Raw genomic sequence first — 227,028 nt, forward strand, 5'->3', positions numbered from 1 at the left:
CTCAATGCACTGTAGGGTACCCCAGAGTAATAATCGCTGAATAATTCCCTTCTCAACGAGCAGCGAAAGCCTGTCATTCCTCACCGAACACACGTTTGATTAATTTCGCGCGTGATTAGATTTTTTGACAAGTGAAAGCTTGCCGCTTGTATTTATTTTTCATTCGCCGTCAAAAAAAAATCTGCAGACGTTTTGGTGACATTTACGGCAGCTGGGAAGCCTAGCTGACAATAGTTCTATAAACAGCAATTTGAGGGTTTGTCCTAAATCACAGATGATAGGCCCGATAAGAGAGAGTGAAGGGAGTATAGGCCATCTTATGTGCCGATCTCACGATAAGACACAACCCGGTAACTCGCTGGGCTTAGGCATGGAGACCGTACGATATATTCGATATAGTTGTACATAGTGCCTCTCGCGAGGTCGGTCTCTTTGAGGAGTTCGCGCTATTTGCGAGAGACACATAAGACAGTGATGAAAAACCTCACTGCGCCAACCATGGCTCGTAATTTGTTTTTCACAAAACTCTCTCAGTGCTTGTTTGACAGTTAATCCATTGCTATCACACAAGACAATAGTCGGCGGCTCAGTGCTGTCAAGTGCCTGTCAAAGCTGATCTTGTCGAGTTATTACTACGGCTTTCATTACCACTACTCTTCACACTCCTTCCCACATCAAAGACGTGCCGCCGTCAATCAAGCCTCTTCAACCTCTTAACTCAAATAACTTCCTAGCAGACTGAATAGAAGGCCTGTCTAGTGCCAAGCGCGCCGATAACAAAGCACTACAATTCAATTCAGTTGTCCTGCTTTGTGGGGCCTCCACAGGGCATAAAAGCGTTGAAATATTCAACTAAGCGCGGTAGGCTGCTTGTCTAAAATAACCATTAGGCATTTCCTAGAATAAATAGCTCATTAGCCGGTTGAGCTGTCAATCATGTGTCAAGGTGCTGCCTTCTGTCCTGAAGAGCATTGTGATTAGTTATCGGCGGATTAGGACTTCAAAGCGCGCCGCGCGTGTCAAGACTGTCAACACGGGGAAATGTCCCTCTAGATCAAGCGCTCCTGTCTGCCTCTCGCGATAGCAGCCTTAGAAGAGCGATATCTGAGGACAAACAGGCGCCAAGCGCCGATTTAGAATGCCCTGAGAGAAATAACCAAGACTATCTTTACATCGCCTGAAATTTATTAAAAACCTTTAAATCAAAAACGGGAAATATAAACACTGATACGAAGTGAGTAGACGAGCTATCTCGCGGTCAAATCTGTTCAGAAATAAATTTCGCGTCAATTCTAGAATGGGTAACTTCACGCTGGTTGGTAGCCTCGGTGTTTTGGGTTCGAATCGAGGTGTATTGCAAAATAATTCAAGGCTCGCTTACAAATTAGTTTAATGCTAAATGATTCTCAATTTACATCGCTTTGTTTAATTGTTAATTGTACTTTTACAATTTTCGACACAACAAATCGATCACCCAATAATCTCCATTGAATAGATGGGCGCATTCAAGCACCTCGGTTATGAAAATCGTGAATAAATGCGTATGGTGTGCTCGTGTTGATGTGAGAAATCTTGCGTATCCGAAGACTAGCGGACTGAGTGATTGAATGATATTAGTTTCTCGCCGAGATGAATCCACAGGAAGTCGTTTGAGGAGAGTCGTAGAGATATTCCGTACTTCCCGACTAACTTGACAACAACATTCGCTCCACACGAAAATTATTCCAAAAAACGTCAGTGCTTTTACAACTTGAAATTACCAGTTTCCGGCCCCTTTAACGCAAATCAAGGCTCAGAAATTGTTAACCGCACTTGCTTTTCACTTTATAATTGTAATCTTTCCTCTGCATTTATTTTAAACTTTGCTTATTATTAAGGCAGATTCGTACTGAATAAGTGCAGTTATACGTTGTTAATTCGTCGTCAAAGGCGTAGCTTCGCTGACCATATCCACAAATAATCCATCTCTCCTGTCAAATTTAATATAACAACGCAAGCCTCTTTATTCTCAGGTAGAAAGACGCTCCAGGGTACATTTATCATACCACCGATAACATACTGTTCAGGGTTCCTTTTGAACAAGACACCGCTTCGCCTTCTCTTGAGAGCTGTCAATCAAAATCTATTAATAGCCTAGGGGCCTCGCATGCAATCTGATGAAAAAAGTCTCACATGAATTTTATTCCATTTTTCTATCTTAGCTAAGATCAAAAGTTTTGAAAAGGCAAAACTATATGAACAAATTCAGATTCAAATCATGTCTAACTGCCAGACGCACACTAATGTCAGTCCATCTTATAAAATGCCGTCGTAATAGGTAGATTGCTGAAATAGAAAATTGGTTTGTTTCGGAGAGAAAAAGTCATCTTTGCATACGGCCAAGAAAAGACACACCTATTCTACCAAGTATTGCATCGTCAATGAGACTCATACCTCTTTCTCTTTTATTCAGAAAAGATCGATTCTTTCCTGATTTCATTTTCATGCGAACGTGACTTATTAGTGGGCTACCTGTGGAAGTACACTATTCCCCACTAGCCTTGAATGCGCATATAAAATGTTGAAAAGCCCCGCCCTCTGAAATAAATACACTAAGCGTAAGACAATGGGCGGAAAAGTTGGGCCTCGGCGATCAACCGCTGCAAGTTCCGACACTTTGTTTTTTTACTGACCGCCCTTATCTCTTTTACATTAGAACCCCGCTAACTCGAGCTTTGCCCAATTTCCCTTGGATTTATACATATTATGGTCATTGTGTAATGCCAGCAAATATTAATACCCCCCCCCCCCCCCCCCCCATTGAGGGAATTCGGAAATTCCAGCGGGGGTTTAAACGCCCAGGGGAGGGGTATGGATATTTTCTGGAACTACACATTTTTACTCGTATGACTCGTACTCCCAGCTAACTTGAACTACTTTTTATCCCGCTAACTCTGACTTAATTATGATTTATATATTTCAGTTGTTTTTATTCTTGGGAAGTTTCATCATACACTGGATCCCACACCTCGAGTGTCGCTTTTTGTCCGCGGTAAGCTAGGCCTAAAGCTTATCGACCTTAAATAAAGCGCCCTTGAGGCTCTGAATCCATCAGGGTAGCTCATCGCGCATGGATTCCATTCAACACCGCCCTTTCTATTCTTAAAGGCGTCTCTGTGAAAACCAATGCTCGCTTGCTCCGGTAATGTTTTAGACGTGTGCAAAGCATATTTAGTAGCGGATCTAGGGGGGAGGGGGTAAGGGGGGCAAACCTCCCTCACGGGCTGCCAAGGGAAAGCTAAAGATTCGCCCCTAATTTTTTGCTGTACCAATACTCGTATCCAAGAGAGCTGGACCCTCGCACTAAAATGGGATGCTGGTATCTTCCCCAAATGAGCGACAAAACTCTTTGGTTACCTTCTGCGATGGACCTTATTGACACCTGCTGGCCCGGCGACCTTTTTTTTTAAATGGGGGCCCTGTGTTGTTTTAGCATGAAAGCGAGGCTCTGGCAGGTCTGAGTTTCTACGGCCGTCTTGCCATTCTCGGGAGCCTCGGGAGGACGCGTACGAGGTTAGCGTAACGTAGCACGAGGCATGCATATCAAACAAGTTTTTTTTTCATTTGTTGATTTCTCATAATTTCAATACATACACATATTATTTGTAAGTCTATAACTTTTACTTGCAGAAATTCGTGTTTTTTACGATTCTGCTGGCCGCCATCTTGAAAAAGAGGACTGGACGCTAAGTTAAGAGTTACCACAGGTCCCACGCTAGGCTCTTAGAGCAAGTAAACGACAGTCATTGCCATGAAGTCTGATGTGATACTGCCCTTCTACCACATACCGCCTTGTTGCCGCCTTGTCCCAAAGACTTGCAATATGTCATTGGGATGAACATACCGCCTTGTTGAGCTCCCACCCCCTCCTCCAGATTTCCAAAAAGTGACAGGTGTAGTGACTGTTTCATTTTATTTTTCTCTTTTCGTAATTTGGAAGGTACGACCCTGAATGACGCAAAAAATGAGGATGTTATTTTCTGGATGCTTCTGTTTTATCTGTAGAGGTACTAAGAAGAAAGAAGAACAAGATGTCCCGCTTTGAGCCTTTCTTGCTGTCATTTTCCTATCGCTTGCTTCTTGGCTGTTTCTCTTGTGTTGAAGCCGCATATCTTCATCCTGGAATCCATCTTGGAAACACAGGGGATATAAATGGAACAGTAAGACAAAAGAGTCTGTCCCTGGGTTTGCGAGGATGTCCAAAGCCTTACCCTCCATTCTCATATTTGCCTTTTAGCCGACTATGTTGAGAAAACATTGAGAAAACTGCGGCGGATAACACGCATCGGAGAAAATTAATCAAATATTGCTACCCACAAATATAATGTCAACCTTCTTGAGAAGATGTACTATGAATTAGCCCTCGGGGGTAAAACTTTACCAGCTCGATGATAAATAGCTTGAAAGCCGCTTCCTTGTCAATATTGAACTAATTTCTAAAGCTTTTAAGGTGGCGGCGTTCAAGTATAAAAGAGTTAAACCAAAGGCAATGGCACGAGAGTTGAGTCTGTTTGACGGCGCGAGCGCCGGGGGAAATGGGAAATGATCTTCTCGAAACGCATCCAATTTGTACAAAAACAGAATTTACCCTTCCCACAGGAAACGGTTTCTTGTCTTACGGGCAAATTTTCTTTCATGTACCGCTTTCTTATTTCACACAATATTAAATTGACGAAATTGTAGCTGACGAGGCAGCGGACCATTTCAACGCGTTCCCATATATCAATGTTCCCATAAATCAATGCGGTTTTTCTTTGCCACATTTCATTACGAAAGGCCCATTAGGTTTTAATGGCAAGCACTGTCTATTACTCCAGATGTAAATAAAATGAGCGTCAAGGACAAATTCCCTTAGCTAGAACTCTCGCCAATGACTCCTAAGATGCCAAAAGCACTTCCATCAATCAGTTTTTACAAATGTTCAACACGTGTTGTACTCTCTGCCTGGCCATCATAGGGAGCACTGGCGCGTACACAGAGGTTGCGCACAGAACCCCCGCCCCACCCCCCAGGCCGCCAAGTGGGTAATTTCTTATTGAAGGGTCGTCAAATACTATTCCTTTTGCATATAATGCCCGTGATTGCGCAACCCTTCCCCCCCCCCCCTCCACCTTAGCAAATCCTGGTACGAAGCCATCATATTTTTTTAAACTGCAGTAAGGCATTCTTTAATCTTGAGCAAGGAGAACATGCAAATCTACTGAAGTTTGATTTATTCGCTGTTTTTTTTTAAATCAGTTTTTGCTACTTTTGAACTTGACGTGAAAAGAAAAAATAAACCAAGAGATTTGTTAAACTGGATTGCGATAGATAGCCGCGTAAAATAATAGCCCCTGAAAGTAAAAAAAAGGCATGTGCGATAATAACAAGAAAAATTGCATTCACTCAAGGATATATATAGTTAATAAATGGTATGTGCGATAACGTAACAAGAAAAATTGCATTCACTCAAGGATGTATATAGTTAAAATCTCTTTTCCGCGTAGTTCAAACCTCCTTGATAATCCGTAACCAATGCTTGACAAAATCGGTGTTTACAACAATAAATTTAAACAAAGATTGCTCATGAATATTTCATCCCTTTTCTACCTGGTACTAAACTGTCCACTCAAAGATATTTATAGTTCGCAATTATATTGAAATATGACATGCTTATAGAAATCCAAACAATGTTCTTATTAAAAACAAAACCGCCTTTAGGTGACAATTGTGACATCTAATATATCATCCCGACGGTAAGAAGATTGATTGTCGTCAACTTTTAAATTTTAAACAAGATTTTTTGTCCTATTTCTACGTATTAAGAGTTGTTATTAACTCGTGTTTTTATTGCTACGGTTGTCGGTTTTACAGACAATGGGATATACAAATTTAAAAGAGATTCGAAACATTTTTTGCCATTTTTTGTCATCCATCAGCCTATATGAGGTCACTATTGAGACTGAGTTGGTAAATGAAGCGAAATTAAGCATAACATTCTAAGATGGGTATTCCGATATTTATGTTACATAATTTGTTTTAGAAATGTTCCGTTTTCATCCAATTTCCACGGTGACGTGGAAGTTTACTTGTTCACGACTTTAAAGCAATCAATTATGCCAAAACAATGTTTCATTATTTAATACTTTTGGCATCCTAACCCTGAAAACTAAGAAATTATCTCTCAAATTTGAAGAGCCATTGTTTGTATTTGATATTGGAGGGCAAAAATTATGTATACCTTTATATTTATCAAATTATTCGGAAACGTAAAACACCTCCCCCCCTCCCCCTCAAATCAGCCGATAGAAATGAATGATGTTCCACACTTGTCTTGCTAGGAGGACAAAATCAACCAGTATAACGTAGCGCATTGAAAATGCATGACGGTCAAAAATACATCACGAACTGACAAATCATGAGCTCTTTTAGGGTTTTCACGTAATTAAGGGATTTTCAGGTAATTACTTCAACAAACAAGGTGAGGTGTAAACTTGATAAACTGTCACACATTTCCAATTAGCTTCTCGATGTTTCAAAATAAACACATGACAAAATTATATTACTATTTGCTAGATTTGTTACGAAGATTACTAAGTGGACGTGGTTTCGCGGCTCGTTTGTTCCTAACATGATAAATCGTATCACTCAGAATACGTCAAGTGGCCGACCAGCTTCTCTTTTAGAAACACCCACACAACAGAAGTGCTCCAATAGAATTCAACCAAGCTTTTTGTCACCAGCAAAACAACAAGGCTAGCACAGCGGTGAGCAGCTTCTAACAAATTCGGTAGTTTTTCATCTCTGCATTGTCTAATTTGCAGAAGTGCGTGGGTTAGTACTTCATGAGAGAGCCCAAGAACCGGCTTTTTCTCCCCCCTAAACCCTAAATGTTACATATGCTAAGTACCGACCCTGCGCTCTTACATAAAATGTTACATATGCTAAGTACCCCCCCTGCGCTCTTACATTAAAAACTGACCAGTGCGTGGGTTTCGAATAACCAGTCCTTCTATTCGCCATTTTAACGCTACGCGGGTGACCGGAACGAGGTGATGCAATTCAACATGGCGACCCATTCCCAAGTCCCCAAATATTGGCCAGGTATGACCCCGCATGCTGGTACCCCTACCAGTGCTAGTAGCACGGTGAAGCCAGGTGGGTACCACTAGCAGTGCTAGTAGCACGGTAAAGCCAGGTGGGTACCACTAACAGTGCTAGTAGCACGGTAAAGCCAGGTGGGTACCGCTACCAGTGCTAGTAGCATGGTAAAGCCAGGTGGGTACCACTAGCAGTGCTAGTAGCACGATAAAGCCAGGCGGGTACCACTAGCAGTGCTAGTAGCATGGTAAGGCCAGGTGGGTACCACTACCAGTGCTAGTAGCACGGTAAAGCCAGGTGGGTACCACTACCAGTGCTAGTAGCACGGTAAAGCCAGGTGGGTACCACTAGCAGTGCTAGTAGCACGGTAAAGCCAGGTGGGTACAACTAGCAGTGCTAGTAGCACGGTAAAGCCAGGTGGGTACCACTACCAGTGCTAGTAGCACGGTAAAGCCAGGTGGGTACCACTAGCAGTGCTAGTAGCACGGTAGAGCCAGGTGGGTACCACTAGCAGTGCTAGTAGCACGGTAAAGCCAGGTGGGTACCACTAGCAGTGCTAGTAGCACGGTAAAGCCAGGTGGGTACCACTAACAGTGCTAGTAGCACGGTAAAGCCAGGTGGGTACCACTACCAGTGCTAGTAGCACGGTAAAGCCAGGTGGGTACCACTACCAGTGCTAGTAGCACGGTAAAGCCAGGTGGGTACCACTAGCAGTGCTAGTAGCACGGTAGAGCCAGGTGGGTACCACTAGCAGTGCTAGTAGCACGGTAAAGCCAGGTGGGTACCACTAGCAGTGCTAGTAGCACGGTAAAGCCAGGTGGGTACCACTAACAGTGCTAGTAGCACGGTAAAGCCAGGTGGGTACCACTACCAGTGCTAGTAGCACGGTGAAGCCAGGTGGGTACCACTAGCAGTGCTAGTAGCACGGTAAAGCCAGGTGGGTACCACTAGCAGTGCTAGTAGCAGGGTAAAGCCAGGTGGGTACCACTACCAGTGCTAGTAGCACGGTAAAGCCAGGTGGGTACCACTACCAGTGCTAGTAGCATGTTAAAGCCAGGTGGGTACCACTACCAGTGCTAGTAGCACGGTAGAGCCAGGTGGGTACCACTAGCAGTGCTAGTAGCACGGTAAAGCCAGGTGGGTACCACTAGCAGTGCTAATAGCACGGTAAAGCCAGGTGGGTACCACTACCAGTGCTAGTTGCACGGTAGAGCCAGGTGGGTACCACTAGCAGTGCTACTAGCACGGTAAAGCCAGGTGGGTACCCCTACCAGTGCTAGTAGCACGGTAAAGCCAGGTGGGTACCACTACCAGTGCTAGTAGCACAGTAAAGCCAGGTGGGTACCACTAGCAGTGCTACTAGCACGATAAAGCCAGGTGGGTACCCCTACCAGTGCTAGTAGCACGGTAAAGCCAGGTGGGTACCACTAGCAGTGCTAGTAGCACGGTAAAGCCAGGTGGGTACCCCTAGCAGTGCTAGTAGCAGGGTAAAGCCAGGTGGGTACCACTAGCAGTGCTAGTAGCACGGTAAAGCCAGGTGGGTACCACTAGCAGTGCTAGTAGCACGGTAAAGCCAGGTGGGTACCACTAGCAGTGCTACTAGCACGATAAAGCCAGGTGGGTACCACTAGCAGTGCTAGTAGCACGGTAAAGCCAGGTGGGTACCACTAGCAGTGCTAGTAGCACGGTGAAGCCAGGTGGGTACCACTAGCAGTGCTAGTAGCACGGTAAAGCCAGGTGGGTACCACTAGCACGGTAAACTCAGGTGGGTACCACTAGCAGTGCTAGTAGCAGGGTAAAGCCAGGTGGGTACCACTACCAGTGCTAGTAGCATGGTAAAGCCAGGTGGGTACCACTAGCAGTGCTAGTAGCACAGTAAAGCCAGGTGGGTACCACTACCAGTGCTAGTAGCACAGTAAAGCCAGGTGGGTACCACTACCAGTGCTATTAGCACGGTAAAGCCAGGTGGGTACCACTAGCAGTGCTAGTAGCAGGGTAAAGCCAGGTGGGTACCACTACCAGTGCTAGTAGCATGGTAAAGCCAGGTGGGTACCACTAGCAGTGCTAGTAGCACGGTAAAGCCAGGTGGGTACCACTACCAGTGCTAGTAGCACGGTGAAGCCAGGTAGGTACCACTAGCAGTGCTAGTAGCACGGTAAAGCCAGGTGGGTACCACTAGCAGTGCTACTAGCACGATAAAGCCAGGTGGGTACCACTACCAGTGCTAGTAGCACGGTAAAGCCAGGTGGGTACCACTAGCAGTGCTAGTAGCACGGTAAAGCCAGGTGGGTACCACTAGCAGTGCTAGTAGCACGGTAAAGCCAGGTGGGTACCACTAGCAGTGCTAGTAGCACGGTAAAGCCAGGTGGGTACCCCTACCAGTGCTAGTAGCACGGTAAAGCCAGGTCGGTACCACTACCAGTGCTAGTAGCACAGTAAAGCCAGGTGGGTACCACTAGCAGTGCTACTAGCACGATAAAGCCAGGTGGGTACCCCTACCAGTGCTAGTAGCACGGTAAAGCCAGGTGGGTACCATTAGCAGTGCTAGTAGCACGGAAAAGCCAGGTGGGTACCCCTAGCAGTGCTAGTAGCAGAGTAAAGCCAGGTGGGTACCACTAGCAGTGCTAGTAGCAGGGTAAAGCCAGGTGGGTACCACTAGCAGTGCTAGTAGCACGGTAAAGCCAGGTGGGTACCACTAGCAGTGCTAGTAGCAGGGTAAAGCCAGGTGGGTGCCACTAACAGTGCTAGTAGCACGGTAAAGCCAGGCGGGTACCACTAGCAGTGCTAATAGCACGGTAAAGCCAGGTGGGTACCACTAACAGTGCTAGTAGCACGGTAAAGCCAGGCGGGTACCACTAGCAGTGCTAGTAGCACGGTAAAGCCAGGTGGGTACCACTAGCAGTGCTAGTAGCACGGTAAAGCCAGGTGGGTACCACTACCAATGCTAGTAGCACGGTAAAGCCAGGTGGGTACCACTACCAGTGCTTGTAGCACGGTAAAGCCAGGTGGGTACCACTAGCAGTGCTAGTAGCACGGTAAAGCCTAGTGGGTACCACTAGCAGTGCTAGTAGCACGGTAAAGCCAGGTGGGTACCACTAGCAGTGCTAGTAGCACGGTAAAGCCAGGTGGGTACCACTAGCAGTGCTAGTAGCAGGGTAAAGCCAGGTGGGTGCCACAAACAGTGCTAGTAGCACGGTAAAGCCAGGCGGGTACCACTAGCAGTGCTAATAGCACGGTAAAGCCAGGTGGGTACCACTAACAGTGCTAGTAGCACGGTAAAGCCAGGCGGGTACCACTAGCAGTGCTAGTAGCACGGTAAAGCCAGGTGGGTACCACTAGCAGTGCTAGTAGCACGGTAAAGCCAGGCGGGTACCACTAGCAGTGCTAGTAGCACGGTAAAGCCAGGTGGGTACCACTAGCAGTGCTAGTAGCACGGTAAAGCCATGTGGGTACCACTAACAGTGCTAGTAGCACGGTAAAGCCAGGTGGGTACCACTAGCAGTGCTAGTAGCACGGTAAAGCCAGGTGGGTACCACTAGCAGTGCTAGTAGCACGGTAAAGCCAGGTGGGTACCACTACCAGTGCTAGTAGCACGGTGAAGCCAGGTGGGTACCACTAGCAGTGCTAGTAGCACGGTAAAGCCAGGTGGGTACCACTACCAGTGCTAGTAGCACGGTAAAGCCAAGTGGGTACCACTACCAGTGCTAGTAGCACGGTAGAGCCAGGTGGGTACCACTACCAGTGCTAGTAGCACGGTGAAGCCAGGTGGGTACCACTAGCAGTGCTAGTAGCAGGGTAAAGCCAGGTGGGTACCACTAGCAGTGCTAGTAGCACGGTAAAGCCAGGTGGGTACCACTAACAGTGCTAGTAGCACGGTAAAGCCAGGTGGGTACCACTACTAGTGCTAGTAGCACGGTAAAGCCAGGTGGGTACCACTACCAGTGCTAGTAGCACGGTAAAGCCAGGTGGGTACCACTAGCAGTGCTAGTAGCACGGTAAAGCCAGGTGGGTACCACTACCAGTGCTAGTAGCACGGTAAAGCCAGGTGGGTACCACTAGCAGTGCTAGTAGCACGGTAAAGCCTGGTGGGTACCACTACCAGTGCTAGTAGCAGGGTAAAGCCAGGTGGGTACCACTGGCAGTGCTAGTAGCACGGTAAAGCCAGGTGGGTACCACTAGCAGTGCTAGTAGCACGGTAAAGCCAGGTGGGTACCACTAGCAGTGCTAGTAGCACGGTAAAGCCAGGTGGGTACCACTAGCAGTGCTAGTAGCACGGTAAAGCCAGGTGGGTACCACTAGCAGTGCTATTTTTTATTGTTGTTTAACCCGGAAAAAACTTGTTTGGGTGTATTATGGAGGTATCATAGGTTACGGAACATTAAAGAATTGAAAATGAATTATAGTTTTTTACAGCAAAATAGGTGCTTTTGTATTCTCATTTAAAACCATATCAGCACACAACACATTTCTATACATAAGCATATTGCTTTTGCCAGTGAATGTGCTCCATACTTGCCTCCACTGTCCAAATTCCCTTTCTTCCTTTCACATTGCACTACTAGATTTTCTTGATTTTTATAATTTTCTTTCAGTAAAAGGGTAATAAAAGTTATTTGGTAAAAATTACAAATATTGGCTCAACAGTTTTATCACCCTTCTTTACTGTGTTTTTGTGGCTACTACTCTTTGAATTGACACTATGTCTTGGGTGGTTTGTAAAAAACACTGACCCTCCTTGAGGTGGTCCATGGACCCATATTGAAGCATCAGGGTGTACACCTGTTATTTTTGTGCTAAAACATAAAATAGGGCTTTGTGGCATTACAAAAAGATGCAGTTTGTTTTAAAAAGGTAGCTATATTTTCTAAGTATATAATGCTAAATTATCTGTGAAATAATTGCATGAAAGGTCAAATGGTACATTCTATACACCCATTTATTATGTTGACTAAAAATGAGAGTACAGTGCCGTTGATTTTTGCAAATTACAACTCAGATTCAAATAATAGCTATTTCAAAAGAAGATTTCTCACAAAACCCTGTAGAGTTAATTAGTGCAAATTGAAACTAAGATTTTTTTATTAGAAAAACCATTTATATCTAGAAATCTTATTTTTAGCAGGGGTCCATTTGCCAGGGGGGCAATTTTGGTCAGTGTTTTGTACCAGCCACTTTGTCAAAGGGTGAATGAAATAAACACTAATTTGTTTTCAAAGTTTCTGACTACTTTAGTATATTTTACTAGCTGGTTCAGTTTTTCTTTATAACAAGTTTTCATTTGTAACTATTATCTATCTTTTTGTTACTTAGCTGTATTAATGAATACATCCTGTGCTAGCATCATGCCTCTAAAGCTGGCAGCTTGCTTGAGTTGGGATTCACTTGAAAAAAATTGGAGAACAGTGACAATAAGCTACGGAGGAATACTAAAGATATAAATGTTATGCTGCACAAAACCTAATTAATAAACCTAAAATTTAAAATAATTCCAAGTAACATTAAGAATAGAAAATTAGTAATTAATTTAATTATGAAGTCTGTTTTTTAGGGGTTGATGAGCCAGAGGTTCAATGGCCTTTTTTATAGGAAAAGCTGTAGAAAAAGAATCATATACATAAAGGGAAATGTGTAGGTAAAGCAGATCTTTTAAAAACCTGTAACCCCTCATGAAATTTTTTTTTCTAGAATTAAACCAAAATTCATTTTAAATTTCAAATGTTCTTCGCACTGACAAAATAACTAAAACCGGTCCTCGCTCTTCACTTCACTTTAAAAAATTGCGCAACCTATTGTACAATATGTCAGCGCGCAGCGTGGAAGGCCTCAGGGCAGCCTCTCATGCCGATATCTTTTACAAAAGAGCTGACAGAACTCAAATGTGATGTGGAATTTCCAGATGAGGAATCTTTCTTTATTTACAGGGAAAATTTTTTTTCTTGTAAAGCTTAAGTATTAGTTCACTTCGTGAATGAATTAAAGGCAAAGAAATAACAAAATTTTCTAAAAAAAAGAATGCGACGTTTGTTTACGGACAATCAATTGCACTATTACCACATGATTTTCCTATCCTTTTTATTGGATAATGGATGAACAAACTAGCTAAATTACTAGTTACGAAAGGTGTAATAAAACATCCCCTCCCATGGCTTCAACTGTTAATCTTATTAAGTGCTAGAAAAATATATGATGTCAACACGAGTTTTTCAAAGCTCTTACGAAGTTTTTAAATTGAAGTCTTACTTACCTTCTTTTTCCAAACCCATCGTTTGTCCTTCCATCGATCATTTGTACGTCTGTTTATTATAAAAGTGTAAAGATGGGACGAATTTCTTTCTTGGCTTTAGCCACGACGAAAATAATGCAAAAACTTTATCAATTCACGGTGTCGGCCGCGAGTTAGAAGAGCAAAACGCGGGAAAAATTAGACGCAGGGTTCCCGTGAGTGTAAATACAAAAACACTAAAAACTAAATTATTGTAAGTTTTGCTGCACCTTTCGGGTTTTTATTAAGTTTGTGGCATTCTCGGATAGTGCTAAAATATATTCTTGTATAATGATTTCACTGGGGTGACGTTTTACGAAGTTATCGCTTATTGTGCTGGCTCCACGGGTAGGCGGGCGGGCGACACCACAGGGTACCCGCGCGATGACCAAAAAAAAACTGTGTCGCATAGTTATGTACAATTTCGCTATACCTATGGGGCTCCGCGAGCTCCGCTATAAAAAAAAACCTACGTAAATGTCCGGCCTTAACCCGACTAGCTTTTAACCTTCCCGGCAACCGGTGGAATTACTAGATCAACCCCGAGCAGTTCCGTTCTTACCCGACGGGTAAGTTGAGTGACGGCGGTAAGTAAAAACTAGAGGGGTATCCAGAATAGTGTGAGGCTCGGTCTAACAAGTAGCAATTGATTACTGAACCACCATAAAGCGGCCAGTTTTCCTGGACCTTAGGGTGCCACCGTATCTGGCAAGAATAAGTAAGGGTGACGACAAAAATCAGAGCAGAATAATAAGCTCATCAACAATATATTCCCTGTGTAAAAATGCCTCCTAAAACTTCATTGGACGTACTTATATAGAAAAGGCTCTTACAAAACAAAAAGAGTATGTCCGACAAAGCTATTTTTTTGTTTGTGTTCATGTACGCCCTCCCCTCGACACCATTGAGAACTTGTCAAAAAATAACTAGAGAAGTGAACAGATACATTAGCGCAGTGCTTTCCCACCTGCGCTAGACAAGCCCTTAATAGGTTTGTGTGATTGTACCCGCAAATGGATATACTTAGGAAGCGAAAAGGAGCAAATACAACAAACAGATAGTGCGTAAAATGACTGCTGTTTCAATAAAAGTCAGTATAACCTTAAATTGAACTAAAAGTTGTCCTTTCGGCGATTGCATTTTTACTTCAATTGTAATTTGTTGCGAAGTAAATTTAGGTTTAAACACTAATTTAAACACTAAGTTTTAATAAAACCACACTAGCAGCTTTCATCAGCTTTCAACGGACACGAAATATACGATCGTATGGGTGTTGAACAGGGAAGTTTTCTAAACCAATTAGTTTTGACCAAAGTGAAGGATGAATTGAGCGAAAGCAGAATGAAGTGAGAGCAGAGTGAAAACAGATCTCCCTATCAAATGACTCCAATGTGTTATGTTGAAGATCACGTAAATGTTGCTCCCTTGGGGTCTGTTACATCTCGGTCTCCTTGGGCGTGACATTGAGCACATTAGGTTGAGGTAAAGGATGTGGTTTATATGATAATGAAGAATAACAGGCAATTACTGTGGTTGGAGTATAGGTGTAAGAAGATAGGTGGAGGTAACAAGAATACAAAAGGGCGACGAGGGCTGGTGGTCTGGTAGGAGTTTAGGAAAGGAGGCGGGTTGAGGTGGTAGGAGGATGATGGGGGTTGGTTAAGAAAAAAAAGGGTACTGCAGGGCTGTGGTGGTTGGGGTAGTGTAGTAGGGAGTGTAGGTGTTGGGGTGAGTGAGAGGTGGGTGGAGCGAGGGTAAGGGTGTTGGTAGGGTAGGGGTTGGTGGCAGGGTTAAGAATGGGGGGGGATGGGAAGTGCTGAATGGGATAGGGGTGTGGGAAGTGTATGAGAATAGAGGGTGCATGTTGAAGGCGGGACATGAAACCAACAAAATTATGTCCGTCTAAGGAATCATCTCGAGAACACTACTCTATCCAATGGATAGAGCTTTCATCATAGTGTTTGGGGGACATTTTTGGGGCGTATGGGGGCTTCCTAGGAGCGAGTTAGTTAAACGTTTTTTTATACTGCGCCCTATTTTATGGTTAACTGTATTCGTCTTTGTTACTGGTAAGAACATGCGATTCGCTAATTGTCATTTGTGCTGACAATGATTATGGGTATATGGTCTAGGATTTGGTAGATTGGACAGAAATGCACCAATTGAACGATTCTACAGAAACTTCATCAACACTTGACAGTTCGTGTATTAGGAGAATAATAATTACAATTATTAATTTTCATTGATTCATGATTCTTCACAACTTTTCCTGACAAATATGAAGTAATTTCCCCGTGCATGTGTAATTTACAAAAAGCTGTAAAGGCTGGTTTCCATATTGTCCTACTTGATCGCAGAGTGAGTTTCCATATTATCCTACTTGATCGTCTGCAATCCAGTGCAATCACATGGAAACAAAATAAAATAAAATATTGGCCCGTATCGATCCAAGGATGATTGAGTCCCCTTGGAAATAAAAATTCGTGTAGCAACATATATTTTCAAAACAAAATATGAATAAAATCCGCACTCTTTGTGTCTTATACTGAAACATTTCAATACCTTCCTTGCATCATGGGGGTTAATATTATGACCCAGGTGTATCATGGGTATTAATGTTATGTCCCAGATATATAAATGGAGCTAATGGACATCATTAAGTCTTTAGTCCTTAGCGCTTTGTTGGCAGAAGTGGAGGAATTGATAGTTGAAATGATGTATACACATGCGTTTATTCTACGAATGTAGCGATGATATTGAAGCACTCCATACAGAGAATGTGTGTGCAGTCTTCGCCGTGCTCGGGCCTAAAGTCTCCGCGACTTCACCAATCTTCAAGATATCTCGCACCGAATACAAGGACACCTTATTTCCATCTCCTCAAATAGCACATTTAAGCGCGATGCTATCCCTTAGATGTCGTAGACTGGCCGTTTGGCAGGTTTTTCCTTGTCTTTCCCGGGTGTTTGGTCTCCTTGTGGCTCAGGTTGCGGATCCACAGAATTTTCTTCCCTTGTCGAAGTCTCCTCTTGCTCCGCTGCTTTCGAGGGCTCGGCCGAACTAAGTGTGGACTGGGACGGGCTAGGAGGGGCCTCGATCGAGTCAGCCTTTTTGACGGCGCGATCCAGCGAGGGACTGGGAGCTAGGATGATGGGCACAGATGGCCTAATGTTATTGGCTAGTGAGCCTAGTTGCGGAGGCGTGGGGTTTTTGTTGCTTAGCGACGGTAGCGGCGGCTGGAGCATGACGCAAACTTGCGGTGCGGAGTCGGGCAGGGAGGAGATGCTTGTACTCTTGGGGGGAGGACTGGTGGGACGGGTAGGGGTAGTAGATCGAGAAACCGCTGAAAAAAAGGCAAAAATTACTACAAGATCCACTTTCTAGCGATCTATGTTTTAGGAGACAGCTTTTTCACACTTGGAATTTAGTTAGGACGACAAAATTGCGGCTAGCTGCGGCACTTAAATATCGATCCATGCGGTTGGTGATACCCAGGGGGAGTGTTATAAAAGAATTTCTGTTCATGCATAGCACCCCACTAATTTTTGCGCTAACGAAATCCAGATTACCCAGTCTTCTATCCACGACTAAAGATACAGCTATAGTACTCACGGTCAGCGGCGGTAGGTGGCTGCGCAGGAGCCTCCGGAGAAGTATCTTTAGCCGCTGACTCAGACTGCCTGATGGTGGGCTCAGACTGACTAATCGTTGGCTCGGGTTGCGGTGCCGCCGGCGAGCTCGCCCTTGATGGGGGCCTGGAGCGGGAGAACAGCTCATTCTTCAGGTTCGGGAGGAAACAGTCTATGCGCTCCCACGTGACCTGCCACAACGCCGAGTACCGATGCACGTCCGAGTCTGACCGGACAAGCCGAGCAGACCCTGAAGGCTCTACGGGACGGTTGCCTAGCGACAGCATGTAGTCCTCCTGATGGAAGATTCCCGCGGTGGACATGACCAGCAGCATGTTCTTAAGAGACTCCGGGATCGCCTCGAACTGTCGACACGACATGTCAACAAGTAAACAACTGTCAACACATCATCTACAAATACACAACTGTCGACACAACACATCATCTACAAATACACAACTGTCGACACAACACATCATCTACAAATAAACAACTGTCGACACAAAACATCATCTACAAATAAACAACTGTCGACACAACACATCATCTACAAATAAACAACTGTCGACACAACATCTGAATTATTATACATCGGAACCTTCACGCACTGTAGATAGTCATTTCGTGCGCCCGTAGCCACCCCTCCAATATCTAGGGGGGGAGACCCTATTAAGAGTTGTCACGTGACAGCTTACCAAAAAAACAATACGGAAGGTTGGAAAAACCCGGAAATAGAAGAGGGGTGGACCCTGGTTTGTGAAGATGACAAATGAATACTTACGAGAAGGTCGCTTTTGTCAGCGTGCATGTACTTGTCCATGAAATCAAGAATAGTAAGCCACAGCGCTGTGAAGGTAGACAGCGATAACAGCGGGCTCAGGTGCTGAAGAAAAACCTGCAGACAACAAACGAACGCTTAAAAACATGGGACAACAAACGAACGCTTAAAAACATTGGACAACAAACGAACGCTTAAAAACATGGGACAACAAACGAACGCTTAAAAACATGGGACAACAATTTCAGCGCTAAGCACAATGAGTCAAAACCCGCCTAGCATCATGGGTAAACGCAGTCAGTGCTAAGCACCATGGGCGAAAAACCGTCTGCGGTCATCTGTTTGATACATTGAGAGAATTATTTATTTTCGTTCACGGGAATCTTACTCACGCGCAAACCACATGCGAAAATGATAATATTTACAAAAAAAAGTATGAAATACAGAAAGCAAAATTCGTTAGAAACAATAATATTTTAATATTCGCTAGAAACAATATTATCTGATTTTGTATAAGACAAGGATGGGCAAAACAAATGGGTGTTGACCATACACATTCGACCCTATGTATGGCCCACGCTACAGAAAAACGGACTCAGGTTTGAAAAACTTTAGTATCACTGAAAATACTAAACACTGAAATGGCTTCCCATAGGCTCAGCTGTAGGGGATTATGTACCATAGGCTCAGCTGTACGGGATTATGTACCATAGGCTCAGCTGTACGGGATTATGTACCATAGGCTCAGCTGTAAGGGATTATGTACCATAGGCTCAGCTGTAAGGGATTATGTACCATAGGCTCAGATGTACAGGATGTAGCATGGGTGTAATAAGATAAAGGGGTTTAGAAGCCCGCAGTGTTTAGGTACCTTGGACAGCAGTGTGGCAGCTCGCATGCGCGTCTCTTCCAAGCCAATGGGGTCGTCGGGGTTCGGGACCTCCAGTAGGCGAGACAACATCGGGAATAACACCTAGTACGAGAGCGCACAATGGTATCAGGAGAAATGTCCGCTTACGGGTGTCTGAATAAAGGTGTGAGTACTTACCTTATTAAAGCAGGATTCCCACTCGACGGCGCTCAACACCTGCATGTCCTGTACCAGCAGTGCACGCTGTAGGAAGGTCAACGCCGACATGCGCACCTCCTTGCGATTATCACAACACAGCCGCGCGATGCCTTGCAGTAGAGGGCACCAGCACTTGGTCCAGAGGAAGCTCATCTCCGCACCTGTCTCGGACAGCTGCTCCATCTGGACGGATCCCTCTGAATCAGGGAGGGAGCTCAGGCTGGGGGGGTCTGAAGCCTCTGTGGGGTCTATGGTTTCGTCCTGACTTGCGGCGAGTGGTTGTGCCTGGTCGACATCACTCTTGAAATCATTGCGGCCGTAGAAGCTAGCCGCGCAGGTGTGCAGCGCGTACATGAGCTCGATCAGTTGGAGTGCCATTGCATCGTACGCGTTATTGATAGTCTCGTAAATCTCAAGTTCGTCTTCACTCGTCGCAGGACTGCTCCCGGCTGAGCGGGCCGCTTTTCGCTTGGTGATAGCTGTAGGGCTCTTTTTGGATGACTTGGCAGGTACCCCCTTTTTACTGGATCGTCCCCAGCTCCCGCTCTTATTGTCAGCGCTCAGGTCTTTAAGGTTCTTCTCGTTCTGTCTGAAGCCAGTGCCGCCATTCAAGCTCGCTTCTGTGTAGACTCTGACCGCGTGTACGCAGTGAAGGAAGTTTTCCTTGCTGACATGCGCGCAGTCTTGTATCAGGAAGGTCAAGCTTTGACAAGACTTAACGAAACACTTGCTGTCGTGCTTGTTTAGCTGTACGCTGACAGTCAGGTCGTATTGATTGATCGGTGACCCTTCCGAGTCCTCCTTAGAGATCAGCAACCATGCATCGCCTACTGCCGAAGCACTGATATCCGGCTCAGCCTCGATTGCAGTGAACAAGCCGATCTGACTATCACAGCTTGATACACCATCTGAGATCCCAGAATCAGAGTCTGCTTTGTCCGGTTTTGGGCCGGGCGTGACGGTAGGAGGGGTGGCTGCGGCCCCTACGCATTCGAGGAGGGTGAAGACGGTAACCCAGTCACGAGTGGACGTGATGCTTGCCGCGTTGGTGCGAAGAAGCTCATGGAGGCCGAAAGAGATCTGCCGCCCACACGCCATTAGTACGCTGTGTTTCATCATGAGTAGGACACGTAGCGTGGTCAGGACCTCGTTAGAGATCTCTTCCTTGCGAAGGAGACGGATGGCCAGGCGGAGCAGACCAACAACTGAACGCTCCACTAGACAGCTGTAGGAAATACAAGGGGTTCAGGGGCGTAGCCAGGGTTGGGGTGGGAAGAGGGGGCGTAGCCAGGGTTGGGGTGGGGTTCAGGGGCGTAGCCAGGGTTGGGGTGGGGTTCAGGGGCGTAGCCAGGGTTGGGGTAGGGTTCAGGGGCGTAGCCAGGGTTGGGGTGGGATTCAGGGGCGTAGCCAGGGTTGGGGTGGTGTTCAGGGGCGTAGCAAGGATTGGGGTGGGGTTCAGGGGTGTAGCCAGGGTTGGGGTGGGGTTCAGGGGCGTAGCCAGGGTTGGGGTAGGGTTCAGGGGCGTAGCAAGGGTTGAGGTGGTGTTCAGGGGCGTAGCCAGGGTTGGGGTGGGGAGAGGGGGCGTAGCCAGGGTTGGGGTGGGGAGGGGACGGGAAGCAACTAGCCTATCACACGCAAAACGTGTATTTTGCGGGGTTCACGTTTTTCCTGTGGTTTTGTTATACGGCAAACAGGTTTTCTTTCTTTTCTAATCTTTTCTAAGCAGTAGAGAAACACCCATTTATTTAAAAAAATAACAGCTTCCAGTTAGCTATTGCAGAAACCAATTATTTAACTAATAAACTGTGTATACTACGAGTTTTTTTCGCACTCTGTTGCTGTGTGTTTTACGCTGTGGAATTCAAGAGTTTAGGAATTAGAAGTAAACAAAGGGGATTTTGCTTACTCACCCTACTCAGCTGTAGACATGATAATCTCAAAGTCGGGCACATATTCCGTTACTATAGACATGATAATCTTAAAGTCGGGTACATATTCCGTTACTATAGACATGATAATCTAAAAGTCGGGTACATATTCCGTTACTATAGACATGAGAATCTAAAAGTCGGGCACATATTCCGTTACTATAGACATGATAATCTTAAAGTCGGGTACATATTCCGTTACTATAGACATGATAATCTCAAAGTCGGGTACATATTCCGTTACTATAGACATGATAATCTTAAAGTCGGGTACATATTCCGTTACTATAGACATGATAATCTCAAAGTCGGGTACATATTCCGTTACTATAGACACGATAATCTCAAAGTCGGGTACATATTCCGTTACTATAGACATGATAATCTCAAAGTCGGGTACATATTCCGTTACTATAGACATGATAATCTAAAAGTCGGGTACATATTCCGTTACTATAGACATGATAATCTCAAAGTCGGGCACATATTCCGTTACTATAGACATGAGAATCTCAAAGTCGGGTACATATTCCGTTACTATAGACATGAGAATCTAAAAGTCGGGTACATATTCCGTTACTATAGACATGATAATCTAAAAGTCGGGTACATATTCCGTTACTATAGACATGATAATCTAAAAGTCGGGTACATATTCCGTTACTACAGACATGATAATCTTAAAGTCGGGTACATATTCCGTTACTATAGACATGATAATCTTTAAGTCGGGTACATATTCCGTTACCATAGACATGATAATCTTAAAGTCGGGTACATATTCCGTTACTATAGACATGATAATCTAAAAGTCGGGTACATATTCCGTTACTATAGACATGATAATCTCAAAGTCGGGTACATATTCCGTTACTATAGACATGAGAATCTAAAAGTCGGGTACATATTCCGTTACTATAGACATGATAATCTAAAAGTCGGGTACATATTCCGTTACTATAGACATGATAATCTAAAAGTCGGGTACATATTCCGTTACTACAGACATGATAATCTTAAAGTCGGGTACATATTCCGTTACTATAGACATGATAATCTTTAAGTCGGGTACATATTCCGTTACCATAGACATGATAATCTTAAAGTCGGGTACATATTCCGTTACTATAGACATGATAATCTAAAAGTCGGGTACATATTCCGTTACTATAGACATGATAATCTTAAAGTCGGGTACATATTCCGTTACTATAGACATGATAATCTTAAAGTCGGGTACATATTCCGTTACCTGTGATGGGTGGCGTTGATGATGATGTTGGACAGATGATCTCGAACGGTGTGCCACAGAAGCGACACTCGGTCCCTGAAAGAATCAAGTGTGTGTGGTCATGTGTGGCGGCGCCCCTTTTATACAATGCCAGGGGAAACTTCGACCGATGGAATCTCGCTTATTTTCTTTACATGAAGTTCCGTACAATTGCCGCATTGGTGCCCTACGTGTAATCACCGCCATTGTGTCCTACGTGTATGTGTTACTTAACCTAAGGTACTATGTAAAATGACGTGTCTGAGTATAACCTAACCTATTATGTAAATGACGTGTATGAGTATAAAACAATGTTATACTGTGTATAATGTGTAATTGTGTGCTAGGTGTGTCAAATAACGTGTATGAGTGTAAAACAATTTTTACAATGTGTAATTGTGTCCTACAAGTGTATAATGCGTACATTTACAAGTGTTTACTGTGTCCTACGTGTGTATACTTTGTCCGACATGTGTATAATGCGTACATTTACAAGTGTTTACTGTGTCCTACGTGTGTATACTTTGTCCTACATGTGTATAATGCGTACATGTACAAGTGTTTACTGTGTCCTACGTGTGTATACTTTGTCCTACATGTGTATAATGCGTACATGTAGGAGACAGTGTACAAGTGTATACTGTGTCCTACATGTGCATAACGCGTACTTGTGTCTGATGAGGTATTATGGTGCACCGTACCTATTCTGCAGCACCACGCGTATAAGTAACTCGAGGCAGAATCCCGCCGCCTCCTCGTCACAGTGCGCACCCACAGACTCGTACGTGTCGGGGTTGGACGTGAACGTAAGAACTTTGATCAGCTCATTCAGTGACTCAAACCGCAGGAACTTGCTCTCTGTGATCAGCAGCTCAGGGTGGAGGTCCTTTAACAACAACACTGGGTTTAAAGTCCGACTTGAGTGACAATGAATTGAAGATAGTATTTGTTAACTATATGCCAAATATTTGTTATCTATATGCCAAGTATTTGGTAACTATATACTAAGAACGTGTTAACTATATGCCAAATATTAGTTAACTATATGACAAGTATTTGTTAACTATATGCCAAGTATTTGGTAACTATATACCAAGTATTTGTTAACTATATGCCAAGTATTAGTTAACTATATGACAAGTATTTGTTAACTATATGCCAAATATTAGTTAACTATATGACAAGTATTTGTTAACTATATGCCAAGTATTTGGTAACTATATACCAAGTATTTGTTAACTATATGCCAAGTATTTGGTAACTATATGCCAAGTACGTGTTAACTATATGCCAAGTACTTGTTAACTATATGCCAAGTATTTGTTAAGTATATGTCAAGTATTTGTTAACTATATGCCAAGTATTTGTTAACTATATGCCAAGTATTTGTTAACTATATGCCAAGTATTTGTTAACTATATGCCAAGTATTGTTAACTATATGCCAAGTATTTTTTAACTATATGCCAAGTATTTGTTAACTATATGCCAAGTACGTGTTAACTATATGCCAAGTATTGTTTACTATATGCCAAGTACGTGTTAACTATATGCCAAGTATTGTTAACTATATGATAAGTACTTGTTAACTATATGCCAAGTAGTTTTAACTATATGCTAAGTACTTGTTACTATATGCCAAGTACTTGTTAATTATATGCCAAGTATTTGTTAACTATATGCCAAGAATTAGTTAACTATATGCCAAGTATTGTTTACTATATGCCAAATATTAGTAAATTATATGACAAGTACGCGTTAACTATATGCCAAGTACTTGTTAACTATATGCCAAGTATTTGTTAACTATATGCCAAATATTTGTTAACTATATGCCAAATATTAACTATATGCCAAGAATTAGTTAACTATATATTGTAAGTATTGTTAACTATATGCCAAGTACTTGTTAATTATATGCCAAGTATTTGTTAACTATATGCCAAATATTAACTATATGCCAAGAATTAGTTAACTATATACCAAGTATTGTTAACTATATGCCAAATATTAGTAAATTATATGCCAAGTATTTGTTAACTACATGCCAAATACTTGTTAACTATATGTCAAGTACTTGTTAACTATATGTCAAGTACTTGTTAACTATATGCCAAGTACTTATTAACTATATGTCAAGTACTTGTTAACTATATGTCAAGTACTTGTTAACTATATGTCAAGTACTTGTTAACTATATGTCAAGTACTTGTTAACTATATGTCAAGTACTTGTTAACTATATGTCAAGTACTTGTTAACTATATGTCAAGTACTTGTTAACTATATGTCAAGTACTTGTTAACTATATGTCAAGTATTGTTAACTATATGTCAAGTACTTGTTAACTATATGCCAAGTACTTGTTAACTATATGTTCTCACTCTGATCATGAGTTGTGCTTGTTTCTGAGCCTCCTTGTCTTCAGGTGTCTGACCACGAGTGTTCGCAGGCTCAGGATTCACAAGGTATTGGTACCACGAGAAGATAGATGTGTCTTGTCTACAGAGATAGAACATCATCTTATACAAGGCAGAGGGCTTATAATGGCACACACCAAGAGCACAAGTACCACGAGAGGATGGACATGTCTTGTCTACAGAGGGTTGTCTGTCAGGGTTCTTAGAAAAACTATGAGTCAGGGTTCTTAAAAAAAACCATGAGTCAGGGTTCTTAGAAACACTAGGGTAAAGGTTCTTAGAATCACTATGGGTCAGGGTTCTTAGAATCACTATGGGTCAGGGTTCTTAAAAACACTATGGGTAAGGGTTCTTAGAAACACTATGGGTAAGGGTTCTTAGAAACACTATGGATAAGGGTTCTCAAGAACACAATTGGTCAGAGTTCTCAGAAACACTAAGGGTCAGGGTTCTTAGAAACACTATGGGTCAGGGTTCTTAAAAACACTATGGGTCAGGGTTTTCAGAAACACTATGGGTCAGGGTTCTCAGAGACACTATGGGTAAGGGTTCTTAGAAACACTATGGGTAAGGGTTCTCAAAAACACAATCGGTCAGAGTTCTCAGAAACAGGTCAGGGTTTTTAGAAACACTATGGGTCAGGGTTCTTAGAAACACTATGGGTCAGGGTTCTTAGAAACACTATGGGTCAGGGTTCTTAGAAACAATATGGGTCAGAGAATGCGAACGCATGCGGAGCACATAGAAAAAAAAACGTTTTTTATCTGTTTCTATCTATAATAATTTGCTTTTTCCATTGCTACTAGTTTGGAATTGAACACCAAACGAGAATGCATTTTTCTTTTTGAACTCGTTGCCCTAGATGTGGTTGCCTTACATGCTTAAGGTCGCTATTGTCGCATAAAGCAAGAGGTAGAAGGACTGGGTTCTACTGACCTTGCTGTTGGGAGCTCCTCCTTCAGCAAACTGACTCGGCCGCTGACGAAATCCTCCGCCTGCAATACCATATAAGCAAGAGTTTAACAAGCTGATTCCCCTGATGTGAAACATTAACGCGAGAAAGTAGCAACAAAAAGAACAGTTTTCAGACCATACATTTGCATTACCATTTACATTACCACAACTATCACCAATACCATCATCATTACCATCGCCATCACCATTACTATCACCACCACCACCCTTATCATCATCACCACCACCGTCACCATTACCATCACCACCACTATCACCATTACCATTAACATCATTACCACTATCATTATTACCATCACCACCACCATCACTATCATCACCACCACTATCACCATTATCATCATCACCACCCTTATCACCACCACTATCACCATTACCATCACCATCACCCTTATCACCACCACTATCACCATTACTATCACCACCACTATTACCATTACCATCACCACCACTATCGCCATTACCATTATCACCACTATCACCATTACCATCACCAACACTATCACCATTACCATCACCACCACTATCACCATTACCATCACCACCACTATCACCATTACCACCACCACCACTATCACCATTACCATCACCACCACTATCACCATTTACATTATAACCATCATCACTATCATCACCATCACTATCATCACCATCACTATCACCACCACTATCACCATCATCATCACCATTACTACCATCATATACACGCGTACGGTAACGCACCTCGACCATGGACTTTGGTAGGAGCTTGGCCTTGAAGAGTTGCAGCATGCAGTCCATAATATTCTTCCATCCTTCTCTCAGGATATCACCATGGCGATGGGCGAGGGCGAATAGCGTGCGTGCTGACTGCTGGGCCTTCAGATTGCTCCCAAACGCCACAGCTAGAGACTCACCCGCCTGCAGCAGACAAATAAGAAATCACGTGACCTTTTGGGTATCAAACTCACCCGCACAAAACCAGCAACAAAGTCTCCGTGTCAAAAAGGATTATTTTCATCAAAAGATATCATTTTTTGGGCCGCTCTCTGGCGTGACAGCCTCACCCATTTCTGTGTTAATTTTGGCATGAGTTTGCACATCTTGGTGCAAGTCGGCTATTGAACGCTTATTAAACGCCGTGAGTACCTTTAAGCTGATATCAGAAAACTTACGCAACGGCACGGCGACGCCTTGGAGAACGCGACTAAAACAATGCTTTGATACTCAGCCTGCGCTCAATTCTATAAGGGACCTCAAGTGCCGTCTAAACGAGCACATTTGTATTGTATATAACATATAACATTTGTATTGTATATAAAAACTATACTGTTGTTTTGTCTGCGTTATTTGTTTGGTCTATCAAATGTTATGGTTTGAGGAACGTACAGACATTACCTAGAAGCAGTATTAACGAACCACTTCCACATCACATCAGCTCGATGCGAGACGTTCAAATCACAATGTTGTATGTATCAGAAAGTCACTTATCAAACCCGACTAGGAATTTTTCCTTATTAAGCATGACAATGACTCTTTTCGAGCTGGCCAAAATCGTACTAAATTTACTTGTGCACTGCTTGTGGGACATTGTGCTTGTGAAACATTGTGTTTGTTGCGTTACCTCGGGAGGTGCGAGAAGGGTGGTGAACTTGCACAAGGAGATGACCAGGTTGTCAAACACATCAGACAGGCTGTAGTGCGCCGAGATTAGCGAGCACTTCCTGGAAAACGTGTATGCATCAGTCATAAAACTCAGACAATCTAAAGTATACGAAGGACAAAAATTCAAGGATTGACTGAGGCATACCCCCCACTGGACAGATTGACTGAGGCATACCCCCACTGGACAGATTGACTGAGGCATACCCCCACTGGACAGATTGACTGAGGCATACCCCCACTGGACAGATTGACTGAGGCATACCCCCACGGGACAGATTGACTGAGGCATACCCCCACGGGACAGATTGACTGAGGCATACCCCCACGGGACAGATTGACTGAGGCATACCCCCACGGGACAGATTGACTGAGGCATACCCCCACGGGACAGATTGACTGAGGCATACCCCCACGGGACAGATTGACTGAGGCATACCCCCACGGGACAGATTGACTGAGGCATACCCCCACGGGACAGATTGACTGAGGCATACCCCCACTGGACAGATTGACTGAGGCATACCCCCACGGGACAGATTGACTAAGGACGCATTAATACAGTGCGAGACTCGGTCGGTCACTGAAATCTTATTATCCCGAACATTTCTGTAACCGAAATCTTATTATCCCGAACATTTCTGTCACTGAAATCTTATTATCCCGAACATTTCTGTCACTGAAATCTTATTATCCCGAACATTTCTGTAACCGAAATCTTTTTATCCCGAACATTTCTGCAACCGAAATCTTATTATCCCGAACATTTCTGTCACTGAAATATTATTATCCCGAACATTTCTGTCACCGAAATATTATTATCCCGAACATTTCTGTCACCGAAATATTATTATCCCGAACATTTCTGTCACCGAAATTTTATTATCTGAACATTTCTGTCACCGAAATATTATTATCCCGAGCATTTCTGTCACCGAAATATTATTATCCCGAACATTTGTGTCACCGAAATCTTATTATCCCGAACATTTCTGTCACCGAAATTTTATTATCCCGAACATTTCTGTCACCGAAATCTTATTATCCCGAACATTTCTGTCACCGAAATCATATTATCCTGAATATTTCTGTCACCGAAATTTTATCATTCCGAACATTTCTGTCACCGAAATATTATTATCCCGAACATTTCTGTCATCGAAATATTATTATCCCGAACATTTCTGTCCTCGAAATATTATTATCCCGAACATTTCTGTCACTGAAATTTTATTATCCCGAACATTTTGTCACCGAAATATTATTATCCCGAACATTTCTGTCATCGAAATATTATTATCCCGAACATTTCTGTCACCGAAATCTTATTATCCCGAACATTTCTGTCACCGAATTCTTATATCTCGAACATTTCTGTTACCGAAAACTTATTATAGCAAACATTTCTGTCACCGAAATCCCATTCCCGATCATCGATGATCTCGTGCGACACCTCTGCCAGGAAGCTCCGAACTATTGTGGACATACTGCTATCTCATCAACCAATAACATTAATCATGTGACGTGTAGAATCACCTGAATCCAGTGATGGCCTTTTGCACGACACTCTTCTCCACGCCGTTGTCATACACATAGGAGAGTGCCGCGACGGTGGGCCCCCAAATGATGCAGAACAGATCTTGATCGAAGCTTGAGCCGACAGCGCTCACGTACTTCCCTTCAGGAGTGAGGCTTCGCTTTAAGAGAACCTAAAATGAAATGAGATGTTCAAAGTTGGCTGTAATTGATGATCATGACGATGATCACAACGACGATGATGATGATGGTGATGATGACGGTGGTGATGATGGTGGTGATGACGGTGGTGGTGGCGATGGTGGTGAATGAGTGATGGTGATGGCGATGATGATGATGATGGTGATGCCAATGATGATGGTGATGATGAAGAAGATGATGATGATAGTAATGATGATGATGGATGGCGATGACGATAGTAATGATGATGATGATGATGATGATGATGATGATGATGATAGTAATGATGATGATGATGATGATGATAGTGTAATCACAGGGCATCACCTTCCATTCATAGGTATCTCGTATTCTCCCCGTCCGCTCGGCCGGCATAACTATTTCCTCATTCCTAGAACAAAGCGGGCACAGTTTGACATCCATATCAAATAGAATCGCATCTCTGAATGGCATCTGGGCATGTCTATCGCAGAATACCAAAAAAATAGCCCATGAGCCTTTTTTGCTTTAAAAGGATTGGAATATATTTTTTATAGTCTGTCTCAGATTAGATTCGGGGCTACTTTTGCAAAGCATTCAGAATGAAATATTTCCTAGCCTCGAAGTCTTAGCTAGAGAGACTACTATGATGCAAATTAAGGATTTCGAGCATCAATATTCGGTACTGTCGGGTAACAATGATCTATTTTCCCTGGTACCTCCCTAATCTAGCATCAATCGCAAGAGATGAGATGATTGAGATGTGCGCAGCGAAAAGGGATGTAGAAGCAGCTTACTTGATGCAGGTGAAGATTTCTTCCAGCATGGTAGCGGGGAAGTCATTTCCGCCGTTTATCTTGCGTAGATTGCGTTTGAAATCCTAGAGCAGGGACCAGCAAATACGTGAGACTCATATTAGGGGTGTTTCTTGTCCTAATCAGCGGTTTTTGACGTGTGATGAAAAGGGATGGGGTTGCCCATCTGTATTTCTGGCAGATAAAATTCACGAGTGCCACTTTGATAACGATTTTCCAGTGTGTACAAGCCTGTTGAGGAACGTTCCCGACTGTCACGCATTTGGCCACTGCGCTTTTCCATTAATTCTCGTTTTGTTAATAAGCCTTTTTGTGTGTATGTGTTTGTCTGTTCGTACCGTATTTTTGAATAATTTCTACTTTCTAAACTGATCCGCCAAGATTAGTTTCAGACTACTTGCGGACCGATTAAACTAATGTGTCAAATGGATGCTTTGAGTGGCTCGGTATTGTGCGGGGTTGTAAAATTGCGCCGTGATTAGCATTCTGTGGTCTCACGCTAAGATGTACCTCTAACACCATGGGCTTCTGCTGCTTTATGTTGGCGTTGTGCTGGTCGACGTTCAACATGATGACGGCATAGGCCAGGGTGAATACCGCGTCCTTGTTGGCGTACACCTCGGGGTTACACTCCTACAAGAACAACACCGTGGTAAGGGGTGAGGAAAACATGATAACACTAGGGGAACAATGCGATGGGTTGAGAGAAACACGTGGGGATTACACTCCTACAAGAACAACACCATGGCAAGGGGTGAGGAAAACATGGTAACACTAGGGGAACAATGCGATGGGTTGAGAGAAACACGTGGGGATTACACTCCTACAAGAACAACACCGTGGCAAGGGGTGAGGAAAACATGGTAACACTAGGGGAACAATGCGATGGGTTGAGAGAAACACGTGGGGATTACACTCCTACAAGAACAACACCGTGGCAAGGGGTGAGGAAAACATGGTAACACTAGGGGAACAATGCGATGGGTTGAGAGAAACACGTGGGGATTACACTCCTACAAGAACAACACCGTGGCAAGGGGTGAGGAAAACATGGTAACACTAGGGGAACAATACGATGGGTTGAGAGAAACACGTGGGGATTACACTCCTACAAGAACAACACCGTGGCAAGGGGTAAGGAAAACATGATAACACTAGGGGAACGATACGATGGGTTGAGAGAAACACGTGGGGATTACACTCCTACAAGAACAACACCGTGGCAAGGGGTGAGGAAAACATGGTAACACTAGGGGAACAATGCGATGGGTTGAGAGAAACACGTGGGGATTACACTCCTACAAGAACAACACCGTGGCAAGGGGTAAGGAAAACATGATAACACTAGGGGAACGATACGATGGTATGAGAGAAACACGTGGGGATTACACTCCTACAAGAACAACACCGTGGCAAGGGGTGAGGAAAACATGGTAACACTAGGGGAACGATACGATGGGTTGAGAGAAACACGTGGGGATTACACTCCTCCAAGAATAACACCGTGGCAAGGGGTGAGGAAAACATGGTAACACTAGGGGAACGATACGATGGGTTGAGAGAAACACGTGGGGATTACACTCCTACAAGAACAACACCGTGGCAAGGGGTGAGGAAAACATGGTAACACTAGGGGAACGATACGATGGGTTGAGAGAAACACGTGGGGATTACACTCCTACAAGAACAACACCGTGGCAAGGGGTGAGGAAAACATGGTAACACTAGGGGAACGATACGATGGGTTGAGAGAAACACGTGGGGATTACACTCCTACAAGAATAAGCCGGTAGTAGGTGATGTTTGAATTGCAATCTGCCTTTATGGGGTGAGGAAAACATGGTAACACTAGGGGAACGATATGATGGGTTGAGAGAAACACGTGGGGATTACACTCCTACAAGAATAAGCCGGTAGTAGGTGATGTTTGAATTGCAATCTGCCTTTATGGATTTAGATTTACCCAACAAATAAACTTGCCGTTACATAAGGTGTACTTACTTAAAACGGCATGTTCTTCCACAGAAGACCTCAGAGGAGAAACTACGTGTTTTAATATGTAAGAAGGCCACGGCATGTACTTACAAAGAAGACCTCAGAGAAAAATTCCATAATGTGCTCGATCACAGGACTCTCTCCGGGAAGACGAAACGACTCAAGAAACTGCCGTAAGCCCTCGTCCACCCGTAGATCATGAAACTCAAACGACCTAGAACCGGAATGTGAAATCATAAGGCCTCGGCTACACAGAGACGGGAATGTGAAATCATAAGGCCTCGGCTACACAGAGACGGGAATGTGAAATCATAAGGCCTCGGCTACACTGAGACGGGAATGAGAAAACATAATGCCTCGGCTACACAGAGACAGGAATGTGAAATCATAAGGCCTCGGCTACACAGAGACGGGAATGTGAAATCATAAGGCCTCGGCTACACAGAGACGGGAATGTGAAATCATAAGGCCTCGGCTACACAGAGACGGGAATGTGAAATCATAAGGCCTCGGCTACACAGAGACGGGAATGTGAAATCATAAGGCCTCGGCTACACAGAGACGGGAATGTGAAATCATAAGGCCTCGGCTACACAGAGACGGGAATGTGAATAGTCAGGGTTCGTAGAAATGCGTAGTGCGTTGTTCAGGAAGCTCAAATCAAGTTCGAATTACCAGGGTGATGTGTAAATACACGATTGTTCAGAATTTGTATCGCCTTGCTAGTCACCTGACGAACGCATCCAGGACCTTAGAGTTGTCCTTCTTGCCAATATACTCGCCAATCGTCTTTTTGTCGAGTCGTGGGTTCTCGCGCAGCAGGCGTGCCATCTCTTCCGGGTCAAGCGGGGTATGAAGCAGGCCGTGCTCTTGGAGGAATTCGATGCCTTTTTTCGGCTTGTTGTTGAAGTGCTCCGAGCCGGCTTGTAACAGCTGTGAATCATAATAGATATTTAAAAAACAGGCACGCAAGAGGCATACACGTAGCTACAAAAAATATCACTGTAAATGCTCGTTTTAGCGCAGAGTTTCAGGTAATTGCTCCTTGGCAATGATCTGGAATATTTAAAGGGAGATAAATATCATGGAGAATAAAAAGATGTACACAAAACAGGGCGGAGATACTTGAAATCACTGTCAAGTCTGCACTGTCAAGATGACGTCTTGGATGATGCGACAAAGCGAACAATCATGTTTAATAAATTGAAGGGTGAAACTATGAAATTAAAACGAAAAGCTTGCGAGGGAGCTTGTGCATCCGCCACTGTACAAGAATCAAGAATATTTGTAGGGAAAACAAAGATGGCGGTGTCAACAAGGCATCGTGACCTTGGCTTGTAGGAGAAACACAGATGGCAAGATGGGTTTGGGTAAAGTTATATTAAAAGGAATGTAACTGCTAACACAATCTATGATCCTATTTCGACCACGTGACTGCATGGGGAGGAGTCACCGCCCTCTCCCTTTTAGCTAAGGCCCTGAATGGCGCGGTGCACCGTACCTTTTTCCGCTGCTTGAGCATAGCTAGCGTCTCGGGCGTGGGAAGACAGGAAGAGAAGAGCCGTCCAACTGAGAGACTGTGAAAGCGCTCGCCTGCCAGGTCTACACACTTCTCATCACGATGATCCAGGCTCTTTTCCTCTGCTGGATTAAACACAAATAGGCGAATAAGAAATCACGCCAAAATAAACACCGAAATATCTGCGGCAGTCACCCCAGAGAAAGACAAACAATACAATCTTTCAATGAAAATACGCCTTTCTGGCTGATCCGTTAGCACTGAATAACTTGCTTTTCGTTTGCTTCAATTCTGCCGTTCGCGATGTGCTTTGTAAGTACCTGTCTCTTGTGGGGTCTCATCACTTTCCTCACCCTTCACTCCCACAGTCATCCTTTGCGCCATGGCATAACCTGACGTAGGGGGGGAGGGTGGGTGTGTTGGCGTCTCACAGTGCTCGTCAGTACCAGAGTCATCGTCACCTAGCCCGGGGGAATAATAAACAATGAATTCAACATCAACGAGCTATCAAAACAGCAGACATGGACCATGGGCTCAAGTGAGCAAATTTACAATTTTCTCATCTTTAAAATTATCCCAATTTCATCTTTGACCTTTAGAGAACCCCCGAAGTCCTTTAACCCACCACATGCCCTGCTATTCATTTCCAATTCAATGTCCTGAATGCATAGTCACCCGTGCATGCTAGCAAATTCCCGCTTATCTTGGTCGCCAGATGATGCTTGACACTAATAATCAATTATTAGCACTTTGGCTGGACTAACTAGTTAGTGATTGGTGATGGATAAGGGTTAACTGGCGCTCCCTTTCCTAGAGACAAGCGAGCATGTACGGGTCGCTACTCAGACATGGCATGTCAATATCGGGTTTTATGGGGGCTCAAAGCATTTGGGGGATCCTCAAATGGTGGAGAGTAAATTGGGATAATGAGAAAAAAATATGTATATTCGCCCATTGAGTAGATACTAATAGTTGAAATATATATACATATATATCTCAAAATGAGATTTTTACGTACCTGTCTTTTCCTTCGTCTTTTTTTTCTTCTCCTTCTCCACGGGCATGCTGTCTTCTAGTGCTTTCTCTACGGAGCTGACAAGAGCTGCATGGCAGTGTCCCTCTACACTCTGAACCACCCCCAACAATGCGTCCAGCGCAAGGAGATGTACGCTGAACAAGCTACCAGCAGGGAAGGCATTCTGCAAAACACAACAAGCTACAGCACCCACAAATTGTTAACCTACAATGGCTGGGATAGCCAGGGATTGTGGTGTGAGGGTATCCACAGGACACTGTGAGGCTAGCACTACCAGAGGAAGGGGACGAGAGGCTGGCTTAGCAATGGGGAAGGGGGTGAGGGGCTGGCTTAGTCAGGGGGAAGGGGGTGAGGGGCTGGCTTAGCCAGGGGGAAGGGGGTGAGGGGCTGGCTTAGCCAGGGGGAAGGGGGTGAGGGGCTGGCTTAGCCAGGGGGAAGGGGGTGAGGGGCTGGCTTAGCCAGGGGGAAGGGGACGAGAGGCTGGCTTAGCCAGGGGGAAGGGGACGAGAGGCTGGCTTAGCCAGGGGGAAGGGGACGAGAGGCTGGCTTAGCCAGGGGGAAGGTGGTGAGGGGCTGGCTTAGCCAGGGGGAAGGGGATGAGGGGCTGGCTTAGCCAGGGGGAAGGGGATGAGGGGCTGGCTTAGCCAGGGGGAAGGGGGTCAGGGGCTGGCTTAGCCAGGGGGAAGGGGGTCAGGGGCTGGCTTAGCCAGGGGGAAGGGGGTCAGGGGCTGGCTTAGCCAGGGGGAAGGGGGTCAGGGGCTGGCTTAGCCAGGGGGAAGGGGGTCAGGGGCTGGCTTAGCCAGGGGGAAGGGGGTCAGGGGCTGGCTTAGCCAGGGGGAAGGGGGTGAGGGGCTGGCTTAGCCAGGGGGAAGGGGGTGAGGGGCTGGCTTAGCCAGGGGGAAGGGGACCAGGGGCTGGCTTAGCCAGGGGGAAGGGGACGAGAGGCTGGCTTAGCCAGGGGGAAGGGGGTGAGGGGCTGGCTTAGCCAGGGGGAAGGGGGTGAGGGGCTGGCTTAGCCAGGGGGAAGGGGGTGAGGGGCTGGCTTAGCCAGGGGGAAGGGGATGAGGGGCTGGCTTAGCCAAGGGGAAGGGGGTGAGGGGCTGGCTTAGCCAGGGGAAAGGGGGTGAGGGGCTGGCTTAGCCAGGGAGAAGGGGGTGAGGGGCTGGCTTAGCCAGGGGGAAGGGGGTGAGGGGCTGGCTTAGCCAGGGGGAAGGGGGTGAGGGGCTGGCTTAGCCAGGGGGAAGGGGGTGAGGGGCTGGCTTAGCCAGGGGGAAGGGGGTAAGGGGCTGGCTTAGCCAGGGGGAAGGGGGTGAGGGGCTGGCTTAGCCAGGGGAAAGGGGGTGAGGGGCTGGCTTAGCCAGGGGGAAGGGGGTGAGGGGCTGGCTTAGCCAGGGGGAAGGGGACGAGAGGCTGGCTTAGCCAGGGGGAAGAGGGTGAGGGGCTGGCTTAGCCAGGGGGAAGGGGGTGAGGGACTGGCTTAGCCAGGGGGAAGGGGATGAGGGGCTGGCTTAGCCAGGGGGAAGGGGGTGAGGGGCTGGCTTAGCCAGGGGGAAGGGGGTGAGGGACTGGCTTAGCCAGGGGGAAGGGGATGAGGGGCTGGCTTAGCCAGGGGGAAGGGGGTGAGGGGCTGGCTTAGCCAGGGGGAAGGGGATGAGGGGCTGGCTTAGCCAGGGGGAAAGGGGTGAGGGGCTGGCTTAGCCAGGGGGAAGGGGGTGTGTCCAATGGTAGCATTAGGGGTGTGGGAGAAGCAAAGCCAGGAGAAGGGGTGGGGCATAGCAATATAGATATCAATTACAAAGTTGTGTCCGCCCATAAATAAGCATTGAAACATTGCTTCTGAAAGGTGAGATCATTGTGAGTACCTTGGATAGGAGCTTGCAGAGTTCCTCAAACACATTTGCAGAGTAGAGATCACAGTCATAATTCAGATACAGCTCTGTGACAAGATTAGGCACCCGGAACAACTGAAGTAAAAACATCATGTTACTCGGGGTCATTGCCATATAGTAGAGTACACAAGGAGTGGTGTTGAGTATCTGTTATTGTGTTTAAGCTAGGCTAGGGTACACAAGGAGTGGTGTTGAGTATCTGTTATTGTGTTTAAGCTAGGCGAGGGTACACAAGGAGTGATGTTGAGTATCTGTTATTGTGTTTAAGCTAGGCTAGGGTACACAAGGAGTGGTGTTGAGTATCTGTTATTGTGTTTAAGCTAGGCTAGGGTACACAAGGCTTACCTGGTTGATGGCATCCAAGACAAGTTCACGCTTCTCATAATGAACACCCTGCATATCCATTGTTAGGATTTCCATCAACTTCTTAAAAAACATCTGAAAAATGTTAACAGGTAATTTCACGTCTACTGTACCTCTATCTCTAGTGAGCCCCTGGTGTCTAATTTGTTATCTTTTTTACCTAAAGAGGAGGGCACAATTCCACAGGATCTCCCTATTGACCATGGACACTTTATTGCAAAGTTTCCCAAACTATATAGGTAAAGTTCGCTGCCTATGGAGCTCTGCTGTTAATAATATGTTGTGTTGTTATATGCCCAAATTTCAATGTTATTTTGCAGACAACTTCGTCATTACACTCTCATGAATGCAGTATCATTATTGTGTACCTCAAACTGGAGCTTGAGATGAACTCGTAACGCCTCAAACAGCAAGAAGCAGACTCTCAGTGCCATGGCGAACAGACCAAGGAAGTCACACTGGATAAGCTGAGGGAAGATCATGCAAAACGTCTTTAGTATGACAACAAGAAAATACAAGTAACTTGGAATATATGGCATTATATAACTAACCCAATGGGGTAACTAGAAAAACTACAGACAAGCTGTACAGCATCTAGGTGGTCAGAATAGTTTTCTCTGTTGGTTGCAGAACCATAAACTGCACTTTGCATATATAATTACAATTCCATACTACACTATAAATACATACATACTCCCTTCCCATTCAACAACAGTCTGTTGTGCGAAAGAAGGTCAACTTTTAAGAACTGTCTCCAATAACTGGGTCTTACTACGTAAAAGATCAACTTTTAAGAACTGTCTCCAATAACTTGCTATGAAAAAGATCAAGTCCATATAACCTTTCAGAGTTGATAGACATTGTCAATTCTTTATATTTTCATCTTCCAAATGGTATGTGGTTCGTATGGACCCTATAAAACACGCGTTCGAGCAAATAACTCAAATCTGTAATTTTGAGGTATTTTGGTCAACCTTCAGAAAAAAGGCCGTGAACTGAAAGGCCGGGCTCTAGTCATTTGTGACGTAGATCGAGATGTCAACCAAATTACAGGAGATAACATATGCACGCGCTAAACCGGTTCCTGTCTTCATGTGTTCTTAGTTATTGCTGTAGAACGTTGTGTGGTTACAACTTTTACCGTCATCTTTATATCTCAACCTGGTAGTCAAATGATTATTTAACTCCAGGGAACAAATCTGCAAAATTCAGCAGATATTATCTAGTCTTTGAAGTGTTTTTTGCATTTTTGCGCGTGCTGCATTTGCAATCAAGAATGGGGACATTCTCATGAGCGCGCTCTGTTTTTGAAACCTACAACAAAACGATATTTTTTTTTATTTGCATACAATTCTCAACTTTAAATTATTCTTTGCTTTATTGTGGGTAGCATTGCAATAGAAAGCACTTTGCCAATATTTTGTGGTATTGCTGTCTCTGAATTTTAACGGATTTAAGGAAAATACGTTGTTTCAGATTTTCCAGCCAAAACTTGGAATTATTCACTCGATTCAATCTCCTTTCGCGCGGCCAGGAAAATTTTCAAAGATCTGTAGAAAATTCAAATTTCAATTAAATTAAATTCCCTTTTCAGAATTTGAAAGTTTTTCTATGCTTTGTTTTGGCTAGATTGATATAAGGGAAAGGTTTTAAGAACTTTAAGAACTGTCTCCAATAACTGGGTCTTGCTATGAAAAGGTTAAACTTTTGAGGACTGTCTCTAATAACTGGGTCTTGCTATGAAAAATATCAACTTTTAAGAACTGTCTCCAATAACTGGGTCTTGCTATGAAAAAAATAAACTTTTAAGAACTTTCTCAAATAACTGGGTCTTGTATGAGAAGGATCAACTTTTAAGAACTGTCTCCATTAACTGGGTGTTCTTATTAATCAAGTTTCCCTGGGGGAAGTAGCCTGCGTATCCCCTTCCCTTGAGCCGCTACGCAGGCTATGGGGCAAGGTTCTATCATATTTACCAAGAACAGGTTCTTGCACAGCTCGTCCTTGACCAGGTTAATGAGGGAGGTGAACGTGCCAAGGTGGTGTGCTCCTGACTCCAGTGCAACTGTAAGCAGGGATAGGCCCATATGGATCATCGCCTCTGAGTTGTGCCTGGTAGGCAAAACAAAGTTTGTTTCTTAAAATATTAAAATGCGTAACTGGGAGTCATATGTGCCATAAAGTACAGGAACGAACCTTTCTGATACTCGTGAAAATACTGAAAGCTAATTGGTTAAAACTTGTTATCAACACATGATATCAGCACCAGTGGCAATGGCAATATCATTTGATCATTTTGATATCACCTACACAGTTTCACACTCTACCTATATTATATAAAGGATAAAATACTTGTTGCATGAGGGTATCACCCAGTTTAAACTCTTGCCCATAGTACATGTTCTTCCATTACCTGTCCTGAGGATTAATCAAAGAAATGAGGAACCTGAAGAGTTCCCGGATACATGGCAAGCCATATGGTACAAGGGGGCCAGTGCCTGTAGAAACACACAAGAGACAAGAGAGGTGATGACATGAAAAATATGTTTCAAATTACATAGCTCATTTCACACAAAATAAGGCAAATTTCTTTGAGTAATAATAAACAACATATCAAATGCAATTTTGTGAGATTGATGCGACTTTTTGTAGTATCATTTAAATTAGTAAGCCAAAATCTTGGAGGTGTGCATTCCGGTATAAGCATTTTAAATATGGCAAAATCAGTCTGGTACTGTAGCAAGAAACCAACGGCCATTGTAAGAATGTAGCTTATTTATTATATTTCTGAAGTGCACATGTACATACAAGGTTTTTCCGTCATGTACAGAACCCTTGGATAAACACAGAGTGTTGGCAATTTAATGTACACAATGTGTTGGCAATTTAATGCAAACAGGAGGCTGGAAATTAAATGAAAACAGGGTGTTTGCAAAATTGAGATTGCATTAAAAATCAACTGGTGTAAATTGGATGGACCTGTGCTACTTCATGGGCTTCATGTTTTAAGAAAAATGACAGCTTAGAGGAGTGTACATTTTAAACTTTGCTGAAGAACAGATAAGAATGTTGGGGCTTATTGGAGAGGGGGCTTAAAGGCCGCCCAATAGACCTTTAACAGTACATACATTTAAGGTTTTTTTGGAAATTTTAAACTACCTTCCTTGGCAGGCTGTTGGGGTGTGAACCGCACCCCTCTTGGATTGACATAATCGTCAGGGGCTGCAGTCCCCTCAGCTTGCACCTCTTCCACATTGTCATCTCCCTCATCCAAAGATGCGAGGTCTGTAGACACATCCTCCTCCATGTGGTCGGTAATGACGGTGCTAGCATTGCTCTCTTCCTCATCCTACAAAATACAAACGACAGTTTCACTGGTGCATATTAAAGGTAAATAAGAAGATAAATTAAATTATGAGATTAATCATTTCATGCATTCACTAAAAATGTGCCGATACCCTGTTATACCTACCTACATACCTACAGTTAACCTGTTCCACCTACCTATACGCATACCTACACTACACCTACGACAAACCAATTCACCTACGGTACTAATACACCTAGCTATGAACTACACCTACAACCTACCTTGTCATCAACAACATCAGCTCTGCCATCACGATCCTCCTCAGAAATAGCCATTCCTTCAACAGTGATTGAACCCCCATCCTGCATAATCTGTGATGCTACAGATGGACCTCCCTGATCATTAGCAGCATCAGCATCTGAGAGAGTCCCTCTCTCAGGTTTAGTGTCATCTGTAGCAGTACTGCTACGTCTGCTGCTTGTTTCCTCAGGCTCGGTTGTTGACTCCCCCTGAGTTTGTTCACTTTGTGACTCTGTTGGCTGACCAATAGGGGTGTGTTCAGGGGGGTCTTGGCTCTCTTGTGCTGTCTGGCTGGGTGACTCAAGATGGGAACGTTTGGGCTTTGGGGAGAAATGCTTTTTTCTCTTCCCTGAAGCGATTGCACCTGCCCTTTTGAAGACCTAAGAATCCAAATACAAAAAGATTGGAGTGAGATTATAAATGTGAGCAGTACATAAGCTTTCCTTTTGAAGACCTAAGAATCCAAATACAAAAAGATAGGGATGAGATTAAAAATGTGAGCAGTACATAAGCTTTCCTTTTGAAGACCTAAGAATCCAAATACAAAAAGATTGAAATGAGATTATAAATGTGAGCAGTACATAAGCTTTCCTTTTGAAGACCTAAGAATCCAAATACAAAAACGAGATTGGATTGGAGATGTGTGTAGAACAAGCCATTATTTGGTGATTGTGATATAGCAAGAACAGCTTTATCTACAGCAAAATCTTTTTTAGATGAGGTCATTTGGGTTTATTAGTTTTTCAAGGGTTTTGTATGACAGAAGCCAGAATGTTTTAGCCACTGGAAATCATCAGCAAGAGTTCTCTATTGGAAACTGCAGTCAGAGTGGGACACAAAGTTTGGTGTTCACAGTGATGTTTGTTTAACATGGACACACTGTACAGTATAAATAACCCACAGTACCTGTACAGGTATGTAAGCAATATCTTACCTTTCTGATGTTTGTCATTTGACCAGGCTTGAAATCATCCTTAAACTGTGGCAGCCTGCATGAAAATACATGAAAATTTAATGACATAATCAAGGCAACTACTTATCAAAAAACTGTGAAGATCCGAGGGAGGAGCAATGGGGGTGCCTAAAGAATCGCTAAGTGGTGAAAGGTGGAGGGAGGACATGTTTGTTATTTGACAAGGCTTGGGTGATAACAGTCAGAGCCAGGAATAAAAGATGAGCAGTTGAAACTGAGCAAGAACCTTTTACAAATTGTAACTTTGAGGATAAATAGATAGCTGGAGGGTGTAAGTTTGCTTATTTACAATGCACACCTTGAGAACAATAGCTGAACCATGTCCATTAGTGTTTGCTCAGCAGATCGTCGCAATAATTCTAAAAAACAAAACAAAGGCATTAACTAAGTGTGGTTGATTAGATTAAAATGCTACAATAAATTACAGAGAGGCTTTGTGAGGTTTAGTTAGATATGGAAAAAAAACGTCTAATTACACTCAAACTACGCGCAAAATTTGTGCACAAAATAGGCTATTCTCTAGAGAGTAGGCTCGATTTCCAGCTCGTTTTATGTGGGCCCACAATACGTGCCCCCATAACTGGTCTGGTCATTTCCTGCGATTGAAATTTCAGCCAATCAGAAAAGTGCCTTGATAGCCCCCATGCAGAAGACTGCTAACCATCAGAAAGGCTCAAGTAAAAAACTAGAAGTCTTGAATCCAAAATCCGATGGTTAGCTTGAATTAGCAGTGTTAAAATGTTTCTGATAGAGAGTTTTTGTATTCCCTGTCAATTGGGTTGAATTATCTTTTACACGGGCAGGTGTGTTTATCTTACAGGCTTTGGAGAATCGCTCGGATTAAAAATACATGCTTTTATCGGGATGTTTACAACCCTTGACCGATGTAGCGGCAGCAGAACAATGAAAAAGTTAGAAAGTTTGTGAGGAAAAGTTTTTTTAGCTTGTTGTAACTTTTTGAAAGATGCCAAATAATTACTTTTTGTGAAAGGTATTTGCAAAAGCAAAAGCCAGAGCTACTGTTTATATTTTGCAAGCCAAGAGAACTGCCGCTCCTGACGATTACATTAATCCAAAAGAACTGCAGCTCCTGATGATTACATTAATCCAAGAGAACTACAGCTCCTGATGATTACATTAATCCAAGAGAACTACAGCTCCTGACGATCATATTAATCCAAGAGAACTGCAGCTCCTGATGATTATATTAATCCAAGAGAACTGCAGCTCCTGACGATTACATTAATCCAAGAGAACTGCAGCTCCTGATGATTACATTAATCCAAGAGAACTGCAGCTCCTGATGATTACATTAATCCAAGAGAACTGCAGCTCCTGATGATTACATTAATCCAAGAGAACTGCAGCTCCTGATGATTATATTAATCCAAGAGAACTGCAGCTCCTGATGATTACATTAATCCAAGAGAACTGCAGCTCCTGATGATTACATTAATCCAAGAGAACTGCAGCTCCTGATGATTACATTAATCCAAGAGAACTGCAGCTCCTGATGATTACATTAATCCAAGAGAACTGCAGCTCCTGATGATTACATTAATCCAAGAGAACTGCAGCTCCTGACGATTACATTAATCCAAGAGAACTGCAGCTCCTGACGATTACATTAATCCAAGAGAACTGCAGCTCCTGACGATTATATTAATCCAAGAGAACTGCAGCTCCTGATGATTACATTAATCCAAGAGAACTGCAGCCCCTGACGATTATATTAATCCAAGAGAACTGCAGCTCCTGATGATTACATTAATCCAAGAGAACTGCAGCTCCTGATGATTACATTAATCCAAGAGAACTGCAGCTCCTGATGATTACATTAATCCAAGAGAACTGCAGCTCCTGATGATTACATTAATCCAAGAGAACTGCAGCTCCTGACGATTACATTAATCCAAGAGAACTCCAGCTCCTGACGATTATATTAATCCAAGAGAACTGCAGCTCCTGATGATTATATTAATCCAAGAGAACTGCAGCTCCTGATGATCATATTAATCCAAGATAACTGCAGCTCCTGATGATTACATTAATCCAAGAGAACTGCAGCTCCTAATGATTACATTAATCCAAGAGAACTGCAGCTCCTGATGATTACATTAATCCAAGAGAACTGCAGCTCCTGATGATTACATTAATCCAAGATAACTGCAGCTCCTGATGATCATATTAATCCAAGAGAACTGCAGCTCCTGATGATTACATTAATCCAAGAGAACTGCAGCTCCTAATGATTACATTAATCCAAGAGAACTGCAGCTCCTGATGATTACATTAATCCAAGAGAACTGCAGCCCCTGACGATTATATTAATCCAAGAGAACTGCAGCTCCTGATGATTACATTAATCCAAGAGAACTGCAGCTCCTGACGATTACATTAATCCAAGAGAACTGCAGCTCCTGATGATTACATTAATCCAAGAGAACTGCAGCCCCTGACGATTACATTAATCCAAGAGAACTGCAGCCCCTGACGATTATATTAATCCAAGAGAACTGCAGCTCCTGACGATTACATTAATCCAAGAGAACTGCAGCCCCTGACGATTACATTAATCCAAGAGAACTACAGCTCCTGACGATTACATTAATCCAAGAGAACTGCAGCTCCTGACGATTACATTAATCCAAGAGAACTGCAGCTCCTGATGATTACATTAATCCAAGAGAACTGCAGCCCCTGACGATTACATTAATCCAAGAGAACTGCAGCCCCTGACGATTATATTAATCCAAGAGAACTGCAGCTCCTGACGATTACATTAATCCAAGAGAACTGCAGCCCCTGACGATTACATTAATCCAAGAGAACTACAGCTCCTGACGATTACATTAATCCAAGAGAACTGCAGCTCCTGACGATTATATTAATCCAAGAGAACTGCAGCTCCTGATGATTACATTAATCCAAGAGAACTGCAGCCCCTGACGATTACATTAATCCAAGAGAACTGCAGCTCCTGACGATTACATTAATCCAAGAGAACTGCAGCTCACATGTCAACAGCCTGTCAAGGAAGCTAGTTTAAATGTGCCCAAAATGTTAAGTGTATACGGTAAAAGCTCTTTTAACAGGGCCTCTGACAGGATGTGGAGAGGCAGATCTGCAACCTAGACCAGTTTCTGTGATAAATCCTTGACATTTGCCATTTTTTCACATGAACTTTTGATTTTCAGCTGCACCTTTGGTCCCAAAATTTGAAGATTTTTTCTGCATCCTGAGGCCCTGTTTTAAGCTGCCTTTCTCCTTTAAATCCCCTCTTCCTCTGCCTATCTCCGTTAAGCCCCCTTTTCATTTGATTAAAGTGTCTTTTTACCAAGTGCTCATGCGACGTGCACAATTATTTGATGTAAACTGAACTCTGTATTTGATGTACAACTACTTTGTACTCACCACTTAACCGTGTCTCAAAGCAGATCCGAAAGCATGACTGCATAATCTCACAGACTGATTCATTGGTCATGTGGGCACCAACTGGAGTCAGTAACAGGGTGCGAAGGACCTGGAGGATTTTCATCAACACCACCTCATCACTGCTTGGATCAGTCCCAACAAACCGGGCATGGGTGACTGCATCTGCCAGGTTCTCTATTCCTGACGCAGCACTTTCACTGGTGGGATCTGAGGGATATACAAGTTTTATTCAAACACTATGCAACAGTAAAACCCTGCAAACTGTAAGAGTAGTCCAGTAGGTTACATGTGTTTTTCAGTTTTTAGACCGTACACGTGAGGGAAAACAGGCAAAACATAAAATCAGTTACAATGGATAATTTGTGTGCATATTGCTTGTGTAATGTTTTGATTGTTTTGATTTTCAACTCACTATACGAAGGAGATCTTATTCTAAAGGTTTAAAGGAAATCTCAACATAACTTCAATTTCAGAGAAATAGCTAATGAGAAAAAAAGGGCAATTCTTTCAGAGTCATCAGTAACATGGGTACTTACATAGCTATATCATGTCACACCCAGGTGACTCCCATAGTGACCTCCCACCGCTACTAGGCCTGGCCATGTCCATGAGTACTTACCTATGAGTCCATAAGAGAGGAACTTGTTGACAGACGTCAAGGCCACGCCTGTGATTGGCCCTGTTGTGTCTTCTGACCGGATGACATCCAGAAATGGGCCAAGAAATGTGTTCACGTCTACCTCACTCAGATCTGTAAAGTCAAATGTTATAATTCTTACCAAGAAAATAAGCTTTCTTCACAGTTTATCATTTGGTGCCTCAATCATATAAAAAAGAAATATTCAGAGGTGTTTAGTCAAGGGGGTTATTTAAAGATGGTCATAAAGTGTGAGGTATAGTACAGTAGTTTAAATTATTTACAATGGAGTAGTTTTTTTTTTAAATTCGGAAATTGACATTATTATCATTTCTCATTTAAACCTCTTCTGTTTTGTTTTCCTTTCTTTTAATGTAAGAAAATCAACTAAGCCAATATATCCTCACTTGCACTATTATAATCAGCTATTTAGGAATCAGTACTCAGATACTTTAGAACAGTACATGGTTTACTTGAACTCAGCATAAAACAGTGAACAGCATAGGCAAATTAACCATGTTAAAAGGAAAAAAGGAAAAATTGACTTGAGACAATAAATCTAAGGAATTTGATGTCTGAAAATGTCATGTAGTGTATAATTCTCTCAATATATTCTTGGATGAGCATATATAATTTGTTCGAGCATGTTTAAAGCCTACTTCTAAACACCTGGCATAGCCATATTCATGCATTATGCTAATACTGAAAAAAAACATGATATCAGTTTGTTTCAAATTATAGGTAGAATATGTCATACTACCAAATACAGACAAGATGCGACACCAGTAAACCTCCTGACAATTTTAAACTATTTTCTTTTTTTATACAAAAGCACATTTTATGTATTTTCGTGTCACTGACTAGAAAATTATATTTTGCATTGAAAGAATGAGAATCTTTATTAAGGAAACACTTGGCTCATCAGGAGGCTTTTCTCAATAAACAAACAAAAAATGTACAATAAAACATAACCATCAAGTAAAAGCACAAAAAATTTACTGAAACAAGTGAGGTTATTAGCCATTACGGGGAAAAAAACATAAATTAAACCTACAATGTGGCTAGATACGCGTATCTCTATTTCTATGAACAGTGTATTTTAAAAAGGAGTCTTACATATGTTAGATATGGAGACAGGCATTTGTTTATGGTTATGATATAATACAGTATTTCATCCCATAAAATATGACTAGTGAGGTTCTAACAGTCCTATGAATAAAAGAAAATGGAACTGAATTTGGGCGATAATTGATTCCAATTTGCACCAGCCCTTAAAACATATCAACACAGCATTCAATCATGTGTAGAATTTATTATAAAACAGTAGCTTTGATTTTAAAAGAAAAAAATCGAATAAAAACTGCAGTCCTGTTCATTATATGGATTAAAATGTAAAAAAAGAATAAAAGATAAAATGCAATTCTATAGCACCTTCATATCTAATCATCAGATTAGAACATCAACATGCTTTACATACTTGGCCTGACTTGGAGAATAGAGTCATGGTGTAAAGAAATCTGGAGGTCTAGCTGAGACATGCTGTTGCAGTCCTTGTGAACACATTATTGAATTTACAGCACAACATACTAAAACCCTCTGATGTCAACAAGAAAAGCATTTAGAGCATTATCAGAGCCCTACCATAGTTATTCTTAGCTACTTCCTGTTCACAGCTGAATGTGTTCAGTGATTGGATAAAAATTTTATCATTACATAAAGTATGTCGTTTGACATGCATTTAATTACTAACTGCCCTTTTTAAAACATATTTTTTTTAAATATCCATACAGTATGCTTAATTTGAATTGAAATACTTGAGTGGAATGTACTGTATATTACTCACAAAAATAAAAGAAATGAAAATAAGTGTCATCATAAAATTAGTGAAATTAAATTAAACATCAAAATGTTTTTGGGTACATCTTTTTGATAGGTTTATCTGTTGATCAAAAGAGCAGTGTTTTGGCAATAACAAAACTATGGTAGTTCTAATAGATGTGATGGAAAAATGTTTCAAATAAGCCCCTTTTTACACCAAATAAGGCAGAGAATTTCTTAAACCAAGTAATACATAGATAAAATAACTATAAAATGTGACTTTTGAAACTTTTATTCAACTTTTGTGTCTTTAAAGTTTGTAGCTTTCATCCCAGTTTTCTAAAAAAGCATGATAATGGTCAAGAAAAACATTCACTAACAAAGCCAAACTTTCAGAGAATGTGTCATGTCAAGCTACTATAGGTGACTGAAGTAGTATTCATTTACCGTCAACAGTAGACAGCTGTTCTTTCAGCTGAGAAAACCCATGCAGTAGTGGATCTTGCTCTTCGTCCTAAAAAATGACGATGTAAATAGTGTAAAGAGTGTGTCAACTCTGTAAACCTGGTTTACACAGGGCACCCCTGGCACGTCTTAAATGGGAACTCATTGGAGAGGGAGAACTTATTGGAGAGGGAGAGCTTATTGGAGAGGGAGAACTTATTGGAGAGGGAAAACTTATTGGAGAGGGAAAACTTATTGGAGAGGGAGAGCTTATTGGAGAGGGAGAACTTATTGGAGAGGGAGAACTTATTGGAGAGGGAGAACTTATTGGAGAGGGAGAGCTTATTGGAGAGGGAGAACTTATTGGAGAGGGAAAACTTATTGGAGAGGGAGAACTTATTGGAGAGGGAGAGCTTATTGGAGAGGGAGAACTTATTGGAGAGGGAGAACTTATTGAAGAGGGAGAGCTTATTGGAGAGGGAGAACTTATTGGAGAGGGAGAACTTATTGGAGAGGGAGAGCTTATTGGAGAGGGAGAGCTTATTGGAGAGGGAGAGCTTATTGGAGAGGGAGAACTTATTGGAGAGGGAGAGCTTATTGGAGAGGGAGAACTTATTGGAGAGGGAGAGCTTATTGGAGAGGGAGAGCTTATTGGAGAGGGAGAGCTTATTGGAGAGGGAGAGCTTATTGGAGAGGGAGAGCTTATTGGAGAGGGAGAGCTTATTGGAGAGGGAGAGCTTATTGGAGAGGGAGAGCTTATTGGAGAGGGAGAGCTTATTGGAGAGGGAGAGCTTATTGGAGAGGGAGAGCTTATTGGAGAGGGAGAACTTATTGGAGAGGGAGAGCTTATTGGAGAGGGAGAGCTTATTGGAGAGGGAGAGCTTATTGGAGAGGGAGAGCTTATTGGAGAGGGAGAGCTTATTGGAGAGGGAGAGCTTATTGGAGAGGGAGAGCTTATTGGAGAGGGAGAACTTATTGGAGAGGGAGAGCTTATTGGAGAGGGAGAGCTTATTGGAGAGGGAGAACTTATTGGAGAGGGAGAGCTTATTGGAGAGGGAGAGCTTATTGGAGAGGGAGAGCTTATTGGAGAGGGAGAGCTTATTGGAGAGGGAAAACTTATTGGAGAGGGAGAACTTATTGGAGAGGGAGAGCTTATTGGAGAGGGAGAACTTATTGGAGAGGGAGAACTTATTGGAGAGGGAGAACTTATTGGAGAGGGAGAGCTTATTGGAGAGGGAGAACTTATTGGAGAGGGAAAACTTATTGGAGAGGGAGAACTTATTGGAGAGGGAGAGCTTATTGGAGAGGGAGAACTTATTGGAGAGGGAGAACTTATTGAAGAGGGAGAGCTTATTGGAGAGGGAGAACTTATTGGAGAGGGAGAACTTATTGGAGAGGGAGAGCTTATTGGAGAGGGAGAGCTTATTGGAGAGGGAGAGCTTATTGGAGAGGGAGAACTTATTGGAGAGGGAGAGCTTATTGGAGAGGGAGAACTTATTGGAGAGGGAGAGCTTATTGGAGAGGGAGAGCTTATTGGAGAGGGAGAGCTTATTGGAGAGGGAGAGCTTATTGGAGAGGGAGAGCTTATTGGAGAGGGAGAGCTTATTGGAGAGGGAGAGCTTATTGGAGAGGGAGAGCTTATTGGAGAGGGAGAGCTTATTGGAGAGGGAGAGCTTATTGGAGAGGGAGAGCTTATTGGAGAGGGAGAGCTTATTGGAGAGGGAGAACTTATTGGAGAGGGAGAGCTTATTGGAGAGGGAGAGCTTATTGGAGAGGGAGAGCTTATTGGAGAGGGAGAGCTTATTGGAGAGGGAGAGCTTATTGGAGAGGGAGAGCTTATTGGAGAGGGAGAGCTTATTGGAGAGGGAGAGCTTATTGGAGAGGGAGAGCTTATTGGAGAGGGAGAGCTTATTGGAGAGGGAGAGCTTATTGGAGAGGGAGAGCTTATTGGAGAGGGAGAACTTATTGGAGAGGGAGAACTTATTGGAGAGGGAGAGCTTATTGGAGAGGGAGAGCTTATTGGAGAGGGAGAGCTTATTGGAGAGGGAGAACTTATTGGAGAGGGAGAGCTTATTGGAGAGGGAGAGCTTATTGGAGAGGGAGAACTTATTGGAGAGGGAGAGCTTATTGGAGAGGGAGAGCTTATTGGAGAGGGAGAACTTATTGGAGAGGGAGAACTTATTGGAGAGGGAGAGCTTATTGGAGAGGGAGAGCTTATTGGAGAGGGAGAGCTTATTGGAGAGGGAGAACTTATTGGAGAGGGAGAGCTTATTGGAGAGGGAGAGCTTATTGGAGAGGGAGAACTTATTGGAGAGGGAGAGCTTATTGGAGAGGGAGAGCTTATTGGAGAGGGAGAACTTATTGGAGAGGGAGAGCTTATTGGAGAGGGAGAGCTTATTGGAGAGGGAGAACTTATTGGAGAGGGAGAGCTTATTGGAGAGGGAGAGCTTATTGGAGAGGGAGAGCTTATTGGAGAGGGAGAACTTATTGGAGAGGGAGAGCTTATTGGAGAGGGAGAACTTATTGGAGAGGGAGAGCTTATTGGAGAGGGAGAACTTATTGGAGAGGGAGAACTTATTGGAGAGGGAGAACTTATTGGAGAGGGAGAGCTTATTGGAGAGGGAGAGCTTATTGGAGAGGGAGAGCTTATTGGAGAGGGAGAGCTTATTGGAGAGGGAGAACTTATTGGAGAGGGAGAGCTTATTGGAGAGGGAGAGCTTATTGGAGAGGGAGAGCTTATTGGAGAGGGAGAGCTTATTGGAGAGGGAGAGCTTATTGGAGAGGGAGAGCTTATTGGAGAGGGAGAGCTTATTGGAGAGGGAGAGCTTATTGGAGAGGGAGAGCTTATTGGAGAGGGAGAACTTATTGGAGAGGGAGAGCTTATTGGAGAGGGAGAGCTTATTGGAGAGGGAGAGCTTATTGGAGAGGGAGAGCTTATTGGAGAGGGAGAGCTTATTGGAGAGGGAGAGCTTATTGGAGAGGGAGAACTTATTGGAGAGGGAGAGCTTATTGGAGAGGGAGAACTTATTGGAGAGGGAGAACTTATTGGAGAGGGAGAGCTTATTGGAGAGGGAGAGCTTATTGGAGAGGGAGAACTTATTGGAGAGGGAGAGCTTATTGGAGAGGGAGAACTTATTGGAGAGGGAGAACTTATTGGAGAGGGAGAACTTATTGGAGAGGGAGAGCTTATTGGAGAGGGAGAGCTTATTGGAGAGGGAGAGCTTATTGGAGAGGGAGAGCTTATTGGAGAGGGAGAACTTATTGGAGAGGGAGAGCTTATTGGAGAGGGAGAGCTTATTGGAGAGGGAGAGCTTATTGGAGAGGGAGAGCTTATTGGAGAGGGAGAGCTTATTGGAGAGGGAGAGCTTATTGGAGAGGGAGAGCTTATTGGAGAGGGAGAGCTTATTGGAGAGGGAGAGCTTATTGGAGAGGGAGAGCTTATTGGAGAGGGAGAGCTTATTGGAGAGGGAGAACTTATTGGAGAGGGAGAGCTTATTGGAGAGGGAGAGCTTATTGGAGAGGGAGAGCTTATTGGAGAGGGAGAGCTTATTGGAGAGGGAGAGCTTATTGGAGAGGGAGAGCTTATTGGAGAGGGAGAACTTATTGGAGAGGGAGAGCTTATTGGAGAGGGAGAACTTATTGGAGAGGGAGAACTTATTGGAGAGGGGCGTGTACAGTATTTCTGAAAATACAAGCTTCTAAAATGATTAAGAATAACATTCTATTTGCACTAACTGAAACAGGCTAAATAGAATAAAGATTTACACCATTCAAGTGGTGCTTTCATTTAGATCTTTTTTAGGGGGAGGGGAGGAAGGTGCTTATTAAGATATTCAAAGATGAAGGGGGGTACTTATTAAAATATTCAAGGTTGAAGGGGGTATCCAAGCTTTCCAACAGTGCTTTGAGCTCCCACCAGTAAAGGCCTTTTATGGAATACTTGTGTTATTCTGTTAGGAGACTGAGACTAGTCCATAAATCTTTTTTGCTGTACTCCATAATTCACACCAATAAAGCTTTGAGAGCTTCAAGCAACAAATGGTAAAAAATATTGAGATGATTTTTATGATTTTACACAGCTTTGGGTATGAAACAAAATCAATACTGTTTGTTTTATTCTTCTTACATTATTCTTTTAATAAACCCATCAAAAGTTTTGATTAACCATTGATTGAGCAGCAAATCTCGCTTTAATTAAACTCTGCCATATTCCAACAGATTTAAGGAATGTTGTCACATACATACATAACTACACTTCCATGCTGAATGACATTATTTACGAATCTGTTCAAATTAAGGGAACCACAGGTACCCCAAGCTCACTGTGTGTATGAATAAATTATAGTGGTTCACGTTACGTGGTGTGTGTCATGGTTTACAGTAAACATATGAGATTGAAATAAGCCATTCACTTTACTACAAAATAAAATCGCAAAACTCTCAATAATATTCTGACCTGACAGTGGAGTCTTTAATATGACCTGGGTGAAGTTTCAAGCCATTTTGGCCAGCATTTCAAGAGTTACATACATTGTTCTGTTTGCCCTTGTACACATAATGCATGTATCAATGTAAAGCCCTGGGGGGGGGGACGGGCAGATGTGGGGTGTTTGAAGACCTCTTTCATCACCACCTGGGGAATTTGAATATGCCTTTGTGGGAATGTGGGGCTGTTTAAATTTTTGGCGCGGAGGAATGAGGCCGTTTGAATTTTTCGCATGGGGTCTGGGTTCAAAACTTTACAGGTCGAGAAACGAGGCTCTATGCAGCCTCGGCTCTAGACTGTAGTGGGCTATGTGCACAATGTTGGTACCCAACCGTGTAACATGCGTACTGCAGCGCACTATGGGCCGGGTTTAAAACGGGTACCTGATCTGAGCACGGTTCTCGTATTTTGTGCGTCTTCACAAGCTCACTGTACCGGGAGATGTCAGCAGCCAATTAACCTACTGTTGTTTAGACAGTGCGCTAAATAAAGAGTAGTTATTAACAACACGCCCAAGGCTCTTTTCCCTGCTAGCAGAGGCCTTTTTTTCTCTGTATTTCGCTGGGCTGGCATAGCGAAATACAAAAAAATATATATAAAGTCTAGACCTTTCAGAGTTGATAGACTTTGTCAATTCTTTATATTTTCATTTTCCAAATGGTATGTGGTTTGTATGGACCCTATAAAACACGCGTTCGCACGAATAACTCAAATCTGTAATATTGAGGTATTTTAGTCAACCTTCAGAAAAAAGGCCAGGAACTGAAAGGCCCGGGTCTAGTCATTTGTGACGTAGGTCAAGATGTCACTTATGAGAACACTTATGTGTGCTCTAAACCGGTTCCCGTCTTTATGTCTTCTTAGTTATTACTGGAGAACGTTGTGTGGTTACAACTTTTATTTAAGGAAAATATGTTGTTTCAGATTTCCCCGCCAAAACTTGGAAATATTCACTCGATTCAATTTCCTTTCGCGCGGCACGGAAAATTTTCAAAGATCTGTAGAAAATTGATTTCAATCAAATTCAATCCCCTTTTCCGAATTTGAAAGTTTATCTATGCTTTGTTTTGGCTAGATTGATATAAGTTAAAGGTTTTAAGAACTTTAAAACTCCACTGTCAGGTCAGAATATTATTGAAAGTTTTACGATTTTATTTCGTAGTAAGGTGAACAGCTTATTTCAATTCCATATGTTTACTGTAAACCATGACACACACAACGTGGCCCCAACGTGAACCACTATAATTAATTCATACACACAGTGAGCTAGATAATATGCCTTACTACCTCTAACCTAGATAAAGAAACACAAGCAACAATATATAAACAACAACAGACTTGATCACAAATTCATAAGCTTAATATTACCATAATTTATCTTATGAACTAACAAACCATTTGACTTAGAGATATTCCACCTGCTACATGGATATTCGATACCAGTTTGCGAGAAAAATATTTTAAAAATTACGCTCATTCATTCAAAATCTAAATCATTGATTTAGCAAGACCCGGCATATGTAGACACTATGATTCACATGACAATTTTACTGACTTTCTTGACTAAATGATCGCGGGAGGAAAAGTATAATATTACCTGATGGCTACGGGATCCCCATCTTGCATTTCTTCGCAGGGCAGAGACGACAAGAGACATTTCCCCCTGAACGATGTACACTCCATTTCTCAGGGTCGCCATTTTGAACGAAGACACTCTGAATTTGAATTACTACAAAGCACTAGCAATATCCCGTATTAGCGGGGTTTTTTTCATCTCGATGGGTCACATAGTCTATGTTGTTCTTTCTAAAGACTTCTGAAGAACCAACATGACCGGAAAGTTTCCATTTTGGACCCATTTTTAGGGTTTTTAATTTTCTGAGAACATTTTCGAGTTGGATCCGCTGACGTCACACCAGACACGACGACGAACGGGGAATCTGGGGCGAGAGCAAATGCCAAAGGAAACCCATAAACGCAAATACAACAACTGGTGGTTTCTTCTGCCTCGCGAACAAAATTCTCTTATGTGGAGAATGGGGACGTACTCACAACGTTGTGCGGTTACGCCGTTTTCAAATTGCAATTGACTTGTTGCATTGTAAAGGTATATTTTAGCATGGTGGAGGTATTTATTCATTTTTTGGGCGGAAGGTGGTTCTTAGTTTTATTGGGTATTTTGCCTTGCCATATAAAGAAATTTCGTTTCTTTATAAAAGAAAACATATTGTAAAGAGAAGAAAAAGGCTAAAAACCTTTTGTTTTTCCATACGTTTTAATTATAACCTTTGCCGAGCCGTAATTGCATTGTGAGAGTGGGGGAGGGTTGATTGGGTTGGCACAATAAGCCTTTTTACGAGCCTTTCTTTTCAGCTTTAATATTTCACGGATCGTGACAATTTCACTCTTGAAGTTTGAGATCATATTACAAACAATTGCAGTCAAATTAGTAGATTTATTAGATTAGTAGAGTTTTTAGGAGCGTCATTATGTCTAGCTATAATGGTACGTATAGGGTCTGACCATAAACAACCGCGAGTTCTATATTTTTACCAGACCTCAGTGGAAGCACGGGTGGCCTAGTGTGTTAGCGCGTCGGCCTCTCACCGCTGTGGCCCAGGTTCGAATCCTGGCTCAAACTGGGGATTTTTCCGGGTTCCTGGCTTGAATCGAATTTGTCACAAGTGAGTTGATGTTATTCTCCCGTGTTTCCAGTCTTCTCGGATAAGGACACTAAACCGGAGGTCCCGTCTCTTCAAGCTGTACTACACTAAACCTGAACCGAAGGGACGTAAAAGAACCACTGGGGACGCAATAAACCCTCTGGCAGTGACCACCCCCAGTGACAGTGCTTACTAACCGAGGTTACACTTGAGTTGGAGCCGTGCTCTGTTGTGTCAACCTTACCGCTATTTCATATGTGTAATAGTGGTAGAAGCCTTATAAATCATAAATCAAAATCAAATCAGTTTAATTTTATCTTAGGGGCTTAGAAGTGCAAGATTTGGATAAATTCACCTACAAAACTAAATTACTAAATCACCTACATACAGCCAAGAGCTAGTTTTCAAGAAAAGGGATTTTGGGATTCCTGTGGCAAACAGAAAATGATATCCGGAGGCTTGGTTACGTTTAGCGTCTGTTGGAAGACCAAGCTGCATTCTGTAGCCACGTGACAACAGCATCAAGCCACGTGACAACAGCATCAAATGCCTGCAATACACTGGCTACGAAAGGATGTTTAACAGTAACATATCAGACAGCATTATTGGTGCTGCTTTCCAGTGTTCAGGTCAAAATCTTTTGTACCCCACCCCCTTGCCTTGGAGCCACTCTCCCTTTCAATGTTGTAGTCTGGGAAATTTTTGTTATTTTAAAAAATGGCAAAATATTGGGTAGAGTGATTTTCATTAACCCGTGAACTACTGTTAGCACAAGTCCCTTACTGTCGTAAAACTGCCTTGCTAGCAATGTTGGTAATGTTTGCAAGTTTTTTTTTTACCTTACAATAGAGTTTAATCATGAGAAAATGGAAATTGCTAATGTTTGAGGCCAGCTGTCAGGACCCAACTACAGCATTGTGCCTTCATAATAGTTGCCAACAGCAAGATTCCAGTAGATGCATAGTGGTTTTCAAAAAACCGGTGAAATACTATTTAGTACTAATACACTGTAATGTCTTTGTTCTCTTTTGTTCTGGCTTGACTATTACATTTTAACAACATCATTTTGTTGCACAGGGTTTTGAAAACCACTCCATTTCAAATGAAGGTATTTAAGATAACATCAGTTATCCTACTTCGTCATTTACCTTTTCCTTAATTCAAGCTCAATTGAGATGGAATAACTAATGTGAGGCTGGGGGCATGTGCCACTGCCAATATTTTCAAAAAATTAGAAGGAATTGACCAGTAGAAGTGTGGCTTTGTCCCTTGTTTTATTAATGCTTTTGTATCATGCCCCCCAATAATTATAGGCCTGCTAGGTAGTAGGTGGAAAGAAAAGCTCTAAATCAAGTAGAACATAACCAATTCATTCTTTTTTTCTTTATTATGTTTGAGAGGACAGTTTAACAGTACCAGGCGAATAAAATAGCTTTTACAACATATCGGTAATGGTGTTTAAGTAAGCTCTAAAACTCTATTGATGTAGGTCTTGAAAAAAGTTGAAGGTTATCAAAAATGGAAGTAACACTGCAACTACAATTCACCAGAGTCAGCAATAACAACCTTTTTACTGGTCTTGCCACTGTCACTCCCAACCTTCTCAATCTTTTTCACAACATCCATTCCATCTTTAACAGATCCAAATACAACATGCTTGCCATCTAGCCATGATGTCTTTGCTGTGCAAAGAAAGAACTGGGAGCCATTGGTGCCGGGGCCAGCATTAGCCATGGAAAGGATACCTGAAGAAGAAAATTAAAATTTAGTGTGAGTATATCCAGAAAGTATGTCGCATCTGTATCACCCATAAATGTAATAACACCCATAAATGTTATAACAACCATAAATGTAATAACACGTCACCCATAAATGTTATAACAACCATAAATGTAATATCAGGTCGCCCATAAATGTTATAACAACCATAAATGTAATATCAGGTCGCCCATAAATGTTATAACAACCATAAATGTAATATCAGGTCGCCCATAAATGTTATAACAACCATTAATGTAAGAACACATTGCCCATAAATGTAATAAACAGTCAACCATAAATGTAAGAACACGTCGCCCATAAATGTTATAACTTATAATTTTGACTCAGAAACAAAATTAGACAACCAAACTTGGCAGATGTCATGAAGGTGTCTAGGGGGTGCAACAATATGTCAACTGAACATGACGACATCGATGACCTCGCTAAAAACGGCAATACTTTTATCTCATCATAGAAACATAAGGCGGCATAACTTGGCAGATGTCATGTAGGTGTCAAAGGTGAAAAGGACCGGAAACCGAATACCGAACACCTAGAGGAAAACGCAAGAGCCCAGAACAAAGAAAACCTTATAAACGGAAATAATAACAAAATATATGTTAATTATATATAAGAAATCAATGTCTTAGAACTCCGAACCGACATTTAAGAACAATGAGTGAAAAGTTTATCTTTCAAATTATCGCATGCGGGTGGCCCTATTCGCCCGTAATGTATTTTGTAATAAAGCACATTTCAGCTAATCGGCTTTATTGTCGGTAGACATACAGGATCTATCAGCTAATTAAAACAGCATTGTTCCCGCGATACTAAATAGAAAACAAAATTGACAGTTTGACAGTGTACCAGAGAAACCACATTTTCTAAGCCCGTATTTTATTGTGCGCGAATCTCAATTACTGCGACTTTCCAGTCATGAGTCGAAATTATAAGCTATAACATTTATGGGCGACATGTTCTTACATTAATGGTTAACGTGGTTTATAACATTTATGTGCGACGTGTTCTTACATTTATGGTTGACTGTTTATTACATTTATGGGCGATACAGCATCTAATTTCTTCTTTAAACAACCATCAGAAAATATTTGTTAAATATTTTTTGGTAATTTACTGACAGGCTTTGAACAATTCTTCATTTTCCAAGCTTTATAATTAGCTTATTCGATTGAGAGCAGTACTCATTGTTATGTTGTTCCTTTGGTAAGCTTCTAAGATCAGATCAATTGTCCTGCTTCTTGGTTCGTTCACGTTTTTAAGAACAATTTGCGAATCTAGGAAGGAACTTGTAGCATTCAACACGGCAAATATATATTCACAAAATTTCTTACATAAACTTTGAGCGCAGAACAACCTCCCTTGCTGTTATCTGGTTACTCGTGTTTAGCATAACAGTTCTCGTGTTTTTGTTTTCCTCAGGGTTTTCACCTCATGATTATTCCATGATTTACAAAGAGATTCAACAAATACAGAGTTTATTTCGAAGTGTGCTCCAAAGATACTAGGGCTGGTTTCCCACAAACGCCGACATATTGACCTTACGCTCATCTAATTCCGACTTCTTTTTTTGTCTAGGTTAAACAATCTCTACACTCTGATTGGCTCATTGCATTTTCAAATGGAAACAATGGGAAAGGAATTTGGTTGTTTTACAGCAGCCGCTTGTGGGGAAGGTGTGCGTGACACTGAAATTGGCTGCTAAGCAGACTACCTATGCACCTATCATTTTGCTATAAGAGAAATTCTGCTGTAAATTGCTCATGCTGAATTGCCTCATTTTAACATTCTGATGCATGCTAGCAGGCCAACCTTATGCGATGTAAACCAATTAAACCAATGAGGATTTTTTTTAACTTTGTATTGTTGGACATTGTAGCATGCATTGCACTATAACAAGAATCATGCCAGTTTGATTTACATGTATTTCCATGTACAGTTTCCTCAATGTGCCTAGGTTGTTTGTCATTGCTGGCCACTGAAGCAATATATAATCCTGAATCGGCTCATCAGTAAAAAGACTGATTGCATGAGTGACTATTGAGTAGTGACAGTACAGCATTGTTCTCCAGCTGTCCTTACTGGCATTATTTATTTTTACAGGCAGGAAAACGATGCATGCTGTATTCCATAACATTACTAAATACTTACCTGGGCCGGTATGCTTCAAATTGAAGTTCTCATCAGCAAACTTTGCACCATAGATGGACTTTCCTCCTGTTCCGTCACCACGGGTGAAATCCCCTCCCTGAAAACATACACAGCGACAACCCCACATGAACATCCAGGCCCGTAGCAAGGTTTGAAAGAACCCCCCACTTGACTGTAAGGTCCGCTCCACCACCACGAGCTAGGACAAGCCGCCTAAGAGAAAATGGTCAGCTCCCCCCCCCCCTCAAAATCCTGGCTACGGGCCTGACATTACACAACATTGAGTCTTGAATGTGCAAATTCTTTAGAGCTGGGTTTCCATGGACACTGCTGATCCGTACCAATTTATGTAATGTACATATAATGTTCATATAGTACATTACACTAAGCCGTTTTCATTATTCTGTGGACTCTCCTCAACCACTTGAAGCAGATGAACCACTTGCTGGCTTACATCATTCAAACTAAGGAGAGGTGGCGTGATTTGAAACCACTTTAGTGCTGGCCAATGAAAATGACAGTTTAAGATGACGGAAACCTAAAGGCGGTTTAGCAGTAGGGAAATGTTGGTAAGAGTGCAAAAGAGTGAAAACTGCAGTTAAGGTATTTGTTCGACTAATTTTTTTATAATTTGGATAGATCGAACGTGAAGCTGATGGTGATTTTTAAACGTAAGACATGAGACATAAGACGTAATACGATGCCAAAGATAAAAGACAGTCCCAGCATTTTCTTCTTCATGGAAACACTTTGGTTTTAGTTCTATTGAACCATTTATTAACCCTTGGCAAATTTGCTTTTTACTGCATTTCTTTCTGGAATTGCTGTAGCGCACATATTGACCTTTTTACCATTGCTCAAAACTCTTGGTGTGTCTTTTAAGCAGGTAAGTCTTATACAATGGTAAATATGGTAGCCATGAATGAATGGGTCATTGCAAAGAGAAAGACAGGGATGAAGAGATGGACAGATAATACCCACCAACCCTTGCAAGGTACCAGCGAATATAATTTCTATCATCAAATAGCTAATAAAACCCTCACCCCAATGGTCCCGAATCTGTCCTGAGGGGGTGTGGGAATTGACAGTTTTTTTTACTCTTAGACTTGTCCCCACCATGGGGGCTTGGGGACAAATATACTTTACAAAAGTATGGTTTAAGACTCTTTCACTTCTGTAGCAAGCAATTCCATATGTCAGCATGTTGCAAGATGCAGAGATGAAGCTGCATGGCGGAACGTGCAAAAATGAATATCAATTATTTTTTTTTCATTTTTTGGTAACTGTTATCTCCATAGTTATTAGTAGAAATATACTTGCTGAAGTGTACTGGCTTTAAAGGATAAAGGCTTATTTCAGATGACTTGCTGTCGGGTAGTTGCCTATAGTTTGCATCCTGAGGGGTAGGGGGGACATTTGACTGCAGTTTTGTCCACAGGTGGTTTTTTTCTCTGTTTTGTACAGCGTCAAAATCTTATCCCCCAACCTTCCCTGGGGCCATGGGGGTGGGGGTTTCAAATGACTAATTCATTATACACACACACAGACGGTACCTGGCACATAAAACCTGGAATGACGCGGTGGAAAGAGCTCCCCTTGTAACCAAAGCCTTTCTCCCCGGTGCAAAGAGCACGGAAGTTCTCTAAAAATAAAAGGCATTGAATCACGAACACAGGTCATCCCTGGCCGCTACAAGAGAAGAACATTTTACATGAAGTACTCAGGCACATCTATATCCAAAAAAGGCAAATATATAAAACGTCGTTAAAGCGTATATAGAATTAGGTAAACAGCAAGCAAAGGCAAATATAATACTAAGAAAACTTAGAATATAAAATACAAAAGTGCCGAGTTTTAAAATTCGTAAAATCTCGCAACATGTACAGAAGCGAAAGAATACGCCGCCCGTATCAAAGAGCACGCTTAGATCAAATGAATGATCAATTCTGTGCGAAATTCAACTGTTTGTCCTTCAATTGTTTTCTGATTGGGTATTCGGTGTAGTAAACTCCACTTACCGGCTGTTTTTGGGACGACATCATCTCTAAGCTGAAAAAAAATCGAGGAAAATTTGCAAAGGGTTAGCAAGCATGCTGTATGTACGCATAAGGGAATAGTTCGATAAGTGCGAAAAAAATTAAGCTTGTATAATACACGCTTTGCGACTCTACCTCCATAACAATTCTACCGGCAGGTGCGCCTCCGATCTCAATGTCGAAATATGTCGTTTTAGGCATCTTTGTGGAAAATCGGCGCGCAAAAGAGTAGATTATTCGTGCCACGATGAAGGAATAGAAAAATCGAGATTGTCAAATTGCAGAGAACGACCGAGAACCATGTGGGGTTTATATGTGATAGCCCCTGACACTCCTCAGGGACACCCCGCATATTTCTTTATAACAGACTTTCTGATTGGTTTTTTAGATAAATCTCAGCTAATAGTATAACCGGATAGATAGGCTGACTTTATATGGTGGTGTGCTGGTCGACATAACATCGGGTGAGGTAATCCGAACAATTTCCGAAACCCGAACATTTGAATGACGTCATGTCGTCATCGAAAAATCAATATGGCTGCCGAGTTTGTTTCTATCAGAGGCCAAGGAAGTTTCTACGACCAAAATATAATACAATTCACCATCACGATGGTCCAAAAATGAACTATTTGATTTATTCGACATAGTTATTTCAGGTTGTTAGATATGACTTGAGTCTTGGGCTATTTACAACGAAAGTAGGGTCTTCGCGTGATCTCTGTGTCACCTCAGCCGATGTTATGCCATCATCGGGTGAGGTTTATCTGCAGAATGCTGAACTATTTCTAAAGGATTGGAGCATTTATATTAAACTACATTCAAAGGTAAGATACTTTGGCTTCATACAGTCATTAATAAGTAAATCAGAGCTAACGTTTGTATAAAAAGAAAAAGACAGCTGCTGGATATTAATTCTCCAGTGGCATGTCCCTGAGTACCACCCCTCTTCCCTGGTGCACAGTCCCCACCACTCTTGCATCCTTGCACCTTTGTACTCTTGCTAGGTCAGGGGCTTCTGGGAAAGGAGACAGACGACCATTCTTGATACAACTTAGAAGATGAGGGCGTAGTCGCTTGCTATTGTAACTAGCTGTTGAAGGGTCTTGCCCATTGAGTATAGATGTTACAAAAGCTATGGCAAACACCCCACAGTCAGTGCCATCATTTTGTTGTTGGACAGGCTTAATATTAATAATAATCTCTGGTTCCTGCTTGTGTACAATGGCAAATATCTGTTTGAGTGTAAAGCTGGTTACAGTTCCTGAGTTGAGACTGTCATAGACATTTATTTCACCTTCTGTACACCCAATATTAGAAACTGCCACCCAGTGGCACTGTCCTGTGTGGAGAATCTGTGCAAATTCTTCACGGCACACAGAGAATTGAAGAGTTGTACCAAGCGTTGTATCTTCTAGGCCTTTACATAGTGGGAACAGCTCATGCAGCATGTTTTGAGAAACATTGATAGATACATCTGTCAGCATTTTTCTATTTGTAATTGCACTTTCCTCTTGTTTATCCATTTTCCTGTTTTTATGTTTTTTTTATTTGTCCAGTTCCTTTTGTAACCTTCAGTATTTGTATATCATCCTTTTTGTTGCTTGTTTCGTCATTCAGCCCCCCATCTTCATTTTGATCATCCCCCTGATTACCCTTCTCCCCTTGGTCGTCATCACAACTAACTCGACATGTAGAAGAACCTCCTTGATGCCAGCCTTCACACCAGTTGGATTCTTCTTATTTCCAGCTTTCCCATGTCTTTCAGGGAACTTTTCTCTTTTTGCTTGCTGAGGTAGATGGTGAATCTGCTGGCTTTCACTGCAGCTTTTTCTGTTTAAATATGTTCCTGGATTGTTGGGCTTGGGATTAGATGATGGACTGTTGGACTTGGGATTAGATGATGGATTGTTGGGCTTGGGATTAGATGATGGATTGTTGGGCTTGGGATTAGATGATGGACTGTTGGACTTGGGATTAGATGATGGATTGTTGGGCTTGGGATTAGATGATGGATTGTTGGGCTTGGGATTAGATGATGGATTGTTGGGCTTGGGATTAGATGCTGGACTGTTGGACTTGGGATTAGATGCTGGACTGTTGGACTTGGGATTAGATGATGGATTGTTGGGCTTGGGATTAGATGATGGATTGTTGGGCTTGGGATTAGATGATGGATTGTTGGGCTTGGGATTAGATGATGGATTGTTGGGCTTGGGATTAGATGCTGGATTGTTGGGCTTGGGATTAGATGATGGATTGTTGGGCTTGGGATTAGATGATGGATTGTTGGGCCTGGGATTAGATGATGGATTGTTGGGCTTGGGATTAGATGATGGATTGTTGGGCTTGGGATTAGATGCTGGATTGTTGGGCTTGGGATTAGATGATGGATTGTTGGGCTTGGGATTAGATGCTGGATTGTTGGGCTTGGGATTAGATGATGGATTGTTGGGCTTGGGATTAGATGCTGGATTGTTGGGCTTGGGATTAGATGATGGATTGTTGGGCTTGGGATTAGATGATGGATTGTTGGGCTTGGGATTAGATGCTGGATTGTTGGGCTTGGGATTAGATGCTGGATTGTTGGGCTTGGGATTAAATGCTGGATTGTTGGGCTTGGGATTAAATGCTGGATTGTTGGACTTGGGATTAAATGCTGGATTGTTGGACTTGGGATTAGATGATGGATTGTTGGGCTTGGGATTAGATGCTGGATTGTTGGGCTTGGGATTAGATGATGGATTGTTGGGCTTGGGATTAGATGATGGATTGTTGGGCTTGGGATTAGATGCTGGATTGTTGGGCTTGGGATTAGATGATGGATTGTTGGGCTTGGGATTAGATGATGGATTGTTGGGCTTGGGATTAGATGCTGGATTGTTGGGCTTGGGATTAGATGATGGATTGTTGGGCTTGGGATTAGATGATGGATTGTTGGGCTTGGGATTAGATGATGGATTGTTGGGCTTGGGATTAGATGATGGATTGTTGGACTTGGGATTAGATGATGGATTGTTGGGCTTGGGATTAGATGATGGATTGTTGGGCTTGGGATTAGATGCTGGATTGTTGGGCTTGGGATTAGATGCTGGATTGTTGGGCTTGGGATTAGATGCTGGATTGTTGGGCTTGGGATTAGATGATGGATTGTTGGGCTTGGGATTAGATGATGGATTGTTGGGCTTGGGATTAGATGCTGGATTGTTGGGCTTGGGATTAGATGCTGGATTGTTGGGCTTGGGATTAAATGCTGGATTGTTGGGCTTGGGATTAGATGATGGATTGTTGGGCTTGGGATTAGATGCTGGATTGTTGGGCTTGGGATTAGATGATGGATTGTTGGGCTTGGGATTAGATGATGGATTGTTGGGCTTGGGATTAGATGATGGATTGTTGGGCTTGGGATTAGATGCTGGATTGTTGGGCTTGGGATTAGATGCTGGATTGTTGGGCTTGGGATTAAATGCTGGATTGTTGGGCTTGGGATTAAATGCTGGATTGTTGGGCTTGGGATTAAATGCTGGATTGTTGGACTTGGGATTAAATGCTGGATTGTTGGACTTGGGATTAGATGATGGATTGTTGGGCTTGGGATTAGATGCTGGATTGTTGGGCTTGGGATTAGATGCTGGATTGTTGGGCTTGGGATTAGATGATGGATTGTTGGGTTGGGATTAGATGCTGGATTGTTGGGCTTGGGATTAGATGATGGATTGTTGGGCTTGGGATTAGATGATGGATTGTTGGGCTTGGGATTAGATGCTGGATTGTTGGGCTTGGGATCAGATGATGGATTGTTGGACTTGGGATTAGATGCTGGACTGTTGGACTTGGGATTAGATGATGGATTGTTGGGCTTGGGATTAGATGATGGATTGTTGGGCTTGGGATTAAATGCTGGATTGTTGGGCTTGGGATTAGATGCTGGATTGTTGGGCTTGGGATTAGATGCTGGATTGTTGGACTTGGGATTAGATGCTGGATTGTTGGACTTGGGATTAAATGCTGGATTGTTGGGCTTGGGATTAGATGCTGGATTGTTGGGCTTAGGATTAGATGATGGATTGTTGGGCTTGGGATTAGATGCTGGATTGTTGGACTTGGGATTAGATGATGGATTGTTGGGCTTGGGATTAGATGATGGATTGTTGGGCTTGGGATTAGATGATGGATTGTTGGGCTTGGGATTAGATGCTGGATTGTTGGGCTTGGGATTAGATGATGGATTGTTGGACTTGGGATTAGATGCTGGACTGTTGGACTTGGGATTAGATGATGGATTGTTGGGCTTGGGATTAGATGATGGATTGTTGGGCTTGGGATTAGATGATGGATTGTTGGGCTTGGGATTAGATGATGGATTGTTGGGCTTGGGATTAGATGATGGATTGTTGGACTTGGGATTAGATGATGGATTGTTGGGCTTGGGATTAGATGATGGATTGTTGGGCTTGGGATTAGATGCTGGATTGTTGGGCTTGGGATTAGATGCTGGATTGTTGGGCTTGGGATTAGATGCTGGATTGTTGGGCTTGGGATTAGATGATGGATTGTTGGGCTTGGGATTAGATGATGGATTGTTGGGCTTGGGATTAGATGATGGATTGTTGGGCTTGGGATTAGATGCTGGATTGTTGGGCTTGGGATTAGATGCTGGATTGTTGGGCTTGGGATTAAATGCTGGATTGTTGGGCTTGGGATTAGATGATGGATTGTTGGGCTTGGGATTAGATGCTGGATTGTTGGGCTTGGGATTAGATGATGGATTGTTGGGCTTGGGATTAGATGATGGATTGTTGGGCTTGGGATTAGATGATGGATTGTTGGGCTTGGGATTAGATGCTGGATTGTTGGGCTTGGGATTAGATGCTGGATTGTTGGGCTTGGGATTAAATGCTGGATTGTTGGGCTTGGGATTAAATGCTGGATTGTTGGGCTTGGGATTAAATGCTGGATTGTTGGACTTGGGATTAAATGCTGGATTGTTGGACTTGGGATTAGATGATGGATTGTTGGGCTTGGGATTAGATGCTGGATTGTTGGGCTTGGGATTAGATGCTGGATTGTTGGGCTTGGGATTAGATGATGGATTGTTGGGTTGGGATTAGATGCTGGATTGTTGGGCTTGGGATTAGATGATGGATTGTTGGGCTTGGGATTAGATGATGGATTGTTGGGCTTGGGATTAGATGCTGGATTGTTGGACTTGGGATTAAATGCTGGATTGTTGGGCTTGGGATTAGATGCTGGATTGTTGGGCTTGGGATTAGATGATGGATTGTTGGGCTTGGGATTAGATGCTGGATTGTTGGACTTGGGATTAGATGATGGATTGTTGGGCTTGGGATTAGATGATGGATTGTTGGGCTTGGGATTAGATGATGGATTGTTGGGCTTGGGATTAGATGCTGGATTGTTGGGCTTGGGATTAGATGCTGGATTGTTGGGCTTGGGATTAGATGATGGATTGTTGGGCTTGGGATTAGATGCTGGATTGTTGGGCTTGGGATTAGATGCTGGATTGTTGGGCTTGGGATTAGATGATGGATTGTTGGGCTTGGGATTAGATGCTGGATTGTTGGGCTTGGGATTAGATGCTGGATTGTTGGGCTTGGGATTAGATGATGGATTGTTGGGCTTGGGATTAGATGATGGATTGTTGGGCTTTGGATTAGATGATGGATTGTTGGGCTTGGGATTAGATGATGGATTGTTGGGCTTGGGATTAGATGATGGATTGTTGGGCTTGGGATTAGATGATGGATTGTTGGGCTTGGGATTAGATGATGGATTGTTGGGCTTGGGATTAGATGATGGATTGTTGGACTTGGGATTAGATGCTGGATTGTTGGGCTTGGGATTAGATGATGGATTGTTGGGCTTGGGATCAGATGATGGATTGTTGGGCTTGGGATTAGATGCTGGATTGTTGGGCTTGGGATTAGATGATGGATTGTTGGGCTTGGGATTAGATGATGGATTGTTGGACTTGGGATTAGATGCTGGATTGTTGGGCTTGGGATTAGATGATGGATTGTTGGGCTTGGGATTAAATGCTGGATTGTTGGGCTTGGGATTAGATGCTGGATTGTTGGGCTTGGGATTAGATGCTGGATTGTTGGACTTGGGATTAGATGCTGGATTGTTGGACTTGGGATTAAATGCTGGATTGTTGGGCTTGGGATTAGATGCTGGATTGTTGGGCTTGGGATTAGATGATGGATTGTTGGGCTTGGGATTAGATGCTGGATTGTTGGACTTGGGATTAGATGATGGATTGTTGGGCTTGGGATTAGATGATGGATTGTTGGGCTTGGGATTAGATGCTGGATTGTTGGGCTTGGGATTTGATGATGGATTGTTGGACTTGGGATTAGATGCTGGATTGTTGGGCTTGGGATTAGATGCTGGATTGTTGGGCTTGGGATTAAATGCTGGATTGTTGGGCTTGGGATTAGATGATGGATTGTTGGGCTTGGGATTAGATGCTGGATTGTTGGGCTTGGGATTAGATGATGGATTGTTGGGCTTGGGATTAGATGATGGATTGTTGGGCTTGGGATTAGATGATGGATTGTTGGGCTTGGGATTAGATGATGGATTGTTGGGCTTGGGATTAGATGATGGATTGTTGGGCTTGGGATTAGATGATGGATTGTTGGGCTTGGGATTAGATGCTGGATTGTTGGACTTGGGATTAGATGCTGGATTGTTGGGCTTGGGATTAGATGCTGGATTGTTGGGCTTGGAATTAGATGATGGATTGTTGGGCTTGGGATTAGATGATGGATTGTTGGGCTTGGGATTAGATGATGGATTGTTGGGCTTTGGATTAGATGATGGATTGTTGGGCTTGGGATTAGATGATGGATTGTTGGGCTTGGGATTAGATGCTGGATTGTTGGGCTTGGGATTAGATGCTGGATTGTTGGGCTTGGGATTAGATGCTGGATTGTTGGGCTTGGGATTAGATGATGGATTGTTGGGCTTGGGATTAGATGATGGATTGTTGGGCTTTGGATTAGATGATGGATTGTTGGGCTTGGGATTAGATGATGGATTGTTGGGCTTGGGATTAGATGATGGATTGTTGGGCTTGGGATTAGATGATGGATTGTTGGGCTTGGGATTAGATGATGGATTGTTGGGCTTGGGATTAGATGATGGATTGTTGGACTTGGGATTAGATGCTGGATTGTTGGGCTTGGGATTAGATGATGGATTGTTGGGCTTGGGATCAGATGATGGATTGTTGGGCTTGGGATTAGATGCTGGATTGTTGGGCTTGGGATTAGATGATGGATTGTTGGGCTTGGGATTAGATGATGGATTGTTGGACTTGGGATTAGATGATGGATTGTTGGGCTTGGGATTAGATGATGGATTGTTGGGCCTGGGATTAGATGATGGATTGTTGGGCTTGGGATTAGATGATGGATTGTTGGACTTGGGATTAGATGATGGATTGTTGGGCTTGGGATTAGATGCTGGATTGTTGGGCTTGGGATTAGATGATGGATTGTTGGGCTTGGGATTAGATGCTGGATTGTTGGGCTTGGGATTAGATGATGGATTGTTGGGCTTGGGATTAGATGATGGATTGTTGGGCTTGGGATTAGATGATGGATTGTTGGGCTTGGGATTAGATGCTGGATTGTTGGGCTTGGGATTAGATGCTGGATTGTTGGGCTTGGGATTAAATGCTGGATTGTTGGGCTTGGGATTAGATGATGGATTGTTGGGCTTGGGATTAGATGCTGGATTGTTGGGCTTGGGATTAGATGCTGGATTGTTGGGCTTGGGATTAGATGATGGATTGTTGGGCTTGGGATTAGATGCTGGATTGTTGGGCTTGGGATTAGATGATGGATTGTTGGGCTTGGGATTAGATGATGGATTGTTGGGCTTGGGATTAGATGCTGGATTGTTGGGCTTGGGATTAGATGCTGGATTGTTGGGCTTGGGATTAAATGCTGGATTGTTGGACTTGGGATTAAATGCTGGATTGTTGGACTTGGGATTAGATGATGGATTGTTGGGCTTGGGATTAGATGCTGGATTGTTGGGCTTGGGATTAGATGATGGATTGTTGGGCTTGGGATTAGATGATGGATTGTTGGGCTTGGGATTAGATGCTGGATTGTTGGGCTTGGGATTAGATGATGGATTGTTGGGCTTGGGATTAGATGATGGATTGTTGGGCTTGGGATTAGATGCTGGATTGTTGGGCTTGGGATTAGATGCTGGATTGTTGGGCTTGGGATTAGATGCTGGATTGTTGGGCTTGGGATTAGATGCTGGATTGTTGGGCTTGGGATTAGATGCTGGATTGTTGGGCTTGGGATTAGATGCTGGATTGTTGGGCTTGGGATTAGATGCTGGATTGTTGGGCTTGGGATTAGATGCTGGATTGTTGGGCTTGGGACTAGATGATGGATTGTTGGGCTTGGGATTAGATGCTGGATTGTTGGACTTGGGATTAGATGATGGATTGTTGGGCTTGGGATTAGATGATGGATTGTTGGGCTTGGGATTAGATGATGGATTGTTGGGCTTGGGATTAGATGCTGGATTGTTGGGCTTGGGATTAGATGATGGATTGTTGGACTTGGGATTAGATGCTGGACTGTTGGACTTGGGATTAGATGATGGATTGTTGGGCTTGGGATTAGATGATGGATTGTTGGGCTTGGGATTAGATGATGGATTGTTGGGCTTGGGATTAGATGCTGGACTGTTGGGCTTGGGATTAGATGATGGATTGTTGGGCTTGGGATTAGATGATGGATTGTTGGGCTTGGGATTAGATGATGGATTGTTGGGCTTGGGATTAGATGATGGATTGTTGGGCTTGGGATTAGATGCTGGATTGTTGGGCTTGGGATTAGATGCTGGATTGTTGGGCTTGGGATTAGATGCTGGATTGTTGGGCTTGGGATTAAATGCTGGATTGTTGGGCTTGGGATTAGATGATGGATTGTTGGGCTTGGGATTAGATGATGGATTGTTGGGCTTGGGATTAGATAATGGATTGATAGGCTTTAATGATTTCGTGGACATTCTAACTGGTACATGCACATTGAAAGTTTTCCTCATGGTTGCTGCATGACTGCCAACTCTACCAGAGAATTTGTTTTTCCTTTTTACTGGAAGTGGGATCTTTGACATGTTTGTCTTCCGCTTTTTACTTTCTGGTTCGTTAAGAACCAATCCACCATCTCTTGGTACACAATGCATTAGTTCCCTGTGTACATTTGCAAGTTGTGAATGTAACTTAGACAGATGGCCATGGTCCACCTGAAATGTGAGGTCTTTTTTTTCATGCAGTAGCTCTCTGCAGCTTTTCCCAAGGCCTTGTGGCACAGGTTTTCGCTTTCTGGTTGGCAGTGATTCTGGGGATTCTTGGTATTGTGAGGTTAGCTGTGTCATCTGGAATAGAAGGGGATGCATGTGCTGTAGAAAGATCATTAGTCAGCCCAATTACAGCATCATCTAGTGTGAATATAGGAGAATTTCAAAAGGTGGAGGGCAGTCTGTCCCATCCCCACTGAGGGAATTTTTTGAAAACAGCAAAAAAGTGCTTTCAAGGAAAATGTGACCTCTTCCAAGATGGGCAGCTGCACTTGGGATTTTCAAACAGAACATCATAAGTATCTCCGCCACTCCCACTCTTCACTTGGAATTCCCCCACCTCTAGATCTCTTGCATTAACTCCTGTGTCTGCAACCTCCTCTGCACTGATTATTCTCTGCCTTGCCATGTCTATTACATATTTCGGCCTGTCATGAAGACAAGTCTGAGCTGTAAGCCCTGTAAAGGCTATGGTACCTTGTATTTTTCTCAATATACCTGAAAAAACAACAATATTTTAATTTTAAAAAGATAGACAGATAACTCTCACAAACAAGAAGTGACATTTGATAGCAACATGCAGCTACCTCTGCTGCCTTGTCATCACTACTGGTTTGTTTGTTTCTTGTTTTGTCATTGTTTCTGAGAGTCTCTGAATATTTATTGAGTTTGCAAAAATATAGGTAGCTACCATGTATCTGCAATGGGGTTTTGAGAACTACAGAAGTCTAATAATAGTTTCAAGGTTTACTGTATTTTTGTTTAGTAAGGAAAGAATAGCCTGAGTTTGCTAATTCATTAGTAATAAAATTGATTTTTTGCCACCTTTTGTTATGAGGTGCATGGTTATGGGAAGGAAGAACCTTTGAGTGAGGAACCTCAAAGAGAGAAAGATAATTGAATAGTACCTTGCATATTTTTCTGGAAAATATTCATTGATTAGCACTGACAACAGGCCACTTAGTGACTTGTCTCGATGACTTGAGAGAAAGTTGTACTTCAGCTCCTCATTCTGCCGCGCCACCCCATTGTTTGTGTGCACAGAAATGTTCTCTCTAAATGCCTGGACCCATCTGGTGAATCAGAATTACAGTAATTAGGCATGTTGATTTAATTGATAATAGTTTGCATCATTTGGTCATTTTTTGTAATAACTAAATATAAAGGACCACAGACACAAATAGCTAACATACACATTAATTAATTGCAAAAAAGATTACACTGCAGCTGAAAACCTTGTGAACCTTATCCTATTTCTGTATAGTTTTATCCTACACCAAACTAACTCTTATACTATTACATCTAGTGCCTTAGATGAGCAATTAATTCTCAATTTACCTACATTCTGTAAATGAATAATTAAAACTCTAATTTGATAGTTGAATGCAGAACTGTGTTATAGCACAAATGCTTTTGAAAACTGTCACTCAAGATTGACTTTCATCATTTAGAAAAGAGAAGGTTTGGATCCATATTTCACTTCACCACACTTTGTATCATGAAACCTATTTGTTAAATATATTAATGCACAGTGCATGTTTACATCAGAGTACAGCATGGAAGGCATCTTGGCAGGATCTTGTGTCAATAAAAGAATGTGGTAGATTATTCCACAGTCTCAGGGCAAAGGACATGTGAGATGTTGAAGTATTCAGGTGTATGTTGCCCTGTATGTATGTTGGTTTTATGATGCCTATTTACCCTGTGTGCTTTGAGCCAGATGTTCTCAAACCAGCGTCTCATTGCTTCATTTTTCTTCCAGATTGCAGACTCTTTAAGAATGTTGACACATTCTAGATAAATATCCTCTGTGAAAGACTGTGCAATAATCGTAACATCATCAGAGTCTCCTGTTTCTCGCCTCCAGGTATACCTTTTGATATTTTACTCGCCCATCTCTCCTACGCCTGCTCTCTATGAAAGTCACACAGATAAACCATGCACCCTGTAAGCAAAAAGCATCAATGGTATACTTAGCAATATGTACCAATGAAATTAAAATCAATTCCAAACCCATACACATATTTGCTATGAAAAGTTTCCTCCGTGGAAGAAAATCAAAATTTTTCATAGCACCTTTTTTTTTATTTTCATAGCCTTATTAAATAAACTATGGTTATTGAGGTTGCAAGGTAATTATAGCTTCATGGAGGTGTGGGGTGTTAGCTGATGTTAACATGAAGCAAAGCAATCAGGTAATAAAGATCAGATTTGCTTCAATTATTCTATCTACCATGGCCATCCCAAAGTTAGTATTTGATTTAGTGTTGGATGTGTTACCAATATGAAGCTAGTATCACTACATGTTGACAAATTACCTGGAAAAACAGTCTCAATTGCTGCAATTTCCTGTTTGCTGTTATCTGTAATGAAATACTCAGGACTCCATGTTGGTGTTGCTTGCTTAAGGAGGGTGAGGGCTTCAATGAGCGATGGTGTTGTCTCATCTTGGGTGACAAATGACCCTACTACTTGGTAGTCAACATTTGTACGGACTGCCAGGAAGAATAGTGGGAGGGCGTATTTGGTAGTCTTATAGGTGGCATCAAGTAGGCAAATGCCGTTTCCGTATCTTTTCAGTAGCCTCCTCTGCCACACATTTTGGTGAACAAAAAGAAGAGAGTTTCGTTTTGGCATGTTGATTATTATCTCTTGTTCTTTTCCAGCCTCCAGCTCCTCTTCTTCATCATCATTATTGTGATCTTCAACTGGGTCCTCCTCACTGGCAGAGGCTCCTCCGTGTGGTCTAAAGAAAAAGAAGTCCTCTGGGTTCTGCTCCTTCCATTGGCTCACATTTTCGGCCACATTCCCCTGGTCGATTTTAGAGAACCTGTTTTTAACAGTGGCACGGTACATATGGCTTCTAATGTCACCCATTTTGGGGAAAAACCTGGGGTTGAAGGATGATGGAGCATTGTTTTCAGTGAACAGTTTTTTTTTGACAAAGATCTTTAAGTGTCTTCTCATTTCGTATGTGTCCTTCACACCATCATTTACTAACTCTTCAATCTTCTTAATGATGCGTGTATCAACAGGCTGTGATAGACCACTTCCCTGTAGATGAAAATGAACAGGTTTAAGGTTTTTGGTAGACTGATGTAAGGTAGAAGATATTTGCTCATAAACTGCATGCTCATGCAATATCTGATAAGAAGTTGATTGTTCCCATGACAACAGGTTCATCTAGCTGATATCCATGGACTGTAATGGTCATAGTATCAATATTGATGTCATAGTAGCCACTATTGAGCCAATATATGCTTGAGTACACATTATTATAAATTAGAAGTTTGTGTATACATAGAAAGCAGTGTAGTGTACAGTACCTTGTAGTCATGAAAGGCAATGATTCCACGCAGTATGAGTCTAGCAGGGCAGTTTTTCTTTTTGGTGGGCTGTGCATTGAATTGCCTCTTCTTGAAATTGAAGTCCCCATCCTAATATAAAAATTGAACAAATAATTCACACAAATGATGATGACAGACACAAAAATAAGGAAGACTAATTGCAAGATACAAAAAGGTGGTTGCTTGTGAGAGCTTTGACTTTTTAAAACAAGTGGATCCAAACCTAAAAAACAATTATAAAGCCCTTTATTTATTTATTTATTCATTTATTTATTCAACATACCTCCTGCTTATTCCGAGAAATTTTTGCTGCAGCATTTTTGTCTTTGCCATGCTGGCAGTTGTGCTTCTTGTTGCCAATTATGAAAAAAGGACAACCTGTGAACAGGAGTCGTCGGCCACACACTTCCTTTGTGTCCTCCCAAGAAACTCTATGATTACTTCCTTTGAAGTCTACAAAAAGTCAACATAAACTTTTTTGTCATTGCACCACCTCCTAAAGATAAGTTTGGTTCACAGATGTTGGATAATATCCATCCATTATTTTCCTGTTGCATTGCCACCAACATACATCGGAAAGAACCTCAAGATTTTTATGTAGTAGATTACAACCTCCCCACCCCCACCCCAAACCTGCAATGAAGACAATGTTACATTTTACATTAACAATGCTACATTGACTGTTGGAGAATCCCTGGATGAATGTTACCCTGCTTTCTTGGAAAGCATTTTCCATGGAAGTAGGCCAAGTATTTTTCAACGGGTGAAGTGCCTTCCCTCCCTAATCCTCCTGACAGCCACACCCAGGCTTCACCCTTTCAAGCCCAGAGAGCATAGACTTTGTTTTATATTTAATAAAAAATATCTTACCTCCATTTCCAACATTTTTGTCAACTTTAAAACTAGAGAACTTCACAGTATGTCGCGTTTCAAATTCTTCAATAAGTTTTTCTGCAGTTTTTAGATTGGAAACGTAACCATAGTAATCATCTATTTTGAAATAATCATGTGGATATTTGTGTTCTTCGTGATCCTTTATATTTTCGCTCCCCATCTCCATCTCAAATTTTCGCGCCACTGTTTAAACTTTGCAGGACAGCGGGATGGCCAGGGGCGTACGCAGCCTATAGGCCTATAATTTACTTAATCATGTTAGTCTACAGATGATTTGAAAACATTGTTATGTCGTTCAGTGCTACGCGACGAATGAATCGCCTCATGACAGGTAATCCGGAATCCATGAAAAAATGAGATATGGAAACCGGAATCCATGCTACCGGAATCCAACACATTAGGATCCGGAATCGAAGACTTAAGCTGGAATCCGGAATACAAGAATAAGTATAAACATTATTATAATATTTTGCTTTTTTCCAAAAGAACGGTGGTTATGGTTCATTTTGATTTATATGCACGTGATATTTATTTCAACCTTTTGGCGGTTGACGAAAAAGCCATTCCATGGTTATTATTTTATTAGCCAATGAGACGCGGGCAGGTTTGAACATGCGACCAATCACCACCAAGTTCTCGCTTTCTAGCTTCACTCAGCAAGAATCAACGACAAAGGAGGGCTTTGGTAAGGACAGATTCATTCTTTCGAATTCTTATTGATAATGACATTCAGTTATTTAAATATTTATTGTATGTATGTATTGTAAAAAAACACTCATAAGAAATCGCCTCGCCATATCTGTGAGAACAGGAAGTTCTGATCTCGACGAAGTAATCGGTCAAAAGAGTTTTCACAAACACGTGTAAGTTTAAATTTTAGAAAGAATAATGAAATCGTGGCTTCCTCCGGATGGATGGTGAACACATGAAAGGAGTTTTACAGCAGTGGTAATGTTAACTGGGTGGTGAAGTGAGCTTCAGCAACAGACCGCTTACTGCACTAGCGTAGGCCTAGATACATAATTCCCGAATTTTTTTAGAATTTTTAGAGTCAAACGGGATTTTTAGAAAATTTCAGGATTTTAAGAGAGTTATTTAGGGTTTTAGGGCCGATTTTCGGTAGAAATGTGATTCTTTCAACTAAACCGATCGTCAATAGCTTGGCTATTTAGTCACTGTCATACAAATAGTACCGGTCAGCGGCTTTGGCCTGATCCCCAGAATGGCTTGTTTGCTTCACTGGTAGGAGAGTCAGTATTTAGAAGTTAGTTTAGTTTGTAAAACATGTGCAAATCGTGAAAAGTTATTTCTTCCGATGCTAATAATGTTGAATTGCGCAGTTATACATACACAATGTATAAAAAACACAACATAAAGATATATTTCTTATAATTAATGGAGGAATGGCATATTTATGGAAGAAAAAAAATGAAAATTCGAGATTTTTAGAGGAGAAATCAGGATTTTTAGAGACAAATTAGAAATTTTCAGACATTTTTGGGAGAAACTCCGGAAAGATTTTTAGACCGTTTTTCGGGAGTTATGTATCTAGGCCTACACTAGCGTCAACAAGCGAGAAACCGGTTTTTACGCTAAGCGACTTCTCCAATCATCTCTCTACCGTTGAACCGTTGTCGAAGATCGAGGCCGTCATGCTCTCTTTGACTTCTTCAATTTCCTCTCAGTATACGAAGCAATCGAGTTTTTATTCGTATTTTTGTCGCTAAGGCTTAGGAAATCTATCAACTTTTGGCAAATGGTGAAAAAAAATCAAATTTTGGACATTAGACGCTGCAAAAAGATAGACGGGCCATCTACGAAATCCATACCAAGCCTATTTATGGCAATGACTGCAATCGCCCAGCGCGTCTCTCGAAAAGCGAAGGAAATAGTGGAATATGTCCTTGAACTTCGGAACAAAGGAGAATCATCGAATGATTCAATCGATGTCCTTTTAACCGTGTTAGATGGTGTCGCGGACAGGCCCTGTACTCTTGAGGCTGCTACAGACGACATCAAACGCCTTTGTCTGAAAGTTGTGGGTTCTTCCGCACATCCCTCCTCGTCCACTTTTCAGAGCTGAGTGAGGAAGGCAACATCAGTGAGCCAAATTATAGTGACGAGGAACGGAGCTCAACTAGCGAAGGCGACGATGAGGAAGAAGATCAAGACAATTCTCCGTTATGGCTTGTCGTCCTTGTCTCTTACTTGACCTAGAGAAGATGGATGAGGCTGCAGCAATGCTGGCTTTCTTAATTTCATCTGGGATACTCCCCAAGAACCACGTGTTTCACGAACAGGTTTATTCCTTTTGTTCGCGTGCACTAGGCGTTGTAGAGGCCGAGGCGTTCACGGAGCTCTATCCCGCATTAACGCGATTCCAGCGTGCAATACAGTTCAATTGCAAGCCTGTCGCTTCTTACCTTCTTTACGGTCGAGGAAACCACGGCCAAGGGCGACATGCGGCTCATACACCTCAAGGCTTCGTGCAGACACATAATCTGAGCTTCGTACACCCAAGGACGGTGATAAGACATGCTTCCACATTTTGAAGGGCGTGTTTATGGTGAAGACGTTCTATTTTTCATTGAAACATGTGCAGAGAAAGACGTTGTCGCCATCAGGAGCAACGAAGTGAATGGCTGCCTGTGTTGTATCTCCACAGATGAGATGGCAATCAAGCCAGCCTTAGAATATTCTCCATATCTGAAGTCGGTAGTCGGTCTGGTAGACCCCGACCGTCTTTCGTATGATGAAATTCTAGGTATTATGACGTCAAGTGAAAGTTTCACCAGCTTCCTAAAGACGCGACAGTTTGTCACTGAAGTAAGAGTGAGCTCTCTTGATGACAAAGTTAACTTCCCAGTTGGATTTTTTTACTGCGGGAGCAAGGGAGGTGCAGACGTATTTAGCGCTGTGAATAGATATGAACGTTGTGTTCAAGACGATCTGGATTGTATTTGCCATTAAGACATTTGCTTTGAAAATAAATCGGTGTGCGCACAGTGCCTCCTTCTTGGACATAGCGAATGGCATCCTCTCCGTCGTCCTTGTCTCGAGTGCCTAAAGGAAAAGGAAATCCCTCGTAAAAAGCTTCTCCCCTAAGTTTGGTCAACAGATTGTGACCCCAAACAGAAGTTCTTTATAAACAGAATGCTACAGGATAAAGCTTCATACCCTTACCAAGTTCCTTTCCCAGACCCACCTCACAATATGAAAAGCGTACGGTCAGCGGAATTTTGGTACTGGGTCGACATCAATGGCTATCTTGTGAAGAGAGATTAAAGAAATGAAAAGGAATGTCTCAATGAAGGCTGTTCGCAACAAAGACCGGATGGACGTTGAGACAGCCACTGAGATCCATAGATATGGAGTCCAGGCGTCCATCCCGGACAAACGGGTAACAACCACTTTAGTACCAGAGCTAGAATTCAAACAGTGGTGAAGAAATGGCAAAATTCTCAAGCATCCAGTTGGAGTGTGTTCTTCACCTTGCCATAGTAAGCTTTTCGTTAGCGATCGACATCAGCATGCCGTGTATATGCTCGATATGCACTGTCCGGTGAACGTAACATTAATTGCAGGGGACAATGGACCAGGTCACGCATACGGACAAGGAAAGGAGTGAAAATAAGAGATCCTGCTGATCTAGATATCGATGGTAAAGTTATCAACGTTTGTGATCAGGGAAATGGCCGAGTAAGAGTTATAGACTGCACCTCCCTTTTTTGTCATTCGTCTAAGCTTAATCTAGGTTCTGACACGTCTGAGGATGGAGATGAGGATAGAGATTGGGACGAGGAATGCGCAACTCGGCGTATTCTTAAGGCGACAGAAGGGCACCTTACTTTGACATCTGACTCAGAAGGATGTAATTTGAAGTCTTTATTTGGCATTCGCAGATCACACAAGGATCCTGTTACACTCTATGTATCGGACATTCGCGAGCAAATGTTATTCTCTATCACAAATATTATTCCTGATGCGAATGGTAACTATTCTGGACATCTGAATTCCATATTATCTTTTGGCCGGACAGTATCCTAACGTCGATAGTGGTTACCAGGGATGACGATCACATTCTTGTTGGAAACTGCAAAGAGAACGCTACTTGTGTCTACGTGTGCTATCTTGTACACAAAACAATCACTCGGACAGTATCAGGTGTTGTGGCTCCTACAGCAATAGCAGTGACCGAGGAAGGAACTGTGTTCGTCTCATCAAGTAAGCTCAAAACGCTGTTAACCATGACAGAGGAGGATCTAATAACCAGTGATAACACCCCAACAGCAATCTCTAGTTCAGCGGATGCAGGCCATTGTGATGGTTTAGATGCTCAGTGGAACGCTCCATCAGGGCTATGTAGCTACCGTAATACGATCTTTGCTTGCGACACTGGTAACAAGGCCGTTAGAATGGTTACATCAGCTGTTGGACTGGTGCCTCTCCAGCAGAATATGTCGATGTATGTAAATGTGTTCCGCCTGGATAAGAAGTGTGAGAAAGAGAATTGCCCCGAGAGTTTTGACGAACACAAAAGACAGATAGAACATCTGGTCGCGTTTTTTTTTTTAGATCATGAAGACAAGGCAAAGGAGAGGACAGGAAAGCTGAGCACGAATGGCCCTGACATGTCAATTCCACGTTGCACCCGAAAGTCATTCAAAATCGCGCTTGACTGACTGACCAGCCTCGCAAACACCTTAACAGAGATCGGCGAAGAGCGAATCCTGGAGGAGATCAGTTTTGCGAGTCTGACAACTCTTTCTGTCGAGTGCTTCTTCAAAGCCATGCGTGCCGACAATGCCATGGTGGAGTATGCTTATAGACGAGCGCGCTGTGTGGAAAATTACATGCTCCGAATTTACCAGAAGCATTTGACATACTTCACAGGGCCGAACTCGTTTTATCCGCAGAAGATTATCTCGGGCGGTCCACCAAGTCTGATGCAGAGGCCATCCAAGAAAACGCAGACGAAAGAAGGGACTGGTGATGAGACAGAAGACTGCAGACGTGCAGACACCATGCGGGACAAGGGAGTATGGGAGAGGAGTGCGACAAGCAAATGTCCGAGCTAAGACAAAAGAGCTGACAGGAACCCTTGACCGAATCGAAACGGGCTCAGACGACGTGCTAGACTTCGTAAGTGAAGCTCGATCAACGGTCACAGTAAATGACACCGGTGGAAGTACCAGGGTGCAGGTCTTGTACTACAAAGACGACATCGTCGCCGTCAGACACGATCGCCGACGGGAGGCATCTCCGTATTGGCTCGCCGTTATGATGGAAGACGTTTTGGTCATCGCTGCAACAGGACGATTCCAGAAGAACAGCGTAACTTTCAGATGGCTCGATCAGCCTGATGACCATCTGAAATATACCTTCGACGAGGTATGCAACAGCAATTACCCCAGTTCTCTGCTGGCAAAAGTAGAAAGCCTCACCATTGACGACCAGATCGTAACCATAACTCCCGAAGAAGACATCAGACTTTCGAGAATTGCGAACGGTGATGATCAGACGGTGGAGACACGGGAAAATGGAAACGAAGAAAGAAAGTGGCTGACAAATGGAGAGTCTTCTTCTACACCAACAGAAGCAGCAGAAGAGTCGTTTCCGGTGAGAGTGGAAGGGGTTAGTTTATCAGGACGCAAAATAACGCGTTTCATTTTACGATAGTCGACATCGTCGCCGTCAGACACAATCGCCGACGGAAAGCATCTCCGTATTGGCTCGCCGTTATGACGGAAGACGTTTTGGTCATCGCTGCAACTGGACGATTCCAAAGGAACAGTGTAACATTCAGATGGCTCGATCAGACTCATGACCATCTGAAATATACCTTCGACGAGGTATGCAACGGCAATTACCCCAGTTCTCTGCTGGCAAAAGTAGAAAGCCTCACCATTGATGACCAGATCGTAACCACAACTCCCGAATAAGACATAATAATAATTCAAGTTTATTCACATATGACCTCTAGCAGTCTTTCGACTGAATTACAGGTAGAGACACAAAGCTATACTAGCAGCATTACATTACATTAAAGTACTTGTGCGTGACAAAGTCTCTTAGTCTGTTGGTGCGCGAAGACTGCAAGCTGGCCGAGCCCCTGCCTGATCTTAAAGCGTAGGTTGTTGCCCTAGTAATCGTCCACATCAGACTTTCGAGAATTGTGACGATGATCAACGGCGATGATCAGACGGTGGAGACACGGAAAGATGAGAACGAAGAAGGAAAGTGGATGGCTTCTACCCCCACAGACCCACAGAAGCAACAGAAGAGTAGTTCCCGGGGAGAGTGGAAGGCGTTAGTTTATCAGGACGCAAAACAACGCGTTTCATTTTACGATAGTGATGTCTACTTTAGTTATTGTTATAGGCTAATGCCAAAATACTTACCATGGCTCTCCCAAACTCGCCCTGATATTCACCAAAGCGGGCCACAATGGCACGGTCAAACAAAATACCAGAGCCTGATATTGTGTTTTTGATATACAAAGAAGTAGGCATATTCTCAGCAACATTTATTGACAGATGAATTTATAAGGTTCCCTTGATCTATTGAATTTGCAGACTATCGAAGCATAGTTATCCACGTAACACACAGACAAAAGATACAGTATGCTTTGATCTGCAGTTTTGTTTTTGACAGTAATAAAAAAACTGTTTCTTTTAAAATTTCTTGATGCGGTCTACACAACAAGCGACACAACGCAAAACGTTTATAAATGGAATCGAAAGGTAAAAACAAAACTTTACAGGTATTAGAAAGATTTAGAACATATAGGCACTGGAGGTATATAAAGTTTTGTAAAAAACCTGGAACACAAAAAAGGAATCCGGAATCCACGGGAAAAAACCCACATGGAATCTGGAATCCACACACTAGGATCCGGAATCCACACATTAGGATCCGGAATCCAGAACCCTATTGGAGAATCTGTCATGGGGCGAAATGAAGTCCTACTTCAGATCGAGGATGACAGAGGATCATGTAATATTCTGAAAAGTCTGACGCATTGACGCCAATTTCAAACCCAAAAGCGGGAGTTATGAATTCTTCACGGGGATGCGGGATAAGTGGCCACGCCTTTATTCAGCTTCTGAATGCTTTGACTGCAACTTGTTAAAATCCTGCGTTCGCCCCTGATGGCATAACTTATAACCTATTAGATGCGACTTTACTTCCTGGTTTTAGATTAACTATATCACTTCCGGTCACTTGCTAGTGCAGATGATTTATTTTATAAAATTCCAACAATTCTAGACATCAAACAAAAGATAGGCACAAATATACAAACCATATAATATCGGTATAATTTTATTCACCATTCTGTAGCATATGAAACGCCCTCAAAATTAAACAATACCTCACCCGATGATAGCATCGGCTGAGGTCGAAAATGAAGCAAAAACGCGTGTTTATGATCAGATTTATTCATTTAAATTCCAACGATTCTAGACATCAAACATATAGGTACAAATATACATACATAATATCGGTATAATTGTTATTTACCATTCTGTGGCACATGAAATGCCATACAAATTATAAACAATAGAATCGATTTACCTCACCCGATGATAGCATAGCATCGGCTGAGGTCGGAAAGCAAATACACGTGTGTTTATGATTTATTTAATAAAATTCCAACGATACTAGACATCAAACAAATAGGTACCAAATATACACACCACATTTGTCAGTATCCCATTCCACTGCCCAGAAAAAGTGGGCCAATCAAGGCTTACATTATTTTATCGGATTTCCTTCCAACCAATCAGGTTTCATCTCTGTCAAATGATTTGACATTTAGCTGTCACAGTGCGCCTAAAAATATAAACAGCTTTGCAAAATTATTCTACTAGACTCAAAACGTTTTTTACCACTGGTGACAACCACATGTAACAACAACTCGTGACAACCACTCGTGACAACCACTCGTGACAAAACCACTGGTGACAACCACTGGTGACAACCAATCGTGACAACCACTGGTGACAACCACTCGTGACAAAACCACTGGTGACAACCACTCGTGACAACCACTCGTGACAAAACCTCTCGTGTGACGGCTACTATTTGAAGACCGTTCGTGACAATCGCTTATTAGATACAAAAGTAAAATTTAACTCAATACTTTAGCACTATAAAAAATAGCGTCATTATTAATTTGCTTCATTGTTTAACAATTATAAGTTTGTTTTCGGCATTTATCAGCAGCTTAGATTTTTCGAAGCAGGAAAGAAATGTCATACCATAAACATGAAAAGTATCTGTGTAATTAAATCCTTAGATCAAATCCTTATACGCAACTTCGTGTTCAATTATATATTATGAGAAACATGAAAGTAATAATAAGTTTAATTCAACCTCTCAAAGTATAGACTGGATTACAGGTGAGTCAGAGATACAAGTACGCACTACAACAAAGTACAATTAATTTAAATGTAATAAGCATATTTAACAGTAACGAACTCGTTGAAACGACTCGTATTGATAGGCCTCTGATACGATGTAGATTTAGACCTGAGGTTATACCCTGAATCATCAGCAAGTTTTGGGGTGCAAGTTGTCTACAGATATCGACAAAACAAGGATTTCAATAACTATTTAGCCAATCTATTCATAAACTTTGGAAATTATGTCGGGAACCCGTATCGGCACGCTACGCAAAAGCTTTGTTTTGATAAACGCTCTTCCTCGCCAGGGAGTTCGAAAACTTCTCTGGGGGCATTTTTCTAAATAACCGGTAATTGCTGGGTCTGTTAGGTTACCGGGAAAGGTTTTGGGATAATTTTTCGGGCAAAGGAGCGTGTCTGAAAAGTGAGTGCAACTACAATTTGAATGGGGCAACTGATAAACGACGATTAAAATTGTTCATTGACATTGGCGCGCACATAAGAATATTTCCTCCATGAAAAGCACAACAAAATTTGCTGAATTACCTCATTAGGATCACTGATTCCATATGAACCTTTCGCGCTGTGTAGCCATTTGGGAAACAAAAGGTAGACTAAATAATAACTGAATTTTTTGGGGGGGGGGTCGTAGCTTTAGGGATCGTAGCTTTTGGGGTCACAGGTTTTAGGTCTTCGTTTTGTAGACACCCGAATTCGAAGGCACAGCTAACGTTGGACAATCAGGCATGAATTCTTGACCCTGGAGTTGACTACTCAGTACTGCAAATGGTTTTCGTTGCGTCCTCCAAAGCTCAAAATGCATGCATAAATACATGCCTTACGGTGTGTCTCATTAAGTTATATATGCAGCCCGTCCGAGTTTGTCGGTCGATCATGAACATTCAGTATTCAAATTGCCCTGTGCAGGCGTTGTCAAAAGCTCAATGTGGGTCTAGAATTTTTCAGAGGCGATTCAATTTATGAAAACTATTACAATAGCTTTGTGCTTAAAAAGGATTGGACCATTGGACCACAGAACCACACTTGGATCAGCCACTGCAGAAAATGACTTGACACATAAAGTATTTCATATTTATTTCAATGACTTAATAGTGGTATAAGCTTAAATCAACTCATCTCCTACACACAAAAAGCATGTGGTACACAGAATATCAAATAAAACAAATAGAAGTCACAGTTTTTTTTTTTTTTTTTTTTTTTGCTTGGCTTGTACCAACCAGCCCATCTTGTGTATAACTCTTTAATTTAAATATTTGACAATGTCCCTGGAGCATCAATGGGCTATGACTTGATAGCGGAAAGGCTGAATGGGCTTAGGATTTATATGCCTTGAAGGTTAGAGGGATAATTTCCCAGGGATGGGTTGGAAGGGGGGGGGGGGGGTAGTATTCAGTCTGTATTTTTAGTCAGAGTAAATGGGAGAAAAGTGGACATAATTTGTCCAATCATACAATTTTTACAATCAAGCACCATACATAAAAGTGATGTGAAATAATCATAGATCCCCTCTCATTTCAAAAGCCTATTGCACCTTTTGAATGCACAAAATGCTGTGTCTTATATTATGTTTTAGTGTGAATTAAAAAACCCAGAAGTATAATACTGTGTTAGCTCTGGGGATTTAATACGTAGAAACTTTTTAACCAACCTTCATCCATGTTCTTGGTTTATACTCTGATCATACTAAAAGTAGAAAACCTTCCCTTGCTAGAAAACATGTTATTACTAGAAAACCTATTTTCAACAAGGGGTCCAGGGGCAGGGCCGTAGCAGAGGCTGGGGTGCAAATCTCCATTAATGTTGAAAGCCACATAATCAGGAGGCAAGTAAGACTATTTTTAACGTTTCGCAGGATAAAAACTCCTTGTGTTGACATTTTTCTAGCACCCAAATTTAAGTTTACCCACTCAAGCATTTAAGTACTTACTTTACTTAACTTATTTATTTAAGCTTATTAAAAGTATAAACCTTACCCAAGGAGGATTGAGAGCTCCCATGATGCTTTGCGCGCGCAAAACGTATTATCAACCGCCGAGCTTGCGTGACCAGGTTGTTTCGTGACCAAGGCAGAAAAATGGCTGCCGATGCTGTCCGCGTCTTATCAACTTTAGACCCTCAACCTGCATAGTGTCATTTATCTTCACTGCATCAAAGAGAATCGTTTTATGACAGTGCAGGGATTTCCTTGTCTGCAAATAAATACGTCGCTGGCGCATTTTAGCTTTCCTGTCGAGGCCAATACTCGTCGGGCTTGTGTAATCCTTTGGACGACAGAGAATGAAAACAAACTAAAAAATGTTGCAAGCCCTGCTTTTCTCTCGATCATTAGCTCTAGTCGATTATCGGTGAGTGTGTGAGATATCGATATAAGCGTCTTTTGACTGATTGAAGGGAAACACTTTTGACGGGAAACCATTTTGAGGTAAATGTCACGACAGCTATCCACTGTTAGCGCAAAAAAAAAGGTTTATTTTGAAACTTCCCCGATGCTGTTTAACCTGGGTACTTTTGGGTACTTTTGAATAATTCATGTTGTGTGACTTAAAAACTAACGCATGGAATAATGCATTCCTTAAAGTACCCAATGAGGAGGGCGCAAAAGCAATTTTAATCCGAGGTCAAAGGAAAGATCAACAAACAATAGCGACTATGCGGTAACACAATGCAACACTTCAGCCGTCTCGCATGTTCTACCTTGCATTGTGTTTCTTGTTGCTAATCCTTTGAAAGGCATGAAACAAGTATATAAAAACATGAGTGAAAGTCAAACTCACCTCCTATAACCATGCGATGAATAAAAACGCTTTGAAGGCACGTCCTTTTTCCGCCGGAAATCGCCTCTCGATAAATAATTAACCTGAATTTATAATGAGGTACACGCGCGCAAGGCATTTTGGGAGCTTTAAATCCTCCTTGAACCTTACCTAACTAGTAATTCAGCTAGGTTGTTCATCCATAGTTCCATAAAAAGAATAGGGAAATCTTGTGGTACTTAGAAATAAGCTACTTAGTGAAACGATCGATGATTTGTTTTTAAACTTTCTTTGATTTGAACCTTCCAACTAATACCAAGTGAACAATTCCTAAATTAATTATTTACTCCAGCTTTCTTATGTGGAAGATATCAAGGACCGGTATTAGTAATTTTGTGAATACAAAGAACATTTGACATGACCATAAGATACTTTACTGTCATAAAATTCTGGTTTGACTCTAGAAAAAAAGTTTCATATTTAAGGTTATTTTACCTACAAATTTCCCTTTATGCCTATGATCCTTTTTTACAATATTCCACATGAAGTTATCTTGAATATCCCTGGGCACCTCAATGTTTCATACAGTTTTGACTCAAATGCTGTTTTCCAAACTTTTTTAGGTGAGTCCACCCACAAGAGAAGCTCCAAACAAGCTGCCAGCTTGGGGACATGATGCTAGGGCAGGATGTACATATAAGGTATTGCATATTGCTGCATTAATTTAATGCAGCTAAGGGAAAAGTAGGACAACTTGAGTAACAAAAAGATAGATAATAGTTTTGCAAATGAAAACTTGTTATAAAATACTGGACCAGACTAATATAATGAATTTTGAAACCAAGTTAGAATGGTCTATTTCATTCACTCCTTAGGGGCTAGATGGGGGGTAGGGAGATGTGCTTGGGCTAAATGGGAGTAGGGAGATGTACTTGATGGGTGCAAATATTGTTTTAAATGTTGGAAAGAATAAAGAAAGCACCCATTTTTGCTGTTAGAAACTATAATTCAGCTTCAATTCTTCAATTTTCCTTAATCCATTATACCTCCATACAGCTGCCTCCATAAACAACAGAAGTTTTTCCAAATTAAAGAAAATTAAAAACATACATATATACATATATATTTATATAACTATCTCAAGTATCTGCTAGTAAATATATATATATATACAAACTCATTGAAGAGACTACCAGGTTTTCTTAGCACCTATATCTTATCTTCATTCAGAAGTCTTCATGGTGATTCACATTCATTATGATATGGCTCAAATTGAATGTATGCTGGCTCCACTTTTAGGCAGTGCCTAAATCTATATATTATATTTACTTACTTATATCTTCATCTTCTTTGCCATAGTCAATATCTGAAATAAATTGTAACAATTATATTTAGAAAAGAGGAAGGGGTTTCTTTTCAATTTGATTTATAGAGTACAGTAGCTTATTATTTATGATGGCCTTATTGCAGAGGAGCCAACTGAAACTACAGCCTCACACACTAATTTTATTTTATTTTTACTCAATTCAGCTATTTAATAATAAACTTTGGCAGCGCTGTATAAGCAAAAAAATGATAGCAATAAATACGGCTAGGCTAGCTATCAAAAGAAGCAGTCCACTTGGCAGTGCAGGGAAGGGCACTTTGTTTCCCTATACTTATGTCGGTGATGTGCAGAGCTCAACACGAAATTGTTTAAAGAAACCAAACGTCCCAGCAACTGGCGTCGCGTCCCATATAAAGACATACCGATTTCGAAAGCTACATAACTCCTTATTCTCAGAATAATTTTTTCTAAGCCCAGAAAATTATTGTAGAGAGATCTTGGCAAATTTCCACATGTATTTGGGTTCGAAATCGGCAAACATGGCGCTGCAGAGCTCCAATTCCCTTCGAATAAATACTCACCATCTTCCATATTTTTACTCCATCGCTTCGACGCCTTGCACGAGATATCTTAGGAAGATGATCTAACACACTGGCTGCTCTAAAATTGCAAAACTCGACGGGAAAAAGCTTTTAAAGCGAAAAATATATCTTCCCGGCGGTAAAAGGCGAGGGGCTTGAATGATGACGTCATAATCCATTTAGGCCGCCATATTTCTGTTTCTAGAAAAGGAAATATTCTGAGCTGATAACGCGAAGTATCTCACAGTAGCGCCCAGGATCGAGGAAATGTGATAGAAAAATAAAAACAAATAAAGAAACAAACAAAATAAAAACAAGATGACGACCTCGACTTGATGTATACGCGATTCTTGATAAAAGAAGATATATTACATTTTTTTTTTTACTGTTGTTATTATTTTTATGTGTACTCTATGCCAATCCCAATCCCCAGGGTCTGGATGGGGTTAACCGACTAGCGACAAATGGCTTAAAAAGTAACTGACTACCGACAAAACATGAAAATAACTAGTGATTAGTGACAAAAAAATATTTGCCGACTACCGACATTTTATTATAACCGGTATTTTTAGTCTATACTTCCATCGTCGATCTACTTAAATTCGGCCATTTCAGAATCTGCACTGAATGTATTTCCTGTTGCATCAACTTTTCAGTCAATTATTAACCCATAATTAATATAATATCAATAAGCTATTAATTACTTATCAATCCTAAATAATGTTTAATCTTGTTTATACATAAAATCAGTTACAAGAGCGAATACTAGTTTAGGTTCACCGACTACCGACAAAGACCGATAATTCTTACCTACTCCTGACAGTTTATGGAAATTTTTAACTGACTAATGACATGCAGACCCTCCCCCCCCACTCCATCCAGACCATGCAATCCAAGGTACCCCCTCTTCGACATCACAATCCCTCCATCCCACCCCCCGTCACTTCAAACCCCACCCCCCCCCCCCCCCCTCCTTCCCAGTCTCCACTTTTTGGACCGTTCCGCCTCCCGAACATTCAAAACAAACCGACACTGTAAGACAGCTTTATATTTACTGATTTATTATCATGCATTATTTTCTTGGTCTTTGAAAACATCGGTGTCAACACTTAAAATCGGGCTTATGTGTGACAGTATATTTTTCTTGTTTTCCAAGCCCATTAAGAACTGTAATCCTAATATACTATTATATGCAGGTATAAGCGCTCCAAAATCATTATATCCTGCAATTTAAAATAGTTTCACTTTTCATGCACAATTATCTCGGCGATATTTCTCGTTGTACCCGCAGTGGCACACGAGTAACGTATAAATGACTGAATCCTGATCTCCTAAAGGACTTAATTAAGACCTGTTGAGTGTTGTTCTTAGTACCAATCTTAGTGATTTTACTAAACGTCCGAGTTATTGCAGAATTCGTTGTTGCGCGACCGAGAATCCAAATCTATTTTTTCTGGGAATAACGCGTAGTCAATTACACCAGCTCGACCAATCAATTCCCTTGCTCTGTGCAGTCCTTGCTGTGTGCAGTCAAATGATTTATGACGCGACAGTGAAAACATGAAAGCCATTGATTGGTTTTGGCGGTTGATTGACTACTCGCTATTTCTAAACGAGGCAAAGATTTTGGATTCACCGACATCGCGCAACAACGAATTCGACTAAAAAACTTTTTGTTTCCTCAGGCCCGTACCCAAGACTTTTCTTGGGGGGGGGGGGGGGGTGCGAAATCCGAAAAGTGGACATAATTTTTCCGAAAAGGGGGGGGAGGTCTCTGATAAAAATCTGACCACCCCCCCCCCCTAAAAAAAGCGATTTTGTATGCCTTTGCAGTATCTCCATGGGATGTTTATTGTCGGATTAGGCTACATATCAGACTGATCTAGCTTATGCTTTATAGTTTCGTCTAAGCACGTCTATTAAGAACCGAAAGTGGACCTTCGGCCGTTGCAGGTGGGGGACGGGGTTGATTTGCATTTCCTTGCAACACCCCTGGGTACGGGCCTGTTTCTTGTGGGATGGTTGGTTAGAGCAGAGTCCCCCTCTTTCTATTCACAGACAATCACAGGAATCCCAAATGAAAGGTTGGAGATTATGTGAGTAGTGTTTGCTTTTTTCACACTGTCCTTCAGCTAACGAGCAAAGCCTGTGATTGGCTCTGATTAGAATTTGAGTGGAGCTCTTTGAAACTTGAACTTAACTATGAAGTTCGCGTTGTTTTATTCACATATACTTGGTTAACTATTCTCTATACCCCCTCATCATGCGTTTTGTCTATTTTACTGGATGTGAAATACTTTTAACATATTTATATATTACAAGGGCGGATCCAGGGAGAAGGGGGGGACATCTTGAAGAAGGGCCGGGAGGTACACTTGTGGTTTTTAGCTCCCATACACTCCTTTTAGAATTAAGTTTCCATATCATGTTTGCTTTAAAAGGCGCTCTAGTGGACTCCCAAGACAACGGTCTCATGTGACCAGGCCCTAATACGTAATTCGCTGAGAACATATAACAGCGGGCGCAGGAGCAACACACTCAAAGGGTAACGCGCAAATCAAACGTATAGGTAACGTTAAAACCGAACGCTAAAAAGGTAATGGTTAAACCTAACGCTAAAAGTTAACGCTAAAACCGAACGCTAACATGGTAACGGTAAAACCGAACGCTAAAATAAGGTTATGGTAAAACCGAACGTAAAAAAGATTCGTCTTTCGTGGAAGCCGTTTTGAATCGACCCCATGAACCTTCGTCTTTCACTGCAGAAGAATTTACGCGTGCTCGCACCAGTCTCCCATCGACCTTTTAGGACCAGGGACAACACATGTTTGAAAGGGCGGCGAGAAGCCCCCCCCTCCCCCCACAGCCCTGGATCCGCCACTGGATTCAAAACCATACATGCATTGGAATTATATTATACAGGTAAGTGTCCGTCCCTCTAATAGGGGGATGTCGACAACTGGAATTATATTATACAGGTAAGTGCCTGTCCCTCTAATTGTGGAATGTCGACCGTTGCCCACGAAAAACTCATAAAGTAGCCCATGTAACAAACTCACCAATATTAACACGTCCCCTTTAAGCGAAGATGATTATATCGCAACCGAATGATGGGCTTACATAAAGCGGCAATAGCACCAGTTTTACTTCCGGTGGAAATTTCAACCGACTAGAGACAAAAGAATCTATCAGAATCGCGATATTTAACAGGCTTTCCGCTCTAAATTATCAGTAACATCCTCAAAGAAACTTCCAATAGACACACTGCTTTTACAATTTTGCAGTATTTTTTCGCGTTTTCCGTTAAAAATTAACAGAGATTGTTACGCAATCGACCGGAAGTAAATATTGGTGACATCGCAGCTTTGATGGACGAGTGGCTTGACTATCGATCCAATGATGATTACGAGTCACAATCACGTGACTATTGATTCACACATTGTCGAAGTGTCACAATCACATGACTGTCGACCCGCATGTTGGTGAAGTGTCACAACCACGTGACTATTGATTCACACATTGTCGAAGTGTCACAATCACGTGACTGTTGACCCGCACGTTGATGGTGTCACAATCACGTGACTATTGACCCGCACGTTGGCTAAATGTCACAATCACGTGACTGTTGACCCGCACGTTAGTGAAGTGTCACAATCACGTGACTACTAATCCACAAGTTGGCGAAGAGTCACAATCACGTGACTACTGATCCACAATTTGGCGGAGAGGCACAATCACGTGACTATTGATTCACAAGTTGGCGAAGAGTCAATCACGTGACTACTGATCCAAAGGTGTTCACGGAAAGAAGATGGTGAGAAAGGGGAGCCACCATTGTATTTGTTTTTTTAAATCAGGTTTTGGTTGGTAATATTAACTGCATTTATGAGAACTCTAAAATGGCGTTGAGGACTGACAAACTACGGCCGTAAATCGCTTTATTCCATTAGATGGGCGTAATTGCATCAAGGGTTTGGAATTTGACTGAATTGAGGAAGCAGTTTTTGATTAGGGAATCATTAGCAAGAATTGTCAAAAACTTGCAGTAAAAGGCACAAGAACTTTTGAAAACTTAGACACAAATTGTATAAAACTCTGCATCCCCTGAATCGATCAGACAATAAAGTCCCGCTGAGGACGTGGTGCTTTGCGGGAGAAACTTCGAGCAATATTTGCAATCATGGAATGCAAATGAGTTGGTGGTGGTGGCTGCGGCAAATCCCGCTAACTGTGCAGCATTCATGACGCCTCCCCGCGCCTCTGTACTCCCCAACTCACGGTTAGCAGGGAAGAACGCATTGTATCGCGACCTGCACTCATCTCGGTCTGGATTGGTCAATTCCTCGGCTGAGTGACCGACAGGGCGGCGACCATATGCCTGGCACAACAGCTGGTAATCGTGACACCATGTATCCTGCCTGGACATCATGTTGAATCGCGGTAGCCTCACGCGGAAGGCCAGTAACTCAATCTCGTTGTATAGGACAGGCCGGGTCTCCATGACCTTGAAGTTGTAGCGTGTATCACGAGTGCACACGGTGTATACTTCATGCATGACGTCTGCTTGCATAGTCAGTGGGTACAGTCCCTGGTTTATAGTAATATCGATCGTCTTGGAGCACTTCGAACATCGGTAGAGGAAAAAGCTGTTCTCAGCTGTAGCCTCCGTGTACCCGGCAGCCTTAGCGGCCTCAACCACGCGATCAGTTGCGGGACAGGTTAGAGTGGAGTCATGTGACAGAAGGGCATTATAGCGGCCGACGCATTTGCTGATGTCAGTATTATTAGGGTTGTCATGGTTACAAGTCAACGGATGGAGACCGTAGTGTGAGCACAACATTGCATAATCGTGACACCAGTCGCTGTTGCGTGACTGTGCGTGGTGTGGCAGCGCAGCATGGATGACCAAATATGGGATGTCCTGTAAGGTGACGTGACGCGTTGATATGACGTCAAAGTTGCTGATTGGCAGGTCTCTTGTGCAAGCGAAGTAAACGAACTCGGGAGTCGACAGCGATGGTACACAGTTGAATGGTCCGCCACAAGAGAACGTCTTGCTGCAACCAGAACAACTCGAGTAAACGAAAGAGTTCAGTTTGGTGGCGTTGACAAACCCCGCTGCAGTAGCTAGATCATCCACAGGAAGCATTTCATGTTCGCGTAAAACAACGGCCTCTTGGCTGAATAAGCATTCCTGTCCCTTGTCGCTCTTGTCGGCGATATACGCAACGGGCCTAAGCAACAGCTTTTTACAAGTTTTCGTGTACTCTACACACCAACTATATGTGGAGTTTTGGCCGGGAGGAACTCTTGCTTTGAGGATCTTGAACACACGGCCTTTGTAGGCAACTTGCTTGGAGCCTCGCAACTCGAATTTTTCCTGCTTGGTACAGATCACGTGGACGGACTGGTCAGACCGGTTACGCAGGTTACATAGTCCACCCGAGGATGTATCGCAGTCTGTGTACAAATCCCGCGGGCAGTCCTTAGGGGAACACGAACTAAACGTTACGGTACTGTCATCTGTAGCTTCGCTAAAGCCTGCCTGACGAGCTATCTCCCCGGTACTCTCCAGAGGACACGCAGGGAAATTACCTCCGTAAGAATAAGCGTTGTACCGCAGGGTGCATGCCGGGTATTGTCTGCACCCGAATGGTACACTCCCAAAAGACTCGCAAACTCTTTGGTAATCGCGACACCAGTTTTCCTGACTCGATTTTCCTTTCTTCGCTATTTTCGCTTCAATCACTAAGAATTCCTTAAATTTGTATACAGTCTCGCTTTTGTTAACGACCTGAAAGTTGTAGGGTTGTTTATTGTTTAGGCATAAAGTGTAGACTTCTCTTGACCAAGTGTCATACTTGAGGCAAGGGAGGGATTGGTTGCACTCTTTGTTTTGAAGTTCCTTAGAACAGTTGCCGTCCTCGCCAAAAATAAAAGAATTCTCTTGGTTTACCGTCCCTAATCCTGCTGCGGAAATTACTTGAGTGGCTCCCTGAGGAGAGTCACAACCAATTGCGTTAGTCATGGCTGCATTGTGCGACGCTTTGAAGGTAGAGTTTGCGGCACAAGTCACGGGACGTCCATCGAAGTGGTCACACAATCTCTCATAATCGTGACACCAGGATTCGTGGCGTGATATTTTATCAGAAGGCAGCCTTGCTTTGATAACTGTCACGCGCACGCCGTTATGCAGGTAGGTGTTACTGTCCATCACGCTGAAGCTGCTATGATCAACAGAGGTGCAGACTGTGTAGACTTCTTGGTGCCTCGGGTGAGTACTGGCGCATGACAGAGATGCGTGGCAGCCGCTGGTCGGAAGCAGGTTACTGCATGAATCACAACGAAGGAAAGCGAAGGAGTTGCTACTCGTTGCATTATGAAATCCCGCTAGCCTAGCAATGTGAGCCACCCTTTCTTTCGGATCAAGTCCCAACTGGTTGCCAGGCAACATAATGGATCCATAATATGTAGCGCAACTTGAGTAAATGGTATTGCTTGAGTGCGCATGCCCAGTCCCGGTAGGCTGCATCCCATATGAGTTGCAAAGCGCCTTGTATTCATAGCACCAGTTACTTTTCTTGGAATACCTCCCAGATGGGAGCCGAGTGTAGACCACTAAGAATGGCACGCCGCGGTGCGCGATTTTCTTTGTAGCAAGAACTTGGAAATTGGTTTCATAGTCCTTTCGACAGACAGTATAAACCTCCCGTCGTAAACTGTTAGTGTTCAGACACGGCATCGAGCCATGGCAGCCGGAAGATGGGAGTTCTTGATTACATGAGGTCTGGTTACATGAGTCAAACAGAAAGGTATTGGTGTCTGTGACTCCTGTAATATAAGGCGATAAGCTCTGCAAAATGTATATGGCGTTGGCCGTGGCCGTACAACCGAAGTTGTTACCAGGTGGCATGTTTGAGTGGTACTCACGGGCACACCTGGCGTATGCATACTTAGACATTGAACTAGCGCCACATCCGGTGGGTCTCGTTCCGTAGGACTCACAGAGAACCTGGTAGTCTTTGCACCAGTTTTCGTGGAGGGACCTCCCGTGTGCTGGGACGCGTGCCTTGATACCTTTGAACTGCACGGAAGAATAAGTCTCGTCTTTGGTCATCACAACATCAAAGTTGGTATCGGATGATGCGCATGCCGTGTACAGCTCCCGCTGACCCTTCTGCCTGCTGCCGCAGAATAACGAGTCGTCGCAGCCCGTATCGTTTAGCTGTGTGGCTGCGCATGCGCTCTCGTTGCAGCTGTGAAACGCAAAGGAATTGCTCGCACTGGCGTCGGGAAACCCAGCGTAGTCGGCTAGATCTGCAATGAGTGTGTTCAGCGGGCACTCATCAAAGTCCATCATAACGGCGTTGTATGTTTCCTGGCAACGCGAAAAGCGATGCTGATTGGCGTACGCCCTAGAGCAAGCCAGCGGCCGTTTACCGTATGACTCACAAAGCATTTTATACTCTAGGCACACGCTTCTAGTCGCGCCTTTTCCGTCCTTCAGCTTGACTTTGAGCACCAGAATGTTCCTTCCGGAATAAGTGATGTCCCGTTGCGCTATCACCTTAAAATTGGTCTCCGTGTCTTTACACATGGTATGCACGACGCGTCTAGACACGCCCTGTGATATGCAGTACAGCGATGAGGAACAAGTCGATGCTGGAAGCGTCTTAGCACAATCCCCAGGTGTACATTTGTCAAAACTGAAGCTGTTGCTAGTAGTTGAGTCACTAGCCATTAAATTAAGGGCCGAGTCTAAGTTAGACGCCGTGTTACAACTCAGCTGGTCGGCTGTCGGCATGTCTGAGTTGTACTGATCGCGACAGGATGAATAGTCGTGTATTCTAAGGTAGGAAGATCCGCAACCTGTGGGGCGAAGGCCATAAGACTCGCAAAGCTTCTGATAATCTCGGCACCAGTTTTCGTACTTCGATGTCCCATTAATCGGGAGGCGTGCTTTGATTCCAAGAAAATTGAGACCGCTATATAACACCGGGCTGGTCACCATGATGTCGAAGTTGCTATCGGAATTCACACATACAGTGTAGACTACACGATCAACACTCGTGCCCGCGCGATGAAACACGCGAGAGGCCTCATGCGGAAGCTGAAATGGACAGTCATTGGACTCGCAAGCGTTAAACGCGAATGAGTTATTGAGAGACGCGTGCGTGAATCCTGCTTTCTGTGCAAGGGCAGCCACCTTAACGTTTTGTTCACATTCCGTGTCATCATCGCTGAACATCATTCCCTTGTACTTGTCACGACATTGCGTGCGCTCGCTATCGTGCATATACTTGCGCCCACAAGCTAGTGGTCTGCGGCCGTACGTCTCGCACATGCGTTGGTAGTCTCGACACCAGTCTTCGTGTCTCGCTTGACCATGGTCAGGGATTCTCGCCATGAGCACCAAGTACTCTTTGTTGCCCTCTGTAACAGTACGGTTGCTGATAATCTCTATTTCTGAATCTGGGTCCGCACAAACTGTGTGTACTTCTCTATTCGAAAGCGTATCCCAGCGCATACAGTACAGTTCTGTTTGGCATGTTGAACCCGAATATAGCGTCTTACGACAGCCCGCACAATTATACAAAGCAAAGGCGTTTACAGAACTCGCCGGTCTGAACCCGGCTGCATACGCTACTTGATACACATCGTTGTAAGAGTTGCAAGACCATGCGTGGCCACGACTCCGAGGCATCGTAGCGCCGTATATTGTTTGGCAGTCAAAATGACTTGGAGTACTTGAATAATAATGATCACAAGCAACAGGCCGTTTACCAATAGACTCGCACATTCGTTGATAGTCCCTGCACCAGTTTTCATGCTGCGATCTCCGGCCGCTATCCACGATTGCTTTCACAGACGCATATCTCCAGCCTTTGTATATCACAGGCTTCACTTCCGAAATACGGAAGTTACTATCGGAGGACATGCAGACAGCATAGATGTCGCTACCTCCTGCTGCGCTCATTCTAATATCATACAGATTCTTATTGGTGTTTGAGTTGGGCAAAACGTTAACACAAGAGGCACAAGAATTGAGTGCAAACGTATTGTTCTCAGTGCCATTAGAAAAGCCAGCAGCAGTTATTATGTCAATCAGCATGGAGCGGTTAGCAGGGCAACCAAATGCGTTATCCGAAGGCATGACAGCATTGTATTCCGTCTGGCACATGCGATGCTCATCGATGGGTCTCATGTCAGTGCCGCATGCGAGTGGACGCCAGCCAAACCCCTCGCATAGCTTCTGATAATCTCGGCACCAGTTCTCATACTTGGACGTGCCATCACTCGGTAGCCTCGTTTTGACGACGAGGTACTTGGTATCTCCCATGCTGGCGAACACGTGTTGTATATACTCGAACCCAGTCTTCCTGTCTGTGCAAGCGGTGTGCTTGTAGCGAGTGTAGGTGTCGCGGTTGGCATAGTATAAGGCGTAGTGTGTACCTGAAGTAGGGAGCACGTTAGTGCAATAACTATCATCACATTGATGGAATCCGAATGCGTTTGAAGTCGTCGATACCGTATAACCACTTCTGAATGCTAAGGAATTTATCCCGTCTGACGGAACGCAGCTCAAGTCATTGAGTATCGGCATTGACGAGTTATACTTTGACGCGCACGTGTTATACCCAGAGGAGGACTGGTACGAGGCGCCACATCCAGTTGGGAATTGCCCATAGGTCGCGCAGAGTGTTTGGTAATCCCGGCACCAGTTCTCGTGCCTAGAAATCCCATCAACAGGAGTGCGCACAAGTAAAACCGTGTACGGCACACCCATTGTGGTAGCTCGTTTGGAGTCCAATACTTCGAAGTTGCTGTCTGAGTCGGTGCAGATAACATACACCGAAGAATCCGCACGGAGCGGGAACACCGCGTCGTCGGGACTGGCACCGACTGTCTTTGCGCATGCGCTGCAATTCCTGAAGGTTAAGGTGTTATCCGCGGTGGCGGCAGTAAACCCTGCAGCAACTGCTATATTAGCGGCTGCGCTTGTGTTACAGGCGATTGCATTCTCTTCGTAGACCGCTGACCCGAACTCATCACGACATCGGTAAGAATCGCGGGCTCGCCATGCATCGACACCACACGTCACTGGAAGTGACGAAAAGGAGCGACACAACCGGAAGTAATCGTCGCACCAGGTTTCATGCTTCGAAACACCATTTTGAGGAACGTTGGCATGGACGATCTTATACTTTCTTCCAAGGTGGGAATATTCTCGCATGTCAACAAGTTTAAAGTTGGAATCTGGGTCCACACAGACGGTATTTACCAAGTTCCTACCATAAGACCGTAAGCAGTAGGGCCCATTATAGCAGGACGTAGTTACCGTACTCGGACAATAGGAGGATGAGTCGCAGTGCAAAAAACCAAATACATTATTTGTATCGATAAAAGTGGGAACTCTGGAGCGTTGGATAACTTCCAAGATGTTCGAATTTGGTGCAGAGTCTCTTAGAATACTCCCTTTGAGCATAACAGAGTGGTAACTCTTGCACGTTGAATAAATGGAGTTATCTATAACTCTACTGTCATCCATTCCGGTGGGAAGCTTACCAAAAGAGCGGCACATCGCTCTATAATCCTCACACCAGTTCGAGTACTTAGACGAGAAATCACCGTAAGGAATTTCCGCCTTGACAATCAGAAACTCCGTTCCACGATAGATGTATGGTGTTGTTTGATGCAAAAGGAATTTACTGTCTGTGTCACGACATATGGTATATACTTCCCTGTTGGGAACGGCCAAGTGAATAGGGTACAACGAATAGGACGCAGTTTCGACACTGAGAACACGGCTGCACGACAGACACTTATGTAGACCAAACGAGTTTTCGCTTGTGGCATCGCTGTATCCAGCTAACGATGCTACATGCCCCACTTTACCATTTATGAGCCCGCCCAAGGCATCGGCGTCATCCATCAATCCATTGTACTTGTCCCGACAAGCTACTCTTGATTTTGTTTCCATTCTAGATCTGCCGTCTGCGACAGGGCGAAGTCCGTAATTCGCGCACAAATTTTGATACTCCCGACACCAGTTCTCCGCACCAGATTTCCCATCCACCGGTAAACTCAAGCGGAACACCTTATAGTTCTGATTTTCGTACACAGCACTCGAACTACTAAGAATAGACCAAGCTTGCTTCTCCTCCCCTCGACACACAGTCCACGCCTCCCTCCTAGGATGACCGGTACTTAGACAGTACAAAGGGGAGTAGCAGCCGGAGGTGGGAAGAGTACTCGTACAATACGTTGAACATGCGTAAAACGCAAATGAGTATGACGTCGCATACGGATTCAATCCGGCGTCTCTTGCGATGTCGTATACTCCACCTGAAGGATTGCAATCTAGATCGTTTCCAGGAGGTCTAACGGATCCATACGTAGTCTCACAATCGGTGTACGGGGTCCAGGTGTGGGATGAGCCGCAGCCAGTTGGTTTCAGGTGATAAAGTCCGCAAAGCTCTTGGTACTCGTGGCACCAAGTGCTATATCGAGACACTCCGTTGGCAGGAAGTCTTACGTGGAATGCAAGATATGGTTGACCACGGTACGTGGTTTTTGCCGTGCGTAAGATCGTAAACGCACTTTCAGTAGCTGCGCAAACAGTGTAAGCAATCGCGTCTGTCGAGTTGGAAGACAGGCAAGGCATATCGAAGTCTTCTTCGCACGTCTCAGGCAACCCCTTCACCTCGCACTTATTGCACTTGTACAAAGCAAACGAGTTGGCGGCAGTTGCGCGTGAAAACCCAGCTTGCTTCGCTACCACAGAAACGTTGACATGTGGCGGGCAGCCAACCGCTGACCCTCGCGCAGTCATACCGCGGTAATCATCCCTGCACTGCGCATGCTCATGGTAGGTAGTATAGTCGCTGTCACAAGTGACAGGTTGGAGATTGTAAGACTCGCAAAGCCCTTGGTATTCCCGGCACCAGTTCCTTCTAAGCCCCCTTGGAACCTTCACTTGTAGAGCGAGGTACGGGGTGGAGCTAAACGTTGTAGAGCGAGTTTCTAGAACTTTAAAGGCGCTCTCGGAGGCACCATCCGTACATGCGGTATAACGGTGAGCTGTGGAACTCGTATAATACAAATAATAGAGACCATAATAGTTTGAGGTTAGTGACTTTTGGCAATAGGAAGAATAAGGATGGTAGAAGCCGAACGTGTTTAACGTGGTGGCGTCACTGAACCCAGCTTCTGTGGCAAAGTTTATAAATATGCTGCGAGGATTATTGCCAAAATACACATCAGAAGGCATAACGGCATCATACTCATCCCTTGCTGAAGCGTAGTCAACGATATGACCGTAGTCGAACTTGTTGGCTCCTACAGGTCGCAGACCATACGACTCACACAGACGCTGGTAGTCCCTGCACCATGTTTCATGCTGAGAGTACTGGCCAGTCATGTACATCTGGAGGACTTTGTAAGTAGCATTCCTTGAAAGAAAATAGATAATCGTAGTATGGAGGGCTTGGCTTATCAGGACTCAGTACAAGACAAGAATGCAATACGAGTAGTCCTCAATTAATATGGTTATTACCATCATCATCATATCGACACCACATTCTTCAAGAATACATACCTGTAAAAAATGTCCTTGTGGTTCAGAACTTGAAAATTGCTGTCACTGTTCGCACACAAAGCAAACACCGCACGACTAATTGAATCGTTACGCAGACACGGGACAGTGGCTGGACAGGCGTCATCATTGTCTAGAACTTGCGGGCACATCGAGTCACACTCGCCAAACACGACCGTGTTCGTCTCATTGGCGTATGGGTATCCTGCAGCCCGAGAAACCGCCGAGGCGAGATAGCTCGAGCCACAACCAATAGGGTCGCCCGTCAACATGACGGCGTTGTATCGATCACGGCATGACGTCATAGCGGTGTCGTTTTTGAAGGAGCGACCACAACCTGAAAAAATAGCTCAAAATAAAAACAATTTTCATGATTGCTTGATACATTTACATTTTACCATCGCTAGCTGTGTGCTCGTGATTATGTTAAAAAGTTGTTAACCTGTTATTAACCTCGCTTGCTCGGTCTATACGGACAAAGCCTTGGTGTCTTGTGCACTTACATACAATACTCCGTACAAACCTCGCGCTTGGTTAATGAATAGTACATCTTTCTGTATTTTCAATTACTCCTACTTCAGTTCCAGCGCTATAAATGTTGTTCACTATTTGGCACATTTTCATTTGTCTGACATACCTCTTGAGATATATGCAAAGCTTTCTACTGAGGACAATTATGATAGTGCTTCAACAAAAGTTATGCACTTCTTTTAAAATTACTTGGGTAAAAGTCGATTCGGAACACAGCAAGAAAGGGTGATGGGTAACAATTATTTACTCCATTCGTAAAGCCATTATGCCAAGCATAAAAGTTGCGTAAAGATGCTTCTACGCATTTTTACGCCCCACGTAAAGGTTGGATAAATGTTACAATTACGTCGTTATTACATGATTCCTTACTATAGCATATTGTATGATTCTCAGTTGATGATCAGTTCATTAGATCTTATACGCATGATTAGAGCTCTGCGTATATCAATTTCTCTATAGTAGAATGAACGAACCCGAATCTTGACACTTACCGACAGGTCGCCTATTATAAGCGCGACAGAGCATTTGGTAGTCCTCACACCAGTTTGTATTCATGGCTCGTGCACTTTCTGGGATTGTCGCTTCTATCACCATGAAAGGGACAGTGTTATATGTTACAGTCTTCGTACTCTGTACCAAAAATCCACGAATCGCTAAACACAAAATAAAAATACTTTAGGTAAGATTTCGAGAAAAAGCGCATCTCACAAATAAGGGCCATCATTGAGCTGAAAAAGACGACCATTGGGTTTTCTTCTAATATTGTAGGCTTCTTAACATAGGGAATTAACGATGATTACTAGTTTATTAAAAATGAATTTGGCTTTCCAAAAAATCAATGCTTGTTTCTTAAAAAGGCAAAGCCCGTTATCATTTAATTAAACATAGTTCGACATTGTTATGCTTAACTTTACATTGCATGTATTTTAAGCTACGTACCTGTTTCACAATTAATCCCAGTGTATCCTGCAGTACAGCTACATAAGTAGCTGTTAGCGCCATCGACACAAGCACCACCATTAAGACAAGGCTCACTCGCACAGTCATCCACATCTAGAGAATAAAAAAACATTCTTGATCCGCATTAAAACCAGACAGACAGACGGAGGGACGGACGGAGGGACGGACAGACGGACAAAACAGAAGCAAAATAACTTAGTAAGCCGGCACGATATAAAAGCAAGCCAAAGCAAATCAATCGTGGGCACCTTGCGTTGTCTTACATGTTTGTAATTTGGCTGGTCTACATAAGAAAGTTTTCAAATAACAAACAAAACAGAGGAAAATGGGCAAAGGCAAAGAAAGTCGTTTAAAAAAACGATTTGTAAATACTTACTTATCTCACACGTTGGACCGAGGAATCCTGTACTACAAATACACGAGTAATTTCCTGGACCATCAATACATGTACCATCATTGAGACAAGGAGAAGCGGCACACTCGTCGACACCTTAAATTATAAATGTTCTTTATAAGGGGGGAAGAAGGAAAAATAGAAAGAACAATAAGATAAAAAAAGATTTACACGCATGGATACTCACTTATATGGCACGCGAAACAAAGTTCCCATTCACATGCATGGATACTCACCTATTTGGCACGCGAAACAAAGTTCCTACTCACATACATGGATACTCACTTATTTGGCACGTGATACAAAGTTCCTATTCACATGCATGGATACTCACTTATTTGGCACGTGAGACAAAGTTCCTATTCACATACATGGATACTCACTTATTTGGCATGTGAGACAAGGTTCCTATTCACATACATGGATACTCACTTATTTGGCATGTGAGACAAGGTTTCTATTCACATACGTGGATACTCACTTATTTGGCATGTGAGACAAGGTTCCTATTCACATACATGGATACTCACTTATTTGGCATGTGAGACAAGGTTCCTATTCACATACGTGGATACTCACTTATTTGGCACGTGATACAAAGTTCCTATTCACATACATGGATACTCGCTTATTTGGTACGTGATACAAAGTTCCTATTCAAATACATGGATACTCACCTATTTGGCACATGAAACAAAGTTCTTATCCACATACATGGATACTCACTTATTTGAATGTGATACAAAGTTCCTATTCACATGCAAGATACTCACTTATTTGGCACGTGATACAAAGTTCCTATTCACATACATGGATACTCGCTTATTTGGCACGTGATACAAAGTTCCTATTCATATACATGGATACTAACTTATTTGGCATGGAGACAAAGTTCCTATTCACATACATGGATACTCACCTATTTGGCATGTGAGACAAAGTTCCTATTCACATGCAGGATACTCACCTATTTGGCATGTGAGACAAAGTTCCTATTCACATACATAGATACTCACCTCTTTGGCATGTGAGACAAAGTTCCTATTCACATACATAGATACTCACCTATTTGGCATGTGAGACAAAGTTCCTATTCACATACATGGATACTCACCTATTTGGCATGTGAGACAAAGTTCCTATTCACATACATGGATACTCACCTATTTGGCATGTGAGACAAAGTTCGTATTCACATACATGGATACTCACCTATTTGGCATGTGAGACAAAGTTCCTATTCACATACATGGATACTCACCTATTTGGCATGTGAGACAAAGTTCCTATTCACATACATGGATACTCATTTTTTTAGCATGTGAGACAAAGTTCCTATTCACATGCAAGATACTCACTTATTTGGCACGTGATACACATTTCCTATTCACATACATGGATACTCACCTATTTGGCATTTGAGACAAAGTTCCTATTCACATGCAGGATACTCACTCATTTGGCATGTGATACAAAGTTCCTATTTACATGCAGGATACTCACTTTTTTGGCATGGAGACAAAGTTCCTATTAACATACATGGATACTCACCTATTTGGCATGTGAGACAAAGTTCCTATTCACATGCAGGATACTCACCTATTTGGCATGTGAGACAAAGTTCCTATTCACATACATGGATACTCACCTATTTGGCATGTGAGACAAAGTTCCTATTCACATACATGGATACTCACCTATTTGGCATGTGAGACAAAGTTCCTATTCACATACATGGATACTCACCTATTTGGCATGTGAGACAAAGTTCCTATTCACATACATGGATACTCACCTATTTGGCATGAGACAAAGTTCCTATTCACATACATGGATACTCACGAGACAATGTTCCTATTCACATACATGGATACTCACTTATTTGGCACGTGAGACCCGTAGCAACAGCACCGCAATCACACGTGAAGCCATTGACTAGGTCCACGCATGTGCCTTCACGACATGGGTTCGGGTCACAATCGTCTATATCTGGTGACGAATAACACGACAAGTTATTTCTTATTTTATTATGAGATGGGTGAGGATTTTAGGTTACGTTGTAAACATGATGATGTGATGCTGAAAGAAAGCAAAAAAAAATAGTAGGTTTTGGCAATTCTGCTCCCAGGATATCTTCGTTACTTAGATTCCCACTATCAAAATTGGCATCTTTTGACGCTATGTTTATTTGCGTTCCCTAACATCGTCCCAGGATGCTGTTCGAGTATCAGGAAGCTTGCCTCTGGCTTGCAGCCTACACGATTTACCTTGTTCACAATTTGTTCCATCAAAGCCAAGTGCACATTCACATTTGTAAGACCCAACCTCCTCCTTACAAACACCGCCGTTAACGCATGGAGCCGAGCCACAAAAATTGATATCTGCAATATAAAACAGTATGCCAGTTGAACGCACGCCCTGGTTGGCTGAGAAGTGTCCCTTATTATCGGAGCAACACATGGTGAGCAAGTCTTGCCATGAAACATTTCATGACGTCACTTCCGCATCTTTTCGTGTACATGAAATGTCTTAGCTACAGAATTCATTCATCCCTCCTTGTATTTACAGTCGCCATCTTCCTCCATATATTCTTTGTAAAATTCTACAAGAAAGGGACAGGGAAGGGGTTGAGGCAGCTTTATGAGGGGGAGGGGGTGGGGGCAGCTGTATGAGGGGGAGGGGGGTGGGGGCAGCTGTATAAGGGGGAGGGGGGTGGGGGCAGCTGTATGAGGGGGAGGGGGGTGGGGGCAGCTGTATAAGGGGGAGGGGGGTGGGGGCAGCTGTATGAGGGGGAGGGGGGTGGGGGCAGCTGTATAAGGGGGAGGGGGGGTAGGGCAGCGACCCCACATGCTAGGTATTGTCACTAGTTTTCGGAAAATTGTTACGTAATCGACCGGACGTAAACTGGTGACAATGCTTTAATGACTGTAAAAAGAAATCCTTAGCAGTAGTTTTGATTTTAACCCTTTTCAGACCAGGCTTTTTTGAGCTATCGTGACTAAAGCCCCCCCCCTCTCAAGGCTATGTCGATCAAACTTACAGACAATGATCACCAGCATGTAAAGAATCGTCACGTCTTATTTTGGGTGTGGTCAAATCAATCATGACGTCATAAATACGATTTTTTTCTATTGTTCCAAATATCGCCGAAATTATCAGATATCAGGTTAAAATTATTTAGCATCATTCAGATATAACAGACATCTTGGATTCTTATAACTTTTGCAAAAAAATACAAAATCTGGAATTATTACGGAAGAAAGTATTTGCATGCATGTATTACTGCTCATAGTAATGATAAATGCGTAATATTTAAAGTGCATCTAGTAAATCTAGTGACATTTTTAACAATAGCTTTGAGAGAGCAAAATTTACCCACCCTTCCCCCCAAATATCCGAGGCAAAAAGTTCTTGGCTGTTGTGAAACTTGTCACCTAAACAAACTTATAAAGTCAAAAAAGGCATTTAAAGCTGAGAAACACGACCAAAATTGTTAAAAATTCACTACTTTTTTGGGAAACTTATGTGTAAAAAACGGTTGCCCGGGTAATATGGAGCGTCTCCTCGACATGTCAATGGCATCAAAACGTGTCCTCAGATAGATTTTAGGAAAAGTCACCAAGTTTTAGCCTCTTAGCTGCTCTTGTTCAGAAGTTATAGCAATTTTCTCGAAGGGGGGGGGGTAAAGAGCCCCCCCCCCAGTCTGAATAGGGTTAAGGTCAAGATACATTACCTCTGCTTTGCCACAAAGCAACAAGAGAAAAGATCCCTCCATTCGGCTTATAGAAAACCCCAAGAGATGAAACTGAGGGATAGAGTAGTAAACTATTAGGTGAGACATGTGAATGGGTTTATTAAGTCTGTCAATGGAAGATAACTTTCTTATTGGATCCTTACAGGGGATCCATCCCCCCCCCCCCCAAATAGACGGCACATTCTCACCTCCCCACATCGTACCAGACCCCCCTGTGTAAGTCATCGCATCAGATGGCTCATCGGTCAGCGGAAGACCTGTGACTGGTAGAACTGGAATGTCGACAGCTAACACGAGGGTTGCGACAGTTAACGCCTTCTCCCATTGGTTGAATCCTATGACCGCCCACGTGACGCCATGATCAGAGCTCCTCAGAATGTGACCCGTGTGTCTTGACAGGCCGTACAATGTGCCGGTGGTGATGTTCAGTGCTAACACGGAAAGCACTTTGGTACTCATTGCTGTTTTAAAACAAATTAAATATTGATAAGGGAGACATTAAAAAGCCTTAGTCATCCACGCTTTGGGCAATGTTTAGATTCAATAGTAGAAGACATATTGCGTAATGAAATCTCGAAGTGACCATCTAAAAACAAAACCGATCTTTATTTGACAGTTTGTTTTTTGTTATAGCCTCCCCCTTTGCGCTTAGGGATTGGAATATAAAACACTTACGTGTCCACGTTTTTCCGTTTGAAGAGCCGATCATACAAGTTGGTCGCAAACTGTAACAACGATCAATAACGTCTTATTACACTCACTATAACGATCAATAACGTCTTATTACACTCACTATAACGATCGATAACGTCTTATTTCACTCACTGCTTTTCGGCAACATAACGATCGAGTAGTTTTAAGCACATAAAATAATACCAAGAAAACGAAAGCAAACTGATGTCATCCCTACACTGCAGTTGCTTCGCTAGTCTAAAATCAGCTTAGTCGACGTCAGTTTTTCTATCTGTGTTCATCACAGTAAACATCCCCGGTTTAGTCCAGTCAATCTACGCAAACTTATAGCCTTACCAAAAAGTAATTCCAACAAAAAAAATTTTTACTGTTAAATGATAAGAAAAGACATTCTAAACAAATCCCAAAATTTCTGCAAAGTTCTTTAGGGGAAACATGGTTAAATTTAGCTTTCTTTTTTTCTTGAACTTTACCACAGGGTACCCGGAGTCCCGTAAAAAGCGATAACAACAAAAACAGTTTTCTGTCTTGAATTTGATGAAGGCTGAGACGCACTTTGTCATGCAAAGTGAGAAAAAGGCAATGTGCATTGATTTATACGTTTTCTCTATTTTTTAAAGACATAAGAGTGTTTTTTTTTATTTTTCGGGGGCTCGCAAAACGAAAAATAGATCGATAATGCTAGATGGATAAAACAGCAAACTCTTTAACTCCTTGCTCACAATGCAATATGAGAGATAAGATATTCAAATGCAGTCTTTGAAGTTTTTTTATAGCGCTTAAAGCCTACGAAATACCTGGCGATTTTGTACGCTCGTACGAGCAAATTTCAATCGCATCCTGAAAATCGCCAGGTCTGTCTGCTTCGGCGACGGCGAATTCTCCTCGCGATTTTGATCGCCGAGACCAGCGATCGAAATCGCCGATATCTAAATATGTCGGATACTGGCGATCAAATTCGCTAGCAATCGACTGTCAATCGCGCTGTGTGTCCGCTCAGGCAAAAATAAAAGCGCGAAAATATCTCATTATCCAATGACATTTCATGGTTTTATCACGTGACTTTTAGCACTTTTCAAAATGGCTGAATTTGAAGTGGAAGATTGGACGGAGGAGAACGACCAGCTGGTTCAAATGTGGTCAAATTTTCGTACACTCCGCGTGTTTCTCTTCGTTTTTCTCTCGAATGAAATATATACAACGTAACAGCGCAAAAAGCAACTTTTTTCGTTTGTTTTCATAGGGCGCCATATTGGATTGGCTTGACAAACCGCTGTGCGTCAGCTACCGGGCGCAGAATATTCGACGAATCGCCAGGTGTGTCCGCGCATTAATTAGTAACTACTTATATGTATCACAGATATTTCATTTTTGCATTCTATGGTAAATGAGTTCTCAAGTTCGCTGTCGCTGCACAGAAATTTGTACTCGTATTGTTGGGTACCCTGTGATGAAGCGACAGAAAAAAAAATGATGTAAATTAGGTAAAATAAGTCTGTTTTTGGAAAAATTCATTCAACTTTGTAACAAATATTTAGAATAAGATATACAATCGATTTAACGGCTGTACAATCTCAATTAATATCTGTTTGATAAAATATGAAATTGGGTAGTAAAATGGCGAAAACTTTGATCGAAAATTTCGAGATGTTCCCCCACGAGAACTTTGGAGAACATTTGAAAAGTTAATAAGGACGTACTACTCAGTCATTTAACAGCAAAATTACTTGAGTTGCAAACTACTGTTTGGTAAAAAACTAGATTGACTGGACTACTTATTTACACATTTGGTGCTTGCTTCTCTTAGTGAAAAACTTGTTTGTTTCTTCTTCCGTTTGTTTCTTGGTTGATTTGTTCGTTTGTCTGTTTGCTTGTTTGTTTGTTTGATTGGTTTTGAAGTCTTACCGGTCGCCCTGTGCGTTGCACACGTAAAGCTTGTTATTCGCAACGTCGATCAGAACGCTTCTCTGTACGAGTGGCATGGGAACTACAAAATTAACAATAGATAAATAACATTGAGTGATGGCACAGAGAAGAAAGCAGTAGGGAGGTTGGCAGTAAATACTTCACCTTAGAACGTTTTTTTGTCAGAACATTTTTGTAGTAAAAATAGCACCTAAATTGCCTGGTTTCTCATAGTAAAAACCGGCTTCTAATTCACGGAACCGACGGAAACCTAAAGAAACGTCTCTCTAAGCCGCTAAATAACAAAAAATCTACCATCGTTCACAAAGCCTGAGTACCAGAGGCTCGAGCTCTACACGTTCAATTTCACTTGAAGGTGAAGAATATATACTTCTCAAAATGTGCATAAACTCGGAAGCCCGGAAGGTCATCCGGTTAGCCCGATAAAATCAATGCGATAAAAATAATACCAAAAAAACGATGTGAAGTTGTGGTGAATTTATCCCGAGGGGGAGGGAGTGGGGGGGAGGAGGATTCCGTGGAGGGGCCTAAAGAGGGAGAGGTCTAAGGAGGGGGACTTAATTGATTTTGAAAGAGGGGGCACTGATTTCTTTGGGTGTAAATTCTCTTCTATATAATTTGACCAAGTGTCAAATCAGACATCTTGGTTCAACGAGTCTCAGTTTTGGGCCAGTTATTTGGCATGCATAATGCATTGTATTATTTATGCAATGCAAACATGTATATACCCTATATACATTCTGTACATTGAGTAACTATACTTTTTCTGAATTAATGTTTTCAGCCAATTCTTTCCCTCCCTTCTGACAAGGTTGCAGCTAATCTCTTGCTTGCCTTTCTTTGACGTTTGTCGTTGCCTTTCCTCCTTTTTCCTCAGTCTTCCTTTCCTCCTTTATTTCGTAGTACCGGAATATGGACAGAAGCGAAAAATTGTACCTCCTGAAGAGGGGGGGGGGGGGGGAGGGAGAATTTAATTTCAGCCCTTATTTTTATCAAAATCCCCCACAACCTATTAAGCGCGACGTCTGAATCAACGTTGAACCCAAGGTACAAAAGGTATTTGTGTCGATACAAATAAACAATTAGATTCGGCACGGCAGGAGCGCAACGTGTGAATCGGCCTTAGTTGTAGTGAGTTTATCGGTACTTGAAGTTTTTTTGTTATTTAGCGTCTTAGAGACGTTTCCGTAGGTACCGGTTTCCGTAGGTTCCATAAGATGCCGGGAAATTAGTAAGTCTAAGAAGCAACCCGATGAACTGTGCTACTAAGATGCCCTCCGAAGTGCTTACTTACAAGAGATTCGAGCCGAGTTTACAGTTGCAGAAAGTACTAAAGTCTGCTCTCAACAAAAGAATTCAAGATGACCACCGACACAGATTTGCATACCTTTGATTCCTTCAGATGCGCCATACACTTCAAGCCTCATACACATCCAGCCCACGTGAGACTTGGGGAAAAATCGAAGATGTTGAGCGGAGAGTAACCTGACGAATGTTTGCTTGACGATTAAGTCATCAACGATTCCTCCAATGAAGAGCTGTACAAGAAGGCAATACAAAATTGGTGAGCGTCTCATGGGTGATTCGGTGGAAAGATGCATTATTCAACAACAAGAGATAATTAAAATGGTCTCTTTTCAACAAACATTTACATTTTAACAGTGTGCTTTTTGTATTGTTTGTGTATCTATCGCTTCAATACGTCGCGTTTGCCTATTTATGCTTAAAAGAGATTTTGTCAGGGGTGTTAGAGTTCTTTTCTGGTATCTACCAAACCACCACCATTATGTCAGCTATCATCACCATTATATCAGCCATCATCACCATTATATCAGCCATCACCAACGTTATATCAGGCATCACCACCATTATATCAGCCATTAACACCATTATATCAGCCATCAACACCATTATATCAGCTATCAACACCATTATATCAGCCATCAACACCATTATATCAGCCATCAACACCATTATATCAGCCATCATCACCATTATATCAGCCATCACCATTATATCAGCCATCATCACCATTATATCAGCCATCAACACCATTATATCAGCCATCACCACCATTATATCAGCCATTAACACCATTATATCAGCCATCAACACCATTATATCAGCTATCAACACCATTATATCAGCCATCAACACCATTATATCAGCCATCAACACCATTATATCAGCCATCATCACCATTATATCAGCCATCACCATTATATCAGCCATCATCACCATTATATCAGCCATCAACACCATTATATCAGCCATCATCACCATTATATTAGCCATCATCACCATTATATCAGCCATCAACACCATTATATCAGGCATCACCACCATTATATCAGCCATCACCACCATTATATCAGCCATCACCACCATTATATCAGCCATCAACACCATTATATCAGCCATCAACACCATTATATCAGCCATCAACACCATTATATCAGCCATCACCACCATTATATCAGCCATAACCACCATTATATCAGCCATCACCACCATTATATTAGCCATCAACACCATTATATCAGCCATCACCACCATTATATCAGCCATAACCACCATTATATCAGCCATCAACACCATTATATCAGCCATCACCACCATTATATCAGCCATCATCACCATTATATCAGCCATCAACACCATTATATTAGCCATCACCACCATTATATCAGCCATCACTACCATTATATCAGCCATCACCACCATTATATCAGCCATCACCACCATTATATCAGCCATCAACACCATTATATCAGCCATCCTCACCATTATATCAGCCATCACCACCATTATATCAGCCATCACCACCATTATATTAGCCATCACCACCATTATATCAGCCATCATCACCCTTATATCAGCCATCAACACCATTATATCAGCCATCAACACCATTATATCATCCATCACCACCATTATATCAGCCATCATCACCATTATATCAGCAATCATCACCATTATATTAGCCATCATCACCATTATATCAGCCATCAACACCATTATATCAGCCATCACCACCATTATATCAGCCATCATCACCATTATATCAGCCATCGCCACCATTATATGAGCCATCATCACCATTATATCAGCCATCAACACCATTATATCAGCCATTACCACCATTATATCAGCCATCAACACCATTATATGAGCCATCATCACCATTATATCAGCCATCATCACCATTATATCAGCCATCACCACCATTATATCAGCCATCAACACCATTATATGAGCCATCATCACCATTATATCAGCCATCATCACCATTATATCAGCCATCACCACCATTATATCAGCCATCAACACCATTATATGAGCCATCATCACCATTATATAAGCCATCAACACCATTATATCAGCCATCACCACCATTATATCAGCCATCAACACCATTATATCAGCCATTACCACCATTATATCAGCCATCATCACCATTATATAAGCCATCAACACCATTATATTAGCCATCATCACCATTATATCAGCCATCAACACCATTATATCAGCCACCACCACCATTATATTAGCCATCATCACCATTATATCAGCCATCACCACCATTATATCAGCCATCAACACCATTATATCAGCCATCACCACCATTATATGAGCCATCATCACCATTATATCAGCCATCAACACCATTATATCAGCCATTACCACCATTATATCAGCCATCATCACCATTATATCAGCCATCATCACCATTATATCAGGCATCACCACCATTATATCAGGCACCACCACCATTATATCAGGCATCACCACCATTATATCAGCCATCACCACCATTATATCGGCCATCAACAACATTATATCAGCCATCAACACCATTATATTAGCCATCATAACCATTATATTAGCCATCGCCACCATTATATCAGCCATCATCACCATTATGTCAGCCATCACCACCATTATATCAGCCATCACCACCATTATATTAGCCATCATCACCATTATATCAGCCATCAACACCATTATATTAGCCATCAACACCATTATATCAGCCATCAACACCATTATATCAGCCATCATCACCATTATATCAGCCATCAACACCATTATATCAGCCATCAACACCATTATATCAGGCATCACCACCATTATATCAGCCATCACCACCATTATATCAGCCATCACCACCATTATATAAGCCATCACCACCATTATATCAGCCATCACCACCATTATATCAGCCATCACCACCATTATATCAGCCATCATCACCATTATATTAGCCATCATCACCATTATATCAGCCATCACCACCATTATATCAGTCATCAACACCATTATATCAGCCATCAACACCATTATATCAGCCATCATCACCATTATATCAGCCATCAACACCATTATATCAGCCATTACCACCATTATATCAGCCATCATCACCATTATATAAGCCATCAACACCATTATATCAGCCATCAACACCATTATATCAGCCATCAACACCATTATATCAGCCATCAACACCATTATATCAGCCATCAACACCATTATATCAGCCATCATCACCATTATATCAGCCATCACAACCATTATATCAGCCATCAACACCATTATATCAGCCATCAACAGGAACAAATAAACTGTAAGAAACAGATGCTTTGGATAAATTTAATTTTTGTATAAAAATCTTTAAATACAAGTCCAACTCAACTGCTTACGATACTGTATGTACATTAAATGACTAAATAGACAAGGTGTTTCCATAAAGCTAATTTAACGGTCAATATTCCCTAAAGGCTTCGTGAGTACTCACTTGATTTTCGTGCATCCTAATTTTCACGACACTTAATTTTCGCGTCACCTTATTTTCGCGAATCTTTCAAATCGCGAAATGCGTGTATTTAAAGTGTAATAAGGTACGTATTCTACGTGAAGTGTTTCCTCATTGCCAAGACGTGTAATAAGGTACGTATTCTACGTGAAGTGTTACCTCATTGCCAAGACGTGTAATAAGGTACGTATCCTACGTGAAGTGTTACCTCATTGCCAAGACGTGTAATAGGGTACGTGTTCTACGTGAAGTGTTACCTCATTGCCAAGACGTGTGAAGCTTGTCCATCCCGGAGTCGAATCTAATCGCGCCTGAAATGTGTATGACGTCACAGTCTGCAAGTTTGAGCCTGCAAGAGGCTGCAGCGCCAGCTACGAAAAGAATTGGGAGAGTCTATAACATATATGCCTCAGGCCAACATGTTGCTGTTGTTGTTGTTACTACTATTGCTGTTGTTTTGTATTTCTGTGGTTGTTGTACCTGTCGGATATTGTTGTTGTTATTTTTGTGGTTGTTGTACCTGCCGGATATTGTTGTTGTTATTTTTGTGGTGGTTGTACATGTCGGATATTGTTGTTATTATTTTTGTGGTTGTTGTACATGTCGGATATTGTTGTTGTTATTTTTGTGGTTGTTGTACCTGTCGGATATTGTTGTTGTTATTCTTGTGGTTGTTGTACCTGTCGGATATTGTTGTTGTCATTTTTGTGGTTGTTGTACCTGTCGGATACTGTTGTTGTTATTTTTGTGGTTGTTGTACCTGTCGGATAATGTTGTTGTTATTTTTGTGGTTGTTGTACCTGTCGGATACTGTTGTTGTTATTTTTGTGGTGGTTGTACCTGTCGGTTGTTGTTGTTGTTATTTTTGTGGTTGTTGTACCTGTCGAATGACGTACGTGCCACCTAAATTAATGACGTAATTCACTCCTGCGTCAAGGACTCCCGAGCACCACCCCCCGCCGCCGATGTTCTGGTCCAATCGCGCGTTAGAGGCTTGCCAGTGAGAGGAGCGCACAGATGACGAGTATAACTGTCTACCCACAATCCCTAGAGCTGCAAAATACCAAGGAAATTGGTCATTTTATGTTTTCCTTACTCTTGAATGCAAAGCATGATGGTCGGATCGATCCTCCAGAAACTTCCGGTGCAGAAACTTCCCATGAAACGTTGGCCATGTAAGAGGTCAATATATATCATCGCTTAATCTAGTATAACATAATTTGATATATGCACTTTAACAATTTAATATAGGTTGCACTCGAGAATCGATCGTATCGTAACCCAAAGTAGTTTATTAGTAATAACGTATAAATAGCTAAATTCTGGTTTTTAAAAACAGAGCGAACGTTTAGAGGTACATGAAGAAGACGAAGAACATGCGGAAATAATGAGGGGGCTTTTTCGTACGTTTCCACAACAACAACAACAAAATAGCAGTTTAAAGGTATCACAACGTAAAATTTAATTTCTCAGCTCTCTCCAAAAATACAGTTCCACGCAGAATTGTTCGAGTGTGTTACAAAGTTTATAGATCTTTTCGCTTCCATTCGGTACAAATCTGCAATTTGAGAACATACAGCGACTTGGACCATTACTTAATAGTAGAAATTCTCTAGCCTCTGTATATGGATTTGGTACTATTCGGAACAGTTTTTTTTTAACATTGGGAATCATGTTGCGGGGGTAGAATTCATGGCCTCCCCTACAAATACAAGCGGCACACGGCGATTATGTATTCCGTTCAACAGTTAGACAAAAAGGTTAAGCCAAATTAAAAAGATTGCTTAGATTCTGTAGTAATCAGATCAGGGGTAGATACGGAATTTCTTGAAAGGGGCAACATATAGAATTGGGCGAAGGGGGGGGGGGGCGGCGTGCGCCAACATATCATACCTATCGGGGGTTAAATTTCGATTTTACCTTTTAAATATACAAAGTACAAATAAGGCCAGCCCTTCCCCAATTCTCCCTGGGCCCTCCACTCAAATTAAAACAGCCCTTTTCCCTACCTACCGAGATCTGTAGAGGTTGACGCGCGGCAGCCGTAGACCTGGACCCTGAGGGCTATTTGCCGGTACCAGCGGACTGGCCGGAGCCTCACGTGGCTACTTGTGACGCCAGGATCAAACGCTGTCAGTTTTAGCGAGTTTGCATCGCGGTTGCCCTCAAATACCTGATGAATAAAAGATTTGTCAAGAAACTAGAAATAAATTTGGTAGTACTTGTTAAATGTACTAGATAGCTGTCAGGACAACACCCCATGCAATTGCCAATTTTTGTTTTCTTTGACAAACATTGGCCGACTGCATGCCCATCTGACTCTCTTTGCCTCGGTTCCTTCGTTTGTCGAATAATTGGACAGTCAGTCAATCCGTCCGTCAATTTCGGTTATTTTCCCGTATTCCTGTTTAATTTCTCTGTCCATCCTTCATGTGTTTTTTCGTACCAAGGTCTGTCCGATTAACCCGTCTGTCCGTTTATCTGTCTGTCTGTTAACACCTTCTAAGGGCCGCCGAATGCACTTCCGAGAATAACGAAAATGCGAGCTCTAAAAATGCGAGCAATCGCGAAATTGCTTTTTTTTCACTAAGCCGTAAGCAGGTGAGAACATTGCACTTTTTTGCGGGTAAATCAATTTTGTAGGAGACCTTTCAATACCGTTTATGCTTTTTGCGTTCTTTTTTTGGTAAGCTGCTACCTTCATCGTCTAATCTTAGCCCCTTCCTTGAAGCGTATCCATAGAATAGGTCCACCCTTCCCTCACCTTAGCCCCTCATTGACGCGTATCCATAGAATAGGTCCACCATCCCCTCACCTTAGCCCCCCCTTGACGCGTATCCATAGAATAGGTCCACCATTCCCTCACCTTAGCCCCTCCTTGACGCGTATCCATAGAATAGGTCCACCCTTCCCTCACCTTAGCCCCTCATTGACGCGTATCCATAGAATAGGTCCACCATTCCCTCACCTTAGCCCCTCCTTGACGCGTATCCATAGAATAGGTCCACCATTCCCTCACCTTAGCCCCTCCTTGACGCGTATCCATAGAATATGTCCACCATACCCCATCATCACTGAACTGAATGCGAAATGCCTCGATATACGCTTCTTCGCCGTCAATCATCCCACCTTGTGTAAGAATCTAAAAAGAGCAAAGCATTAAGTAGGCTTACTTAACTTCGTTATATTGACCACCCCCACATATCCATTTGAAAATACTGATGACACTTTTGCGCAACTTGCTTACTTACCCTCGTTATATTGACCACCCCGCACATATCGTCTTGAAAATAATGATGACCCTCTTGCGCAACTTGCTTACTTACCCTCGTTATATTGACCACCCCGCACATATCCTCTTGAAAATAATGATGACCCTCTTGCACAACTTGCTTACTTACCCTCGTTATATTGACCACCCCGCGCAGATCCACCTGAAAATATTGATTACGGTCCTGAGCCACGGGTGGAGCTGGGCACCAGGACCCGTTACCATGGAGAATTGCGCTTTGCGGGGCATTCTGAGTATCGTTCCAATCACGCTTACGCCAAGACGAGGCTGTCAGCTGACTTGGTTTGAAGGATGAAGCGCCGAAAAGACACGCTGCTTCACACACTGACAAAGCAGAAAAGAAAAACAGTTTAATGGTGAGCCCTCGAATAAGATCAGTCTTTGCTAGGTGCATCGACATGACAGAAAAACCTGGAAAACGCGCAATTCCAGATAGAGAGAGAAGACACAATTTCTAACAATGGCTAAAGGTTCCTTGTATTACGGACTGATTTTTAAAACACAAATAACGTGAGGCACATAACCAGACTTTGGCTTTTGAAGCGTCACATCATGTTTTTCCGTCATGTCAGGTGCATCCCAGCTAGGGAACTCCTGTATGGTCTGTTGGACATACCGGGTAACCTACCTTCTTACATTACTTACCGGGTAATCTACCGTCTTACATTAGTTACCAAGAGGACTAAAGCCGTATACTGTACGGTTTGTAGATCATACCGGGTAATCTACCGTCTTACATCACTTACCAAAAGGACTAAAAGCCGTATACAGTATGGTGTGCTGGGCATACCGGGTAATCTACCGTCTTACATCAGTTACCAAGAGGACTTAAAGCTGTATACTGTACGGTTTGTAGATCATACCGGGTAATCTACCGTTACATCACTTACCAAAAGGACTAAAAGCCGTATACTGTACGGTCTGTTGGGCATACCGGGTAATCTACCGTCTTACATCAGTTACCAAGAGGACTAAAAGCCGTATACTGTACGGTTTGTAGATCATACCGGGTAATCTACCGTCTTACATCACTTACCATGAGGACTAACAGCCGTATACTGTACGATTTGTAGAGCATACTTGGTAATCTACCGTCTTACATCACTTGCCAATGGGACTAAAAGCCATATACTGTACGGTTTGTAAAGCATACAGGGTAATCTACCGTCTTACATCACTTACCAAGAGGACTAAAAGCCGTATACTGCACGGTCTGTAGAGTACTCATGCCAGGGTCAGGTATTCCGGACAAACCACAAGTGTCAAATTCCCCGACATATGTCAAATGCATATGCGTGGTGACTGTGTGAACCCGACCTCGTTCGAGCATGCGCTGTTGGTCCAATCTTGTTTGCAGGGTTATGTTTATGTGACTGGTACGTTTCAATTGAGAGAACTGCAAGAAAAATTCAAAATAGATAGAATTTCCATTTTCCAATTTCCATCGGATTTTTTGATAGCTAGGTCCTAGCTAACACGGATGTTAGCAAAACAGGGACCTTGTTAACACGGATGTTAGCAAAACAGGGACCTAGCTAACACGGATGTTAGCAAAACAGGGACCTTGTTAACACGGATGTTTGCAAAACAGGGACCTAGCTAACACGGATGTTAGCAAATAAGGGACCTAGCTAACACGGATGATAGCAAATCAGGGACCTAGCTAACACGGATGTTAGCAAATCAGGGACCTAGCTAACACGGATGTTAGCAAATAAGGGACCTAGCTAACACGGATGTTAGCAAAACAGGGACCTTGTTAACACGGATGTTAGCAAAACAGGGACCTTGTTAACACGGATGTTAGCAAAACAGGGACCTTGTTAACACGGATGTTAGCAAATCAGGGACCTAGCTAACACGGATGTTAGCAAATCAGGGACCTAGCTAACACGGATGTTAGCAAATCAGGGACCTAACTAACACGGATGTTAGCAAATCAGGGACCTAGCTAACACGGATGTTAGCAAAACAGGGACCTTGTTAACACAGATGTTAGCAAAACAGGGACCTAGCTAACACGGATGTTAGCAAATCAGGGACCTAGCTAACACGGATGTTAGCAAATAAGTGACCTAGCTAACACGGATGTTAGCAAAACAGGGACCTTGTTAACACGGATGTTAGCAAAACAGGGACCTAGCTAACACGGATGTTAGCAAATCAGGGACCTAGCTAACACGGATGTTAGCAAATAAGGGACCTAGCTAACACGGGTGTTAGCAAATAAGGGACCTAGCTAACACGGATGTTAGCAAAACAGGGACCTTGTTAACACGGATGTTTGCAAAACAGGGACCTAGCTAACACGGATGTTAGCAAATAAGGGACCTAGCTAAAACGGATGTTAGCAAATCAGGGACCTAGCTAACACGGATGTTAGCAAAACAGGGACCTAGCTAACACGGATGTTAGCAAATAAGGGACCTAGCTAACACGGATGTTAGCAAAACAGGGACCTTGTTAACACGGATGTTAGCAAAACAGGGACCTAGCTAACACGGATGTTAGCAAATCAGGGACCTAGCTAACACGGATGTTAGCAAAACAGGGACCTTGTTAACACAGATGTTAGCAAAACAGGGACCTAGCTAACACGGATGTTAGCAAATCAGGGACCTAGCTAACACGGATGTTAGCAAATAAGGGACCTAGCTAACACGGATGTTAGCAAAACAGGGACCTTGTTAACACGGATGTTAGCAAAACAGGGACCTAGCTAACACGGATGTTAGCAAATCAGGGACCTAGCTAACACGGATGTTAGCAAATAAGGGACCTAGCTAACACGGGTGTTAGCAAATAAGGGACCTAGCTAACACGGATGTTAGCAAAACAGGGACCTTGTTAACACGGATGTTTGCAAAACAGGGACCTAGCTAACACGGATGTTAGCAAATAAGGGACCTAGCTAACACGGATGTTAGCAAATCAGGGACCTAGCTAACACGGATGTTAGCAAATCAGGGACCTAGCTAACACGGATGTTAGCAAATAAGGGACCTAGCTAACACGGATGTTAGCAAAACAGGGACCTTTTTTAACACGGATGTTAGCAAAACAGGGACCTAGCTAACACGGATGTTAGCAAATAAGGGACCTAGCTAACACGGATGTTAGCAAAACAGGGACCTTGTTAACACGGATGTTAGCAAAACAGGGACCTAGCTAACACGGATGTTAGCAAATCAGGGACCTAGCTAACACGGATGTTAGCTTTTCAGGAACAGAGGCGGGAGACGGCAAAGGGATTGATGTAGTCAATCCCCTTCGACGCCCGTCATGGGCGTTATTTAGTACTCATCTGAAAAAAACACTGGCTTTGTTTTTTTAATGAGTTGCAAGCCCATGTTCATAATACAAAGCTGGGTAGAGAGCGGGCAAGCATAAACAAAGATAGCTACGAATAGCTAACCATCAAGCAAAGAACATCAAGAGATGTCACTCAAAAAAAAATGTCACTCACATTTATGGTGAAAGCGCTCCCATTCTGGAAACTATTTGGAGCCTGCGATCCCTCAGCGGGAATCAGCTTCTCGCAAATCACGTGAGGCGGCAGGGACCAGGTGACCACCACATTCATAGCGGAGGCTTCTGATTGGCTGGTGTGTGACACTCGAATGTGATACCCAACCTCATTGCTGAAAACAAGGAAGTTTTTAAATCACTTGAAAAAATGTCCTTTTTGACGGGGTGTTTTTTAAATATATTTTTGCGACGCAGGGTATCTTATCTGTCAGCCACCATTTTGTTATCCTAGCAAGGCGTGAAAAAGCATGCATTTCGGCTAATTTGGGGAAACCAATGCAATATTTTCGATTGAGTTTTGTAAATGGAGTATTAACACGAGCCTGGCTGAAGTGTATTACATAGCGGGGGAGAGAGGGCTGAAGTGTATCACATAGGGGGGGGGAGGGCTGAAGTGTATCACATAGGGGGGAGAGAGGACTGAAATGTATCACATAGGGGGGAGAGAGGACTGAAGTGTATCACATAGGGGGGAGAGAGGACTGAAATGTATCACATAGGGGGGAGAGAGGGCTGAAGTGTATCACATAGGGGGGAGAGAGGGCTGAAGTGTATCACATAGGGGGGAGAGAGGGCTGAAGTGTATCACATAGGGGGGGGGAGGGCTGAAGTGTATCACATAGAGGGGGGAGAGGGCTGAAGTGTATCACATAGAGGGGGGAGAGGGCTGAAGTGTATCACATAGGGGGGAGAGAGGGCTGAAGTGTATCACATAGGGGGGGAGAGAGGGCTGAAGTGTATCACATAGGGGGGAGAGAGGGCTGAAGTGTATCACATAGGGGGGAGAGAGGGCTGAAGTGTATCACATAGGGGGGAGAGGGCTGAAGTGTATCACATAGGGGGGGAGAGGGCTGAAGTGTATCACATAGGGGGGAGAGGGCTGAAGTGTATCACATAGGGGGGGGAGAGGCTGAAGTATATCACATAGGGGAAGGGGGGGGAGAGGATGAAGTGTATCACATAGGGGGGAGAGAGGCTGAAGTGTATCACATAGGGGGGGAGAGGCTGAAGTGTATCACATAGGGGGGGGGGAAGGCTGAAGTGTATCACATAGGGGGGAGAGAGGGCTGAAGTGTATCACATAGGGGGGGGAGAGGCTGAATTGTATCACATAGGGGAGGGGGGAGGGGCTGAAATGTATCACATAGGGGGGGACAGGGCTGAAGTGTATCACATAGGGGGGAGAGGACTGAAGTGTATAACATAGGGAAGGGGAGAGGCTGAAGTGTATCACATAGGGGGGAGAGGGCAGAAGTGTATAACATAGGGAAGGGGAGAGGCTGAAGTGTATCACATAGGGGGGAGAGGGGTGAAGTGTATCACATAGGGGGGGAGAGAGGGCTGAAGTGTATCACATAGGGGGAGAGGCTAAAATGTATCACATTGGGGGGGAGAGGCTGAAGTGTATCACATAGGGGGGAGAGAGGGCTGAAGTGTATCACATAGGGGGGGAGAGGCTGAAGTATATCACATAGGGGAAGGGGGGGGGGAGAGGATGAAGTGTATCACATAGGGGGAGAGAGGCTGAAGTGTATCACATAGGGGGGGAGAGGCTGAAGTGTATCACATAGGGGGGGGGAAGGCTGAAGTGTATCACATAGGGGGGAAAGAGGGCTGAAGTGTATCACATAGGGGGGCAGAGAGGCTGAAGTGTATCACATAGGGGGGAGAGAGGGCTGAAGTGTATCACATAGGGGGGGAGAGGCTGAATTGTATCACATAGGGGAGGGGGGGAGGGGCTGAAATGTATCACATAGGGGGGGGGACAGGGCTGAAGTGTATCACATAGGAGGGAGAGGACTGAAGTGTATCACATAGGGGGGGAGAGAGGGCAGAAGTGTATAACATAGGGAAGGGGGGAGAGGATGAAGTGTATCACATAGGGGGAGAGAGGCTGAAGTGTATCACATAGGGGGGGAGAGGCTGAAGTGTATCACATAGGGGGAGAGAGGCTGAAGTGTATCACATAGGGGGGGGAGGGCTGAAGTGTATCACATAGGGGGGGAGAGGGCTGAAGTGTATCACATAGGGGGGAGAGAGGGCTGAAGTGTTTCACATAGGGGGGGGAGAGGCTGAAGTGTATCACATAGGGGGAAGAGGGCTGAAGTGTATCACATAGGGGGGGGAGAGAATCTAAGTGTATCACATAGGGGGAGAGGCTGAATTGTATCACATAGGGGGGAGAGAGAGGGTGAAGTGTATCACATAGGGGTGTATCTCATAGGGGGAGGGGGAGAGGCTAAGGGGAAACCTTGTTACGACGCAAAATATAATAACTAACGCAAAATGTAATCTCATTTCGCGTTGAATATTTTATTGCATTTTGCGTTGAAAGTTATTACATTTCGCGTTAAACATTTATTACATTTTGCGTTGACAGTTATTACATTTCGCGTTGTTAAAATTACATTTACGTTGAATGTAATAACATCTCGCGTTTAGATTACATTTCGCGTTAGCTATAACATTTTGCGGCATAACAAACCTTGTACGCGTTTGAAGATCAGCGTGGAGGTTATTTTAATTGTATAAAATTGGAATTGCATATAAAATTGTAATTGCAGCCTATGGAATGAACGAAAACCACTCGTAAGGGTCTGGTAGTGTTATACTTTTCTACTCACCCTGACTCAGCAACCTCGCCGTCAGTGACAACCGCTGAGAAACTGAGCAAAGGCTTACGCGTATAACCGCTGGTCGCAACAATCTGTTGGCACAAGGCACATCATTTGGTAAACTCTGCACTAGTGCACCACAACAATAGGCGCGCTCAGAGCGAAAAGTTCTAATGACTGACAAACAACAAGCTTAGGAAATTTTAATACTTTTCACACGCCTAATCTCGCTTTCTGACCTTGATCCAAGTTCGCGAAATTTGGTTTTCATCCATTCTAATAAATGTTTTTTTCCATCCTCATAAAAGGGCACCAAAAGAAACGAAGACAATAGGGTTTTGAGGCTGAAGTTTTCAATTTTCGCTAATCAACGCGCGCTGCAAACACCATTTCAAACAAGCGTCTCCAACAGCGAAAACATCATCTGGCTTCAAACAGCAAAATAATCATCTGGCTTCCAACAGCAAAATCATCATCTGGCTTCCAACAGCTAAATAATCATCTGGCTTCCAACAGCGAAATAATTTTCTGGCTTCCAACAGCTAAATAATCATCTGGCTTCCAACAACTAAATAATCATCTGGCTTCCAACAGCTAAATCATCATCTGGCTTCCAACAGCTAAATAATCATCTGGCTTCCAACAGCAAAATAATCTTCTGGCTTCCAACAGCTAAAAAATCATCTGGCTTCCAACAGCGAAATAACCATCTGGCTTCCAACAACTAAATAATCATCTGGCTTCCAATAGCGAAATCATCATCTGGCTTCCAACAACTAAATAATCATCTGGCTTAAAACAGCAAAATAACCATCTGGCCTCCAACAGCTAAATAATCATCTGGCTTCCAACAACTAAATAATCATCTGGCTTCCAACGGCGAAATAATCTTCTGGCTTCCAACAACTAAATAATCATCTGGCTTAAAACAGCAAAATAACCATCTGGCCTCCAACAGCTAATTAATCATCTGGCTTCCAACAAATAAATAATCATCTGGCTTCCAACAGCGAAATAACCATCTGGCTTCCAACAATTAAATAATTATCTGGCTTCCAACAGCTAATTAATCATCTGGCTTCCAACAACTAATTAATCATCTGGCTACCAACAGCGAAATAATCATCTGGCTTCCAACAACTAAACAATCATCTGGCTTCCAACAGCGAAATAACCATCTGGCTTCCAACAGCTAAATAATCATCTGGCTTCCAACAACTAAATAATCATCTGGCTTCTAACGGCGAAATAAACATCTGGCTTCCAACAGCGAAATAATCATCTGGCCTTTAACGGCGAAATAATCATCTGGCTTCCAACAGCGAAATAATTATCTGGCTTCCAACAGTAAAAAAATCATCTGGCTTCCAACCGCTAAATAATCATCTGGCTTCCAACAGCTAAATCATCATCTGGCCTTCAACAGCGAAATCATCATCTGGCTTCCAACAGCTAAATCATCATCTGGCCTCCAACAGCGAAATAATCACCTGGCTTCCAACAGCGAAATAATCATCTGGCTTCCAACCACTAAATAACCATCTGGCTTCCAACAGCGAAATTATAATCTGGCTTCGAACAGCTAATTAATCATCTGGCTTTCAACAGCGAAATTATAATCTGGCTTCGAACAGCTAATTAATCATCTGGCTTCCAACAGCTAAATAATCTTCTGGCCTCCAACAGCAAAAAATTCATCTGGCTTCCAACAGCGAAATAATCATCTGGCTTCCAACAAATAAATAATCATCTGGCTTCCAACAGCGAAATTATAATCTGGCTTCGAACAGCTAATTAATCATCTGGCTTTCAACAGCGAAAAAATCATCTGGCTTCCAACGGCGAAATAGTCTTCTGGCTTCCAACAGCTAAATCATCATCTGGCCTCTAACAGCTAATTAATCATCTGGCTTCCAATAGCTAAATAATCATCTGGCTTCCAACAGCGAAATAATCATCTGGCTTCTAACGGCGAAATAATCATCTGGCTTCCAACAGCTAAATAATCATATGGCTTCCAACAGCGAAATAATCATCTGGCTTCCAACGGCGAAATAATCATCTGGCTTCCAACAGAAAAAATATTCATCTGGCATTAACACCTTATTAATCATCTGGCTTTCAACAGCTAAAAAATCATCTGGCTTACAACAACTAAATAATCATCTGGCTTTCAACAGCTAACTAATCATCTGGACTCCAACAGCGAAATATTCATCTGGCTTCCAACAGCGAAAAATCATTTGGCTTCCAATAGCGAAATAGCAATCTGGCTTCGAACAGCTAAATAATTTTCTGGCTTTCAACAGCGAAATCATCATTTGGCTTCCAACAGCTAAAAAATCATCTGGCTTCCAACAGCAAAAATATTCATCTGGCTTTAACACCTAATTAATCATATGGCTTTCAACAGCTGAAAAATCATCTGGCTTCCAACAACTAAATAACCATCTGGCTTCCAACAGCGAAATAATTATCTGGCTTCCAACAGCTGAAAAATCATCTGGCTTCCAACCGCTAAATAATCATCTGGCTTCCAACAGCTAAATCATCATCTGGCCTCCAACAGCGAAATAATCATCTGGCTTCTAACAGCTAAATCATCATCTGGCTTCCAACAGCTGAAAAATCATCTGGCTTTCAACAGCTAACTAATCATCTGGACTCCAACAGCGAAATATTCATCTGGCTTCCAACAGCGAAAAATCATTTGGCTTCCAATAGCGAAATAGCAATCTGGCTTCGAACAGCTAAATAATTTTCTGGCTTTCAACAGCGAAATCATCATTTGGCTTCCAACAGCTAAAAAATCATCTGGCTTCCAACAGCAAAAATATTCATCTGGCTTTAACACCTAATTAATCATATGGCTTTCAACAGCTGAAAAATCATCTGGCTTCCAACAACTAAATAACCATCTGGCTTCCAACAGCGAAATAATTATCTGGCTTCCAACAGCTGAAAAATCATCTGGCTTCCAACCGCTAAATAATCATCTGGCTTCCAACAGCTAAATCATCATCTGGCCTCCAACAGCGAAATAATCATCTGGCTTCTAACAGCTAAATCATCATCTGGCTTCCAACAGCTGAAAAATCATCTGGCTTCCAACAACTAAAAAATCATCTGGCTTCCAACAGCTAACTAATCATCTGAACTCCAACAGCGAAATAATCATCTGGCTTCCAACAGCGAAAAACTCATCTGGCTTCCGACAGCGAAATAGTAATCTGGCTTCGAACAGCTAAATAATCAACTGGCTTCCAACAGCGAAATCATCATTTGGCTTCCAACAGCTAAATAATCATCTGGCTTCCAACAGCAAAAATATATATCTGGCTTTAACACCTAATTAATCATCTGGCTTTCAACAGCTGAAAAATCATCTGGCTTCCAACAACTAAATAACCATCTGGCTTCCAACAGCGAAATAATCATCTGGCTTCCAACAGCGAAATAACCATCTGGCTTCCAACAGCTAAATAATCATCTGGCTTCCAACAACTAAATTATCATCTGGCCTCTAACAGCTAATTAATCATCTGGCTTCCAATAGCTAAATAATCATCTGGCGTCCAACAGCGAAATAATCTTCTGGCTTCCAACAGCTAAATCATCATCTGGCTTCAAACAGCTAAATAATCATCTGGCTTCTAACGGCGAAATAATCATCTGGCTTCCAACAGCTGAATAATCATCTGGCGTCCAACAGCTAATTAATCATCTGGCTTCCAATAGCTAAATAATCATCTGGCGTCCAACAGCGAAATAATCATCTGGCTTCTAACGGCGAAATAATCATCTGGCTTCCAACAGCTGAATAATCATCTGGCTTCCAACAGCGAAATAATCATCTGGCTTCCAACGGCGAAATAATCATCTGGCTTCCAACAGAAAAAATATTCATCTGGCATTAACACCTAATTAATCATCTGGCTTTCAACAGCTGAAAAATCATCTGGCTTACAACAACTAAATAATCATCTGGCTTTCAACAGCTAACTAATCATCTGGACTCCAACAGCGAAATAATCATCTGGCTTCCAACAGCGAAAACTCATCTGGCTTCCGAAAGCGAAATAGTAATCTATCTTCGAACAGCTAAATAATCATCTGGCTTTCAACAGCGAAATCATCATTTGGCTTCCAACAGCTAAATAATCATCTGGCTTCCAACAGCAAAAATATTCATCTGGCTTTAACACCTAATTAATCATCTGGCTTTCAACAGCTGAAAAATCATCTGGCTTCCAACAACTAAATACCCATCTGGCTTCCAACAGCGAAATAATTATCTGGCTTCCAACAGTAAAAAAATCATCTGGCTACCAACCGCTAAATAATCATCTGGCTTCCAACAGCTAAATCATCTGGCCTTCAACAGCGAAATCATCGTCTGGCTTCCAACAGCTAAATCATCATCTGGCCTCCAACAGCGAAATAATCACCTGGCTTCCAACAACTAAATAATCATCTGGCTTCCAACGACTAACTAATCATCTGGCTTCCAACAGCGAAATAATCACCTGGCTTCCAACAGCGAAATAATCATCTGGCTTCCAACCACTAAATAACCATCTGGCTTCCAGCAGCTAAAAAATCTTCTGGCCTCCAACAGCGAAAAATTCATCTGGCTTCCAACAGCGAAATAATCATCTGGCTTCCAACAAATAAATAATCATCTGGCTTCCAACAGCGAAATAATCATCTGGCTTCTAACGGCGAAATAATCATCTGGCTTCCAACAGCTAAATAATCATATGGCTTCCAACAGCGAAATAATCATCTGGCTTCCAACGGCGAAATAATCATCTGGCTTCCAACAGAAAAAATATTCATCTGGCATTAACACCTTATTAATCATCTGGCTTTCAACAGCTAAAAAATCATCTGGCTTACAACAGCGAAATAATCATCTGGCTTTCAACAGCTAACTAATCATCTGGACTCCAACAGCGAAATAATCATCTGGCTTCCAACAGCGAAAAATCATTTGGCTTCCAATAGCGAAATAGCAATCTGGCTTCGAACAGCTAAATAATTTTCTGGCTTTCAACAGCGAAATCATCATTTGGCTTCCAACAGCTAAAAAATCATCTGGCTTCCAACAGCAAAAATATTCATCTGGCTTTAACACCTAATTAATCATCTGGCTTTCAACAGCTGAAAAATCATCTGGCTTCCAACAACTAAATAACGATCTGGCTTCCAACAGCGAAATAATTATCTGGCTTCCAACAGCTGAAAAATCATCTGGCTTCCAACCGCTAAATAATCATCTGGCTTCCAACAGCTAAATCATCATCTGGCCTCCAACAGCGAAATCATCATCTGGCTTCTAACAGCTAAATCATCATCTGGCCTCCAACAGCGAAATAATCACCTGGCTTCCAACAACTAAATAATCATCTGGCTTTTAACAACTAAATAATCATCTGGCTTCCAACAGCGAAATAATCATCTGGCTTCCAACAGCGAAATAATCATCTGGCTTCCAAAAACTAAATAACCATCTGGCTTCCAACAGCTAAGTAATCTTCTGGCCTCCAACAGCGAAAAATTCATCTGGCTTCCAACAGCGAAATAATCATCTGGCTTCCAACAAATAAATAATCATCTGGCTTTCAACAGCGAAATTATAATCTGGCTTCGAAAAGCTAATTAATCATCTGGCTTCCAACAGCTAAATAATTATCTGGCTTACAACAACTAAATAATCATATGGCTTTCAACCGCTAAATAATCATCTGGCTTCCAACAGCTAAATCATCATCTGGCCTCCAACAGCGAAATCATCATCTGGCTTCTAACAGCTAAATCATCATCTGGCCTCCAACAGCGAAATAATCACCTGGCTTCCAACAACTAAATAATCATCTGGCTTCCAACAACTAAATAATCATCTGGCTTCCAACAGCAAAATTATCACCTGGCTTCCAACAGCGAAATAATCATCTGGCTTCCAACCACTAAATAACCATCTGGCTTCCAACAGCTAAATAATCATCTGGCTTCCAAAAACTAAATAACCATCTGGCTTCCAACAGCTAAGTAATCTTCTGGCCTCCAACAGCGAAAAATTCATCTGGCTTCCAACAGCGAAATAATCATCTGGCTTCCAACAGCGAAATAATAATCTGGCTTCGAACAGCTAAATGTTCTTCTAGCTTCCAACAGCGAAATAATCATCTGGCTTCCAACAACTAAATAATCATCTGGCTTCTAACGGCGAAATCATCATCTGGCTTCCAACAGCTAAATAATCATCTGGCTTCAAACAGCTAAATAATCATCTGGCTTCCAACAGCTATATAATCATCTGGCTTCCAACAGCGAAATAATCATCTGGCTTCCAATAGCGAAATAAGCATCTGGCTTCCAACAACTAAATAATCATCTGGCTTCCAACAACTAAATTATCATCTGGCTTCCAACAGCTAAATCATCATCTGGCCTCCAACAGCTAATTAATCATCTGGCTTCCAACAGCAAAATAATCATCTGGCTTCCAACGGCGAAATATTCTTCTGGCTCACAACAGCTAAATCATCATCTGGCCTCTAACAGCTAATTAATCATCTGGCTTCCAACAGCTAAATAATCATCTGGCTTTTAACAGCGAAATAATCATCTGGCTTCCAACGGCGAAATAATCATCTGGCTTCCAACAGCAAAAATATTCATCTGGGTTTAACACCCAGTTAATCATCTGGCTTTTAACAGCTGAAAAATCATCTGGCTTCCAACAACTAAATAATCATCTGGCTTTCTACAGCTAACTAATCATCTGGACTCCAACAGCGAAATAATCATCTGGCTTCCAACAACGAAAAAATCATCTGGCTTCCAACAGCGAAATAGTAATCTGGCTTCCAACAGCGAAATAGTAATTTGGCTTCGAACAGCTAAATAATCATCTGGCTTCCAACAGCGAAATCATAATTTGGCCTCCAACAGCTAAAAAATTACCTGGCTTCCAACAACTAAATAATCATCTGGCTTCCAACAGCGAAATAATCTTCTGGCTTCCAACAGCTAAATAACCATCTGGCTTCCAACAGCGAAATCATCATCTGGCTTCCAACAGCTTAAAAATCATCTGGCTTCCAACAGCGAAATCATCATTGGCTTCCAACAGCGAAATCATCATTGGCTTCCAACAGCGAAATAATCACCTGGCTTCCAACAACTAAATAATCATCTGGCTTCCAACAACTAAATATTCATCTGGCTTCCAACAGCGAAATAATCACCTGGCTTCCAACAGCGAAATAATCATCTGGCTTCCAAAAACTAAATAACCATCTGGCTTCCAACAGCTAAGTAATCTTCTGGCCTCCAACAGCGAAATAATCATCTGGCTTCCAACAAATAAATAATCATCTGGCTTCCAACAGCGAAATTATAATCTGGCTTCGAACAGCTAATTAATCATCTGGCTTCCAACAGCTAAATAATTATCTGGCTTACAACAACTAAATAATCATATGGCTTCCAACAGCGAAATAATAATCTGGCTTCCAACAGCGAAATAATAATCTGGCTTCGAACAGCTAAAAAATAATCTGGCTTCCAACAGCGAAATAATCATCTGGCTTCCAACAACTAAATAATCATCTGGCCTCCAACAGTGAAATAATCATCTGGCTTCCAACAGCTAAATAATCATCTGGCTTCCAACAGCAAAATAATCATCTGGCCTCCAACAGCGAAATAATCATCTGGCTTTCAACAACTAAATAATCATCTGGCTTCCAACAGCTTAAAAATCATCTGGCTTCCAACAGCTAAATAATCATCTGGACTCCAACAGCGAAATAATCATCTGGCTTCCAACAGCGAAAAATCATCTGGCTTCCAATAGCGAAATAGTAATCTGGCTTCGAACAGCTAAATAATCATCTGGCTTTCAACAGCGAAATCATCATTTGGCTTCCAACAGCTAAATAATCATCTGGCTTCCAACAGCAAAAATGTTCATCTGGCTTTAACACCTAACTAATCATCTGGCTTTCAACAGCTGAAAAATCATCTGGCTTCCAACAACTAAATAACCATCTTGCTTCCAACAGCGAAATAATTATCTGGCTTCCAACAGCTAAAAAATCATCTGGCTTCCAACCGCTAAATAATCATCTGGCTTCCAACAGCTAAATCATCATCTGGCCTCCAACAGCGAAATCATCATCTGGCTTCTAACAGCTAAATCATCATCTGGCCTCCAACAGCGAAATAATAATCTGGCTTCGAACAGCTAAATAATAATCTGGCTTCCAACAGCGAAATAATCATCTGGCTTCCAACAACTAAATAATCATCTGGCTTCCAACAACTAAATAATCATCTGGCTTTTAACAGCGAAATAATCACCTGGCTTCTAACAGCGAAATAATCATCTGGCTTCCAAAAACTAAATAACCATCTGGCTTCCAACAGCTAAATAATCTTCTGGCCTCCAACAGCGAAAAATTCATCTGGCTTCCAACAGCGAAATAATCATCTGGCTTCCAACAAATAAATAATCATCTGGCTTCCAACAGCGAAATTATAATCTGGCTTCGAACAGCTAATTAATCATCTGGCTTCCAACAGCTAAATAATTATCTGGCTTACAACAACTAAATAATCATATGGCTTCCAACAGCGAAATAATCATCTGGCTTCCAACAGCGAAATAATAATCTGGCTTCGAACAGCTAAATATTCATCTGGCTTCCAACAGCTAAATAATCATCTGGCTTCCAACAGCTAAAAAATCATCTGGCTTCCAACAGCGAAATAATAATCTGGCTTCGAACAGCTAAATAATAATCTGGCTTCCAACAGCGAAATAATCATCTGGCTTCCAACAACTAAATAATCATCTGGCCTCCAACAGCGAAATAATCATCTGGCCTCCAACAGCGAAATAATCATCTGGCTTTCAACAACTAAATAATCATCTGGCTTCCAACAGCTTAAAAATCATCTGGCTTCCAACAGCGAAAAATCATCTGGCTTCCAATAGCGAAATAGTAATCTGGCTTCGAACAGCTAAATAATCATCTGGCTTTCAGCAGCGAAATCATCATTTGGCTTCCAACAGCTAAATAATCATCTGGCTTCCAACAGCAAAAATGTTCATCTGGCTTTAACACCTAACTAATCATCTGGCTTTCAACAGCTGAAAAATCATCTGGCTTCCAACAACTAAATAACCATCTTGCTTCCAACAGCGAAATAATTATCTGGCTTCCAACAGCTAAAAAATCATCTGGCTTCCAACCGCTAAATAATCATCTGGCTTCCAACAGCTAAATCATCATCTGGCCTCCAACAGCGAAATCATCATCTGGCTTCTAACAGCTAAATCATCATCTGGCCTCCAACAGCGAAATAATAATCTGGCTTCGAACAGCTAAATAATAATCTGGCTTCCAACAGCGAAATAATCATCTGGCTTCCAACAACTAAATAATCATCTGGCTTCCAACAACTAAATAATCATCTGGCTTCCAACAGCAAAATCATCATCTGGCCTCCAACAGCTAATTAATCATCTGGCTTCCAACAGCGAAATCATCATCTGGCTTCCAACAGCTAATTAATCATCTGGCTTCCAACAGCGAAATCATCATCTGGCTTCTAACAGCTAAATCATCATCTGGCCTCCAACAGCGAAATAATAATCTGGCTTCGAACAGCTAAATCATCATCTGGCCTCCAACAGCTAATTAATCATCTGGCTTCCAACAGCGAAATCATCATCTGGCTTCTAACAGCTAAATCATCATCTGGCCTCCAACAGCGAAATAATAATCTGGCTTCGAACAGCTAAATAATAATCTGGCTTCCAACAGCGAAATAATCATCTGGCTTCCAACAACTAAATAATCATCTGGCTTCCAACAACTAAATAATCATCTGGCTTCCAACAGCGAAATCATCATCTGGCCTCCAACAGCTAATTAATCATCTGGCTTCCAACAGCGAAATCATCATCTGGCTTCCAACAGCGAAATAATCTTCTGGCTTCCAACAGCGAAATAATCACCTGGCTTCTAACAGCTAAATAATCATCTGGCATCCGTCATTTAAAATCCTTCAGGCGGACTCATTAGCCATCACTTAAACAAACAAATAAACAAACAAACGAACGAACGAACGAACAAACAAGCAAACAACACCCAAACATACAAAGAAACAAAGAAACAAACACAGAACCAGAGAAAGAAAGAAACAAAGAAACAAACAAACAAGCAAGCTAACAGACTACACACAAACATACAAAGAAAGAAACAAAAAAACCAAACGATAACAAATAATTACCTTTAATTTGACACACCCTTGATGATTTAGGGAAACAAAAAGTCATCGAAGTGGAGTGCCAGCAAATGGTATCGGATGTGCTACAAATTAGACTAATCTGTCTAACATAATAATGTCTAATTTCCAGTTGATACTGTGTACGGGGCATGAAGTCGAGACGTTTATATTTTTGCTATTGAATATTAAATTATAATACCAACGAATAGTTTTAAAAACAGGATTACAAAAATGATTGATGGGAATAGAAGTTAAGGTCGCTTGTATGGATTACACAAACGATTGATGGGAATAGTAGCCGTTAAGGTCGCTTGCATGGAGCCCCTATTAAAAATAAAGAGTTGAAAATTTGCGTAGCGAGAACCAAATTAAAAATTCTAAGCATTAAAGCATACATTCAATCCTCAGTTTTTTTTTTAAGAAACCTATATTGCTGCAAATTTGGTTAACTTTGTTACGTTCCAAGCTCGGCTATCTTAACTCTAAAGAGCATCAACCATCAAGCTTCTTTTCAGTAAATTTAGTAGACTGAGAAACTTTTCCAAGTTGATTTGATTTCTACAGACACTGTTTATATTTTATTCATAGTACTCTGATCGGAAATATGAATAAGTGAAACTTCATTTCGCTTGACTGTTATAAGGTGTTATAAGGGATTTGAAATATCGAAAAAACCCAAAGTTCTTCATATTGTTGTTAAGTTGATGTCGTTTTTGCCTGACCAGAGAAGCAGAAAACGAGCCGTTGCGTCCCTTCCTTGTTTGCATCATTTTCCACTTTTATCTTCTTCGAGCTGATTCCTAATGAAGAAGGCGGCTTAGGCTTATCCTGTGTAAAACGCCTGGGTATATTTCCTTCGCCAGTGAAAATAGGCTTTGAAGCGTAAGTATTTAGACGGAAAGCCGAGAAATTGCATAGAAAACTTTTTCTAGATGTTAGGTCTTAGGTAGTAAGGTTCCCCGCTAGCAGAGGACTCTTTTCTCTGTATTTAGCCCAGCGAAATACAGAGAAAAGAGGCCTCTGCTAGCAGTCAAGTCGTAAGGGTAGCATCTTTGAGTATCAAATAAAATAAGAATCTCTTTTTCTGTGTGTTTTTCACGCAGAGTAAAGCAGCGCGTCGAAAAGCAACCGCCGTTTTGTCTTGTTTTGTTTGGCCGTGCCAACTCCATATCAGCTAATTTAGACTGAAAACCTTTTCCACATCAATGTATGTAATGCAGATATTATGTAATTATTATATAATGTATATTATATAATAATATGTAATTATATTATGTATATTATGTAATTATGCAGAAATCTATTGCGACTTTAGTGTATCTACAGACATCTCAAAACAGGGAAACAGAGTATTTTCAGAAAGTTCTTTTCACTAGTCTAAGCAAAGTAATAAGATAAACCCGGTTATTGCACTATTATGGATGCAATTTCGATATATTTTTATATTCAAACCAAGGATAATATAGGGAAAATACCCTTGGAGGAAATTGTTTAGATAGTATAATGGTTTAGATGATATAATTACTAAATCACTCAATCCTCAGCTTTGAAAAAGTTAAAAAACTATGCTTACACACAATAAGTGATTATTTCTTTTAAAAAAGTGGACTTACCGATGCGAAACAAGACGAAATCCAAAATGAAACAACCCATTGTAGGAACATCTTTTCTGTAGAATCCGGCGCAAGATTTCTTCACGCAGATGAAAAATGCGTCCAACCCTACGGGAAAGAACGAAAATAGCCTGTTTGAAGAAGCAATCCGTTAAGAAATGGCATACTTAAACAGATGAGAGTCACTAGACAAGAGGAAAAATGGTAAATCCGACAGGTAAAGATGAAATTGAAGACATACCCAGGTTTGACTCTCCATCCCGACACACAATCTGCCAACTGTCAAGATAGTGGCTATATCCACCTGCGAGACAAGTTGACACTTGTGATTGGATGAAAGCGAGACAAGTTGACACTTGTGATTGGTTGAAAGCGAGACAAGTTGGATGATTTTGTTGCTCGTATTACCGTGCCTATACTTGATATAGGTGTATTTAACAATTGGCGACAGAAATGGCCGTCCGCCAGAGAGAGAGACAAAGTTTGTAAGTTACAACTTAGAAGTTTGAATTAGTTACAACTGTTAATCCCGCTTTGTTTAAGTTTATTATATCCTTGGTGGCCATCAGGGGTTTCATTAGGCCCACCATAATATATAAGTCCCGATTGGTTCGTTCTTAACTCATTGCAAAAATGATTTAGGTGACTACGGACTACACGGGGCTGATTCTTTTGGTGCCATGCTAAATTGGTTCCGGTCAGCGGTCGAATACAGCTGGCTCTGGCCCTCACCAGAGAGGAGTGTGCGTACGTGCAGTCATCGTCTGTGTTCATAAGATCTTGATGCAATTGCTTCCGGTCAGCGTTAGAGTACCGCTGGCTCAGGCCCTCAGCGGAGGGCAGTGTGCGTACGTGCAGTCATCGTCTGTGTTCATAAGACCTTTATGCAATTGCTTCCGGTCAGCGTTTGACTCTCCATCCCGACACACAATCTGCCAACTGTCAAGATAGTGGCTACATCCACCTGCTAGTGCTGGCTTGACTTCTCTAAAAATAACAAACTTTCCTATCACGTGCAAAATATTAACATTGAGTAATAAGGGAATTTTAACTACTTCTCAAACTATTACTTAACTATTTCTCAAAGTATTTCTTCGAAAGTGCGGGGAATTATAGTTAAAATAACTTTCGATTGGTGAGTTTCAGTTATATAAATACCAATTTTCCTCAATAACAATAACAACAACGTAAAACTTTTGAATGGGCCAAATAAATTATTAAAGCTTATGTGACTCTATTATAAGCCAAAACAATAGGATTGTTATAGTTACCCTAATCATGTAAGAACTCTAGTGAATAATTTCCAGCTGCTAAAACCGCTTTCTGGCATTTGGACTGGCTGGCTGATAATTCCAGTCTAAGGATTCAAAAAGGCCGAAAGCCAGAAGGCGATTCAGCTGTCGGAAACTATCGGCAGCATTTCGAAGAATATCGCAGTTAGAGAAAGACCCCGTCAAACACTATGTTCTAGGGAATTCCTAGGGGGCGAATACATATGATCATATCTGTTGTTGTCAGTGTTATTGACGCTGTGAATCTGTGAATGGGAATATAAACGGAAGGTATGATACGCGATCCTCAATAAAAATGATCTCACATACCAGCATTTGATAATAGTACTTCTAGGGCCGGAGCTACATCAGGCAAGTGAGGCAAATCGCCTCGGTAAAATTTTGATGTCTACTGTTTCACAATTGGAACGTACAATAACAATAAAATACAATCTACTGAAACACTTACAATACACATAACATAATAATTCTAATTATGGGTGGAAAGAGGGAGGGTTTACATACAGTTCCTCTATTGGCAGCGATGTGAAATGATGTCGGTTAAGTTCTTGCGGAAGTCAAATACGGAATCAGCAGTTTTAGCAGAGTGTAGTAGTTGGATTAAAAAATGTGATATTAGGTAGTTAAAAGAGTTATGCATATACAACGATTGATAGGATGGCTGGGTATGAACAGAAGGGCGCAAATCGCACTGAGAAGACCGGGTTACAAAGAAGTTGGAGATATACGGAGCCTGTTGGATCCTATATGATTTAAAAAATAATAGAAGAGCCTGAACTTGCCGCCTATGCTCAAGTGCACGTGTGTTCGGAAAACGAAGACTGAAGATCTAAGACCTGGCGGAAAACAAAGACCGAAGACCTAAGAATTAGGAAGACCTCTAAGAAATGGAAATGAATATCTACTAAATATTTCATGCCTTTGTTTTTCGAGCAGAAAGAAAACAAAAGGGGAGTGCAGTGTGTTTCTACATATTGAACTAAAACTATCGTGAGGTAGTTATCAGGCTAGAGCGAAAAAGAAAACATCAAATAAAATAAAAATAAAACTTTCACAACACCTTTGCTACGTTTCGCAAATCAGTAGTTAAGCTATCTGTCTGATGTATAGAGTACAAAACAAGAATAAAAACGCGAGGGCCCCCTGAGGTCGGCCTGTTTTTCACAATAACTTACCTCCCATGTCGGTAAATAACCTATATTTACATGACCTATATTTATTATTAACATGCCGCTTTGGGCTTCACTGGATTAGCTGCACTGAATGTCATGAGCCGATACAAAACTAGTTTTATTTGACCAGTGGTGTAAGGCAATGTTCATTTAACATTTTCTATTGGCAAGCTTTGATGAGAAAATAGCAATACGAATGAATGGACAACCCTCCGTATGCAGTATAGTTCCCAGTCGTTATTTGCTGTTATGCGGACATCCACAGGAACCCTGAAGACGAGACGAAAAAAAAATAACGACTGGCAGATTACAGATCCAAGCTGGCGGACGCAATCGGCGAGCAAATATAACGAATTTTCAGACGAAGAAATACCTATCAATACCGCATTTCTTGCTTGTAAAATTCCATGTGCACATGATCACTGCAGAAATAGCCCATATACTTTCCATATACAGCTATTTCAAGTAAGGCTGCTGTAACGGAGGAAAATAACGAAATATAGATTATCGTCATCTTTGACAACTAAATATCTTACATTAATTAAACACCGACGACCTTCCTGAAGTTAAGAACGTTTTGTTTATTCAACTAAAAGGCGTCTGTTTGTTTAAGCAAGTTATATCGACAAAGTAACTTTAGCCGTTCCTATGAAATAGGATAGCGAAAAGTAAAAAGTTGACCCTTCACCCAGTGGAAAAGTAGGAGTGGCGCGTCCCTTTTCCAGGGGTACTTGACAATCGGAATTTGGCCACCAATTCTCGGTTCGCGCTTCTTAACGAAGGAAGAAAAGTTAGGTCTGAGTTCACACAGGGTTTCCCCTGTGTACGATTCAGACCTGGCCGGCGACGAAATTAGGATTTAGAACGGTTTAAGATTTTGAGTGCAAAAATGATTGGAATCTTGTCAATCATTCATGTGTGTATCTTGCCATGCGCACTAGCAGTGTGACAGGTTAGTGTGTGACAACCGTAGTCAGTAGCAACATGTAAACATTACGTAAGTCACGGTAGCCCAAGGGTAACAAACCGACACACCCATGGGGGGAGGGGTAGTTCGTTCCTCGGACGCCCATTGGCTGAAACCTTATCTAAACAGAGCTAAAAGCTTTCCATGGCTGTCAGTGTCGGATTACCTTAGGGACGCCGTGGTAGGACCATATAAAAAGGGGTGCGGTAAAAGGAATTATCTGGTAAACCTTGAGTTTGTAACAGCGAAGAAAAGCCCGGTACCTGTACCGCCCCCAACTATAGTCTATTCTCGTTGTTACACTGCACTCTACAATCTATGTGTTGTAGCCGCAGTGGTTCATGGGTAACATGAGTCATGTGACATTTCTCGAGGCCGATTGGACTATGATTCAATAGCCCAAGGGGCGGAATGCCGAATGGTCTATTCAGAACATAGTTCAAGAGGCTGAGATGTCTAATTGGCCAAAATTGGATTATTAGAGATGGTCAAAATTAGACAAAAAATAGCGACGATTAAAAATGGTTTGTATCGGCGGTTGTTTTTCCGTGCCGGTCAATGGCCGCTGGTATTGATCGCATTGAGGTGACTTTGAATCCAGTTCCATACTTTTCGAGCCGAAGCATAAAATACTTGTAGACAGCGATTCAGCTTTTTTTAGTCATTTCTTTTTTTTTGGGATAACTGAACTCTATTTGACTTCCATTCTGCAAAATGTGAATTTATTGTAGAAAGAAACACGATAAAAATGTTACATCTCTCGGAGATTTTCCTCTGAATGTTGAAAAACTTTACAATATTTACAAGAATTTATTGTTTTCAGTTGTTTTCTCAGTGTTGAAAATCATCATTCCATATCTGGTTGCCTTTTTTGGGGGGATAGCATTATCCATTAAGAACTTGTCCTTGAAAAGTTGTCGGTAACTTCGCCAAAACGCGATTCAGCCGCTATTATCCCGAGCATTTCGCTACTCACCGTCTATCACTGATAACAGACCATTGGAAGCTCAGCAATTCAGAATGCAGGATTTTTGCTAATCACATTTATTCGCCAAATTATTTTATACCCAAGAAGCTACGCGGGTTACTACACAGATAATCCGAGTACAACCTTTTTCTACTATTTCCCTGCTACAACACATTCATCATGTACCCATAAGGTACGGGAACGCGAGCAAAAAAAACATCAAGTCTCGAAAGAAAAAAGGTACAAGTTGAAAAAGTTTGTTGAAGAAAGTAGTTTTCTAACAAAACTTGTGAATGTTGCGCGTATTTCTTCAACGAACCAATTTGTCTCGCAGCAAAATGACGTCAACACATCTCAAGCCACATCTCTAGTGCTTGTGATTGGATGAAAGCGAGACAAGTTGACACATGTGATTGGATAAAAGCGAGACAAGTTGACACATGTGATTGGATGAAAGCGAGACAAGTTGACACTTGTGATTGGATAAAAGCGAGACAAGTTGACACTTGTGATTGGATAAAAGCGAGACAAGTTGACACTTGTGATTGGATAAAAGCGAGACAAGTTGACACATGTGATTGGATGAAAGCGAGACAAGTTGTCACTTGTGATTGGATGAAAGCGAGACAAGTTGACACATGTGATTGGTTGAAAGCGAGACAAGTTGACACATGTGATTGGATAAAAGCGAGACAAGTTGACACATGTGATTGGATGAAAGCGAGACAAGTTGACACTTGTGATTGGATGAAAGCGAGACAAGTTGACACTTGTGATTGGATGAAAGCGAGACAAGTTGACACATGTGATTGGATGAAAGCGAGACAAGTTGTCACTTGTGATTGGATGAAAGCGAGACAAGTTGTCACTTGTGATTGGATGAAAGCGAGACAAGTTGTCACTTGTGATTGGATGAAAGCGAGACAAGTTGACACATGTGATTGGTTGAAAGCGAGACAAGTTGACACATGTGATTGGATAAAAGCGAGACAAGTTGACACATGTGATTGGATGAAAGCGAGACAAGTTGACACTTGTGATTGGATGAAAGCGAGACAAGTTGACACATGTGATTGGATGAAAGCGAGACAAGTTGACACATGTGATTGGATGAAAGCGAGACAAGTTGGATGATTTTGTTGCTCGTATTACCGTGCCTATACTTGATATAGGTGTATTTAACAATTGGCGACAGAAATGGCCGTCCGCCAGAGAGAGAGACAAAGTTTGTAAGTTACAACTTAGAAGTTTGAATTAGTTACAACTGTTAATCCCGCTTTGTTTAAGTTTATTATATCCTTGGTGGCCATCAGGGGTTTCATTAGGCCCACCATAATATATAAGTCCCGATTGGTTCGTTCTTAACTCATTGCAAAAATGATCTAGGTGACTACGGACTACACGGGGCTGATTCTTTTGGTGCCATGCTAAATTGGTTCCGGTCAGCGGTCGAATACAGCTGGCTCTGGCCCTCACCAGAGAGCAGTGTGCGTACGTGCAGTCATCGTCTGTGTTCATAAGATCTTGATGCAATTGCTTCCGGTCAGCGTTAGAGTACCGCTGGCTCAGGCCCTCAGCGGAGGGCAGTGTGCGTACGTGCAGTCATCGTCTGTGTTCATAAGACCTTGATGCAATTGCTTCCGGTCAGCGTTAGAGTACCGCTGGCTCAGGCCCTCAGCGGAGAGCAGTGTGCGTTCGTGCAGTCATCGTCTGTGTTCATAAGACCTTGATGCAATTGCTTCCGGTCAGCGTTAGAGTACCGCTGGCTCAGGCCCTCAGCGGAGAGCAGTGTGCGTACGTGCAGTCATCGTCTGTCTTCATAAGGCCGTGATGCAATTGCTACCGGTCAGCGGTAGAGTACAGCTGGCTCATGTCCACGCCACAGGGAAAACTACTGAGGCAGCACTGAAGCGCGCAGTCTGGGTACTAGCGGCCGACGTCCATCTGTTCTCGACCTCGTCGTAGCACTCGACAGAGTCGACTATCGACATGTACTCGTTCATTCCATTTATGGCAAATATTTTCCCACAATGCACCGCGATTGAAACACCGCCTCTGCAATGCTTCATTGAGGCGACTCGAGTCCAGGTCTGCGCCTTTGGGTCGTAGCGCTCGACAGTATTCAATGATCCTTTGCGACCGTTAGCCCCACCCACCGCGTACAGATATCCCGAGAGTGCTTGCGCACCGAAGTCGTAGCGACAGATGAGCATCTCGGGATCCTCGACCCACGAATTGGTTTCTGGGTTGTAATGTTCCACGTGACTAAGATCCCCTGTATTATCGTCGAAACCCCCCACCGCATACATCCGGGAGTCTAGAACGGCCAGGGCGAAGCGCCGTCTTTGCCTATGCATGGTCGCGACTGTCTGCCAGCGCTCAGAGCGAGGCGAATAACGTTCCACATAACTGGACAAGCAAGCGGTCGGGTTAGTAGGGTAAAAAGAGCTTCTCGCATCGGATAACAGAGTTCTGAGTTTCTGGATTAAGAGAGATCTACTCTTCTACGTTCTTTTGTAAAAGTAAAAACACGCACAACAAAAACAGAAGACGTATTTTTTATTCCCGAAGATGACAAATGAGTGGTTTGACACATAGTATAGACGCCGATCTTTTAATGTACCATTTTAAATGTAAATGCATGCAAAATAAAACACGTTCATTCTTCAAACTTATTTTTGGACTGCAACACTGTCTACATTTCAATTATCTTGCAATAATCTTGCAAGTAAATTGTTTAATATTGAAATCTAAACAAGAATGGCTGATTGACATTCTTTAAGATTTACTTTCAAATAAGAAACAAATTGTTTTTGAAGTTTCAAATGTAAACAATAACAAAGGATTCGCTGCTTGACTTACTTGCAAGTTAGCAGCCGATCGCTGCTGCCGCCAGCCACATAGATGTAATCCCCAAGCACAGCAGCCCGCATATCTCCCTGGCACTTGGAGGTAGAGGGCAGGCCCGTCCACGTGTCTTCCACGGGGTCATAGCGCTCCATGGAGTTCAGCTTGCGGCCTCGGCGATATCCACCAATCACATACAGCTTGTTGTCATAGACAGCGACGGCAAAGGAAGCCCGGGCCTCAGACATAGGCTTGGACATTAGCCACTCGGTACGCTCGTGGTCGAATCGCTCAACGCTCTTCACCTAACGCAAAAGATAAATGGCTTGTTAGAGTCTCTGGTTGCCGCCATTTTGTCATTCTAGCAAAGTACCAAGTGTGATGAAGCATCCATTTCCATCGGCTGATTTGGGGAAGCCAATGCGATATTTCCGACTGAACTCAGTAAATAAACCATAAGATTTTATATTTAGGTGGTTATTTTAAGATTTCTTCTCGTAATTTCTCTTCCAATATTGTTTAAAAACGTAACAAAGGTGTGGCTGATAAGGGGTTTCTCAATTTCTACCCATAAATAATCAGCTCCCCACTTACGCGAACTGACTTTAAGTTCCTTATGGAGCCTAATTTTAGACGTTTCCACTCGGATAACTCGAACTTTTCGCTAACTTAAGTTGTCCTTTTTAGGGGTCCAGATAACAATGTTACTACTGTATTTACCTCTTTCATGAATGAAGTCTCCCCACCAAGTACAAACAGGGTCTTGGCATATGAACGCCGCATTGTCACGCATGCGCACTCGCAGTGGCACGTCTTGGCTTCCTCTATGATGTCCTGACAGAACACGTTAGATTGGACAAGTGGATTTTCTCCAATCTGTAGAAAAACAATACAACATTAATCAGAAGCGTGGGGGGGGGGGGATGGTAGACATATGAGCAGGGTAGTGGGTGCACAACACAAGATGTCCGGACAGCACAACACAAGATGTCCGAACAGCACAACACAAGATGTCAGAACAGCACAACACAAGATGTCCGAACAGCACAACACAAGATGTCAGAACAGCACAACACAAGATGTCCGAACAGCACAACACAAGATGTCCGAACAGCACAACACAAGATATCCGAACAGCACAAAACAAGATGTCCGGACAGCACAACACAAGATGTCCGAACAGCACAACACAAGATGCCAGAACAGCACAACACAAGATGTCCGAACAGCACAACACAAGATGTCCGAACAGCACAACACAAGATGTTCGAACAGCACAAAACAAGATGTCAGAACAGCACAACACAAGATGTCCGAACAGCACAACACAAGATGTCAGAACAGCACAACACAAGATGTCAGAACAGCACAACACAAGATGTCGGAACAGCACAACACAAGATGTCAAAACAGCCCAACACAAGATGTCAGAACAGCACAACACAAGATGTCGGAACAGCACAACACAAGATGTCAGAACAGCACAACACAAGATGTCCGAACAGCACAACACAAGATGACCGAACAGCACAACACAAAATGACCGAACAGCACAACACAAGATGACCGAACAGCACAACACAAGATGACCGAACAGCACAACACAAGATGTCCGAACAGCACGACACAAGATGTCCGAACAGCACAACACAAGATGTCCGAACAGCACAACACAAGATGTCCGAACAGCACAACACAAGATGTCGGAACAGCACAACACAAGATGTCAGAACAGCACAACACAAGATGTCGGAACAGCACAACACAAGATGTCAGAACAGAACAACACAAGATGTCCGAACAGCACAACACAAGATGTCGGAACAGCACAACACAAGATGTCAAAACAGCACAACACAAGATGTCAGAACAGCACAACACAAGATGTCAGAACAGCACAACACAAGATGTCAAAACAGCCCAACACAAGATGTCAGAACAGCACAACACAAGATGTCAGAACAGCACGACACAAGATGTCCGAACAGCACAACACAAGATGTCCGAACAGCACAACACAAGATGTCAGAACAGCCCAACACAAGATGTCAGAACAGCACAACACAAGATGTCGGAACAGCACAACACAAGATGTCGGAACAGCACAACACAAGATGTCAAAACAGCACAACACAAGATATCCGAACAGCACAACACAAGATGTCAGAACAGCACAACACAAGATGTCAAAACAGCCCAACACAAGATGTCAGAACAGCACAACACAAGATATCCGAACAGCACAACACAAGATGTCAAAACAGCCCAACACAAGATGTCAGAACAGCACAACACAAGATGTCCGAACAGCACAACACAAGATGTCAGAACAGCACAACACAAGATGTCAGAACAGCACAACACAAGATGTCCGAACAGCACAACACAAGATGTCAGAACAGCACAACACAAGATGTCGGAACAGCACAACACAAGATGTCGGAACAGCACAACACAAGATGTCGGAACAGCACAACACAAGATGTCAGAACAGCACAACACAAGATGTCGGAACAGCACAACACAAGATGTCAGAACAGCACAACACAAGATGTCAGAACAGAACAACAGAACAACACAAGATGTCGGAACAGAACAACAGAACAACACAAGATGTCAGAACAGCACAACACAAGATGTCCGAACAGCACAACACAAGATGTCCGAACAGCACAACACAAGATGTTCGAACAGCACAAAACAAGATGTCAGAACAGCACAACACAAGATGTCCGAACAGCACAACACAAGATGTCAGAACAGCACAACACAAGATGTCAGAACAGCACAACACAAGATGTCGGAACAGCACAACACAAGATGTCAAAACAGCCCAACACAAGATGTCAGAACAGCACAACACAAGATGTCGGAACAGCACAACACAAGATGTCAGAACAGCACAACACAAGATGTCCGAACAGCACAACACAAGATGACCGAACAGCACAACACAAAATGACCGAACAGCACAACACAAGATGACCGAACAGCACAACACAAGATGACCGAACAGCACAACACAAGATGTCAGAACAGCACGACACAAGATGTCCGAACAGCACAACACAAGATGTCCGAACAGCACAACACAAGATGTCAAAACAGCCCAACACAAGATGTCAGAACAGAACAACACAAGATGTCAGAACAGCACGACACAAGATGTCCGAACAGCACAACACAAGATGTCCGAACAGCACAACACAAGATGTCAGAACAGCCCAACACAAGATGTCAGAACAGCACAACACAAGATGTCGGAACAGCACAACACAAGATGTCGGAACAGCACAACACAAGATGTCGGAACAGCACAACACAAGATGTCCGGACAGCACAACACAAGATGTCAAAACAGCCCAACACAAGATGTCAGAACAGCACAACACAAGATGTCAGAACAGCACAACACAAGATGTCAAAACAGCACAACACAAGATATCCGAACAGCACAACACAAGATGTCAGAACAGCACAACACAAGATGTCAAAACAGCCCAACACAAGATGTCAGAACAGCACAACACAAGATATCCGAACAGCACAACACAAGATATCCGAACAGCACAACACAAGATGTCAGAACAGCACAACACAAGATGTCAAAACAGCCCAACACAAGATGTCGGAACAGCACAACACAAGATGTCAAAACAGCCCAACACAAGATGTCAGAACAGCACAACACAAGATGTCGGAACAGCACAACACAAGATGTCGGAACAGCACAACACAAGATGTCGGAACAGCACAACACAAGATGTCCGGACAGCACAACACAAGATGTCCGAACAGCACAACACAAGATGTCAGAACAGCACAACACAAGATGTCCGAACAGCACAACACAAGATGTCCGAACAGCACAACACAAGATGTTCGAACAGCACAAAACAAGATGTCAGAACAGCACAACACAAGATGTCCGAACAGCACAACACAAGATGTCAGAACAGCACAACACAAGATGTCAGAACAGCACAACACAAGATGTCGGAACAGCACAACACAAGATGTCCGAACAGCACAACACAAGATGTCCGAACAGCACAACACAAGATGTCCGAACAGAACAGCACAACACAAGATGTCCGAACAGCACAACACAAGATGTCAGAACAGCACAACACAAGATGTCCGAACAGCACAACACAAGATGTCAAAACAGCCCAACACAAGATGTCAGAACAGCACAACACAAGATGTCAGAACAGCACAACACAAGATGTCAGAACAGCACAACACAAGATGTCCGAACAGCACAACACAAGATGTCAGAACAGCACAACACAAGATGTCGGAACAGCACAACACAAGATGTCGGAACAGCACAACACAAGATGTCGGAACAGCACAACACAAGATGTCAGAACAGCACAACACAAGATGTCGGAACAGCACAACACAAGATGTCAGAACAGCACAACACAAGATGTCAGAACAGAACAACAGAACAACACAAGATGTCGGAACAGAACAACAGAACAACACAAGATGTCAGAACAGCACAACACAAGATGTCGGAACAGAACAACACAAGATGTCGGAACAGCACAACACAAGATGTCGGAACAGAACAACAGCACAACAAGATGCCAGATTTGAAAAGTGCTCACCGACATATATCAGAGAGCAAAGGCAAATGGGGTTCGGTTTGCAACACATACATTGCTGATAGACATAACCCAAGCATTTTATAACATTATGTGCACCCTCAACAGCACTAACCCTTATAGTTTCACAAAAAGGTGTTGGCTGTATGTGATACTATAAGCATCAGATATGAATCACTAATTCCTGTCTGGATGGGTATGCATTAGTGGCCTTTTTAGGAAAAATATGGAAACGGGCCTGCATACTAAGATTGTCTGAATCTCAAACGTAATAAACGCAGACCAAGAAGACAGCCTAATATTCAGGTACATTGCAAGTTGTAAAGTGATTATGCTGACCTAGGCTGATGGGCTAAGATTTGGAATATTTGGTATCTCTCATACCTACTGTCTGAATTTCCCCTGTGAAGCTTGAAGAAAAGAGATCCATATTTAGAAGGGGCTTTCTTTACAGTATGTTTACTCACCTCTGTACAGAGCACCCTAAGAGGGATAAAGGAAAGCCTCACGACCTTCAGTAGCTCTGACATGTGTTGCTTGCGCTCCTCTCTGTTGTGATCTACCCAAGTTACTGTCGCCTTAAACACCTGTCTCTCTTCTGTTACCTATGGGTGACCAGGGTATAACATTAGCAGGGGCAGATAGAGAAATTAAAGGCATCACCCCCAAAAAGAGAGAGAGGGAGGGGGTAACAATAGATACTGAAAAATATAAGAGGAAGTTAATTTGAAGATTTTAGACCCCATTGCTTCTATTATTCCAGTCTGGCAAGGGGTGAGGATGGCACTGTTCTCTTCTGGACTCGTTGCTTATCTGGATCAAGATTTTTGGATTTTGGGGGGAAACATTGTAAAATATTATTTTTTTACAAAACAAAGGAACACTTTCACTTTTTTTATTCAAAAAGGGGGGTTAATATCCAATCTATCCACCCCACAATGTGCCCCGCCCATGCCTTGGACCCAGCACAGGCTAGTTACTGAACAAAAATTATAAAATAATATAAATTTAAATAATATAAATATAAATAATATAAATATAAATAATATAAACTGGTTACAAACAAAGTGGCCAGCAACCGTTTGCAACTTTGCTATCCTTTGCATATGCTCATTATACAGTAGAAGTTAAGTACACTAGAAAAAAGTTGCTACTATGAACCATGTCTGCTGCACTTTAATGCTTGGAGGGTAAGGAGTCTCCATAAAAACAGACAGGGGTGATGGTTGACAAAATCAATCTTTAACTTGAGGGATTATAAAGTTATAGCAATTGGAGAGTGGTCAATAGCAATTCTTACCCTTAAGAGGTATAGCACATAGTGCTTGATCAAAGCAATTTCTAACTCTAAAAGATAGCACTAGCTTTAATTGACTTGTGGTATACTGAAAATTATGTTTTAGGCATTTTTAACCACCATAAGCACAAGATGCCCTAAGGGATAGCAGAATCTAAATAACCTTTGAATACCTTCTAGGGATATAATTTTATATATACGGTAATTTGATAGGACAATCACTCCTGTCTACTTTTATGGAAAGTCCACCCAGGAATCTAGTGTATTGTTGTGTGCCAAACAAAATTTTAAGGAGAAAAAATGAAGTAAGTACCTTAAGATCATCTCTACGGAGAATATCAATAACTTGACTTGTAGACAGGTTCTTGAAATCATCTGTCTCCACAACTTCAGTAAAATTATCCATTATAACAGAGAAGGCAGCTTCCTTGAGTATTTTCAGACCATGCCTCTCGGCAAGGGCAAGGATTCGCAAACAGTTTGATGTCTCAATTTGTCGCATAATAAAGTCTATACAAGCATCTTTAGCAGACTTGAACTGAAGAAGATCAGAGGCAAGGAATATATTCTGAACATTTGCATCAGTGATTCTGAGTCGGGAGGTGTAGGCAAAATTGATGAGGAGCTCGGCAGAGACTGAGTCCACTCCGTGAATCTCAACCTGGAACCAATAGGAAGGATACCATTACCGTAGTAATACAGACAGCAACAGGAAAGATACCATTACTATAGTAATACAGATAGCAACAGGAAAGATTACCATTACTGTAGTAATACAGATAGCAACAGGAAAGATACCATTACTGTAGTAAAACAGATACCAACAGGAAAGATATCATTACTGTAGTAAAACAGATACCAACAGGAAAGATACCATTACTGTAGTAATCCAGATACCAACAGGAAAGATACCATTACTGTAGTAATCCAGATACCAACAGGAAAGATACCATTTTCTGTAGTAATACAGATACCAACAGTATATCATTCTGTTGTAATACAGATACCAACAGGAAAGATACCATTACTGTAATAATACAGATACCAACAGGAAAGATATCATTAACTGTAGTAATACAGATAGCAACAGATACCATTACTGTAGTAAAACAGATACCAACAGGAAAGATATCATTACTGTAGTAAAACAGATACTAACAGGAAATATACCATTACTGTAGTAAAACAGATACCAACAGGAAAGATATTACTGTAGTAAAACAGATAGCAACAGGATAAGATACCATTACTGTAGTAAAACAGATAGCAACAGCAAAGATTCCATTACTGTAGTAAAACAGATAGCAACAGGAAAGATATAATTACTGTAGTAAAACAGATAGCAACAGGAAAGATACCATTATTGTATTAATACAGATAGCAACAGGAAAGATATCATTACTGTAGTAAAACAGATAGCTTGACCAAGATGCATACACCATAAGAGGGGAGATTAATCTTTAAAACATATGTGAAATTATAATTGAATGACAAATAAAAATCTGTTTTTAGTGATTCATATGTACTAAAGGTATAGTAACAGATAATGTTGAACCTCAAGAAATCTTGAAAAAATTAGATACCCTTTTCAAGATTGACATGCTGATGGAAATCTATACTATAGATAATAAGCTAAGGAATGGACTGTTGTCCACCTTTTACGAAAAAACGGCTGAGCTAGAAAACTCCGAAACCATGCCATTTCCACACATTGCTGGAGAGGTGTGAAAAATGGCTTTTATTTCAAGATTATAACGGATAGAAAAGTTCTAATTCGTGTGTTTTTGCAAGCAAGAGGATCACACTCTCAAAGGCGCCACTTTCAAGATTTTACAGATAGAAGCACAAAAATAATTTATTTCCCGCAGCAAAAAGGACTAATGACCTTCAGACCTCTGTCTCTCAGAAAAACACACTAAAAGTATACAGTAATATGTCTATCTCCAAAAATATCATCGTAGAGGAGAAATCTTATTCTAGACAACTTCAGAAGATGTGAAAACAAACCTTTAACCGTGCGGAAAATCAAATCTGAAAAAGAAATCGAATACTTGCCGTAGTTTCAATAACATGGATGGTTAATTGTAGCTAAAAAAACACTACTGTCTTTTTATCTACTACTGTCTTTTTATCGTTATTTAGAAAGGCATTACTCCTACCTCGAAAAGAAAGTAGATTCTTTAGCTCCATAGCGCATAAACAACATGGTTTGCAAACAAGAAAATGGAAGAAAAGAGCTTTTATCTACAACTGCAAGGCTTTTGACTTTTGAACTCATTCAATTCTATCCACTGAAGGACAGTGCATTAAATGCTTATTTAATTAGATCAAGATGGTGCACAACACTTATTATTTTATCAGATCAATCTTGATATATGAAGTAAGTACCCTTAAGTTTTTTTTTTTATAAAAGCAAAACGTTGATTAAAAAGTATGGAATCAACCACCAAATAACACACTAAGCCCAAGAAAGCCAACGAAGCCAGGACGATCAACTCTCTCATTTACAAAACCAAACATATGAACATGCAAACTGGCATGGTTTGAATTTGGTTGTCTGGATTACTGCCAAAAACATCCTACACAGGGTTCCCAACACGGATATAGAAAAAGGTGGAATACTAAAATATGGGCGTTATTTTAAAGAAAGTGCCTTTTCACATTTTTATAAGGTAAATTAAATATGAGATAAATATATTGGGGACTTAAATGGGAGGCATTTGTTTAATTAATATTTACGACGAGGCATACTTTTCTTCTTAAACAACAGGAAGCCCAATACATTGAAGCACTGAAATATACCTTAAAAAAGTTTTGCACATCAAAGAATTGCTTTTTGTGAATATTACACAGGTACGACAAGTAAGACATATTTCGCCAATTTTAGTGCCTGGCTAGCATAGATTTTGCATAAGACAAGAGTATGGCTTTGCATAATACGGCCCTAAGGTGACAAAAATATTTTACAAATAAAAAACAATTAGGGAATTTCGACTGCCATTTTTAAAAGGATTTTAAAATCCTTATAACATGGGCTCAATTTTTTTCCTTTTAAATCAATCTACATCTACATATTGGGGGGCCTTGCAAACCATCAGGCAAGACATTGCCTATACGATTGATAGAGATCGATTGATAGAGATCGATTTAATATATATATCAAACATGTTCTAGAGTATTAAGATGTGTCACCTGTCGCACCTAGACGTTAGCGTCCGTGCGAGATGGATTCCTAGGTTTTTAGGAATTCCTAGGTATTCCTAGGAATTCCTAGGAATTTCCTAAGATTTCCTGAGTTTGATCTAAAGGCGTTAACAAAATATGATTAAACTTCCTAAAAATTCCTAGGATTTCCTAGTATAAGCAGAAGACCAGAAAATCAGAATAATTGAGATTAGGAAATCTTAGGAACTCGTAGGAAATTCTTAGGAAATCCTAAACGGACATTTTTCTCACAAGAACAGACCTCACCATACTTGAATATATTGTAAGCTATACTACAACAATAAGAAACGTAATCAAAGACAGGCATTGGACTTGAACACGAGTTTTATGAGGTGTACTTTTTTCAGAATTAGTACTACATTGAAAAGAAAGATACGAAGGGTGATAATTGTTTTAAAATCTTAGATCTGATTTAGACATAATATATATTGTTTCTAATAGAAATGCTTCTTGAGATTATAAGAAAAGAAGTCCCGCTTTGCAGAAAGGAGACCGTAAAATGAAAATGTACCGGGCATCCTTTGCTTTAGTGGCCGGGAGGGGCTTGGGCCCAAGGCGCAAAACAATAACCGTAACCATAGCCTCCAATCGGATAGCCGTTTTACTCCCGTCTTTTCTACGCGAAATTCACCTATTTTAAGGACTTGGTGAGCAGAACATGGATTGAAGTAAAAGGTTAGTGTGCAATGGGCTTTATAATGTAATAGTATCAATAATAAATGTGATTTCTGCGACCAACTTTAGCGTGAATCTTGGAACTAGATGTGTTTTGTGATTCTTTTCTTCTTAACACTACTACCTTCTTATGTGTTTCTCTTAATATCTTTGCAGGGCCTTATGATAGAGATAGCAAAATGTGCCCGAGTTGCAAAGCCAGAAAAGAAAGAAATTTGAGGTACAAGGAACGTATCAATGCGTGAATAGCAAGAATCGAATAAAAACTTTTCAAACTGATACACAAATTCACTTCTTACATATAAAGTTTCTATGCTTTATAAACTGTTGCTTGAAGCACAAAATTGGCTAACTTAGCTTAGTGAAAACCTAGTAACCAGTCTTGCACTTAAAATTTGTCCAGGTATTTATTTTGAATATCCAATATTACCGTAGTTGGCCCTTGTCCAGATAAGTTATTATTTTGATATTCTGATTACAGTAAAACCCTGCAAATGAAGAACCTAGTTATCTTTTCATGCTAACCTACTAGGGTTCGAATTTAAATGGTGCATATAGGCTTAATGCCTTTAGCTTCTTCTCTGAATATACAAAGTTATATACTGAGACTATACAAAGATTTCTATTAAATGTAGCTAGTATCATTTTTTCCTATACCATTTTACTTCCATTTTGTTTTAAACTGAGGCACTAGGGTTGCTTGAATGAGGTTAGATTATTTTAAACATGAAACTCATCCAAACAGGGTCCACATATATTAGTTGTGCTGGAATACATGGGACTGGGCTTCTAAGTCCAAGATTTTGCACAAATAGACAATAGCCTTGTTTATGTGAGTTCTATTGTATGTTTGTATTTACCTGCAAGAAAATGTGATGCACCTGAACTTTGAATAAAAAGAATCTTTATTGTTTTCAGTGTATGTGGTTTAGTGTTTATCATTTCCTCTGAAATTCTATATTGCAGTCCTAGGAAAATCCTAGGGATTCTTAGGCTTTACAAGCAATTTTCTTCCTAGGAATTCCTAAGAAATCCTTAAGAATTTCCTAGGAATTCCTAGGAAAATCTTAGGAAACTCTTGTTTGTTTTGTCCCAATTTACCGTGAAGTTTCACACAGTCTGGTGGCAGAAGCCGGAAAATAGGGGTTTCGCACAAGTCGAGAGCTAGAGAAGGTGTGAAAGCAGATTTGAGTAGATATTGGTCCCCTAAACAACGCCTGGTAGTTAGTGGAGTCGGATTTTGGTATATGTTTTGAATTATTTACGTTTTTCTATTTCGGGTGAAAAACCACAGGGTACCCGAGTATGAATTTTACAAAATAATTTATTGAGCATGCAAAACATACAATAAAGGCATGGAAACATTCTACAAACATACTTTCCATATGTTGCAAGTTGCTCCAACTAATACGGCCTTAAAACACAGGGTGCCCGAGTCATATATTTGCAAGTTCCAGTGTGTTCACACATAAGCTTGGGAAATAACCCATAGAGTTTTCATATTTTTGGTCGTTTATAACTCAGAAGCTACCTAAACACAATACCCCAGTTTCAAATATAGCATCTGAGCTAATTCTTCTCTTTTATATGTAAAGACACCACAGGGATCCCAAGTCAAGATCTGTTTGGAAGACTTTGCAAATGCAAGACAAGTCAACCTAGCAGTCCCCTGTGCAATTGCCTACAATGATGGAAGTTTTAGGAAGTCACCATAAGTCACAATTCTTGAGGAAGGTTTTGACATATGATGTTGTTAATATCTTGGGTGGAATGGCATTATTCAGATGCAAATACGTTTTGGGAGCTTACGCAGAAATATTTCACGACCATCATGAGGCAGATCACCACCCAAAGCTGCTCTATTCTTAACATGGCCTTTGATCAGTATTTGGATACAACGATTCAGGCTGGAAAGAGGGCCAGGAAAGGGTCTACAGATGGTTTTGAGATAAGGAACGCAGGCCGCAATACACCAGTGTCATGACAATGGTCCAAGTACATATAGAACCCAAAGAACGGTCTGATGCCCGGGAAGGATCTTTTCATATGAGGAGTTCTTTTCAATGGGCAGAAAGCAGCCAATGGCAGAAATCAGCAAGCTTGAGTCCACAAAATACAGGGTGTAGATGGGGTTAACCGACTAGCGACAAATGGCTTAAAAAGTAACTAAATACTGACAAAACACGAAATAAACTAGTGAATAGCGACAACAAAATATTTGCTGACTACCGACATTTTATTATTTCGGTTATTTTTACTCTTAACTTCCATCGTCAATCTACTTAAATTCGGCCATTTCAGAATCTGCACTATGTATTTCCTATTCCATAATTTTTTCAGTCAATTATTAATCCATAATTAATTTATTATCAATAAATTATTAATTACTTATCGATGAAATCTGGTACAAGAGCGATTACTAGCTTAGATTCACGGACTACCGACAAAGACCGATGATACCGACCATCGACAAATTATGGAAATTTTAACTGACTACTGAGATGCAGACCCCCCCCCCCCCCATCCAGACCCTGAAAGAACAGACACGCAATGATTCTGCATGCTGCCTACGATGCTAGCGACTTCTCAACAGTCATCATTTAATCCCCAGATACAGATGACCTCGCCCTTTGTGTTACGCACTTCATTGACATTGGATGTCAGGGGTTTGGTTTCGAACAAGTACTGTCTGGCGACCGCCAGAATCTTATCCCAGTCCACTCAATTCATGAAAGGCTAGGTCACAGGCTTTGCCAGTCACTACCAGCATTTCATGTGTTAACCGGATGCAATTCCACAGGCAACATCTCTGGTAAAGGAAAGAGGAAGCCATGGCTAACGCTAAGACAAAGAGCTGCATGCCAATCGACGCTTAGTCTGTTTGGTCAGCATCAAGCCCTCGTTGATAAGAAAGCAGCAAAAACAGAGGCTTTTGTTTGCAATCTCTATCTGTATCAAGATCAGCTGACGAGCTGCGCCATCTGATGTTCTGCCAACATCAGACAGCCTCAGGCAACATATGGAGCGTGCCAGGAACATGAATAAGAAAGCAAGACGGAAATCTCAGGCCTGTCTACATAACAAAAGACCCATATCCACCCAGTCTTATCGAGCCGACAAGGTTTGCTTATGTCAGCGGAAGCCTGTTCATGTATGGCTAAAGAGGCATGAGCCCCCATAACATGGCAAGCAAGTAGATTAGTAGATTAGAAGGACAAAAAAGTGATGATGAGTAGGATCAAGTCCTGTTATGCTAGTGCCAAACCTTAGCAATTACCTTCTATTTCTTTTACAATGCATTAAATACATTCTTTATATAGCTGAGATGTCGGATAAGAACAGGCCGGGTACCAAAGCCTAGACGGAAAGATGGCCGATCTGTGTTATGCCTAGCAAGTAACCTTGTTTTCTATTTTTAAAGAAGTAATATTTGGGCTCACTTTGGTTTAATGTCATGCAAGGATAAACATTCGGTACAATAAACGCAATTTCAATGCTGGACTGCAATTGCTAATATTGCATCTTTTCATAATAAGTTAGCATAGCATCCTGATCAAACATTCTCTGAATAATGATCTATATGAGTCATTCATGCAAATGTAAGACTCTGGCACCCTGTGGTTTTAGGCTGTATTAGTTGGAATTACTTGCAACATATGGGAAGTATGTTTGTAGGATGTTTCCATGCTCATATTGTATGTTTTGCATGTTCAATAAATTATTTCGTAAAATTCATACTCTGGTACCCTGTGGTTTTTCACCCGAAAAAGAAAAACGTAAATAATTCAAAACGTATACCACAATTCGACTCCACTAACTACCAGGCGTTGTTCAGGGGACCAATATTTACTCAAATCTGTTTACAAACCTTTTCTAACTCTCGACTCATGCGAAACCCCCTGCTGCTACCAGACTATCATTCCTCGGTATTTTCTTAGGATTTCCTAGGAATAAAATCCTAGGATATCCCTAGGTTATCCTAGGATTTTCCTAGTCCACCTCGCACGGGAGCTATAATAATTTATTTAAGTATTTAAACATTTCAGGCTTTGCATTAGTGTGAAAAGGTTACGGTTTGGAACATGTGTGATGGTGCGGAGTGCTGGCCATGACAGTCACATTACCACAACAACACATTGTATGTTACATGACACGCTGTAACATTAAGTGCGCAATTACTTTTTAAATGCATACGACTCAACGTTTTTTATCGATAAAATCAATCGGTTATTATTGAGCGATTTCTCGATCGGTTTTCCGATCAACTTATCAATTAATATCAATTGCCACGACGGGTCTAGAATCATAAATAAATACTACTAGTATGTATAATGATATTCCATAACAAAATAAAATTCTTCCTGATCTAAATTTTAGATGCGTTTCCAAAGCAAAATCTAGCAGCAAATATCAGTAATCACACCATGAGAGCACGGACGTAATGATCACTGCAAGATACGAAAATAAAAATTCCAGTGTAGCGAAACAGTACAAGAAAATTGGAATTGTAACTTTTGGCAGTAAAAGCTTCCAATAACATGATAAATACAGCTGTTGTATATCCAAGGAGGCCAGGAACTGGCCAAGTCTTAAATTAAACTACCGTAAAGGTATACTGTAGTATGAAGAAGGCTGATATAATATACATACCAAATCGGTGGAGCTCTCTCTCATTTGACCCGTAAACATGGCGTTAAAATATCGGCTTGTAGCGGCTAACACAGCCTTATGTGCGGTTATCCTTTTGTTTTCCACTAAAAGTGTGATATCACAAAGCTCCTCATTCTTCCTGAGTTCTTGTAGTCGCGATAGAACACAGCCGGGGTGGAGCGAATCCACGAAATTTTGACAAACTCCTTCGTCAGTTTCCTCCATGTTTTGGTTTGCACCTGCCCAGGGCAGCGGTAATGCTCGCGGGCCTATATTCATAGAAATACAAATACGAATATCGTATCTTGACTCCGTTTTGAATCGAATGAAAATGTTTGCTAAAAATACCACAGATGAATAATGAATTATTGTTATCTAATTCATATATTTTTCATAGAATAGCATTTATTGGAAATTATTTTTTATAGACACTAAAATCTGAGAACATCGTTAAGAACATTTTCAGCCTTAAAATGCTATAAAGAAAAAAAAAGGAACGGCGCAAACTCTGGAATAGACGCATCAGGACGCTTCTGTTTTTATTTTACCCATGACCCCACGCGCGATAGGGCACACTCCATGACGTCATATATTGGAGGTAGGCCATGTTTATTTCAAGCGCAACAAAACGCAGAGGACACTTTATCGAGTGAAAAAAACGAATTTTCGGGGAAATCTTTTTCCCAGCTCGCTTCTAGGGACAGAGCTGGACATATAAAATCCTTGCTCCGTTATGGGAGGTATTCTTGGTACCCTGGGGACGCTGGCGAGCTGCGCATCTTGCGCTTCTTGTCTTAGCTCCGCGGCTCCTGTTGTAAGTATGTTCGTTCTGTGTTCTTTGTTGATTCTCGTCTTTTTTACGATGAAGACAATCTCGTTCTGTTGTTTATTCACGAGACTCGAAGGTGATGCTCTGTTGTTGTCTTTTTTGCTCGGCTGCAGTGTCAATTCGTTGCATTAAAAAGGAAATTAAAGAAAGATGGCTGTGGAATATTCCGTCTTTAGTAGTAGAAAGTACTTGTTCGTTGATGTATTCTTTCTGTCTGCCTCCTATGACCGAACGGCTTGAAGGCTGATTATTAAGGAATCTCCATGTTTTTAGCTTTATTTGTAATGTATGTGAAATGTATGAAGTTTTAGCACATTGAAGTCAGCATCTTTATTCCCTTCAAATTTGCAAATTTGTATTCGGCTTCTCAAATAGCAAATTCGTTTGATTGTTCTATCCCAACAATTTAAGCACTTGATTTGACTTATTTAACTGATTCGCATAATAGTATATGCATATTAGTATATTTTTTTTTGCTGCTTTTTTAAGACTGAAATTGACCATTTTATTTCTAAGAGATTATCCAACATAAACTACATAAAACGAGCCTAAAACGATGAAATGATGCTTGGAATAAGAGAACTAATCTTTGTCTATTCCCCTTAAAAATATCTGAATTAGACATAAAAACATTAAAGACATTAAAATGTCTTGTGTACAGGCCGCCTGTTGTTGTGGCTCATCTGCATGCTTCTGTTGCTGTGCACGATGCCCGTCATGCAAGAATTCCACGGCATCACGGATAGTCTACACTCTTCTGCTCTTCCTGGGCACTTTGGTATCAGCTGTCATGTTGGCACCTGGAATACGTGCTAAGCTGGACGACATACCTCACTTCTGCCAGGCTGTACCTCATGATGCCTGTGACAGCCTGGTCGGATACCTGGCTGTGTACAGAGTGTGTTTTGGCATGGCAGGGTTTTTCCTCTTGATGGCCCTAATGATGTTCAAAGTTAGGTCCAGCCGAGACCCAAGAGCGAAGTTCCAAAATGGGTAAGAACCAGTCCAGGTCCCCAAGAAATGATAAAAACAAACAGAAAGATATCCCTAGCAGTAGTAGTAGTAGCTTAAAAGGAATGCTTTGTGTGACTCTTGTATTGTGTGGAAGTATAAAATGGTATCGTGATCAGCCTTTTCAACATAAAAACATGGGGACTGAGACTGGGGAGTGACAAATCTACCTCCCTCCCCTTCCCCCTGCCAAAAATATTCTAGCGTAAAAGGTGGCCCTCTTGACAGTTTATTTATTTACTTTCTGAACATTTATTTTTTTTATTATTTTTTTTCTTTATTTATTTTATTTTACAGTACCATGAATGTGTTTGATACTGTTGTATTTTTTCGCAGGTTCTGGTTTGTTAAGATAGCACTTCTCATTGGTCTTGTTGTAGCTGCCTTCTTTATCCCCAAGGGAGATTTTGGAAAGGGTAAGCGCATTAACAATAATTTACTGGGTGTTTATACAATGACGATAAAAAACAAACTAAAAATCATCTATCTAATGTTTGCTGTCTCATTATGCAAGCATGGATGTACGTCGGCATGATTGGCGGGTATCTGTTCATCATTCTTCAGCTGATTTTGCTTATCGACTTTGCCTACAGCTGGAGTGAGTCATGGTATGTATTTTATGGCACATCAACACTTGTCCAAATGTAACACATTTATACAATGTACACAGTTTTTATTCCTCTATGGGGTAGTACAGAATGGGATGGGGATAAAATATTTGACCAGTCAACTTTTAAATTTGATTTGATTTTTATTCAGGGTTGAGAAATATGAAACAACTGGTAACAAGAGATGGTATTGGGGTGAGTGGCGAATCATGAAATCTGTTTTATCTTCAAATACTACATGTTTTTGGCATTTACTCCGCCTTCTTGGCAATTTTTTTGCCAAAAAGTGAAGTTTTAATCTGAAATTGTAGCGTTGGCAGACAATGTATGTACTGTACTATGATTTAAGGTCTCAGTAAAGGACGTGTCCACAGAAAAAATATATTGTCATGCCGTAATTTTTATTACAGTACATGTACAAAACTATATATCAAATAAAAGTAAAAGATTGAATTATTTCCTGCAAGTTATATTTTTGCAATAGCTAATTCCGTGTTAGAGTTTTGAGGCCTCAAACTCAAAAGTACCGAGTTTACTCTAGAGCTTAATGCACCTTCGCGCTATTGCACATGCACTTGCACGTAATTGCATCACGAATCAAAGTTGGAATTCTCATTTCTGGCGAAATTTGGACACGAAAAGTGCTATAAAAGCGATCTTCAATCGAAAATCGAAAATTCCTCACACACTTTATGACATGGCATAATTATCTATCAGATACCGAAAATTTGAAGGCAATATCTTAAAACCCGCCGCGAGGTTATGCCTGAAAAGCTTGAGTTCTCGCCTTAAAATAATACGCTAGAAAAGTCAAAGATTTGGCAGGAATTCACAGTCAACAGGTCATGGGAAACAGCAAAGGCCCATTTTAGCCGTCTTAGAATGTGATTTATTGAAAAAAATTTTTTTGCAAAAATAAAGTTTAAGATTTATTGATACAGGTTTTGCAAAAAAAACACAAAAACAAACAGTGGTGTCAAATTTACATTTACCAAGACCTTAAAATAGTTACCTTTCATCTACACTTGAATTCTAATTTGTCATTCACTGTAATCAAAATGTTTCCTTTCTTACAGGTTTATAGTTACATTAATGTTACATTTAAAGCATTTAGCATGTCTTTGGCCTGATTGGTTTATAATTATATTGAATGTTACATATTAAGCATGTCTTTGGCCTGATTTTTTTAATTGTCATTTTTTCAGCCCTGGTGGTGGTAACAAGTGGAATGTACCTCATATCCATCGCTTCTGTTGTCTGTTTCTTCTACTTTTTCACCCAGGTACAGGTGGCAGAGGGTCTCTAGTACGGGGGGGGGGGGGGGGGGGGGGGGGGGAGGTTGTCCCTAAGGAATTTGTCTGTTGGTTGTCAAGAGGAAATTGAGCTGGCTACTAGTTCAATAACCTATAAATACATCTTTCTTGGTTGAAGAGTTTTCCATGATTTGAGTAATATGCAAACTCACCCTCATATAGAATACATTATGACTTTCATCAGTCAAAAGCCTTGGTCAGAGGACTTTTCTCCAAGTTCTCTCCCTCAACAAAAAAAAAAACAACAATCTCTTAGCTGTGTTCCATTGTGAGACATGAGATGTATGGCGACTGCCTGAGGCACCTATTGTGCCCTTAACTTGACCACATTGTACTATTTCTGCGCTCTCGTAATTCAGCATTCCAGCTGCAAGCAGGAGGATGATAACATATTTTTTAAATTTATTTGCGGTATTTGTGGTGACCAAATATGTACAGCTGTAAACTGACAGGCTTGGCAGGCTGACCAAATAGATGAGGGTGGTACATTTGTTGGTCTTCTTTGTTGATTCTGTTTAAAAAAAAATTGGTTGATATTATTAATGTTCTCCCCAGCCTGATGGATGCAAGACCAACAAGTTCTACATCAGTTTGAACCTCTGCCTTTGCATCGTGGTCTCTGTTCTGGCAATAATACCTAAAGTCCAGGAAGGTATAAAGTAGCTACTACCTGTACATACTGTAAATGGTGCCCTGGTACAATTCTATGATACTGGGTCAACCAATAAAACTTTGATTTTACTATTAACATTCATTTCCCCTGTAGTGAAATACAGCAAAATATATTAAAAATGATCTCTATCTTATGTGCAATATTATTTGAAAAAAACACCAAGTTTTTCTTCATAGATTTCTTTAAAATATTCTTAGATTGAAAGTGTTGGTGGCTATGTTTGGGATATAATTTTGCTGTAACAATCATATTTTTGATTTAACCATACAAAACGATTAACAAATCCATTCTCTTGATCATGTTGTTGTTGTTTGTAGTTCAGCCAAGTTCTGGTCTGTTGCAAGCTGCTGTCATCACATTGTACACCATGTACCTGACATGGTCTGCCATGTCCAATGAGCCTGGTCAGTACTTTTAGCAATACTTCGCTAACAGTAGATAGATAATGTCATACAGTACCTAGGATAGGGTAATGCCTTAGATAGGGAATGGCCTTAGATAGGGTTACGTCTTAGATAGGGTAACGCCTTAGATAGGATTACGCCTTAGATAGGGTAACGCCTTAGATAGGGTTACGCCTTGATAGGGTAACGCCTTAGATAGGGTTACGCCTTAGATAGGGTTACGCCTTAGATAGGGTTACGCCTTAGATAGGGTAACGCCTTAGATAGGGTTACGCCTTAGATAGGGTAAGGCCTTATCTAAGTGTCAAAAGTGTCAAACACTTTCCAAAGGGGGAGGGCACTTTAATCTACTCTGCCACACCTTTTTATAGAGAGCTATGAGAGATATGAATAACATCTAGAGCTTTTTTATTGGTCAGTTGCATAGAGGTGGCATAATTAGAAATCATTACAAAATTGGCTGATAGTTAGCAGACCATGAAAAACTGCAGTAATACCAAATGTCTGTTTGCATACAGATGCTGTGTGTAATCCGAGTGGCACTCTGCTTAATGGAAGTAACACCAACCTCACTCCTACCATGAGCGGTCACTCCATCGTTGCTGCAGCTCTCATGTTCGCCATGGTTGTCTACTCTTGGTACGTCATGGTGACTCCCTCCCCCCTAAAAACATTCCTGTGCTTGGTGCTTGTCCAATCTGTTTCTAGTCGATCTTAGACTAATAAACATGTGCATATCTGTTTCTAGTCATGTGCAATCTGTTTCTAGTCGATCTTAGACTAAGAAACATGTGCATAGTTTAGAAACAGACAAGAGGCACATGGATGATTTTATCTAATGTATTAAAACAAATTTTATGGAACTGCACAAAAAAAGCTGTGATTTTATAAAAATATGAAACTATGAATTTTAGTTTTATCTCAAAAGTTTCATTATCCCGTTCTTCCTTATTGCAGCCTTCGTACCAGCAGCACTTCACAGATTGGTGGTGTGAGGCTGAGCAACCACTCCATGGAGGTGAGCTCATACAAACAACATGTTACTTACAATATTACTGAAACACTGCAATGGCCAATAAGGATGCAAGTAACATGCTTCTTATTACCATGAACATCACTAGCCAATAAGGATGCAAGTAACATGCTTCTTATTACCATGAACATCACTAGCCAATAAGGATGCAAGTAACATGCTTCTTATTACCATGAACATCACTAGCCAATAAGGATGCAAGTAACATGCTTCTTATTACCATGAACATCACTAGCCAATAAGGATGCAAGTAACATGCTTCTTATTACCATGAACATCACTAGCCAATAAGGATGCAAGTAACATGCTTCTTATTACCATGAACATCACTAGCCAATAAGGATGCAAGTAACATGCTTCTTATTACCATGAACATCACTAGCCAATAAGGATGCAAGTAACATGCTTCTTATTACCATGAACATCACTAGCCAATAAGGATGCAAGGAACATGCTTCTTATTACTATGAACATCACTAGCCAACCAAGGTTTAGTGCACAATCTGAAGATAGGAAGTCTTGTGTAGATTATGACATTTTCATTCAGTGTTTTAAGTAATTATAAACCACTCCATGACATGTCTGCTTTAATGTTTGCCATCTTTAGGAGACGTTACTGCCTGATTACTCTAATGGTGAGTATAAACAAATATATTTTGTATGCTGTAAAAGATTGTTGTTGATGTCTATCTGGTTGCCAACGCTAGTGGAATAAGGAGCACATAATGAATACACTCAATACTGAGAAACAGTATGCACTTTTCAGTCTACATCCAAGGGTAGCAGAAATATTGTTTGTAAAGGTAATTTGATAGAATTGAGCTGTGTTTTCTGAAAATCTGTTCCACTGCACTCAAATGCAAAACATAACAGTAGAGGAGTTTGTTAGTTTCTCAGTGTAGTTTATTGAATAAACAGTTATTGCTTCAGAGTGTATTTTTTATTGTATAAACATTTGCTTCACACAAAAATTTATTCACTGTGTATTTTATTGAATGAATGTTGTAGTGCAGTTCCCAGTAGGTTTGTTGTATATTTTTACTCCAGATGCTGAAGCCGCAAAAGATGACGATGAAGATAAACCGAAACATCAGAAAGTGTATGATGACGAGTCCACCAGCGTCTCATATAACTACTCTTTCTTCCATTTCACCTTCTTTCTGGCTTCCCTGTACATCATGATGACACTGACTAACTGGTACAGGTAGGTTATAGTCATATACAGTAGTATGGCACAAATATAGCTTATACAGTACATAGTTATGTATATAGTATATAGATACAGGTATGGTACTTTCTTTCTTTTTGTATATCATGATGACACTGACTTCCAGCTGAAAAACCTCTGGAGTTGTAGTGGTCACTGTCATTGTAATGGGGGAGTATTTCCACATTTGACCTCTACATTGTTCTTTAAACTTCCATACTTGTTTACTTAGCTCAGTGTGATTTCCTTATTTTGGTTGATTGCTTATGGTTCACACATCTCACCTTGGTGTGGAACTCACCATGTGTCTGTTTAATTGCTTGAGGTTCACACATCTCACCTTGGTGTGGAACTCACCATAAGTCTGTATTTCAGCCCCCAAGGCTCTGACTTCAGTAAGCTGACCAGCAACTGGGCCACTGTGTGGGTCAAGATCAGCACAAGTTGGGTCTGCCTGGCCCTCTATGCCTGGACACTCTTGGCACCAGTACTAATGCCAGACAGGGACTTCGGAGGACAGTAAATACCCCCACCCCCCCCCCCCCTGTTCGACTCAACTGTTCTCTATTTCTAGACACTGATGGTACCTGCCCTGATGGTTATCGGGGTCTTCAGTGGACTAAATTTATCCTGTTTTACACAACTTGCTTCTATTAGGACACCAAGTAAATAAGTGCTGTAATCTATGTAATACCGCTCCATGGCATGTGTTTCATGGTGTTGTTTTCAATTGATTTTGATAGTCTCCCTCTTTGAAGTGCAAGTCTGGTCTTGTAAATAACTGTATGTTATCACCCATAACAGAAGAATAGGGAAGTGTAAAAGAGTAACTCTATACATGATTCGATAAGAGTTGATAAAGCCTGGGTTGGAATAGTCTTCCTTCACTTATGAAATCTTGCACTACGCTTTCGTCTTTCAGGTATCAGCTGACAACTCATTATTTAGAGAAACTTGCCTTTTACCAACCTCCATAATTTCATAGATCTTAAATTTATGTAATTCAATTTTTATTTTCGTTTTAGAATTCTTATTGTTTGTAATTTGTTGGGAAAGAATTTCAATTGGGGCTTACGCCCTGTTTTCTTCTCCCGTCACATTGTTTCTTATTTTCTTTATTTTTGTTTATTTCCTATTGTTAACCGTAGTATTTTTTTTTTTGTGTGACAAAGCCAATAAACTAAACTAAAACTTACAAGGGCGAAGGGCTCGAGGGACGAAACCAGGGAGACGAGGCGTGTGTTACTCTTGTATTACCTATCCCCTGGGCGCTTGCTGCCAAACAATTTTTTTCTGATAGAGGTGGCTTAATATAAATATAATTATAGTCTCCTGATAATAATTGCTTATTGTGGTACGCTAATTTAAAAATCGCGAAAATGCAAATTTGCGGAAGCAACTGGAAAATGGTGGCCTGGTATGGGTTTATCCCTGCAACCAGTTTCAATTTTACATTTCACAAAGTAATGTCATATTTCATAGTTAATAGTGCGTCGATGTAACATGAATGCTAGGAACTGTTGTTTTAGAAGATAGACACTCAAGGTAAGATAAGGTAGCTGTGAGAACACGATAATGTAACACCTTAATTTGTACATAGCAAAAAAAAGTAAATGAAAACTTCTAATAGTGTGTAGTCATTTTTTATGTGTAGCATTTCTGTAGCGCAATTTACCATTTGGAATCACTCGCCTGCGCTTCACATACAGCTGGCAAAGCGCGTCAGTAGAGAGACCGTGATTGCGGCGCTCTTTAAATATTTTCCATGTCCCAGGCGAGGGGCTTATTCGAGCATTTACGGTAAAGGTGTATTTTATGACCCCCCATCGTCATTTTTGTCAACCCAGAAAAAGAACTGCTTTTTCTTTTAGTATTTTAATAGTTAGAATGGTGTTATAGCTAACCCGCTTCTGTAGTCGTATAAATCCTCTAAATGAATCGAGATAGCAACTCGACTAAGTCTCGTTGCGTCCTTTTTTTTGTTCACGACACGCTGTGGAGTCATCTGTGCATCTATTAGAGGACAGAATACGCAAAAATGACATCTATTTGTTAAATATCTTCTAACCTAGAAAAAAGGCAGGGCTGTAACAGGGTGTGGGCACGTCCCCCCCCCCCTCCCCCAATTATTTGGAAGAAGTTGCAAGGAAATGACCAGTACGGCCGTGGCTGTGTTTCAGCATTATAATACATTATAATCGTGCCTCCCCCCCCCCACACAACCACAGCCCTCCCCCCCCCCCGTGTTAGATTTGCCGTCACGGATGACAACGCCTTTTTTTTAGCAATTCATGAGCCGTCTTGACAGGGGCCGGGGGGGGGGGGGGGGGGGGGGGCTAGCAACTTACGAGAGAAATTTTCCTTACCGAGGATAAAAACAAAACAAAATTCAACCCCTGTTGCCAATATGTATTGTTATTGTCTGCATCTTACATCTCATGTGTTTATTATTATTTTTTCAAATACTTGTGGAAATTATTCAGATTATAAATGTCTTGATGAAAAGATTGTTTTGAAAGAAATGTTACTCTTTTATGAACCAGGGACTACCTGAGGGCCAAGATGAATGCTAAAGACTGGAAGACATGAGAATTGAAAACCATGTCTTGAAAGACATGTCTGAAAGACAGTAGGGAGTTCTTATTCACTAGTCATTTGATACCCCCACACACATGGTCCCAGGAAAGGGTGGGGGATTAGACTTTAATAAAAGCCTGTTTCCAAGTTAAGAGTCAAAAACAGTCAATACCACCACCCCTCTTGATATATTTTGGTTAAAAAGTAATCTAAAACCCTACATTAACCCCTGACTTCCCCAGGACCATAAGAGAGGGGGCTCAAATGACTAGGGCATTACTATGTGATTCAGCAGTACACACTCAATAGGTTTTTTTAGAACAAGATACTTATATTATATAAAACTAAAAACATAATTTTGCTTTTTAAATAATAAATCTGTAACGAAAACAGTTTTCTCTCAACCTAAAGATAATGGGAAAGGGGATATTTTAGGAAAGTACTGAATATAATTATCACATTATTATATTTTCTTTTCAAACATTTAAAAAAGAGTTATATTTTTTCCTTTCCTTCTCCCTGTTGACTATTTTTATGCAATTGATGCTCTTTGCTATTTCCCCTCTACACCAAACGCACTATATGTTCAATGAAACTTTTTTTAAGGGAAGGGTTTTTTAGGGCAAGATACTTAAACTTTATAACACTAGCAACAACCTTGTTCTTTTTCAATAATAGAATTCTGTTCACATAGCTTGGATAGCATAGACATGGCCTCTTTAGAGGCCTGTGGTGATATGAAAGGGTTAAGATAATGGGAAAGGGGAAATGTCAAGAAATGCTCAATCAAATTATTTTCATTACTGTTAAATTTTTTTTCCAACAAACCTTTCAAGTTGAGTCAATTCCCTTTATATCTCCTCCCCCGTCGACTATTTTTTAGTCAATTGATATTCTTTCCTTCCTCTCTACCCCATAGATCAATGAAAGGGTTTGGTTTGAAATTAGAATATAGCATTTTAGCACTGTCAGTGATGCCTTAGATGTTTTTTTTTAGGATTTGCTTCCAAAATCAATCTGTTTTTTCTTCATTGCATTCATTTTGGAGTAGGCCACCAACAACAAGGCCACTATATGGTAAATGGTGGGTGCACCAATATGCATGAAAGGAGATATATTTTTGGATTTTAATTTCCAGACATTTTTCTGAATATTCGGTCCAATGAAGTAGAGAATCGCCACTAAATCAATACATAAAAATTACAGTATGGCATCTAAACAGTCTAAATATATTATTTCAAATCTGTGGAATGCTGTTACATCCATGACCTATTCTGCACAAGGGCAAAGCTTTTCGGAGTATTGTTTTGATTAAAAAAAATATATTTATAAACTTCTATGTTGGGACATAAGAATTTACCATTAGACTCTTGACAACTTTGACAGCCATATTCTTACCAGGAATTGTGTTTGTTAACTTTGATGTACTGTATAATTAAATTAGCGTACCCACCAGCAACCTATAATATTCATTATTGAATAAGGCCTGGATCCATTTGGTTGGTACAATAAATAAATCTCAGTAAAGAGCAGGATCCTAGATCCCCCAAAAATACCTCAATCAGTCAAAACAGAAGGTGTTCAATGCTGGCTCCGCTTTTAGGCAGTGCCTAAATCTATATTAATTTTTGTGTTTTACCAAAATACAAGATATGAGCTCTCTTTTCAATTTACTCAAATTTCCTGAGGTTGAGGAAGTGATACCAGACCTCCCCCCCTTCACTCCCGCCACTCTTTTTTCAGCCCTCACCCCGCCCCCCCCCCCCCCCCCGTCAAAAAAAAGGTCTGCGGCCCCTGCTTGATGCCGTTGCCAAGAAAGGATCATAGGGTAGTAGGAGTTGTTCAATTAACAGATTTACCCTAATCACACAGAAAAACAGATGCAAAACAAAGCCTTATTTTCACCATGAAGTGAAAATATATGTAGTTTTGTTAATTTTATGATACATAAGGCAATGTTTTACTGCAACACGCAAATCAAAGATAAAGAGTAAATAAATTGCAGGTTGCAGAGAGATGATACACGCATGCAATATTTCTCGTAACTTGAAATGCGCCCGCATTGGAATTATAATTTAAAGCGGTCGCCTCCTCGAGTAAACACGAGACAAAGCACACTGACTGGCTAATTTCTTGAAAACAGTTGCATTGAGAAACGCAGGGCAATTTTTTCGCAATGTTGTGAAAATTAGAAAACAAAACAAAAAATACCTTGCAAATGGCAAAAAGGGGTGTTACACGCTTATCTTTCTGCAACTTGCAAGAATCAAAAAATGTTTTGCAAGAAAAATTGCCTCGTGCAAAAAAACAACAAATATTTTGAGGACTTTGAAAAGAAACAACTGGATAGTTACATTGTTTTATAATTTTATTGATAGACATATTTCAAAATATATAAAGATAATATAATTCAAAGCAATATATAATAAAAAAATCTGTATCCTGTAGAAATGTAGGCTAAATTATAAAACAACTCTGATATATAATATATATATGATAATGATAATGGATCTATTATCGTAAAGTCAATTGGCAAGTACCAAGGCGTCGGAATGGAAGCCTTATGGAAAAGTTCAATGTTGCTGATGTCGAGATTTAGGTGATTTTTGTTTGTGATTTTGCGCAAAAGCGATGCTTTCGCAGGTCGGCTATTGTTTACAGCATCTTGCCGCTAATTCACCCTTTTTTTTAACTAATTACAAATCGCTTTGGAAATGTTAGCACATTGGATTATACCATTATTCATATGCCACATGAAACCCAGCCTTTACAAATGTATTCTTCTTTTCTGCTAACCGAACTCCCTTACAAGCCTTCGAGCCCTAGACTGGGAACTAGTCCCCAGCCTTACACGTACTTGAAGCATTTTGTTTCTGTGTTGGGTATCCTGGTTTTGAAAAGCACTGAATCCGCGCGGTACTGGGTCCGAAGTAGAGGCATGTAGCCATAGACTTTCTCGAAATAGTTGATGCACTGATGTCGTTCTTCAAAGTGTGACTTGTCGCTCCAAAGGGAGACTGGGCAACTGCTACACACAAACGTCCAGCGTGACGTCACCTGAAAATATCACGTATCAATTAAAGGGGATAATTGATGAGTTGCATATCTAGTTTGGGCGTGGAGTTTAACGTAGATCAATAAGGCATGCTCAAGGTGAAAATATCTGTATTTTTATATAGAAAGCGGATGACTGAGAAGAAATTGAACTTGGAGGAGAGCTGTCACATGACTTGATTGGAGGAAAAATGTCACATGACTCACCTTGATTGGAGGAGAAATGTCACATGACTCACCTTGATTGGAGGAGAAATGTCACATGACTCACCTTGATTGGAGGAGAAATGTCACATGACTCACCTTGATTGGATAAGAAATGTCACATGACTTACCTTGATTGGAGGAGAAATGTCACATGACTCGCCTTGATTGGATAAGAAATGTCACAGACTCACCTTGATTGGAGGAGAAATGTCACACGACTCACCTTGATTGGAGGTTTTCTTGTGATGTGGGATACTAGAAAATTCATGGCGATGTCTTCACAATTCATGAATTCATCAATTTTCTCTCGAATTGACTGCTGCATCCAGTGTGTGAATAAATATGTGTAGTACTGCAAACAAACAATTTAGTAGAACAGGTAAATAAAATATAAATAAAATATCAATATGAAATCTTAGAAAGCAATATAATGGTTTTTCAAACTACCTGCTGCAAATGGAATAGGTCTTACTTAAATTTGTTTATATACAAACTGTGAGATGCAAAATAATTTAAATGTTCTTGATTGCTCTTTGTCATCCTGTGTGACTGGCTAGATAAGCAGTGTAATGTTTGACTTCCTGTTAGTAATCTAGAAGATCTAAACTTACTCTGTGTATGAATGCAGCCCCAGTGAGGATCAGCGATAATTCACATGAGTGATTGGAGACATATGTCCATCTGTTTCTCACACTATCCCATGCATGATACCTCCCAGGGAATCCAACAATACGGTCTCTGTTCTCACGCCACACCCTATCCAACAACAAAAACAATAAAAATATATATAATAGTCCTTTACTAAAGTAAAAATACACACAAAATCATGAGCACATCAGCAAATCATGTCACATGTGGCATGTAACCTCCCTCCCAGAATACAAGCTGGAACCTAAGTCTTTATAGAGCCACACATGGTAGCACTGCCAACTTGACAGTTTTGTTAAGAAAACAAATTAAACCAATAAGAATGCAAGAAATGCACAATCTGATCAATATACTGTAATAATGCACTCTGATTGATATTAACTAATTATTAGCCAACCAACAAAGCAAAAAAATACTTGAGTGCATGTCAGAGCATGGTCCTCCTGCATGGAATTGTGTCTCAATCAAAACTGATTCTTACATACAATTTGGCTAACTTTTTTACATCTTTGTATTGGAGGCCATGGATTCATGTGTTAGTAAGGGAGCATGGTCAAATGGCTGGTACCACTCATACTGCCTAGGTGAACTACTGCTGGCATTATTACCTAAAAGCAAGCAGGATCTCATCATGCCTCAGCTCAACATCATCATCAATGGACAGAATGGCATCTGTCTCAATCACATCATACGGGAGGAATCGGTTATTCAGGCTGTTCTTTGTTGTTCTGACCACCTGGCAAAAGAGTTACAAAATACTGATAGAATAAAAATATTGTCTAGATATCTTACTCTGCAGGGGCAGAGCCAGAAGTTCCTAACAGGGGAGGGGGAAGAGAAAAGAAAGCATTTCAAGAAAGGTAGGGCCAAATTCATTGTTCTTCTGTGGATTTCCCTATTTTTTTTTTGTTATTTTTAAGCCAAATATCTGAAAAGGGGGGGCACTCAGCCCATCCCTAGATCTGCCTCTGCTCTGCCGGGACTCCTCCAAAGTATGAAACATCATAGTACCATACTTTATGCTTAGTTTATGCCAGTGAGACTACCACAGAAGCTCATGAAAAGGTGATGTATTAAAGAATGCTCAATCATATTGTTTTTGCAAGTGTTACAACTTTTCTCTTCTGCAAAGAAAAAAAAGGCCTGAGCACTTGATAACAATTGATAATGCTCAAAGATCTGAAGAATTTATCAATCACAGTATCCCCATTTATCATTGGCAGCGAACTGCCATTATATCACAGTATCCATATTTATCATTGGTAATCAACTGATATTATATCACAGTATTCCCATTTATCGTTGGTAATCAACTGCTATTATATCACAGTATCACCAACTACCAGTAATCAACAGGACTATAGGTACTTTGCAAGCTGTAATGTTAATTTTTCAGAAATGAGTAAGAAATTCATTATCAACAGGTTCGGCAATCAAACATATAATTTTTTTGAGTACTACTTTAAGGCTTGGAAATCAAATTCAAATCCAGTGCAGTTCAAAACTGCAATCAGCCATTTTCACTGTGCACAAAAACCCAGCCTAATTTCTGTCGATGTCACATAGAATAATTCCTGCAGAACACATTATTGCAGTAAGTCAGTTTTCAATTTTGAATAAAGTTTTTGCTTGTTTGGTTCCAATTTTATGCGCCAGCAGTGCCCTTTTTTAATTTGGCCTTTTAATATATCCGCCAGGACTCTGTAGCATAAACCCTGATTTTGATTGAATTAGTTGAATTTATTAATGTTATTTACGTCTTGATAGCCAACTTTAATTAATAATTTTGCGGTTATATCGAGATCAACTTTATGTCAAACATGTTAAATACTTTTTTTTTTCATTTCAAGTATTATTTTTGACATCAATAATTGAAAGAATAAGTAAGTAATGCATACTATGCATACTCATTTAAATGAAAGACATTTCGCAGCTTGCAACTCGCAACTTCACAGCTTGCGTATCTCCCACACTCAATAATCAACTGCCATTATATCACATTATAATAATTACACTAATAGGTATTAAGTGACATAAATTATATTCAACAGGAAAAGGATTTCTATTTTAATCAATTAGTAAAGGAAGAATCACCCTACTGTATCTACTTACATGAACTGGGACCCCAATATCAGGCCAATGTAGACTCAAAGACGGTGCCAATGGACTATTCCACACAATCACCACCTTGTTTAGATATGAAAGCCCTACAAGCCTTTGAATTGCCTCCATTAGAACCAACTCTCGTTCATAAGTCAACATAACAACAGTGAATTGTTCCTTGGGGTAGTTCCCACCTTGTGCTTTACTAAACTCTTCTCCAGTCCCACCCAGGCCTTTATTGATCACCTCAAAGTCTGTGGTGGAATTACGGAATGGTGCTGAGGATGGCAGCAAGGGGTCAAATGGTGTACTTGGGAGAGAAAACACAGCACCTGGAGGCTGGTTCCATACAGACTTCTGAAAGGTCACAGTGGTTGTGAGGTTTCTTGTGAACGAAGGAGATGGCAATGGCACTTCAGTAACAGCATCTGAATCAGGGAGGTTCATGATCGGTTTAGCATCGGCTGCAAAGACAGTAGGTGATTGTGTCAAAGGAATTGGCTTAGCCGGAAGTGCAAGGCGAGTTCGCTGTACAGCAAGAAAAGCATTGACTACTGCTTCGGTAGTAGACAGGTATGTTTCCCAAATAAACCGCCCTTGTTGACGCAAGTTGTGTATATCTTCAGATGACACAGTTCTAAGAATGGTATTCAGTTCCATTATGCGAGCAGGTGTTAGCGTTATGGAAACAGATCTCCAGTCTATGAATTCCGCAAGTGGTAGCATATTAGTGGTGCCTAGTATGACAGGAATTGCACCGGTCTGCAGCGCCTCAATGAGACGCACATGTGTCACAAAACCTGAATTTCCAACAGGAACAAGGGAGAATGTTGACTTCTTCAGTCTGACTGTCCTATTCTTGTGGCTACCACACAAGTTCCAACCAGCGCTGTTACTGATTTTATCATAAGTCACACATTCAACCGCAATAAAGAGATCACTGGACTCTTTACTGAGAAATACCAAATCATCTTTTGAGACTTCCTCTGCACCCTCATTGCTTAAATGAAAAGAACCCTCAAAAGTTAAGAAATATTTACGTAAAGTTGGTAACTGCTGACCAGCTTGTGCCCAGACCTCCCCGGATGTGGGCCCTAGTAAAGGGGGTACAATGACATCAAATCCAATGCGATACTGGACATCTGGGAGATATGTCGACGTCGCAAGTATAGACAACCCCATGTTGGCTTCCAGCAATAATAGCGACTGAGTATATCGATCTGATAACTTTAACAGAATATGGTTACTACCATTCTTTCCCCAGTGAGGCAAAGACTGCAATTGTTCTCTAATAAAATGACTTGATGATGAACCCAATGAGCCAATTAGAACAATAAAACTACATGCATCCTCTTCTCTCTCAGTATAATAAGCAGTTTTTTGTAGGATTCCATAAATTTCAAACACAAGGTCTGTTCTTTCACCAATTGTATACTTTTCAGGGTTATATACATAGATAGAAAATCCTGCCCCGTAGGAACACTTGGAAAAATCAAAGCAGTCATCGATGTTACAACTTGCCGAGTCATCTGCACTTGACACCATTATAGGTAAAGTTCTTACTGACAGTGGTGGTGGTTTGGGTAGCCTCAAATGTGGTAATTGAGGGCACTTATTTAGCCTTTTACGCTCCATTTGAAGTATTTCCAAGTCTCTCTTTGCCCTATTAGCCTTCACTTGTAATCTACTAGTCTCAGTTTTGCTTCTCTCAATTTTTGAACCATATATCTGTACTTCTCTTTGTATTCTGTGTCGCTTTGCTTCTAGATCACGGAGTTCATTGGAAAGGGAGAGTTTTATCTTTTCCAATTCACTGATTTGACCACGTAATTCCTCCACTCTTTCCATAAGGAACTCATCTTTGCCAAATGTCTTGTCGAGTTTAGTTCTGGTTTGAAATGAACGAACTGCAAAGTTGTCATTTTCAGTTTGTTTGCTTAAATAATTCAAAATCACAAGTGGCGCAATTATTCCAGAGATTAAAATTAACAGGATTACCCTTCCGAATAAACGGTCCTTGACTCTGAATGCAGCAAAACGCATTGTTTCGACAAATTCACAAAAATGTGTCAACCAAAGCTCCAAACAAACAAACAAACGGAACACAACTTTAAATATGCCATAATAAAATATACCCGGCTTCTTGCTAATCGCAATGGCTAGATCTGACGCTGCTTGTTCAGTTATTATGCAGACAGCGTAACTGCCAGCAATCAGTAAGATCTTGCACAGGGAATGCGAAATGAACTGACTTTAGCGATGGGGTCGACAGATGGGAAGAGAAAACTTTGAAATTCCGCAATATCTCACGCCATTATAACTCGTCGACAGACAGCGAAATTCACTCTTGATTCATCGCGCAAGCCTTCACTCCAGTCTTGGATGCTTTTTAGACGTTCCAGTTATCATTGGAGTACAGTTTTTGGTGTTTTTTTCCGCTATTAATTCACGTAAATTGCCTCACATATGGAGCGGGGGAGAGCAAATGTCATACTTCGGTATTGTATTTATGTATGATGCACATCCGCTCATACCAGGCCGACGCGTCCAAACACACAGGAAGCCCAAAACAAGTGTGCGCTCGTTTTTGCGTTTCGATTACGGCGAAAAGCAAAAAGCATGACAAATTCCTTTTCTTTTACTTCTAACGCCGTTCATTTCATTTGCTGTTCCAAATCCAAAAAGGCTTAGATTCGCTGAAAATAGAGTCACGTCCGGATTGTACTGGTAAAATGGCTTATGTACGAGATAGACAAATAAATGCTCAATTCTGAAATAGTGTTCGGAAAAATAACCATGATTGCAAATATTGCGCAATTGTTTAGTCCCCGGTCATAACAGTAATAACTATAGCCAGGAGCAATGCTGATTAGCCCTCATTCCAGGGTGTAAATGAGTATTGTATATAGGGGGTCCTGTGACAGTTAGAGTTCTTCAAATAACAATAACTCAAGACCTATCACAATTGAGCCCTGTTACAGAGTGGTGACAGGCCTCGAAGTATCGGGGGCACGATGCGGGGGCACAGCCACGCCCCTACTGGTCAATCACTTATGTTTATTTTTTAATATTTGGGGTAGGTGTGACGTGTCCCCCCAACCCCTGTTCTACGGCCCTTAGTTAAAGTTAACCAAGTTGGAATTAGTGTAGTAGTAAACACATAATTGTACATAATTGTATGAAATAATTTCTAATGATAGCGATTCCCGATATAAATAATCGGCCACATCGGCTTTCAGACGACCCCAAATTTATTAGAACCGGAAAATATGTCGAATTCGCCTGTCTAAGGGTGAATCGTCATTCAAGCAAGACCTCGTCAAGTGAAGAGCGCGCCTTATCAAAAAAGCAGACTCCCAGGTGGACTTTAACCATTTCTAAGCCGAGAAAAATGTTTTGCACAAACAAGGCGACAAGAAGAAACACTGCCATAGGTAGGGCTGACGGGGGAGGGGGGGGGAGGGGGAGGGGGGGTAGGGGTGACGGGGGAGGGGGGAGGGGGGATTATTGGGGGAGGGGGAAAGATGGGGTTGAAATGGTTATTGGATAACCAGTCTTCGTTTTGTTTGGCTTTAATTAGACTTCAGAAAGGTTTATTCAATTTGGTTTATCAATCTTGAATAACGTCTTTACATTTCAACGGATTGTGTAACTCAATTACAAACACTATTTATCAAAATTGACTTTTATTCATACATACAATACAATAAAATATACAATTTTATTTATTTCGGTACCTCTTACACAAAGTAAATTGCTGCTGATCTCTATTCTGTTCCGAACATGAACCAAGACTACTGCGTAAAGCCTAACGGTGAAATGACAATATTTTTGTAAAAACGACTGATAGTCTAGACCATTTCTTTATACCTATAGAGCTCTGCTATGGTTAGGTTTTGAGTCGTCAAAGTATATAAATATCGATATCCATATAGGTAGGTATATCTGAGGTATATCTGCTAAAGTGTTCGTTCGAAATGAAATTCTCATCTCGCGATTTACAGCACAAATAAGGACAGAAAAAAGTATCAGAAACATCTTGAAACAGGACCAATAGAAGTGGTCACGCCAAAGGTTAAAAAGGGAAGTTAATAAACATAGGGTGTGACATCACCACTCATCGACGCCAAGGAGATTTATCTAACAGGAAGAGGAGTCCTGCAACAACATAAAATTACGTTATGTTGCACATGTCAATCACAAAGCTGGTAGGTAATGCTTATTATCTTTGGCACATTTGGTTCTCAAGTTCAACTAAATCTCGATAACTAGAGCCAGGGGCATGATGGGTGTTTCTTGTTCTTCCACCCTTCCTTTGTGCTACCTTCAAGCATTCAACCTTTTTTTAATAAATATTCCAAAAGGTAAAATAAGTACAATACAATGAAGTACGATAATGTCATTTAAATACTCTACTCTAAACAAGTTTGAGCTAGCAACAAGGAAAGGGTTAAGAGAACATCACTTTAAGTTAGGAAGACAGTTTTAGAATAGAACACATGAGTCTAGTAAGTGTATGAAGCAAATCCAAGGAAAACTTGTTTGAGTTACAGCTGGTTTGACGATAGTTTGCTTTTAAGGAATTAAATGTAACCATGTTCTGGTTATACAACTGTTGGAATTTTTAGGAAAAAAGATTCTGCAGGTGATACCAGTACAGCGCGTGCATGCTAGTACAGGAAAATGATGCAGATGCTGAATTGTTCTCTGGGAGTAGAGACCGGTTCCCATTGGCCACTTAAGGACTGTTGCCAGTCCACCGTACATCATGAATTATAATTGAAAGGAAAGTTTTGTTAACATAGAGCCAATCCTGTTTAGGAGATTATTATACAATGGCGGCCATCTTGGATTGGCACTAAGCGGCCATCTTGGATTTACTGGGTCATGTGAAATTGACGGTTTGCTTTGGTGGATAAGGCGAAACTCGTTATGTGTCATAAACTATTGTTTATAAACAGATCCCTGGTGACAAAGCTCCGTTAAAATGTTTTCCAACCTCGCCATATGAAAAAAACGTTTGCTTAATGAAGCATGCCTGTAAAACTGTAAGTACCCAAACTTGGGCGTGGCATCCCATCAAAAACTGTTCATGGCATAGATGTTAATCCATATACATAAGTAAAATCATTAAATAGCATATTTAATGTGTTTTATATTCATTTTATTATAGTAATTTTATCTTTATAACCTTGGAAGTATTGTTGAGAGGGCGTTGCCCTTGTAACGATAATATGAATATATTAGCCTTTATCTACCTGAAAAAGTTTGGGCCCGTACATTACCATTAAGTGTATGTTTCCTTCATTTTTGTGATAACCAATTCTACCCCTATAAAACTGAAAGTACTTGTTTTTGGGCGTTGCATCCAATCTAGAATTTATCGTGGTGCAAAGATCTATCACCCTGCCAAATTTCATAACCCTACTATTAATTTGAACAATTCTGCACCATTTTTCTCCACTATGCCGGGTGTTCTACTTACGTGTATTGTGAAAGTGATGGATCAAATGATGTTTTTACGCCGAATCGCTCCATGTTCATTCTAAACATCTCTTCGGGATCAAAACCCTTGAATTTTCTCTAAGAAATTTACAAAACGGGAAAAAAACGTTAGAATTTGATGGCGTGTTATGTTGTATGTAATCCTCATGGGAGCGAATTTATCAATACCCCTTGCATTGCCTCTACCAATAAAAACACGAAAGCTAAAAACATGTGAATCAGTACAATCTAGGAATTTTGCACATTTAAAACTGGTTTAAAGAATTCTTTGAATGCTCTTTCATGTGACGTCTTACCGCTGTTGGCTGTGGCTTCCACTCCATGAGCGAAGAAGCAGGAATACTTGCGTCTGGTGTCCAACGCTAATCAAATATAAAAAAAATAAGCCATAAGGATACGAGCAGCCAACCACGGGGAACCCAGACAAAAGCCAGGGTATCATGCAAAGATGGATTGTAATGATTTACATTACCTGAAGAACACGCTCCTTGCTCCCGCCCGTGTTTACTTTGCGATCACTGATTTGCGTGTCGGTTTTGAAACCTGATTAGAAGATTTGAGTTTTTATGAGTAAGAGAACAAAACGCGTCGGCAAATGGTGGCTGCACTTGAATAATGTCACGTCATAGAAACCTATGTAAAAAGTTGTGCTGGACCTCGTTGATTTCAACCTAGTTTTCAGAACTCATTCACAGGCATAAAATCTTCTGATGAATCCACTTATTTGTAGTAATCCTAGAATGGATTTTCGATTAATAAGGCCAGCCCTCTTATCATAATAAAAGTTATAATCATCATCATCCTCGTCGTCTTTACCATCATGCTAATCGTGATCATCCGTCATCATATCACCACCATCATTACCGACTATGATCAGTCCATTGATCACCACCATCATTACCGACTATGATCAGTCCATTGATCACCACCATCATTACCGACTATGATCAGTCCATTGATCACCACATTCATTACCGACTATGATCAGTCCATTGATCACCACCATAATTACCGACTATGATCAGTCCATTGATCACCACCATCATTACCGACTATGATCAGTCCATTGATCACCACCATCATTACCGACTATGATCAGTCCATTGATCACCACCATCATTACCGACTATGATCAGTCCATTGATCAACACCTCAAGAGAATACATACATCGGATTTGCTCACCTTTGATGTTACTTTTCTCTTCCTTCCTATATTTCGGTTTGTTCTTTTTAGTTGTCACAATCCCACCCTATACAAAGAATTGGTCAGAAAATAAAAGAGTGGAATGTCTATTTGTAGACAAATTGAGAACAGTGGTGAGCATAGGGGAGCGAGGGTGAGCAAAGATTATGGAATTGGAACTAGCAAACAGTGGGGAAAAATAATTCGAGTACATGAAGGAGAATCAAACCTCCTCCAGATCAGAGAAAAAATAGACCATACTTCCAGACATGCGCTGAAACACCGTATGGGAGCATGAAGCTTTACGGCTAAGCTGGAGATTTTGGCCCCAACACCGCTATCTAACGAACTGAACAATACAAAGGAACATAGGTACCCGCGCATTAATGGGGAGGCAATAACCAGGATCCCAGCCCTGTCTTAGTCGGTTACGCCACGCACAGCTCGCTGAGATGTACACTGAAATATATCGGGGTCTTTTTCACGCTTTCGTCTATTGGGAATGGGTGCGTTGCAATAGTAATGTAGTGATGTCGTCATCATGTGCAGTACACTACGACCCAGGTATACGTTACTGCCTTTATCCTTTATTCTTCTTTGTCCAGACTTCATCAACAGACTTCAGCGCGCTCAAAATGCAGCAGCAAGATTAATGTCGAACACGCCACGCTACTCTCATATTACACCTGTTATGTTAGATCTCCACAGGCTACCTGTTAACTTTAGGATTACTTTTAAAATAGCTCTTATTACATTTAAAGCATTACATGGCATTGCTCCCACTTACCTCAGCGACCTAATAAAGGCTAGGCAGTCGAATTATAATCTTAGATCAACAGTAATATCTTAGAAAGGTCTAGAATTAGGACAGGAAAAACCACTGGGGACCGTGCCTTCCAGGTTGCGGCCCCAGTGGTATGGAACTCACTACCACAACACGTTAGGGCAGTTATTTTAACTTTCAAGAAATTTTTAAAGACTCATTTATTTAATTTGGCATATTTTTAGATAATATATCATTTTAGTATAGTTAGTATAGTATAGTTAGTAGTTTTAGCTTAGTTTTAGCACATATATAATTTTTAGTTGTTGTAAAGCGATTAGATCATATAGATAATGAATTTTTCGCTATATAAATAATACAATTATTATTATTATTATCCAGTCGCGCACGTGCATATGATATTTTTTGTGCCCAGAACAATAAAAAAGCTACATTGAAATGCACGCAATCTAAGATGTTTTGTGTTCTAAGGTTTTAGAAAATACTGTGATAAGACCTCTCTTAAAAGCTACTCTCCTCGCATTTCTTAGGAGCATTTCAGATTCTAGGCATCTGGTGTAGGGGTATCAAAACTGAATAGAAATTTGTTTGTATTCAATACAGATATAACGTTTACTACCACCTTTAATATTGATAATAAGATAAAGGAACTCCCGAGAGCAATTACGAATTCGTTTTGACCCGGGTGCATCAAAAAGAAGACAGAAATGCTTGCTCACCCCTTGCTCCTGGGAGAAAGATTAAAAAATGCAACCCCGTCCCTATTCCAGGCAGCATATGCATGTTTACACTGATAAGCAGTTTTGAGTGTCCTCACCGTTTTATCTTCGTGAAAGTTTGGGGGCGTCCATGTCGACTCTGGCTTGCTTCCATCTGCTTCACCTGATAAGCGGTTAGTGATATCTGAAGTTAGTCAAGCCCCCCTCTCTAGTAGCCTATCATCAGGAGCGGGTCCAGGAGCTCCAAAAATGGGGGGGGGGGGGGAAAGCAAGGGTTTTAAGAAAGGGGGTGCGGATTCAATATTCTTCCGTGTATTTCCTTATATTTTTTGTTATTTCAAAGCCAAATGTCTGAAAATAGAGGAGTGGGGGGTAAGGGGGGGGGGGCGTTCGGGCCACCCCTTAATCCTCCCCTGATCATGCATTCTGATGCTGGACTCTGATTGGTTGAACCAGTAGTGGGCTAAAAGTTACAGCCTGCTATCACTAGCAAACGGCTGGATTTAAAAGGCTGATGTAACTGAAAAGAAATGTTACAGCGACGGCATAGAGCATGGAGTAAACAATAAGTAAGCATCCCCTCTTCTCATCTGTAATTGCAAGGCACGGGACAACAAGCTTGGAGCACCTAGCATGGAGTAAACAATAACTTGCATGCTGTAAAATGGACTTCCTCCGTTTCATCCTCAACTCACCTGTAATTCCTCGGCACGGGACAGGAATTGTTGTTTTTTTCGCTTTAGTTTTTTTGTTCTTGGGTATCTTGTGAGCTCGTGTTTTCTCCTCAGTAATAGATGCAACAAGCTGTCATGAAATATGCAAAACATACATGAGGGTTAGTCACCTGTACAAATATATTAATTATGCTTTTTAGTATGTATCACGTGACTATACGCACCTCGACGGCCTCTTCAAGATGGCAAGTTGCCATGGCGACCTGCTCTTTCGGCATTGCTGGCTCAATTTCAGCAACATCCTTATCCCTGCACAACGAGAGTAACAGATAAGCAGTCAGCGACGGGTCTGGCCTTTTGCTACTATAAACGTTTTCACCCGGCTACTTCTATGTGTATATGGAATAAAGGATAGTTAAAATGACCCCCCCCCCTCCTCCCTAGATCTGCTACTGAGCAGGCAGACGACTTCTCCTTGTTCCAAATAAAAGACATACCGTAATGATTCGAATAAGCGCCCTCTCTCCAATAGGCGCCTCCTCTCCCATAAGCGTTGATTTATAAACAATAAAAGCCCCCCCATGAATGTACCATAACATTTATACTCTCGTTTTAGTTTATCGCAAGAAAGTTCTTCTCAATCGATTCAGAGGCTGGTATTTTTTTGTGCCGAAATGAAATAAGCGCCCCCTCCCAAATACGGTATTAATTTTCCCCTCAAATCTTTGATTAGTCCGTCTGAAACCAATCATGGTGGCCCTTCATGTTTCGCCCCTGGCGAACGCTTGAAAACGTGTATAGCTCTATCAGGAATCTTGTGTATATGGCACTTGCACGCGAGCGGTTTGCCTGCTGAAAATCTTGCTTACCAAGCGCATGCAAGACAGGTTGCCAGTAGAAGCAGACACACAGCGAAGAAGGGTGTAACATAATCGACCGCGCTTTCTTCTGTCTTCTCGAAGACTATAAGTGCAGTTTCTAAAAAAAGGGCAAACTATTAAAGTATGTACGTGCCAGGTCCTTTAAAAATGAGCGACATTCCCCTGCTGGTTCCATCCCACTTGCCCTGTCTAAAAGTCCTTCGCTTACCGGAGGGTTTGAGTAACTCCAGGGTCACCACCTTCTTGAAGGTCTCGCGGAAGAATGTTTCCGATTGTGCAATTGTCGAAAAACCTTGAGAAAGGTTGGCCGAAAACGGGACTAGACGATAAAAACAAAGCAAACCATTAGACTTAATCAAAATTGAATATTGTAAATTATGTAATCTTTACAATTATCCGAACTCCGAAATTCCTTGAATTCGAAACAAGTATGGAAGTCGACTACATGTCGATTAAATGGTCCCTAAGTAATCTTTCCTAAGGGACGGCGACCTTTTTGTTTTTAAATTAATTTGAGTCGGGCAGAAGGGCAATGAATGAATATTATCTGCACTGGTAGATGTCGTGCACTTGTATGTTCTTTTATGCGTAATGTGTAGTTCCAGAAAATATACCCCCCCCCCCCGCCCATATTGAGTGGGTCCGAGGTATGACCCCCCACCCCTGTGGAATATCCAACCCCCTAGAAAAAATAAATACAGTAACTGTTATGGAAAAAGGGCATTTTACCCCCCTCCCCCTCCCCTCTGGAAATTCCTGGGCGTTTGAACCCCCCCGGAATTTCCAATCCCCTCAATGGGGGGGGGGATATTTTTTTGAACTACACAATGCAGATTTATTATTTCGCTTAATCAAAGGTCACCTGTTATATTAGAGAAATTTCCAACATAATCCGCTGCTTGTTGTGAAATCGATGGGTAAACAACTATGACATAAACATGAACAAATATGACATGAGAGAATGAACAAATCAAAACAAAAAATGAACAAATATAACAAAATGAACACAAAAAAACTGCAACTCGAATGGTCAAAATTTCCGTCCTTAAAGACTTCTTCAAATCAACACATTTGGCACTGGTAGGCCACAAGAAAATGACCATGCGAAAATGAGAAAAGAACAAATATAATGGACAAGAAATAGAGACATGGCGTCTCTTGGACAATTTCAAGGTTCCAATCAGTTGACTCCAAAGATTTTCAATGAAAGCCCGCTAAAATAAAGGACGCCCCATTTTCTTCCGTAAGTCCGTTGTAAAGTTCAGTAGGTTTTCTGGTGGCAAAAACTGTAAACCTGACCCCACCCCTCCCCCCTTCCCTTGCTAAGTTGTTTTCACGCTACATCTGTATAGTTAACGAACCCTCGATCATCCAAACCTCTGCCATCTCAAACCAAATTCAATTTCCCTCACATTTTACTTCATGCATTGAATCGTAATACCCCGGAAACTTCACCCTTCTATAACCCGACTAATCTTGATTTCCCTCGAAAGGTCGATCTATTGGGGGGAGACAAATTGAATACAGACCTGACAGAGCGGTGCATGGTACTTCCTCGATGTTTTCAATCTGGTTCAGAGTTGATTCTATATGAAGAAATGAAACAAGTTTAGTTTATTAAAGAAAGTGCGTCGATCGCGTGTGATTTCTTCGATTAATGTATTTAAAATAACATTCATAAATAATTAATTTTTTATATTTTTCGTGTCCAGTGTTTAATTTTATACACTCAAGTTTAAACAAGCGAAACAATGGAAAAAAGTTAAGGCGCAAAGACAACAACAACAACAACAGCAGCAGTCTTGACGATAACCGTGACAATAAGAACAACAACAACAACAACAACTACAGTAACAATACTAGGCTGTCGCCTGCGGCAGCAACTTTGATAACTTTCCGCTACTTTCCGCCCATGGGTTGGACTGCTAAAGAGACTCTCCAAAGGTAGCAGGAGAGGAGCATCCGCCAGATGGGCTTACAGTCCTATTTCTTCTCTCCCTGATGGTAGACTCACCTCCTTTGGCAAGCAAAAGGACACAGCGAACACAGTTAAAGGTAAAGTTGCTCAGACCATCAGACAGTGTGCTGAACACAGTCCAAATAATCGCAATAAAAAACTCCAGCATCTTGGCTGGAGCGATTTCCGATTAGAAATGAGTGAAACGCGACTTCGCGGTAATTATGACGCCACGAATGACATGTTGAGCCGCGCGCAGTCCACGGGTAGCCCGCGCTACTAATTCGACGAAGACATTTGAGTGTTTGTGTGTGTGTGTGTGTGTGTGTGTGTGGGGGTGCTCTTACACACAATGCGGGTCTAGTTTTCACATCAACAAGCAAACGCCGGATAATAAAAACAAAGGCGAATAAAGATTATAAAAATGCTTTAAAAGGGGGACTGCAAGCTAAATACAACCAGGATATTAAGAGGTTATTATTCGTTTTTGTGAAATTCGACGTTTCGCCACCATCTTGGATGTTTTGCTCGTCAGCCCATAAGCTGTCAGTCTCTTTTTTTACATACTATTTGAACAAGATGGCTTGGTCTATGTTTCTCTCCGTGATTACCGCTGAAACTTCGTGGCAGCCATTTGTTTTCGTCTCATTCCACGTTGCACCAAATAACTTCACGTTGAATCATCCAAGCTCACGTTGAATCATCCAACCTCACGTTGAATCATCCAACCTCACGTTGCATCAAACAACCTCACGTTGAATAATCCAACCTCACGTTGAATCATCCAACCTCACGTTGCATCAAACAACCTCACGTTGAATAATCCAACCTCACGTTGAATCATCCAACCTCACGTTGAACCAAACAACCTCACGTTGAATCAAACAACCTCACGTTGAATCAAACAACCTCACGTTGAATCAAACAACCTCACGTTGAATCAAACAACCTCACGTTGAATCATCCAACCTCACGTTGAATCATCCAACCTCACGTTGCATCAAACAACCTCACGTTGAATAATCCAACCTCACGTTGAATCATCCAACCTCACGTTGAACCTAACAACCTCACGTTGAATCAAACAACCTCACGTTGAATCAAACAACCTCACGTTGAATCATCCAACCTCACGTTGAATCATCCAACCACACGTTGAATCAAACAACCTCACGTTGAATCATCCAACCTCACGTTGAATCATCCAACCTCACGTTGAATCATCCAACCTCACGTTGAATCATCCAACCTCACGTTGAATCAAACAACCTCACGTTGAATCAAACAACCTCACGTTGAATCAAACAACCTCACGTTGCATCAAACAACCTCACGTTGAATAATCCAACCTCACGTTGAATCATCCAACCTCACGTTGAACCAAACAACCTCACGTTGAATCAAACAACCTCACGTTGAATCAAACAACCTCACGTTGAATCAAACAACCTCACGTTGAATCATCCAACCTCACGTTGAATCAAACAACCTCACGTTGAATCATCCAACCTCACGTTGAATCAAACAACCTCACGTTGAATCATCCAACCTCACGTTGCATCAAACAACCTCACGTTGAATCAAACAACCTCACGTTGAATCAAACAACCTCACGTTGCATCAAACAACCTCACGTTGAATCAAACAACCTCACGTTGAATCAAACAACCTCACGTTGAATCATCCAACCTCACGTTGAATCAAACAACCTCACGTTGAATCATCCAACCTCACGTTGCATCAAACAACCTCACGTTGAATCAAACAACCTCACGTTGAATCATTCAACCTCACGTTGAATCAAACAACCTCACGTTGCATCAAACAACCTCACGTTGAATCAAACAACCTCACGTTGAATCATCCAACCACACGTTGAATCATCCAACCTCACGTTGAATCATCCAACCTCACGTTGAATCATCCAACCTCACGTTGAATCATCCAACCTCACGTTGAATCATCCAACCTCACGTTGAATCAAACAACCTCACGTTGAATCATCCAACCTCACGTTGAATCATCCAACCTCACGTTGAATCATCCAACCTCACGTTGAATCATCCAACCTCACGTTGAATCATCCAACCTCACGTTGAATCATCCAACCTCACGTTGAATCAAACAACCTCACGTTGAATCATCCAACCTCACGTTGAATCATCCAACCTCACGTTGAATCATCCAACCTCACGTTGAATCATCCAACCTCACGTTGAATCATCCAACCTCACGTTGAATCATCCAACCTCACGTTGAATCATCCAACCTCACGTTGAATCATCCAACCTCACGTTGAATCATCCAACCTCACGTTGAATCATCCAACCTCACGTTGAATCAAACAACCTCACGTTGCACCAAATAACTTCACGTTGAATCATTCAAGCTCAAAACTACGCAAGAGCAAGCATATCACAACCAAATCAAAGATCTGAGGAATCGGAAACAGTAACGTTTTTTCCGATTCTCTAATGGTTAAAAATTCCTTTGACCACCCAATTTGCTATCTCTTAGAGGTAAGAATTTCTGTTGACCACACCCAAAGTGCTATCCCTTGATTTTGCCTACGATCGTCCCCGTCTGTTTTTATCGGAGTCCCTCCAGGACAATATTTTTTACTTTATACCTTTAAAATCTCTATTTTCCTTGTCTCCTGTTCTCAAAGTAGATTGACAAGTTATGCTCACACCGACGATGAAGTTGTTTTGAACTCGCTCCTGTCTTGAGTTGTTTTGAGCTCGCTCCAGTCATGAGTTGTTTTGAGGTTGCTCCTGTCTTGAGTTGTTTTGAGCTTGCTCCTGTCTTGTTTGCGTTTTGTAACGGAGCTCTGCACTTGACGAGGTCTGGCGGGAATGACGCCCCTTTAAAGCGCGCGTTCGTGTTAAAAAGTAGGAAAATATAAACGCGGAGCTTTAGTTCAATAATTTTAATAGACAGCTGGCGACGCTACCGACGTCACACATCACGTGACTATCTTCTTGAATTACATGATATCTTCTAAGTTCTGACGATGTTTCTACCAATTTTTGTTATATGACCATTCTATTTCACCCCTTTGACACTTACATGACGTCTTCCAATATTAGTTAGCCTTACGAAGATTCATATCATAATTTATTTATTTTTTTTAGTTTTTTTATGGTGTCATCGATTACGTCACACATCACGTGACTTGCTGCACTCCCTCGACTCCTTCATAACATCTTCTAAGTCTTGTTGTCTGAAGAGGTTTCAAACATGAGATATGGATATTTATGCTTTTAGGGACTTCACCGATGACGTAACATCGACACATACATGACACCTACCAAGTTTGGAAGGAAATCGCGTCACATATCGATGGGTTACCAATATTTGCTACAAAATTGTTCTTGTATACAACTTTTTCTTAGGTATGGGGCTCCGCTCACGCCTACAGCTCCTTTATAATGACAGATAGAGGGCGTTGATTTCTTCTCTCCGGTTGAGGCCAAAAGGAGTGCCGGCACGAGCTATCAGTGGCTTCTCTTGTTTTTCGGATGGAGTCACGGTTACTGATATTTTAATATTTTTTTTAAGATCCTGAAAATATGAGCGTAGTTTCCCTTGACCACCTCGTTCCGACAGATTTCGTACTAGTACGCGATCACCTGGCTGAAGTGATGAGCTCCTTAATTTCTTCTCATAGTGTTTCTTGCCTCGTGCTAATTGAACTCTGGACTTTGAACGCGCGATCTTGTAAGCTTCTTCCATGGCTGCACGCCACTTCACAACAGCACCGAGTTGTCCCATCTCCTCGGGTAATTCCTTAAACACGATCGGGTGAAGTTTCCGGGGGAGGACAAGTTGAAGACGCAGCCCAAGTCGCCGACGTAGGATGTTATCCTTACCTAGTTCCAACCTTTTCCATTGATGTAACGGGGCCTTTGTTGCCGCGGTTTCCTTCTGTCGTTCCTTGACACTTGCTGCAGACTTGCTAAGCATGAAATGAATCACCTTACCAACCAACCTCACGCTGCAGTCCCGCAATGTCCTCATTCTACCATGACATCATCGTCAGGAGAATTCTCCAGGCGTCTTAACATTGAGATCATTGGAATATCATCACGATGTACTTGGGACTTCACAAAATCAACAGAAGCCATGATATCATCCTGGCAAATGGTCACATTCCTCCATGTACTTCTCCATACCTTGTGGCATCCGGGAGAGGCCGTCTGCGTCTCCATTTGCCTTTCCGGGTCGGTAATTAATAACAAAGTTGTAGTCGACTAACTCCGACACCCACCGATGTCGTCCGTATAGACGGTGAATTTAGGGGCGTAAAACAAATAATTCCTAAACTTGTGATAGCCCATTTGAGCGCTAAAAATTCGAGGATGCAGGTGGTTATTGCGCTCTGCTTGGGTCAACAACCCGTGACCAATTATCCCCGTGACCCGTGACCAATTATCCCCGTGACCCGTGACCAATTATCCCCGTGACCCGTGACCAATTATCCCCGTGACCCGTGACCAAGTATCCCCGTGACCCGTGACCAATTATCCCCGTGACCCGTGACCAATTATCCCCGTTACCCGTAACCAATTATCCCCGTGACCCGTGACCAATTATCCCCGTGACCCGTGACCAATTATCCCCGTGACCCGTGACCAATTATCCCCGTGACCCGTAACCAATTATCCCCGTGACCCGTAATCAATTATCCCCGTGACCCGTAACCAATTATCCCCAGGGTTCCGTTCTGGCGTTGGTATAATACAGCCCCCAGTCCCCGCTCCGAAGCGTCTGTGTGGAGAATAAATGGTTGTTTTTAATCGGAGTAAGCCATTACGGGAGGTGTTGTGATGATACCAATGAGTGTCTCGACTATACGCTGGTGATCCTCGGACCAAGACACTGGCTGTCGTGAAAACGACTTACTCGCCTGGGCCCCTTACGACTCTTAAACGCAGATGATTTGGTAGCTCCCTCAGGCTCTTTTAGTAGGTAGTAAATGGGCGCTGCGATTGTTGCAAAGTTATGTACATATCTACGGGAATAACTTAACAGTCTCATTAGCCTGCGGACATCCCCCCACTGTCCTAGGTGGTGGATTCTTTAAATCTGTAACTTCCTTGATACTCTCATCCGATAACCCTCCGATACAATGTGACCCAGGAACGTCACTTCTCTATGGAAAACCTTACATTTACTTGGTTTAAGTTTGATTCCATGCTCTCGAAGTCTTTGTTGTACTTTCCTCAGATCGATCAAATGTTCGTCAAATGTTTTTCTGAATACAACGACATCGTCCAAGTATGGGATACATGCTACTCACTTTCACCGCTATTTCCTTGGCGACGTGTTCCTGTCATGGGGGGCGCTGAAAAGGCGGGTGAAGTCCTTGATGGCGTTAAGGACAAAGTGATGTTCGCAAGTATCACCAATAGACTGATCAGCGAAAAGGTAAAAGGTAAAAACAGCAAACTGACGTAGTGGTCATAAGAGTGACACTAACTTTGTCTGAAGACGAGAAGCCCTGCTCTCCTTTACCAGCTTCGAAGTCGTCATCAGTGGTGGTACTGGTCCGACTCAGCGATAGAGGCCGGTCGTAGAGCAGGATGAAAACTCCTCCTGGGCGGCGCAGAATAGGTAGTGTCCTCATCGTCGTCATCTAACAATGAAGTGGAGATGGGACGTCTGTAGGGACGGCACAAGGCGTCTTGTCTTCTTGGGGCTGATCGTATTTTTCTCCGATTTCGGTTTAAAAAAAGTGATCAAGTTCCGCCACTATAGTTCGGACAGAAAAAAAGAGCACTTACCGAAACAGGGAAGCAGATTCAAGGAGCTTCTTCGAGCGGGAGGAGGAGCCATCAGCCTTATGGACCTCCTTGAGGTAAAGGCTCAAGTTCTGGATGGCCTCGTGGCAAAACGGGCAAACGACGGTCCTGCCATGTTCGGCGATTGGCTTCTCCGCCAACTTTTTTGCCCTGTTGCCCGTATTGACCATACGACACTTCTCTAACTTGGCCTAACGCCATTTCCCCTCCAGCCCATGGACATGTTGGAGGAAACGAAATATTTTCGACCTCCATTGTTCGCATACAATTAAGCAGCTGCGCTGCATGTTTGACTTCTTCTGCTGGTACGACAAAGGAAACGTAGAGTGTTACTTAACCGCACTATGTAGGTCAAACACATCAGGTGCCTTCAGCGCTATGGTTTTTACTCTCTTACTGCTTCCTTCTCTTGCTTGATCTCAGCCTTTTCAACCTTGTCATCCGATGGTTGAGGAGGAAGGTAATGGTTGAGGAGGAAGGTAATGGTTGAGGAGGAAGGTAATGGTTGAGGAGGAAGGTAATGGCTGAGGATGGAGGAACTTTATTTTCGAGTATCGTGGGCCTTACCTGGCATGCATGGTCCTCCAGGAGAGAGGGGCCCAATAGGGACAGAAACACAACGTGGTTAATTCAGAAGTCGATCAATGGTTTATATTCTAGCATGTGTCCTACATGGATGTCCAAGCACTTGAGGGCATTTGAAGGGAGATCACCCCCGCCCTTAGGTGGCTCCATCATTCCAAGCTGAGCTTGCACAGGGCGGTCCTTATCCTCTACATCTGCCGTAAGAGGACTGGGGTGCGAGATGGGCATGATGCTGTCCAACCTTTTGAACTACATTGCTTCGATGGCCCTCAAGAAGACATTTTTGGCCATCTTGCACCGTACTAGTAGTGTTGCGCTGAATTAGAGACAATCCATTTTCCACTGATGATCCTCCACCGCAGTTTAGGAGTTCAACTTCATTCATCTCCATTCATCTTAGTACATTTTCATACCTTTTTCTTTTTACTTTATGAAGCTGCTGCACGAGTGTTCGACAGATTTAGCATTTACAATTTTGAATATTTTGAGAATTCTTGCCAAAAACTCCCATAGAGCCAAACGCAAGGGTTTCACTCTCATGTACTATCATCAACGTTTAACACCGGATTAATAGAGGCTTACGAGGGGCAACGAATGGTTTACGAGCGGCTTACTAAGAGTTTACAAAGGGCTTACGAAGGATTTACTATAGCCTTACGAGCCTGAGGTAAGAGAGAAAGGGTGGAGCTCCCAAGCTTTGTCGTTACGACTGGATTCTAAAGATTGTTTCTAGCCATTGTTAAGAATCTCTAAAAATCCATCCACAGGTCCATTCCATTGGAATTGGAACTGCATAAGCTTTCACAGGTCCTGTGGCTTGTTGCGAGGAATGTTTTTGGACACGGGCATGAGGAATTTTAGCATTATGTTGCTGGGGAGTGAGGGGGAATGGGCTGGTTAAAATTTTGTATTGCTAGTCTCAGAGTTTCCCCTACCCAAGATCCCCCCAAGATTGTCGAGATAGAAGCCTTGTGGGGCTTGCCCTACCAAATCCCTCATTCAAAATACTCAAAATTAAGGCAAGTGGTTTATATTGTCCTGTCTTTCATAGACATACAAACGTGACATGTTCGAAGGTCATTTACAAGTGGGGGGCACAATTAGTTAGATTAAAGATGGCGTTTTTCCTTGATATAATGTTTGTAAATGTGCACGTTTCCATTGAATCTACCTTGAACCAAACCAAAACACAAAACCAATGCAAACAGAGAACACTAAGCTCGGCCACTAGGTTCTATCTGAGTTCTTATCCGGGTTTACCGTATACACCTTATCAATAAAGGTTGTCAGTGCAAATGGCAAATGGCGATTGGCAAACGGCAGTTCTACGACCGAAAGTAACCATGCGTCTTGAAGAATATTGATAAATCAAAACAATTATTCACTAAAGGTTACCAATGCTTGGCTTTGAATTTATTTAACTCCTTTAATTTTACGAATAATTAGCACTGACAACCTTTTATGAAATGGGTGTATCGTCATGTTGATATGTCAAAGCAATATTCTGACAAACATTAACTGGTTTATTGGTGAATTTTAGACCTCTATATAAAAACCCTTGCTTTCCCATTTTTATCCTCAGGCAAAATAAGATTTCTTATCTTCTTCCAAACAACATTGTCCATTAATTTTTCTGTCCTAGGGCGCGTCTTTTTACCAACTGCTGGATGCGTTTTTTGTTATTTTCTATTTCAGTCTTGCGCAAAGGAAATTATATGTGCCAATAAAACAATACTTCGGAAATGAATGCAAATATCCTTGTCATAATATCTGGTTGTGTTGTTCAATTCAGTTTTAAAAGAAAAACTTAGTCCTGAATCTCTCGAATTTTTATCGAGAATTCGAATTATCGAGGGAAAAATGGGACTTCGAGTTATCAAGGGTTCTAGTTATCGGTATTATTGCATTTGTCTCGTAGCTCAAGGCAGACCAAAATTTCAAGGCCGGAATTTAGCAAATCCGGAAAGCGATATATCAGTTGTGATATCGGCTGAAAACAGTTATGAAAGCAGCAGGACTTACAAGCCAGGGACAAAAGAATAACGCCTTAAAGATAATAAAAATCCCTTTCCCTCTTTCATTTGTACAGACTCATGTATGTTGCTAGGAAGTACAGAGCAGCTAGGGGAATGCAAAACATGTCTTTTAACATATTTCCAAAGATTTGTTTAATGTTATGCATGGGCACAGAGAACAACAACTGGAAAATGATATTCAGTTGTAAACCGATTAGCGCTGTTTGATAATCGGTATGGGCTTTCGCTTGTCGAAATTTTATAGCGTAAAAACAGTTTGGAATTCATAAGTGTCCCCAAAACGCCGGCCGGCATTTGGCTAAAACCATCAAAACAACTTATTGTTTTAGTTCTTAGGCCAAAACCTCAAAAACCACCCCCCAATTGCGCTTTAGCCAATCGGAGAAAAGGTCATATTATCTCCATCAGTTGTGCGATGACCCGGTTTTGCGATATGAATAATCAGCACCCAAAAACTCGTAAACACTCGAATGGTTTTCCCGTCCCGTGTCAACTGTCAAGTTGATGAATTGCCGATTTCGTTTTCTTTACTTGTTTCTGTTTTCGTGCTGTAAATCCTTCAGGCTACTATGTTTTACCGACCATAGACAAGATGGGAAAATCATTTTAAAATTTAGACCAATATTTCCGAATGATATCAGTTAATGAGTCTCATTAGTATAAAATATTGGAGCCATTCGAATGCAATTTGGCTTGCAACAACGATTCCCCGCATTTGATCGACGAGAGATCGAACTAATCATTAAAATCTATACCTAAACAACTAGAAATTGAAAAATACCCCCATTAGGATTTAGAAATACAATTTCTGTTCTGGCTGCCGGCCTTAAATTTTATCGATCGGAAACTCGAGATGGTATTAACTGTCCACATCGCAAAAACATCGCACCGCAAAAGGCCACCGGTTTATATAGTGACAAAACTGATGTGGTATTTTTCCCGAAGATGAATTTTTAATTAGGCTGTTTTAACAGAACTGTAATTGTGAGCTCTTGCGAGGGGATAAAACATGACAAAAACAACAATGAATGTTAAGTGAATGGAATTTATTTAGACGCGATCATTCGCTCTTTAAGCACGGCTAAAAACCTTTTCCACTGCCTTGAATATCAAGACGAGCACAAATAAAAGTCGATTTATTGCACGGGCCATATATACTTTATAGAACTCTGGTAACTTTAACAGCAACTACAAACAATAGTAGTTTTAACATTCCTCGCGGGTTTTCCCCTGTAAATATAAACTACAATTCGGGATTTCACTTATAAGTTGATGTATGAATTTTATCGGGTATCAAAGAAAATATCTCTTAGTGCCCTTATAAGTATTAACCTCGGCGTGAAACCGAACAGTACTTATTATTTGGTAAATAACTTAGCTCCCTAAACCATCATATGATGTCACTGGGAAAAATATTCGACTGTCCGTCTGGATGAACGGCTTAGATAAATGTCCTTTGCCATAAAAATATAGTGTTTGTATATGGTAAAAACCTATATACATCTTGATAAATTATTCTTTCTCGTATGTGCTGTATGTGTGTGGATGGGGTGTACAGTTGACTCAGTCGGTGAAACGAACACAAGCTTTTTTCCAGCGGCACTGTGTGCACCAAAGGTGCCGGTTTTCCATGCCGTATACTTTTCTGCATTTCTTGCTGTCTCCTCTGACCTTCTTCGTGTGGTACTGCTGAGTTGTCCGGGTGGGCGAGCTTGGCTTGGCCGCTGCCTTGGAAGGCACGAATTGGGTGTGGTCGGTGGGGTTTAAATCCCAGTTGAAGTGTAGATTCTGCGGGGAATTTTCCATCAAGGTTGGGCTTAAACCAGGCTCGGTCCAGGGGGACTTTACCATATCGAAATGTGACTGTGTAGGGGTGGGTGAGAGTGCAAGGGGATGAGGGAATGGGTCGTTAGCGTAGTATTCATCGCCATCTGTTTCTCTCTCAGTGAAGTAGAATTCTTCTTCACCGTCGCTGAAGCCGTCTTCCGAGTGTCTTTTCGGGCTGCAAGGAAAACAAACATCAGACTTTCAATAAACAGTACGATATACGCACCAGAATTATTAGCCCGGAGTACATTTGCAGTACAGTATAAAGAGTATTTGGTTCAAAGAAATAGATAGTATCAATAAAATTTCAGTCATACATAACACTTGACCATATAAAGTAATTTCCATAGAAACTTTTCTTACACAGAAACCGAGTTCCACATAAACATGATATATTTCAAATGAAACAATGAAACTGAAAGTGCTTGTTAGTAGAACACAGCACGGGAAATTTCCCTATTTATACTATGTAGCAGGTTATAAATACCCTACAAGGGGCCACAGGCAAAAATCACATCTAATTGCACACTTTGATCTTTGGCCATGTTTACCGCAAAATGTGTACCTTACAAAAACAGAAATATATAAAATACTGGCTTATCAGCTGAAAGCACTAAACGTGTGACTTCGGATTCACAAACGTGATTTTCTAAAGCCATTTGTTATTGATTTTGACACAAGAGTCAACAACCGTCTCAAATACTGTCTAGTTGTCTTTTAAGCAGAAGAAAGCGAATTCTGGGTTTACTTACCCTAAATGAATAGTCCGAACATGGCGAATAATGCCGGGAGCAGTAGAGAGGATCTTGCAACACCCGGGCCATGTACAATGGTACAGCGTCTTCTTGGAGCCGCCGGTAGAGGAAGTCGAGTTCTAAACAAAACAACGAGAGAAACAAGTTCTAGACGTGACTACGACCATGATGCAGCGCGCGCTCTGCAAACAAATCCCTTCAAAACTTATTTTTGCAAGGTCTGAGTAAACTGAAGGCTGTTAAAAAAAAAAAAAAAAAGAATTCGTGACAAAAAGCATGCATGATTTTTTTACAGGCAATATTAAGGGAAATTTAAGGATTTTTTTTTTTTTAATATGGAAACCGGGATTCTGGGCTAGTTTTTTTTTTTGCTTTTATTTATTTCTCCGGGAGAAACGGTTCGCTACAGACCTCCAATGCAAGACCAGGAAATTTGCCTCCTCATCAAAATCAAGCTATGCCTGCGACTGGTCGAGGATAACTACTTTCTGATGCTAATTTTTATTTCTCAGCGGCGCAAAACAGAACCTGCCCGAAGGCACACAAACTCAGGCTTTTCCAAGCGAAACCGGCTAGAAGTGGCAGCTATAGGAATAAGAGCAGAAAATAAAACTGATCACTAATAGTTAGTTACGATTGCAAGGAACAGTTGCAGAGGTAATATTTGCAAAAAAGAAATAACCAGCAGGGTATCCGGATAAGACTGGAAATTATTAAGCGAAAATCCATGTAATACAGAGAGACAAAGAGTGCGGAACCGGTGAAATTAACATAATCACATGATCAAAAACGTTTTTGGTTGTTTACAAGATCGAACAGCGAGAAATCGGTGGCAAAAAAATCCTACCTTTCGCTTTCTTGTTCTATCTCTTCTGACAAAGTCAATCCCAATGCCTTCATCTGAATTTTCAGCGCCGTGGTCTTGAGGAAATTGGAATTCTTCGAGGGAATTTGGCGAAGTTGAAATAGTCGGTGAATTTGATGGACTGTAAGACCATGCCATGTCGGCCCCGGAATCGGGAGAGAAAGAAAAAATCGCTTCTTCTCCATGACCTAAAGATACAAAATTATTTTCAAACGAAATTAAATCTTAGAAAAGCACACAATGGCGTTACGCAAAAGTAATAGAGAGATTTAATATTGGATCCGGGGTTGAGTGTCGTGCGGGGCTGTCTCGTGCAAGAAACGTGCAAGAACCCAAACAAGCACTATTAAATGCAATAAAAACTACCTTTATCGGGCTCCTTCAGAATCGGAGAGATTGACAGTGCAGTGAGGACTAAAGCTGCCATTTCTTCGCTTCGTGTAAGATTTTCTTCTGTCATTGAAGACCTAAACGAGCAACGAAGAAAAATTCTTCAACAGCAATAACAAATGAATGAGCGCAAATAAACGAGCTTAAAATACAATTGCAAACCGCGAAACAACATGGAAATTGTGTTATTTTTGTAATAAAAGTTCAATCGGACTAGCTTAAGTTTTAAAAGGACAAACAACTCAGGTTGTAAATTCCCGGAAGGCTAAAAAAAGAACGTCAATAATTTCAGAAAGCCAGTTCAGTGTCTCTGATCGAATCCGATGCGCGTTTTTTTACGGGCCGTTAAATTAACAAACTTACTCGATGTTTTCCACCGGCTTGATCTTCTGGGGAATAGGACATTCGTTTGGCGGTGAATCCTCCAGCAGTTTAAGGGTTGCTCTGTGTTTTTGTGCTTTGAGTAAGCGAATGTCTTTACGATTCATCACCATCGTGTGTTCTCCGTGATCTGACACGCGAACTAAAACTTTCTTCAAATCAGGCTTGTTTTTCACAACGCGTGCAGCAACTTCCCTTCCATTGTATGTAATAAAAACACGCTGTCCCGAAGCAAGGTGAACAGAACTTGCAGTGGCAAAGCCAGGACCTACCAACTCATCTTCATCAACTTCGGCGATGTAGCCATCATCGAATAGCACGGTATATGTACTTTCGCCGGTAGGACGACTTTTAACAGCCTCCACGACCCCAGAATAATACAAAGAATCCTTCCAAGGAGCGCACACACGCAAACCCAGAGAACTGTTCTTCTGTCTTCTTCGTGTTGAGTGCATTTTCTTTCGTTTTCAGAGAGCTCACTCTGTTCGGCTTTTAGTTGCGAACTCTTTCTGGGAGACTATCAGTTCGACGGCGCAAAGCCGGTTTGTTTTGTTTTTGTGGAAGCCGGGGACGGAGGCGTGTACAATCGTTGAAATGGAAAATAATAACAACAATGTACCGCGTGATATAATTGGCCATGGCGACAATCAGCTTATAACGAGGCCTATAATTGGTTAAAATAAAGTCACCCTATTGGTTGAATTATTATTCTATTTTTGTAACAAGTCAACGTTTCACCAATGTTTACAACGAAGATCGTTCGGCTTGAGTGAGACCACGAACCTTTGTTTTTACACTTCACAGTTGGAAGGCCGTCACATCAAGGAGTATTTATAAGCGTTTCTTTACTAAATCCTTTCTCCTCAACTCTAACAGCGAGCTATTGTAGCAACTAGAGCGGTAATTCTCTATATTTTCCCTCCTGCCTGCTCTTAACTTCCTTCTTTTCGAAACTCGATCTTTTTCTTTGACAAGCTAACTGTCTTTTCGATAGACAACCGATAGGAAGAAAGTGATTTGATTGGTCAAGTCGGGACGTGCTTACATTGAAGCCAGCCACTATGGCGCCAAGCTGATTATAAACTCTTCCTCTTTGAGTTATCGTGGGGTTGTACTTTTGCAAAGCCCTGTCAAAACTTACAGGACCTCTGACTCTATTGACTAGGGTGAAGCAACGTATCAACGAAACAAGTAGTTGAAAAAAGCTGAAGAGAATTGTATTTCAAGCGCTGCTTAGAATGAACTTTGGACGAAGTATTTAGACCGCCTTGGCAAAAAGCTAATGAAGCCGTGCAAGTTTAATTTTTTTTAAAAATTTATTACCCTTTGAAACAATCTGGAAAAAAATTAGCTAGTTGGGAATTAGCGGGAGTCATCTTAGAAACAAAAAGCGGCCCGAATCAGAATGGAAAACAATTTCAATTCTGGCGCCAAAGTGGCTAGTATTTTCCCCAGCATTCTAATTTGTGATAAAAGATTCATGAGTGAGAGAAAGAAGGGTAATATAGAAGCATGTTGCAGGTTGGTTAGTGGTTTAACCATCAGAAAACAACATTACTTCGAGTATTAAAAAATCGAAACACAATACAGATAATGAGATGTCTTAGAACCCACATCGAAAGATATCACACATCAATGCTAGAACAGCCAAAACATTAATATGTCAATATGAATGCAACACATGAACTACTATTTGTTTTTTACTGTATAGATCTTTGGAAAACTGAAAGTAAGACATAATTATTCTAGCCGGAGTATTACTGCGGTCAATTGCGGATAAGCTCAACATTTCCAAAAATAGCTCGGGTCTCTATAAAAAGAGCACAATTCAATTTTGAAGTTTAACTGGCATTGTTGTTATTTTCCTATCGCTTTGATAAAAGCTGTCTTGTGCGGCTATGAAAAAACACTTTTATTGTATGTACACATTAAAAGATACGTCCTATTTTTACCGCAAATTTAAAGGCGGAGCTCGCGGCAACTGACCACCTATTTTGGCCCGTAGGGACGTAGTGTAGGTCAAAACTCACGTCTGATCTTGGTCTTTTAGCAAAGTGTTACCCGAAGAAAACCATGCTTACAAAACCAGCGTCCCTTGCGGCGGTCCTATAAATTCTGCTTAAAAAAAAAAATAATATATTACAAAAATCATGCGCGTACACGTATAAGGGGCTGCACACTAAAATCAGGGGGAGTACACTAAAATCAGGCTCGTACACAAGGGGGGTGCACAGGGTGCGAGCGCACCCCCCTTGGCCACCATGGGTTATTTCTTACAAAAAAATCTTCAAAAACTATGCTTTTTCCACATGATACGTATGACTGCGCATACGCGGGTATGCGCCTGAAAAAAAAAAACACTCTGGAAAAGGTATAATCTCGTGAAAGACTAAACAAGTAGCGCTACAGCTTAAAAAAATAACCGTGTTCATTCGCTTTCGTTCTCAATAGCTCCAATTTTAAGACACATCTATCGTTTTTTAAGGGATACTACTTCTAAGGGATACCTCTTTTCAAGGGACAACCAATTTTTAACAGCGGGATACCTCTATTCAAGGAAGGGACACTTATTTAAAACGGGACACCAAAGTTCAAGGCACACCTCTATTCAAGGGACGCTTCTATTCATGACCTCATTTCTATGGACATTTCTCTATTCCACCAGGGACCCCCTAATACACATTTGAAACACTAAAGTGATTCTTACGTTTGACTTTGGCGCACGTGCGCGAGCAGGGTTCATGAGGGCGCTATCATATCAGCCTTTAGAAGATCTAGGATTGTTTACGCCTGTCTAAACAGTCTATCAGCTAGACCCTCTGGATATACCACAGGGTCATCGCAGTCCATAGACAGCAACAGTTGCACGAGCACGTGCGAATACGCTGAGTGAAGGCACTTGACTTAAGGACACTTGGAGTCGAGCCAGACGACGGAAATCCCCGTACTCTAGAGAACTACTCCTTCGATGGCAGATAATCTAAAGCCAGGTATTTCAGAGCACCTTCTTTGCCATGCGAGTAATGTATTGTGCCCGAGGTTATAGGGGTGGGTCGGGGTGTGTGTTTGGGAGGAGCTCTCGCGGCGCATAACCACATGGATGTTCCCAGTATAAGTTTACCTTAGGAATTTCAATAATCTCCACTATACAAGGGACAAGTTAATCATTGACGTGATCCACGTACTCGGCCTATTTGGTTCGGTACCGCACGTCCCGCCAGAAATATGCTTTTGCAATCAACCCCTTGTGGTTTCTCTCATATTCATTTATCTTTTCGAAGATTATATTTGCCATCAAGTATATGTGCGTCTGTCTCGTCACGATGGGGCATCATGCAGAATCTGCGCCAAAAAGTGGCGCGCGTGTGTGTCTGGGGGGGGGGGGGGGGTGAGTAGCTTTTGTGTGTGTGTGTGTGGACGGGGAGGTTGTGTGTGCGGGAGGGGGGGGGGGGGGGGGGGTGGCGGGGCGCGTGTATCAAAACACCAACAACAATTTTATTCATTTCATTTATTTGATCTCACTCGTGTACGCTCTCTTTTTAATCCATCAATCCATTACATTTGCTCTTCATAACCCCCCACCCTTCCTAAACGATTCTACTCAAGAACCCTGTGTAATCAGCCTATGTCATCACCCTGGCAACCAGCACTGTAATGAGGGTTGGGGTCTGACCAGCAGAGCGCCCGTATTCCTCCATTATCAATGACGTCACGAGACAGTCACAAAGAGTTTACTAAGGGGGGTAGAGCAAAATGTGTCAGTCGTACTTTGTACTCGAGTTACACAACGAGTAAAGCTAACAAGTTAGGGTGCTCCCTTTCAAAACTTATTTATTAATTATTAATTATTTGCGCACTACACTAATACTTCCTAATAAACCGAAAAAAAAGACATTAAAACCCTCCAAATCTAAAAACTCTGGAGATGATAATTCTTTCAGACTTTTATTCAATACAGTAAAACAATAAACCGAAAAAAAAGACATTAAAACCCTCCAAATCTAAAAACTCTGGAGATGATAATTCTTTCAGACTTTTATTAAATACAGTATTTACCGAATATAATCTGAAATGTCCGCATCTCCTCGGTCATATTCTGTCATGCGACTGGAATCGATTGAAGCTGTCATTTCTAATCATTCTTCAAGCTTAACTGGCGCAAGTCACAATTATTTTATTCAGCCATTACTATCTTTTAATTGACATCAGAAAAAAGAACACCTATTTTCAAGAAGATTTAAAAATTATTGTAGTCTGATTCTGGACAACATTTGACTTCTCCGGCTTCACCACGTTGGGAGGGCGTTTTTTTTTTAAATGTAATAAACACGTAGACTAGAGTGATGGAGGATAACTTAGGCTCAGTGTAAGAGATTCTCGCCTTAGTTAGCTGTCATAGTGTCTGCCTCGTCTTGCGTTTTGTCAAATCCCTCGATCTCCACGTGGGGGAGAGGGTTTCTCCAGTAAGTAAAGGAACTAAACTCGTCTGGTGCCACTAGGCCCGTGGGGCGCATGGAATCCTGCTGCTTTTTGTACGGAGGGAACATCTGGTCGACCAGGTCGCTTAGGCGTAGGTACCTGGTGTGGGACAGAAGGAAAGCATCAGAAACGAAACAACCAAAGCGCCACAATGATTCATCTTTGCCTTGCAGTGCGTTTCAAACTATCAACAACACCACGAGTATCGCCATCTCCTTCACCACTAACATCTACCATGCCTCTAGACTGGCGTGGGGAATTGCTATAGTCGACTGAAGACACTCTGGATACTTACGAGCTCTGGAATGTGGTGGTTAGTTCATTAGTAACCTCGCCCTGTCAAAAAACAGCAAACACGTGAAAAGGAGCCACAGAAGAAATTTCTTGCTGGAGAAGACATGTGTCCTTTACGAAATTCCTAATACTCCCCAAGTCTTCCCCCACTATTACCAAAACTTACCTGAAGCCCATTCGCCATCGTATATTGCAGTGAGCTTCTGCTTAGTCTTTTGGCACTAAATAATTGCACAGCCCAGCAGAAGAAAATAATTCTATAAACACCAGCTCTAAAAAGTAAACGACCCCTACACCAACAAAAGTGGTTTCAAAGTTATTATCGTTACAAAAATAACGTGCTTATCGTATCAAATGTGTAGAGAGGATTGGTGTTATCTTATCCGATTATTTACGTAACGTCTGTATACCTTGTGATTAATAGTGAAGATCCTTGATACGGACACACCGACTGCGCGATACGAATACACGTCCTGTTGACGGGAAAAATCAGTCGAAGCAACATTATGACGAGAAACAAAGAGAGGAGAGGGGGGGCAATAAACGTGACAACGCATCATCTAAAAAAAATACATATAGAAAATAGGCATGAGGCCATGAACCAAGCTCAGGGCGTGAGGGATTGTACCAAGCTCAGTGCATGAGGGATTGAACCAAGCTCAGTGCATGAGGGATTGAACCAAGCTCAGTGCATGAGGGATTGTACCAAGCTCAGTGCATGAGGGAATGAACAAAGCTCATTGCATGAGGGATTGAACCAAGCTCAGCGCATGAGGGATTGTACCAAGCTCAGTGCATGAGGGATTGTACCAAGCTCAGTGCATGAGGGATTGTACCAAGCTCAGTGCATGAGGGATTGTACCAAGCTCAGCGCATGAGGGATTGAACCAAGCTCAGCGCATGAGGGATTGAACCAAGCTCAGTGCATGAGGGATTGTACCAAGCTCAGTGCATGAGGGATTGTACCAAGCTCAGTGCATGAGGGATTGTACCAAGCTCAGTGCATGAGGGATTGTACCAAGCTCAGAGCATGAGGGATTGTACCAAGCTCAGCGCATGAGGGATTGAACCAAGCTCAGTGCATGAGGGATTGTACCAAGCTCAGTGCATGAGGGATTGTACCAAGCTCGGTGCATGAGGGATTGAACCAAGCTCAATGCATGAGGGATTGTACCAAGCTCGGTGCATGAGGGATTGAACCAAGCTCAGTGCATGAGGGATTGTACCAAGGTTAGCACGTGAGGGATTGAACCAAGCTCAGGGCGTGAGGGATTGTACCAAGCTCAGTGCATGAGGGATTGAACCAAGCTCAGTGCATGAGGGATTATACCAAGCTCAGTGCATGAGGAATTGAACAAAGCTCAGTGCATGAGGAATTGAACAAAGCTCAGTGCATGAGGGATTGAACCAAGCTCAGTGCATGAGGGATTGTACCAAGCTCAATGCATGAGGGATTGAACCAAGCTCAGTGATGAGGGATTGAACCAAGCTCAGTGCATGAGGGATTAAACCAAGCTCAGCGCATGAGGGATTGTACCAAGCTCAGTGCATGAGGGATTGAACCAAGCTCAGGGCGTGAGGGATTGAACCAAGCTCAGCATATGAGGGATTGTACCAAGCTCAGTGCATTAGGGATTGTACCAAGCTCAGCGCATGAGGGATTGAACCAAGCTCAGCGCATGAGGGATTGTACCAAGCTCAGTGCATGAGGGATTGTACCAAGCTCAGTGCATGAGGGAATGAACAAAGCTCAGTGCATGAGGGATTGAACCAAGCTCAGTGCATGAGGGAATGAACAAAGCTCAGTGCATGAGGGATTGAACCAAGCTCAGTGCATGAGGGATTGTACCAAGCTCAATGCATGAGGGATTGAACCAAGCTCAGTGATGAGGGATTGTATCAAGCTCAGTGCATGAGGGATTGAACAAAGCTCAGTGCATGAGGGATTGAACCAAGCTCAGTGCATGAGGAATTGAACAAAGCCCAGCGCATGAGGGATTGAACCAAGCTCAATGCATGAGGGATTGAACCAAGCTCAGTGCATGAGGGATTGAACCAAGCTCAGTGCATGAGGGATTGTACCAAGCTCAATGCATGAGGGATTGAACCAAGCTCAGTGCATGAGGAATTGAACAAAGCTCAGCGCATGAGGGATTGAACCAAGCTCAATGCATGAGGGATTGAACCAAGCTCAGTGCATGAGGGATTGAACCAAGCTCAGTGATGAGGGATTGGACCAAGCTCAGTGATGAGGGATTGGACCAAGCTCAGTGATGAGGGATTGTACCAAGCTCAGCGCATGAGGGATTGTACCAAGCTCAGTGATGAGGGATTGAACCAAGCTCAGTGCATGAGGGATTGTACCAAGCTCAGTGCATGAGGGATTGTACCAAGCTCAGTGCATGAGGGATTGAACCAAGCTCAGTGCATGAGGGATTGTACCAAGCTCAGTGATGAGGGATTGTACCAAGCTCAGTGATGAGGGATTGAACCAAGCTCAGTGATGAGGGATTGAACCAAGCTCAGTGCATGAGGGATTGTACCAAGCTCAGTGCATTAGGGATTGTACCAAGCTCAGCGCATGAGGGATTGAACCAAGCTCAGCGCATGAGGGATTGAACCAAGCTCAGTGCATGAGGGATTGTACCAAGCTCAGTGCATGAGGGATTGAACCAAGCTCAGTGCATGAGGGATTATACCAAGCTCAGTGCATGAGGAATTGAACAAAGCTCAGTGCATGAGGAATTGAACAAAGCTCAGTGCATGAGGGATTGAACCAAGCTCAGTGCATGAGGGATTGTACCAAGCTCAATGCATGAGGGATTGAACCAAGCTCAGTGATGAGGGATTGAACCAAGCTCAGTGCATGAGGGATTAAACCAAGCTCAGCGCATGAGGGATTGTACCAAGCTCAGTGCATGAGGGATTGAACCAAGCTCAGGGCGTGAGGGATTGAACCAAGCTCAGCATATGAGGGATTGTACCAAGCTCAGTGCATTAGGGATTGTACCAAGCTCAGCGCATGAGGGATTGAACCAAGCTCAGCGCATGAGGGATTGTACCAAGCTCAGTGCATGAGGGATTGTACCAAGCTCAGTGCATGAGGGAATGAACAAAGCTCAGTGCATGAGGGATTGAACCAAGCTCAGTGCATGAGGGAATGAACAAAGCTCAGTGCATGAGGGATTGAACCAAGCTCAGTGCATGAGGGATTGTACCAAGCTCAATGCATGAGGGATTGAACCAAGCTCAGTGATGAGGGATTGTATCAAGCTCAGTGCATGAGGGATTGAACAAAGCTCAGTGCATGAGGGATTGAACCAAGCTCAGTGCATGAGGAATTGAACAAAGCCCAGCGCATGAGGGATTGAACCAAGCTCAATGCATGAGGGATTGAACCAAGCTCAGTGCATGAGGGATTGAACCAAGCTCAGTGCATGAGGGATTGTACCAAGCTCAATGCATGAGGGATTGAACCAAGCTCAGTGCATGAGGAATTGAACAAAGCTCAGCGCATGAGGGATTGAACCAAGCTCAATGCATGAGGGATTGAACCAAGCTCAGTGCATGAGGGATTGAACCAAGCTCAGTGATGAGGGATTGGACCAAGCTCAGTGATGAGGGATTGGACCAAGCTCAGTGATGAGGGATTGTACCAAGCTCAGCGCATGAGGGATTGTACCAAGCTCAGTGATGAGGGATTGAACCAAGCTCAGTGCATGAGGGATTGTACCAAGCTCAGTGCATGAGGGATTGTACCAAGCTCAGTGCATGAGGGATTGAACCAAGCTCAGTGCATGAGGGATTGTACCAAGCTCAGTGATGAGGGATTGTACCAAGCTCAGTGATGAGGGATTGAACCAAGCTCAGTGATGAGGGATTGAACCAAGCTCAGTGCATGAGGGATTGTACCAAGCTCAGTGCATTAGGGATTGTACCAAGCTCAGCGCATGAGGGATTGAACCAAGCTCAGCGCATGAGGGATTGAACCAAGCTCAGTGCATGAGGGATTGTACCAAGCTCAGTGCATGAGGGATTGTACCAAGCTCAGTGCATGAGGGATTGAACCAAGCTCAGTGCATGAGGGATTGAACCAAGCTCAGTGCATGAGGGATTGAACCAAGCTCAGTGCATGAGGGATTGAACCAAGCTCAGTGCATGAGGGATTGAACCAAGCTCAGTGCATGAGGGATTGAACCAAGCTCAGTGCATGAGGGATTGTACCAAGCTCAGTGCATGAGGGATTGAACCAAGCTCAGTGCATGAGGGATTGAACCAAGCTCAGTGCATGAGGGATTGAACCAAGCTCAGTGCATGAGGGATTGAACCAAGGTTAGCACATGAGGGATTTAAACAAGCTCAGTGCATGAGGGATTGAACCAAGCTCAGTGCATGAGGGATTGAACCAAGCTCAGTGCATGAGGGATTGAACCAAGCTCAGTGCATGAGGGATTGAACCAAGCTCAGTGCATGAGGGATTGAACCAAGCTCAGTGCATGAGGGATTGTACCAAGCTCAGTGCATGAGGGATTGAACCAAGCTCAGTGCATGAGGGATTGAACCAAGCTCAGTGCATGAGGGATTGAACCAAGGTTAGCACATGAGGGATTTAAACAAGCTCAGTGCATGAGGGATTGAACCAAGCTCAGTGCATGAGGGGATGAACAAAGCTCAGTGCATGAGGGATTGAACCAAGCTCAGTGCATGAGGGATTGTACCAAGCTCAATGCATGAGGGATTGAACCAAGCTCAGTGATGAGGGATTGAACCAAGCTCAGTGCATGAGGGATTGAACCAAGCTCAGTGCATGAGGGATTGAACCAAGGTTAGCACGTGAGGCACCGTACTGACAAACTACTTTGACTTACATTGATTTTATTCCCAAATCCACCATAGAATGGGTTTTTGTTGGGAAATAAGCTGAGTATGTCACGAAGAGCCGAGATCTTGAACTCTTCAGGCTTTTTCTCAATCACCTCTCTGTCATGATGAAAAAATTATTTAGTGGATGGCATAACACAAAGTAAACTCACAGAGGCATAAACAAACACATCTATAATATTTATTTCAATATTTATGAATAAACATCTAATTTACCTTCCATCTAATTCACAAGAACATGTCATTATAATCGTGACTAGCTTATCTTTTTTGGATTAGCCATTTTTATTATCAAAATATCGTCGCCCCTCCCCTCCTTCTACTCCTTGTCATCATAATCACCTGTCATCTTCATCAGAATCGTGGTGACGAGAGGGGTAATAATACTGTAATAGTATAACCCTTCTCGTTACCACCATTACCATCTTCATCATCGTCATCATAACTTTCCTTTCTTTCTGAAATTTGACTGATGGTATACCTGTGGAACGCCTTGATGAGAGAGGCTGGAGATAACAGCAGCGGTCCATCCGGGAGACAAATCTGTCCTTGCTTCACGCTCTTCAAGTAGTCACGTGTCAACTGGGCCTGGACAATATGAATCTTTTACACGGGATTCATGCCACAATAACAATAGGCACGCAAAGGGCGTACACGAAGCTACTGCGACAATTATTTATACAAGTTCTTAGTAGTACCATCTGTACTACCATGGAAAACTCATGCAGAAGACCTTCTAAAGGTCGTACAACTGGCGAAGGAAGCGGAGATGAAGATGCTTACAACACTTAATTAAACCAGTTGAGGAAACTCAAAGGATAGACGCTTTCTTTTTTTTCTCTCCACCTTTTGGTGCCTCGTCTTCGCACTAATAAACATATGCGCATAACGAGCTTACGGCTCCACTTCCTTGGTATTGTTACTGAAGAAGTACAACATAAAAAGGGATTATTCACAATGAGGGTAGGCTTTGCTGTCCCTTTGAAAAGTCTATGTTGATGTTGGGTGTTTAAGGCGGATCAATGTAGTTACTGACTAGTGAACAATGCTCATTTACCTGCCCAATCGCTCGTGCTGACAGATACAGTAGCTTGTAGCCGTTACTCTGGATGGAGTTGAAAAAATGCGCCTGTGAAAATACAAGCCAATGAAACATTATCTCAGAGGCAAATATTTTGTTTATCACACCAAGAACATAGGCAAACAGCCGACACAAGCAGCGCTCAGTTGTTCCAGTCTTGCAAGGATGAACACAAAACAAAGTAAACGTGTTTGCTAGCTACCTCGAAGCATCAGAGCAAGATATTGTTGGGCCCAAAAATAATTCGAGAGGCTGTTTAAACCAATCTTGTAAACAACTTTGCGGTCTTGGAGCAACTGTCTTACTATTAAATGTTATCCCATGTAACAACTTTTCTATCCTATTGCGTAGAGCTTTCTGTGATGTTCATTCATCTCTTACGATGTGGGGAAAGGAAACGAACGACGCAGAGAGATCTATGCAGGAGGGAACACCTAGCTAAAATAACACTTTTTTGAGAGATCTAAACAAGCTGATAGCGTTTATGCTTGATAACTTGTATAATATAATAAAAACAAAATTGCATTTACAGCCCAACAATGTTTTACTGTTTGCATCGTTGCACGATCATTTGCCAACAATTCCTTTGTCTTTCGGTCATCCCTGAGTGGCTTTCCTAGCATTTTTGGGTTAAGCTAGGGCTGTGTAGAGCAATTTGTACAGGGCCTTATATTGTAAGTCTTGTAGTCATCCATGCGTGGCTTTCCTATCATTTTTGGGTTAAGCTAGGGCTGTGTAGTGCTATTTCTACAGGGCCTTATATTGTAAGTCTTGTAGTCATCCATGCGTGGCTTTCCTAGTATTTTTGGGTTAAGCTAGGGCTGTGTAGCGCCATTTGTACAGGGCCTTATATTGTAAGTCTTGTCGTCATCCATGCGTGGCTTTGTTAGCATTTCTGGGTTAAGCTAGGGCTGTGTAGCGCTATTTGTACAGGGCCTTATATTGTAAGTCTTGTAGTCATCCATGCGTGGCTTTCCTAGCATTTTTGGGTTAAGCTGGGGCTGTGAAGCGCTATTTGTACAGGGCTTCATATTGTAAGTGTTGCATTTGATACTTACCACGCCTGACTGCGCCCAAGACGAGCCAACGACAGGAAGAATCTGCCCCAACACATCCGACCTGAGATTGGTTATAAAACACTTGGTTTGAAATGTGTTGCATGGTGTTTATGGGCCACGTTGTGGGTAGGCAAACGTGTTCTATGCAACGTCTTGTAATAGCTAATGTCACTAAAGATGTTTCGCTCATGATGTCGGTAATTGCGGTATTGCAATACATTGGGATGTCTTTTGTGTTGCATGCAATGTCTAGTACATGTTGTGTTGCATGCAATGTCTAGTACATGTTGTGTGTGTAGTACATGTTGCTTGCAATGCATTGCTCATGTCGCATGCGTCGTAGTGTACTTACTTAGTAATGGTTCCGTCTATATCAGAGATCACGATCCTGTCATCATAGTTCCACAGATAGATGGTCGCTTGGCACACTGCTGTACCCTGGTGCCCATCAAATCACAACTATCAGATTATTATCAATTTACAACTTCCTTCTACCATAATATCTCTATAAGGTGGAAAGGATCCATGAACTAACATTTTTAGCTCTGTAATTGTTTTAGTTCCATTTTTGGTCTGTAGTTTTTGTAGTCATACCATGTTTTTTCACGATAAGTATGTCTCAATAATAATGGCTTGGTCATAACTTCTGTCTGGATTATCTACAGTTTCTACTACTCACTTGGTACTTAGTTGTTACAGAAAACTCGATGCTGTTCGCCCCCTCACGAAGATTAAGGTTAGCCTGAGAAAGAGAGTTTACAGTTCATTTATAACATGCTGAGAACTCTATTTAACCATTTCCAACTGCTAACACGGCTGACTTTTATCGTGTGTGGTGCCTTTTGATTTGTCAGGGCCTTGCGGAGAGAAGGCGTGATTGGAAGCCATTTCAGTGCTGGCCAATGAATACGCTTCAGGGATTTTGAATGACGGTAGATAGAAGGCGATTCAGCATTTGGAAATCGTTGGCGAGGGAAGAAATGAACAGTTATCCTGGCATTTATACGATAATGAATATCCAATATTTATGAAAACTTCCGCATCTGGGATCAATTCCTGATCTTTCACTATCTCTATTTCATTTAATACTGGAAGGCATATATTGTGCTAAAATCTCGAAATAACTATTTAAAAAAAAAAGTTCAATGCTTTATTTACAAAATTCAATCGAAAATATAGCATTGGCTTCCTAAAATCATCCGATGAAAATGGATGCTTTTTCGCACTTGGTACTTTGCCAGGATGACAAAATCGGCTGACAGAGGCTGTTTACGCGGTGCTGGCTTACGAATCACATACCAGCTGTTCAGAAGAAAGCCTGGTCGTCTTCCGAAAGTTCACCATATCAGATTCATTCCCGCTCGTGCACTCAGAGATATTCCGCTCTCTCCGTGGTCCCGTAAGTAGTGGGTCCTGTTCCTCTACTTCCCTGTCGATGTCCCCGTCCCCTTCCCCCTCGAGGTATTCAGCTGTTCTTGTGGGGGTACTACTGGGGGTGGCGGAAGTTGCGTTTAGGTGTTTACGTGAGTTGCTATGCAGTCTTGGGCGGTGGTTGTCTTTTGCCGTATCGTCTTCGTCATCAGAGCTCTAAAGATGGACAATTTATAATCATTGGGATCATGTCATGTTACATGTTTGCTAAAAGCTTTCGACCAGATATTTCATGTTTAACCTATGTAGAACAATAATATAACAAATCAGAATTCTGATTGCTTTGATGAATTTTTCACATAAACTTTTTTCTTGGCTAAGTCTCTAACATTATGGGTCACTTAGAAACATGCCATCAATATACCGTACGTGGTCATCAATATACCGTACGTGGTAATCAATATACCGTACGTGGTAATCAATATACCGTACCTGGTCATCAATATACCGTACGTGGTAATCAATATACCGTACGTGGTCATCAATATACCGTACCTAGTCATCAATATACCGTACCTGGTCATCAATATACCGTAGCTAGTCATCAATATACCGTAGCTAGTCATCAATATACCGTACCTGGTCATCAATATACCGTACCTGGTTATCAATATACCGTACCTAGTCATCAATATACCGTAGCTAGTCATTAATATACCGTACCTGGTCATCAATATACTGTACCCGGTCATCAATATACCGTAGCTAGTCATCAATATACCGTAGCTAGTCATCAATATACCGTAGCTAGTCATTAATATACCGTAGCTAGTCATTAATATACCGTACCTGGTCATCAATATACCGTACCTGGTCATCAATATACCGTACCTGGTCATCAATATACCATACCCGGTCATCAATATACCGTACCTAGTCATCAATATACCGTAGCTAGTCATCAATATACTGTACCCGGTCATCAATATACCGTAGCTAGTCATCAATATACCGTAGCTAGTCATTAATATACCGTACCTGGTCATCAATATACCGTACCTGGTTATCAATATACCGTACCCGGTCATCAATATACCGTACCTAGTCATCAATATACCGTAGCTGGTCATCAATATACCGTAGCTAGTCATTAATATACCGTACCTGGTCATCAATATACCGTACCTGGTCATCAATATACCGTAGCTAGTCATTAATATACCGTACCTGGTCATCAATATACCGTAGCTAGTCATTAATATACCGTACCTGGTCATCAATATACCGTACCCGGTCATCAATATACCGTACCTGGTCATCAATATACCGTAGCTAGTCATTAATATACCGTAGCTGGTCATCAATATACCGTAGCTAGTCATTAATATACCGTACCTGGTCATCAATATACCGTACCTGGTCATCAATATACCGTACCTGGTCATCAATATACCGTACCCGGTCATCAATATACCGTACCTAGTCATCAATATACCGTAGCTAGTCATCAATATACTGTACCCGGTCATCAATATACCGTAGCTAGTCATCAATATACCGTACCTGGTCATCAATATACCGTACCTGGTCATCAATATACCGTACGTGGTCATCAATATACCGTACCTGGTCATCAATATACCGTAGCTAGTCATCAATATACCGTACCTGGTCATCAATATACCGTAGCTGGTCATCAATATACCGTAGCTAGTCATCAATATACCGTACCTGGTCATCAATATACCGTACCTGGTCATCAATATACCGTACCCGGTCATCAATATACCGTACCTAGTCATCAATATACCGTAGCTAGTCATCAATATACTGTACCCGGTCATCAATATACCGTAGCTAGTCATCAATATACCGTACCTGGTCATCAATATACCGTACCTGGTCATCAATATACCGTACGTGGTAATCAATATACCGTACCTGGTCATCAATATACCGTAGCTAGTCATCAATATACCGTACCCGGTCATCAATATACCGTAGCTAGTCATCAATATACCGTACCTGGTCATCAATATACCGTACCTGGTCATCAATATACCGTACCTGGTCATCAATATACCGTACCTAGTCATCAATATACCGTACCTGGTCATCAATATACCGTACCTGGTCATCAATATACCGTACGTGGTCATCAATATACCGTACCTGGTCATCAATATACCGTACCCGGTCATCAATATACCGTACGTGGTCATCAATATACCGTACGTGGTCATCAATATATCGTACCTGGTCATCAATATACCGTACCCGGTCATCAATATACCGTACCTAGTCATCAATATACCGTACCTAGTCATCAATATACCGTACCTGGTCATCAATATACCGTACCTGGCCATCAATATACCGTACCTAGTCATCAATATACCGTACCTAGTCATCAATATACCGTACGTGGTCATCAATATACCGTACGTTGTCATCAATATACCGTACCTGGTCATCAATATCCCTTACCTGGTCATCAATATACCGTACCTGAACATCAATATACCGTACCTGAACATCAATATACCGTACCCGGTCATTGATATACCGTACCTGGTCATCAATATACCGTACCTAGTCATCAATATATCGTACCTAGTCATCAATATACCGTACCTGGTCATCAATATACCTAACCCGGTCATCAATATACCGTACCTGGTCATCATAGTTTTGTCGCCAGGAAAACCAATATGATCGCCTTTTTTCCTGGAAAAGAACACAACTCAATTCAAGTACCTGCACATAATGCCTTTTTAGGCATGTGTAATGTGTAAGGGGGTAATTACCTTTCTAGCCATGTGTGTAATGTGTAAGGGGGTAATTACCCTTATAGCCATGTGTGTAATGTGTAAGGGGGTAATTACCCTTATAGCCATGTGTGTTATGTGTAAAGGGGTAATTACCCTTCTAGCCATGTGTGTAATGTATAAGGGGGTCATTACCCTTCTAGGCATGTGTGTAATGTGTAAGGGGGTAATTACCCTTATAGCCATGTGTGTAATGTGTAAGGGGGTAATTACACTTATAGGCATGTGTGTAATGTGTAAGGGCGTAATCACCTTTCTAGGCATGTGCTGCTTCACCAATAACCTTGCTGTCTCCTGTTATGAAAATGAAAGGAAACATGAACAGAAAACACATGTCAGTTACTGAAAATCATCATGAATGCCCCACGAAAACCCCCATCATCAAAATCAATTGACCATTATCAACATCATCAATATCGACTTGTTTTTTGTCATCACTATCATCATCATTTACACAAACTCAATGACCACCTACACCCGTCATTTAACACATCCGAGTTAGGAATTAACATCATTCATTATCCTCATCAAAGTCAGAATCAATCACCACCATTATCATCATCATCATCATCATCACCACCACCACCACCATTATCATCATCATCGTCACCACCACAACCACCATTATCATCATCATCGTCACCACCACCACCACCATTATCATCATCATCGTCACCACCACCAACACCATTATCATCATCATCGTCACCACCACCACCACCATTATCATCATCATCGTCACCACCACCACCACCATTATCATCATCATCGTCACCACCACCACCACCATTATCATCATCATCGTCACCACCACCACCACCATTATCATCATCATCGTCACCACCACCATTATCATCATCACCACCACCACCACCACCACCACCATTATCATCATCACCACCACCACCATTATCATCGTTACCACCACCACCACCATTATCATCACCATCGTCACCACCACCACCATTATCATCATCACTATCATCATCACAAATGTCATTACCATTTTTATCATTACTATAATCAACTACTATGAAATATTTGATGGTAGACCCACCTGTTGTAGAGGTCTCTGGAATACAATATACGACATCAACATTGGTGCTGCTATCTGCCAATTATAATATCTATAAAGTGGATAGAGAAAGTTGATATAAGCAGGAAAGGCAGGACTACATTGACCTTTGTGCATACCGCAGTAGCATCAAACAACGAGCTGTGCCAATGCACCTCTCCCAATAAATATTACCAGCGCAAATGTCACATTTCTGTCCTTATAATGGAAAATGTTTGTCCTTATAACTTTGCGTCTTGTAATAATTCTACAAAATTGCATAAAAACATGGATAAAAAAGATAAGTCTTATTTTTTAGTTCTTAATATCAATAGGCAGCAGTCAGTCTCAGATCTGCCATTTTTCATTTGCTTTCTCCATTTTCACTGACAGCAAGTGTATACCTGAGGAAAAGAATGGTTGTTTGACTGGGATTATGATTCGTGGCTGAAAATGAGGCTGCTTTGAGTCCAGCATTGCTTTTGTGTGCTATGATTCCCTCCTAGTATGGAAGACCAGGGAATGGTAGTTATGTGCTTGATGTTAGTCAAACTTTTCACAGCATCAACCACAAACTTCCTAACAGGGTGTACAAGCAGCGGTATGTGGGATTTTTTCCCAGGAATGTATACCCTGTTTTAGGAGGCTTTAACACAGGTATATATGGCATGTCTCAAGGGGGAGGGGGCACAGACCACCTGGACCAGCCACTGTCTTGTGCAGCTCACCTATCATTAATTCTGATGACTAGGTTTGGGTTGGCCAGGAGGGCAGGGTTGTTGGACAAGTCTTCATAGTTCACCATGCGCTTCATAAAGCTCTCTGCAAACATAACAATCTCTCAGTGCAAAAACAAAAGCCTCGAGTTATCCACCATTTTATCATGCTAGAAGGGGATGTTTTCGCTATATATTTAATCAAATTTGGTAAATAAAGATTGAAACTTTGTGTTTAGACGATTGTTATTATTATGTGTCTCCCAATATTGAACAAAAAAACAGGTGTGGCTGAAAAGGGCTCTTTATGGCGGCGACATCCTAAATTTTGATCTTAACTGTGTTCCGTGGTCAAACAAGAGTCGTATGGCGGCTGCCTGAGGCTTCTTCTTTGCCTTCGACTCGACCACGTTGTATCTGTGCTCTTGCAATTTTGCAGTTCAAGTGCGAATTTATTCATATATAAATTCAGCACAAAATACCTGACATTGATCTACACGGGTTCCATAGTGTCCGTATAAAACAGTTTTGTCTCCTTGTAATGACTCCACTCACCTAGGGGGACTTTGCCGCTTCTTAGCTCCCCACAAAGTGACATGGCAATGTCATGGTAAGAATCCACACTGAAAAAAATTGCAAACAGAATCAAACAGTGGAGAGTGGTGTGATAGCTTGGTGGTATAAGCCTCCACTGCCCAAGTGAAAGGGTTTGAATTCAGCTCAATTCAGCTTGGGTAGTTTTTAGTGCAAAACCTGGCTCTCTACTTAGGGGACTGTCAGTGTCTTGTCATCTAGGATAAGGATGTTATGCCAGAAATTCTGTTTCTCATTTCACACATTAGCATGTATTGCGGAAGTAATTGCTTTTAAACTGACTAACACGATGACTTACACTTATGAATCTAAACTGGGTGGAGAAATCTATGTTTATACTGAAGGGTCAAGTCAGTCTCATGAAAAAAAAATTGATAATATCTTTCAATGTGAGCTTGTGCTTTACCTATTCTATTATTTTTTTATCTTGTTGTGTGACTCAATTCACAAGCCAAAAAAATCCCCTTGGGCTCTGAGATAATTCCCTCAATGGAAAGAGAGTATGGATTTTTTTATGGAATCACAAAATGAGAACTGATTACTAACTTTGAGGTTTTCTGTAAGGATTCCTCAGCAGTGGGCGAACTTGGCAGTGATTGGCCAATGCCAGACTCAATGTCTTCTGCAAACTGGCTTGTTTTCTTTTCTGTTTTTCTACAGATATACACAAGATAAACCATGATCAAATATTCTGTCAATCTACCAAGAGCTATGGAAACTGTATCATTCTCAAAAATGCCCTCTTGCATTGCAGTCCTGTTCAATGCTTGCTTATCTGTCATTCTGGTATACAGCAAATGCTTTCCTGTTATTCTGTTAAACATTGTTGCAAGGGGCGCAGGTTCTTTAAGGTCCCTCTTTCTTATTGCATTTGGATAACATGCCCCCCCCCTAAAAAACATAAGGAAATAACCAGTAGGGGCGTTGTTGTGCTCCAAATATGTTCTCAATTTTCTGTTTCCTGCCCCCTAATATTGCTAGGGCTCATGACACAACCAGCTTTAAAACACTCTGCCCCCCCTCCCTCCTAGCAGAGATGACACTTGAGATACAGCTCCTAACTGAACACTGGTCACACGCATGTTCGCTTTCTCCTTGTTTGCATCCATTGCAGTAAGTGAGTACTCACAGCGCTTGATTGAGGTAGAGTCTTGCTATTTCGTCATCCACTGATGTGAGATCATCTAAATATATCCCCTCCTCTTTTATCTGGGAATTAAACAATTTATTAGCATTTATTCCAAGTGGTTTAATTACTGGGTTTCTTATGTTTTGAGGATTTTTATCTGGAACAGTTGTCTCAATTACAAGTAGTGCAATTCACCATAAGAACATGTGTGGTCTGGAGTCATCAAGCCCCTCACTGTAAATTTCTCTATTTTCGTGGACTTACATAATTATATCTCAGAGGGCTTAGAGGTTTTGCAATGAGTAGGAAAGCATTTGTGTTGGAATAATTCTCAGGATGGCTATAATGTGTATTTTAAAGTGAAATTATCATTTGGTGACTCAGACAGTGACTATGCTAACAATGGTTACGAGGGCCATATGTTACAAAACTGTGTATTCGGTTAATATGCTACCCTCGATAATGTATTGTATTGGTCATCCCCCCTGCAACAATTTAAATTACTTTTAACACAAAGACTGCTCCCCAAAATTGGTTTGCTTTCTATTATAGTTTTGTTTTTACCAATACTTGAACAGTGTCTGCAAAAATATCAATTATAAAACCAAACAACAGTATGTTTGAAATTTACTTTGTGTGCTCGGGAGTGATGAGGCTTCTTTCTGTGGTGAAAACCAGTTTCTTCTCGCTTTAGGTCTGTTGATTACATGCATCAGATAACAATGTGACATTAAATCATAACTGTCAGCTCACCTGCATTAGGAGGGTTTCACAAGATTTTGGACCTCATCACAAGCCTAATTTTTATGAGAATGCTCATACATTCTCTGTATTCACCCACTTTGACTCTCTTGGGTTTTTTCACATATTTACTGTATTTCACAAGATTTCTGTCGAAGTTGGGTTGACAGCTACATGTTAAACAATCCAAAATCATTGAAATTTTTACTATCAAATATAATCACAACTTTAAGAAACTTACCAGTTATCTTTCTGTCAAGAGGATACAAATTTTCTGATCCCTACAAAAAATATTTGTAATCAGACTGCTGTGTATATACCTGTAGTAGAAGCTATCAACCACAAAATAATCTAACAATGGTTTCCATAATCATCATTATCATCATCAACATCATCATCATACCACCATTATGGCTTTCTCATTTCTCAATTATTAACACACCATTACTACTGCCACATCCAACATCATCACCAACACCACAATACAATCATCATCATCATCACCAACACCACTACCATCATCACCAACGCCACCACCACTACCATCATCACCATCAACACTACCACTACCATCATCACCATCAACATCTACAACACCACAATACAATCATCATCACCACCAACACCACTACCACTACCATCATCACCATCAACATCTACAACACCACAATACAATCATCATCACCATCAACACTACTACCATCACCACCACCCATTAACACCACTACCATCATCATCACCATCAACACCACTACCATTAACATCACCACCAACATCAACAACACAACAACTATCATTCTCACTATCAACATCACCATCAACAATACCTAGCTTCATTTTTCATCATCATCACAGCTTGTGATATCCACTGGAACCATCCTCACCTTTGGCAGTTTCCCCCAGTCCCAAGAGATTTCATCTTCTCTGATGCTCTCCTGGCAATGTTGAATTTCTGCTTCGGTGTCACTTAAACAGTGTTGTGGGTTATAGTTCCCCGGGCGCATGTGGATGCCGCTGCCATCTGGAGGCGAGCCGATGGGTGAGTCGAGGTCTGAGAGTGGGTAGGGGTAATCATGGGGAAAGCTGTGAGGCACTGGCGGGGATGTAGAGTCTGTCATCCACTAAAATAGAATTCACAAGGTACATAGAACATCCACTGAAATATAAGGAATTATGGAGCCATGTTATACTAAGAGTCTCCCAAAGGAAGAGAATTAAGTAATGCACTTCTTGTGGTCGGGAGCGAATCTAAGTTTTTTGAGGAGAGGGGGGGCTTGGCACAAAGTCATGCCATTCATACTGAGAAAGATCCCCTCTCTGTGGCATGTTTTTTTCTCTCGCATGGGGGAGGGGGGTCTCCATCTGATGGAGCCTAAGAGTAGAGTAGAAGATGGCCATACATTAGAAGAATCACTATCTGAGAGGATCTCTGCTCTCCCCCTTCCAGGAATAAGGATGCTGTCTGACACGGAATATGAAGGACAGATATCCACCTGCAAGGAGCAAATAAATCTGATCAAGAAGAATACAAATATTTTAGTGTGCCTTACGTATATACTTACTTATGTGCTTATACCCTTACTTATATACTTACTTATGTGCTTATACCCTTACGTATATACTTACTAATGTGCTTATACCCTTACGTATATACTTACTTATGTGCTTATACCCTTACGTATATACTTACTTATGTGCTTATACCCTTACGTATATACTTATGTGCTTATACCCTTACGTATATACTTACTTATGTGCTTATACCCTTACGTATATACTTACTTATGTGTTTATACCCTTACGTATATACTTACTTATGTGCTTATACCCTTACGTATATACTTACTTATGTGCTTATACCCTTACGTATATACTTACTTATGTGCTTATACCCTTACGTATATACTTACTAATGTGCTTATACCCTTACATATATACTTACTTATGTGCTTATACCCTTACGTATATACTTACTAATGTGCTTATACCCTTACGTATATACTTACTTATGTGCTTATACCCTTACGTATATACTTACTTATGTGCTTATACCCTTACGTATATACTTACTTATGTGCTTATACCCTTACGTATATACTTACTTATGTGCTTATACCCTTACGTATATACTTACTTATGTGCTTATACCCTTACGTATATACTTACTTATGTGCTTATACCCTTACGTATATACTTACTTATGTGCTTATACCCTTACGTATATACTTACTTATGTGCTTATACCCTTACGTATATACTTACTAATGTGCTTATACCCTTACATATATACTTACTTATGTGCTTATACCCTTACGTATATACTTACTTATGTGCTTATACCCTTATGTATATACTTACTTATGTGCTTATACCCTTACGTATATACTTACTTGTGCTTATACCCTTACGTATATACTTACTTATGTGCTTATACCCTTACGTATATGCTTACTTATGTGCTTATACCCTTACGTATATATTTACTTATGTGCTTATACCCTTACGTATATACTAACTTATGTGCTTATACCCTTACTTATATACTTACTTATGTGCTTATACCCTTACGTATATACTTACTTATTTGCTTATACCCTTACGTATATACTTAATTATATTTTGCTACCCAACAATACACGAACCCTGTACTCCCAAAAACTTATTATTTCCAAGTTCCCTAGAGACTAACTTTCAGTCATCCTGACTGGAATAACTAACTAAACGCTAGCTTGAACTGTTTTTCATTTCTCTTAAAAAAAGCTCAAGTTAACATGTTTCTCTGTTTATCCATAGGCTAAATATGCAAGAAACTGAAACATGTTTAATAACAAATCCTTCAAGGTGAAAAAAAACCCCTCCCTTCCTGTTTTTTGTTTCATACCATGTGTGAGCTAGTTGAATTTGGAATGTCAACATGGAGCTCTTTCACAGTTGCACAGTCTTGATCTTCTAAGAACTCTTCAATTGCTTTCTTTGCCTCTTCCGTAGATTGTTCCTCTTCAGACTTTGCTCTTGCTATACACTCAACGCTTATAACCTCCGATTTATCTTCTGATTTGTCTTCTTGGTTTGCTAGAGGCGGGCACTCATTGGTTGGTGTAACTGCTTCTTCAGTGATCTGTGATTCTGTGTCCATGTCTTTAGTTGGAGTTTTTAAATTGTCTCTGTCTAATTCCGCACTTGAACCTAAATTATCACCCACAGGAACAGTGGGGGAATCACATTCCTGCTGCAGATCATTGTCTGTTAATTTGTTACTAGATTCGTCCTTATTTTCTTTTTCTTCAGTTTTTTTATCGGCTTCTTTACCTTCTTTTTCATCAATCTGCAAATTTAATAGAATATAATAATAATAATATTAATAATAATAATATTGTCTATTAATGCCTCTAGCAGTTATTAGAGCTGAATTACAGGCAATTGCGCATTTAGAAAAAGAAAACACTTATACTTGAAATTTTACAGTTACAAAATCAGAATGACTTCAACTACCAAAAGAATTAAAAACAGGAAAATTTGTTGGTAGAAAAGCAATAAGATTGATATCTTTTGATATCTGACAGGGGGAGTGGCTGATCCCTCCTAAAAAATTGAGCAAGCTCCTAAAAAAAAGAAGGCAAAGACTGTAAAAAAACAACATCCTCAAGGAAAAAAATCAAGCAGCAAAACTGTCCAAGAAAAAAAAAAGAAAAAGATTGGCTACTTCTCCATCAAATATCAAATGGTCCGTCCCAAAACAGAATCAAAGTGTCTACTGTAGAAAAGGTTGGGCATATGATAGAGGTAATGAGTTTTAGTTGTTTATAAGTCTTCATATGAGCTTCATGTGCCACCTGATATACAAACACATTTAAAAGTTTTGACAAGGCCTGGACTTAATAACAGATCAAAGTCCTATCTATTCAATATGCACTTTACTAAGCTGAATGGGTAGAGATATAAATACTAGCCAAGACATACACCATCATAATATAATACATGTGCCAAACTATCAACCACAACATCAAAATGTATTAACATCAAAATTTATACAATCTTATACCTTTTGATTATTACCAATATTTACAACCCTAGATGGAAAAGCCAAATATAATAAGCTTATTAGTTTCTCTAGGCTGCACAAACACACCGTCTTTATTGTTCTGTATTACAACATCGTATTAATGGCACAGTAAAGGAATAAGAAAAGAATTAATGCAATTAACCCTCTAGCAGTGACCTCCTTAGTGACAGTGCTTACTAACAATACACACATGGTAGCACTTGATTTGGAGCCTAGCTCTGTTGTGCCTTCTGCACCTGTATAAATTTACTACAAATAGAGGTTCAATACGCGTTTGGATGTACAAACCTTGAAATCTGGAACTTCTTCTGCAATGGTGTTATCATCAAATGGTGGTATTGGTGATGTGGCCATTTCATTTCTACAGTCCAGGGGCTCTTCAATCTCTTCAACAAAGAAGGCCTCCCCTGCATCGCCTAGCTTCATGTGTAGCGGTACAGGGTTACCATTCACCTCGATGTCAACCTAGTAATTCAACAAAAAGATACAACACACTTCAACAACAACAGTACATTTATCTTTTCTACCTACAAAAAAGGAATTAATGCAATTAACCCTCTGACATTGATCTTTTCCACCTTATGCATTATGCTAGTGCTAGATCAGTAAATAGACAAACATGCCTAACTTCTGGAGGGTCTTCACTATTTCTTTTTTCTTTTCATCTTTCCTTTTCTCTCTTCTCTTTCCTCTTGGTCCGACTTAATTTTTTGTATTTTACATTGTGTTGTTGCTTTGGTAGATAAGCACTGCTCATAGAAGATTTTCAATTGTCCATCATCACTTAAAAGTAAGAGCTTCTACATGGATAACACCTAAAAACAGTTGAGGCAGTATAAAATAGTAAAAAATAATAAATACCCCTTGTTTCCCCTATTGAGACAAGTCTAATATCTGTATGAGCCAAAAATACCTAGTATCAAAAACAGGTGAAAGATTTTAAAATAAGCACCCTCTCTATCAAGACCCCCTCTTCAAAATGCCATCCCTTATCAAACAAAGAAAAAAATATCCCAAATAAAATAAATATAACTGAAACTGAATGTCAGACCATTTCAAGAGTCTTTGAAACAAGGTTGAGACAAATTCGATATAAAAGATTGACTCAACAGACAGATTGACGTCCCCATGGAAACGATCAGCTGATGGGGGCGTAAGAGGTGGTGTGACCTAATTTGCATAATCATCAGAATTATTGAAACCTTCAGACTAGAAATATTTAGCCCTTCAGACTAGAAATATCAAAGATGAAAATAAACTTAAAAAACAGCTGTGTAACACATTAATCCTTTGTATAAAAAAAACATAAATAAAATCTCTTCAGAAAATGTGTCGTGTCCATAATGTCAATAAAGTACAAGTAACGAAAACCGCATATTGTTATTACCGGTGACCGGTTTTACATGTTTAAGATAAAAGCGATAGTTTTTCTTGAAAAAAAAAAAACTATATTCCTTTTTACCTGTTTATCACATGACATGTAGATTGAAAACTTAAGAGTGGCAAATTTGGCATGTTTATAAAAGAGCCACTGTGTTAGAATGGTGAGGTGAAATCCGATAGTTGACCTCACGAGACATCTTGACAAACTTGTAAAGCAAATTGGCGATTTGTTGGATAGCAACTACAGGGATAAACCAGCTACAGGTATGGATATTAACGGCATTTACATACGCGTTAAGAATCACTGGAATTAAAAATAAACCAGTTGAGATGAGTCGAATTCACCGCAAGCAGTGCGCCAATACGCGGAACTTGTGGCGAGGCAACTTGTGGAATAAAAACCAGGCACCAAATCTGCATAAATAATGTCCCTTTACCAAACATAAGACTCTCCAGCACTTAAAATTCTTTCATAAACTGCGAGGATTTCTTTGATATGAAACAACAGCAAAATAAAGTATTTAGACGCGTATTTAGACGCTGTTTCAGCTATCTTGTTACTTCCCCTCGAAATATTACTGTTGCAAAACTTTTTCTCATGAAAAAAAAAATATATATATATATATCAGCAAGTAATGCAGGAATTGCTTACTATTTTCTCCCGACTCCGAAGAACTCCAAGTTTTCCAAATCGCACATGGAAGGGAGATGCCACGAATGAGCCATCTTCTTGGCGAATAACAACCACATCGATCGCACCAGTCAGAGTGGCAGAGTTTATCTCGCTGTAAAATCCCCGTACGTTGGTTACAAGACGGCCCAAGTAATTCATCCTAAATCAAAAAGGCTGTTTATATGTGTCCTAGACTTTCACATAGTTTGCCTTCTCCAATTGCAAAAAAATCGTAATCTGTTTGCAGCAAACGCGTGAGGTCGTTTCTCTTCGCCATTTTGACTTTAATGATAACACTCAGGGGGGTGGGCTAGGGGGAATGAACCTTTGCTAGGTAGCCAGGCAAATCTTCTTATGATAAGCACAGGTTTCCCACCCGCGTCAGTATTTTTAGAGTTAAATGAATTAAAAAATCTAAAGATTTTTAGAAAATTTGAGGATTCTAAGAAAAGTTTTTAGAGTTTTAGGAATTTTAGGTAAAATTCCAACCAAATACTGCCGATTTTCGATAGAAATGTGATTCATTCCACTGAACCGATCGTCAAACGTTGTCTAACAACCTTGCTTGGGACTCTAGCCACGATGGCTGGGATCAACAGGAATCAACAGCATGATGCGCTGAAGGACTATATCGAGGCGGCCTTGATTATTAGGGTTTATACTCGTTAACTTTTGGGACCATGTTAAGTTGCGAGTTAGTTGCGGATTGTTCGTTTTGCAATTGTTGTATATGTTACCACAAGTTAGAAGTCAGTATTTAGAAGTTAGTTTGGTTTGTAATATATAGATTTAGGCACTACCTAAAAGCGGAGCCAGCCTTATTACCATATTTTCATATGGAGAATCTTTGGGCAGTTTAGGGGTATGACCCCTGAAGAAAAGAATTTCTTTTGAGGATAAAAAAAAAAAAAAGATACATAATAATAACATCTGCTCAGGAGTTCCCCAAACAAACACCAAGGTTTTTAAAACTCAACGAAGGCACAAAAAATGTTTTATTTCTTTTATAAAATCATTTTCACAACAGCGCGTCATTCGAGTGTCCATTCCAGTGCACGTCAGCGCGCGCGCAGAAAACTGTTTGAAAAACTGGCTTCAAATTCCAACAAAAGACCATGATGCATCTTGAATGAACTCCAAATTCACCGTCTCCCCGATGTCTTTCCGTTCAATTATTTATATAACATCTAGATAACTAAACATTAGATAACTTAACAGATAACAGGACACCACCCCATGAGTAGCATTGTGATCATGAGCCTTGAAGAGCAGCTAAAATGGTAAAAACAGGAAGCGAACGAGGTAAAGAAGTGCTGAGGGAAAAAATTTGTTGTGAAATTGTACTAGCTCGTGGTGACCATTATCAAATATGGCGCGACGAACCATGTATGGATGCTATGATTGACAAGCTCGCGCAATCTAAAAATAGCTTTCATGGACGACATCATGGGCCACGGGGATTCGTTCTCTTATATCATGGTCTCTTGATTCGAACCAATATTTATTTTTTAGTTTTTTTCAACATTGGTTTTAACTTTTCACAAATATTTTTTTAAACTTATTTTCCTATTCATTTTTTCACCTTTTTTTAAAATTTTTTCTTATAGATTTTTTCAACTTTTCTTACTAGAAGTTTTTATTTTTTCATACAATAATAATAATAATAATAATAATAATAATAATAATAATAATAATAATAATAATAATAATAATAATAATTTTATTATTTATATAGCGCAAAATTCATTATCTATATGATCTAATGCGCTTTACAACAACTAAAAATTATATATGTGATAAAACTAAGCTAAAACTACTAACTATACTATACTAACTATACTAAAATGATATATTATCTAAAAATATGCCAAATTAAATAAATGAGTCTTTAAAAATTTCTTGAAAGTTAAAATACATGTCGCTGCCCTAACGTGTTGTGGTAGTGAGTTCCATACCACTGGGGCCGCAACCTGGAAGGCACGGTCCCCAGTGGTTTTTCCTGTCCTAATTCTAGACCTTTCTAAGATATTACTATTTGTTGATCTAAGATTGTAATTCGACTGCCTAGCCTTTATTAGGTCGCTGAGGTAAGCGGGAGCAATGCCATGTAATGCTTGTAATAACAGCTATTTTAAAAGTAATCCTAAAGTTAACAGGTAGCCAGTGGAGATCTAACATAACAGGTGTAATATGAGATTAGCGTGGCGTGTTCGATATTAATCTTGCTGCTGCATTTTGAGCGCGCTGAAGTCTGTTGATTTGTATTGCAGGAAGGCCATATAAAAGCGAATTACAATAGTCTAATCTACTTATCACCAGAGCCTGTACTAGAGTCTTAGCTGCATCTTTGGATAAAAATTTACGTATACGTCTAATATTAAAAATAAAATAAAAAGCAGACTGACATGTCTTGGTAATGTGTTGTTCAAATTTAAAATTACAGTCAAACCAAAAACCAAGGTTTCTAGCTTCGCCTACAGGTGGCACAGCAGTCTCGGCTACTAGAAGACTGTTAGTCCCTACTTTTTCCAGCTGCTGGCGCGTTCCAATGAGCATGAACTCAGTCTTGTCCTCGTTGATCTTGAGCTTGTCCGCGACCATCCACGACCTCACCGCCCTGATGCATCGCTCCATGGCACACCTGGCCTCTGTCTCACCGACAGAGCTGTCAGCTTTGAATGAGAGGTACGGCTGGGTGTCGTCAGCGTATGCATGTGCGTGAGGCAGATGGAATTTGATGACCTCAAACAACTTGCTTGCATAAATGGAGAAGAGGAGAGGACCGAGGCAGGATCCTAGAGGTACACCAAATGATAAACTGCATCTGTCAGACTGTTTTCCATCAACAACAAAACGTTGTGCCCGATCAGTCAGATATGATGTTAGCCATCTTAGAGCATCGCCAGCAACGCCAAATGATGTGTTAAGGCGTTGGAGAAGTATGCAGTGATCGATAGTGTCGAATGCCGCGCTCAAATCTAGCAGCACCAAAAGGGTCACGTGCTGGCTGTTCATGTTGATCATCATGTCATTTGCAATCTATAAAAGAGTTGTCTCCGTGCTGTACGATTTCCTATAAGCCGATTGTAGCTCAGGTAGGAGAACATTTTCCGTGACGTGGGCGTAAAGTTGATTAAATACCGCCCTCTCCGTGATCTTGGAAGTAAACTGCAAATTACTGACTGGACGTACATTGTTATTTCCGGTGTCCTTAGTACCTTTTTTAAGTAAGGGAGTTACAGCGGCTTCCTTCCAGTCAGCAGGGAAATGACCAGTAGACAGAGATGAGTTTACCATATTAGTTATGGCAGGGAGAAGAACTTCAAGAGAGTCGTAGACCAGACAAATCGGCATAGGATCAAGAATACACGTTTTCTTCGCTGACCCGCTCATCAAGTCGTTCACATCAGATTCACTCAAGGTGTTAAAATGGGTGAGTGTTCTGTTTTCGCTTGACCATGGCCTGTCCGGGGGGACGAGCTCCACGTCTTGTGAGGACAGACTAGTAGCGTCTATGTCAGCTCGGATGGTATTTATCTTGCGTACAAAGTATCTCCCAATATCATTCGCTAGTACGGTCTTATTAGCATGCTCAGGAAAGCGAAGTCCTGTATTCCCACCCAGAAGCTTGCTTGCAGCATCGAAGAGCTTTTTCTGGTCGGAGCTATTCTCAGCGACGAATTGAGTGTAGTACTCGTCTGTCGCTTTGTTCATTGCATTGGTGACGTGATTTCTTTTCTTTTTGAAATCAGCGAGGTCGCTAGGCAGTTTAGACTTCCTCCATTTCCTCTCCGCTTTCCTGCGAGCACGCTTAGCTTGATCGATCTCATCATTGTACCAGGGCACCACTGGGCGAGTAACCCGAGTCCGTGTCTTATTGGGTGCATGTCGGTTTAGTAATTTTGCAAGGGTGTTGTTATACTCTTTTACATATATATCAAGCTCATTCGCAGTTGATGGCGAGTCTTTAGTGCACAGGGGGGATTGCAGCATTTCAGCTTTCAGCTGCTCCAAATCAATAGACTTAAGCTTCCGGTAGTTGATGGTATTGACGAGAAGACCAGGTCTAGGTAGACCTAGACGAAATCGTACTACAGCGTGATCAGATAAAAAATGATCAACAACTGGTGCGCCGGTGACTAAACTCTCGGACATACGTGTTATAGCGAGATCGAGAATATGCCCGTCTTGGTGCGTCGGCTGGTCTACATGTTGCACTAGACCCAAGGCTCTTAGTGTTTCCAACAATGTTTGGGCATCAGGATCGTTCGACTCGTCGACATGTATATTAAAGTCACCGGTTATAAGTAGGTTTTCTTTGCATAACAACAGGCTCTCTAAGTATTCAGGGAACTCCGAGAGGAAGACGCTTGTCGGGACACGATGAGCCTCTGAGTAGGGTGGTCTGTATATAACAATAACCCGCAGGTTATAGGAGGATGACTTCACAAGTAATTCTGAGAACTCAAACGACTCACGCGAACTAATGCCAGACTTAACCGTAGACACGTCAAGTGAGTCTCGGTACAGTAGTCCAGTAGCGCCACCACGTCGGTTTGGCCTTGATTGTAAGACGCAACTATAACCTTGCGGGCACAACTCCGTCTTCACGGCCAAGTCACTTGGCGACAACCAATGTTCCGTTAGAGCCATTAAATCCACGCTGTGATCACATATGTAATCATTGATCACGGTTGTTTTGTTCCGAGCATTGATGTGGCAGAACACCATCTGCTTATGTGGCTTTATGTCACCAGGAACGCGATTTATTTTGATTAGATTGTTAGTGTCCCGCCAGATGCACTGCTGCTTTGCAAACCGTTGAGCTGTT

The 227,028-nt window shown here is 41.6% G+C and overlaps 11 protein-coding genes and 4 long non-coding RNA genes across 22 annotated transcripts; 4 read left to right on the forward strand and 11 right to left on the reverse strand.

The window, feature by feature from the left end:
- Positions 1-15,569: 15,569 nt before the first annotated feature.
- Positions 15,570-53,743, reverse strand: LOC5502459 (Golgi-specific brefeldin A-resistance guanine nucleotide exchange factor 1). Of its 3 annotated transcripts, none has more exons than XM_048734663.1 (33): positions 53,402-53,743; positions 47,322-47,388; positions 45,039-45,170; positions 44,399-44,626; positions 41,283-41,343; positions 40,946-41,000; positions 39,993-40,391; positions 39,561-39,750; positions 38,815-38,899; positions 38,378-38,513; positions 36,770-36,868; positions 36,384-36,476; positions 36,012-36,113; positions 34,132-34,312; positions 33,434-33,574; positions 33,096-33,235; positions 32,325-32,527; positions 31,685-31,808; positions 30,110-30,232; positions 29,582-29,664; positions 29,133-29,196; positions 28,626-28,798; positions 27,052-27,151; positions 26,172-26,348; positions 25,410-25,468; positions 24,438-24,555; positions 22,757-22,941; positions 22,038-22,112; positions 18,837-20,082; positions 18,660-18,761; positions 17,792-17,905; positions 16,994-17,375; positions 15,570-16,724 (listed from the first exon to the last, which is right to left on the reverse strand). In XM_048734663.1, the coding sequence occupies exons 1-33, from the start codon at positions 53,501-53,503 to the stop codon at positions 16,294-16,296; spliced, it is 5,970 nt and encodes a 1,989-aa protein (XP_048590620.1). In that variant the 5' UTR covers positions 53,504-53,743; the 3' UTR covers positions 15,570-16,293. The 3 variants fall into 3 exon arrangements, with proteins under 3 accessions (XP_048590620.1, XP_048590619.1, XP_048590621.1); XM_048734662.1 differs by having other exon boundaries at positions 33,096-33,238; positions 53,402-53,742; XM_048734664.1 differs by lacking the exons at positions 47,322-47,388; positions 53,402-53,743 and adding an exon at positions 46,534-46,658 and having other exon boundaries at positions 33,096-33,238.
- A 153-nt stretch (positions 53,744-53,896) lies between these two features.
- Positions 53,897-58,276, forward strand: LOC116609903. Of its 2 annotated transcripts, XR_007314229.1 has the most exons (4): positions 53,897-53,911; positions 54,790-55,096; positions 55,545-56,237; positions 57,825-58,276. It is a non-coding gene; the product is annotated as an uncharacterized LOC116609903 (long non-coding RNA). The 2 variants fall into 2 exon arrangements; XR_004293187.2 differs by lacking the exon at positions 54,790-55,096.
- Positions 55,836-60,731, reverse strand: LOC5502461 (peptidyl-prolyl cis-trans isomerase). Its single transcript, XM_001623589.3, has 5 exons — positions 60,569-60,731; positions 60,416-60,446; positions 59,951-60,039; positions 58,398-58,494; positions 55,836-56,212 (listed from the first exon to the last, which is right to left on the reverse strand). Exons 1-5 carry the CDS (start codon positions 60,632-60,634, stop codon positions 56,004-56,006), a joined length of 492 nt encoding a protein of 163 aa, XP_001623639.1. The 5' UTR covers positions 60,635-60,731; the 3' UTR covers positions 55,836-56,003.
- Positions 60,732-69,406: 8,675 nt separating this feature from the next.
- On the reverse strand, positions 69,407-74,007 carry LOC5502463. The gene is given in 10 exon segments (XM_048734018.1): positions 69,407-70,013; positions 70,125-70,212; positions 70,262-70,282; positions 70,693-70,857; positions 71,123-71,129; positions 71,658-71,729; positions 72,103-72,967; positions 73,063-73,221; positions 73,415-73,594; positions 74,002-74,007. Coding segments are annotated over 10 exon segments (1,824 nt in total). The 3' UTR covers positions 69,407-69,752.
- An 8,044-nt stretch (positions 74,008-82,051) lies between these two features.
- On the forward strand, positions 82,052-87,420 carry LOC116609894. The gene is made up of 2 exons (XR_007314220.1): positions 82,052-82,427; positions 85,828-87,420. It is a non-coding gene; the product is annotated as an uncharacterized LOC116609894 (long non-coding RNA).
- On the reverse strand, positions 83,511-87,250 carry LOC116609893. Of its 2 annotated transcripts, XR_007314219.1 has the most exons (4): positions 87,113-87,248; positions 86,538-86,570; positions 85,371-85,882; positions 83,511-84,419 (listed from the first exon to the last, which is right to left on the reverse strand). It is a non-coding gene; the product is annotated as an uncharacterized LOC116609893 (long non-coding RNA). The 2 variants fall into 2 exon arrangements; XR_004293180.2 differs by having other exon boundaries at positions 83,511-85,882; positions 87,113-87,250.
- Positions 87,421-88,152: 732 nt separating the features above from the next.
- On the reverse strand, positions 88,153-140,339 carry LOC5502460. Of its 4 annotated transcripts, XM_048734052.1 has the most exons (24): positions 140,255-140,339; positions 134,864-135,011; positions 134,373-134,435; positions 134,132-134,239; positions 122,223-122,305; positions 119,537-119,711; positions 117,253-117,466; positions 116,180-116,394; positions 115,798-115,920; positions 114,792-114,951; positions 113,659-113,831; positions 113,036-113,149; positions 109,353-109,503; positions 107,945-108,026; positions 106,022-106,071; positions 105,535-105,807; positions 105,326-105,397; positions 103,860-103,973; positions 103,471-103,581; positions 101,575-101,688; positions 101,178-101,291; positions 100,730-100,891; positions 99,711-100,044; positions 88,153-99,564 (listed from the first exon to the last, which is right to left on the reverse strand). In XM_048734052.1, exons 4-24 carry the CDS (start codon positions 134,180-134,182, stop codon positions 91,185-91,187), a joined length of 11,265 nt encoding a protein of 3,754 aa, XP_048590009.1. In that variant the 5' UTR covers positions 134,183-134,239; positions 134,373-134,435; positions 134,864-135,011; positions 140,255-140,339; the 3' UTR covers positions 88,153-91,184. The 4 variants fall into 4 exon arrangements, with proteins under 4 accessions (XP_048590009.1, XP_048590011.1, XP_048590010.1 ...); XM_048734054.1 differs by lacking the exons at positions 117,253-117,466; positions 119,537-119,711; positions 122,223-122,305; ... (2 more) ...; positions 134,864-135,011; positions 140,255-140,339 and adding an exon at positions 117,034-117,058; XM_048734053.1 differs by lacking the exons at positions 116,180-116,394; positions 117,253-117,466; positions 119,537-119,711; ... (3 more) ...; positions 134,864-135,011; positions 140,255-140,339 and adding an exon at positions 116,030-116,071.
- On the reverse strand, positions 138,591-156,254 carry LOC5504645 (kelch-like protein diablo). The gene is made up of 6 exons (XM_048734056.1): positions 155,840-156,254; positions 147,603-147,950; positions 146,460-146,597; positions 142,097-142,252; positions 141,392-141,681; positions 138,591-140,938 (listed from the first exon to the last, which is right to left on the reverse strand). Exons 1-6 carry the CDS (start codon positions 156,116-156,118, stop codon positions 140,398-140,400), a joined length of 1,752 nt encoding a protein of 583 aa, XP_048590013.1. The 5' UTR covers positions 156,119-156,254; the 3' UTR covers positions 138,591-140,397.
- Positions 151,059-152,106, forward strand: LOC116612338. Its single transcript, XR_004293862.2, has 2 exons — positions 151,059-151,189; positions 151,346-152,106. It is a non-coding gene; the product is annotated as an uncharacterized LOC116612338 (long non-coding RNA).
- A 163-nt stretch (positions 156,255-156,417) lies between the features above and the next one.
- Positions 156,418-164,544, forward strand: LOC5504650 (probable serine incorporator). The gene is made up of 13 exons (XM_032372981.2): positions 156,418-156,653; positions 157,330-157,661; positions 158,016-158,095; positions 158,194-158,287; positions 158,439-158,482; positions 159,493-159,569; positions 160,156-160,252; positions 160,591-160,677; positions 161,196-161,316; positions 161,635-161,695; positions 162,318-162,345; positions 162,758-162,914; positions 163,293-164,544. The coding sequence occupies exons 1-13, from the start codon at positions 156,573-156,575 to the stop codon at positions 163,438-163,440; spliced, it is 1,407 nt and encodes a 468-aa protein (XP_032228872.1). The 5' UTR covers positions 156,418-156,572; the 3' UTR covers positions 163,441-164,544.
- A 3,641-nt stretch (positions 164,545-168,185) lies between these two features.
- On the reverse strand, positions 168,186-174,027 carry LOC5504655 (exostosin-3). Its single transcript, XM_001625489.3, has 5 exons — positions 171,516-174,027; positions 170,012-170,139; positions 169,367-169,511; positions 168,979-169,107; positions 168,186-168,551 (listed from the first exon to the last, which is right to left on the reverse strand). The coding sequence occupies exons 1-5, from the start codon at positions 173,547-173,549 to the stop codon at positions 168,342-168,344; spliced, it is 2,646 nt and encodes an 881-aa protein (XP_001625539.2). The 5' UTR covers positions 173,550-174,027; the 3' UTR covers positions 168,186-168,341.
- A 1,148-nt stretch (positions 174,028-175,175) lies between these two features.
- Positions 175,176-183,415, reverse strand: LOC5504647. Its single transcript, XM_032372974.2, has 13 exons — positions 183,267-183,415; positions 182,782-182,838; positions 182,115-182,177; positions 181,461-181,571; positions 181,241-181,349; positions 180,596-180,680; positions 180,393-180,501; positions 179,796-179,860; positions 178,195-178,261; positions 177,484-177,554; positions 177,308-177,373; positions 176,992-177,089; positions 175,176-175,664 (listed from the first exon to the last, which is right to left on the reverse strand). Exons 1-13 carry the CDS (start codon positions 183,376-183,378, stop codon positions 175,643-175,645), a joined length of 1,035 nt encoding a protein of 344 aa, XP_032228865.1. The 5' UTR covers positions 183,379-183,415; the 3' UTR covers positions 175,176-175,642.
- A 9,244-nt stretch (positions 183,416-192,659) lies between these two features.
- LOC116612344 (zinc finger protein 704) lies at positions 192,660-196,448 on the reverse strand. Its single transcript, XM_032372987.2, has 5 exons — positions 195,835-196,448; positions 195,448-195,548; positions 195,064-195,269; positions 194,214-194,335; positions 192,660-193,636 (listed from the first exon to the last, which is right to left on the reverse strand). The coding sequence occupies exons 1-5, from the start codon at positions 196,305-196,307 to the stop codon at positions 193,198-193,200; spliced, it is 1,341 nt and encodes a 446-aa protein (XP_032228878.2). The 5' UTR covers positions 196,308-196,448; the 3' UTR covers positions 192,660-193,197.
- A 2,897-nt stretch (positions 196,449-199,345) lies between these two features.
- LOC5504635 (phosphatidate phosphatase LPIN3) lies at positions 199,346-222,495 on the reverse strand. Its single transcript, XM_048734307.1, has 24 exons — positions 222,177-222,495; positions 220,430-220,606; positions 218,960-219,403; positions 217,479-217,571; positions 216,963-217,199; positions 216,320-216,359; positions 215,969-216,033; positions 215,338-215,417; positions 214,755-214,862; positions 214,170-214,237; positions 213,627-213,720; positions 212,902-212,971; positions 212,097-212,138; positions 211,693-211,743; positions 208,945-209,232; positions 208,325-208,387; positions 207,998-208,083; positions 207,646-207,706; positions 206,564-206,635; positions 205,988-206,094; positions 205,494-205,605; positions 201,036-201,098; positions 200,627-200,667; positions 199,346-200,430 (listed from the first exon to the last, which is right to left on the reverse strand). The coding sequence occupies exons 1-24, from the start codon at positions 222,354-222,356 to the stop codon at positions 200,235-200,237; spliced, it is 2,838 nt and encodes a 945-aa protein (XP_048590264.1). The 5' UTR covers positions 222,357-222,495; the 3' UTR covers positions 199,346-200,234.
- A 1,404-nt stretch (positions 222,496-223,899) lies between these two features.
- LOC116612334 lies at positions 223,900-226,445 on the reverse strand. Its single transcript, XM_048734706.1, has one exon. The coding sequence runs from the start codon at positions 226,350-226,352 to the stop codon at positions 225,237-225,239; it is 1,116 nt and encodes a 371-aa protein (XP_048590663.1). The 5' UTR covers positions 226,353-226,445; the 3' UTR covers positions 223,900-225,236.
- Between the last annotated feature and the right edge of the window lie 583 nt (positions 226,446-227,028).

Source organism: Nematostella vectensis, chromosome 11 (genome assembly GCF_932526225.1).
Source record: "Nematostella vectensis chromosome 11, jaNemVect1.1, whole genome shotgun sequence".
Lineage (NCBI taxonomy): Eukaryota > Metazoa > Cnidaria > Anthozoa > Actiniaria > Edwardsiidae > Nematostella > Nematostella vectensis.

What these genes read in the sequence shown, in the direction of transcription:
- LOC5502460 (XM_048734052.1), bottom strand. Translation starts at nt 134,182, where the DNA reads ATGTTCCTACAATGGGTTGTTTCATTTTGGATTTCGTCTTGTTTCGCA. An exon ending in GCACGTACGTCATTCGACAG is followed by an intron (nt 113,150 to 113,658) that starts GTACAACAACCA and finishes TTCTTTTCGTAG; the next exon opens with CTGGCGCTGCAGCCTCTTGC. An exon ending in CACAAGGACATTTTTTACAG is followed by an intron (nt 99,565 to 99,710) that starts GTATGTATTCTT and finishes TTTTCTTTCAAG; the next exon opens with GAATGCTACTTACAAAGTCC.
- LOC5504645 (XM_048734056.1), bottom strand. Translation starts at nt 156,118, where the DNA reads ATGAATATAGGCCCGCGAGCATTACCGCTGCCCTGGGCAGGTGCAAAC. An exon ending in TCCGTAGAGATGATCTTAAG is followed by an intron (nt 146,598 to 147,602) that starts GTACTTACTTCA and finishes GGTCACCCATAG; the next exon opens with GTAACAGAAGAGAGACAGGT. An exon ending in GATCGGCTGCTAACTTGCAA is followed by an intron (nt 140,939 to 141,391) that starts GTAAGTCAAGCA and finishes TTGCTTGTCCAG; the next exon opens with TTATGTGGAACGTTATTCGC.
- LOC116612334 (XM_048734706.1), bottom strand. Translation starts at nt 226,352, where the DNA reads ATGTCCGAGAGTTTAGTCACCGGCGCACCAGTTGTTGATCATTTTTTA.
- LOC116612344 (XM_032372987.2), bottom strand. Translation starts at nt 196,307, where the DNA reads ATGCACTCAACACGAAGAAGACAGAAGAACAGTTCTCTGGGTTTGCGT. An exon ending in AAGCCGGTGGAAAACATCGA is followed by an intron (nt 195,549 to 195,834) that starts GTAAGTTTGTTA and finishes TTGCTCGTTTAG; the next exon opens with GTCTTCAATGACAGAAGAAA. An exon ending in TCTGAAGGAGCCCGATAAAG is followed by an intron (nt 195,270 to 195,447) that starts GTAGTTTTTATT and finishes TTGTATCTTTAG; the next exon opens with GTCATGGAGAAGAAGCGATT.
- LOC5504635 (XM_048734307.1), bottom strand. Translation starts at nt 222,356, where the DNA reads ATGAATTACTTGGGCCGTCTTGTAACCAACGTACGGGGATTTTACAGC. An exon ending in ACTGGGGGAAACTGCCAAAG is followed by an intron (nt 216,360 to 216,962) that starts GTGAGGATGGTT and finishes TATTTTTTGTAG; the next exon opens with GGATCAGAAAATTTGTATCC. An exon ending in GTCATCAGAATTAATGATAG is followed by an intron (nt 212,972 to 213,626) that starts GTGAGCTGCACA and finishes TCCACTTTATAG; the next exon opens with ATATTATAATTGGCAGATAG.
- LOC5502461 (XM_001623589.3), bottom strand. Translation starts at nt 60,634, where the DNA reads ATGCCTAAAACGACATATTTCGACATTGAGATCGGAGGCGCACCTGCC. An exon ending in TGTCGTCCCAAAAACAGCCG is followed by an intron (nt 60,040 to 60,415) that starts GTAAGTGGAGTT and finishes TTTTATTTTTAG; the next exon opens with AGAACTTCCGTGCTCTTTGC. An exon ending in TTCCAGGTTTTATGTGCCAG is followed by an intron (nt 58,495 to 59,950) that starts GTACCGTCTGTG and finishes GTATGTTTTCAG; the next exon opens with GGAGGGGATTTCACCCGTGG.
- LOC5504647 (XM_032372974.2), bottom strand. Translation starts at nt 183,378, where the DNA reads ATGCTGGAGTTTTTTATTGCGATTATTTGGACTGTGTTCAGCACACTG. An exon ending in AAATTTCTCTAATATAACAG is followed by an intron (nt 181,572 to 182,114) that starts GTGACCTTTGAT and finishes TTTATCGTCTAG; the next exon opens with TCCCGTTTTCGGCCAACCTT. An exon ending in CCATCACTTTCACAATACAC is followed by an intron (nt 175,665 to 176,991) that starts GTAAGTAGAACA and finishes ATGTTGTTGCAG; the next exon opens with GACTCCTCTTCCTGTTAGAT.
- LOC5502459 (XM_048734662.1), bottom strand. Translation starts at nt 53,503, where the DNA reads ATGGCGACCCTGAGAAATGGAGTGTACATCGTTCAGGGGGAAATGTCT. An exon ending in AAGGCCATCACTGGATTCAG is followed by an intron (nt 27,152 to 28,625) that starts GTGATTCTACAC and finishes CACGTTTTCCAG; the next exon opens with GAAGTGCTCGCTAATCTCGG. An exon ending in CCCTTCTCGCACCTCCCGAG is followed by an intron (nt 26,349 to 27,051) that starts GTAACGCAACAA and finishes TGTCTGCTGCAG; the next exon opens with GCGGGTGAGTCTCTAGCTGT.
- LOC5504655 (XM_001625489.3), bottom strand. Translation starts at nt 173,549, where the DNA reads ATGCGTTTTGCTGCATTCAGAGTCAAGGACCGTTTATTCGGAAGGGTA. An exon ending in ATATTGGGGTCCCAGTTCAT is followed by an intron (nt 170,140 to 171,515) that starts GTAAGTAGATAC and finishes CTCTTTTGCCAG; the next exon opens with GTGGTCAGAACAACAAAGAA. An exon ending in GGGCTGCATTCATACACAGA is followed by an intron (nt 169,108 to 169,366) that starts GTAAGTTTAGAT and finishes GTTTGTTTGCAG; the next exon opens with TACTACACATATTTATTCAC.
- LOC5504650 (XM_032372981.2), top strand. Translation starts at nt 156,573, where the DNA reads ATGGGAGGTATTCTTGGTACCCTGGGGACGCTGGCGAGCTGCGCATCT. An exon ending in TGAGCAACCACTCCATGGAG is followed by an intron (nt 161,696 to 162,317) that starts GTGAGCTCATAC and finishes TGCCATCTTTAG; the next exon opens with GAGACGTTACTGCCTGATTA. An exon ending in ACTGCCTGATTACTCTAATG is followed by an intron (nt 162,346 to 162,757) that starts GTGAGTATAAAC and finishes TTTTTACTCCAG; the next exon opens with ATGCTGAAGCCGCAAAAGAT.